This window comes from Ursus americanus, chromosome 3, assembly GCF_024610735.1.
Source record: "Ursus americanus isolate L20-20 chromosome 3, mUrsAme1.1.p, whole genome shotgun sequence".
NCBI classification, from domain to species: Eukaryota; Metazoa; Chordata; class Mammalia; order Carnivora; family Ursidae; genus Ursus; species Ursus americanus.
In genome coordinates, this window is record NC_142129.1 from 15140294 (window position 1) to 15428651 (window position 288358).

Consider the following 288358-nt stretch of genomic DNA (forward strand, 5'->3'; position numbering starts at 1 on the left):
ATTTTATTTTAAAAAAGCGTAAATGCTCCATGGAAGCTGGAGATAAAAACCACTCGGTGAGTGACTTTTGGTAACACAAATAGTTTTCCTCTCGCCTCTCCCAGTGACTAAGTTGATAATACTGTGTGAAGGTAGATTATCACTAAGGGAGGGCACATTCATATCTCCTGAGTTCTGGTAGCTATTCTCCCCATGCCGGGTCACTTACCAGTGGCTGCTCACCCTGGATGTCATCGTGAAAGACCTGCTCTGCCCTTCTCGTGGCCGCATGTGGCCTCATGCGTTTGATTCCAAATTGTGTTCTCCTTCTTTATAGGAGCAGCAAATAAGAAGAGAAAATGCCTTATGGCAGGGCATTTTTTATGAAAAACAAGGATAATTCAGATTTTAGATAAGAATGAGAGAAGACCTGTACCTCTGAAAGCTCTTTTGAGGTAGCCCCCTTTACTGTTGTAACGTTTTCGTTATATCTCTGTGAACAGTAGTTGAACCACCCCTAGGCCGTGAGCACTAAATGAACATATTTGGAAGGTTCATTTACTCATTGCTGGAGTTTGAATGAGTTTACTCGGGTTTCCCGAACCAATCTTCTCTTTAAGGCAAAGGACTCAGACTCACCAAATATTTCATACGCTAACTCCTTTCATAGAGTCTAAAATCCTCATCTGGTCTGGAATATGCACTGAACTTTGCAGTGAATGGCTTTTCCAGCTTTTCTCCCCTTCAAAGCCCTTATTGGGAGTTGGCTGGTTTTCCCGTGACCTAGTATGGAGATGTGTTATCCTGACACATTATGGGTCATGTATGAAGTTTCCATAACCTCAGTTTGGGGTCGTGCAGCTGGAAGAGATGATGTAAGTTGGTAACCCAACCCCTTCCCAACACTGCCTTGGCTGTCTTGGTGCCATGTTTGAATATCAAAGAAGAAGAGCAATAGATAAATATAAATCTCCAGTTGCTGTGTACATCGTGAGGTGGAAAACCTTGTATAAAGATGAACAGATGACGGTGAGGTAGCTTTGTGCGCAGGAAGCTAGAACTGGCAAGAGTGGTGTGTGTTTCTGGGGCTCCCCTCCCTCTTCTGAGCATTTCAGCGGGAAGGAGGGTAGAAGACTGAGCAGATGGGGGGGCGGTGTTAGCAGGGTGAATCTTGTTACAAGTGGCATATAAATCGTCCCCTAGCGTTCATTGAGAACTTAGCCAGAACAGTAGAAGAAAAGTGAAGGTCTAAGAAATGTTTTTCCTTTGCCCCCTTGAGCACGCAGTGTCCACGCCTTTCTAGTAGCTCCAACCAAGCCTCCCTGGGCTTTCTGATTCTATGACAACAGCAGCTCCGGGTCACTCCTCCAAGTTGGTGACTAGGGGGTATATAATAAGAGGTGGGGACCTGAGGATGTGAAAAGAAATGTGTAGCAGGATGATAAGGTGGGACGGATTCTGGGTTTCAGCAGAAGCACCAAGACCGTGGTTGCCTCTGCCCAGAGGGAGCTGTGAGGGAGACAGCCAGGGAGAGTTCAACACGGCTACCCCAGAGCCTGGCGGGTGACTCACCCACAGCAAGAGTGTGAGGAAGCTTTTTTTCTTTTTGAAAGACAGAGAGCCACAGAGCTCAGATAATTCTCTAGTCCTGGGAATATACAATGGCTAGTTGAGATCATCGTTGTGACTTCAAGTGACCCAAGGACTTTTGGCTACTACAGAGTGACCAGTGAAGTCATGGGGCCTGCCACACTTGTCATGCAGGACCGGGGCTAACTATTCCCATGGGACAAGGGATAAATCAAGTTGCTCTTATTATGTGTCTCATGAGTACTTCTTGTTCACATATGGGGTAGATGGATAGCGAGAGAGTATTCAGAGTAAGGAATAAGATAGTGAGTTTCCAGGGGCGCCTGGGTGGCACAGCGGTTAAGCGTCTGCCTTCGGCTCAGAGCGTGATCCTGGCATTATGGGATCGAGCCCCACATCAGGCTCCTCCGTTATGAGCCTGCTTCTTCCTCTCCCACTCCCCCTGCTTGTGTTCCCTCTCTCGCTGGCTGTCTCTATCTCTGTCGAATAAATAAATAAAATCTTAAAAAAAAAAAAAGATAGTTTCCAGTGTCCACCCTGGATTGACGCTGGGCACCACTGGACTGCAATGGGAATATTCCAAGATGTAAAGGTGAATGGATACATTGATATGCTTTCCATCTCTTGAAATAAAGTACAACTAAAATGATCCATATTTATCATTTTTATCATATAAGTTATGCCATGTGATCACCTTGAAATGATGGGATCTTACCATTTTGATCTTACAGCAAGAAGTCCAAAGTTTCTTCGTTATTATGGCTTTGATTTCTGTCCCGTGGATGCTTCTGATTAAGCCATTTATTCTTAGAGCCAATCATCGAAAATCCCTGGTAAGTGCCTATTCATTTCAATTCACTCACTGCGGGTAGGAGTGTGGGTTCCTTGAAAATAGAAGTCTGGGCTTTCAACAGAATGCTGGGATTTGAGGGCCTTCTTATTTCCAGAACAGTGTTCTATTAAGGGCAAGCATGTTTACATCTTACATTTTGCAAACTTTGCTCAGGATCTGTGTGCACATCTGTGTGTGTGCCAAGTCTACCGGTAGTTACTATGAGTCTGAAACTGTTATCTCCTGTAGTTTGAGTTTGTTGATGAATATTGAAAGCTGTTTTTATCAGATTTTACAGTTGTGAACTTGTGCAGGAGTAAAGAAATACAAATAATCCAGCTTCCGTTTATTTGTGATTTTTCCCTATTGCCAAACACCCATTTCAGCCCATTTCCTCCTTTTGTCTGAACTGCTCCTGTGCCTCGCATTTACTCAGGGAATGAAGAAGAGTTTACTATCAGTCTAAATCAAATAGGATTTGGGAAGATTGACCTCCCAGGGCACGTCAGAATCTAGAAATCCACATGAGCACTGTTTGAGATTATCAGTCTCTGCTCTCTCTATCTACATCAGTGCAAAAGAGTAAGTGGAATGTGCTGAGATCAGAGATGTTTTAAGTGGTTGTAGATATTTTCAGACAAATTCTTTCTTTTCTAAAATCTGTGGGATATTGACCTGGCTGAGTCAGGGACCTGGAGATGAGACTGGAGTTCCAGAGGTTCGTCCCTAGGTGGCGCCCTCTTTCCACGACACCTGCTTCTCTTCCTGTTGTGTCCCGCCAGCCTGGACTAGTTAGGAAGCCCGTCTGATAAATACAATTCCAGTGGGAGATGAATTAAAAAGAAGGCAAAGCAAAGAATACTTGTTTATTGTTTGGTTAACTGGTGAGAGACCCAGATGATAAAGGGTGGCTGAGGTGGAAGGTTGTCTAGAGGTGACCAAGTGTTTCAAAGGAAGCTGTCAAATAGCTGTTTGCAGACATAGATGCCACTCTCTTTTCTAGAAAATCAGCCCGTCCCTAAGTTGAGTGAGCTTAAGTCCGTAAGTCCATAGGTGAGCTAATGGCTCACCTGACTCCCCAGACTCTAAAATAATAGCTTGCCTCGCTCTTTGCTCCGCAAAAAGTGTAAATAGTTGCTGATATCAACGTGGTGAATTTCTCCCTTTTCCCCACGATGACTCATACAATAGGGAAGGAAGTCAGAGAAAGTTTTCTTAGTCGGCTGTCTTGGATGATACCCCCTAAACCGACGCTGGGTGGCAGGAGCACCCCAAGACTGCGTGGAGGCCTGTCTTCTTGGGATCTCCTTGGAATGCATAGCTGTTGGTTGGTTTTTTAGGCTGCTGATGGGGATCCTGGTGGTCCTTTTTCATGTTAGAAACATTTCTACCACCTCCATCCAAGAGATGATCCCATAATGGCATTATTTGGGTCACTCAGGCGCCCTGGTTTCATTTACTCTTAAATGCTGTGTAAGTGGATCATACAGTGCACCTTTGGATCTGGCTTCCTTCGTCCAGTGTCATGTTCCAGAGTTGTGTGCGAACATGCGTGTGCATGTGATTGCTATATAGTATTACCGTGTGTGAATACACCACAATTTATTTATCCATTTGTATATTGATAGTTATGTGGCTTGTTTCTAGTTTTATTATAGCTTCATTTATTTTGTTTTTAATTAAAATTCTCTTCTTTTTTATTACGTTTAAAATTCCAATACAGTTAACATATACAGTGTTATATTAGTTTCAGATGTGCAATATAGTGATTCAACAATTCTATATATTACCCAATGTTCATCACAATAGGAATACTCCTAATCCCTTTCACCTATGCTACCCATCCCCCCACTCACCTCTCCTCTGGTAACCACCAGTTTGTTTTCTATAGTTAAGAGTCTGTTTTCTTGTTTGTCTCTTTTTTATTTTGTTCATTTGTTTTGTTTCTTAAGTCCTACATGAGTTAAATCATATGGTATTTGTTTTTCTCTGATGGACTCATTTCACTTAATATTATATCCTCTTATATCATCCATATCATTGCAAATGGTAAGATTTCATTCCTTTTTTATGGCTGAGTAATATTCTACTGTATATATATGACAGGTGATATATATATAACAGGTGATATATATATCAGGTATATATATATCAAATATCATATTTTTGATGTATATCAAAAAGAACAGGTGATATATATATCAGGTGATATATATATCTATATATCAGGTGATATATATATCATTCATCTGTTGATGGACATGTTGCTTCTATAATTTGACTGTTGTCAATAATGTTACAATAAGCTTAGGGGTATATGCATCTTTTCAAATTAGTGTTTTCATATTCTTCGGGTAAATGCCCAGTGGTGGTATTACTGGATCATGTGGTAATTCTATTTCTTTTCTTTCTTTTTTTTTTTTTTTTTTTTTTGTGAAGCCCCCATACTCTTTTCCACAGTGGCTGCCCCGGTTTGCATTCCCACCAATAGTGCACAAGGTTTCTTTTTCCTCTACATCCTCTCCAACACTTGTTATTTCTTGTGTTTTTGATTTTAGTCATTCTGACAGGTGTGAAGTGGTATCTCATCGTGGTTTCGATTTGCACTTCCCTGATGATGAGTGATGTTGAGCAAAATCTTTTCACATGTCTGCTGGCCAGCTGTGTGTTTTCTTTGGAGAAATATCTATTCATGTCTTCTGACCATATTTTAATTGGATTATTTGTTCTTTTGGTGCTGAGTTGTATAAGTTCTTTAAATATTTTGGATACTAACCCCTTACTGGATATATCATTTGCAGATATCTTCTCCCACTCAGTAGATTGTCTTTTAGTTTTGTTGATTATTTCCTTTGGTGTGCAAAAGCTTTTTATTTTGATGTAGTCCCAGTAATTTATTTTTGCTTTTGTTTTCCTTGCCTTAGAAGACATACCTAGAAAAATGTTGCTATGGCTGTGTTCTCTTCTAGGAGTTTTATGGTTTCAGTTCCCCATTTAGGTCTTTAATTCGTTCTGAGTTTATTTTTGTATATGGTGTGAGAAAGTGGTCTAGTTTCATTCTTTTGCATGTATCTGTCTCATTTTCCCAACACCATTTGGTGAAGCGACTGTTTTTTCCCAAGGCATATCCTTGCTTACTTTGTCAAAGATTGATTGACCATATAATCATGGGTTTATTTCTGGGCTCTCTATTCTGTTCCATGGATCTATGTGTCTATTTTTGGGCCAGTACCCTACTCTTTAGATTACCACAGGTTTGTAATATAACTTGAAATCTGGAATTGTGATACCTCCAGGTTTGTTCTTCTTTTTCAAGATTGCTATGGCTATTTGGGATCTTTCTGGTTCCATACAAATTTTAGGATTGTCTGTTCTAGCTCTGTGAAAAATGCTGTTGGTATTTTGATAGGGATTGCATTAAATCTGCAGGTTGCTTATGGGAATATGGACATTTTAACAATATTTGTTCTCCCGATCCATGAGCATGGAATATCTCCGTTTTTTGTGTGTCATCTTCAATTTTTTTCATCAATGTTTTGTAATTTTCAGAAATACAGGTCTTTCACCTCCTTGGTTAAGTTTATTCCTAGGTATTTAATTCTTTTTGGTGCAATAGGAAATGGGATTGTTTTCTTCATTCCTTTTTCTGCTACTTCATTTTTAGTGTATAGAAGTACAACAGATTTCTGTACATTGATTTTGTATCCTACAACTTTACTGAATTCGTTGATCAGTTCTTCCAGTTTTTTGGTGGAGTCTTTCAGGTTTTCTATATATAGTATTACGTCTTCTGCAAACAGTGAAAGTTTTACTTCTTCCTTACCAATTTGGATGCCTTTTATTTCTTTTTGTTGTCTGATTGCCGTGGCTAGGACTTCCAGTACTATGTTGAATAAAAATGGTGAAAGTGGACATCCTTGTCTTGTTCCTGATCTTGGGGGAAAAGCTCTCAGTTTTTCACTGTAGAGGATAGGTTTTTCATATAGGGGCCTTTATTATGTTGAGGTATGTTCTTGTCTTGTTCCTGATCTTGGGGGAAAAGCTCTCAGTTTTTCACTGTAGAGGATAGGTTTTTCATATAGGGGCCTTTATTATGTTGAGGTATGTTCTCTCTAAACCTACTTTGTTGTGTTTTTTTTTTTTTATCATAAATGGATGTTATACTTTGTCAAATATTTTTTTCTGCATCTATTGAAATGATCATAGGGTTTTTATCCTTTTCTCTTGTTGATATGATATATCATGTTGATTGATTTGTGAGTATAGAACCACCCTTGCATCCCAGGGTAAATCCCACTTGATTGTGGTGAATGATTTTTTAAATGTATTGTTGGATTCAGTATGCTATAATTTTGTTGAAGATTTTTTCATCTATGTTCATCAGATGTATTGGCCTGTAGTTTTCTCTCTTTTCTGTGGTGTCTTCATCAGGGTAGTGCTGGCCTTATAGAATGAATTTGAAAGCTTTCCTTTCTCTTCTGTTTTTTGTAATAGAGTGAGAATAGGTATTGAGTCTTTAAATTTTGGGTAGAATTCATCTGTGAAGCCATCTGGTTCTGCACTTTTGTTTATTGGGAGTTTTTTTGATTACTGATTCAATTTCATCATTTGTTGGTAATCAGTCTGTTCAAAGTTTCTATTTCTTGGGGCACCTGGGTGGCTCAGTCTGTTAAGTGTCTGCCTTCAGCTCAGGTCATGATCCCAGGGTCCTAGGATTGAGTCTTGCATCAGGCTCCTGCTCAGTGGGTAGTCTGCTTCTCCCTCTGCCCCTCTCCCCACTCATTTTCTCAATCTCTCTCTCTCTCACTCTCACACTCTCAGATAAATAAATAAAATCTTAAAAACAAACAAACAAATTTTCTATTTCTTCCTGCTTCAGTTTTGGGAAGGTACATGTTTCTAGGAATTTATCCGTTTTCTGGTTGTCCAATTTGTTGTAATATTTTCTATTTCTCTTGTTGTAACAACAATAACAACAGTATTTCTCTTGTTCTCTGTTTCTCTTGTTGTAATATTTGTTATTTCTCTTCTTTCATTTCTGATTATGAGTTCCCTCTCTCTCTCTTTTGATGAGTCTAGCTAGTGGCTTATCAATTTTGTTGATCTTTTCAAGGAACCAGCTCCTGGTTTCATTGATCTGTTCTGTTGTTTTTTTAGTTTCTGTTTTGTTTATTTCTACTCTAAACTGTATTATTTCCTTCCTTCTACAAGTTTTGGGTTTTATTTATCTTTCTTTTTCTATCTCCTTAAGGTATAAGATTAGGTTGTTTGAGATTTTTCTTGCTTCTTGAAATAGGCCTGTATTGCTATAAACTTCCCTCTTAGAACAGCTTTTGCTGCATGCCAAAGATTTTGAACCACTGTATTTTCATTTGTCTCCATATGTTTTTTGATTTCCTTTTTGATTTCTTTGTTGACCCATTCATTGTTGAGTAGGCTGTTAATTAACCTCCATGTACTGGTGCTCTTTCCAGCATTTTATTGTGGTTGATTTCTAGGTTTATAGCATTGTGGTTGGAAAAGATGCATGCTATGACTTCAATGTTTTTGAATTTGTTGAGACTTGTTTTGTGGCCTAACATGTGATCTGTTCTGGAGAATGTTCCATGCGCACTTGAAAGGAAGGTGTATTTTGCAGTGTTGGGAAGTAGTGTTCTGAATATATCTGTTAGATTCATCTGGTCCAATGTGTCATTCCAAGCCACTATTTCCTTTTTGGTTTTCTGTTTGGATGATCTACCCATTGATGTAAATGGGTGTTAAAGCCCCCTAATATTATTGTATTACTATTGATTACTTCCTGTACGTTTGTTGATAGTTGCTTTATGTATTTGGGTGCTTCTCTGTTGGGTGCATATTATTTACAATTGTCGCAGCTTCTTCTTGAATTGTTCTCTTTATGATTCTATAGTGTCCTTCTTTGTTTCTTGTTATAGTCTTTGTTTTAAAGTCTATTTTGTCAGGGCACCTGGGTGGCTCAGTCATTAAGCGTCTGCCTTCGGCTCAGGGCGTGATTCCAGAGTCCTGGGATCGAGCCCCGCATCGAGCCCTGCATCGGGCTCCACCACTGGGAGCCTGCTTCTTCTTCTCCCACTCCCCCTGCTTGTGTTCCCTCTCTCGCTGGCTGTCTTTCTGTCAAATAAATAAATAAAATCTTAAAAAAAATGTCTATTTTGTCTAATATAAGTATTGCTGTCCTGGCTTTCTTTTCACTTCCATTTGCATGATAAATATCTTTCCATCTCTTTACTTTCAAACTGCATGTAGCTTTAGGTCTGAAATATGTCTCTTATAGGCAGCGTAGAGATAGGTCTTGCTTTTTTATCCATCCCATCACCCTGTGTGTTTTGATTGGAGTGTTTAGTCCATTTACGTTCAAAGTAATTATTGATAGGTATGTACTTACTACCATTTTGTTCCTTGTTTTGTGGTTGTTTTTGTAATTCTTCTCTGTTCCTTTCTTCTCTTGCTCTCTTTCTCACAATTTGGTGGCTTTCTTTAGTGCTATACTTGGATTCCTTTATCTTTATTTTTTGCATATCTATTACCAGTTTTTGATTTGTGGTTACCATTACATTTATATGTAACATCTTATGCATATAGCAGTCTGTATTAAATTGATGGTCACTTAAGTTGGAACCCATTCTAAAAGCACAAACTGTTACTCTTCTCTCCTCCCCACATTGTAGGTATGTGTTGTCATACTTTACATCCTTTTATTTAGTGGACCCCTTGATTCATTTTTATAGTTGTACTTAATTTTACTGTTTTTGTGCTTCTTATTTTTTTTTACTCCTTCAATGATCTTTCATTTCCAGCTGAAATGACCCCTTTAACATTACCCATAGGGCTGGTTTGGTGATAGTGAATTCCTTTAGTTTTTGTTTGTCTAGGAAATTCTTCATCTCTCTTTCTGTTCTGAATGACAGCTGCTGGAGAGAGTTTTCTTGGTTGCAGGTTTTTTTCTTGCAGAACTTTGAATATGTCTTGCCTCTCTCTTGTGGCCTGTCAAGTTTCTGCTGAAAGATCCCCTGAGAGCCTTATGGGATTTCCCTTGTATGGTAACTGTTCTCTTTTTTCTTACTGCTTTTAAAATTCTCTCTTTATCACTACCATTTTAATTACTGTGTATTTTGGTGTGGACCTCCTTGGATTGATTATGTTGGGGGAATCTCTGTGCCTTTTGGATCTGGATTTCTGTTTCCTTCTCCACAGTCAGGAACTTTTCAGTTATTATTTCTTCAAGTAAAATTTCTGCCTCCTTTTCTTCCTTCTCCTTCTTTTGGGATGTTTGCAATGTGAATATTGTTACACTTGACAGTGTTGTTGAGTTCCCTTAATCTGTTCTCATTTTTAATTATTCTTTTTTCTTTCTTTTGTTCGGCTTGATTGCTTTCCGTTACTCTGTCCTCCAGGTCACTGGTCTGTTTTTCCACTTCCTCTAATCTAGGCTTTATTCCCTCTAGTGTATTTTTAATTTCAGTGATTGGGGTCTTCATCTCTTATTGATTCTTTTTTATGTTTTCTGTCTCTTTACTGAGGGTCTCACTGAGGTCCTCCATTCATTTCTCAAGTCCAGTGAGTATCTTTATGACCATTACTTTAAATTCTCTACCAGGAGTATTACTTATCTCTATTTCATTTAGCTTTCTTGCTAGGAATTTGTTCTGTTTCATTTGGAACATAGTCCTCTGTCTCCTCATTTTGTCAAATTCTCTGTGTCTGTTTCTGTGTGTTAGGAAAGTCAGCTACATCTTGTGCTCTTGAAAGTAGTGGTCTTATGAAGAAGAGGTCCTGTAGTATCTCTGTTCACCAGAATCTCGGTCTTCAGGGGTGTCTCCTGTGTGTGTTGTGTGTGTCCTACCGTTGTGGCTGAGCTATGTTTGCCTTTAGTCTAGTCATCTGCAATGACTCTTTACCTGTTGTGGGCAGGGTTTGGTCCCTGTGTTGTTAATGAGCCAGTTTGTGCTTGAGTTGGGTTGGACCAGGCATTTGCCAGAGATGCAGTAGCACTGAACTGCAGGGCACTTTCCCTACATTGTCCCTGAGAAGCTTTTGTCAGTGGGCAGAGCCTACAGTCAGTCCCAATGTCTGCCCCCAGCCTACGTCTGGGGCCACACTTGAACAGATTCGTGTGGTTATCTTTGCTTCTCCCCAGGCCAAGAGTCACTTTGGAATGGTGCTGAACACTGTGGGGGCTGCTTACACAATGCCACGCTTGTGGTGCTGCTTTGGATGGACTCTTGCCAAGGGTGGGTTGGAAGAGGGGTTGGCGGAAAAGTGTGGGGGGGAGGTAGGGTGGGATCGGGGGCACCGTTAGCAAGGTGGATGGAGAATGCTTGCTGGCTGCACTGGTTCCTACAGGTGACTGGGTTTCTAGGCTAGGGGATGGGGGAAGGAAATGGCTGGGCCAGTTCTTTTGTTCTTGGAGAACTCAAAGATCCTTCCCCTCCAGCACTAGTTCTGAGATTAGTGAGTAAATCTCCTTCCCTTATATCACTTTTTTCAAACTGCTGCTTCTATGCTGTATGTCAGCAGGGCTGTTTTTTATGCTCTTTCTGTAAAGGTGGGGCCTCAGTTTCCTGTCACCCTCCAACTTTCCCAGGGTGGAACCTGCTGAGTTTTACAGTTCCAGGTGTTAAACCCCATTGATTGTAAGAACTTGCAAAGTTAAGCCCCTCTGGTTTTCAAAGCCAAATGATATGGGGCTTTATCCTCCTAGTGCGGGTCCCCTGCCCCTAGGGTGCCTGGTTGGAATCTGCTCCTCTCCCTTCTCCATGCCTGTGTGTCCCTCCTTCCCATGGACAGTGTCATCGTCAGTCTGTTTCCCAACCCCGTCTTCGCCCTTCCTACTGTTTTTTGTTTTGTTTTGTTTTTTGATGTGGCTTCTTCTCTACCTTTAGCTGTGGAGTCTGTTCTGCCAGTCTTTGGGTCATTTCCTGGGTTCTTTACACAGATGTGGGTGTTATGTAGGAGTATTCAAGGGACAAGGTGAGCTTAGGATCTTCCTACTCTGCCGTGTTCCCTGGAAGTCCCCGGCTGGTCTCCAGTTTTAGTGATTACAGATAATACTGCTGTGAATATCCTTGTGCATGTCTTTTGGTACATGTATTTTCAGAAAGTTGTCGGTAACTAATTTAAAATTGAGTTGTACATTTGATTTCACTGGGCACCCAGCTCAAACATTGTGATATAGTAAGTGGAGAAGATGGGCACTAGGATTTACAAAGTCCAATATTATGCTTCTGCAAAATTATTCATGTTCATTTTAACCAACTCCAGGATAATGACCAGAAAAGGCTGGAGTTTAGGGATGGAAATGGAGAAACTCTTCTATGTCTTGTTTTGTATTTTCTTCTTTAAGTTAAGGGAGAGAGAAAACAGGATTTCAGAAAGACAAAGTCATATTAACATGAGCCATATCCTTCACCATGGGACAAGGAATTATGGGGCCAAGGGGAAAGGCTTACCCAGAGCCCCCTCTTGGGACCTGACACCCTGGAATTCTTATCCAAATGGACTCAAGTCCACTTCCAGGCCCTATCAAGGGCCAACCACACAGCGGCATGGGTACCACTAGACCCTGACATGCCAGGTGGCAGCTCTTTTTGGGGAGTGTGGGTGGAACATGGACACTGTAGGCGGGAGTGCCTGCATGTATGCACACTTGGCCCTCGTGCTATGGGATGAGACCAGAAGGGAGAAGGAGAGGGTGGCATGCCACTGTTCAGGGCCAGCTCACCTGTGCTGCCATGTCCTGGTATAGGACTTTGAATTTGAACCTGGCCTTTCAACTTCCTGTGAGGCTTGATTGATTGACTCATTGATTTATCAAGATAGGGGGCTAGAACATATCTTATTTCGGGGGTCTATGGGCTTGATTAATAACTCTTAAATATTTAAATATATGGCATGTAGACTTCCATTTTTACCTTTGCCTAAGGCTCTGCAAATATTAGATTGTAGACCCACTAAAGAAAGAAAGGTAAGAATACCTTAATGCTTAATTTGCAGTACTCCACCCATAAAATCATTCTAGGAAACACTTCGGACATGGGACATTGAGTTTCACAGTGACTTGAAAAAATACTCTGTTCAAACTCAGGGAGGGGCGCCTCGTTTGCTCAGTTGGTTAAACGTCCAACTCTTGATTTTGGCGCAGGTTAGGATCTCAGGGTCGTGCGATCGAGCCCCACATTGCGCGCTGGGAGTGGAGCCTTCTTCCTCCCTTTGCGCCAGCCCCCTTCCCCTACTCTAAAACAAATACACTAACAAACAAACTCAAGGATAAAACCAGGCCAAATTATATGCTGACTACACCTAGATTTTTTGTCCTTGAATTTTTTTCTTAGCTGTTTTTATAAAGTGATGTTTTTATTTTTAAAAAGTATGGTAGTATTGAAAAAGTCATTGTGTTAGTCCATTTGGACTGGTATAACAAAATACCACAGATGGGTAGCTTATAAACAACAAATTGATTGTTCAGTCCTGGAGGCTGTGGAGTCCAAGATCAGAGGCTCCAGTGCGTCCACCATTATGAGGGCCCCCCTTCCTGGTTCTTAGCCGGCACCTTCTCACTGTGTCCTCACATGGTGAGAGGGGCAAGGGAGTTGCATGGGGAATCCTTTATAATGTCACTAACCCATTCATAAGGGGTCCACCCTCAGGACCTAAGAACCTCCTGAAGTCCCCACCTTCAACTATTATCCTCTTTGGGGGTTAGGATTTCAACAAGAATTAAGGGGGATACAAACATTCAGATCATAGCCTTCATTAATCTCTCTTAGTTAATTTTGCCTGTAGAAATCTAGCTGTTCAGGTCAAGGCTGTGTTCAAGGCACAGCTGACTATTTTATGACTCTGTGTGTGTGTGTGTGTGTGTGTGTGTGTGTGTATTTAACAATAAAAGGTACTCTTGTACATCACGGGTTTACTGTAAAGACAGATTAGTTTGGCACATGGAGCACCATGGAGAAAAGCACACGTTCTGCGATCAGATTGATCAGATTGCCTGGGTTTGAATCCTGGCTCTGCCACTAACTAGTCTTATAAGCTGTGTGACCTTGGGTACATTTCTTAGCCTTCCTGTGCTATAGTTTACTTCTCTGTAGAACGAGATAGTAACTGTGCTTTTATGAAAAGATTGCTATGAAGGCTAAATGAAGTGATATAGAGAGAGTGTAGAAGAGTGTCTGGTACATAGTTAATATTTAATGAAATCCTTTATGTAGAATAAATTGTAATTCTAAGGGTGAATTTAGTGCTTCACTTCCTTGCTTGCTGACAGCTGCAGGCCTCCATGATCCAAGAAGATGCCACCGAGAACATTGAAGGTGACAACTCCAACCCTTCCTCGAGCGCTGGCCAGAGGGCTTCTGCAGGTGCCCATGGGGCTCAGGATGACCATGAAGAAGAGGTATGTAGGGCTCAGTAGTGGACAAAGACTTCCCAGTTTGTACAGATTCTAGATGTGGGATCTCATCAAGGGTCATTGTCAAATATTTAATAGCCAGTAGGGCGTGTCCACCAGCCCATCAGAAAGGACTTAGGCAGTGGAGCTGGGAGGGTCAGGAGGACTGTGCTGGTGGCAGCCCCATAGTTGCGGAGTCATGGGAAGTTAGGGAGGTCACCAGGGAGGGGGAGTGCCGATAGGATCAGAACAACAGCTACTCGGGGCACCTGGGTGTCTCAGTCAGTTAAATATCCAACTCTTGATTTCGGCCCCAGTCATGATCTCAGGGTCAGGAGATCTCTCCCTCTCCCTCTGCCCCATCTCTCACTCACTCTCTCTCTCTAAAATAAATAAACAAATCTTAAAAAAAAAAAAAAGTAGAAAAGAACAACAGCTCATCACCAACCAATCTAGGAGTGTTTTAACGTTTTAACCTAGGCGTTGCCGTTTCTGTGAGTATGAGGCAAGCATCAGCCTCCAGATCTATTAGCATAGAAGGCCCTCAATGTTAGTGAGACCTCCTTGACTCAGAACCATGCCCCTGGGACTCAGCTACATTTATTATGAGCTGTCCGATCAGTGCCCCTCAAACCATGAGAGCTGAGCCCAAATGTAGCCCTATTGTTGAAGTCAAAGGCGGGTTATTTATTCCCAGCCTGCCTCCCGGACATGAGCATGCCCAGCCGCCATCCCCTCTTTGTTCCCCTGTCCCCACCCTGGCTCTGTTGGGACTTTGCTGACCTATCTTTGTAACATTATCTGCCTCTCCTGTGAATTCAGGAATTGTTTTGTTCCCTCCTCCCTCCCTGCCCATTTCTGTCCAAGGGCAACCACTCCCCCTCAGGAATGTGTCACATTTTCCAAGATGAAGCAGGTGGCTGTTTTTATACCACGGCTGAAGCACCCCGTAAGCCTCAACTGGCTGGGGGTTTTAACTGGAGTTCTGTTCTACTCCTGGAGTGGGGACAGGGTTCCCGTGAAGCCTGAGGGAGGCTAGAATCTCCCTTTGTGGTGTTAATGACTGAAAAAAAAATTCATTTAAACGAATGGATGGTCAATTAGAATTAGTGAAAAATCTGAATCAAATGTTTCCTACAAGATTCCAGGTACAGAGTGTAACCCGTGTTAGTGGCTACTGATATTACTAAGTCTGTCAGACCTGCTGGCATGTTTTAGAATCCGGCCCACACATCGTCTGACTCATCCGGTCCCAGCCTGTCCACTACAGCCTCTCTCCTCCGTTCTCCTGCCCTCAGTCAGTGTTTTACCCAGTGTTCCCCTGCTGCTTCTGCAGCGCACGGGCTGCCTTTGGTTGGGTGACTTCAGGCACCATTCGTAGGTTCCTTCCCTGAGTACAATCGTGTGTGGGTCTCCCCTTGCAAAGCCAACACAGGCTTGATTACATTGTCCCCTCAAAGTCCTCTGTGACCTCTCTCCACACCAGGTGTTGGCCAAGTCCACCCAAAACTTCCGACACTAGCCACAGGTTTGGGGATCCCCAGAACCACCCTAACAAATTCAGGGTCCCACTTATTCCCTCAGGGCCAATAACTTGCCGAATGACTTACAGAACTCGGTAAAGTGCTCTCCTTACAATTAAAGTTTTATTATAACACAAGTATAGAAATCAGAAGCAGCCAGAGGAAAAGGCACATTGGCAGAATCCGACACCGGGAGGGTTCCAAATACCAGAATTCTGTGTCCTCAGGGAGGCATTCGTCTCCCAGCATCGACATGGGGCCATATGCGCACAGCATTGTCACTCCAGGAAGCTCACCTGAGCTCCAGTGTCCAAAGTTTTATTGGAGTTCAATCCAAGGCGTACAGCTCAGTGGTCGTACTCCATCTCCAGCCCCACCCCCTCCCTGGAGATTGGGCTCCAAGTCTCAACCCTCCAACCACGGAAATGAACAGATGTGGTCCCAGGGGCTCACTATGAATAACAAAGACAGTTCATTCCTGCCGGAGAAGTTAGGAGTTTAGAGCTTGCCTCCCAGGAGCCGGGACAAAGCCAGCCCTCTCCTTGGGTGGGGTTAATGTTTCACTGCACATCCCTCCTCTACCTTGACTCTGTCTCTCTGCTCTCTCCCTCTCTGTTCATCCCTGCCCTTCACTTCCTCCCAGCTGTTTTCATTGCTGAACCAGAGACATTGGTTCCTGTCTTCTCTTCATAGCTCCTGACATGGTTGACCACAGCCCTCATTCCTTCCTGGGTATCTCTGTGGCCTTGACCATAGCCCTGCGACTCCTCCTGCCCTTTGACCTTTTCTTTGCATCATCAGTTTCATTCTTTCTCACCACCAAATGAAGGTGTGTTCCAAGGCCAGGAGCTCTTCTTTCTGTGCTCTTTCTCTTGTGTATCTTCCCAGTTCACTTACCTCCCACTGTCCCTCCTCCCACAGGTGAGGTCCTAGGTGTCCTTTTCCAGCCCAGACTTCCCTTCTGAGCCTGCTGTGCCTCTGCTACTGTGTGCTGAGAGATTCTGCTAGTACGGCCAGCTGTTGCCTAAAATGCAACACATCTGAATATATCAACCAGTCTTCTTCTCCAGTTTTCCATTTCTGTCAATGCCATTCTTCTAGCTCTGCAGACTCAAGAGTCTCAGAGCCCTGTATGATCCTGGCCCCTCCTGGGTGAAAGGCCCTTCTGTGTCCCCACCATACTGCTGATTCTTGATTATTGCACTTTTTGCGCACATTGTCCCCACTAGACAGTGAGCTGCTCGAGGGCTGGGATGGTGCCAGTCGAAACTGTTGTCCCCACAGCGTCACCACACGTGAAGCCAAAACCGCACTATTGCTGTCTGCGTGCTGTTTCTTCCTCCCCACTCCTGGATTAGTAAGCTAATCAACAAACAGGCTCTTTCGTTTATCGGCTTTGCCCTTGCTGGTCCATTTTGTCACCAGATTAATCTTCCCCCCAATACTTCTTTATCCCTCTCCCCCAATACCCCCTCTGGCCGCTTTCTACTCAGGTGATTTTATGGTTCCTCATGGACTCCAGGTCCTTTTCTCAACTCTGTTCTTTCCTGAAACTTCAACACCTGGTCTCTCCTTTCTGCTCCTCACGAAACAAGCTCCCACTTTCAGCCAAACTGGTTTCCCCCCGAAACTCCCCTTCCCGATGTCCCCAACCCCCCAACTTTTCCTCACCAGGAGTCGTTTCCTTCAGCAGGACCGGTCTGACTTGTCTTCTTCTTCCGATGCCTCCCCCTCCTTCAGGGACAGCGCCCATCTCCCTCCTGCGACACCTTACTGACCGTTCTCTCTTCTTCTCTGAGCTTTTTCCAACTGCGTCTGGGAAATGTTACTGCACACGTACTGTATCTCCTACTTTGTGCTGCTACTTCTCTTCCTACGTGTATATTAATATTTGTTTTCCCCTAGTCCGCCTGGAAACGACTTACGGTGGCGCCATGTTTTATTCATCTGCGGATCATTAGTGATACCTTCCATGGAGGAAATCCTTAATGAAATTCGAATAAGGAACTCTCTCTTTCAGTTCAATTTCGGAGACATCTTTGTGCATCAAGCCATCCACACGATCGAGTACTGCCTGGGCTGCATTTCAAACACGGCCTCTTACCTCCGGCTCTGGGCCCTCAGCCTGGCTCATGCACGTGAGTGAGCGGCCCTCAGCGTCGCAATCGGATCTCCCCTGGGAAACAGGATCGAAGTACTTGCTGGGATAAGTGCCTTCTTGGATTATTTCTGGTGCTTCTTTTCTTAGGAAAAAAAAATGACTTTTTTTTTCATAGGTCTGACTTTATATTACTAGAGTGGTTACCCTCTGTATCAGTTTCCTATTGCTGCTGTAGCAAATTGGCACAAACTTAGCAGTTTACAACAATACAGATTTACTGTCTTATAGTTCCGGAATCCTAGAACCAAGGTGTCTGCAGGGCTGGGTTCCTTCTAGAAGCTCTAGGGGACGATCCATTTCCTTGCCACCATTTCTTGTTTCTAGAGGCCACCTGCATTTCTTGGCTCTTGGGCTCATCCCTCTGACACCTGCTTCAGGCTTCATGTCTCCAGTTTCTCGGGCTCTGATTGCCCTGCCTTCCTTTACTAAGGATGCAGTGGCCATAAGGACCTGCACCAAGGTTGCTAAAGCTGCCATGCTCTCTGGACTTCCATGTGTTTGCCCTGCAGCCCCCTTGCTTGAAATATTCTGTTTTAAGCAGGCTCCGTGGCCAGCGTGGAGCCCAGTGTGGGGCTTGAACTCTATGACCCTGAGATCCAGCCCTGAGTTGAGATCAAGAGTCAGACACTTAACAGACTGAGCCACACAGTCATCCCTATTCCTCTCTTTTTTTTTTTTAAAGATTTTATTTATTTATTTGACAGAGATAGAGACAGCCAGCGAGAGAGGGAACACAAGCAGGGGGAGTGGGAGAGGAAGAAGCAGGCTCATAGCGGAGGAGCCTGATGTGGGGCTCGATCCTGTAATGCCGGGATCACGCCCTGAGCCGAAGGCAGACGCTTAACCACTGTGCCACCCAGGCGCCCCCCTATTCCTCTCTTCTTTAACTTTCTCCTCACCTGGTATCTAAATCCTTCTTCAGAACTCACTCAGATGGTGCCTCCCCTGGGAATCTTCCTCCCTGGTCCCCAAGTCTGGAAGGTGCTTCCCTGGGTTCTCAGGGTGCCCCATCCTAACATGGATTGCAATTCTGTCGTGATTAACCTATCCCCCTACTAGACTATGAGCTCCTGGAAGGCAAGGTCCCTTTCTTCTTTCCCTGTGTTCCCAGCACCAAGCACAACGTGGAACTGAGAAACTAGGCCAAAGTGTGTGGTTGATGGGTAGAGACCAAAGCAATGAAAATGAGCCTGTTTATTGATTTATAGCAGAAATTGAAGTGCTCACCATTAGTCTTCACTGCTCAGGCTGGGTTCATTTCCTTGCATCAACTTCCACACATACACACGTACACGCTTCTGCATGCATACAGGTGCTTGGATGCATATATCTGGCCTGTAAGTCTCTGCACACACATACCCATGAGCACTTGCATGTGTTTACCTGTGCCCTGACATGCACTCACATGAAGTGGTTATCCAGGGACCCAAAGTGGATCTCTGAGGTTGTGTGGTCAGTGGTGTTGATGTCAGTCTTTAGCTCTGATCTCAGATGCGGTTTGGAGGGCTCAGGTCACAACTAGATAGGACAAGAGGGTCTCCTCTGGCCAGCCCATGCCCACTGAGGATGTAATTTGACTCCAAAAAATCCATATGGTTCATAGCTGCCTGGCATGGTCCACCCATTGGGTCTTTCTGGAATTTTCTGAGACGTATAGTTCCCACGGATACCTTCTACTTCGTGCTAACAAACTTGATTGAAAAGGTAGTTTGGTAGAGTGACAACAAATACTGATTCTGTTCTAGTTTCTGTTCTAGCACTTTTAGCTCAGTAGCTCAGGCAGCAGCTTAACCTGTGTGTGCCTTGGCTTTCCTGTGTGGTTCTCGTAGTTGGCCTGCTGTATTAGTCAGGCTGCGCTAGAATGTGCTGCAGTAACAACCACCCCCAGATCTCAGCAGCTTAAAACCAGAAATTCACTACTCTAGCACATCTGTGTTCATCAGTGCCATGCAGAGACCTAAGTTGAGGGAGGCTGGATTTGGACACATGCTTTAAAAATCACCAAGATGGGGTTATAAGGACGAGGTGAGAGTGAAACATTAGAAATTAAGCACCTGCCCTCCCACAGGTGTGGAGGGAGGTTCCCATGAGCTACTGTGAATGAGAAGTCTTCAGCAAAACGCCCGGTGGAAACAGATGGTGTGACTGTTGGACCCTGCTTGTTGGGATGCAGAGCAGAGGAAAGCAGCTCTCAGGGAAACTGAGGTTTTGCCATATCTAAGGGTCACGGGGAAGAGAAGCCACATGAGTTCCACAGCACAGTTCAGTTCAAATTGCTTTCAGTTCTTATTTCAATAATTTAGTAAATACAGAGGTGAAGAGTCCATCCCGACTCAGAGCACAGAGGAGTGGGTAGGAGTGTAAGTAGATGGAGGTGAAGCCGTTTCCACCATGAAGGACCCTGCGTTACTCTGGCTGAAAGCCACAGCTCAGGTTGGGGGTGGCACAGTACAGATACAGATACTCCTCCTTGTGCTCCCACGTGTCTGTCTTCTCGTCATGTCCTGGTGGCCTCATGCCAGTGACAGGCCTTGATCTCTCTGGGCATGCCACTGTGACCTTTTGGTTGGGTGACCTCATATCTCAACCCAACAATGTAATGATAGCTCTCTGTTGTCTCTTCTTATAAGGGCACTAATCCCATCATGAGGGCCCCACCCTTATGACCTGTCAAACCCTAATCACCTCCTAAAGACCCCATCTCCAAATGCCATCACTTAAGCGGGTAAGCCTTCAACATATGAATTTAAGGGGTGGGGAAGACACAAACATTCAGTTCATATCAAATCATATATGTAGTCTTTTGTGTTTCGCTTCTGTGGCATAGTGATGTTACTGGGATTTATTCATGTTGTTGCTGGTAGCTATAGTTTGCTCACTTTTGTTGGTGAATAACAGGCCCCCACATGTTTGTCATCGTGACAGAAACCCCTCCATTGTGAGCAAAGCTGCTATAGACGATCTCCTACAGGTACCTTAGGACCCACGTGCCTGAGTTTTCCACCCGAGAGCCGAGTTTTGGGATTCTAGGGTGTGCAGACCCAGGGATAGAATTTGCAAAGATAAACCCTGTGGTTGAGAACGTTTCTCTTGCTCTTACAGAACTGTCTGAAGTGCTCTGGACCATGGTGATGAACATCGGCCTTCGCCTGCGTGGCTGGGGAGGACTCATTGGGGTCTTTATCATTTTCACCATATTTGCTGTGCTGACAGTAGCCATCCTTCTGATCATGGAGGGCCTCTCTGCATTCCTGCATGCCCTGCGACTGCACTGGTGAGCACGGCTGCGCTGTAGAGGCTCCGTGTGTGCTGGAGAGAGAGGACGGGCCACGGGACCCGCCAGCTGGCTTCAGTCACCTGCTGGTGTAATATTACACGATGATGTATGTGCATTTGTGTGTGTGCACCCACGTGTGTGCGTGCATGTGTATGTGTGTGCGTGCACATGTGCGTATGTGTATATGTCTGCATGCATGTGAGTGTGTGCATTGTGCACGTGTGCACGAATATGTGTGTGCATGCGTGTGTGAGTACACGTGTGTGTGTGTGTGTGTGTGTGTGTGTGTAATGGCTGCCCTATAGTAAATGTTAGTTCCCACTTACTCGTTCTCTTTTAAATATTTGTGTGTTATATTACAACTGGCTTCAAGATAAGGGACACCTCCATCTACTGGTAAGTTGACAGATCTGACATAGGCTCACAGAGGCACGCTGAACGAACTGGGACTTTTGGTCCTTGTTGCTGAGTGCAGGAATTACAGCAATAGCACAGGCTCCTGACCCCTACAAAGCGGAAACAGAAGGAGGGTACCCGGAAGGAGGAAGGTACTCACAGGAGTCCCTTGACATTCACAGATGTGTCCACAGACTCTCAGCTATCACTAGGTTTACAAATATGAAAACATTTGTTGAAGCTTCTGTTTTTCTTCCAAGTACTGTCTTAGCCAAGAATCTTGAGTGTGTGTGCATACCCTTACATCCCACAAACTGTCTTCAGCTTTCCATCTCCCTCTGTGCCCACTGTTCATGAGCAAAAGTGTTGACACTCCACGTACTGAGTGGAGAGAATCACAGCATCCCCCCACCCCAGCTTGTAACATCGCTCTCCCCTGGTCGTTGAGGAAATGAACTCTGTAACATCGTCAAGCATAAAGAATCCTACATGGCGTCTGTGATGGAAGTGTAAGAACATTAAGTTAAGGTTCTGGGTGTTTTGCAATAACATAAGCCCCGCGATTAAGATCAGGATGGAGAAGACAAACCACATGTAACCGCGGGAAGCATTTCTCGTTGCTGGCTTGTGAGACAAGGCTGCCCGGCGAGGGCTCCTGGGCTTCTGGGAGCTGTGGGGAGGGTTGCTCTGCCGTGCTCTCAGAGGGGCTAGCAGACGCCTGGAGGAAGTCTACTGGGAGAGGACAGGAAAGGTGTAAGGGAGAGGCAAGAGAAGGGCTTTAAAAAGCCTCAGAGGATCCCTGTGGCGGCCACCAGCCTGAGTGCCTTCCTGCCCCCAGCTTGGTTTTGATTTTACAAATGTTTTGCTTCTTCCCTTCTGCCACCAGCCTCTAGCTTGTGTGTTTAATCTCGCTCTTTCTTGTCCCACCCCTCCCCCCAGGGTGGAGTTCCAGAACAAGTTCTACGTGGGGGCTGGTTACAAGTTTTCCCCTTTCTCCTTTAAATGCATCCTGGATGGGCCAGCCGAGGAGTAGCTATGGGTCCCGAGGCCTCCGGCTTCAGTCTCCGTGCCAGCGAGAGGTCAGCGTGTCTTCAGCGTCAGCCTGGGCGAGCCCATCAATGGCCTGATTGTTCTTGGCTCGCTGGAGGCGGGAAGCCATGTATATTTTACTTATAAGCCTTGGGATTTGATACAGCCTAACCATGTTACAGAGGAGCCGACCTCATGCTGGGCCATAATTGTCAAACACTAAAATGGGGAGGGCTACACGGATGTTTTCTTGCAATTTTGTAAGTATGATATTTAAGAAAATAAACTTCTGGGCCATTCCCTTCGTCTTTAAGATGTCTTTGTACAAAATTGTTCCATAAAATTTAGTATTGATAATTACAGGCCAAAGCTAAACAATAGAGGTACGCACACTAATTCCAGAGGATTATGTTTCGTTTTTTCTTTCATTTCCTGGTTCCTCAGACACCTTTTCTCTTTGCCTGGGGCTAAGCTTTGTAAGATTAGGAACTTTCTCACGAATCTTCACTGCAGGTGGGAAAGAAAGGGTAATGTTCTCTCTGTGGACAGGAGGGCGGGCTGGTGTGGCTCTCTGCACTGTTAAATCCTGTGGAATGAAGTGTGACAACATGACATCATCAGGGCTGCTGGATATACATTATGTTGCAGGAGCTGGAGAAAGAGATTTGAAGGCTTGAGAAAGTTCTAGAAAACAGCTTGCCAGAAAGGAGAACGCCAGACAGTCTTACCCTCTGGGTCTGTTGGCCCTGAAGTCATTTCTAAGGCTCCTGGATTGGCAAACTGCTAAGAGCTGGGTGTAGAGTAATATATGTGTCGTCAACTACTTACTCTGAGTGACCATTACCCAGGTTAATTATAGTCTTCATGGTAACTGTACCAGTAGAATTAAGCATTGTTAACATTGGTACAACACTTTACAGTTTGCAAGGCACCTAAAAAATTATTAATTTTTTTTTTAAGTAAACCTTGCCCTCAACGTGGGGATCAAACTCACAACCCCAAGATCCAGAGTCACATGCTCTTATGACTGGGTCAGCCAGGTGCCCCACAGGGCACTTTCTACATAGTATCTAGTTCTTAAGATTCCAGAAGATTTGACCAAATCCAAACTTACTTTTGGACCGATCTCTATTTTTTTCAGCTGCCTCCTGCCCCTCCATGGAGCGGGGTTGACTGGTGCTCATGGAAGTGTCATTGCTCATACCCAAGGAAGCTTCCGTGTCACCTTCTATGTCAATGTCATGACTCATCTAGCACAACTTAAGGCACAATGGGCTGCTCCACAAATATTCAGTGATTAAAGCAAGTTGAGCCTAAGAAGATATCTCAAGAGAGTTGATATCTTTGAGTTCCAGCTCTGACACTTTATCACGTGTGTCCTCAGGCAGGAGGTGGGGATGGTGATCTCCACCTCTCTGGGTTGTGGAAGGCAGGTGTCAAGCAGCAGGCATGGACCAGGTACTCAGCCAGTGACGTTGCCTGAAGGGAAGAACAGACGAAAGCAGCATGTCAAGGTTAGTTTTAAGTCCGTAGAAGCCAAGGTCACTGGGCAATTTCAAGGTTCTCAGCTCATCCTGCCCTTCTCAACAACTATCTAAAAATATGCTCTGCTTACATAGATCACCAGCCTTCTGCCCTTAAATTCTAAGCAGTGATGGCTGCGAGAAAAGGTTTGAAAGGGCAAAGCTTCCTTCTGCCCCTTGCCTAGAACCCCGATCTCCCAGAAATCTCTGTGGCCTTCCTGAGAATTGTCAGTTTTCTCCAAGTTTTGACAGCCTCCGTCAGTCTCAATGAGAAATGTAATTTCCCCTTTAAAAAGGGATCGGGTGAAGGGCTACAGGAAAGGGGGTGTGACCTGGATGTCACTCACATGCACAAGATGCAAGGTTGCTCTTTAAGGAATCCGGTTCGCAGAACTGAGCCAAAAGGGGAGGAGAAGACCTGGGGGCCGGGTTTCTTGAGCAGGTTGGTCCAGAAGCCCCTCCAGGGGCCACCAGTGGTCTAACTGCTTCGTGAACAAAAGAGCTGAAACTGGAAAGCTTTCCAAGGAATATACAGAGGTAAGAAAACTCTGGCAATGTGGATCTGGATTTACTTCTCCTGCTTTGGAGTGGGGTGCGGGGGTGGGGATAGGGATAGGGGTTTGACCATTCGAACTTGGTTGAAGGCACATGGAATATATGAAAAGTTCACTCTTCTTACTGATGATTTTGCAAAACAAATTGCATCATACACACACACAAGCATGTTCAGTTTTAAAAAGCTCTACCACGGCTCAATTATTTCCGGCTAAAATACTTAGTATAGCAAAATGCAATAGAATGAAAAGCCCATCAGTGCTTTACAATTTGTTTTAATGAAGCTTGAGTGCCATGGGAGCCTTTCGAGTTTCAGAGTAGACCCCCAATATGTCAGTTCTTACAGATTCTTTGAAGCTAGTTCATGGGTTACTTTCCTATTGTAGTTTTTAGGAAACTGATGGTGAGAGGTTGGAAACATTCTTCCCCATGTTACTCCTTTTTTTCTTGAGTTGGTCTGACTGATGATCCATCCACCATCCATCTATCCTCTTCGTGAGTTAGAAGGGATTTAGAATGGTTTAGGGAGACAACAGAAGATGCCAACTCAGCTTTTCCAGCACTCCTTTCCAGAGCTGAGATTACAAGCTCTATCTTCAATGTTCCTCATACCCGTCTCTGTGGAACATTTTGTCCTCTTTTTTGTTTATTTGTTTCTGCTTCTGTTTTGTTTTTTTTTAAAGATTTTTATTTATTTATTTATTTATTTGAGAGAGAGAGAGTGAGTGGGAGAAAGAATCCGAAGCAGACTGCCATGCTGAGCACATAGCCCCATGTGGGGCTCGATCCCACGACTGTGAGATCACCAGCTGGGCCGAAACTAAGAGTTGGATGCTTAAACGACTGAGCCACCCAGGTGCCCCTCTCCTCTTTTTTATAAAAAATTTTTCTTTATGAAACTTTTGGCTGAAATTCTAGAAAATACTGAGAGAATACTCCCCTGTGGGTTAACTTTGAGTTAGTATTTTAAGTGTCTTCTTAATGACTTGGAATGTAAGTTCATTTATAATGCACAGATGTGAATGCCCAAATCTGATAGTCTCCTATCAACACCCCTGCAGCTCCTCCCCCTACGCACCCCACCAAGGACATCCTGTTGTAGAAGACCCTGTAATAACCTAACAGGGCAGGAATAGGAACTTTCTCTGCCGTGGGTAATTTGTACATTCGTTTCTTTCATCCCTTGGCAACGTCCCCTGACATTGGAAACCCACCCGGGCCTTGACCCATCTTCAGGGGCTGGGCATTAGAAAGATCAGTGTTACAGCTGGAGACCAGGAACACTTTGCTGTGGCTGGGTGAGGGCCAGGCTTGCTCTCTGAGTGGAGTTTGAGGGAGTCACGCATCACTGATGCCCCTTTCCTCCACACATACTTCACCCCTGCACCCACTAGGCCTTTCTGAACTGGAGTTTGGAAGGATTTATTTTTTCTGTAAAATATACTGATTTTGCCATTTAAAGCAATGTAGAGCAGGGGCACCTGGGTGGCTCCGCCCATTAAGCGTCCAACTCTTGATCTCAACTCAAGTCTTGATCTCAGGGTCATGAATTTGAGCCCCATGTTGGGCTCCATGCTGGGTGTGGAGTTTAAAAAAAAAAAAAAAAGTAATGTAGACCAGCAGACTGTTTTTGGTAGAAGTTTTCCATTTTGTTGTGCCCTTCATAAGTAAGGTAAGATGACTGACTTGGATGGTATCAGTGTCATACATCTGGATGGAGAAGTTTTGAGACTTATTTTCCAATAGTTATACAGCACATGTGATGGCTTCCTAACACCACTTAAGCTTCTTTACCCTTGAAATAAAGTCAATCTATTTCAGAAAAGGAATAGTTTCCCCCCGTATTTGGGTAGTTTTTATTTGAACCCAATGTGTTCTAACATTAGCGGAATATTAGCAATAAATGTTTTTGGAGAGATACACGTTTGATAACTCTGATAATACTTAAAAACTTACCCTGTATTAGATTTGTGATTATGGTGACATTTTAGACATTTAGTTGCTACCTTTATTCAGAGATGAGAAACAATACTCCCATGGTGTTGATGTTGCAATGGGCACAGTGCCCTGTTATACAAACATCGTCCCATTTAATCCTGAAGAAGGAAGTTTATCAGTTAAGAATTACACACAGTTGGCTGGTCTGAGTGCAGTGGTGTTTACAATTCATTGATCACAGCCAACTACAGAGTTCTTTGTTCCTTCTCTCACACTGCTACCCTTGACTAGCCCAAAAAAAAAAAAAAAAAATTGCACACAATTTCAAGGAACAGAAACCAGAAATAACAGTGTCTTAAACAGAGAGCTTAATTTTTTTCCCACGTAGATGTCTGGAGGTAAGTAGTCTACAGCTGTAGGAGAAGTTCCAGGCTCTTCCTACCTTCTGCTCTGCCAGACTTGGCCCAAAGTTTCCATATTTGCATCATGACCCGAGAAGCCTGATGAAGCACCAGCCAACGCACAGGAGGAAGGGGGGAGGGGCAAAAGGGCTTTCTCAGAAGCACCACTCCCCTCGCCCCCCTAGCCTCCACCTGCCTCTGGATGGCCCCCCTCATCAGCAAGGTACAAAGGAGGACGTTACTGGGAAGGCAGCAAGCTACTTCTGCCACAGGTAGCTAGGTATTATTTCTATTTTCAGAGAAGGAACTGAGATAGAAGAAATGGAATCCATCCAGTCTCAGTCTTACCATGGCTACTGACTTTCTTCCTTTTTCTCCCTCCCTTCGTCCCTCTTCTTCCCTCCTTGCCACCTCTAATCCCTCTTCTCTTATTCCTCCCTCCCTCTGTCCTTTCTTCCTTCTTATACTTGTTAATTTAGTAGGTATTAAATGATACTTAAGGATTTTTTTTGTGACTGTAATTTTGTCTGTTATTACAGAAGATGAGCAATTTTCCAGTTTTGCTTACAATGTATATATTCTCTTGTGAATTGCTTGTTCATATAATTTGCCCATCAATCTATTTGAATCTAATATTTTTCTTGTAATTTGTGGTTAATATGTCTACCAACATGTATTTGCTGGGTGCCGTGCCTACACACACATACACACGCACCCACACACACACCCACGCACACATTTGCAAATCGTTTGTCTTGTTCCTTTTGAAACTTTTGAAATTGTGGTAAAACATCCATAACATAAAGTTTAGCATTATACCAGTTTTAAAGTGAACAATTCAGTGGTGCTTTTTTTTTTTTAAGATTATTTATTTGAGAGAGAGAGGGAGTGTGTGTGTGCACGTGTGTGCAAGTGTGGGGAGGGGCAGAGGGAGAGGGAGAATCTTCAGCAGACTCCCTGCTGACCATGGAGCTGAATCCCATGATCCTGAGATCATGACCTGAGCCGAAATCAAGAGCTGGACGCTCAACTGAGCCACACAGGCGACCCAGGGGCATTCAGTTGTCTGATTTACAATGTTGTGCAACCACCACTACCATCTACCAGGGCCTCCTGCTCCAGGCCAGCTTGTGGACTCCCAGCCAGTCAGTGATTTGACTGTGTTTGGGTTAAGTGCCTACCACTGACCCAACAAGTCATGAACGGTAATGGACGGCAGCGGGGGCATGTGGCCCAGGCCTGCTTAGGGCAGGGGCCCAGTCAGCACCGTGAGCAACATGTCAGCGCTCCATTGGTTCACTTTTCCAAAAGAGAATTTTTATGGTAAAAGAACTAGACTTTCTAAAAATTCAAACAATGAGATAAGCATACAGAAGAAAGAATGGGAAAAAAAAAACAAACGCTACAATCTCCTTGTTCTCTTCTCCCTCATCTCTCTGGCTGGCACCTGCTCATTCTTCAGGCCTCCACTCAGCATTGCCCACAGAAGCCTCCCCAGGTCTCAGGACTAGATAAAGGGGCCCTCCCTCGTGCACCAGCGCCACCTCCCCCTACCCCTGGGAACACACTGCTCCCGCCTGACTCCATACTTTTGTTCCCATAAGACTGTTGGTCCTTTGGGGCCAGGGACCCCTTCATTAGAGTCTATTGCCTAATACATAGTAGTGCTCCACAAATATTTGCTGAAAGACAAAACACAGTTTCGGACATCTCTCCTGAAATCTCCACGTAGGTACATATTTAAATGAAATTTTATAAATTGGGATCAATGTATACATACCTATGCATTATGGATACACATGCATCACGGAGATACCTCTTGGAAAATGCTCTTCAACACTAAATAGCCTTTCACGAAGAGGTTTTAAGTGGTATTCTGTTTAGCCACTTCTCTGCTGGTGGGCATTGGTTGTTTCCAATTCTTTTGTTGTTAAAACAATGGAGTGGTGACCTTCCTTGTGTGTATCTTTGTCTGCCTTTTGACCACCCCATTAGGGTGAATCCTAGGAGTGAAATTGCTTAGTCAGTATTCTTTCATCTCTGCCTAATCGCCTCCTGGAAAGGTTGTAGCAATGTACACTCCCAGCGATACTTTGAGTGCTTATTTCCCTTTCACAGGGTATAATCAATCTTTGAGATTTTTGCAAATCTGATAAAGGAAAAGGATAGCTCTTTTTAATTGGAGGACGTGGTTACTAGCTAGGCTGAATATCATTCCATTTATCAGCCACTGTATTTATTTTTCTGTGTTCGTCCCTCACGTTTTGACCCCTCCATGGCTTCCTTCCTGACCTACACGAGCCTTCGTTAAACACGTATGTTGCAGATAGTCTGTGTTTGTTTACATTTATTGGGTTTTATAATTATTATAGTGAAGTAGTCAGTGCCCATGGCAACAAATCAAATTGCCAGATGAGTTTATAACAGAAATAAACAATCTCCTGGCTTGATTTCCCCATCCCCAGAAAAATGTCTTTGTTTTTTTTATTTTTTAGGTTTTCTGGTGATTAGAGTTAAAGCAACAAAATTGTATTTTATTTCTTAGTTTATCAACTTAAGACCGTATTAATCCATTATTCACTACTTAGACAGAAGATGATGATTTAGGTCATTATTTCCTCTTTGCCATTCTCCCAATATTTTATATGTATCTTTAAAAAAACCAGTAGCAAGTGTTTTTCATGTTATTAAAACACTACATAAATATAATTTTTAAATGCTGGATGTATTATCAGTTTATATAACCATTCCCTCTTTACACTTAGGCTGTTTCCAATTTGTTATGGTTAAAATAGACTTGAATAAACTTAAAAAAATTTTTTTTTCTGGGTAAACTTCTTTGTATAGAGAGCTTTTCCCACATTTAAGATAACGTCCCTGGGACAAATTGTTAGAGCTGGGATTACCTTTTCAGATGAAACTAGTTTTTAAAGCTTTTGATACATTGCCAAATTGGCACAAACTATTCGAAAGGCATAGAATAATGGTTTTCAGGTGGGGGTTAGGTAGGGCTCACTGTATCCAGGATCACCTGGAAAAAATTTTCAAGCCATCCGTGTCACTCCGTACTGATGTTGAAATGTTGGGGTCTGGGAGTGAACGGCCAAGAAAGAATTCTTGAGACGTCTTTGGTGCAAAAAAGGGTGGTTTTATTAAAGCTCGGGGGCAGGACCCGGGGGCAGAAAGAGCTGCACTGGGGTTGTGAGGAGTGACTGATTATATACTTTGAAGTTGGGAAGGGGTTAGGGATAGCGTAACTCCCTAAGGAATTTGGAAGCAGGGTTTCAAGGACCTTGAGAAGCTAGCTGTTAGGAAAAGGTCATTTACTGATGTCTAGTAAAATCTTAGTCATGAGACCCTTCAGATGTATTATCCATGGGCCATATGCTTGGAGGCTGATTGATAACATATATATTGGTGGGGGGTGGGGTGGGGTGGAGGGGGTAGAGCTAAAGGAAGTTTCCAAAGGGATTTTTATATGTTAAAGAAGACGTAGGATCCTGGAGGTCCAACTGGTTTTGCCTCTAGCAAAGTAATTTTTTGTTGTTGTTGTTGTTGTTGTTGTTTTTAGATTTTATTTTATTTAGATTTTACTTTTTAAATTTAAATTGACATATAATGTATTATTAGTTTCAGAGGTAGAGTTCAGTGATTCATCAGTCTTATGTAATACCCAGTGCTCTAGAGAAGTATTAACATTGTAGCAGTTGAGTTCCTTGAGGAAGGTCACCCTGCCTGTCCCAAGTACTTGTCAATGACCTGTAAGTTGTAAGGAAATTTAATTTTTTTCTTTTTTGCCTCTGTTCTGCACATCACATACCACCTCCTTCTTGAGGTCAAGAGTCACTGGTAAGGAAGGAAGAAAAGGGGCTTTGAGGTGTGGTGTGTTTAATAACAGGGGTGGGGGGATGGTACCTGATTTGTAGTGTTTGCTGATTTCCCTGGTGTAACTATTCCCACCGGGGCTGGTTTTAAATTACCAACGTGTTGTTATTGAATACAGAGGTGGAAAGAGATGTGTGCAATCCGCCCTCAAAAGCTGGTGGGAGCTGTCTCCAACATAGCACCATAATACCTGGCATGCATATCGTCCTGTCTCTTATGTGTATGTATATATGTATGTATTTTTCATTACTGTTCACCCACACCCCAAGCTCTCATTCCTTTTGCCTTGTAGGTGGTCAGTCATGGAATTCTCATGTATCTACGTAAAATATAAAATGTACAGTTGTGGGGTACGGATTTCCATTTTACAGAAGCTATTATATTGTTCTTGTTCTTTTTCTTGCTCTTATTTGTAGTTACTCTCTTAGTTATTTTTGTGATTATAAATAGTACCTTCATAGCACTAGTTCTTACGTGGATCCTCCAGGTGGGATGCCTGCCCATCCCTCCATCTTTCCCGACTTCCAGCTCTTGCTTGTCGTGGATAATTTTACTCATTGTTGAGAATATTAACATTTCCATTCAGTTCTGAAACGACAATCACGTCTGTGTATTTTATTCAAATGTTGACGTGAAACCTGAAAATGAATAAGCATTTTTAACGACCATACAAATATTGCTCACTGTAGGACCAAGCGTTGTATGTGAAGATTATATTTACTTTTTGAAGTCCAGTGTCATGACCAAAAGGAATTCTCTCTTCTTTATCTCCTCGGTTGCCTAAAAACACGCCACATTTTAGTTTCATTCATATTATAGAAATAAAATAGTATCAGTCAAGAAAAATGTGAAATCATATGGGGCGTCTTGCTGGCTCAGTCGGTAGAGTGACTCTTGATCTCAGGATTGTAAATGAGAGCCCCATGCTGGGTGTAGAGATTACTTAAAAACAGAAACTTAAAAAACAGAAATCACAAATGTGAATCTCCCTTACTGGGATCAGCTTGCACTCAAGAAAGCTGTGAAGTAATTATCTCGGACCCAATACTTTCTGCCAGGCCCTCTGTGATGAGTAGCTTCTCTTTGCTGATAAGAGAAGGAGGAATGTAGGATATTTATGACCCATGGAACTACCTATTTGGGTTAAAACATACAAATTAAAACTTGCTCTGCTCAATAGTAAATGGCAGGTTTCCTGGGTTTCTTTTTTTGCCACTCACTACAAAAAGGAGGCTGGCTGGAGGTTCTTTCATTACTCCTCTAAACGTAAGCCTTGGGGATTGTTAAAATTTTAAAACATGTTTTGATTGCTATGAGAGGTTGTAAAACTTGACTATAGGAGAGATTAAGTGTTGATTAAAGATTGAGGATTGAGCTTATCGGTGAGCATTTTATTTGTAACTGAACTCAAAATGAATTTACTGGGATTTTAAAAATTACTTTCCCACCCAACTAAATGGTTTTATTCTCTAAGGCTCTAAACGACCAGAATCAACTTTCGGTTGTTAAGTCTGCTGCTGTAATTTGCATTACTACTTTTTAGAAAAAAATAATTTTGGATGTCATTTGCATACAATAAAATTTGCCATTTTAAAGTATGTAATATGGTGAATTTTAGTACAACTTTAGTGCAAGGTTGTACAATCCTCACCATTATCTAATTCTCACTGAATGGTCTTGTTTTCAAATTTCGATTAAGTTAAATTCGTTACTGGTTCATCTTCCCATCTAGAAATGTGATGGTCGGTCATAGCCAAGTTTTTTTAAAGATTTATTTATTTATTTTAGGGAGAGAAAGAGCATGTATGGGGGGAAGGGCAGAGGGAGAGGGAGAGAGAGAATCTCCAGCAGACTCCTAGCTGAGCATGGAGCCCGACATGGGGCTCAGTCTCATGACCCTGAGATCATGACCTGAGCAGAAATTGAGTCAGACGCTTAAGTGACTGAGCCACCCAGGCGCCCCTGTCATAGCCAATTTTTAATGTGTCCAGAAGTCCTTTTTATAATCAAAAGAAGGGGATTTTTCTGCTAACTACTTCATTTAAAAAAGTTACTAAAGAACACCTCTCCAAGGGGTGTTTGGACAGTGTCTGGAAAGGGAGTGGTAATTCTAGAAAAGTCTGTCGTCATGATTTTCAGGCTCTCAGATGGGCTGAGAGGCCAATTATTTTTTACTTTTTCCACTCTGGGAAAATAACAGCTTTTTGCACTTTTCATGTTCTCCCTTGGGAAAGAGGATTTCACGGACTTACTTCTGAGTATTATTGATCTATCTCTCATCTGGGAATATTTGTGTCTCTGTGACAGTGTTTTAAGAAAACAAATAATATCAAGATTACAGGATAGTTGTTTTGATGTGTGTCTTTTATGTCCCCAACTAGAATAAAAACTCTTCAGGGCAGAGAACATGTCAGACCTTCCTTCGAAGTCTTCACAGGAGCCCACACAATACAACATACAGAGCTGGCCCTTAGCAAACATTAATGACCTTGACATGCTGCTATAGACTGGTTTGTGGCTATCTCTACATTCTGCGGAAAAAAATGCCTCTGAGTTCTGATTCTGCTGTTTACTAGTGGTCTGACATTGGAAAAGTTATTTTAAAATCTTTTGAACTATTGATTTTGAAAAATATTACACATCTCCAAAAGCAGATGGTAAAATGAATCCCAAATACACCTATCATCCTCAATAATTTTCAACATACGGCCATTCTTTTTTCTTCTATATGCCCATCTATTTCTTATGCACCGTATTCCACACTACCGTTGAATTGTTTTCAAAATTTATTTATTTGTTTATTTGAGGGAGTTGGTGGGAAGAGAAGCAGAGGGAGAGGGAAAGAAAGAATCTCCAGCAGACTCCCCACTGAGCGCAGAGCTGGATGCAGGGCTGGAACCCACGACCCTGAGATCACGACCTGAGCCGAAATCAAGAGCCAGACACTTAACCGACTGAGCCACCCAGACACCCTCCCACTGAATTAATTCAAAATGAATCCCAGACATCATATCATATCGTTTCTAAATATTTTAGTATGTATCTCTACTCTATAAGGATTCTTTTTTTCTGCAGTAGCCACAATACCATTATCACACCTAATGATGTCATCAGAAATTCCTTAACAGCATCAAAGGTATGCATTTGTTCACATTTCCCTGACGTTCCTCTCCTCTCTTTTTCATCTGATTCTTTTGGATGTTGTTGTTTTACCGTTGGTTTATTTGAGTGAGTATCCAAATAAGATCAACTCATTTGTTTGGTTAATTTGTCTCTTTGCCTTTAGTCTGTAAGTTCCCCTTTCCTCTTTTCATCTTGCCATTTATTCATTGAAGAAGTTGGGTCGTTTATCTTATACGACTTCTCACATTCTGGATTTTTTTTCTTATTGCAGCCACATGGTACGGTTTAATGAGTTTCTTCTTCATTCCTGTGTAAATTGGGAGAGCTAGAGGACCAGACTCTGCTTGAACTCCTTCTTAAGAGAATACATCGCAGGTAACGTATACTCCTGTCTTAGTACCGCTCCTCAGGACCACGTGATAGCTGATTGTCTCTCTTTTGGTGGTATTAAGATTTGTTGATGGCTGCAGGTGTTATCAGTCTTATCCATCTCTTACCCATTTCTTCATCAGCCTTTCATCTTGTAGTTTATCAGCCATTGGTAATCATCGCCTAGATCCATTATTTCATCGAGTTGCAAAGTCATGGTAATTTAATCCCATTCATCCTTTTTTTCTTGCATGTATTAGAAGAAATTAAAAACAATTGTCTTTCACCAACTATTTGGTTACCCTGAAGTACAAAGAATTTGTACAAGAAAGACAAGATATTCACTAGTTTTCAGAATAATGAATTGATTTCTTAGTATTCTCCAAAGATGATCAGTGAGATTTTCATTTCAGTGTTGCTATGAACAATGGATTTTGATATCTTTGATGTGTTTCAGTTCTTTGCCGTCATTATTCTTCTCGATGCTTAAATGGTCCCATCTTTGGCCGATGGGAGCCTTTTCAAGTTGAATCTTGTAATCTTTTGTCACAACCCCAGGAGTGTTTGATATCTTCCTTGCTTCTGGTATGACAAGACGTTCCAGGCTCAATTTACACATTTCCTGTCCCAGATCCAGAATTAGCCATTTATCTAAGGCACCGGTGTTTCTTTTAATGGGAAATAGGAAAGAAAACAACCTGGGCTCTAGGAGGGCTCATTAGTCATTTTTTCCAGACTCATCCAGTGGATAATATTAGGATATGTATGTATGAAATACATAGTGAATTCATAATGATATTTCCAATTCAAAGTTAGGATTATAAGATTTTTATATAACTTCTCTGATTTTTGTATCTTTTTTCTTTTACACCCAAAAGCTTGATTCTTAATCATATCAATGTAATTACTACTCACTTTATCCTACAATATGTACTAGTATCAAAATAATGATACCAATGTTGATACTAACAATCTAGTTACTGAGAACAGGCTATGATTTCTATTTATCCCACCAGGGATGTAGAGTTAAATGACCATGTCTTCAAGTCATTTGGGAAAAACTTCACTAAATTCATACTCAGCTTTCTTTGTTTTATTTTTCTTTTGACTTCAAGAGTTAAGAATCCTTCTTTGAGCTAAATACATGAAGGGGGAGGGAGCCAATAAAAAGAAGTGCTCCTGGGTTTCTGTCAGAATGAAATGAAAATGTTACATAGAAAGCACATTATAAACCACAAGACCTACAGCAATGTAAAATGCCAGCTGCTGTGATTATTTCTCTGTAGCAAAGGCCATCTTCACTCCCAGTTAGAGGATGCTATTGGCCAAATTGGCCAGATTTCACCTGGCCCCTGACTCAGGGTTGATTACTAGCCACTGGGGCCCCATCATCTCATTTGGCCATTTGACCGCTCCATGTCTCAGGTTCCTTATATGTAAGATGGTGATGAATTAGAATACCGAGCTCACAGATTTTCTGTGAAGATCAAAGAAAAATGTGCACTCTATTAAATATTTTTCTTCTTCCCTCTCCCGCTTCCATTAGGGAAACCGTGTGGGGAACTGGGGCCATTTAGAAGATGGAGACCAAGCAGACAGAGCCGGTCACCATCATTAGCCTCCGGAAACTGAGCCTGGAGACCCCAGAGACACAGCCAAAAGGTAAGATGATCATGGAAGTTTTGGACCTTCAAGCTGCGGCTTAATTTCCCCACGTATTTACTGATTTTTATAATAATGAATTGGTTTCCCAACACCTTCCTCCTCATTATTAATGAGCTATCATCCACATACATTCCCTTCCCACAGAGGCTATTCCTCTCACTCTGCCCTTCCTTGTTAGAGTCAAAGACATTCACCGTGGAAGATGCCGTGGAGACTATCGGATTTGGACGTTTCCATATTGCCCTGTTTCTGATCATGGGCAGCACTGGGGTGAGTGCTCCTTGGAGATCATTTGAATCTCTAAAGCAAATTCATTATTGGATGCTTAGAAATGTTCTTCCACATTTCTTCCACTGACCTCCATCTCTGGGATGTCCATTCAGGGAGGGGAGTGAAAGGGAGCAGGAACCCTGTGAGGGGGTTAATTCAAAAATAATTTTCATCTACCTTTGGCAGGTGTTTGGTTATGAGCAAATAAATATCTGTGTTTTTATGTTCTGGGAATTCAATATTCATTTAAAAAATGGTTTATATCTCTTCCTTCTCTGGGAAGAGAGGAGAAAACCATTATCACTCTAAGTAAAATTATACACATGGTCCTCAAATATTTTGTGTATAAGAGTCATACAGGACACCTGTTGTCATTACAGATTTCCAGAATCTTTAGGAGGCACTGATGAAGTTTTGCTATTTACTATCAGCTATTTTGAGAAAAGAAGAGTGACAGCTCAGCCCCAGGGCTTTGACCAATAGTGGGACTGTCCCAAGAGACCACTACTGCTTCTTCCTTTTGTCGTAGGTGCAGTAAGAATATGTTAGGAATATGATAGTGATAAGCTGAGAGAAATGGTCAACACGACAATGGTTTAAGGTGGGACATAAAGATAGCTAAGAGGACACTAGTGAGTAAATAATAGAGAGCCCTGACCCTCGCCCTCAGCTAAATGGTATAAGAAACAGAGTGATGTGAGCTGGAGGGAGCACTTGGCAAGTTCTGATGCAGGGCTCCAAACCCTTATGCTCTCAGGAGGCAGTCCAGGAACAGAGAGAAAGGCAAGGCATGTTCTGGCCCTACTTTTATATTAACCAACAATACAATTTAGAACATTTCTTCATCTATAATGTCTCATCGAGGCTCCAAAATGTTAAGATTCCATGTTTCAAGGTGCAAGTGGGTGTGACTGGGGAGGGTTTTATCATAACTTTCCTCTACTTTCAACCAGAACATCTCCACTTCTGTTTTACATATTTGGTTTCCAGTATGGTTCTGTTACATGGTCCCATTAGCTTACACACTGTTAAACTCTTTGCATCTTTTACCTTCAAATCTGTTGGGAGCCCTGTCTTTTCTTCCATTATAGCCCTCTGGCAAGTGAAAAGAAAATGTAGAATTTCTTTTACCTTCCCAAATCAATCAAATCACCTATACAAAGGGAGTGTATCTTTATTGTTATTATTTGTATTAGAAAGATGGTGCTATTGTACCCTCTTCCCAAAGGATAGGTATCACCTCTGTATAGGTGATATGATGTCCATATCCAGATCCATGTTCATGGAGATTGTATGTCTATTGCACATTTACACTAGATTTTGCTGTGAAATAGCTTCTGGTCTTCTTTAAGTGTTTTATAAGCTGCTTCAGTTCTTCCCAGCCCATCAGGTAGAAAGCGCTATTTACCAGGCTTCCTCCCCCCTGCGCACACACACACACACACACGGACACACACACACACACTGTTTAATTAGGTGTGGTAACCAAATCCCTTCCCTGGTTTTAGGATGAGCTGCATTGGATGGATCTTCTCATCAGAATAAGTGTGTTAACAGTGATGGGCATGGCTCCTCCTGGCCATGGTCTCTTAAGGTTCTTGGTCAGAGGCAGTAGGAGCAATAGCTGGGTTTCAGGGCCCCACGTGACCAGGGTATATGTAATAACATCACAGCAGCAACACGGCCTCAGTCTGTGACCAGGCATCCTGAACCCTGGTGTCTCTGAGGTCTTCTAAGATCTTCATATACCGTGCTGCTCCTCTGGGTCCCTCTCCCCTAAGGCTGTTATATCAGAGTGGGGCAGAGTCTTATCCCTTATTGGCTTATTTGCTCTTAAGACAGCTTGGAGGAGTAGAGTCCGGATTAATATTGATCCAACTGCTTTATATTACTGAGAGAGATATGTTTAATAAATCAAATATCCTTCTGAGGTTGTCATGCCGTCTCTTATTCACTATACTATTTGGGCTAAAACATACTAACTATCTGAACTCTAAACATGACTAAAGTACTTTCCAAAAAGAGACAAACCTTTATGATATCTTTCCGATTCCCCTATAGTAGCTAACACCGCTATACTTTTTTCATCCCAGACCTTCAAGTTATAAATACGCAGATAGTACTATAATACATAATCCACACAAATATCAATTCTTTTCTAGCATCTACTTCTTCCTTTCCCTGGGAGATAAACTTACCCTACAATGGATTGCAAGATACGGACAGAGGATGATATTCAAACTTCCTATTGGAAGAAATATTTACTAGCACAACTTACACTAGGTTTGCCAATAGACCTTCTTCCCTGCTGGTGAACTCATTGTTCTGTACTTGCTGCTTTACTCTCCCCTAGCTTTCATGAAGCTTGCCTTCCAGCTCAACTTCTTGAGATCAGAGACTCACAAATCCATTTGCAAGGTCCTGAGACCTTCACAATGATGAGTATGAAACAACAGAGCCAGGTTGACGTGGGTCACCCACTACCTAAGTGATTCCCCCGCATACACACACACACGACACCCTCATAGGGCTATAGCCCAAGTGCGTGGATCAGCAACATCGCAAATAAATATAGGTCATAAGTCTGTGGGAGTCCTCTCAAGTCATTTGAACCGTAAACATTACATCCACGAAAGCCAACGTGCTACTATGGTCTTTACCCAACTTAGCAGTGTTGAGTAGTGCTCACTATAGGTGCTCCCTCCATGGGGGAGGGGAAGGAGGAGGTTAGAATTAGAAGGATGATGGACAGGCACACGTGGGAAGAATTGATGAGAAACCAGCACTAAGACTCGGTGTTTTCCCTCCTTCTTTAAGGTTGTCGAGGCCATGGAGATCATGTTAATAGCAGTCGTGTCTCCTGTCATTCGCTGTGAATGGCAGCTGGAGAATTGGCAGGTGGCATTAGTGACCACGGTGAGTGCCAGCTTCGGGTGCTTTGAATGAACCAGCTGTAAAGCCAGGGCTTCTGCTCCCCATCCCCCATCCCACAGGGCTAAGAGCCAAAGTCTACCTCACTGTTTGGTGTGTTGGCTTCCAAAGCTCATGGAGTTGCAGGCCCAAACTACCATTTCCTGTAAGGAGCACAACCTTAAACTGCTTATTTTCTAGCCCCTAGCAAGAGGCTAGAAGAGACAAATGCAAATCAGAGAGAGTAGCCCTTAAGTCATGGATTAGTTATGGTTTGAGTCAGACTGCAAATTATTTGGACCATAGCAACTTACGCAATCACCAAATCATGCTCGCAAGAATAATATTGTGGCATGCATTCAACGTTTCCCAAAGAGCGTTATGAATAGCCTTATGAATGGCACATCAAGTTTTGCTACAGAGTGGAATTAAGGATACTCTACAGCATTCTTTCAAAAGGTATTTATTAAGTACCCATGAATTGCCAGCAGCCCATGTGTGCACGTGTGTCTGTTGTCAGGAGTACAAGCAGCTCCATGTTGCTTGAATAGAAAGTCAGGAAGAGGGAACAATGGGAGACAAGGCTGCAGAGAGGTGGAGATCAGACACATCTTGGAGTCTGTGTATGGACTCCATTCTGGAGATCACTATAGGCCCCTGTACCCCAACTTCAGTCAACATGTGCAAGCCCTCCAAGTAAAATATAGTTGACACGGGTCTATATGACAGTTCTTCCAAATTACTCTTTTACCTAACAAAGATCAATTTCACCTAAACACATCATTGACTTCATAGTTATTATGTATTTCTCATTAAATGGATATTCAAATACACTTCCTATCATGCGGAGCTCAGGTAAATCTTTTTTTTAAATCTTAGAAGAGGCTCTTCATGCCGAAAAGTGTTGGAGGCTACACAGTGGATGACAGGGAGCCATTAAGGGGCTTTAAGGAGGGACATGGTCAGCTTTCCAAGCACCCCGAGGAGATAAGGTTGGAAGGTAGATACATTAGCCGTGGTAAAGTGGCAGAGCGCATAGAGGGGAGGGAGTGTGTTCTGGAAGTATTTAAGAGTCACATCAGCCAAGGAGATGAAAGAAAGACGAGGTGAGGAGTGGAGAATTGATTGGCTTGGGTATTGAAGCTGGTGTTCATGAAGGCAGGACTACGTAGAGAAATTACGATGAGACAGGTGCCAATCCCCTCACGGACGGAGAGGGGAGTGTCGGGAGACAGGTGCCGATGGGTATAGGATGCAGAGTCAGTTGGCGGAGGCCTTGAAAGACGGTGAGGCTTTATAGGAGACTGAGAGTTGTGGTCTGAAACTGGCCGTGGAGAATGCTGGAAGTTTTCCCCAGCCCCCTACCCTTCTGGGGGTTATGGGCAGAGGGGAAGAAGTGTCCCCGCCTCTCACTCACTGCCTTAACCAAACCTGACCTGGGAATTCTCATCTGTTTGGGAACTGGGAACCAGGAACCTCCTCCTTACCTAAGGAACTGATCTGAGTTCTCCTCTCAGGTGACGTGTATTATCCGCCCAGCTGTGTTTCTCTCCGTGTCTCGGAGGCCAGGAAATGTGGAGCCCGGTGTCGTTCTCAATCCCAGCAGCAAATGTACAAATCTGCTTCTTGCCTGACATCTATTTCTCTCTTTAAAATTCTTTAATAATTTTGTCGCACTTGTTCCTTTTTTAAAAAGTTCTAACACCTTTAAAAGAGGGAAGGGGTATAAATAAAAATAGCTAAAGACCTTGCCTGGGCTTGTAATTAAGTGACTCAGCCATTTTTCATTTTCTTCTCCACATAAAATGCAGTTGCCATCTGGAAGGCATTCCTTGTCAATCCTGTCCTTTGGAGTGACTGCTGTAACGTTCCGTGTAATTATAACTGCACCACACCCCAGCTGGCTTGTGGCTGTGCACGTCTCTATCCCTGAGGACGCTGGGCCATCCAGCTGTGGATTTTGCATCTGTCACTGCCATGAAACTGTATTATATGGTACACATTCTATATTTACAACTGACATTTCATTGGTTGTGTTGTGTTGTTCTCGGTGTCATCTAAGAAGTTTCCCTCACGTCAGCTGTAACATGACTTCCTTGTCAGGTGGCTCACGGCTCAGGAGACTTTTCTCTAGGGAATTCAAGTCACCCCATGGGTGCCCATTTCTTGCTCTGAATTCCTGGCTGGCTGCTGTCCTTTAGTGTCCTTCATCCTGGCTGTGAGTCCCATCTGGCTTTGGCAACTGTGCCCTGGGCTCACTGACCTCAATGACCTTGCCAACAGGAGGGGCTCAGACTGATTCAACTAAGAGACCACATTTTGACCAACTCCCAGGCTCCCCATTCCTCAGCCCCAGCTCCACCTGCCACCTGCCACCTTCAGGACAACCTGGCCCGAGCAGTTAACCTTGAGGACTGTGGATGAATTACAGTCACATTTTGTGACTAAGAGTTAGTGCTGAAGAAACAAAACTTCACGTGGTGCATAAAACAGAAATAGAAGAGTAATTTTTATGCTAAAAATAAGTACCTGCAGAAAAAGCAGACCCTCCAAAGGAAGGTGGGGAGAGAGAGAGAGAGAGAGAGAGGGAGAGAGAGAGAAAGTTTATGTCTTCACCTTTGTGCGATTTCCCCAAGAGGGTTAGCATTCACAAGCTTTGGGGTTCACACAGGCATTGGGTCAAGGTTTGTGTTCCAGACAGACTTGGTAATAAACAACTCAGCCTTAGGAAAGTCCTGTCTTTACACTGAGTGGGAAGAAAACAAGAAAGAAAAAAAAAATCTGCCACTTATGGGCGAGAACAGAGTAAATTTTAAATTTGATCTTATTTGACTATTTGCTTCACCTTCATTAATCCTTTAATTAAACTTAATCCAGGTGCAATTAAGTCTATTAACCCAATGTAACATCTCAATCAACAAAAGTACTTTAAATCCAAAGAGCCACTTTCCTCCCTGCCCTGGGCAGTCTGTGATTACTTCCTTTTTTTCAAGTCTGGTCAAAAAGAAAAAAAAAAAGAATTAGTTTACTTCTTCCTTCTTGGAGGGAGTTTGATAATTCCATAATAGAAATTGCTTAATTTCAGAGGTGCCCAAATTTTGAGATTCACCAACTGATATGATTTTTTAATTCTATTTTAAGATTTTTATTTATTCACTTGAGAGAAAGAGGACAAGTGGGGCCTGAGGTGGAGGGGCAGAGGGAGAAGCAGACTCTCCATGGAGCAGGGAGCCTTATGCGGGACTCGATCCCAGGACCCTGGGATCATGACCTGAGCTGAAGGCAGACGCCTTAGTCCACTGAGCCATGCAGGCACCCTGATATTTTTTTTTTAATTGAGCGGCTGACACAGGGTTGACATTAAAAATATGTATATTTGATAATTAAGGCCGTTAGAAGACGAGAAAGAGGTAAAAAATCTTGCCATTGACTGCCATCATCTTTCAAAAAAAAAGAAAAAGGAGGGCACATTCATATCAACAATCAGAAAGAAAATGATTCTAGAATAAAAAGAGCCCTTAATATTTGATAAATTTAGGTTTATTCAAAATGTATACATTGACCTTATTTTCACTGTTTTTCTCAGGACTGATTAGATTTCATGATAGGGCAGCGTCTGTCCCAAGACTGGCATTTAGAAAGCACTGGCTTCTCTCCCCCTCCCCTTCTATCCTGGAAAGAACAGTACAGAGAAAAAGCATGGCTTTGTTGTTCAAGAACAGATACGATTTTTTTTTTTTTTATAGTTCCCTGTGGAAGAAATGCGTTTTAGTTTTCCTTATGAAGAGTAAGGAAGGGGGGAAAAAAGAGAAAGTAAAGCAGGCAGCAGAGAGAAACAGTTCTCTTATTGAAAAAGTCTTAGAAATGCAAGCTAACACCTTTCCTTTGATTACCCTAGAGTCAATCAGTCAGAGATCTTACTAGAAAGGAAAGCAAGTGAAGCTTGGAACTGCTTGAAAGAAGAAAAATAAGTCGCCTAAAGGCATAGACATCAGATCACAGCTCAGACTGAGTTAAAATGCTGGTATCATACCCAGTTTCTTGAATTTTATCAGTGTAGGATAAGCCATCATGAGAACGAGTATGGAAAAGAAAGAGATGTATATTAGTTTTGAAGAGTGGTTCTGTATGGGTGATTGGTTTTGGTCTTTATTTAAAGTTTATGTTTACCTATAAAAACATAAATGAAAATTGCTTCTAGAAGCCTCAACTTGTGTGTGGAATAAGGCAGGTCATGAATGAATAGAGCTTGTTTTTAATTCTTAAAATGGAAATGCACAATTATACATCTGAACAGAATGAGGCCAGGGCCATCATCTTTTTTTTTTTTTTTTAAGATTTTATTTATTTATTCGACAGAGATAGAGACAGCCAGCAAGAGAGGGAACACAAGCAGTGGGAGTGGGAGAGGAAGAAGCAGGCTCATAGTGGAGGAGCCTGATGTGGGGCTTGATCCCATAACGCCAGGATCACGCCCTGAGCCGAAGGTGCCCCTAGGGCCATCATCTTGGATCAGAGGGAAAGCAACCACATGTTCCTCCCACCCATTTCCACCTGGGGGCAGAGTCTCCAGGTGTGGCATGAGCTGATGGGAAGCATCAGCCTCTGAAGCCCTGAATATGGTGACCAGAGACAGGAGAGCTTTGTGAAAACCCGTTCTTCACCTTCTACCCCTTGCACATTTCCAGTCGACTTTTCATGAAGATGAATGAATGGGAAATGCAGCAAATCAGTATATTCTAGAAAGCCTGCCTACAGGATAATTTTTTTCTCACTCCACCTCCAGATGGTGTTTTTTGGCTACATGGTATTCAGCATCCTCTTTGGCCTCCTGGCTGACAGATATGGCCGCTGGAAGGTAGGTTGGCCTTGAAGAATGATTTGGAATTTTCTTTTGTGCTGATGTCACCCCTGCTTCTCTGTAGCAGACATTTCTTTTGTCAATAACCTGGATAGAATGGGCGGAAATTCCTTCTCTGACACCACGTGCCAGAATTCCGGGCTTGTCTTCTCGCTTTCTCATCTTTTCCTGGGGTACCTGTCCTCATACCTGGTCCCTGTCATCCGGGAATGGAACTGATGCATGTGCACAGTTAGAAAATATTAGAATGTAGAAGTTGACACATAGAAACATAAGCAGCTTCACGCAAGTTAACTTTGGTTATAGCTTTGAAACTCAGCCACTTGCTCAAGGCCATGTACCTGCTAGGGTTAAACAGTAAGATCTGAATCTATGTCTTCTGATTAGAAGCCTAGGTCTCTCTCTCTCTCTCTCTCTCTCTTTTTTCCGTGTTTGATTTCTGGTAGGGAAGGCCTCTTTAAGCATAAGCCCAGGGGGACAAGTCCCAAAGGAAAATAATTACAGAATTTGCTGTATGTTTCGAAGTGCACGAAGTAAATATCATAGACATTCATAAATGAATCTGAAAACACAAGTAGCTCAAAAAAAATGTAAAAAGCACAAGAAGACATTTTACAAAAAAATAAAACTGGTCAACATAGCTTGAAAAACATTCAATTGTGGGAGTAATCAAAAGGAAAAATACTAGAAGGTATGATTTTTTGGGTATCAAATCCATACGGATTTTTTCTTGTTTTCGAGAAAGCTGCAAGGGCACAGACACCTTCCCGTCATATTGGTATAGTTTTTCTGACCATCAGTTTGGTTGGATGAATCAAGAACCTTGAGAATACCTGTTCTAGTCCGATCATTTTCATTCCAGAAATCTAGCCCAATTAGATCATCAGAGAACCACAGAGATTTCTGTACGGACATTGTCACAGCTAACTGTAACCTCACCCTCAGCATTCAACCACAGGGGAAGCGTTTATGCATTATATTACCTGCATTACAGTACATCTTTCCACTGGAATCTTTTGCAGCCATTAAAAATATGTTTCCCCTTTTTGGGGGGGGGTTGGGAAGTCAAGCAAGATTTAAATATTTTTGTTTTTCTCTTTTTCTTCCATATTCTCTACTGTGAATTTTTATTATTCTTATAACTACGGAAAAAGCAAATACCTTAAATTTTCTCCTCATCCCCATTCCAATACTTCCCTGTGCTCCTCACGAGGGCAGGTTTTTGCTCCCAGATTTACGAGTTTCAGCTCCTGTCACCTGTTAGGGTGGACGCAGTCGGGCAGTTTTGAGGAACAGTCTAAATTTGAAATGTCTGGGCTTTCAGGCAATACAATGGCATAGATGGTGTTATTTGACGATCGTGAGGGATCCGTGAGCTCCCTGTAGAATTAACTCCTCAGAGAAACAAACATCTGGAAGGAAATTAAAAATCACCTTCGGAAGTTAATTTTCTTCCATTAATTTCTTCCACTGAGGCAGGTCCCATTAACAAGTCTCCTTTTGTTGCTTCAGATTTTGCTCATCTCGTTCCTGTGGGGAGCCTACTTCTCCTTGCTGACCTCTTTCTCTCCGTCCTACATCTGGTTTGTCTTCCTGCGGACAATGGTGGGCTGTGGCGTGTCGGGCCACGCACAAGGGTAAAGACTTCACGTAGAGGACGCTTGAGAGAGAGATGTGCACACCCCCACATTCTTACACATACGCTGTGGTTCCTGGGCCGATAGCATCCACACGTTGTAAATGTATAAGACTTCATTGTGCTAATTATTTTTTAGCTTTTTATTTATTTATTTATTTTTAATTTTTCTTGAAGTGAGGGCTGCTAATTCCTCTAGGAGTTATTTACTCATCAAAATAATGTTTGATGATGAGGCTAGCAGAGTGCACTGGACTGAATGCATTTAAATTTTTTTGTCCCTAAGGCTAATCTTTATTTTATTAGACTAAATACTAAGCAAAAGTGCCGTGTGAGGTAGGTAATGCAGTCTGTTTGTTGCTTGAGAATTTGTTGGAAGAGTTTAGTTTGATCAGAAGCACCTTTAACCCTGAAGAGTAACCATTTTATTTTTTATTTAAGATTTTATTTATTTTTGAGAGAGAGAGAGAGACAGAGAGCAAGCATGAGCAGGAGAAGGGGCAGAGGCAGAGGCAGAGGGAGAAGCAGACTCCTCGCTGAGCACGGAGCCCAAGGCAGGACCCGATCCCAGGACCCTGAGATCATGACCTGAGCTGAAGGCAGACACTTAACAGACTGAGCCACCCAGGCACCCAAGGAGTAACTATGTTAAAATGCCATTGCCCTGTGACTAAATATTGTGTCTAAGTGCATTTGCAAAGCGGGGGGAGACTACTGAGAGAGACGGTGGCTGCTTGCCCTTCTCTGCCCTGGGATAAGTGCGCGGTGTCTTCTTGTGCCTGGAGAGGTGTTCTGCTAACCATTCAGCAACTCGGAAGCCTCCCCTAAATTCACAGAGCGCCTCAGGCTACTCTCTCCTGGGAGCCTTGGAGCGGGTTACCCTTAGAATGTATTAGGGGATATCAGAGCACCCAATTATTACCTTAATGTGTTGCAGAAAGACTGTACCTCTCTGGGGCATAAATTAAGCCCTGCTCTGAGCTTCGGAGCCCTACAGGAGTAGAAGTTAGCTTGACATTTACAACATCCCTCAGGAATCAGCCCAATAAATACGTTAAGAAAGCCCAAACCCTGGTTAAAAATTGCAACAGGGAAGAGCAATTAGAAAACTGAAGGGAGTATGATTATATTTGTCTATTCACAAAATTAATTAGAAACCTATGCTTTGACTGTCACCATTTGCTGTGGCCAAGTATTTACTTCCTTTTAGGTGTATTTTAATTTTCCAAGTATGTTTTAGAAAGGGAATCAGGGTTGGCAACAACATTTTGCCAATTTTGGGGGGAAGAAAATATTTCTTAAATGGTAGAAGGTTGAAAATAACTCTGGGAAGAAACATGTAAACAAAAAAGCCGTTGCAAGTTTCTTATTGTTCTCTTATGAGGATATTAGCTGTTCAGAATTATGCAGCAAAACGTAATTATTTAGGAAAAACTTCTGTTTTCCTTTACACGCTTGCACTCAGTACTTCTGACAAATCTTTTTTTTTTTTTTTTTTTTTTTAAGAGAGAGAAGGTGCACGTAAGCAGGGGGTGGTGGGAGGAGGGGCAGAGGGAGAGGGAGAATCTGGAGCAGGCTCCACTTGGAGCCCGAGGCGGGGTTCGATCTCATGACCCTGAGATCATGACCTGAGCCAAAATCAAGAGTCAGTTGCTTAACCGACTGAGCGACTGAGCCACCCAGGCGCCCCGACAAATCTTCACTTCCGACACTAAGTGTGTGGGTTATTTACACACCGGCCAATTCTCCAACACCAGCTGGGTGTTCTACAGTTTGGTTCAATTCTGACCCTAAATGGAGTTTGCTTAGATCCCGCAGGTTTAGGGCTCAGTCCCACGAGGCTCTCACCCCCCCTCAGACACCAATCACAAGCAGGAGGTCCCCAGGTTATCCACACCTTCTGTCTGACTTGCTACAAATTGGAAGTTGCCACAGATCCCTCCAAGGGCTCAATAAATTGCCAGAGCAGCTCCCAGAACCCAGGCCAGGAGTCTACTTACTACTGCAGATGCAATACAAAGGATATTTTAGAGGAGACAGATGAATGGCCAGGTGAAGAGATGGACACAGGACTAAGTCTGGAAGGGTCCTGAGAGCAGGAGCTTCTGTCCCGTGGAGTTTGTGCCACATCGCCCTCCCGGCACATAGATGTGTTCGCCAGCCTGGAAGCTCGCCAAACCTTGTGCTTTAGCGATCTTTAGGGAGGCCCCACCATGGAGGCATGAGGCATGTAGGCATCAACTCATTTGCCAACCCCTCTCCTCTCTCCAGGGGGTGGGGGACAGGGCTGGATGTTCCAAGATTCTAATCATGGCTTGGTCTTTTAAGACCAGGCCCCAACCAGGAGCTCACCAAGAGCCACCTCATTAGAACAAATGATGCTCCTTCGGAGAGGGAATTCCAAGGATTCTAGGTGTTCTATGTCAGAGACTGGAGTCAAAGCCCAAAGATTAGCAGGAACTGGGGGCTGAGAGCGGTATATCTGTATCTCACAATGATGAAGTCTATGTTTTTCATTCTTTAGCTCTGTGACAAGAAAAGTTATGATTTTTTCTAAGTTATTTGCTTTGATAAAAATGAAATTATTCTGTTCCACCTCCCTTCCTGTTTAAGGCTAATCATAAAGACTGAATTTTTGCCTACAAAATATCGAGGCTACATGCTCCCGTTGTCTCAGGTAAGATAAAATAGGAATTCTATCCTAGAGGGTATGATGCACACGGTTTTGCTTTTGGCTGGTTGATTGTTGGATGAGCACACTGCCTATTTCTTGGTGTTAACTAAAGAGCACTGGGAAGGCTGGATGCCAGAGGTCCCATTTCAAGGTTCCCTCAGCCAGGACTTTTGTCACCCAATAGTCACATTTAGAATATAGTAGCCCCTTCCAGGAAACATTCCAATGACTGGTGTCCGTGGAATGATGGAAGCCCAGGAATGCATGTGGGATGGACTTTCTCTTCCCTGTGAGTCTTCAGTAGGGGGACACAGTTCCTAACCTTTTTTAGGGCAGCCCATCTCCCCTCCCGGGTTACTAGTATCTGCAAGGCCATAACTGGCCCCTGCCTGTGGGGACATGCCCTAGGTGCCTTGTCCAGCTGAGGCATTTACCCAGGTGAGGAGATTACGATGTTCCCAAGCCTGCCCCAGGCCCCACTGGCCGCTGAGGAGAAGTTTCGCGTTAGAAGCTATGTTGATCAATCGAGGCGTCCTTGTACCATCTCTGATGCCATCATTATCCAAATCAGGGGACCAGGAAAGAGAAGGCTCTTCTCACTGAAACATCTATTTGGCATTAAAGCAGTAGGAGAATATTTTAAGATTTATTTTACATTTTTCTAATACGCAATGTAGGCAACAAAAAATGACAAAGAACCCAACAGACACTGCCTGCTAACTCTTCCATTTCTCCCAGTTTTCTTCTGATTTTTGTGAAGATAGACGCACACACTGTTCATACGTAGCATTTGGATTTTATCCTTAACAGTGTTTCTTGGGCGTGGTCCTGCCTAAGCTCATCTGTGGACATTTTCTCTTCCACGTGCCACGCATTCCTTGGCATGCTTCCTGGTTGTGTCTTCTCCTTGCTAGTCTTATTTTCCTCCTCTCCTTGGGTCATCTAATTAGTTCCAACGGTTTTAGTTACCTGGATCTGTAAACCCGAATATCTTTATCTACAACCAAGAGCATCTCCTTGAGTTTCAGATGCGGTAGCCAATAGACTACTTGAGAGTCACTTGACTATCGCTTCACAAATATGACATGGATGGAGTTCATCTGTTCATCTTCCCCTGAAACGTCTTATTTCCACGTTTCCACTCTCAGCTAGTAGTAAACGTTGTCCCCTCGGTCATCTGGGCCACAAACTCAAGAGCCGTCCCAGACCCCTTCTGTGCCTTCCCTCACCCCCATTTAATCCTTCACCAAGTCCTGCTGATTCATCCCTTATTGAGGGGCCCCCAATTGCAGTGTCCATTGGGAAACACTGTCACTTTTACGTCTAACATCTGTGCTAAATTATCAGTTTTGAAATTTTTGGCCACTTCACCACTAAAACTCTTGTCAGTGACACATCACCTGCTATCTGGTCCCTCACAATGGCTTACTGCTGGTCTTTGAATTTGCTGTCTCTTCAGAAAGTGCATCCCTGATCACTCCCCATGACATTACTCTTTTTTCATAGCCCTTAGCGCTTTCTGAAATAATGCCGTTTGGTTTTTGTAACTGAATTCTTTAGTGATAAAATAGTCACCCCTTAGTCAACCCTTAATTAGTCTCCTGCAAAGGGTCTTTTGTTCTATTGTCTTCTCTCCATCCTGTGAGGCGGAATGGCATTGTCATCTACTCTCCATCTTCCAGTGGGGTGAGAATGCTCAGGATAACACTTGGAATAGTTCTGGTTCCCAAACCCGTGGGGCCTGGCCATAATGGGCTGCCATGTTGTTTGTTGATATAAAATGATCTTCAAGATACACTCTTCAGTACAAAATGCAATACATATACTATGATACCATTTGTGAGAAAAGAGAACGAGATATATCCTTATCAGCATGTATATGCTTAGAATAGCTTTGGAAGGACACAAGAAATTGGTAATATTGGGGTTCTGTCTTAAAAGAGAACTGGATGGCAGGGAAGTAGGAGAGGAAGAGAGTATTTTCAGTGTTTTCCTGTGTGCCTTTTGAGTTACAAACTAGTAAATGTATTATTTATTCAATGGGGGAAAATGTCAATGCCTCTGATTTTTAAAACTTTGGTGAGAGTACTGCCCCCCTGTCTAGCTGAGCCTGCCATTTATAGACAAGCAAACTGAGCCGCAGAGAAGAGAAGCGATGTTCCCCATTCATCCAGGTCCTGGAGGTGGTGCTGGGAGTAGAACCCAGAGCTGGGCTCCTTAAAGGCCCTCTTCCACCTCACCCTCTTATATCGAAATGCTTCCGAGAGAGGCAGGGTTGAGCACACTTGATAGGAGGAATTGCAAAGATTTTATTTTCAAGTAATTTCTATACCCAGCATGGGGCTTGAACTTACAACCCCAAGATCAAGAGTCACACGCTCCACCGACAGAGGCAGCCGGGCGCCTGGATAGGAGGAATTTTAACCTCCCGCTCTGTCCCCAGGTTTTCTGGCTGGCTGGCTCCCTGCTCATCATCGGCCTGGCCTCTGTGGTCATCCCCACCATCGGGTGGCGGTGGCTTATCCGCATCGCCTCCATCCCCGGCATCATCCTCATCTTGGCCTTCAAGGTGAGGACGCTCACTGGGCTCCCTCAGGTCCTCCCCTCCAGCTGACCCAGGGGTCCTTTTGCCCTGCAAGTGTTAGCCTCTTTCCTTCACTCAAGACCGTCTCAATCCGCTTCATCCCTCCACTCCGTTAGCCTGCCTTATGGTCATTTATTGCTAGAAGTTCCGTCTGACGGCTGCACCCTATTTGGGCTGACCCCTGTCTAACCTTTAGTGCTTGGAGTCGGGTGCCTGGTACACATTCTCAGGCCAGTTCAGACCAGCTGGTTTGTCCTTCTGCTCTCCCTCTAACCCACAGAATCACCCTCTTCCTTAGGTTCTAGCAGAATTATGCTCATTGTTCAAAGATGGGGCTGGCAGCTCAGCGGAACTGGGATGTGGGGTGTGTGTGTGTGTGTGTGTGTGTGTGTGTGTGTGTGTGTGTGTGTCTTACCTAACACTGTGGAATCAAGGAATTTCAGATTTCACAAGGGTCCTCGCAGGGCATTTATTTCGTACCCCAACCACAAGCACACACCCTGTCACGGCCAGAACGCTCCCGGCTTTGGGCACTTTCAGACTCGAGACTTTATAGACGACATCAGTATGTTCACCCGCAGGCGGCCCTAGTTCTTAGGGAGTTCTTTGCGAAGCTGGGGGACCGTGCCTCCTTATGAATTTACCTGCGGTCTTCATACTTCCCTCTGAAAATCCCAAGGTCTATCTTCTGCATGACATCCCTCCAAAGAGTTCAGAAATCTAGCCCAATCAGAGCTTTCCTTCTTTGAATGAAACAGTTCCATTACCTTCAGTTCTTTCTCCCAATCCTGATCCCAGAGCCCTGTCCATGTTTTTTCCGGACGAGCCCGTTGGTCGGTGTCTTCTCTGCAGTGAACTGTTGCTTGACATCCCACACAGAGCGGCAGGTGCCGGGGCCCAGGGGCTTAGTGGGCCCGGGGCCTCCCGTGAGCAGCCTGCCTGCCTTGGTTGGTGTAGAAGGAAACGGACTGTCCTGGCCCCACCCTGCGGGCAAGTTGTTCCACCTTCGGAGCAGGGCGTATCCGCTCGGCCCGCGGGGAGGATTGAACAAGGTGACGCGTTAAGACTCTCTTCGTGAGCCTGGAACATGAACAGTGTTCAACATGCATTAGCATGGCTTTTTAAAATTATCACTTTGAATCTTGATCTGGTCTGTGGGTCGGTCACACTCATACGGAGCATATACCAGGCTCCGTATTAGGTTCCAAGGCTAAAAACACGCATAGGATTCAGTTCTTGCCGTCAAGGAGTGCCAGCCGGTCAGTGAGAAAGACCTGAATGCAAAACGTGATTGTACCAGCGGGATGTGGTAAGCGCTGGCACAGCTTTCATTCTGTGGGTGCTCAGGGGACAGAGTGATTTGTCCCAGTGGGGTGGTGCTGTTGAATTTGGCCTTGAGGGCCGGAGAGCCTGCATCGGGAGGGCCGGAGAGTGGCGCAAGGGCATTTGGGCAGAGCCGATAGGTCAGTCCAGTCATGAAGGTGTGAAAGGCAGAATATGTCTGGGGGAGAGCAGGTAGGCTGGAATGAAGGGTGCTGGTGGGAGGCGGGGCGCCAGGACAGGCCTGTGTCCGGATGACGAGGGCCTTCAAGGCAAGGGGCGCCGGTGGCATGGAAGGGGTTGTGTGCTGGGGAGCTGGTTCATGGCTGCATGGAGCCTGGGTGGGAGGGAACATGAAAACGCCAGGAAAGCAGTCAGAATCCTCCTGGTGGGAGACGAGGAGGATCTGTGCTGCCTGCTAGCTGCAGACGGGGAGCAGGGAGCTGCTGGGGGAGGTGCTTTTCTGAGGAAGAACCAGCCCACCTCGATTGGTTGTGAGGCATAAAGGGCAGGGAGTGGTTCCGGGTGATTCTCAAGGTCCCAGCCTCCATGGAGGCCTGTCTTGTTATGTATGTATGTATGTATTTATATTTATTTATTTATTTGAGAGAGCACGAAAGCATGAACGGGTGGGAGGGGCAGAGGGAGAGGGACAAACAGACCCCGCTCAGGGTGGAGCCTGACGTGGGGCCTGGTCCCAGGACCCCAAGATCTTGACCTGAGCCGACGTCAGTGGCTGAACTGACTGAGCCAGCCAGGCGCCCCAGCCTGTAGTGTTTTCTGAGTATGGCATTCAAGGATCAGTGGGTTTCTTCCCCTCGTGGGTGCGAGAGGTCCCTGCTGTAGTCATGCTGTGCCCTGTTGCGTGTGGGAGATCGCAGGGTTCCTGGGGCGAGGCTGGGGTGACAGGGCAGTACAGGGGCCGTGGGGCAGCTGTTCACCAAATGGATGTAAGCCTTTCCCTGCCTTAACGAGTAGGCTGGGCTCCCTATCGGCCTGCTGTCCTCAAGTTGGGACTATAGTAAGGGGGACATGACCCTATTTGTTCTAGATCAACTTGGAATGCCGAAGCCGCCTGCTCTACTGTGTGGCTTTATGCTTGCACACGCACCGGGATGTGTGACTGTACAAGAGTCATCATGGAAGCCCCGGGGTCCACAGCAGTTGAACTCTGATGCTCTTTCCTTCTGTGCCCAGTTTATTCCCGAGTCCGCTCGTTTCAATGTCTCCACTGGGAACACTCAGGCTGCCCTCGCCACCCTGCAGCGCATCGCCAAGATGAACCGCTCGGTCATGCCGGAGGGGAAGCTGGTGGAGCCCATCCTGGTAAGTTCCCGGCGGGGAGGTCTTCTCCCCCACCAGAGATCCCGGCAGTCCTGGAAGGGTAGAGGGGAGGGGACCTCCGCTCTCTAGCCTCGCCCTGGAGGGATGAGGGAAAAGAGCAGAGTAGACCCAGCCTAGACCCGGCTCCGTGGAGAGCCAGGTGGCCCTAACAAGTTACCTACCTTCGCTTTCCTCATCCATGAAATGGGCATAATAACCTCTATTTTGCAGAGCAAGTCACATGACTTGGCGTCTTTGTTTACAGCTGAGAGATTGTTTTATCATTTTATGTTCTTGCACTGGCCTTATAAATGATATAAATGATATAAATGGGAAGTGATATCAAACTTATAAACCTCATTAAATGATTTCTTAAAACAAAACTTGGCATTTACATCCTAATGGTTCCAGGAACCCTTAAGGTCAGTCTGAAATCATTTCTCACACCAGCGTCCACCACCCACCTGGGGACACAGGTACCAGTGGTACCTTCCTCACCTGTCCCGTCAACTCAGCAACACTCTATGTAAGAGAGAATTAGCCTCTTGCTTGTGGTTGGAATATGGTTATGGAATGCTTGCTGCAACTTGCCTCTAAAGTCGTTTATGCCTAATATTTATTTTGAGGGGAGCAGTGGGGGATAATAATGGGGTGTTACATGGAAGAGTTTTTAAAACTATGATTTAATTCATGTAAAGGTTAGAGTCTACTTTGGTTTAAGACTTTTGATTGAGGTGATTTTGGTAGTGTATATATTTTAGAAAATGGTCCAGCTCATCTAGGTTTTCAAATTTATTGATATAAAATTGTTCCCAGTGTTCTCTTAGAAGTTTCGAAAATCTACTTCATGTGTCCCCTCTTTCATTTTAATGCTGTATATTTGTGCCTTCTCTCTTTTTTCTTGGTCCTCTTACTAGAGGTTTGCGTATTAACTTCAAAGAACAAGGGTTTTTTTTTTTGTTGTTGTTCTCTTTATTGATTTTTTTTGGTAGTCTGGTTAATTTCTACTCTTTGTTTTCTCCTATAGCTTTTTATGTTTTTCTAGCTTCTTGAGTTCAATACTTAGCTCATTCATGGTCAGTCTTTTTGATTTTTAATGAAGTATTTAGCTGCATTTAGCAAGTTTTGTTACAGAGGAATTTTATTTTTATGTCTATTTTGTAACTGCGCTGAGTTTCTCTTTAACCAGTGAGTTATCTGTTAATGCTCTTTTTTATTCTTTGTTTCTAATTTAATTGCATTTTGGTCAGAGGATATTATCAGTTATTTGGAATACTGGAGATTTCTCTGTTGTTCTCTGCATAGTGGCTTTTCATTGTTGTCCCAGGTGTGCTTGAAAAGAGCGCGTGTTCTCACTGAGTATACGCATTTTGTTGTATATTGTTAATTGGGCCGGATTTTGCCCGGCTGAGTAACAGTTTTCCAACAAGATGATGGCTTTATACCTTTCTCCTTATAGTCCTGACGGTTTACTTCATATATTTTGAAAATATCTTGTTTCTTCCTAACATACGATTGGCTTAGTCTCATGGATTAACCTTATTATGTTGCTATTTTATACTGGTTTGGGCCTTAAATTTTATTTTCTCTCATATTAATATATCAAAACTAGCTTAAGTTAGCTTTTTTTCCTGATGTGTCTTTTTTCCAGACTTCACTTTTAACTTTTCTGTGTTGCTTTGCTTGAAAAGTAATTTTTGTAAATATATAGCTGATCTTTATTTTTTTTTTTCACTCAGTCTGGTATTCTGTATCTTTTAGTAATGACTTTGATCCATTTATATCTATTGTGATTATGCACATATTTGGACTTAACTTCTACCATTTTATTTAATATTTCCTCTTAACCGTGTCTTTCATTTTCTCCTTTCCTACCTTTTATTAGAGTGATTCAGTTTGCTTTTCTCCCCCCTATGCTGCTTTCTACTAGCTTGGAATTTGTGCATTCCCTTCTTTATTATAGAGGTAGCCCTTAAATATTGAAAACGTGTACCCACAATATCTATGTTGTTTAGTATCCTTATTTGCTGTCTGAACAATACAAGGACCTTGAAGATGTAAATTCTGATCTGCCCCAGTCTCATTGTCCAAATTATGTGCGTCTGTGTTTTTGTTTCATGTTGTTCATAAGTTTCCCTTAATTAGACATTATTCTCTAAGCAGGTATCTATTTAGATTTATTAATGTTTTTACTGCTGTCTTTTTTCAGTGGTTTCAAACTTACCTTTTACCCCCATATTCTGGTATCCTTCTCCTTTCTATTGGGTTAATTTGGTTTTATACTTACTATTTAAATGTTGGATCTGTCTGGGTTTAATTGAATATAAGAAACATAGTACAGGTCTAGCTTTGTCATATCTAAATGGCTAACCATTTGCACTCATATATTTTTATTGAATAATCCATCTTTTGTATTCTTAAGTCAATTTTTGAATTCTCTGTTGTGTTCTAATGCTAGATTTGTAGATTCAAGGATATATAGGGACTTATTATATAATAAAGAGGGCATTTCATGTTGTTGGGAAAAGGATACAGGTTAATTGTTGGTCCAAAGTGACACTATTAATTACAGTATTTTTCATATCTAGTAGGGTAAGTCCCCCTTGTCAAAATTCTTCTTCAGAATTTTCCAAGTTATTTTCTCAGTACTATTTTTCTAGAACAACTTTGAAGTCACTTTATTAAGATCTTTTCCTAATATCCCCCCAAAACCTAGGAGAGTTTAATTGGGATAGTGTGAAATTATTAGTTAATACATAAAGAGAATTGACACTTTTATAATATTAAATATTTTTATTTTGATAACAGTATATGTTCCCACTATTCAAGTCTTTTTATATTCTTCGGCAACATTTAAAAAAAAAAAGACAAAAAACTCTTCTTTTTAATAATTTTTTTTATTATATTATGTTAGTCACCATACAGTACAACCCTAGTTTTTGATGTAAAGTTCGATGATTCATTAGTTGCGTATAACACCCAGTGCACCATGCAATACGTGCCCTCCTTACTACCCATCACCAGCCTATCCCATTTCACCACCCCCCTCCCCTCTGAGGCCCTCAGTTTGTTTCCCAGAGTCCATAGTCTCTCATGGTTCATTCACCGTTCTGTTTACCCCCCTCTTCTTCCCTTTCTTCTCCTCCGATCTTCCTAGTTCTTATATTCCATAAATAAATGAAACCATATGATAATTGTCTTTCTCTGCTTGACTTATTTCACTTAGCATTATCTCCTCCAGTGCCATCCATGTTGCAGCAAATGTTGAGAAATCGTTCTTTTTGATAGCTGAGTAATATTCCATTGTATATATGGACCACATCTTCTTAATCCAGTCATCTGTTGAAGGGCATCTCGGCTCCTTCCACGATTTAGCTATTGTGGACAATGCTGCTATGAACATTGGGGTGCATATGGCCCTTCTCTTCACTACGTCTGTATCTTTGGGGTAAATACCCAGTAGTGCAATGTGGCTGGATCATAGAGTAGCTCAATTTTTAACTTTTTAAGGGACCTCCACACTGTTTTCCAGAGTGGCTGTACCAACTTGCATTCCCACCAACAATGTAGGAGGGATCCCCTTTCTCCACATCCTCTCCAACATTTGTTGTTTCCTGCCTTGTCAATTTTTGCCATTCTAACTGGCATAAGGTGGTATCTCAAAGTGGTTTTGATTTGAATTTCCCTGATGGCTAATGATTTTGAACACTTTTTCATGTGTCTGTTAGCCATTTGTATGTCTTCATTGGAAAAGTGTCTGTTCATATCTTCTGCCCATTTTTTGATTTGTTTATTCGTTTCTTGTGTATTGAGTTTGAGAAGTTCTTTGTAGATCTTGGATACCAGTCTTTTATCTGTAGTGTCATTTGCAAATATATTCTCCCATTCTGTGGGCTGCCTCTTAGTTTTTTTCACTGTTTCCTTGGCTGTGCGGTAGCTTTTTATCTTGATGAAGCCCCCACAAGTTCATTTTATCTTTTGTTTCTCTTGCCTTTGGAGATGTGTCATGAAAAAAGTTGCTGTGGCTAATGTCAAAGAGGTTGCTGCCTATGTTCTCCTCTAGGATTTTGATGGATTCCTGTCTCACATCGAGGTCTTTCATCCATTTGAAGTTTATCTTTGTGTATGGTGTGAGAGAGTGGTCAAGATTCATTCTTTTGCATATAGCTGTCCAATTTTCCCAGCACCATTTATTGAAGAGACTGTCTTTTTTCCACTGGATGTTTTTTCCTGCTTTGTCAAAGATTAGTTGCCCGCAGAGCCGAGGGTCCATTTCGGGGTTCTCTATTCTGTTCCATTGGTCTGTGTGTCTGTTTTTGTGCCAGTACCATGCTGTCTTTATGATCACAGCTTTGTAGTATAGCTTGAAATCCGGCATTGTGATGCCCCCAGCTTTGTTTTTCCTTTTCAACAATTCCTCGGTGATTCAGGGCCTTTTCTGCTTCCACACAAATTTAAGGGATGTTTGTTCCAGTTCTTTAAAAATGTCCTCGGTATTTTGATCGGGATGGCATTGAAAGTGTAGATTGCTCTGGGTAGCATAGACATTTTAACTATGTTTATTCTTCTGATCCATGAGCATGGAATATTTTTCCATCTTTTTGTGTCTTCCTCAATGTCTTTCAAGAGTGATTTATAGTTTCTAGAATATAGATCCTTTACGTCTCTGGTTAAGTTAATTCTGAGATAGCATATGATTTTTGGTGCTATTGTAAATAGAATGGATTCCCTAATTTCTCTTTCTTCAGTCTCATTGTGTATTGAAATGCAACTGATTTCTGAGCATTGATTTTGTATCCCGCCACATTACTGAATTGCTCTATAACTTCTAGTAGTTTGGGGGTGGATTCTTTTGGGTTTTCCATATAGAGTATCATGTCATCTGCGAAGAGAGACAGTTTGACTTCTTCTTTGCCGATTTGGATACCTTTTATCCCTTTTTGTTGTCTGATTGCTGTTGCAAGGACTTCTAGTACTATGTTGAATAATAATGGCGAGAGTGGGCATCCTTGTCGTGTTCCTGATCTTAAGGGAAAGGCTTCCCGCTTTTCCCCATTGAGAATGATATTTGCTGTAGGCTTTTCATAGATGGTTTTTATGAAATTGAGGAATGTACCCTCTATCCCTACACTCTGAAGAGTTTTAATCAGGAAAGGATGCTGTATTTTGTCAAATGCTTTTTCTGCATCTATTGAGAGGATCATATGGTTCTTGACTCTTTTCTTGCTGATATGATCTATCACACTGATCCATTTGCGAATGTTGAACCACCCTTGCATCCCAGGGAAGAATCCCACTTCGTCATGATGGATAATCCTTTTAATGTACTGTTGTATCCTATTAGCTAGGATCTTGTTGAGAATTTTGGCATCCATATTCATCAGGGATATCAGTCTATAATTCTACTTTTAGATGGGGTCTTTGCCTGGTTTGGGGATCAAGGTAATACTGGCCTCATAGAATGAGTTTGGTAGTTTTCCTTCTGTTTCTATTGTTTGAAACAACTTCAGGAGAATAGGTATTATTTCTTCTTTGAATGTTTGGTAGAATTCCCCGGGGAATTCATCAGGCCCTGGACTCTTGTTTTTCGGGAGGTTTTGGAACACTGCTTCAATCTCTTCATAATTAATCGGTCTGTTTAAAAAATCAATTTCTGGGGCGCCTGGGTGGCTCAGTCGTTAAGTGTCTGCCTTCCATTCAGGGCGTGATCCCAGCGTTCTGGGATCAAGCCCTGCATGGGCTCCCTGCTCAGCAGGAAGCCTGCCTCTCCCTCTCCCACTCCCCCTGCTTGTGTTCCCTCTCTCGCTGGCTGTCTCTCTATGTCAAATTAATAAATAAAATCTTTTTAAAAAAATCAGTTTCTTCCTGTTTCAATCTTGGTAGTTTATAGATTTCCAGGAAGGCATCCATTTTTTCCAGGTTGTTTAATTTATTGGCATAAAGCCATTGATAAAAGTTTCTAATGATCCTTCCTATTTCCTTGGTGTTGGTTGTGACTTCTCCCTTTTCATTCATAATTTTATTAATTTGGGTCCTTTCTCTATTCTTTTGAATAAGTCTGGCCAGTGGCTTATCAATCTTATTTATTCTTTCAAAGAACCAGCTTCTAGTTCTGTTGATCTGCTCTACTGTGCTCCTGGTTTCTAAATCATTGATCTCTGCTCTAATCTTGATCAACTGCTTTCTTGTGCGTGGGTTAGGCCTATTCTTCTGTTCCAGCTCCAGCGTCTTGAGGTGAGAATATAAAAACTGCATTTTAGATCTTTCTATTCTTTTGAGTGAGGCTTAGATGGCTATGTATTTCCCCCTTAGGACTACCTTTGTCCCGTAGGTTTTGGACCATTGTGTTTCATTCTCGTTGGTCTCCATAAATTGTTTAAATTGATTTTTAATCTCCTGGTTTATCCAACCATTCTTGAGCAGGATGGTTCTTAGTTTCCAAGTGTTTGAGTTTCTTCCAAATTTTTCCTTGTGATTGAGTTCCAATTTCAAAGCATTGTGGTCTGAGAATATGCAGGGAATAATTTCAGACTTTTGGTATCAGTTGAGACCTGTTTTGTGACCCAGTATATGGTCTATTCTGGAGAACGTTCCATGTGCATTCAAGAAGAATGAGTTCTGTTGTTCTGGGGTGTAGTGTTCTGTATATATCTATGAGGTCCATCTGATGGTCCAGTGTGTCATTCAAAGCTCTTGTTTCTTTGTTGATTTTCTGCTTAAGTGATCTGTCTATTGCTGATAGTGGAGTGTTGAGGTCCCCTACTATTAACATATATTTATTTGTATGTCTCTTTATTCTGGTTAAGAGTTGGCTTGTGTATCTTGCTGCTCCCCTGTTGGGGGCGTAGATATTTATAATTGTCATATCCACTTGTTGGATACATCCTTTAAGAATAATATAGTGTCCTTTTGTATCTCTAACTATAGTTTAGTTTAAAATCTAATCTGTCTGATATGAGAATTGCTACCCCAGCTTTCTTTTGAGGTCCATTGGCATGAAAAATGGTTTTCCATCCCTTCACTTTCAGTCTGGATGTATCTTTAGGTTCAAGATGAGTCTCTTGTAGACAGCAAATGGATGGGTCATGCCTTTTTATCCAACCTTCAGCCCTGTGGCGTTTTATGGGAGCATTTAGGCCATTCACACTGAGAGTGATTATTGAGAGATGTGATTTTAATGATGTCATGTTGCCTGTAAAGTCTTTGTTTCTATAGATTGTAAATTTCTGTTCTATATCACTCTTGGGGCCTTTTTACTTTTATAGAACCCCCCTTAATATCTCCTGTAGGGCTGGTTGCGTGGTTACTAAATTGGTCAGTGTCTGGCGATCTTGGAAGTTCCTTATTTCTCCATCAATTCTGAATGAGAGCCTTGCTGGATAAAGGATCCTTGGCTGCATGTTTTTCTCAGATAGAGCTTTAAAAATGCCCCCCAACCCTTTCTCTCATTCCAGGTCTGTGTAGACAGGTCTGATGTAATTCTGATATTTTTGACTCTGTACGTGAGAAATTTTTTCGCCCTGGCCGCTTTCAATACTGTATCCTTGGATCTAATATTTGCGAATTGCCCTATGACGTGACGTGTTGTAGGTTTGTTGTGGTTGAACTTGGGAGGGGTCCTCTCTGTCTCTTGGACATGAATGCTTGTTTCCTTTGCTAGATTAGGGAAGTTTTCAGCTACAATTTTTTCAAATAGCTCTTCTAGACCTCTTTCTTTCTCCACCCTCTCGGGGATGCGATGATTCTGACATTGGAACGTTTCATTGAGTCAGTAATCTCCCGTAACCTGCATTCTTGAGATTGGATGTTTTTGAGGCAAGTTTCTGTTTTAACTGTCTCTTCTACCATCCCATCCTCCAATTCACTAATTCCTTCTTCTGCCTCATTTACCCTGGTCATCAGAGCATCTAGTTTTGACAGCATTTGATTCATAGCATTTTTAATTTCTGCCTGATTCGCTCTCATTTCCGCCCTTCGAGATTCTACATTCTCGTTAATATATTTTTCAAGTCTACACATCATCTTGACCATTGTTACTCTGAACTCCATTTCTGATAATTTGGTTATTTCCATATCCATCAGTTCTGTGGCAGAGGCCACTGACTCATTATCTTTTCTTTGCTGTGGGGGATTTCTCCTTCTCCTCATTCTGATGAGGAGAGGTTGTGGGGTTGCCCAGAGCGCAAATTATTGACCAGGACCCAGGCAGTGTGCACTTGTTTTATAGGGACCTTAGGGATGTGGGCTTCTTGATTTTTCAGCCTGCCTTCTGGGGGAGGGGCCTGCCGTGCTGATACTCAGGCAACCCTGTTTCGGTAGAGTCTCCGTGTCCCCTGCGAGGGGGGATGGGGATGGGCACAATGTGAGCTGGTATTTCCAGGCTTTTGTTCCCTGGTGGTTTTCTATGGCTCTTCTGAGAGTCAGAGCCACAGTGGCCGAATCCCAGCCTCTGTCTCAGAACAGAGAGATCACAGTCCGCTCTCCACTGAGCTCTCCTGGCCTCTTTAACTCTGTTTCTGTCAGTGCTGTGAAACCCTACAGCGTCCGGGGATATGCGTCCCCCACCCGGCGTCCCAGCCCGCACTTCCAGGGCCGGCGCGTCTCTGTCCTTTGTGCTTCTAACACCGCCAGCCGCCCCAGTTCCTGCGCGCTCCCGAGCTCCCTGTTTCAGTGTGGTTCATGGGTGCTCCAGAGCGCTGGTTGTCAGTCTGGACGCACGCGCGCTCCCGAGCTCCTGGTCTTAGTCCAGTTCCAGTGAGCACTCTGGGGCTCCGGTTTTCAGTCTGGTTGTGTGCGTGCTCCCGAGCTCCCGGTCTCAGTCCGGTTCCAGTGAGCACTCCGGAGCTCTGGTTTTCAGACTGATCGCACGCGTTCCCGGGCTCCCGGTCTCAGTCTCCTTTCTCCGTGGCTGCCGGTCCCCGAGTCTGCCCACTCCCCAGTGCAGGTAGCTACCGCTTACCAGCACCCGAGCATGGCGGCTCCCTCCCCCTTCTGTTTATCTTCCCATATCTGTGCGTGGTTTCATGACTCCCCACTTCGTACCTCAATACTCAGCACTGGAGATGTTCATTTGTAGAGATCCAGATGTATCTTCCTGCATCTCAGGCTGATTCCATGGGTGTTCTGGATGGTTTGGTAGATATCCAGCTGGACTCGGGGGACCAGCTGAAAAAGGGCACCCCTACTTCTCCACCAGCTTAACTCCTCTCCAAGACAAAAAACTCTTATTGGAGGACTGAACTTCCTGAGGGGAGAGTTCTCCTTATATGTTTTTGATCTCCATTTTTGTTCTCTTTTTTTATGTACATTTTTTATTTGATACTTAGAGAAAACCCTATGAGGTTGGCAAATATTATTACTTTCATTTGTCAAATTAAGAAACTGATCTCAGAAAAGAAAAGGGAGGAATCCAAGATTCTAAAGTGAGTACAGTTGACTCTTGAACAGCACAGGCATTAAGGGTGCTGACCCTCCCGTGCAGTTGAAATTCCATGAGTAACTTTTGACTCCTCAAAAACTTTACTAATAACTTCTGTTGACCAGAGGCCTTCCTGATGACATAAATAGTTGGTTAATATATATTTTGTATGGGGAGCACCTGGGTGGCTAAGTTGGTTAAGGAACTGACTCTTGATTTTGGCTCAGGTCATGACCTCAGGGTCGTGAGATAGAGCTCTGTGCTTGGCATGGAGCCTGCTTAAGATTCTCTCTCTCCCCCTCCCTCCGCCCCTCTCCCCCACTCTCTCTCTCTCTAAGCAAAATAAAACAAAAACGTATATTTTGTATGTAATATGTATTATATACTGTATTCTCACAATAAAGTAACCTAGAAAAAAGAAAATGTTATTAAGAAAATTGTAAGGAAGAGATAATGCATTTACAGTACTGTATTTATATATATTTTAAAAAATCCACATTTAAGTGGACCTGCACAGTTCAAATCCATGTTGTTTAAGGGTCAGCTATAATCTTTTTTTTTCAGGGAAGGATTTTTAAAAATTTTAATTCCAGCATAATTAGTGTACAGTATTACATTATTTTCAGGTATAAAATATAGTGATTCAGCAATTTTATACGTTACTCATTTCTCATCCTGATAAGTGCACTTTTAATTTCTTTCACCTGTTTGAAGGAGATTCACCCCTTACCCCCACCTCCCCTCTGGTAATCATCAGTTTGTTCTTCATAGTTAGAGTATTTTTGTATTTGTCTGTTTTTTCTTTATGTGTTTTATTTCTTAAATGCCACGTTTGAGTGAAGTATGGTATTTGTCTTTCTCTGACTGACTTATTTCACTTAGCATTATACCCTCTAGATCTATCCATGTCATTGCAAATGACAAGATTTCACTCTTTTTTATGGCTGAGTAACATTCCACCATATATTTATGCCACCTCGTCTTTATCCATTCATCTATGGGTAGATACTTGGGTTGCTTCCATAATTTGGCTTTTGTAAATAATGCTACAATAAACATAGGGGTGTATATACCTTTTCAAATTAGTGCTTTCATATTCTTTGGCTAAATACTGAATAGTGTGATTGCTGGATCATATGGTAATTCTATTTTTAATATTTTGAGGACCCTCCATACTGTTTTCCACAGTGGCTGCACCAGTTTCCATTCCCACCAACAGTACAGGAAGGTTCCTTTTTCTCCACATCCTCGTCAATACTTGTTGTTTTTTGTGTTTTTTATTTTAGTCATTCTGACAGGTATGTGAGGTGGTATCTCATTGTGGTTTTAATTTGCATTTCCCTGATGATGAGTGATGTTGAGCATCTTTTCATGTGTCTGTTGGCCATCTGGATGTCTTCTTTGGAGAAATGTCTGTTCATGTCTTCTGACCATATTTTAGTTGGGTTATTTGCTCTTTTGGTGTTGACTTGTATAAGTGCTTTATGTATTTTGGATACTAACCCAAAGTTAGTTGAATTGTTAGTTGAATTCAAATGACATTGAATATGTCATTTGCAAATATCTTCTTTCATTAAGTAGGTCATTTTTTAGTTTTGTTGATTGTTTCCTTCGCTGTGTAGAAGCTTTTTATTTTAATGTAGTCCCCACTGTTTATTTGCACTTTTGTTTTCCTTGCCTTAGAAGACACATCTAGAAAAATGTTACTATGGCTGATGTCAGAGAAATTATTGCTTGTGCTCTTTTCTAGATTTTTACAGCTTCTTATCTCACACTTAGGTCTTTAATCCATTTTGAGCTTATTTTTGTATATGGTATAAGAAAGTGGTCCAGTTTCATTCTCTTGCATGTAGCTGTTCATTTTTCCCAACATCATTTGTTGAAGAGACTTTTTCCCATTGCATATTCTTGCTTCCTTTGTCAAAGATTGATTGGCCATATAATTGGGAGTTTATTTCTGGGCTCTCTATTCTGTTCTGTTGATCTATGTATCTTTTTTTTTGTGTGCCAGGTCCATACTGTTTTGACTATTACAGCTTTGTAGCATATCTTGAAATCTGGGATTATGAGACCTCTGGTTTTGTTCTTTTTCAAGATCGCTTTGACTATTCGGGGTCTTTTGTGGTTCCATACAAATTTTAGGATTATTTGTCTAGTTCTTTGAAAAATGCTGTTGATTTTTCATAGGGATTATAATAAGTCTGTAGATTGCTTTGGGTAATATAGACATCTTAATAATATTTGTTCTCCTAATCCATGGGCATGGATTATCTTCCATTTGCTTGTGTCATCATTTTTGAAGTATACAATTCAGTGGCATCAAATACATTCAGAATTTTGTCATCATCCTGAACGGACACTCTGTGAGGCAGTAAATCCTCACTCCTACCCACCCCCAAGCCCTGGTAACTTCGACTTTCTGGTTCTATGAGTTTGCCTTGCCTCTATTTCATGTAAGGGGAATTTACAGTACAGTGTCTGGTTTCTTTCACACTGCAGCCTGAAACAGGGGTTCACTCATGCTCATCTCACTGTGGTGCCCCCCTTTGAGTCATTGCAAACCTCTGCACCACCGACCCTGATCAGCTGACCATCCCACTGGGGCTTCTACAACAGTGGCTTTTCCATCCCGTCTCTTTCTTTCACACTGCCACCTCCTGCCCCATGCCCCGTGATGTCTTCCAGCACAACACTGTCAGACAAGCATTCTTCAAATACCAATTCCACCCCTTCTGTTCAGGAGCCTTCGGTGCCTCCCCCACGCTGCTCCCTCAGCCCAGAATCCTCGTCCTGGCATTTAAGGTCTTCCATGACTTTTATCAGTCAGACTTTGCATCGTTAGATCCATGGCTAAGTGCAGCTTTTGATAAGAGGAGGATTGACCGAGTACAAGGATGCTGGACATATGACAGAGCAAAAGGCATCACCGGAGAGGTGGGGAGTGACACAAAGCAGGGACCCCAGCAGTACAGAGAAACGCTGTAGGTTCTCACCAGGGCTGGCATGCCCGTGGGAGAGGCTGTTCTTCTGTTTTTCCCTCGCCCAGCTTTACTGAGCTGTAATTGACGTACGACATTGTGTAAGTCTAAGGTGTACAGGGTATTGAAGCGATCCGCTTCTGTAGAGCAAAATGATGGCTGCCGTAGAGTTAGTTAACACCTCCATCTTATTACATAATTACCATTTCTTTGTGTGTGTGGTGAGAACATTTAAGAGGGACTCTCTCTTTTTTTTTTTTTAAAGATTTTATTTATTTATTCGACAGAGATAGAGACAGCCAGCGAGAGAGGGAACACAAGCAGGGGGAGTGGGAGAGGAAGAAGCAGGCTCACAGCCGAGGAGCCTGATGTGGGGCTCGATCCCAGAACGCCGGGATCACGCCCTGAGCCGAAGGCAGACGCCCAACCACTGCGCCACCCAGGCGCCCCTAAGAGGGACTCTCTTAACAACTTTCAAATATATTATGAAGTATTGTTACTGTGCTAAATCAGGGAGACTCAATTCCCATAACAACCACCCTCCCTCCTCCACCCCCGTCTAGTCTCCATCTTCTCTCCGCAATCCCCATCCTCCCTCTTGCATCCTTCTCCTTTCTCCCCCTTCCTCTTCGTCCTGCGTTCCTCCCGTCGCCTTCAGCTTGCAGCTTCCATCCACATGCCCATCGCATGGTCTTGTCCTTCTCCACGATTGTCTCTTGCGCGAGGCCCTGTGAATCCAGACCTATAAGCCATAGACTCCGGCTTCAAGTTTCTTGATCGATGATCAAGATTTCTGCGGTCGGCTTAGTGAGACGAGGCTCACACAGCAGAGAAGCCCTAACAAAGCAGCCAGATGGTAGAGCAGGTGTGGCGCAGGCAACAGCGTGTAGGATCAGACAAGAGAGCTGAGCACGCGCCAGGGCTGTGGAGCCGCCTTGAGGGGATGGTTGAGGCGCTGATTGAGCACTAAAAGGAGAGGCAGCCTCAGGGGAGGAAGGAGGAGGAGTGGTGCGAGCCGAGAGCAGAAGCAGGAATGTGCAGTGCATTTGGTCACGCTGGCGCCATCAGAGTGCCACGGCGACAGGCTGGACAAGGTGGACGCACAGAGCAGCCTCTGCGGCGTCACTGCGCAGACACGGAGAGGAGAGGCTCTGGGGACCGGTGGAGGACGGGCCACACCGCGGATGACTAATGAGTCCACCAATTTGGATTGTAGTCAAAGTTCATGACCGCATCATTTCTTTGAATATAATTTATGATTCATTGTGATTCACTGCAGACTCAGTGCTCTGAATCTCCAGTTACACTCGGGGTGCTGAGGGGGACCATGGTCACATCTAAACTCAGGGGGCATGTCAGGGAGGTAGATGGGCAAGACTCAGGACTAGTGTGTAAGAGACTTGACACCAGGCTGGCTGTGCCTCCAAACAGCTGTGTGACCCTGGGCAAGTCACTTAACCACTCTGGGTCATGTAATCTGTATCGGAAAGTGGGAGGCTAGGACTAGTTCAGACGTTTTCCAGGGATGACTAGCCAGAGCCCCAATATGGAAAGCAATGACAGGGGACTGTCCGTTGCTACCCTCTGCCCAAAGTGACCTCTAGGAGCTGAGCCTAAAAGTCATTAGATCAGCAGGGTGCCTGGCTGGTTCAGTTGGTGGAGCCTGCGACTCTTGATCTAGGGGTTGTAAATTCGAACCCCACCTTAGGTGTAGAGATCACTTAAAAACAAAGTCACTGGAGCAAGTTTCTTCAAGCCTTAACTTTTTGTGACAACAAAATCCAGGACACCTAGGGTCATACTCCTGGTCTGTTTAGAGGGAAAATGTAATTCCAGGTCTATTTGTGAGAAAAGAATAGCTGGTTTTCAACTGAGCACCCCCACCCCGACACACACAAAAAGTGTTCTTGGCTTTATTTATTTTTTTACGTTTCTAGCTTTAAATAAAAATCTGTCACTGCTCAATCATATATAACCCATCCTTATTTATGTTTCTCCAAAATATTAAATAAACACTGACTATGGAAAAGAGCTTTTGCTAATTACCCTAAAGACACAAAAAGAAATCAGGCATTCTATCCTCTTTCCAGTGTATGCCGTTCTTCTCGTCACACAATTCTCGTGCTCTTTTCCAATACTAGGGTTTCCATTTTAATATGAAGTTTAAATGAATCTCCCATCAGTTTTATGGTTATGCTTTTTTTGTATCCTCCTATTTTCTGTGCTTCACCCCACTGCTCACCAGCACTGGTGAGAAGAGGAAGAGAGAAAGCATTAGAATCTTCAATTCAACGGCCTGGTCCTTGCCAATGATAATTAAAAGCATGCAAAGACTGACTGGCCGAGATGGATGAGCAGAAGCAGTGATCTGTGGGCTGGGTGAGGAGCACTCATGGGAGCCCCATTACATGCCCCATTACATTCCCACACTGTTCTTATTTTCTGTTCTCTAACATACTACAGAAACCTCTGCGAGTCCGTAAGCCACTAAATCTAATCTGCTTGTCCCTTTTCACTACCCCAGGAGAAAAGGGGAAGATTTGCAGACCTATTGGATGCTAAATATTTACGGACCACGTTACAGATCTGGGTCATATGGTAAGAATGTAAATATTTCAAAATGACTTTTCAATAAACACAGAGCCGACTTAAGTAAATCCATTTCGTGCCAGTGGGGAGTAAAACCACAATGCCGACTCCAGATATGTCTTATCTTTCTGCTACCAGCACCAACCAACCAATAAATAAACCATTTTTTTTTTAAAGGAGAAAGAAATTATCTAGGACTAGATTTTTATTTTTCACGTGAGCTCACTTTCTAACCTTTTGTAATCTGGCCTTTTCCCCCACCATGTGACAGAAAGCGAGCCTTTGAAGCCACCAATAATCAAATTCAATGGAATAGACTCTGCTGGTTTTCTTTGTGTCCCACTTCTCTGCAGCTGCGACTTTGAGTACACACAGATATTCTAAACAAGATACAAAAAGTGCTACTACATTAAATTAGGAAATCTGTGCCATGAGGTATCATGAAGAATCCGAAATGTAAGGTTACCAACCGGGAGAAGAAATTTCTAGAATACAAACCCAATAAATTTTTATATATATGCAGCTATAGATATATATAAAATTATATATATGATTTTTTTCCAACAAGAAAAGGATACACAAACCAGTAGAGAAACAGGCAAGAGACTTGAACTGGCACTTGACCAAAAATTGTATCAAATAAATATATGAAAACATGTTCAACCTTAAAGTCACCAGGGAAATGCAAATTAAGACCAATGAGACACTGTTACAAATCCACTGGAATGGGTAAAATTAAATTAACTATACCAATTAACTAACCAATTAGATTAACTATACCAAGTGTTAGGCAGAATGTAAAGTCACCGGAAGTCTCACGCACTGCTGACCGGAGTTCAAATTAAAACCACTTTGGAAAACTGTTTAGAGGTATTTATCACAGTTGAAAATACGCATAGCCTATGACTCAGTGATTCCGTTTGTAGATTTAAACCCAACACAAACGCATACGTATGTTTACCAAAACACATTTGCACGAATGTCCAAAGCATTATTTTATTTGTAACAGCCCCAAACTCTAAACCACCCTCATGTCCATTCACAGTATGATGGATACATTGTATTGCCTTCACGAAATGGGATACTATACAATGATGGGAAGGAGAAAACTGGTTACCTACATCAACATGGTTGAATCTTACAAACATCATAATGAGCAAAGGGAGCCAGACACACAGATACATGTTACGTGATTCCATTTATATAAAGATAGAAAGCAGGCCAAACTTATCTATAGTGTTTAAATTCAGGAAAGTGTCTATCTGCCTTTCTCAGATAAAATCACTATTAATAGGCTGGTATGTTGCCTCTTAAGACTTTAATTTTTAAAATACTCTTTTTTTTTTTTTAAGATTTTATTTATTTATTCGACAGAGATAGAGACAGCCAGCGAGAGAGGGAACACAAGCAGGGAGAGTGGGAGAGGAAGAAGCAGGCTCATAACGGAGGAGCCTGATGTGGGGCTCGATCCCATAACGCCGGGATCATGCCCTGAGCCGAAGGCAGACGCTTAACCGCTGTGCCACCCAGGCGCCCCTAATTTTTAAAATACTCTTAATATTTGGAAACTGAACTAAAGCTACTTTATTTTTTAAAAAAGATTTTACTTATTTATTTGAGAGAGAGAGAGAGCACAAGCAGGGAGAGCAGCAGTAGGAGGGGGAGAAGTAGGCTCCCCGCTGAGCAAGGACTCCCCCCGCAGGAAGGAACCCCCCTCAGAGCAAGGACCCCCCCTCCCCATGCAGGGCTTGATCCCAGGACCCTGAGATCATGACCTGAGCTGAAGGCAGACACTTAACCGACTGAGCCACCCAGGCGCACGGAACTAAAGTTACTTTAACAACAAGGGGAAGTATTGTAATTATTGGGGTTTTTTTGATACTTTGTTATGAAAATTTTCAAATGCACACAAAAGTAGAGGATGCTATGATGACCTCTGATTGGTCCATCACCCACATCTGACAGTCACTGATAGTCGCTCATATTTGCTTCGGCTGCGTTTTCCTGTGCTGACATACGTTCAAGCAAGCCCAGGCTCCGTGACATTTCATCCCCAGATACTTCATTAAGAGTCTCAAGTACTTGAGGACATTTTCTTAGATGATCTCACTCCTATAATTAATAGACAAGTTTAACAATCATCTCACCAGTACCAGCTGATACCCAGAACATTGTCGATTTGCCGGGGTTTTCCCTAAACCCGGTTACAGCTGGCTTCTGCAACCGGTTCTGTGAAACTAAGAAGGGCACCAGTGGAATTTCTGGGAGCTGATATTTCTTTCCTTGACTTTGACACATGAACTTTTCTGTACGTTATTCTAATTTTATCTCAACACAAATATTTATTAAAGAATAAACAGAAAAAAGACAGCAAGTAGATATAAAGCAAAAGCAAAAACTCCCGCGGCTCCTGGGGCCCACTAAAGACACTTTGGGATAGGCAGAATTCTAACGATGACCCTCTCCCCCCCCCCCCCCCCCCCCCGCCCCGCCAAGATTACCAACTCCTGTTGATTTAATCACACACTAACTTGGGTGCTGGTGTGAAGGGACTGTTTAGATGTAATTAAGGTTCTGGGCCTTAAAATGCAGAGGGTATCCTGGGTTAAGCAGGTGGGCCCAATCCAATCACTGAGTCTTTAAAAGTAGAGAGACTGCTCCAGCTGGGAAAGAGACGGGGCAGAAGGGAAAGCGCGAGGTGAGGCGGGGAGGAGAAATTCCGGAGCAGAAGGACCGGCTGCAGCGTCCCTGGCTGTGAAGACAGAAGGAAGGAAGCCTGTAGAAACTGAGAGCCACTGGTCAACAGTAGCAAGGGGATGGAGATGCATTGTCCAGCCCCACGGAGCTGAATTCTGCCCGGGATCTGGAAAGATTCTGCCGCCTCCCCCAGCAAGGCTGGCGGCCCTGCCTACGCTTGCATTTCTGCCTGGGGAGCCTCCCAGCAGAGAAATCAGCCAGACACACACAACTTCTGGCCTACAACACGGAGAAAATAAATGTGTGTTGTTTGAAGCCACCGAGCTTGTGCTACTTGGTTAGAGCGGAGATAGAAAGTGAGTCCAAGCTTCAGATTGCCTTCACCGGCTGCGGGGTCCTCCCGGATCCGGCCCCAGGCTGCACTTGCAAATCCCTTTTCCACCCGGGCTCCCCAGGATCGGTGCGCCCAGCCTTTGGCGCCCTCCCCACCTCGTGCCTCCCACCCCACCACTGTCCCCCTTCTCCCCGCTCCTCCCCACCTCTGCTGGCTCTGCCCCTCCTTCACGCTGGCGGCAGCTGTGCTAATGAGCGGCTTCGTTCCCCTGCAGGCTGGGAATCTCTTTCGCCTACTACGGGGTCATCCTGGCCAGCGCCGAGCTGCTGGAGCGGGACCTGGTGTGCGGCTCCCGGTCGGAGTCCGAAGCCGAGTCCGAGGTGGCCGTAACCCTGCCGGACACGGAGGAGAGCCACAGTCCCTGCCACTGCCACATGTTTGCTCCCTCCGACTACCGGACCATGATCATCAGCACCATTGGCGAAATTGCTTGTAAATGTCCACCTCGGTGTTTTGGGTCCCTGTCTGTTTGGGGTGGGGGAGCCTGTCCTAGACAGGCTAGTGCGTCCTAGACAGGTAGTGCGGACCAAGTCCCCACACCTTCCTCGCTCACGCGTCTGCAATGCAGATCGGTGTGGGACAGAGTCTGGAGGGGTAGATCTTTGAATTACTATATTCTATCAATTCTAAGATGCACACACACCCCCCCCTTGGACGCCTCTGAAATTGAGAGGTGTCTTACAATGGCTCCTTAGATTTCAATTTGCAGCACAGTTTGCATTTTAGTAGACATAAAATAATAGTACTTAAAAATCAGTGGCCCTGTGAATTTGATGACAAACAGTATAAACCATTTAAAATACAGAGCTAGCGGGTTTGCAATTGACAACAGACCTGCATGTTACAATCATCTTGGGCATAAAAGAGCCTTTATATACACACCGGTGCTTGTCGTTCTTGGACCCCCGAGGAAGAAGCATGGGGAGTCATGAGGTGGAGGACCATGGGCCCGGGTTTTGGCTGGAATCCTCATGGGGTTTGCATAGTTGCCTTTTCTGAAACGACAATGAGGAATCCTGGCCAATATTGGTAAAAGCCACTTGCTTTCAAGGTTTCAGAAATTGTCATTGTCGCTTGTTTTCTAGTGAATCCTTTCAATATCCTGGGCATTAATTTCCTGGGAAGACGGCTGAGCCTTTCCATCACCATGGGCTGCACGGCCTTATTCTTCCTTCTCCTCAACATTTGCACATCAAGGTATTTTCTCTCTGGTTGCTTCAAAATAATCGAGGTTTGTGCAGTGGATTGAAGTTGCGGTTTCCTGACCCATAGTGTTCAGTGGGCATCGGAGCAAGTCCCTTTCACTAGGGGAGTAGTGAAGGGGCTGCTGGTGTGACTGGAGTGGTCTTTCCCGGTACCCACCACTCCCCTTCCATCTTCCCCTGACCTGGCCCCGCCTCCGCTCTCCCAGGACGCAGGCGCCGGCCCGCACGCCCCACCCACCAAGCTATTTGGGACCTTTATGCAAAGCTTCGAGGAACGTCGGGACTCTAGTTGTTTACCAAATTATCTGGATGGTTGTTAAGATAGTTCAGGGAAATAGGTAACCCACCTGTGGTGTACAAATTCATTTCACTCTTCACTTGGGATCCGAGAATGCCCTCCATTGTAATATCATTCTGCAAACTGCGTCATTTTTGGAGTGTGGTAGCAGAAGGTGTGCTCATCTGGGGGACCAGGCTGGAATGGCACACTTGGGGGAGCGGGAAGGACAGACAGGGAGTTGGGAGGAAGGTTGGGGTCCAGCATTTACTTCAGGACCCCACAGGCCGGGTGAGAAGCAGCACCTCCCCGGGACCTGGTTATCTGTGGGCGCGTGTTAGGGTCTGCGATGCGAAGCTGTGTGACGGGAGCAGCTGTCTAGGCCGTGGAAGGCCCTCCAGGCTGCCCTTCCTGACTTCTGTGCCTCTCCTTCCGCAGCGCGGGCCTGACTGGCTTCCTCTTCATGCTGCGGGCTTTGGTGGCGGCCAACTTCAACACCATCTACGTTTACACTGCTGAGGTCCGTGGTGGGCTGGTCACGCCGGGAGGTGCAGGGCCAGCCGCTTAGGGTGTCTGTCCATTGACAGTACATCCCTAGCTTCTGCTGACTTCTGACGATTTTCTAAAAATGCCCCAAGAAAAGGGGCTCCTGGGTGGCTCAGTCGTTAAGCGTCTGCCTTTGGCTCAGGGCGTGATCCCAGGGTCCTGGGATCGAGCCCCACATCCGGCTCCTCTGCTGGAAGCCTGCTTCTCCCTCACCCACTCCCCCGGCTTGTGTTCCCTCTCTCGCTGTCTCTCTCTGTCAAATAAAATCTTTTCAAAAAAATAAAAATACCCCAAGAAAAGGATGCCAGGAGCTTTGGCGGTTTCCTCTGCTCCATAGAGTCTAGTGAAAGCCAGCGTCTGAGCGGAAGTCGAAGCCCTGCTTGTCTCGGACACAGGCGTGCATGTAAAAATCCAACTCCTTGTCCCAGCACCATGCTGTTCCCCTGCATCTGAGACTTGCCACATGTAGCTTAAGTTTGAATCTAATAGCCTAAATTTGAGTGATACTCTATGAATTTATGGAATTGGTACATCTGTATGCAAGGCACTGCCTGAAGGAGCTACAGAATTTCCTCCTAGACACCCACCTTAAAGGGCTAGTTTTCCTAGAAGTAGTGTGTGAACAGAAAACTTGACAGTATTTTAATTGGTTTTGTCCTTCATTGAGCTAGGGAAAGTGGCCCTACAGAGACGGGTAAAGCTGCGCTCATTTTCCTTTTATTTCCCAAGTTTTTATTTAAATTCTACTTAACATGCCATCTACTATTAGTTTCAGGTGTATAATAGATTCCACACTTCCATGCAGCACCCAGTGCTCATCACAACAAGTGCCCTTCTTCATTCCCATCACCTGTTTCCCTCATCCCCCCACCCCTCCCCTCTGGAACTGTCAGCGTGTCCTCTATAGTTAAGAGTCTATTTCTTGGTTTGCCTCTTCCCCCGCCCCCATGTTCATTTGTTGTGTTTCTTAAATTCCATATATGAGTGAAATCATACAGTATTTCTTTCTCTGACTGATTTCGTTTAGCGTAATCTTTTAGCTCCATCCATGTCCCTGCAGATGGCAAGATTTCATTCTTCTTCATGGCTGAATAATTTTCCATTATAGATCTATACCACACCTTCTTTATTCATTAGTCACCGGAACTTTGGGCTCCTTCCATAATTTGGCTATTGTGGACATTGCTGCTATAAACATTGGGGTGCACGTGTCCCTTCAAATTAGTATTTTTGTATTCTTTGGGTAAATATCTAGCAGTGCAATTGCTGGGTCATAGTTTTGAGGAATCTCCATACTTGCCGGAAGTTTCCAGAATGGCTGCACCAGTTTGCGTTCCCAACAACACTGTAGGAGGGTTCCCCTTTATCTGCATCCTCCCCAACATCTGTTGTTTCCTGTGTTAATTTTAGCCGCTTTGTCAGGTGTGAGGTGGGATCTCGCTGTGGTCATGATTTGCATTTCACTGACGACTGTTGTTAAGCATCTTTTCATGTATCTGTTGGCCATCTGCATGTCTTTGGAAAAATGTCTATTCTCCCCATTTTTAACTGGATTATTTTGTTTTGGGTGTAGAGCTTGGTAAATTCTTTGTATCTTTTGGATACTAAGTCTTTATCAGGTACGTCATTGGCAAATGTCTTCTCCCATTCCAAAGGTTGCCTTTTAGTTTGGTCAGTTGTTTCCTTTGCTGTGCAGAAGCTTTTTATTTTGATGTAGTCCCAATATTTTATTTTTGCTTTTGGTTCCCTTGCCTCAGGGGACACGTCTAGCAAGAAGTTGATATGGTCGATGTCAGAGTAGTGACTGCCTGTGTTCTTCAGGATTTTAATGGTTTCCTGTCTCACACGTTGAATTTATTTATTTTTTTTAAAGATTTTATTTATTTATGTGACAGACAGACAGCCAGCGAGAGAGGGAACACAGCAGGGGGAGTGGGAGAGGAAGAAGCAGGCTCCCAGCGGAGGAGCCCGATGTGGGACTCGATCCCGGAACGCCGGGATCACGCCCTGAGCCGAAGGCAGACGCTTAACGACTGCACTACCCAGGCCCCCTGAATTTATTTTTGTGTATGGTGTAAGAAAGTGGTCCAGTTTCACTCTTGTGCATGTTGCTGTCCAGTTTTCCCTACGCTATTTGTTGAAGAGATGATCTTTTTTTTCAAACGTATAGTCTCTTCTGCTTCATCAAAGATTAATTGATCATATAGTTGTAGGTTCATTTCCGGGCTCTCTATTCTGTTCCATGGCTCTATGTGTCTTTTTTTGTGCCAGCACCATACTGTCTTGATCACTACAGCTTTGTAATAAAGCTTGAAGTCCACAGTTGTGATGCCTCCAGCTTTGGTTTTCTTTTTCAAGATTGCTTTGGCTATTTAGGGTTTGTGGTTCCATACAAATTTTAGGATTATTTCGTCTAGCTTTGTGAAAAATACTTGTGGTATTTTAATAGGGATTGCATTAAATGTGTAGATTGCTTTGGGTAATATAGGCATTTCAACAATATTTGTTCTTCTAATCCATGAGCATGAAATATTTTTCCATTTCTTTGTGTCATCTTCAATTTCTTTGGCCAGTGTTTTATAGTTTTCAGAGTACAGGCCTTCCACCTCTTTGGTTAGGTTTATTCCTAGGTATCTAATGGTTTTTGGTGCAATTGAAAATGGGATCAATTCCTTGATTTCCCTTTCTGCTGCTTCATTATTGGTGTATAGAAATGCAACATACTTCTCTATATTGATTTTGTATCCTACCACTTTACTGAATTTGTGTAACAGTTCTAGCCTGTTTTTTTTTTGTGTGTGTGTGTGTGGAGTCTTGTGGGTTTTCTATAAAGCATATCATGTCATCTGCAGATAGTGAAAGTTTGACTTATTCCTTGCCAATTTGGAGGCCTTGTATTTCTTTTTGTTGTCTGATTGCACAGGTCTTCCAGTGCTATGTTAACTAACAGTGTGAGAGTGCACATTCCTGTCTGGTTCCTGACTGTAGAGGAAAAGCTTCCAATTTTCCTCATTGAGAATGATACTAGCTGCGGGTTTTCATATATGGCCTTTATTATGTTGAGGTATGTTCCCTCTAACCCTGCTTTGTTGAGGGTTTTTTTTTTTTTTATCATGAATGGATGTCGAAAGGATCATATGGTTCTTACTCTTTTATTAACGTGGTGTATGTATCCTGTTGATTGATTTGCAAATACTGAACCACCCCTGCAGCCCAGGAATAAATCCCACTTGATAGTGGTGGATGATTCTTTTAATGTGTTGCTGGATTCCATTTGCTAGTATTTTATTGAGAATTTTTGCACCCATGTTCATCAGGGATATTGGCCTATAGTTTAGTTTTTTAGTGGAGTCTTTATCCAGTTTTGCTATCAGGATAATGTTGGTCTCATGGAATGAAATTGGAAGCTTTCCTTCCATTTCTGTTTTTTGGAATGGTTTGAGAAGAATAGGTATTAGCTCTTCTTTAAATGGTAGAATTCACCCGTGAAGCCATCTGGCCCTGGACTTTGGCTTGTTGGGAGATACTTGTTTACTGATTCAATTTCTTTGCGAACTATTGGTCTGTTCGAGTTTTCTGTTTCTTTCTGTTTCAATTTTGGTAGTTTTTATGTTTCTAGGAATTTATCCATTTCTTCTTGGTTGTCCAATTTGTTGGCATATAGTTTTTCATAATATTCTCTTGTGATTGTACTTCTGTGGTATTGCTTGTTATTTCTCCTCTCTCATTTGTGATTTTATTTATTTGGGTCCCTTCTCTTTCGATAAAGAACCGGCTGCTTGTTTCATTGACCTGTTCTATTTTTTATTTATTTTTTTTATTTTTATTTTTTTTAAAGATTTTATTCATTCAACAGAGAGAGAGACAGCCAGCGAGAGAGGGAACACAAGCAGGGGGAGTGGGAGAGGAAGAAGCAGGCTCATAGCGGAGGAGCCTGATGTGGGGCTCAATCCCATAACGCTGGGATCACGCCCTAAGCCGAAGGCAGACACTCAACTGCTGTGCCACCCAGGCACCCCGACCTGTTCTGTTTTTTAGTTTATCATTTATTTCTACTCTAATCTTTATTATTTCCCTCCTTCTGCTTGCCCTAGGCTTCATTTTTCTTCTTCTAGCTCCTTTAGGTAGAAGGTTAGGTTGTGTACTGAGAGTTTTCTTACCGCTTGAGGTAGGTCTGTATTCCTATATCTCTCTCTCAGGATCGCCTTTGCTGTATCCCAAAGGTTTTGGACTTTTTTTTTTTTTTCATTTTCATTTGTTTCTATGTATTTTTTTAATTCCTTCTTTGATTTCTTGCTTAACCCATTCATTGTTTACTAGCTTGTTGTTTAATCTGCACATATTTGTGGTCTTCCCATACTTTTTCTGTGGTTGACTTCAAGTTTCGTAGCATTGGGACCAGAAAATACGCATGGTATGATCTCAGTCTTTTTGAACTTGTTGAGGCCTGATTGTGACGTAGTATGTGATCTATTCTGGAGAATGTCCCACGTGCATTTGAAAAAAACTGTGTATTCTGCTTTAGGATGGAATGTTCTGAATATATCTGTTAAGTCCATCTGGTCCAGTGTGTCATTCAAAGCCATTGTTTCCTTGTTGATTTTCTTCTTAGATGACGTGTCCTTTGATGTAAGTGAGGTGTTCGAGTCCCCTGCTATTACTGTGTTATCAATGAGTTCCTTTGCTTGTAGTTGTTTTATATATTTGGGTGCTCCCACTTGGGGGCATAAATATTTTCAATTGTTAGATCTTCTTGTTGGTTAGACCCCTTTATTATGACAGAGTGCCCGTCATCTCTTGTTACAGTCTGTGGTTTAAAATCTAGTTTGTCCGACATAAGTATTGCTACTCTTTCTTTTGCCACTCATTGGCGTGATAAATGTTTCTCCATTCCCCCACTTCGAATCTGCAGGTGTCTTGAGGTCTAAAATATGTCTCTTGTAGGCAACATATAGATGGGGGGTTTTTTTGTATCCATTCTGACACCCTGTCTTTTGATTGGATGATTCAGTCCATTTACATTCAGAGTAATTTTTGACGTACATTTAGTACCATTTTATTAATTGTTTTTTGGTTGCTTCTGGAGTTTTTCCTCTGTTGCTTTCTGTGTTACTTTTGGTCTCTTCACTCAGAGTCCCCTTTAATATTTCTTGGAAGGCTGGTTTAGTGGTCACGAACTTTAGTTTTTGTCCGTCTGGGAAACACTTTATCTCTCCTTCTATTCTGAATGACAGCCTTGCAGGACCCAGTATTCTTGGCTGCAGATTTTTCCCATTCAGCACTTAGACTATATCATGCCATTCTCTTCTGGCTTGCCAAGTTTCTGTTGAGAGATCTGCAGCTAGATTTATGGGTCTTACCTTGTAAGTTAGGGACTTCTTTTGTGTTGCTGCTTTTAGGAGTTTTTCTTGGTCATTGTATTTGCAAAGTTAACTGCAGTATGTCTTGGTGTTCGCCGGCTGCTGATTTTGATGCGAGTTCTCTGTGCCTCCTGGATCTGGATGCCTGTTTCCCTCCCCAGATCAGGGAAATTTTCAGCTATTAATTCCTCAAGTAAATTTTCACCAACTTTCCTCTCTCTTCCTCTTCTGGGACTCCTAGGATACTGATGTTACAACATTTGATGGAGTCACTGAGTTTCCTAAGTCTATTGTCGTCCATAATTCTTTTTCTCATTTGTTCGGCTTCACTATTTTCTATTTTATCTCTGTATCACTTCTTCATTCCTCTGTTTCTCCAGCCTTGTTCAGTGCATTCAGTCTGTTTCTATTATCAGTTACTGCATTTTTCATTTCCAACTGATTCTTTAACTCTTTCTCTGTGGTAAGGCCTCCTTGAAGTCTTGCATTCTTTTCTAAAGCCCAGTGAGTATCCTTAACAATCATTGTTTCAGATTCTCCGTCAGGCATGTTGCATGTATCTGTTTCACTTAGATTTGTGGCCCTGAGCTTATCTTGTTGTTTCATTTGGGAGGAATTCCTCCATCTTAGTTTGTTGTCTAACTCTCTGTCCTCTTCTGTGGTAGAAGAGCCTGGTGGTTTCCTACTCCCGAGAGTAAGGGCTCTATGAAGAAGTGCTCAGATGGCATCCGGGGCTGGCGCTTCAGGTGTCTCTGGGATGTGGTGCGTGCACTCTGCTGCTGTGTTCTGGCTACTCTGTCCCTCAGGCCAGTCGTCTGGGCTGGCTCCTTGCCTGCAGTGGGCTGTGTTTGGTCCTTGGCGAGAGTGTGGTGGGTTTTAACGGTGTGCTCAGGTCTGCCTGTCAAATGAGACCTGGTGCTGTTGCCACTAGAACTGACGCCTTGCAGAACTCTCTGGTCAGGAGATGGGGTGTGGGTGGGGGTTTCCACTCGTCTTCTGGGGAAGGGTCCCACTGCATTGGGCCTGGGGCACACTTGCCCAAAGAGGGCAGTCCCAGCAGAGCGCAGGTGATGCTGCATTTGTCTTCATCTCAGGAAACCTAGAAGTCTGTTCGGCTTACAGATATGGCCTGTCCAAACCATTAAAGCCACAGAGAAAAATATTCTTTTCTCCTCATAAAGATAAAAAAAATACAGAATCGACGTATTTGATCTGTGTAATGCAGTGTGCTTAAGTTACATTTGAAATACTCCACATACTTTGGAATAAATTAATTTAAAAGCTCATTTTTAAGTAATTTTTTGATAATTGTCTAAAAAAAAAATCAAAGGTGTGTACCTAAAGATGATTCTTTTATTATGCCACTCAGAATTGTCAAAACATGAACAAAGACTTATTTTCTTTGCTCTGCTGTCATCACCATGCATCTGAATCCATTGTTTTCAGTTATAGCCAGCAGGCTCATTTTCCAGAAGAAAAACTCCTGAAAAAGGCACTCCACTCCCAGACCTTCTCTTAAAAATACAGCCATGTCCGCCGAGGCCGGACAGCCTCTTGACTTTGCATTTGACAGATGGTGCTTAACAAATTGTGACCGAGTAAAGAGGCTATGTGCTTTGCTTTAGTGAATGGATTAAAAACTATAAGTATTGTATAGCTTTAAGAGAATTCTCAAGTTTTGAAAAACCATTCTTTTGTAAAGCATCCTCCCTATAAATTAAGTACTATTTGCTTACTTGGGAAAATTATGCCAGTTCCTAGAAGAAATTAGAATTAAGGAAGTACAGATCAATGAAGTCTTATAATAAGTGTAAGAATGTTGCATCAAGAAAGTAGATTGTGGGGGCGCCTGGTTGGCTCAGTTGTTGGGCGTCTGCCTTTGGCTCAGGGCGTGATCCCGGAGTCCTGGCATCGAGCCCCACATCGGGCTCATGCACTGGGAGCCTGCTTCTTCCTCTCCTGCTCCCACTGCCTGTGTTCCCTCTCTCGCTGGCTGTCTCTCTCTGTCAAATAAATAAATAAAATAAAATAAAATAAAAAAGAAAGTAGATTGTGGGGGCGCCTGGGTGGCTCAGTCGGTGCAGTGTCTGCCTTCTGCTCAGGTCATGATCTCAGGATCCTGGGATCCAAGCTCCCATATCCATCTCCCTGCTCAGCGGGGAACCTGCTTCTCCTTCTCCCTCTGCACCTCCTCCCAGCTCCTGCTCTCTCTCTCTCTCTGTCTCTCTCTCAAATAAAATCTTTTTTAAAAAGTACATTATGTCATAAAATTCTGTTTTTTAAAAATCATGCTCTGCACTCAATATGGGGCTTGAACTCAGTACTCTGAGATTATGAGTCCCGTGCTATCCTGACTAAGCCAGCCAGGTGTCCCTATGTCATAAGATTCTGAAACAAGAATGTCATGAATGATATTGCATGTACCCAGAATGCTTGTCAATTCTTTTCACTGCATTAAAGGTTTCACTGAATCATTATTTGGGGAGGATTTTCTTTTTTCTTTTTTTTTTTTTTAATTTTTAAAAAAATTTATTAGAATGTGTGAGCATGAGTGGGAGGGGCAGAGCGAGAGGGAGGATCTTTTTTTTTTTTTTTTTTGTAAAGATTTTATTAGAGTGCGTATGGGAGCGTGTGTGCACAGAGGGAGAGGGAGAAGCAGACTCCCCGGTGAGCAGAAAGCCTGACCTGGGGCTCCATCCCAGGAGCCTGAGATCATGACCTGTGCCGAAGACAAGACGCTTAACCGACTGAGCCACCCAGGTGCCCCTTGGGAGAGAGAGTATTAAGCAGACTGCACACTGGTGTCACGACCCTGAGATCAAGACCTGGGCCAAAATCAAGGGTTGGATGCTTAACTGACTGAACCACCCAGGCGTCCCTTGGGGAGGATTTTCTTTACTTTCAGTAGGACCACTTTATTCATTTATAGCGCTAAAAAGGAAGTCTTCTGTTTGATTCCAGAGCTTACATCTTTGAAATTATAGTTCGAATATTCAATTAAACATATTTTGGAATTTGGTCATTTAAAGGATAATTTCTAAGTGTTTATTCTTTTTCTGATACTTAAAAATTCAAAGTTCTGTGCCTGAGAGCACGATGTCCTCTATTTCATATCCTACATACCTGTATAGCATATCTGGTATTTGATATATGGCAAACCTGGCTGGGGGAGGAGGGGCAGGGGACTCGGGAGAGTAGGAGCCCAAGCTGACTGATGCGTCCTATGCTCCTCCCTCCAGGTCTACCCCACGATGATGCGTGCTTTGGGGATGGGGACCAGTGGCTCCCTGTGTCGGATTGGAGCAATGGTGGCACCATTTATATCCCAGGTACAGCCCACAAGTCTCTATAGGGGGATGAGTTTAAAGGAGATGGGAAAAAGCAGGCACTGGGTTCCTTCAAATTAAGCATATAACGGGGGATTTCTGTTTATGTAATGAGTTTGTTTTTTGTTTTTGAGGGGTTGTTTTCCCATTGTTTGGTGAATTTGGGTAGGGCAAGAGGCTAAGTAAATGTTTCCAGGCTTGTCGTTGGTCAATAGCATGTATTTCATGGCGTGCAGGGTTTGGATTTTGCTGGGCATTGTTGCAGTAAGATGGAAAAAAAATGGAGGACACAAGGAGCTTGAGCAGTTGAATGAGAGGATTTGAACCCTGATCCTGTCTAGGGGTGCAATTGAGAAACAGAGTATGGACTTGCAGGGAGGATAAGTCTAGTGCTAGGGCAAACCAGTACGGGCTGGGATAAAATCCAGGGATGGCCTGGACTCCCAGTTGGACCCTTGATTCTGGAGGGAAATAGAGGCAGATATGGTGACCTATGTGGTCCTTTATCCTCGGAGGGGCTGAACACTGTCTTCACTGGGCACAGAAATGGAAATCCACCTGAGCTGGCTGCACTTAAAGAGATGGAGTGAGGGTAGCCCTGGCAAGGTCTCATCCAAGCAGTGGGGGTGATAGGGACCCAGGCCCTTTCTTCCTCATGTCTGTCTGGGTCTGTGCTCACTCCTTCCCCTTTCTGAGCATTCCGGCTTTCCCCTCCTCTCCCTGCAGACCAGTGTGCTGTGCTCGCCTGTATACATGGCCATCCCAGGAATCCCAAACGTAGATCCCTACATCTAGCCGCCAGAAGACATGGTTACACTCTCCATCCCTGAAAAGGGGCTCCCACTAGCCAGGTCTGGTTGGATGTTCATCCCTGAGCTCACTCGGCTGTGGCCGGGAGTCGAGGTTACCTACAAATGCAGCTGGGGAACTGCAGTTTCCAAAGGAAGGGGGTTGTCGTGGGCTGAGCCGACTGTCACATGTATTTCCTATAATTTAACACATTTTGCTACTACTAGGCTGTTACTCATTTGTTTTTAACTATTTTGGGAACGTTTTCCCCCACTCAAGGAAAAAAGAGGGAAGCTTTTGTCTAGTGATTTTCAAAGTTTTTTTGTACTGATTTCACCATGTGCTGAGAAGAACATAGTGATGAAAGACAGAAGTAAAATATTAATCCTATTTCTGGATAATCCGGCTACGGTATAGTTTATTTTCTGAGCTTTAAGTAGAAATTGCCTCTCTGTTTTTCCACCACGTGAAACATGCTTTTTGGGTATTCGTGGGTATTTAACCTAGAGGCCACACAGCTTTTGGTGGTTTTGTGGATCAGGGAAGATCACCCACTGGGTCCAGACCTTCTGGGGCCAGAGGCTCTGATCTGCTTAGCACCCTGCAGCCAGGATATAACCTCTTACAGTTCATCACTCCTCTCTGTCTGTCCCCTTCATTTGTAAGATAAAGATCAATAATAGCACCCACCACACGGGTTTGTTCTGCGCATTAATACGCGGGAAGCACTTAGCCCAACATTTGACACGTAATAAACACTCAATAAATGTTACCTAATAGCAGTGATCACTAATAATGAAGGCCAAATGCTAAATATTCAAATATTTCTCAATAACAAAAGTACTTCTAAGTCCAGTATTTCAATCATGGTGCAATGGGGGTATTTTGCTTTCTTAACAGATTTGGAACGGGAGGTCAGAATCTGAGATCTGTTCCCTCCCAGGATATTTGATTGGGTTTGGGGTGGGGTGAGCTGCTCCAAGCAGACAGGAAGGTCTTGGTGTCACTCTTGTGAGCTGATAATCCGTCCGCCTTCCTTGGACGTGGTTCTCAAACTTGAGCGTGTATCAGGATTACAAGGCGTAACTGGATAACAAGATTGCGGGATTCCACCCAGAGGCTGAAGCTGCGTGCGGGGCCACGAGTGTAGTTCTAGCAAGGACTCGGCAGACCTGGCCTGCGGACAGCCTTCTGAGAGGCCATGCCATCCACAGGGAAAACCCCAACTGGGAGATAAGCTTTACTTTCGCTTAATTCTTCCTGGTCCTCCTTCCCTCCCTCTTTCTCCTCTTTTCGCCCTTCATTTAGGAACCTCTTACAATGACCCATTCAACAAGTCGACTTCAAAGTACTTGTCTGCAAATGCTACATACAGTTTGGCAGTTAGAACAGCAGAAAAAGGACTCGACTAGCTCCAATCTCTATCTGATGGAATAGAATTGAGAGCTCTTTGATTCTAATTCAACATTTCATCACCATTTATTGCCCCCTTACTCTGTGCCTTGATTGATTCAGTTTAATTTCTTGGTAGTTAAGAAGCCAGACGAGGTTCCAGTGGTGGGTCGGAGCTGGCCTGCACTGGTTTATGAAAATGAGCTGTTAAATTGTCAAGCAATTTTGCAAGCTGGTTGATGTCACACCATACCTTGAAATTACCCATGGTAATTTGTACCGAGGATATCAGCAAGGACTTTTTTGGGGAAAGCCTATTGTTTAAGCTTTGGGCAGCACACCACCACAAGATTCTCGCTCTCCAGAGACTGATGTTCAAGTTGGGAATTTACCAGTATGCAAATAATTAAGATAATTTCACATTATGTAAGTGCTTTGGAGGTAATATGAAAGTGAAAGCGGTAACAGGTCTTTTTAGGCAAAACCTCTCTGGGAAGATGACAAGGGAGGTGAAACCTGAAATATAGGAAGTTGACAATTAAGAAAGAGAAATCGCATTTCAAGTAGGATGGCTGCTGGTACAGGGGCCTGGCGATGCCACAGAGATGGGTGTGCTCCAGGAACAGAAACTAGCTGTGATGAGCAGAACGGAGCCGAGTGCAGGGAGAGAAGGTGCCTTATAGGCACTGTGAAGACTTGGGAGTTTTTCCTGAAGACTGGAGGGAAATAATTTAAGGGTTTTAAGCAGATAAGTGACATGATCAGTTCTGCATTTGGAAAAGAGCACTCTGGTTGCTATACAGTGAATTGGGGGGGTGGGTGGGACCAGGGTAGAACAAGCTTATGCTAAGACTTTAATCTCACGTTTCTGTGGTCTACTCCTGTGAAAAGAGATTTTAGAATTCTGGAAAATGTTTCCCTCAGAAAGAAAAAGGAAGAAACTACATAAAAAATTTAAATTTCTGCCTAGAAAAAAAGTCTACCATAAATAAGGACGAAAGCCAAACACGTATTTTTCAGGGGTCTCAAAAAGCCTGACTTGCATTGTCCCAGCTAAGCAATGATTTTGTTGTCCTGTCAAATACCTGACCAGCTCCATGGAAACCCAATGAATCAATGAATAAAATTGTATACAGCACTTCCCAAGTTAATGGGAATGGAAAAAATACCCATTTCATATTTTCATAAGTCATTTTTAATAATCAACATTTTAAAAAAATTTTGAGTGCGAGAGAGCATAAGTGGGGGTGGGAGGTGGAGAAGGAGAAGCAGACTCGTCGCTGAGCAGGGAGCCCAACATGGGACTCGATCCCAGGACCCCGGGATCATGACCTGAGCTGCAGGCAGATGCTTAACTGACTGAGCCATCCAGGCGCCCCCCTGATAAGCAATATGTTTACTGAGAAACTGTACATGTATATTGTCAAAGGTAAAGCTGGACGCTAAAGGGGCAAGGACAGATTTTGGTCAGTAATAACTATTACAATAGGGAAAAAGAGCCCAGGGCAAACAATTCAGCTTTGGCGTTTTACAGGGAAAAAGCGGGGGGTGGGCTAGTAGAGTGAGGGAAGTGAAAAATTATAAAAAGTGGAAAGGAGGGGTTTGGCCCATGTGAAACCCAGACAAAGGTCCTATCTTTAGGTGTTGACGGGAACGAACAGTAAATTTGGGGGACAGACTTGAGTTTCTCATGCAGGCCCATGAAAGGGAACTGAGGGTGATCTTGGGGATGTGGCCTTCAGCTGTGAGAAACAGGACTAGTGTTTGTTCCGGTCTTTTACGGACCAAGGTTGGGGTCCCGGTGAGAGGAGGCATAGAGCAGTCTGGCTAGAGTTTGGTCTAGGAAAGGGTCTTTATGTTTTGTGGGTCATAAATAGGCTTGTATTTATTGCATTTTCAGTAATTTGGTTTCCATGTGATTTTGTTCTACACTAAAAACACAAAATTACAAATCTGAATTACAACTTCACTACCTAATATTTTATCTAAGATAACATATAAATTTTTTAAATTTATTTTTAAGACTTATTTAAGAGAGAGTATAAGCTGGGAGAGGGGCAGAGAGACAGCGTGAGAGAGAGGCAGGGTCAGACTCCCATTGAGCCTGGAGTCTGATGTGGGGCTCGATCTCACAACGCTGAGATCATGACCCGAGCCAAAATCAAGAGCTGGGTGCTTAACTGACTGAGCCACCCAGGTGTCCCACAAACACAAATACTTTAATGAAGCTCTTTCACTATCTCTAACTGTATGTATGTATGAACATGTATATTCATTGTACCCAAATGTGGTAATTCATATACTTTTTAGAATTGAGATATAATTGACACATAACTTGCTAGTTTCTGGTGTATAAAGTAATGATTGGAGATATGTGTATATTAAATGATCACCATAATCATCGTAGTTAGTATCCATCACAAATTTTTCTTGTGATGAGAATTAAGATTCTCTCAGCTACTTTTGTACATACAGTAGAGTATTAGTACAGTCACCATGCCATACATTGTATCCTCAGGAATTATTTTATAACTGGAAGTTGGTACCTTTTGATACCCTTCACCCATTTTGCACACGCCCCTCCCCCCAGACCCCCTGCTTCTGGCCACCACCAATCTGTTCTCCGTGTCTGTGAGTTTGGGTTTGTTTTTTTTCAGATTCCGTGCGTAAGTGACATCATATGGTATTTGTCTTTTTCTGTCCGGCTTATTTCACTTAACATAATGCCCTCAGGGTCCATCCCTGCTGTCACAACTGCCGGGATTTCTTCTTTGGCTGAATAATGTTCCACTGTCTCCGTATACCGTACTCTTTATGTCCATTCATCCATCAATGGACATGTGTTGTTTCCATGTCTTGGCTATTGTAAATAATGCTTCAATGTGCAAGGGAGTATATATTTTTCTTCAAATTTGTATTTTCAGTTCTTTCAGATAAATACCCAGAAGTGGAATTGCTGGATAACAGCATGGTTCTATTTTTCCTGTTTTGAGGAACCTCTCTGCTGGTTTTCATAGTGGCTATCCCAACTTACATTCCCACCAACAGGAAACAGGTGTTCCCGTTTCTCCGTATCATTGCCAACCCCTCATTACTTGTCTTTTTGATAATAGCCATCCAGACAGGTGTGAGGTGATAGCTCCTTGAAATTGTGATTTGCATGTTCCTGATGATGACTGATGTTGAGTATGTTTTCGTGCACCTATTGGCCAACCGAGTGTCTTTGAAAAATACAGTTCCTCTACCCATTTTTCAATGAGATTTTTAGGGTTTTTGTTTTGTTTTGGTACGGAGTTGTATGAATTCCTTATATATTTTGGATATTAGCCCCTTACCGAATACATGATTTATAAATATTTTCTCCCCTTCTGTCGGTTGTCTTTTCATTTTGTTGATGGTTTTCCTTTGCTGTGCAGAAGGTTTTTAGTTTGTAGTCCCACTTGTTATTTTTGTTTTTGTTTCCTTTCCTCTTGGTATCAAGTCCAAAGAAATCATCAAGTCTGCCTCTGGTTTCTTCTAGGAGTTTTATGATTTGGGGTCTTAATGTTGAAGCCTTTTATCAATTTTGAGTTGATATTTATGTATGATTTAAGATAGTAGTCCAATTTCCCCAACACCTTATTGAAGAGACTCTCCTTTCTCCATTATATATTCTTGGCTCCTTTGCTGTAAATTAATTGACTACATATACATGGGTTTATTTCTGGGCTCTCTATTCTGTTTTATTGATCTGTGTTCCTGTTCTTATGCCAATACCATACTGTCTCGATTCTTATAGCTTTGTAATATAGTTTGAAATCAGCAAATACGATGATGCCTCCAGCTTTGCTTTTCTTAAGATTGCTTTTGCTATTTGGGATCTTTTATGGTTTTATAAAAGATATCCAAGTTTTAGGATTGTTCTATTTCTGTGAAAAAAATTTCCATTTGAATTTTTTTAGGGATTGTACTGAATCTGTAGATTACTTTGGGCAGTGTGGACATTTAAAAATGTTAATTCTTCCAATTCATGAGCATGGAATATCTTTCCATTTATTTATAACTTCAATTTCTTTCATCAGTGTCTCATAATTCACCTCCTTGGTTGAATTCATTCCTAGGTATTTTTTCAATGCGATTATAAATGGGGTCATTATCTTAATTTTTCTTAAAAGTCTGTTAGTAGTGAATAGAAACACAACATATTTTTATATATTGATTTTGTATCCTGCAACTTCACTGAATTCATTTATTCCAGCAGTTTTGGGTGGCATCTTTAACATTTTCTGTAGATCAGATCATGTTTCTGCAAACAGGGACAGTTTTACATCTTGCTTTCATATTTTGATGCCTTTACTTCATTTTTTTGTGTGAGTTTTTAAATTTGAGGTATAACATTATGAATTGACATTTGTGTATATTGCCAGTCACCACAATAAGTCTAGTTACAATTTGTCACCTTACAAAATGATTAATATTCCCCATGCTGTATATTAGATCCCCATGCCTTGTTTTATAATTGGAAGTTTGTACTTCTTAATCTCCTTCATCCAGTTTATCCCCAAATTCTACTCCCTTCTAGCAACCACTAATCTGTTCTGTAAGTCTAGATTCTCTTGTTACTTTTTAGATTCCACATATAAATGAAATCACGCCGTACATGTCTTTCTCCAACTTAGCACAGTACTCTAGTTCCATCCATGTTGTCACAAATGGCAAGATTTTTATGGCTGAGTATTTTATTATGTGTACACACACACACACACACACACACACACACACACACACACATTTAGATGTAATATTCAGATGTTCTCAATTGTGTTCCATTAGGGTAATATAAATGTATCCAATTAAAAATAGCAACCCTAAATAATTCTACAATTCAAGATGCTTCAAAGTACATTACCAAAATTGAGTCCAGTGTATTATTTGAGCTTTCACTGTTTAGTTTAACTTAACCTTGCTTTTCTGGATTAAATTTGTATGCCTTGCTGCTTGCAAGCATTGTTTTTTTTGTTGTTTTTTTTTTTTTAAGATTTTATTTATTTATTTAACAGAGATAGAGACAGCCAGCGAGAGAGGGAACACAAGCAGGGGGAGTGGGAGAGGAAGAAGCAGGCTCACAGCAGAGGAGCCCGATGTGGGGCTCGAACCCAGAACGCTGGGATCACGCACTGAGCCGAAGGCAAACGCTCAACCGCTGTGCCACCCAGGTGCCCCGCAAGCATTGTTTTTAATCAATTAGCTATAAGCTTCATAGGATTATTTTTCTGGCCCTTTTAATTGAATATTTTGACTAGAATTTTATAAAAATTGATTTTGAACAAAATACAATAAAACTACCAAGACTGAAACGGGAAGAAATTGACAATCTGAACTGACCAATAGCCAGTAAGGAAATTGAAGCAGTGATCAAAAACCACCCAAAAAACAAGAGTCCAGGGCCTGATGGATTCCCAGAGGAATTCTACCAAACATTCAAAGAAGAAATTATACCTATTCTCCTGAAGCCGTTTTAAAAAATAGAAACGGAAGGAAAACTTCCAAACTCATTCTATGAGGCCAGCATTACCTTGATCCCAAAACCAGGCAAAGACCCCATCAAAAAGGAGAATAACAGACCGATATCCCTGATGAATATGTACGCCAAAATTCTCAACAAGATCCTAGGCAATAGGATCCAACAGTACATTAAAAGGATTATCCATCATGACCAGGCGGGATTTATTCCTGGGCTGCAAGGGTGGTTCAACATCCACAAATCAATGTGGTAGATCACATTAATAAGAGACAAGAACGATATGGTCCTCTCAATTGATGCAGAAAAAGCATTTGCCGAAATACAGCATCCTTTCTGATTAAAACTCTTCAGAGTGTAGGAATAGAGGGAATATTCCTCAATTTCATAAAAACCATCTATGAAAAGCCCACAGCAAATATCATCCTCAATGGGGAAAAGGCTTTTCCCCTTAAAATCAGGAACATGACAAGGATACCCACTCTAGCCACTATTATTCAACACAGATGACATACTGTGGCAAACCCAAAAGACTCCACCCGCAGATTACTAGAACTCATGCAGCAATTCAGTAATATGAGGATACAAAATCTATGCACAGAAATCAGTCGCTTTCCTAGACACCTATAGGTGTATAGGAATGTAACTGTAGAAAGAGAAATTAGGGAATCAATTCCATTTACAATAGCACCAAAAACCATAAGATACCTTGGAATAAACCTAACCAAAGAGGTAAAGGATCTATACTCTAGAAAATAACACTTATGAAAGAAATTGAAGACACAAAAAGATGGAAAAATATTCCATGCTCATGGATCAGAAGAATAAACATTGTTAAAATGTCTATGCTGCCCAGAGCAATCTACACTTTCAATGCTATCCAGATCAAAATACCAATGGCATTTTTCAAAGTACTGGAACAAACAATCCTAAAATTTGTATGGAATCAGAAAAGACCCTGAATGGCCCAGGAAATGTTGAAAAAGAAAAACAAAGCTGGGGCCATCATGTTGCCTGATTTCAAGCTATATTACAAAGCTATGATCACCAAGACAGCATGGTACTGGCACAAAAACAGACACATGGATCGATGGAACAGAATACAGACTCCAGAAATGGACCCTTGACTCTGTGGTCAACTAATCCTTGACAAAGCAGGAAAAAACATCCAGTGGAAAAAAGACAGTCTCTTCAATACATGGTGTTGGGAAAATTGGACAGCTATATACAGAAGAATGAAACTTGACCACTCTCTCACACCATACACAAATATAAACTCCAAATGGATGAAAGACCTCGATGTGAGACAGGAATCCATCAAAATCCTAGAGGAGAACATAAGCTGTAACCTCTTCGACATCGGCCACAGCAACTTCTTTCATGACACATTTCCAAAGGCAAGAGAAACAAAAGAAAAAATGAACTTTTGGGACTTCATCAAGACAAAAAGCTTCTGCACAGCCAAGGAAACAGTCATCAAAACAAAGAGGCAACCCATGGAATGGGAGAAGAAATTTGCAAATGACACTACAGATAAAAGACTGGTATCCAAGATCTATAAAGAACTTCTCAAACTCAACACCCAAAGAAACAAATGATCAAGTTAAAAAATGGGCAGAAGTTATGAACAGACACTTCCCCAAAGAAGACACACAAATGGCTGACACATGAACAAATGTTCAACATCATTAGCCATCAGGGAAATTCAAATCAAAACCACATTGAGATACCACCTTATGCCAGTTAGAATGGCAAAAATTGACAAGGCAGGAAACAAATGTTGGATAGGATGTGGAGAAAGGGGATCCCTCTTACACTGTTGGTGGGAATACAAGTTGGTACAGCCACTTTGGAAAACAGTATGGAGGTTCCTCAAAAAGTTAAAAATGGAAGTATCTTATGACCCAGCAATTACACTACTGCATATTTACCCCAAAGATACAGACGTAGTGAAGAGAAGGGCCATATGCACCCCAATGTTCATAGCAGCAATGTTCACAATAGCCAAACTGTGGAAGGAGCTGAGATGCCCTTCAACAGAGAAATGGATAGAGAAGACGTCGTCCACATATACAATGGAATATTAGCCATCAGAAAGGATGAATACCCTCCATTTGCATCGACATGGATGGAACTCGAGGGGATTATACTAAGTGAAAGAAGTCAAGCAGAGAAAGAGGGGTGCCTGGGTGGCTCAGTCATTAAGTGTCTGCCTTCGGCTCAGGGAGTGATCCTGGAGTTCTGAGATTGAGCCCCACGTAGGGCTTTTCTGCTGGAAGCCTGCTTCTTCCTCTCCCACTCTCCCTACTTGTGTTCCCTCTCTTGCTGCCTGTCTCTCTCTCTGTCAAATAAATAAATAAAATCTTTATTAAAAAAAAAGACAATGATCATATGGTTTCACCTGTATGTGGAACATAAGGAATAGCACGGAGGACATTAGGAGAAGGAAAGGAAAAATGAAGGGGGGGAAAGGGGGAAATGAACCATGAGAGACTATGGACTCTGGGAAACAAACTGAGTTTCAGAGGGGAGGGGGGTGGGGGATTGGGCTAGGCCGGTGATGGGTATTAAGGAGGGCACGTACTGCATGGAGCACTGGGTGTTATACGCAAACAATGAATCATGGAACACTACATCAAAAACTAAGGATGTACTGTATGGTGACCAACATAACATAAATAAAAATATTAGATATAACTACAAAGCATTTCTGTGAAGGCTAATGTTGAAAACAAAAGATGCCTAAGGATCCCCATCCCTGCCGCCCCCCCCCCCAATCAAGTGAATTTTGGAAATGCATGAGCCTTTGGAGTGTTACTTTCAATATCAACCTAGGTGTACAACAAAGATTTTAAATTTGTTATTTCATTTCTTAAAGCTTAATTGCTCTGCCTAGGATTTCCAATACTGTGTTGAATAAAAATGGGGAGAGTTGGTATTTTTGTCTTATTCCTGATCTGAAAGGAAAAGCTAAAAAGCTTTTGAGTATAATGTTAGTTGCAAGCTTGTCAAATACAGGATTTATTATGTAGAAGTTTGTTTCTGTTCTACTCCCTTTGTTGAGAGTTTATCGTAAATGGATGTTGAATTTTGTCAAATGCTTTTTATACGTCTTTTGAGATGATCAGGATTTTTATTGTTCATTTTGTTTAACGTAGTATTATCACATTGGCTTGTGGATGTTAAACCATCCCTGCATCCCTAGCATAAGTAGCACTTGATTATAATGTGTGATCTTTTAAACATATTATTGAATTTGGTTTGTTAATATTTTGTTGAGGATTTTTGGATCTATGTCCATCAGAGGTATTGGCCTATTGTTTTCTTTTTTGGGGACATCCTTGTCTGGTTCTGGTATCAGGGTAATGCTGGCCTTGTAAAATGAGTTGGAAATGTTCCCTCTTCTTCTGTGTCTTGAAGGAATTTAAGGATTGGTATTCTTTAAATGTTTGGTAGAATTCACCAGTGAAGTTGTCTGGTCCTTGACTTTGGTTTGCTGGAAATTTTTTGATTATTGATTCAATCTCCTTACTAGTATTTGGTCTGTTCAGATTTGTACTTCTTCATGATTCAGTCTTAGTAGATCGTATGTAGGAATTTATCCATTTCTTCTAGGTTATCCAAGTTGTTGGCATATAATTGTTCATAGTAGTCTCATGATCATCTGTATTTCTGTGGTATCAATTATAACATTTCCTCTTTTTTTTTTTTAAGATTTTATTTATTTATTTGACAGAGAGGGAAAGAGCACAGGCACGGTGGCAGCAGAGGGAAAGGGAGAAGCAGGGAGCCTGCTTCTCCCTAAGCCAGCTCGGGGTTTGATCCCAGGACCCTGAGATCATGACCTGAGCTGAAGGCAGATGCTTAACTGACTGAGCCATGCAGGCACCGCCCCCCCCCACCTTTTAAAAAAAGATTTTATTTGTAACATTTCCTCTTTCATTTCTGATTTAATTTGAACCTTCTTTCTTCTTTTCTTGGTGAGTCTAGCTAAAAGTTTGTCAATTTTTTTTAATTGCTCTTAGTTTCATTGATCTTTTCTATTGTCTTTATAGTTTTTTTTTTTTTTTAAGATTTGTCAGAGAGAGTGTGAGTGCGCATGCGCACAAGCAGAAGGCGTGGCAGGCAGAGGGAGAAGCAGGCTCCCCGCTGAGCGGGGAGCCCAATGCTGGACTCGATCCCAAGACTCTGGGATCATAACCTGAGCTGAAGGCAGATGCTTAACCGACTGAGCCACCCAGGCGCCCTGTCTTTTTAGTTTCTGTTTCATTTATTTCCACTTTGATCTTTGTTATTTCCTTCCTTCTACTAACGTTGGCTTTGGTTTGTTCTTTTTTCTAGTTCCTTGAGGTATAAAGTTAAGTTTCTTAGTTGAGACCTTTCTTGTTTCTTGATGTAGGCATTTATCACTATTAACTTCCTTCTTAGAACTGCTTTTGCTGTAACCATGAGTTTTGGTATGTTGTATTTCCATTTTCATTTGTCTCAAGGTACTTTTTTAATTTCTCCTTTGATTGGTTCTTTGACCTGTTGGCTGTTCAGTAGCGTGTTGTTCAATCTCAACGTATTTGTAAATTTTCAAATTTTCTTCTTGTAATTTATTTCTAGTTTTATACTATTTGGGTTGGAGAAGGTGCTTGATAGGATTGCAATCTTCTTAAATTTATTAAGACCTGTTTTGTGGCTTAACGCATTCTCTCTCCTGGAGAATATTCCATGTATGCTTGAGAAAAACATGTATTCTGTGCTTTTGGATGGAATCTTCTGCATATATGTTAAGTTCATCTGGTCTAATGTGTCATTTAAGGCCAATATTTCCTTATTGATTTTTTGTCTAGACAATCTATCCATCATTGAAAATGGGGTTTTAAAGTCTCCTACTATTATTGGATTGCTGTCTGTTTCATCCTTTGGTCTGTTATTACTTTGTATATTTAGGTGCTCCTACGGTAGGTAGTGTGTAAATGTTTACAAATGTTACATCCTTTTGTTGGATTGATCCCTTTATTGTTATGTGATTATGTCTCCTTGTCTCTTATCATAGTCTTTTTCTTAGTCTATTTTGTCCGATAAAATATAGGTCCCACAGCTTTCTTTTTGTTTCTATTTTCATGGAATATCTTTTTCCATCCCTTCACTTTGAGTTTGTGTGTGTGTCTTTACATCTGAAATGAGTCTCTTTTAGACAACATACAGAGGGGTCTTGTTTTCTTATCCATGCATTTAAAGTAATGATTGATGTGTATGCATTTATTGCCATTTCATTTATTGTTTTCTGGCTTTGTTCCTTCTTCTTCTCTTGCTCTCCCTTTGTGATTTGATCATTATCTGTAGTCGCAGGCTTGGATTCTTTATCTTTTGTCTATCTACTCTAGGTCCTTGCTTTGTGGCTTATGAGGCTTATGTAAGTCTTCTTACAGATATACCAGAAAGTTAGTAGAAGGAAGGAAATAACAAAGGTCAAAATGGAAATAGACTAAGAAAACAATAGAAAAGATCAATGAACCTAAGAGTTTAATTTGATAACAATTTAAATTTGAACTCATTCGCAGGCTATACATTTTTTACTCCCCTCCACATTCTGTTTTTGGTGTCCCAGTTAACGTCTTTTTATGTTGAGTATCCATGAACAAGTTGCTATAGTGGCTTTTACTACTTTTGCAGTGGGGCGCAGGGCGAGGGTGAAGCTTGCGTCTGCTGGTCTCCATCTCTGGAGAGTATTGTCTCAGCCCCTAAATGTTTGTTGAAGTAGAAGCCTGCCCACCAGGCCACAGCTTGAAGACAAATGAATAGGCCTCTTTCACAGAAAGACTGGAATTGTGTTTCAGTCTGCTGTGTTGCGCTGTGCCCTGGGTGGCGGCGGGGGGCAGAGAGCCAGTTCAGAACTGTTTCTGTTGGTTGCAGTCCGATGGGACCCATGAATATTTGTTTGTTCTGTTGGCCACCAGAACCAGGTGATCCAGGGGTTCCCCTGGCTGAGCAGACATATGTTTAAGCATCAGGAGATACTGGTGACCTGGAGTGAGCCAGAGGGAGAGGGAGAGGGAGACGATAGCACCCACCCCCTGAAGTATCTGGAGAGGATCACAGTTGGCCCCTAGGAGCCTACCTTCATGCTGAAGCTGTGAAGAGAAGCTAATAGCCCTCTTTTCCAGGAGGATGGAGTTTCAGTCTGCTGGCTCTCCACTGCTGTTCCTGCCGTGTAGCTGGTTAAGAATTCTTTGTTGCAGCCCTGTGGGATGTCAGCCCTGCTGGCCGTCAGAGCCAGGTGATCAGGAGGTGTCCCCGTGGTAGTAGCCACAAAAACTAGGGCATCAGACATATGCACAAGTTCCTTGCTTGGAGATACCAGATACCTGGAGCAAGGCTGAGGGAGAGTGTAGAGTTGGGACCTGCTGGCTGCCATCTTTGGAGGGTATGTCAGTAGATTCCTAGTTGTGTCTTCAAGCAGATGCTTCCCTACTAGGGCAATGCTTTAAGAGAAGCAAATAGGCCTCTTTCATAAAAAGACTGTGTTGTGTTTCACTGGGCTGCCTCTGCACTGGGCCCTGGCTGTGGAGGGCCGTATATAAGGGGTTGGGAGGGGTAGTAGCTGGCAAAGTGAGTTCATGTGAGCCCTTTAAGAGCTGTTTCTGTTTCTGTGGCTGTGAGGATCTCATGGATACAAACCCATTGGTTTTCAAAGCTAGATGTTGGGGGGGCTCATCTCTCAGGTGCACGTCTTAGAAGTTGGGGTGTCAGATGTGGGATTCGAACCCATAGCTCCTCAGGGAGAAGCTTGGAGTGCTAAGCTCCTTCCTGCTTGTGATCGCTGCAGCAGGAGTGGGGTTTAGGGCAAGACTGTGTCTCAGCCTCTCGTACTGTTTTGATTTGAGATTTTTCTTGTTTGCCCTATCTATCTGTAGGAGTTGCTCAGCTGGTTTTTGGATTTCTTTCAGAGGAAATTATTTCATATATAGCTGTAGATTCAGTCTGTGAATGAAAGGAGGTGAGTTTAAGACCCTCCTATGTTGCCACCTGGAACAGAAACTTTCATGCTTTTTATAGCCTGCTTTCCTCATGCAACAATACGCTGCAGACGTTTTTCCTATCAATAAAAGTCAAGCCCTCCATTCATGCTGAAAAATACATCCTTGTATGTATACTCCAAAGTAACTTTTCAGTTACTTTGTCAGTTTTGTATTAAATGTCTAGACTACTTGATATTTTTCTATCATAAATAACAGTAATGAGCATCCTTGCACTTACATTTTTATCCAACTATGCAATTATCTCTTTAGGATAAATTCCCAGAAATTGGATTGGTAGGGAGGTCAAGGGGTCTGCTCATTTTCCATTTTGACACATTGTGCTAATACTCTTTTTGGGAAGGTTGTACCAGCGAGGAAGGTCCTGCTGCTTCACATATTTGTCAACTGGTTTTGTTAGTCTTTGTTGTATTTGCAAATCTCACTGGCAACAAATGCTCTCTCTTTGTCATTGTCATTAGTCTTTCTTTGGTGAGTAATGAAACTGAATGTTCTTTTCACATTTTAATTGGGTATTTTATCTTTTTTAGTGTGTCCATTCAGGGTCCTTCCCATTTTTCAATTCAGTCTTTAAAACACTGATTTGTGAGAATCCTTCGTATGTATACAGGATTTCAACCATTTTTCTGACATATTGCAAATATTCCCCCAATTTTCCATCTTTCACTGTTTCTGTTCTCCTTGCTTTGTACAGAAACTGTAAGTCCATAGACACTCATGTTTATCAATGTTCTCTTTACAATTTCTGAGGTCTGATTCAGATTATGGAAATACACCTCCCTCTTCAGTCCTTTGTGGCCTTCTCTTTTTTGGGGGGAGAGGATATACCAGCGTTTTATTGAAGTATAACATAAAGAAGCATAAAAATCCCAAGTATACAACTTAACCTTCACGAAGTTAATGCATCCCAGATTCTGACCCAGAAATCTCTGATCTGTCCTCTTCCAGGCCGTTGGAATACTGAAGTAGAAAGCCTAATGTGATTTCTTAACTGATGGGCCAGTGGTCCCTACACACTTGATTTAATAACCCATTTTTTATTCCTGGGTTAGAAATGTGTTTACACATTTCCACAATTACTTGGTCTATTTCTAGCCTCGCTATTTTAGTCCATTGATCTGTCTGGTTTCGTCATTGTCATATTTTTCTCTTTAGTTGAATGATATTTATAGTACATTTTCAAAACTGGCTGCCTAAGCCCCACCTCATTGTTCTTCTTTCTCAGATAAGCCTCAGAGCCTCCCGTCTGTCTGCCCCAATCCTATTAAGATTTTAATTATTAATTCATTGTGTCCGTTTATTTAGGAAAAGGTGACTTTTTTTCCTAGTATTATCTTCCTACGAGCAGAGTTTGTCTCCAATTGTTCGATGTGTGTTCTGTGCTCTTTGCTGACATTTTACTGTTTTCTTCTAAGAGATCCTGAGTATGTTGTTAAGTCTATTCTTAGGCATTTTAAGGCTTTTCATTGTTGTTGTGAATAGATTTTTTTTTTTTTCATTATAAATTCTAGTCTCACAGTCTGAGTGAGCTGTATTTGGAAAGGCTAGTGAGTGTTGGGCTGTTGATTTGCCAACAGCCATCCAGCTTATCGAACTCATTCCTCATTCCTGATGGTTTTTCATCTGAGCCTTTTGAGTTTTTCAGATTTATAATCACATTTGTCTTGTGATTTCAATCCATCCTTCCAGGTGGAACCCTTACAGTCAACATTTTCATGTGCTTAAGATTCCATAGCTTACAAGTGGTAAACTCACCCCCTTTGACTTTCCTTTCTTCTTCCCAGCCCAACTACTTAACCAGGTTCCTTCCCCACACGTCCTCACTTCTTCCCCCCAGCTGACTCCTCCACCCCCCAAACCTAGATGCAGCCATCCCCCCTCCATCAAAATGATGCTTGATGGCATCTCTGAGGACCTCCATGCCTCTACATCTAAACCTTGTTTTAATCTCTCATGTCGACCTCTCCCTTACTGTAAGGACTGGTGGTCATGTCCTCACTTCCTATCACCTCCCCGGGGCATCCGTCACCTGGCTTACTTGTGGGTTTCCTCCTGCATCTCTGGCTGTTCCTTCTCCATCTCCTTGGGGTTTATCTTCCTCTCCTTTTTTTCTATTGTTGGGGATTCTTAGTGCTCAATTTTAGACTCTCATTTTTTTATACGTTAGTCTTCATGTAGGTGATTTCATCCATTTTTATGATTTTAATTACCCATCATATGCTCACAACTCTCAACTTTGTATCTCTGGACTAGGCCTTATTTAGTTCCAGATTCATGTGTCTAGTTACCTCCTTGGCATTTCCACTCAAATGTCTCAAAATCATCTTAAATTCAACATGTTCAATATTGTGCTTTCCCCGGACCCATTCCTCTTGCACAGTTCCCATCAGTGAATGGCATCACTATCCAACCTAGGGTTGTCCTCCACTCTTCTCCCTCCTCATCCTATTCAGTCCCCAACCACACGGATTTAAGTGTAGGTCCTGCATCATTCACCTCCCCTCCTTTCTCACCACTGGCACCACTCTGGTTCAATTTACCCTTGCCTCTCACTGGGCTGTCAGGAGAACATCCTGACGACTTTGCTTCGGCAAGCTCTTATTCTCCTTCGACTTCTCCTCCTCCCTGTATCCATGCAGATCTATGTTGTTGTCATGCTTATAATCCTCGGTTGTCTTGCCCTTGCCCTTCCTTGTAGGTGAAAACCCTAATTCTCAACTTGGTTTGTAGGGCTCCAGCAATGAGGCTCCCACCTTGTGCTCTTACCCGTTTATGTGTTATAAGCAGCCTGGTTCTTGTAGTTGATTACCCCAGGTACTTCCTTCTGGGATTCTCTCACTTGCTTTTCCCTTGGACTGGAAACCCTCTCCCCTTTGACCCCGTCTCCATCTCCAGTTAGCTATGATTAATTCTCTGCTCAGGGAAGTCCTCCTGATGCCTTAAACTAAGCCCAGTCTCCTTGGTGTGAGCTCTTGTGCCACGTTGAACTTTTCCTTCATGTTGATTACCAGACTGTAGTTGCTGGTTTGTGTGCCAGGGTATTCAAAAATCTCTCTTCCAGTACTTGAAGCCCTGTGAGGACAAGGACATGGGCATGTTTTGCTAATTTTTCTATTTCTCCTTCTCCAGTACCTGGCATGTAGTGGGCATCAAAACATTTGGTGAATGCTTTTTTTCCCCCCTAGATAGAAAATGAATTTATTTTTTAAGTAATCTCTACACCCGGTGTAGGACTTGGAACTCATGACCCCAAGATCAAGAGTCACACACTCTTCTGAGCCAGCTAGGCACCTCTGAATTTTTTTATCTTGATTTTGTATCTAACTATTTTACTGAAATAGCTTGAGTCAGTTTGAGTCCTTGAAAAAGCAGATGCTAACAATTGCACATGCAAGAGATTAGTTGGGAAACAGCTGGCAGAGTGAATGCAAGAGGGAATAGGAGTGGGCAAGGAAAACCTCCCAGCCATGGTGCAGGTGACAGCAGTGAGGGGCTGGTTAGCCACAGTGTGTTACTTTGTTAGTGAACCATTAGGTTTTATATACCGGTATTTTATTTATAATTTTTGAATCAACACTCACACGTGAGGGCAGTTGGGGTTTTGTGTGTATGTATTTTATTTTTGTTAAGTTTTGCAGTCACTGTCATCCTGGTTTCATAAAAAAGAAATTGGAAGCTTTTCTTTCCCTGAATTCTTCACTTTCGAGGATGCATTTTTTGGCCACCATGTTATTCTGGTGTTTTGGTTCTCTTGGTTTTTTAAAAATCTTCTCTTGAGTAAATGTCAGGAAACATTTTTATTGAATATTTATGCAAATTTATTGTTACAGAACTCGGAGTATCCTCTGGTTTTTTTCATTTTGTTTTAGTGATTATTTCCTCTTTTACATTCTTAATTCCATACATTTATGTATTTCCACTATAATTCATAATTTATCAAGTCCATTTGTTTCTGATTTGCAACTTATTCATTTAGGCTTGCTTTTATTAATTTTTTAACACTAGTTTCTCAGGTAGTTCTTGCGTCGGAAGTATAGTTTGGGGTTTTTCTAACAAGGCTTATAGTCATTTTTAAATATATATATTTTTAAAAGATTTTGAGAGAGAGAGGGAGGGGGGAGAGTGTACAGCAGGGGGAGGGGCAGAGGGAAACAGACTCCCCGCTGAGCAGGGAGCCCACTGTGGGGCTCCATCCCAGGACCCTGGGATCATGACCTCAGCCGAAGGGACATGCTTAACTGACTGAGCCACCCAGGTGCCCCTAGATATTTTTCTAAAGATCAAAATATGCTTGTTATATAATTCCAAATACAGAAATGCATAACCGAGAAAGTGAAAATTCTTTATCACCAGAACTAACCACTGTATGTCTTAATAGTTTGGGGCATATTCTTCCAGATGCTTTTCTATGTATGTCTCTCTGGGTATGTATGTACCAGTAATATGTTTATTATATAGATGCATGTATATATGTAGATACACATACTTCCATGAATGTGTGTTATCTATCTACATCTATCTGTATCCACGTTGTAGTCACCTGTGGAGAAGGATGGAGTGCCCCCCCCAACCCTCACCCGCATATTCGCATCGTTAAGTCCGGACTGATAGATGCACACATCAACGGGGTATGAGAAGGTTTTTACTTAATTACATAGTTGAGGTCCCTGGGAGAGGACAGCCCTCTCAAGCAGATCCTAGTTGACCTTGAGGGCAAGGCAAGGAGATTGGCTGAGTTTTATTGTGGCCGGGGTGAGGGTTCCCACGCTAGGGCAGCCACTCGTGTCATTTGGATGTTTTGTTGGCACCCAGGCTCTCTTACCAGTTCAGAAGTTGGGGCAGAAGAGGAGGGAAGGGTGAGGCTTAAGGGCTGGCTGGCAGCGTCATCAAATGGAGTCCGACTCTTTATACTACTTATGTACATCTGTGTGAGTATACATGTAGCTAGGCCTGTATTAAACACACAAACTGTCCATCTATCCACACATATCTACATATTGCAACTGCTTTCATATTAATCATCTTTTTATGTTCGTACATGTACATTAACCTCATTCTTTCAAGTAAGTGCACGGATTTCCATTGCATGGATGTGCCATAATTAGCTGTTACTTGGTAGATGAATAAATCATTTCTGTGTTCTGCTTTTACAAACAATGGGACACAGACCATCATGCACACTACACCTTTGTACATGGGCAACTATATTCGCCATTCAATAGCACTGAGATCTTTCATGTTATAACGTACAAATCAAGGTCCCACATTCTTTGAAGTTACATTCCAGGGGAGAATGGACAAGGGACAAATGGCTTACTAATATGTTAGTATAATTAATGCTATCTAAACATAGAAAACAGAGGAGAGATAGTGATGGGGGTGCTCTGCTAACTAGGGTGGTTAGGGAACCCTCCCCTCCCCACAATAGGGCAGAGAGATGTGGGAATGACTATGGAATATGTCTGAGTGAAAAAGCATTATTTTGTAGAAAAAGTCTGTTGGATAATTTTTAAGTCAAACGTGTATGTATCTTAAATTACGATGGATCTTGTCAAATTGTCTTCTCTAAAAAAAATATGCACTCCTTGATATAACATATTAACACTTCTTTTTAAAAAAGATTTATTCATTTTTAGAGAGGGAGTGAGCAAACATGAGGGGAGGGGCGGAGGCAGAGGGAGAGGTGGAGAATCCCAAGCAGACTCTGTGCTGAGTGTGGAGCCTGACTCGGGGCTCAGAGCCCCATGTGGGGCTCGATCTCATGACACTGAGATGATGACCTGAGCCAAAACCTAGGGTCCAGGTGCTTTAACTGACTGCAAAAGCCAGGTGCCCATATGCTTAAGCAAGCATCTGTGTTCTTAACTTCTTCATCAAAAAGGATGGTAACCTTTTTGTTTTTAGTCTTTTTTGATATGGTAGATAATAAACTGTATCTTAATTTGTACTTTGTTCATTATTAAAGCTGAACATCTTTCATCTGTTTATTATACATTTGTATTTTTTTTTTTTTTTTGGCAAATTGCTTATTTATTGATTAGCAACTCTCCTACAGGCCATTAGCCATTATTATAGATTTTTTTCAATGTTTGTGGTTTGTCTTTTGATTTTACTATCAAATTTTTTGGCATTCAAAATTTAAAATTATTATGTCATCAATTTCCCATTTTCACTTAAGAATTTAGTGTTTTGTGTCATGCTTACTCACCTTCATCATTCATGCATCCATTATTTCTAAAAATAAGACATTGCAAGTTCAAAGGCTTTCTGTGTTTCATCTAAAACATTAAATTCTTTGATCTTTTCACAATTTGTTTATGCTTAAGGCCTGAGGTAAGAATTCAGCTTTAAAAAGCAAGAAAACACTGCCTAGCTGTTTGTTCCCAAGCCATCAATCACCCTTTTGTCTGGCTCCTCTCAGTCCATTTTCCATGCCACTGTTATCATGAGCCCAATTTCCATACTTAGATCTAGTTTGCGATTCACTGTTTTACAGATCTATTTTGGCAACAGCATCACACTGCTAATGATTAGAACTTTACTGCCACTTAGGCTAATAACTTCCCTCAGATTCTCTCACCTGCACATTTCCAGAAATTCCCTGATTTTTCTTACATTAGTTCTTTCAAATTAACCTTAGAATCAGTTTTTCCCCCCAAAATTGACTCAAAAATCCCACTGGGATTTTGATCGAGAATCCAATAGAACTACAGACTATTTTGAGAAATATACTTTCACAATACATTTTTCTAAGAACTAAATAGACTTATTCAATTTCACATATTCTTTAGTTATAATTTTCTTTATACATCTTATACATTTCTTGTTATTCCTATTTAATTTTTGTCCCTATCAGCTGTGTCCCACACATTTAATGTTCTGTATTTTCATTGTTTTTATCTGTTATTTCTAGTTTGATATTCTTTTAGAACACATTCTAGGATTTTAAATATATTTTTTAAAGATTTAAGTAATCTGTACACCCAACGTGGGGCTCGACTTGTAACCCTGAGATCAAGAGTCACATGCTCTACTGACTGAGGTAGCCAGGCACCCCTAGGTGCCTTTTAAGGCTCATTTTATGCCCCCAGAACATGGTCTGTCTTGGTGAATGTTCCATGGGCAGTAGAGATGAACATATATTCTGCTGCTGTTGGGTAACGTGTTCTATAAATGTCCATTAGAGCCTATTGGTTGATGGCATATAAAGTTCTTCTATCAATTATTGAGAGAGGGGTACTGAAGTCTCCGACTGTATGTGGAATTATCTAGATCTTCTTTGTTTTTACTGAATATATTTTGAAGCTTTGTAAACCTTGAGAATTATTGTGTCTGGGTGGCTAAGCCTTTTATTGTTGTGTAATGCCCCTCTTTGTCCCTGGTCTGGGCTGATTTTTAGAAGTAGAGAGAAACAGATCAATCTTCTGAATACAGTGAATCAAAGAAGGGCCTGGGAATCTACGTTGTAACAAAATTCTCAGATGATTTTTATAATCAGGCAATAGAGTTCTTCCTTACAAACAATAGAAATTGACTTTGGTTAACTTAGACAGAAAGGAACTTACTGGAAGAATATCCCATAACATCTACTGCATTTCTAGAGTCCCTGCTATGAAGCTGGCTCGGTATCTCCATAGGGAAGCCAAAAAAAAAAAGGGGGGGGGCAGCAGTTGCTCTCTCTGATCCTAGATATTAGAGCAGTTATGTAACTAATCTAAACTGAAACCATCAGGTCTCACACCACCTAGGACTTTAAATCTGTTGTAAAGGATAGGTAGGAATAGCTTAGAATTTGTGGCTGGGGGTGGTGTGAATCATGGTTTTAAAGGACAGAAAAGGCAGGATTGGTAGATGTATCTAGACACATGTTTAACTATGGCATGCTGTGGTCATGGTTCAACTGCCTGGTCTCTTTTGGTTCCTACTTCTTCCTTTTTCTGATACTGGTTTCCCAAATTCCTTTTTGGGGAAAACTATAACTTATTTTATTTTGGGAGATAAATTAGAAAATAATACTTAATACTTGCTAGGTCAACTACACAATAATTAGGAAATTGATATCATGGGTTGTTTGCATGGCAAGTGGAATTATTTACTCTTTTGGAGGGCAACAGGCCTTATACACAGGATGGGCTCTCAAACTGTGTATCTTAGGGGAACCTAAGTGGTTTTAATAGCACTAGATTGTGTGAGGGATCTACAAGTAATCACTCAGCCCTTACTTTAGGCTCATTTGTAACATTAGGTTGGACCAGACCCGATAATTTCTAGGTCTGTCCAAATTGCAGTATTCTGTGACTGTAGAGAGCCTTGCTCTTCCTTAGTCACTCTGTTTACCCAGAGCATGGTCTTGGCCAAAGGTTGTATATAAACTGGCAGAAATCCACTCTGAATGTGGACACCAAACAAAGTACTGTCACACATGAAGCATCGTGAACACAGATAAGGTGGGTTATCTTTTAAGAGACCATTAGATTGTATCTCCAAAAAAAAAAAAAAAACTCCCAAAAAACCTTCCTCCTAATTCATCCTGTCAGAACTGAAGGGGGACAAGTGGATATCTGACAGAGGGAGTCCTGCATAAAATGAGATTCAGAAGTTGAGCAAACGAAACTGGTGTGAAAGTGCAGGAAAACCAGATCTCTTACCTTGCCTAGATACTGGTTTGCTCTGGATACCCAAGGAGTGGTAGCCCAGAGAGGTCTGACCTGGCCAGTACGTGTTAATGTCAGTCCTAACTCACAGGGTCTACAAAATGCCTACAGTAGCTGCACCCATGTAATGGACCTAAACTGTCAGGAACGCACAATTTACAGAATGGCTGCAAAGGACATTCATTCATGTGTGCAGAGAGATGATTTCACCTTTGACATAAAAATCCTTTTAGAAGTGACTGGGGCACAATAGATTGAGTCATTCCTTGTGACTTGCAGGTTCTTATGAGTGCATCATTCCTGGGGGCCCTGTGTCTTTTCTCATCGGTCTGTGTTGTATGTGCCATTTCTGCATTTACTCTCCCCATTGAGACAAAAGGACGGGCCCTGCAGGTAAGTGATACGGAAATTTCTTAAGTATTCTCAACTACCAAAGGAAATGAACTTGGAGCATGAAAACTTTGAAGCAGATGTGACATCCAGGTGTGTGCTAACACAATGGTATTTGTTTAAGGGGTTCCAATAATAAAAAAAAAAAGGTATCCATTTTTGCTTACATGTAACTTTGAGCAGCACTGAAACTAAAGTAAAGTAGTGAAGTATTCACTAAATCTTGGCTCAGTTCCTGAAGGAAGATATTTGTAGTGTGATTTTTCTGAATGATGTCTTTATCACACTAGAATTAACTATAAAGCTACCATTGCCATTGTCAGGTACACAGGGTAAATGCTACGGTCTTAATTCCTTACAAGTTTATTAAGAAATCTTCTATTACTAGTTTCGAGTGCCAGACACTGAGGATGAATAGAGAGACTTTCTTTTTATTAAATGTATTGATCTACTCAATCACTTCTTATTCCAGCAAATTAAATGAAGACCTGTAAACCAATGTCTACCAGAGAAGAAAAATGCATTTTATCTTTACAAAGAGCTGCGGCACATTTTTTAAAATTTGGCTTAATTTCTATATATTACTTGGTAATTAAGAAACTGATGATGTATTTTTGAAAAATAAGGCACATGAGAAAGAGGTGGGTAAACTTTATATTGATGTCGTTCTTGGGAGACTATAGAGAACTTCTATAAAAATATGAAGATTAGAAAGGTTTCTATGGGAGATGGGTAGGGGAAAGGTAGCTTTTCTCATTTGACATCAAGTCTGGTAAGAGTTTCTTAGAGAAAATGCATATGTACTTGGTATTTTTCCATGAGGTTTGTAGCAAAAGTTGGCCTGAAATTTGGTAGCTAAGGCATGAACTTGGGGTTGTATCATTAAGCCTTTCAAAACTGTCAAATTCACAATTAAAATTTGCATTTATTTAAATTGTGGCCTCCATATTGATGAAAATTGCTTATTTATAAAGTATGCTTAAATTAGCATGAATCTTATAATCACAAAAAAGCTGGGAATAAACAAATCTTCCCAGATCCTGTTTTTATTCTAATTTTATTACTTTGAGTCCCATGATGTGATAAAAAATTAGAGTGCAGCAAGCTTGCCTACATGATGCAATTACTTACCTACCCTTTGTTGAGCAACTGTCTGCACGTAGGACATCACACCTGTGCGTACCACTCTGCTAGGATAGGTGTGGTGTAGAAAAAAAAATACCTAAGGCTTTTACATTGAGATGTAGTCTTTTATTGCTATTTAGGCTTACTGTGAACACCTCTAAAACTGGGTACCCCACAGCTTGTTCATCTACTCCTCCCATCCGCACTTTGCAGTGGAAAAAGAACTCACTGCAACTACAATTAAGTATTAGGTATTAGGAAACTCTGTGTATGAGAGGGTTTAGATGTCTGCTTCAATACGGGTGCAAATCATTCGTATTTGAACCAGAGGTGCAAATGGCTTAAAAAGTCAGGGAACTTTCTCTGTAAAGGGCCAGACAGTAAATATTTCACTTTGTGAGCTAAATACGGTCTCTATCCCACACCTCCACCACCCTTTCCGCCTAAAAAAATGTAAAAAAACACTATCTCTTAGACTGTATGAAAGGAGGCCAGAGGTTAAATTTGGCTAACAGGCCACAGTTTTGTTGAAATAAATTTTTAGGCCCAAGAGGGAATAGCTCCTGTCCAGAATGCCTTATCAGCAAACTGAAATTTATTTTTAGAGAGTGCAAGAGCTGGGGGCAGAGAGAGAGGGAATCTCAAGCAGACTCCCTGCAAAACCCAATGCAGGGCTCACCTCACTCTGAGATCATGACCTGAGCCGGAATCAGGAGTCAGACACTTAACTGACTGAGCCACCCAGGTGCTCCAGCAAACTGAAATAACCTTCATGTCCCTGTAAATGTTCCACTGGGCCAGAAAGAGTGTGTTCAGTGTGCCAATCACCAAGCCAACTCGGGCCTCTTATTTTTTATCCTATAAAAGCTTCCTGCCTTCTGCCCCAGCTTGCAGTTCTCTGGACTCTTGGGAATGGACATTGCCTGCTCCATAAAGTGTCAAATAAGGTTTGTTTGGGTCACCTAAGTCATTTAACTGGTTTTGTCAACAAGGATGAGCACCTGAAGCAGACTGCTAATGGCCTGTGGAACAATAAGACACACAGGCAAGAAGCCTGCTGAACCCTTTGAGTTCACTGTTCCGCTCATCAAAACCAAGGGCCGTGGGTAAGTTACTCTAGGCTTTGAGCTTCGCTCTCTCCTGTGCAGCTCTCTGATCTAAATAAACTATGTGTTAGAAATATATACAGTTATATATAACTACATATATATATAGTTTTACATTATATATATGTATATATATATGTATGTGTATATATATATATATGTATATATATGTATATATATATGTATGTGTGTATATATATATATATATATGTATATATACACACACACAAAATATAGTTTCCAGAAAGGAACCACAGCAATTATACTGGGAGTCTGCAAGGGGTGGCAGCAGCCAGCAACTCCTAAAGCCTTGAGGGACAGCCTTTGCAAAACCGCTGGGAGACTTGGGGAAATAAGAAATTTGAACTGCTCTAACCCATGGCACGACAAAATCTAAATGGGCACAAGTTGGACTATTACGAGCCATTGCTAACTGGAACCTTGGAATCCAAAGATGCAAAGTTGCTGAGCACGGGTTGCCACCTAAATCTAAGACCCCGCTGCAAGGAAACGGTCACAGAACAAGGTAGACTGACGCGATCACTTAGCAACCGCAAGAAAAATCGTGTGCAACAAAGTACACGGAAAACGTCACAAAATCCCCAAGCCCTGAGAGACCCAAGACTTAAACAAGATCTTCAAGTTTCAAAGAATAGAGTGCCCCACCCCTCCAGCACGCCTACTTCCTGTCCAAGAATTGTGGTCTTGGAAGCTGTATCTACTGGCAAGAAGCGCACGTAGAAGTCAGGGTTTGCAAATCAACAACCGGGGGACGCGGGGGGGGGGGGTGTCCCTATTTTAATTGGTATGTAGAAGTTTCTAAGAGATTTCAAAATTCCAAAATAGTTTGATTCAGTGCAAAAGGCTAATAAAGTTTAAGACACAAGAGATACCTGAAACAAGACTGTAAGATCATGGGACACCTTCAACTCCCCTCTTACCTTCCTTTGAGTCATCACAGTCCACTCATCCATTGCCTGCATTGCCTTTCCACTCTGAAGAGACCACAAGGCCCAGGCCAAAGGTCCTAGAAGTTAGTGGCCTTAAAATGGCAACAGTTCCAAGGCCAGAAACCTAAGACAACAGCTGGGTCTCTCCTGTTGCCCCCATCCTAGGGGCTCCATCATGAAAACACTGGCCCACAATTAACTGGGACACTGGAAAAAATTGTCCTCAAAGATTTTACCAAATTTGAATGCCCCTGTATCTACTCTGAAAGGAAGGACCTCTACCCCCTTCCACAAGACTAGGGTTGATGAAACTCTGAGGAATTCTCCTATAAACTACCAGTTATTCCTTCAACAGCCAAGGCGAAACTAAAATTAATGGAAAACCTTACCAAATCTTGAGAGCTACACTTGATTTTAAACTGCACTCAGTGGAGCTTGTCGACGGATCCTTGTAAAACTGGCAGAAGCTGGTGAAGAGTGAGAAATCTTACCGAAGTCAGCTCTTTCAGAACACTGTCATACCTGGTCAAGGAAAACTACACACTGTCCTTTTCCAAGTCAGATTCTTGGGAATTTGGTTTTAGGGAACCCATTGGTTATTGATCCTTTCTCTCCCAGGGATGGCAATTACTTGTCTCATTTTGTTTCCTAAGACTCTTTGTCTGCTGGGGCTTGTAGGTTGTTTATTCTTGTGTCTGTAGGCAGCTCAACTGTCACGTTGGGGGCCCCAAAAGATGGTTGCACAGAAATGTGGGTCGCACCCCATTTGTGGCTAGGGGCCTACCAAGTCTTGCTAGCTCTCAGGGAATTGTTTTTTCTTTTGGTTGTCTTTGGGAGGGGTTATGGATGTTGGCAGGGTAAAATCCTTTGGGGTGTGCAATATTGCCAGGAATATTTACTGTTTGTGGTGGCTGAAACTTGGCAAGGTAGTTGCAAGGATTTTTTAAAAAAGTAATTCTATGGTACCCTATGGCCAGAAGTTGGCCAAACAGCAAGCAAATATTCAGAGCCTGATAGAACTTTTTAGGCCTTCTCCCTTAAGATACAATGAAATTTATACAAAGGGGGGGGGGATGCCAAACACAATCTATAACACAGGAATCTCTTGATTTCTTAGTTGAACACACTCCTCCAGATATAAGAAAGCAAATTGCAGATAAAGTAGTTGGATGGGTGGGTCAGCCCCTTGGTATCATTCAGGGTGCAACCCAATTCTTTTGAGGAATTAAAAAAACAAATGTCCTTGTCTTACAAATTGAGTCTTTACAAGAACAGAAAAAGGCCACCGGTCCTTCTTACCTCCCCTATTCATCTCAAAAGGCTTGCAGGTATTATAAAAATTCTGGACTTGGGAAACAAAGATTCTTCTTGGAGGAACTTGCATTCTTTTTCTGTGCCTTTGAGATGTGAATGTTATAACCAGTCTTTTCTAGGAACCATTAAGGGCCATTTTTTTGGAATGCAAACCTGGGGAGGCAATTGTTACTTTAAGGCTATTTAGAAATCAGGTAAGTGAAAATTTTTTAAGCCTTCTCCACAAACTTTAGTAAGAAATTTGAGCCATCTGAGCAGATATTTTATCTGCCAGAAACAATCTGGATCCAGTTCTTCTTGACAAACTAGTGAGTTTAATATATTATTGTATCCATCTTATGGCTAAAATTTTAAAACAAAAGCTTTAAGATACCTGTTTGCATCTGTATGTTTATGTATGTTATAGACAGGATTTTTTTCTACCTTCAGATGGTATTGCCAAAATTAATTTGTAAAGAGCTCTATTTAAGTGGCTTAAAGACAAACACATGTTTATGTAAATCAAGTATACTCTCAGAAATATAGAAACTAACTCAAATGTCTTTCAAGTTCAAGTGATCTAAGATAATCTTTGGTTTAAAAAATAAAGCTAAGCAACCTCTACGACGTCGGCCAAAGCAACCTTTTTCATGACACATCTCCAAAGGCAAGAGAAACAAAAGATAAAATGAATTTATGGGACTTCATCAAGATTAAAAGTTTCTGCACAGCCAAGGAAACAGAAGAACTAAGAGGCAGCCCACGGAATGGGAGAATATATTTGCAAATGACACTACAGATAAAGGACTGGTACCCAAAGAACTTCTCAAACTCAATACACGAGAAACAAACAAATCAAAAAATGGGCAGAAGATATGAACAGACACTTTTCCAATGAAGACATACAAATGGCTAACAGACACATGAAAAAATGTTCAAAATCATTAGCCATCAAGGAAATTCAAATCAAAACCACACTGAGATACCACCTTACGCCAGTTAGAATGGCAAAAATAGACAAGGCAAGAAACAATTGTTGGAGAGGATGTGGAGAAAGGGGATCCCTCCTACATTGTTGGTGGGAATGCAAGTTGGTACAGCCACTCTGGAAAAGTGTGGAGGTCCCTTAAAAAGTTAGAAATTGAGCTACCCTATGATCCAGCCATTGCACTACTGGGTGTTTACCCCAAAGATACAGACGTAGTGAAGAGAAGGGCCATATGCACCCCAATGTTCATAGCAGCATTGTCCACAATAGCTAAATTGTGGAAGGAGCCGAGATGCCCTTCAACAGATGACTGGATTAAGAAGTTGTGGTCCATATATACAATGGAATATTACTCAGCTATCAGAAAGAACGAGTTCTCAACATTTGCTACAACATGGACGGCACTGGAGGAGATAATGCTAAGTGAAATAAGTCAAGCAGAGAAAGACAATTGTCATATGATTTCTCTCATCTATGGAACATAAGAACTAGGATGATCGGTAGGGGAAGAAAGGGATAAAGAAAGGGGGGGTAATCAGAAGGGGGAATGAAACATGAGAGACTATGGACTATGAGAAACAAACTGAGGGCCTCAGAGGGGAGGGGGGTGGGGGAATGGGATAGACCGGTGATGGGTAGTAAGGAGGGCACGTATTGCATGGTGCACTGGGTGTTATACACAACTAATGAATCACCGAGCCTTACATCGGAAACCAGGGATGTACTGTATGGTGACTAACATAATATAATAAAAAATCATTAAAAAAAAAATAAAGCTATTTTAAGTTTCTTGGCTTAATTAAAACAGGCAGGTCTTTAGAGTTATCAGTATTAAATATAATATAGACATAGGACTTTTATTCTCCCTAGGGTTTACTGAAAGTCAAATAAGGTAATGGTTAGCGGTTTAAATGTCTCATGAGTAATCTAAAGAATAAAAAGTTTACAAATAATCTTTTCAACAGTAATTATGCTTGATGGTAGGTTTCTTTAAAAACTGTTTCCAAAAATTTTTGTGTGACCTGAAACCTTAAAGTTATACTGATGTAAATTAAATGATGGAAATTCACTGAATATCTAGATCATTTACAAGTAAGATAAAATACGGAGACCTTAAGTTTATCCATGTTTGGCTTCCTTTTACAGAGGAAAGAAAAATACTTTGGTGTATTAGTAAACATGTTTTGTGCCATACTGAAAAATTTCCTATGAGGAATATACTTGTAGAAATTATATATTTGCCAATCCACAAAATGCTAGCATAACAGTCCCCAACTGCTTACTGTTAAAGGATTAATAATTCTAAGGGGCTAATAATTCTAAATAACATACATAAATGAAACATCTCTGCAATAAGAGTAGGATGTGTTTTGGGTAAGAAAAGTTATCAGATAAGGAGATTTTTCCTTTATTAAAGGAAAAATAATTTGCCCAAAGAGAAACAATGGATTGTTCCAGAATAAGAGGGGGAAAAAAAGGGGGCAAAACCTGAATGAATATTAAAAAAGCTGTTGATCTGTGGAAAAGGCTAAGACTGTCATGGATATAATTTCCGCCGCCCCCCCCCCCCAAGAATTTACTTACTTAGAGCACAAACAGAGGGTAGGGTGTTCCCTGCTGAGCAAGGAACCTAGATCCTGAGCTGAAGGCAGACGCTTAAATAGGGGTGGCTCAGTCTGTTAGGTTTTTAAAAAATGAGTTTTGATCTCAAAAGTACACTGGTACAAAATCAGAATTTGGTTTTCTGTTCAAAGGACAGTTTTCTTAGTGTAAACAAACATTTTTCTTTGCTTTCTAGGCAGATGAAAGAATTTGTGTCTTACCAAAATAACTGACCCTGCTTCATGTTGTCTTTAACAGGTTTTCAAGTATTTAACCCAGTCTTTTCATTAATACAAGAACTAAGGTTTTTAAAAAATAACTATGTAACTTTCTGATATTTGCCTTTTAAGTCACTGGTTAAATGGGTATCTTCGACAAAGATGAAGTCTTTTTGACTTTGAACTAACAGACATTTTCTAGAGGGTCCCTAGCACATCTCAAAAGATTTTTTTCTAGTAAGGAGACAGAACAAATGTTAAGCCTAATTAGGCTTATTTATGTTAAATTATACAGAAAACATTGTCAAATAAGTTATGTTAACCTTGGGCTATATCTGTATGGGTATATGTTATTACTGTAAATGTTTCAGAAATCACATTAAATTCCTAAAAATCTGATATGTACTGATATGTTACCAGTCATAATTCCTGTTATTTTAAAATGTTTTATCACAGAAATAACAATTCCATTATAATGAATAGTCATTAACAATATTATTGTTTTACTCTAGTATTTTTTGCAAAAGTGAGATTCATGGAAAGGGCCCTACCAAATACTCTTGACCATGGACACTGCTACCAAATTTCAAAGGGTTAAACCTTGGGTACATATTCCACAACTAAGGAAGATTCCATCTGGCGTCTGGTCCTATGTAAACACCTTAGATTCAAAATCAAATTGACTAGGAAGAAAAGCAGACATTGAGACAAAGTGCTTCCTCCCAGGACACCACACCAAGAACTATTCCTCCCTCCCTCTCTGACCATCCTTTTTCCGATTGTTATACCACGAAGGTCTTTGATTCTTTTGTCTACCTTTTGCTTCATCCTGGTCAGCAAGGAGGATACTATTATTTACATATAATACATATATATGTACATATATACACACCTCAGGCCATTACAAAGGAGGGTAATACAACCTCCAACCAACTACTGGATTTGTTGGGAGGCTGGTGATTTTGTAATTCTTTATACTTGTCACAAACTTCTCCCCAATTTCCAGTGCCTCACTGGATAAACACTTCTAGGGAAGTAGACAATGAGATGGAATACATTAGCAGGCCAACTGGCTTTAAGAAACAGCCCCCTCTATGAGATCATTCCTTGATTTCTAGTTGGTTTGGGACATAGTGATGAGCATAAGCAGCAGAAAAATGCTCACCTTTAGCCCACAAGACTGACCTATAGCCTGCATGGTTTTGATAAGGATCAAATATGTACTAGTTGCTACATTCTTAAAGGGTCTCATGATTGCCTGTATTATCTCACCGACAGTTAACACGGAGCACCAGAGAAATCTTGTGGAAGTAGTTTCACAGATAGAAATTCAAAGACTTGGATGATCTAACACCGCCTGCACATCCCCTCCCCCTTAAGCACTGGGCATGTAACTCCCAGCAAAAGGATACCTCTTTTTGCACACAGGTCCTGCTATAATAAAAACACCTTTTTGCACCAAAAATCATCTCAAAAATTTTTTCTTGACTGTTCGCTTGCCACCCCACATCAATAGAACCCTTGACCCTGGAGCATTCTGCAAACCATAGGCATGATGTTGGTAAGAATTAGTGTCTCCCTAATATGCTGTGTTCTCTCAGAAGTTTTAAATGCATGTGAGCAACCACTGACTAGCTAACAGATCATCTGTCCGCACAGAACAAAAGAGAATGCAAGAACATTACCAGCCCCAAGAAGACAAGCCTGACATCTTTTCTGAATACTACACTGAGACCTGAAGAGCCGGTGGTAACAGAGTCACATTATTTTTTATCAAACTTCTTGAATGGTCAAGACGATGATCAAAAATAGGGGCAGAAGGCTACTGAAATACATTTCTAGGTCCAAGATGCAAGCGCTCTGCTCAGGGTGTGTGCCTCATCAGCAAACCAAAACCTCATGTCTGGGTCCCTACAAATGTTCCACTCAGCCAGAAACCCAATATATCCAGTCAGCCACTCCCTACGTGCCAAGCCAGCTCAGGGCTCTGATACTTACTTGTTCCTTATTCTTCATCCTATGAAAGCTTCTTGCCTTCTACCGCATTTTGCAGTTCCCTGGACCCTTGAAAATGGAGACTGCCTACTTCAAAAAGTGTTTGAATCACCTCATTTGTTTTCTTCAGTCATTTTTAAAAGTTTTACAAACTCACCTTGGTAAAGCTATTAAAAATTTTAGGCCCAAATATTTCTGATGCAAAGATGTTTTGGCTACACATGGACAGTCAGCCAAACAACTTACCCCCAATCATAACTCAAAATCCTGAAGCTGATGTTAGCAGCAATTTATAATTGAAACCAAAGGATAGCAGTGATTGACAATCACAGTCAACGATGACAAAGCTGATGCGCAAGCATCTCAAGAATTTCAGGGACGCTCAGTACCTGAGGAGGTATCCAGGCTTAAAGAACTTGACATTGTTGTCCACCAGTCTAGCCCAGGGTCCCTGGAAGACAAAATTAGTCTACAGCAAATTTTATTAATGTGATTTTAATTGAATACTAAATTCAAGAGATCCTTTATAAACTCATGTGTATTGCTTGCCCTCCTTACTAGTTAGTATCAGTCACTAGTAGAAATGGAAGTTAACAAATTTCAAGTCACCCCGAACCTAATAGTTCTATACATAGAAATGGATTTACATCTCTTTAAAAAATATTTTTTTTTAAAGATATTAGGGAGAAGCAGATTTCCTGCTGAGTAGGGAGCCCAAAGCAGGGCTTGATCCAGAACCCCAGAATCATGACCTGAGCCAAAGGCAGATACTTAACCGACTGAGCCACCCAGGCGCCCCAGATTTAAGTCTCTTTAAAGCATCATCTACAATGGCAAAAACTCATCCTATAATATGAATGCTGAAACCTTTATTTTAGACTTTCTGTATTTTGGGCTTTCTTAGCATATACCTTCATCGATAAATCCCTAAAATCAATTAGAGAACCAGCATTATTGTTAAAGCATGGTGCCTCATTCTTGTTGCCATTCTTCCTCTTTGCTCCTAACACCCTGATTTTCTTTGCAGAAATGCCACCTCTCAGGCCCATACATTCCCATTCCAAGGGTGAGAAATGGATAACCCTGGTTGATCTATATATTCTATCCACTCCCCCCAAAACAGTAACTTGGCTTTAACCATTAGTAATGAAAAGATTCTGGACTGAATTTTCTGTTGCATTTGTCTTAGGCTTAAAGGCATTAGAGAACATGGGTAAGGGATTCATGTATCCTGATACATGGCAGAGAACGTTAGACTTTCTTCCACCTCTACATTTGAAAATACGGGAAAGAGAGTTTTGCTAAATGTTTAGCTTGCAATTTTTAGGTAAGTCCTAATTTGAACCCTTTTAAAAACAGCCCTTAATTATTTTACATAAAAACTCAAGAATCAAACAGAAGGCTATTCCCAGCCCTATCAAAGTAAGATCTATTAAATATCCAATAGTGAGTTTTAAAGATTTGAGGGAGGGAGCACGTGTGAGTGAGGGGGGGGCAGAGGGAGAGAAAGAATCCTCAAGCAGACTCCCCACTGAGTGCAGAGCCCGATCCCAGGACCCTGAGATCATGACCTGAGCCAAAATCAAGAGCCAAGAGCCGGTTGCCCAACCTACTGAGCCACCCAGGTGCCACATCTAATAGTGAGTTTTAAAAACAGCTGTAATTTCTGAGAATCAAAACTTTCTAAAGTTTATATGTGAAATTAACATAGGTAAACTTTCAAAGTGATCTGTAAAAGTCCCTACTCCGTCTTCTCCTCCTCTTCCAACAGGTTTTAGACAAGGAGAATTTTTCATGACATTTTTGGTTTTCCTACTTTGAGGGGGATGGGAACCAGCAACTAAAGTTATCACCCCCTTCCTGTTTGTAAATTATTTTTTGCTTATAAGGCTGGTGAAATGCATTATGTTAGAATTTTTAAGAAAGTTTTCCTATTATTTACAGACTAGTAGCTCATCCCTATAGGTAACACTTTTTTAGAGGAACACACAAAGGTAGTAATGAAGAGAAATTCAAACTAGGTAAGACTCTACTAAATGACACACAATAATTTTTCCATTAAAATTCCTTGTGGTAAAACATTCACAGTAAAAATCCATCAAAGCTAATTTTTATTAAAAATCAAAGCACCAGTTGCCCCCCCCCCCATTTTAGAAAACAGAGACCAAACAACAGCAAAGACTACTGCCTATGATGTCCTTCACAACAAGCAAATCTTTGCAGGGAGAGTAATCGGTGGTCTGATTGGCCCGCATTATTCTAAGGAACTTGAGCTACCACCACGTGAATTATGACTTACTAAATTCACACCCAAGATGAAAGGGCAATATATGCAAAAAGATATCAACCATTAATTTACATGAGTTATAAAATACTTTAAAAAATATGTACACATTATTTAAAAGGAAGGCTTCCATAAGAAATTGGATGGTTGAACTCATGGTCATGTCCATAATAACCAATCAGATCACTCAATTTCTCTCATTCATAATAGAAAATAAGCACATCTTCTATTTACATCTAAAAACCTTTTGCTCACATGTAACAACTTTAGGGATTCACATTAATTTATGGATCAGGCCTCAGCAAAAGAAAGAGTTCTTTTAATTGTCTAACTAGTCTGTCCATGGAACCGAAATTTAAAAGTTTAAGCACCGTAACAACATAGGAATTTGAAATGCAAATTCATAAATGGAGCAATCAATCAACTGCATACTCACCCTTCTGATTGTGGAGTGAATCTGTGTGAAAGTTTTCCTAAGTTATATTGCATTTATACTATGGTGTAGGGGTAAAATGTGGAGCCTGTTCTTTAGCTTGGAAAAGCAAGTAAAACTACCAAGGGAAGAGGACATTTTCCTTTTAGCACATCCAACTTCTTTCCCCTTCATTCAGAACAGATAAGCAAGGCCTGTTAATTGAAAGGACAACATAATTGCATTGCCAGATGCTCGTGTACAAGTGTATTCTGAATATATTATTATTGCCTTATGTCAGAAAGATCAGATGCTTGATACATGGGAAAGCTTTTGATAAGCCAAAATTAGGTAAATCCTAGCTCCCACATGGTCTGTTCAATTCACAAGCCCTGGCCAAAGACGTCATCAGGTGATCACATTTAGCATTACAGGGTCTTGCATCTATGACACTGGGCTGTGGTTCCAAATCCAGAAGGAAATCTGGAGTTTTTGATCACAGGTAAACACTGGAGTGTTTTAAGTTAGGTCAAGGTTGCTTGAATCACACCGAATTTTTTGGAGGATGCTCTCTAAATGAGCATGGGATACAATGAGGCTCACCTTATACCTTATCTATTAGAATTTAAGAACTACTTAGCTGGGCTCCACCCAGGCACACAGGTGCTTATTAATAAGGTCACAGGACTTTAATCTTAAAGACCATAATGAAAAGGCTGTTTTGGAGAGAGAAACACCTAGTTTTAATGTAATTTACATTATGTATGATTATAGGAAAGATGGTTCTTAACTACCTTTTCAATCAGCAAAAAATGGTAAAAGCGAAATACTGTTTTTTAAAGATTATTATGACTAAATATAACTGAAAGTTTTGGGCATGATACTAGAAATTCTGGCTCAGATACATTTAAGAAATTATATATTTTTTCTCCTTTAAGTGCTATTTCCCTTTGTGATCCTCTTCAAAATTTATCTGTGTTGCTGTTTTATAAGTATGGAAGAACAAATGGTCAGAAGAACAGCATTCTGAGATACCAACAATAAACTTACTAGCAAAATCTCCACAGCTGCTGTGCTAAAAATGCTAGAGCAAAAAAAAAAAAAAAAAAAAAAAAAAAAAAAAAAAAAAAAATTAAATGGTATATGCACTGTTACCAAATTTGTTCAGCCTTTGGAGAATAAATGTCAAACGCATATCCACAATAATACAACTATTCTGAAACACATATTTGGAAAAGTGATTAAGACTTTTTAACTATTAATAAGTGACATATTATAGACAAGGCCTAAATCTACAATGAGAAGCTACTGTTCCTAAATTTTCTCATATTTTATCTTTAGCAATATATGAAAACCCAATGAATTAGCCACAGGATATTTTCAAACTGGCCATTTAAAAAAGTAACGCCTTCTGGAAAAAAGCAAGTCCTCTACGTGTAATTCATGGGAGACGATACCATCCAAAGACGACTAAGGTTCTTTCAGCCCAGCCTTATTTTTATTCTATCAACCTAAAAATTTCCTCAATGAATGTTTTATAAAGGTTACTTTGAAAAACTTCATGTGTAAATGTTTTGTCAAATGTTAGATTAGCAAATGGCACAATTTTTCCTTCCATCTTAGTTTCCTTCTTTGACACTGAACAAGCAAAAGGAATAAATGAATTCAGTTTAACTAGTGAGGTATGGCTCATTAGTAACATTATGCTTACTCTCAGAAGATGGGTCTTTTGTACCTTTATCAGGAGAATGAAAATGAAATTCAAAATCAAGTCAGATAAAAGATTCGATTTCAGGTTCTGACTTTTAAAAACAGGAAACAGAAGCTTCGGAAAAAATTAAATTTTCATTGTAATTCCCTCCAACTTCCTGCTCCCAAATTCCACAACACATTTTTATTCCAAATTATAAAGAAAGATGAAAACGACAAAACTAGTCCCTTTCAGGGGAACTTATATTTAATGCCCATTAGGGTATGTGTTGAAGAATCCTCACATCAAACATGGCGCACACTGCTGTATTTCATGTTCTGGGTAGTTCCACTAACAGCCATACTGCAAACAATGAATCTTGTTATAAAAGGATCACCTGCACAGTTAAAAAGCAAACAACAAACCACACAGAGACACACAGCAAACCAAACAAGTGTACACTTACTTCCTCAGTGGAAGAAGTTATATTTAGAAATGTACGAAAAATGGCTTTGAACACCTGCTATACCAAACACCTCTACAGACAAGAAAAAAACAAAACAAAAATCAAACATTTGTTTTCCTGCTTTTTCTTTAATACAGTTGCCATCTTACATGATATACTGTTAGGGGCCTTCTTAATAGCATCTAATCTACTTTTTTGTTGCACCAGTCAGCTTTCTAGGATAGAACTCTTATTACCACTCTTGTTCATGGAGTACTGTTCTTAAGTACCAAACACCTAAACTCACAGTTGGGCCATTATTAATGGGCAGTGGTATTTTCTAAAAATGGATTAATGCACACACCCAAACCACATTAAATGTTCAACTTCAGAGTTCATACATACTCTATTTCCTTTCTATAGTTGCTATCACTCCAAATTGTAGTTTTGAAATCCAAGAAGTGGGAAGAATGTCTTTTTGTTGTTGATGCTTCTTTCTTCCTTTCTCCTTCCTCCCTCTCTTCTCCCTTCCTTTTACTCCTTTCCTTCCTTCCCTTTTTCTTTCTTAATAAGAAGATTAAAAGAAATGGTTTATTAAGGAAATCAAAATCTAGTAAACATCAAAAACTTACAGATCAGAGTGGTCACAAACTCTTTTTTTGTAATGATGTTAAAATTACCAACAAAATGTTTTTTAAAAACAAAAACAAAAAATCTAAAAACCAGCACACGCCAATGGTGTTGCTTATTTAAGCAACTGGCGTTCCTCTATGCTTTTGAGGCGTTTCTTCCGGGGCTGTACAAAGTCATCATCTGAGTCATCACTAAATTTATTATCTTCTGATTCATTCCTGAATTCTAGTTTAGGAAACCTTTTCTCTGGATAAAGGTTCTTTAGAAGTTCTTCAAAATAGCTTTCAAGTTTTATACCAGCATTGGCTACTTCTGAATCAGGCTGTTGGATAAAAATAAAAATATGAATTAAAAACAAACACCAATATTTTAAACAGTCAGCAGTCAATAAAAAAAAGTAAATTTCTCACATTTTGTTCTCTTTTAACTCAAGTTTTGGGAAAATGTTTATGCATCATCACCGATATAAAGTAAATAATAGTCTGGGGCTAGACAAAATCTAGAGAAGGTCAGGAAAGTAAATAAAAGGCTTGGAATCATCTGGATTTTTCTATAAGGTAGTGATAGCCATATGACTGTATTACCAAATTGAGATTATCGAAGAGATGCCATAATCATAGAATCATGGAACAGGTGTTTTTTTTTTTTAAAGAAAATTAAATGAAATGTGGATCTCTGGAACAAGTAACCAGTACAGAGAACAAGCCATCAATAAAAGGCTGTAAGTCTGACAGATGTTTAGATAAACTGACAGATCAAAAACAGAGAAAATTTAAACATCAGAGCTATTTAGACCACATCCTTAATATTTCAAGATCAACATCAAGAATACTTTAGTCTGGAAGTGCCATATTTTAAGAAATAAAGATAGGAATGACAAAGGATGCTTCTAGATAAAAATATTTTCTAAAATTGTTTTCAAGTTGTCAGCATTTCCACTTATCATATAATAAACCTTTGAATAGGAATGTGGATACAATCTTTTTAATTACCTTTCATTCCCTGACAAACTTGCAACTTCTAGAAATTTATGCTATCATAGATTTTCATCTCTTTTGTTGATAAAGTGTTTGGTTTAATATTACTTTCCCATTGCTGTTTTTTTCTCTCTTTTTTTTGCTTTTTCCTCTTACCTCATTGAATTCAGCACAGTTTTGAAAGATCAGTCTAAAATCAGCGACAAAATCTTCAGGCTTTGTGTACATGGAATAATCTTCTTGTAGTCTCTTCTTGATAGTTGACAAGTCCATTGGATTTTTTATTATTCTGTAATAATCAGGCACCTTTCAAAATAAATGAGATGCTATAATAAAAATGACTAAATTCTACCTGTCCTAAATAAATTCTACAAGCAGGATAATAAAATTCAGATTGTTCTCACTGCTTTTCCGTGTACTATTTTGTTATTGATAAAGAAACCTACAGCAAACCTGTGGTACACACACACACACACCTACCTTCCTCTATTGTTACAAGTTTACTTAATACTTGAAGTCTGTACCTATATAAATCAAAATATGTACAAAGAATTTCAGGAGTCTTTATCTCAAATTATAAGTTTTTCCCCAATAGCTTAGGATATATGCCTAAAGTCTCCTGAGAGAGAAACAATTAATAGAAATCATTCCAGAGAATAGTACGTAAAATACATGAGATGAGAAGAATATATGAGAAATGAATACAAGTTTGGGGCCAATTTGTGAACATCAAAGTGTATTCAAGATCAAAGCATTCCATTGGTGTAAATAAAGCTTTAAGATTTGATTTAGATATAGGAAACTGACTATTAAAGAATGGTAGAGAAACTACATTCTCATAAATCAAGTTTAAAAAAATCATCCCGTGTGGGGCGCCTGGGTGGCTGGGTGAGTTGCGTGTCCAACTCTTGATTTTGGCTCAGGTCATGATCTCAGGGTCATGAGACTGAGCCCTGCACCAGGCATGAAGTCTGGTTAAGATTCTCTATACCAGGGACGCCTGGGTAGCGCAGTTGTTAAGCGTCTGCCTTCGGCTCAGGGCGTGATCCCGGCGTTATGGGATCGAGCCCCACATCAGGCTCCTCCGCTGGAAGCCTGCTTCTTCCTCTCCCACTCCCCCTGCTTGTGTTCCCTCTCTCGCTGGCTGTCTCTGTCAAATAAATAAATAAAATCTTTAAAAAAAAAAAAAAAGATTCTCTATACCACCTCCTAACCCCTACTTGTCATGCTCTAAAAAACAACAAAAATCATCCTACTACGTAAAAATGCAATGTTAAAATGTTAAATGATGTTAAATGTTAATGTTAAATGTTAAAATGATGTTAATACTTACAGTTAGAGGAACTGGATCTTGAAAAGCCAGGCTCATTTCATGGCAGTAAAGAAATAAAAGTAGGCGTTCACACTTCTAAGCAAAAAAATAAATAAAAATATTAATAAGGTAATGAAGTCACAGCTTATTTTTAATACCAATGTCAAAGGTCTCAAAATACAATAAAAATTAAAACCAGATGAATACCAGAAAAATATCAATACTTAAGAGTTTTGATCTCTTCAGTCACTTACTGGTCACATGGGGGGTATGTGATATATGAGAGCAGTTCTTACAGGAACAAAAAGCAGTATCATGAGAAACCTATCTGAAGCTCTTTAAAAACAAATTTCCACTTATCTCTCCAATTTACATATTGGATTATTAATAGTCAACGAAGAAGAGTATATGTATGTTAAGAGATCCAGAGAGGGACCCATTTCTATGGTGTGTCCAGTCCTCAGGCTGCCTCTCTGAATGCACATGGTGCGATCCATGCATTTGGCTACTTCTCTGCTGAGGGGTTGTGTAGCACTGGCAGTGTGTGTTTTGGCCCCCTCTTGCACAGTAACTTTCATACTGATTGTTTTAATAATTTAGCAAAGAACTTCTTTACTACTAAAGAAGTGTTGACGTAGTAGCTTTAAATGTCAATTACAGTTAACTTTATTAGCTGGCTTTGAGGTATAAACCCAGTACCATCTGGTAAAAGAATGGAATTATTTCCAGAAAAATAGAAAAGCCCATCTCTTTGGTGACAGTTCTCAACAAATTAGCAAGAAAACTTATTTACAGTAGAAATAAAACAAATTTACTAAAGATAGACTAAAATTCTAGACCACATAGAGGATACATGTTTCACCTCGTTCAAGTACAGTCCTTTAAAGCTTCTAGAAAATGTATAGACAGTACTGTGATTTTTTTTTTAACCAAAAAAGTTACAAGTTATAGTATTTAAGATTCCTATACTCTTGTGGAAAAACTAAAGAAAAAAGAGGTCAGTATAAAGTTTGATTAATGAAAGGCACGCCTATATTACAATAATACCCATTTAACAAAAAAAACCCTAACAGTCTAGGTTAGAAATGTTCAAAAAAAACTTACCCTTTTATCTATTGGTGTTAATTTAACAAGGCCTTCGGTTTTCTTTTTTTCTGAGTTGTGACTGGGAGCATCACAATCATACTCAACTTCTGGTTTAGATAAGTCTCTGCAGAAAGTGCAAATCCATTCTCCGCTGTTGGGGGATAAAGTATTTCTGAATTCCTAATGCATTGTTTCTCTCTTCGCTGAACATCTCCCTCTCCCACCTCCTCCACTCCATCTATCATAGAGATCTGTTTGGCATGAATTTTAATCACTGAGGATTTACTGCATGCGTAACTACTTGTACACGGCACCACGCTGGGAGAGCTTAACAGCAGGAATACAACGCGAGGGTCAAAGTGGTAAATATTAGTCCAAAGAGGCATGAAACGCATATGCGAAATAAACACTTAAACACACAAATTAATTTATGGCAGATGTGAGGCAAAACTGGCATTTTCCCCAAAATGATTCACGAAAAAGAAATGCTCTTGGTACTATTCTTGCAACTTTAAATGTGAAATTAAAATGTAAAAAGTATAGCTTTTGAAGAACTAAAGAGATCAACCCAATGGCTGCTGTTCAGCGACAGCGGCATCTCACAGGGTTGGTTTGAAAATGGACTTGAGATATTTGTAAATGATACAGTTCAGTGCCTAGCAAACAGGATGCAATAACTGTGGCAATTATTATGCATAAGGATCACTGTTCTTTGGGGTAGCTGGCTATTTTTTTTTTCTTCTCTCTTTAACAGACTAGGTTTTTGAGAGATGTGCACGGAATGGGAAGCAGTCTTAAAAACCCTATGTTGAAGGTTTTGGAGTATGCACTTGTGCAAAGTGGACTTTTTTTTATGTTTCTAAGGTTTTATGTTACAGTGATCAGTGATTGTTATTTATAGTGAAAGAATGTGGGAAAGGGAAGCAAGGACCATCTTACCTTGGAAAATTTGCCAAAGTGGGCACATGACAAGAAAGATGAAATACTTTGGGACACTTCTCACAGCACAGGAGTTCCCCTCCATTCTGACAAACTGCACACCAGTCCTCGTTGGGGTCATCCTCTTTCCTGGTCTCTCCGACATGAAGGGGTGACTTCTGGGAGGCAGCTAGCCAGTCCGACTTTCCATTTGAGGAACTTTCCTGGTGAAGCCCAGGTTGATCTCCTGTGCTATCAGGGGCATCTGACCTTAGCACAGACTCCTCAGAGGCAGAGCTCTGACTGCTATTTAAGAGCAGGGAGGTGAGTATGCTTCTTGGATAGTTGGTCTGCAATGGAAAGAAGTTAAGTATGTGTTATTTCTCAAAACTGATATTCTTTATTTGTGCTATTGCAATTTTGGACTGTAGACTCCTCTCTCACAGGCACCTGGTTACTTCAAAAGGGTCTGTGAATATGTAAGAGAACAAGAGGTTTACTGCTGTTTAAGAGACCCCAGTGGTAAAGAAGACATGAACCTCTACTAAAAACTATCATCGAAACAGACAATCAGCAGAAAGGGAGTGTGGATAATATAAGATAAATCTTTTTATTTGCTGACAGCTACAGAAATGGGAGAATAGGTGGGCAGTGGAGAATCAACCATATGAATTGTAAATACACTGAGCTATTAGTTCAAATTATACTCAGACACAAACTATGCCTACTGTTGAATTTTTATCATTCATAGAAAAGTATAGTGCTTTAAATCCTAGAATTTCACTTCTGCAGGAGCCATTAATAACTTCAAGATGAACCTAAATTTTATGTTGGGGCCTAGGGTAGAAAAAATTTTAGATCAATGACAAAATCCGTTATCTCCTTTAAACTTTAAAAAAAATTTTCAAAGTAATAAATGTAGATTTAGTTAAAAGCATGATTATATAATCTCATTCCTTGGAGTAAATTATTTTCAAATTATTTAACTTTTTCTTTTGCTATTCATTTTTAAATGATACTCTTATGCTGTAATTTCTGACTTTCAATTTTATTTATTTTTAAAGTTTTTATTTTTTAAAAGATATTATTTATTTATGTGAGATAGAGAGAGAGAGCACAAGTGCGGAGGAGGATCAGAGGGAGAGGGAGAAGCAGCCTGAGCAGGAAGCCCAATGCAGGGCTGGATCCCAAGGACCCTGAGATCATGACCCGAGCCGAAGGCATAGGCTTAACCACCTAAGCCACCGAAGCTCCCCAGATTTTCAATTTTAAACATATTTTCAGTTTTAAATATATGTATATATATTCCTCAGTATGGAAGATTAGATTTTTCCTTCCTGCCTCTCCATCCTCTCCCCACACACACACGCCATTCATGCCACCCTCTTAATGCTTTATTAAGCACTGATTTATTTATCTTTTATTTACTTTTTTAAGTTGTTAGGTACCAGTATAACTTTATGGCCAACATCTATTCCAAGTCAGTATCACTGCTGCACTGGTTAAGTATCCTGAAAAATCAATTTTTGGTTAAATCCGTACAGGTTATATCCTGATTACATCTAGATTTTAGTTAAATTTGTGTAATACAGGTGTGTGTTTGTATCATTAGGACTATAAATATTGTTCTTTACATAACCACAGAATGTACTGTGACTACACTGCCTTTTTTGTCTTTCTGTTTTTACTATGATTCAATTCTTTCTCCCTCCCTTTCTTTCTTTCATTTGCTTACTTTTCTAGGTCACTATCTCTAAAGTCACTCTCACAACCTCCAGTAGGGTAATAAAATGCTTCTTAATACTGCCAAACATATTTTTGCCCTTACATATATCCCCACGGAGTCTTCCGTCCTCTGCTACGTGGTGTACTAGAGAAGTTGTTGTACTGGGAACTACTCTTTTCTGTGTTAGATCCCATTTCTGAGATCTTATGCCTTCTTGGTTCACTCCATTTTTGATGAAGCATATTCTCAAATATCTGAGAATGAGTGCATGAGAATTAAAATTCCTGAGACCCTGCATGCATGTCTGAAATGCTTAATCTTTACACATGATTGATCATTTGCCTGGGTACAGAATTCTGGCTATAAAATATTTTTCCCTCACAATTTTGGTATTTCCCTACTATCTTTCAGAATCAAGTTTCCCTTTTGAGGACTTGGTGCCATTATGATGTCTGATCCTTTGTATAAGGTGTATTTTTTTCCATTTGGAAGCTTTTAGAATCTTGGTATCCTGAAACCGATGATAGTATAACTTAAGTCCTTTTTTCATTTAATGTTCTGGTACTTGGTGGGCCCTTTCAACTCAGATGCTCATGCTTTTCAGTTATAGTAAGTTTCCTTGTATTATTTTTTGGGCAATTATCTTCCATGTGTTTTACTCAAATGCCCAACCTCCTTATTTGAGCCCCTTATTTTTCAAACTCTTCTCCCTGTTTTCCATCCATCTTTTTCTTTTAATTTACTGAGAGATTTCCTCAACTTTTTCAACTTTGAAGTTGACTATTTCCTGGTTTTCAAATATAACATTTTTAACCTCCTATCTGCTATTTTAAAGTTTCTTTCATCCTATCCCCCAAATAGGCACAGTATCCCCCAAATTAATATAATTACATTTTGAGGCCTAGATTCTTCATCTGATTCTTGTTTCACTATAACAACAGGAAAATCATAATTTTCAGGTGGTCCACTGTTTTCCTGTTTTATTCGGATTGGCTCCAACATGACCACTGGGACTTTGTGTGTAGAATCAGCTCCTGCTGGCTTGCTGGAAGAGCCAGAGCTATAAGAAAGGGAAAAAAAAAAAATCAAAGAATTCTACCTAAAGTATCTCAAGACAAAGTGTAACAACAGCTTTCAGGAATAATGCTGTATCTTCACAGCAATGGTCACTATGCTCCCTTATCAATAAATGATACATAACCAAAGTGCAACTGCTACACCTAAAACAGCTTCGTGTATAAAAAATGCTTTTCATATTAGCCTATCTAAATAGCTACATTATACTTCTAGAAAGACATCTAAATAAAAACCTGAGTTAAAAGAAAACTGACTTCAATATTCTGAGGCTCTACGACGGAGCAGCCAGATTCAATATCTTAGAACTAGCATATTCTCTTTAGGCTTTCCCATTTCCTTCTCCAGTCAGTGACAAAGAGACTCTGGGCTCACATTAACGATTTACTGTCACAAAGCGTGAAGACAATTAACTAGAGACACAAGTTATTGGTGTTCTGCTATTTAAAAGTGTAGTGGGACAAAACCTTTTACAGAGAGCCACTATGTTCTCATAGGATTAAAGGCAACCTTTTTCTCTTCAGAGAATGCTTCTTCCATATGATTAGGCAAGTTAAGAACTGGGTTCATTATCTAGGAGAAATTTGCAAGCCTAAGAAGTAGACGAGCAAAGCAGTAAGCTAAGACAGAATTTCAACTACTATGAGTTTATTTATTTTAAAGCAGAATTAATGTTTGGCCATTAAAAAAGTCAGAGAACACTGAAGTTTGAATAAAGTTATTATTTCTCCCCCCCCAGCTTGTATTTGTACATATTCCTATATAGTACAGTATGTGATATCTGCTTCATTTAAATTTTCCTTGCTATTAGGCTAAAGTCAAATGTATTTTCTTATTTTCAACATATTACCTCCCCACCCCAATTTCTGTATCTTTAAAAGACAAAACTGCAATTTATTTACTTGACCCATTAGTTTATCAAATTAATATATAATAATTATTAACATTTTAATTTAAAAGTTAAAAATAAAGGAAGTTGTTCAAAATGTATTGAGTACCAAGAGCATACTGGAGCATTGTCAAGAGAAATCTAATCAGAGATTGTATATATGAGAGAATAAGCTTAAGTCAGTTTACCTTCCTCGGCTCCCAACGCTGGAGGCACTAGGTGAACGTATTGGGGGGTGTACACTAGTCATAGTAACAGGTCCTGAAGAGGAGGAAATCATTCACATTCATAAAATGAATAATTATGTATTAAATTCCTACTGAATGTGCTCACTTAATACTACCTTGAAACTAGAACACAATGAAATTATATAAAACAATAAGCAGTTGTTGGGACTCCAGCAAAGTCTAGTAACTCCCTTAGACTAGCAGGGGTACTCAACCTCAGTACTGCTGGCATTTTAGGCTAGGTAATTCTTTGTTGGGGGCGGGGGGCTGTCTTTGCATTGTTAAGATGTTTAGCAGCGTCCCTGGCCTCTACTAGTTATTAGATGTTATCCCTCCATATTTCCCACGCAGGGTGTGACAATCAAAAAGGTTTCCAAACACTGTCAAATGTCCAATGTTAAAGTAACCAGGGTAAAATCTCAGTGAGGACACTAGCATCAGTGAAAGCTACAGAAGACAATAAAAAGTGATAAGTGCTGATATAAAAGCAGTCCAAGAAAGCAAGCCGCACAGACCAATGAATGCAGATACTGAAACAAATATTCTACTAGGCAATGTATTTAAGATCCTCTGTCCAATGCCTAACAAAGAGTCAGCAATGGATAAATGTCAGCTTTAGTGATACTGTAAAAATGGTTTCCAGAAATGTTTGTCAACTTATACTCCTGCCAGCTATGTATCAGAGTACTTCTCTTATCACATTCTTGTCAATGAGTATTTTCACTATTTAAGTCTTTGCTAATTCAACAGTTATAAATTATATCTTGTTTTGATATTTTTAATGACCACTAGTGAGACTGAATCCCCCAAGTTACTGGCCATTTGTATTTCCACTTCAGGGACTTATTTACTCATGCCCTTTGGCAATACTGAGTACTCTCCTTATTTATTTGTACAAACTTGTTTTATAATTAAACAGTTTCTCTGCCATATTTTGTCAACAGTGTTCTTCCAGTTTGTTTGTATTTCAAGTTTGTTTATGTTTTAAATAAGCGTCTCCTTTTAAGTTGTGTAACTGCCTGATTACATCTGTGTGACTGGTGAATGACTTAAGAAATTCTCCTCCTTCCGTATTTTGTTCTAAGGCACCTATTTTGTCCAGGTCTCTGGGAGTAGGTAGTAGAGTGCTTCTCTCTTAAAGGAAATGAGTAGGTATGTTAAAACTTTTCAAACATTAATACCAAACAAAACCACCAAGAAGTGACTGACACTGATAAACTTTGACCCTAAGCAACTTACATCCCAAAAGAGACCACGACACAGGCAAACTCATCAAAAAGAGAATGTATAATACTAATTTCCTCCTGGGAATGCTCTAATGCCTGTAAGCTTTATTGAAATTGAAAAGGTACAGAGGTTAACCTTTGCTTCCCACGTTGAAAGTATACTAATTGTAAATAGTGCCAAAAACTCAGATTCATTTTAATCTTACAATGAAAAGGGGCGGGGGGAGTCATTACAAGCAGAGTAAAAAATGGGACAACACTCACAAAATCAAAAGAAGCCCACTTTACCTGCAAGGCCTGGAGATGGCACTGATGAATTTGGTGACTGGACGGTTCTGTTTGAGGGTGGTCTTGGCTGGCCATGATCTATACTAGTATCTTTCCTCACAATATTGTCCAGCATAATAGTACTTGAACAGTCAATCTTATAAGAAAAGAAATTATTTCATGGCATCCTGACTTTACAAGTTAACAGCTACTTTAAATTTAATAGAAAACTTTTAGTAGTTTAATTACTATCAAATAATAAAATATGCAAATATCCTAATTGAGGAGTTCTGATGCATATTTTCCCCATAAACATTCTTGAAAAAGGCTTTCATTCTTCTTAACGTTCCATCTTGGTAAATATGCTGAGGACATACTATTTCAGAAGTAATGAGCAAGGATAAAGGAGTATCATATGTTATTCACAGCCGTAAAAATTGAAACAAAAAAAATACTTATTTAAAAATAACAAAAGGTAGCCAATAAAAAAAAAGTTGATGAGAAAAACAGCACAGTTTCACATTTTAGCAAACCTCTTTAGTGTCTGGTTTACTAACAGCCAACTGAATTCTTATATCTGCTTCTGCACACAATCTGTTGTGACGTGTGGTTTTGGTTGAAGAATATGAAGAAAATCTGGCCTTACAAAGGAAGGACCTTGTGGAGCCTCTGACCCCCATGTCTTTGGTTCACACTGAGAACTGGTGCTCTGGTATGCACTACATAGATCAAGTAGGCCTACACATATCACATTTCTAGAACACTTAACCTCACTTAAGTACATTACTACTATTTGGTAGGAGGAATGGATTCTTTCTAGATTCTTACTTTAATGTAACCGGTATAAAGGAAACACTTCTTTCTTAATTGACTGCTTGGCTAAAATACTGATAAATTGCTACTGAATAAGACTTTAATTCTTTAGAAGCAAATACCTTTCATGCTTAAATAGACCATTTATTTCCCCAAAATGTCTTTGTGATTAAAATCAAGTTCAATTCTCTAACATAGTTCCAGCCTTTCTCAACCAGGATTCTACAAGAAACGTAAGTCCTACTGTCCAGGGCACAGACTGTGTATGATGAGTTTACTTTTCAAGTCTCCATCTAGAATGGTGCTAGTTATGAACCATCTTTGAGGGGACTGAGAAAATGGTCACTCAAATCAGCTTCTTTATTCTATGGTTCAGATAAAGAATTCCAGTTGAGCGAGGCTGGGAGACAAAGGGTCACCTGTATCTGAGGACTGCACGGAAAACAGAAGGACAATTCTATTTCTGTGGGTCCTCTTTAGGGTAGGGGGTAAGTACACAGGGTCATTTATGTTTAATATTCTTTTAGCAATACCTTGGCCAATACTTTTCAGTGTAAAACACACTGGAATGTGACTGGATCTACTGGATCTTAGTGTAAGAAAAGTTATTTACATTGCAAGGTAATCCTGAAAGCTAAAATAAAATTACAGGAATGAGACAAAAGAAGTTTTCCTATATACTATCTATGTATGAAAAATACATGTACTTTTACCTATTTAAAGTATATGCAATTATTTTAAAAATTAACTCTGGTAACGTTAACGATGCAACTATTAGGAAATATTAGTTGATTTTAGTGACTTGAAAAACCAAATAAATGAAAATTTAAAAAATTATTTTACGATCTGACAAGGTATTTCTTATCAGTTTTTAATGTTTGTGTCACAATTACCTAACCTTATAGGGTAAGATAAGGTGAAATAAGTATCAACTTATACTTGGAAGTCTGTCTATAGAATGTTGTGTTTTCTGCCTCTGGAAAAGATTTTTTAAAAAGTCATATTGACAAAGATAGCAAGTACATGTATTTAATTAAAATATAAAATAAATCAGATATAATTCTGCACTGGCCAGTATGATCTGGGAGAAAATGTTTTCATTTCCATTGTTAAACTTGTCTCCACCTCTTCTAATGCCTTCGATTCTAGTCTCCCTCCACCAATCTTATTCTAATATAGCACATTCCAGCAAATAACCTTTCCAGTACCTTTTCCCAGATCCTTACTTCCCTTCTTTCCCTAGTCCATCACTATAATTATTCATTTACAGACACCTTCAACTGCAGTGCTGTGAAAGATGTTCTATAGTATAAGTGCTTAGCATCTTTTTATTTTTCCTGCTGTTATATTTCTAAAGAATAAAAATAACTTCTAAAACCAAACACACAACCTATAATCTGACTAACTCAAGCCTTTTACCAGACCTAAGTTCACTTAAAATTTTCCAAACATTCTTAGTATAAATTTTGTGTATACTTACATCTGGAAGAGAAGGAAGATTATAAGAACCTCCCACCGGTGAGCTCAAATCAATCATAGGTGAACCGAAAGCCTTTGCATCATATCCTGCTGCACTAGTAATGGTAGGACTAGAAGGAGTAGAGGATGTGCTGTTGGCAGTTGATGCGGCAGCCTGCCCACTGCTGATCTGCCACTACGGTAACAAGAGAGGAGAAAGGTTGTCCATCAGCAGGCCAAACATAAAATGTCCAACTAATCCCTGTTCCTTTGTCACAAAACAAAGTAGAAGACACGTTCTGCTATGTGAATTCAACTATAATTTGAATTGAAAGGCGGGGGGGGGGGGGAAGGAGATGGACAGGCATATATAGTTTTCATTAATCCTGTCCAAAAATAAAAAATAAAAAGCACTGATTTTTTTAACCAGAAAACAGTATGCACCAGAAAAACCTTAAGACCCCATCTTGGAAAGCTTATATATACTGGAAAAGAAATATACACACAGACAGCAACTTTGAGGTAAAGATGGGGGGCTAAACACCACATTTTCTTCTGTCCCTACCCAAGACATCTGAAACTAAAGTAATAGTTAAGGGGAATTTTTTAAAAAGGCTTTTGACTCAAAGAACATAGGAAAGAAGACAGAAATCCCATTGTGGAAGCTGGAGAGAAGCTGGACAAACAGCAAACCACTTGGTCAATTTGATAAAGCTGAAACCTAAGCTGGCCGTGGGGAAAACAGAGAAGCAAGTCAACATATATTGCAGAACCCCAAAGGCTTGGAAATTAGAAGCATGAGTGGTGAATCTGGGGCTGAAAACAGGACAATCTGTTGAGAGTCTGTTTAAGGAGCACTGAAGCTCCTGTTTCTTTCCTACTTTACCTGTAGTTACCCCAAGATAATATGGACTTCCTCCTTCTCCACAGATGAAGGCTGGAAGGTTATTCTCTAAAACAGGTAAAACAGTGTCATTTGACTGACAGGCACCAGGTTCAGCAGAAGGCAGAAAAGTACTGCACTGAGAATGAACATTAAGAAACCATACTCACACTGAATGCTGAGCTTCCCTCACACTCTGAGACTGCCCCCCCACCACTCTTCTGAACCACGCTGGCTTCAAGGAGCGGCCAGGCCCCGCATTTTAGGCACAGGGCAGGAAGATCCTCTGGGAACTGGACCAGCCTAAGAAGACTTAAAGATGGCAACACTAGGAATTCTCCCAATAAATCTGCCTCACAGCCTTAAATCTAGCATGAAATCTCCATCATCAAACATTAGCTCCAGACGAAGGCTTTCAGGATTTTTTTTTAAACTCACTTCTTATATATGAACCGATAATTAAACCTCAACAAGCATCTGAGGAAAGTCTTCGTCATTTATGCTAAAAAAGCTGAGATAAATACATTAACTAAGAGAATACTAGGAATGAGAAGTACAGAGATGAACCATGATGCTCTCTACAATTTACTTCAAAACCTAATCAAAAAATACGAACACTTGATGATAGATGGATGAATAGATAGGTATGTGGAATAATAATTGAGCAGGCAAATAGAACAATTTGTCTCCTATACAACTCTTTCAATCTGTTGTGTTTGAAAATTTTCATAATAAAATACAGGGGAAAAGGAAAGCAACTAAGAGGTATCTCGAGACTATGCAAGGGAAAAAAAAAATCTCCAAACACGTCGTTTATATATAGACTATATTATATAGAGTGATAGTGTCAGCAGCATTCCAATTTTGAAAAATCTAATTTATATGCTTTACTGAAAAAATTGTGTAAAGAAACCTGTGAATGTCCTCTTCACCACCTACCCACCCCTCATATCCACCAATCCATCTTTTTCTTTTTCTATGGACCCTAATCCTCCTTCCCTCCCACAGAATAATCACAGTTACAGATAATGTATATCCTTCCAGGTTTATACATATTATGTATATATATGCACATCACCTATATGCCATATACATACGACAAAACAAATACACAACCAGAAAAATGAGATAATACCCCACAAAAATTCTAGAACATATTTTTTCCCACATACCATAATCACATATAGATTACTGCATTTTCTCAATAACTGAAAGTATTCTCATTGTGCAAGTATGCTACAGTTTATTAAATTAACCAACTGAAAACCAATTCCCCACTATATTTTCTAGTTTGTTCATTTATTCATTCATGTTTACATTTTTGACCAGGAAACATTTTAAAAAACATTCTTAGAATGTGTATCTACCCATTAAAAATAATAAATGAGGAAGAAGGAAAGTACACATTTGTGTAGACAGAACGCGCTAGATGCTTCTGTATATGTTAGCATTCAGTTTCAGCACAACTCTGCAAGGTACTCAATGTATAGTTGGGGCAAATGACATTTAAAAGATTAAACTTGAACAAGGTCACAAAATTATTAGGAAAGTAAACAGAATTTAAGGCTAAACTGTCACTTGGACCCTTTGCACCTCCCTCTACTGATGAAATATAGAGAGGTATGACTTTTATTTAAAAGTACTTTTATTAAATATTATTTAAGAAAGTTTGGTGATATTACAGCAAAGCCAAACTAATTATAACCACACGCACACACACAGTGTATTTTTTAGAATAGAATTTTCAGATCATTTGATTAAATGAATGTCACAGAATTGTGAAAATAGCATCATATTCCTTATTTTGGTCTTGGCAAAAAAGCTGAAAACTGAAATTAATCTACAAGTGTTAAGCTGGAAGACTGTTGACATAAGTTCTTTGAGAAGACAAAGAGAGAACTTTTACTTGTTAAAAAGTAATGTCGTATCTAAAAAATATTTTTACCTGAAGATATTAAGAGTATAAATATTAAACTTTACCAGATTTAATATAACCGTAAACATTAAACTCAATCATATTTACATGTACCCCATATTAAAACTGTCAATTTGTTTTTACAAAGTCTCCTTGTAACAATTTAAAGATTCGTTTATGTTCTCTTATAACCTGTACTTGTTACAATACTTCTGCCTTAATGAACTTGGCTAAAAGCTACACCTATCAGTATTGCCAGAAGTCATACCTATGACTCACTGATTATTCTGGGACTTCACTCCAATATCAACCTAAGTGGCTTGATTTCTCTTGTCAATTACATATCAAGACCTTTTCTCTTAGCTTTGTCTCTATAAGTCTGTGTATAATAAACTTGGTAACTCACATTTATTAAAAAAAAAAGAGGGGATGCCTGGGTGGTTCAGTCAGTTAAGCATCCAGGCCCTTGGTTTCGGCTCAGGTCATGATCTCAGGCTCCTGAGACTGAGCCCTGCGTCGGGCTCCACGCTCATCAGGCAGTCTGCTTGAGGATTCTCTCTCCTTCTCCCTCTGTCCCTCCCCACCACTCACAGGCTTTCTCTCTCTCAAATAAATAAATCCTAAGGGAAAAAAAAAAAAACAAAAACCCTTGCTCTTGTTTTATCACTGCTTTATCTATAAATTTAATGTGATTTGAAAATAGAGAAGCAGAACAAGAAGCTGAAGAAAGGAAATATATATACCTGTTTTATAGCCTGTTGAGCCAAAAAAGCCATCTGTAGTGGGTTGGGCTTTATTGCTTGTCGTGGCATGTTCTGGTTTGGTGGATATCTCAGCTGTTGAGGATGTGGAGGAAGAACTGGTCCATTGGGTTTGGGGCTGTGATTTTGAAAATTTATCAAACGTGGAGGGGGTTGCTGGAAGAAAGAAATTCAATTTAGTGACAATCATCTCTTGAAAGACAAATTATAGAGAACCCTGTAACTTTCACAGAAAGACAATACCTCTGTCACAGATGAATAATTTATTAATACTTCAATAATGGGTAGTACTAATACTACAAATATGGGGGAAGGAGGCAGCCTTCCAAAATGTATATAACTATGTGAAGAGTTTTATTAGGAAAGAGCCTTGGGAGGGGGGTTTCCAACTTTAAGTAGGTTACAAAAGGACCAGATGTAGGCCATATTAGGAAGTAGGGAAAATTTGTATTTGGTATCCTTTTAAGTCCCTGATGATTACATTTTGCAAAGAACCGCCCTCTTCAGATCTCCTAAAATAATGAGATGGTAGAATAATAATTGGTATTTACTGAGCAGCTGTTACATGCTAGGTACTGCTTTAAGGGCTTTACATGAGTTAACTCATTTAATCTTCACAACAATACTATGAGGTAGGGATTCTCTTCATTTTACAGAAAAGGAAACCGAGGTATAGAGAATTTAAATAACCTGCCCCAGATTAATGAAGATAATAAAAGATAAAGCTGGAACTAGAACTCAAGCACTCTGGCTCCAAGGTCTGCACTCTTAACCAATAAATAATGAATAATGAAAATAGTTATTAATATCATTTAAAAATTAATGAGTTTTAGATCTTACTGAGGTCAAACCATATGCCAGGCATTATGATTAGCATTTTACATGTGTTACTTCATTATTACCTTTCCCTCATTTTACAAATGAGGACACTAAACACTAGAAAGTTTAGAGAACTTGAAAAAGGTCACACAGCTAGTAAAAGGCAGCACTAGAGCTTTAATCCAGATCTACTCCGCCAAAGTACATCACCAAAACACCTGCTGGTGTGTAGCTGGGGGTTGATTAAGGTACTAAGTAGAGCTGAGAAGATGAATTTCCCTAAAAGAAAATAGATTTCAAATGGAAATCCTTCAAGAACAACATTGGTGCATTACATGACAGGGCAAGGGCTGGGGAGGCAAGCTTACTTTGTGCATAAAGGTTAGCCCTGGAAATTGAGACCAGTGTTCTAGAAAAAGGTAACCTTATATGCCAGTTGCAGTCTCGTGGTGAACCAGTTCTATGGTTGGCAACTTACTGCAAAGCAAGTACTTATTTTTAGCTCTCTAAACTGTATATGATTAGAACTTCTCAGAAAGGGAAGTTTCCATATTCACAAAGGGACAAACGTGAAATTTGTAGGGCTGAAGCAGCAGCATCTTAACTTTCGGTCCTTTGAAGGAAGACAACTATAAAATGTAACCCTGCCCTCTATTTTTGCTTTTCCTTTCTCATTTGTGAAATTTACTCTCCTTTCCTGGGTAAATGCTTCTCCTTCGCCTCTCTTACAAATTAGTTGGCACTGGGTTCACCCTCAGTAACTCTCAAGAGTGGCCAGCAATTACAGTTACGGACCCAATGAAAAATAGATTTAGATACTGTCTCAAGATCAAGGGAAATTCTGTAGGTGAAGAAGAGAAAAATAGTAGAGAAAATGTCATAACTGTACAGAAGCATAAGCCTGAAGCCATAGCAATTCTCTTCGATTTTTAAAGTTTTGTGACTTGAAGGGTTTTGTATCGAAGAAACACAAACAGAAAATAGTTGGGGAATTACAGTGGAAAGAGTGAAAAACTCCTAAATTTATCTAAGAGATAACTTTTTAAAAAGTGGGAAATCATCCAAAAGGGTCCTTAAAAGAGAATAAAGGAACTTACATTAGTCCTTTGCTACCCCACTCTCACAGCCCCACCCAGACTGAGATTTATACATTGATACAGTCAAGAAATGACACTTGATGCTAGAATAATGTACTCTGAGAAATCGGTGTCAGAGTGGATGTCAACCCTACCATCAAGGAGCTCAGTTTGGTAAGATGTGAGGTGATTTTTCCCCTCTCTCCTAAACTGTTAGAGTTGATTGTGTTAGACAGGGGAGGCAACTTTGAAGACTAAAGCTAGGAACTAGTTCTGAGCGTAAGAAAAAAAGCAAAAGCAGTGCTACTTTAATTAAATGGAATCAACTAATTTGCAAGGAAGATGCAGAAGGAAAAAAGAGACTAGAGAAATAACTGCGCATTTAAGCAAACTGACATATAAACATCATTATCCTCACTCTCACTCTAAGGACCTTTATGATTATAGGTTTTGGTTGTATTCTAGGTCAGTAGTTCCCAACTGTGCATAATAACCCTGAAGGATAGCAGATGTCCTTCTAACATTCATCCACTGTTCAGGAAAATTAATGTATATATATATGAATAAGAGTATCTCCACAGCAGTAAATCTGACTCAGGAGTGAGAACCCTTGCTGTGAATTATGTATAAAATAAGATAGGTGACACTGCTCCCTAACAACCTGCGATCTGTCCACTGGAGTAGACTGCATATTGCTGAATAAACAGATGCACAGTCTATCAAGTTTGTAGCACTTAGTTCTGTATCCTACCTCCGCATCACACAACTCTTTAACCATGCAGACTACATGGTTAACACTCAGAGGAAGAAGAAATAAGGAACTCTTATGTAAGCAATTTTTAGAAGTAGGCCTTTAAATTTACCTGTGTCCTATGGACAGATGTAGAGTACGATTTGAGCATACCCACAAAGCCAGAGGCACACACAGCCTCCTTATAGATGGGCACTTTCCCACAGTTCCATATAAATAAACTGGCAGAAAACTAAGTAGATAGCTAGGCAGAGCAGTGTAAAAGCTTATGGAGGAGGACAAATTGATGAGTGAAAAATGTTTGAGTGAGTATTTGGCAAAGAACACATAAAAATGAGAGATGAGAGGATGAAGAAGATTCAGGAGTTATTGAGAGTAGCAGAAAAACAATACTGTGTGAGGAAATGACCAAAAGATGTGAAAATTACTTTATTTCTAAGAGGGGAAATTAGGTTTCATAGTAGAGACTGTGTATTATACAGATCATATAGCAGTAAATCCTAGAGACGAAAAATAAGATCAAAAGCAAATTTCTGAGATAAGTAGGCCAAAGGCTCAGAGATCATTTTGTCACTGCTTATAAATAACAATGATAGAGGGACCAAGTTACATAGTATCTACTAACTGCCTCAGTTCCTTACTTCTTAGTGAAAAGGCAATTAATGCAAATAATGAATATATCCTTTTTTCATGTTAATAAACTTAAATAAAGATCACTTTTCTATCTCCCAGGCACTTAAGATAAATATTAATCATGCAGGGGCGCCTGGGTGGCACAGCGGTTGAGCGTCTGCCTTCAGCTCAGGGCGTGATCCCGGCGTTCCGGGATCGAGTCCCACATCAGGCTCTTCCGCTATGAGCCTGCTTCTTCCTCTCCCACTCCCCCTGCTTGTGTTCCCTCTCTCGCTGGCTGTCTCTATCTCTGTCAAATAAATAAATAAAATCTTTAAAAAAAAAAATATTAATCATGCAAGTGCTTAGCAGTAAGCACTCAACTCTCTCTTCTTTTCAAATTTATCTTTAGAAATCTTTTGGTACTCTTTGAAGTCTACCTGCAGTGTATCAGTCTGCAAAGGTAATGACAAAATTATTCCTCGATTTTCTTAAAATTCCAACTCTGTCAGTTGTGCTCCTGGTATCTAAAGTGTACAAGTCTTTTTCCATGGAGCACTCACCAAAGACCTCTTATATTCTTTGTTAATTACTTCCAGTGAAATCTACTGGGTATATTAATATTCCCTTGGATTTGACATGCCTTCTTAATCAAATTACTAGAAAGCCATAAGTCTGAAATAAATTGCTTTAGGTCTTCACAGAAGCAACTTAACAAAATCAGGATCTACCCATGTCCATAACTTTATTCAGGGTTGAAGTAAGAGCCCTATGAAGACTAGTGCCATGTTTTGTAAAATTGCTACAAAAAATACTATTATGCCATTTAATTGTTTTCATAAAGAACCATATTACACATTCCTCTTAGTGCTAGAAAAATACTAGCAAAGAGTTTCTTCCCTAGTTAACTGGCATGTTTCCTTTTTATCAAGTAATATAGATATTATATCTGTTTCTTGTTTTCTTTGGTTGAAAAAAAATTCTGATCTAAGTTTTGTTCTCAAGTAATAGGATTCTTAGCCTAGTTCTGCACACTTTGATTCTTATTAAACCCTGTTCCATTTCATTCATTTGTGTCAATCCATTTGAAGTATACCACTTCAAATCCTTCTCAGAAATAGGAAGAGTATAAATTAATAAACAAATGTAACTGTAAATAACAGTTGGTGTGAATTAATTAGACTTTACATTCCTGAAAACTTTTATTAAGTATGCCCGGCAGGACAGTGAAACCCTTATAACAGAGCATATAAACTTATCTTCAAAAATCAGATTAAAAGTAAATGGAATACTTCATATCTAGTAAAAATAAGAATGGTTCATGGAATACCTGCCCAGAAATAGAGTCTGAAGAAGGGAGATTTCTAGTGAACCATTCCCCAACCCTTTTCTATTGTTTTACCCTCATTTCTAACACATGTTGCGGTTTTCCTAAACACTGCATCCCCACAAAGACCAGATAACTGAAGTATGAACCATTCTGAAGCATTAATACAGGAATGATGAGTTACAGATACACAACTTTACCATCAGCAACAGGCGTGGGTTGTTTAGGAATGCAATCATTTATCCTCGGTTGTAATTTGAAGACAACAAAGAGTAGATGAAAATAGTTGTACCAGCTAAATAAACCAGTAATTCCTTTTTGAGAAGGACTAAAAACTAGCAGTTAAATCAGGGATACTTTTGATAAATTTTTATAAGTTCATATATTTATATCATAGATGACAGATGTCTTGGTTATTTTAAGAGATGCTGAATACAACTGTACTATAATTATCTAAGTTAGGACAGGCCTGCTTCCAAATTTACCTGATGAGAGATGGAAGGTTGCTGGATGGGCCCCTGCATTCTAGGGTTTGGTAAACCCACAGGTGCTGGCCTCCGTTGCACCTGTTGCCTCTGAGCCATTACCTGTTGCTGCATATGCTGGAGTCGTAATTGAGCTAGGCTGATCTGTGTTGGAAACTTGGATAACTGGTTTGAAGATAAACCACCTGGTGGCTGTGAATTCTGTTCCACGACAGGATTCTGCTTAGGCATTTGTGGCTGACTCTCTTTATCTTCAATTACTAAAGAACCTAATCAAAGAGAAAAAGTTAAGTTCTAAAGTTTTGGACAGTGAAATACTGTATTTTGTAAGGCTATTTTTGCTGAACTTCAAATTGCCAAGAAATTTTTTGGTCTCAGAAACACTCTACACTCTTAAAAAGAGAAGGCCCCAAAGAGTTTTTGTGTATGTAAGTTCTATCAAATTTTACTATATTAGAAACTATTAAAAAATTTTTTTACTTATTAATTCATTTAAAAATAAACCCATAACACATTTATGAAAAATAACTTCAAAAAAATTAGCGGTGAGTGGCATTGTTTTAGTATTGTTAAAAATCTCTTTACATGTCTCACCTAAAAGTTGAACTCTCCTGTTTTTGCATTATGTGTCATTATATATTGTTTGGATTGAAATATCTGAAGAAAACCGGCCACAAACAGACACATAGTTGGAAAAAGGGAGGCCTTGTGGTCTCCTAAAGGAACCTCATACTACATCTTGAGAACTGTTGTTGTTTATTAAAGCAAAACAAGCAAACCTGACATTGGTTCTAAGACTTCCGGAACATATTTCTGATTCTTTAGTATGAGCAATTCGTAATCTCTCAAGTTCCTTTTATCTTCACAGTGCATACTACGTCAGTTCTCTGATAGACAATACTTTGGCTTACAGTTACACTTTTAGAATTTAAAGGTGCTAAAGGTGCCTCTGAGTAGGTGTGATTAAAGCACAAGGCAAAGCTTGACTTCTTCAACAGTGGAGACTCAATTAAATGTTTGATTTACTAAGCATAAGCATCCCAAAAAATTATGGTTATCCTTCATTAAATACTCACTGTATGTTAGGCAATATAGTAAGTCTATGTATATCCTTAAGTCCTTTTAATAGATAAGGGATCTAAGGGTTCAGTCCTTCTAATAGATAAGGGATCTAAGTTGTATTGAACAACTTACCCAAACTCACCAAGACATTAACTGAATGTTCATCTAGATCAATATTCTTCCCTCGCACTCTTCAATTTCCCAGAAGCCACAGATAAACAAATTTGGGAAACTTATCTCCTTCTTAGAATATTTAAAATGCAAATCTCATTGTAAATGACAACTTAACACAGCTGTAAATGATAGCTCTGAGAAGTCTTACAGTAAAGGATACTGTTTAATTTTATTAAGGATTTTCACAAACTTCACAAATACAGATGCTGTTTTTATTTTGTTTCTGGCTGATACAGATTTATCTAAAACTATATCCACTTATGTGTGTATAGTTACACACACATTCTTAATTTTACCTATGTCTACATCATGTGATTTATAGTGTAAGCAATACGCTTATAAGTACATATATTTCTGTATATGACTACTTATATGGATAGGTTCTCTGTAGAGCTGAATGTGTGGTGGTTTAGTGGGGGAGGGTAAAAGATAGTTACTTATAAACACATTTTGTATTAAGAAGCTTCTTTTTAGTAATACAGGCGAGACTGTGTGTGATTCCAGTTGCCCGCTACCTATCAATACATACATTGCTGCATGCACTTTCAAACAGCCGCAGGGGTCACCTAATCACCATCCTTTTTGTTCTTCTGTTGTACGGAAGAGATTTGTGTAAGCTTATTGCTTCCTTTCTTGGTATATTATGACAGCACTGGCTCTCTCTCTTTCGGGCCATTTCTTCCTTTCCTACCCAGAATCTAGCCTAGGGAATGAGAGAGCAACCATCTTTGATGATTTTGAAACATAGTCAAAATCACAGTCAACCACACTGGTGGCTGATGAAGAATATATAGAGAATTCTTAAATTTCTGTTTCTATAGATTCCCTATGAGAAATTAAGAGACAAAAAGTGAAGACTACTTCTATTAGCAAATAATGTAGGGAAGCTAAAGTAATAACTTCCTCAACTGCCTGCAAAGGTATTTGAGCTCCTAATCTTACCAAAATAATAGTCTCCCTTTGTGATAATTCAGTGGGCTCCAATACTTAAAACTGGGGCACTTTTCTGCGTGCATGTTACACTCTAATTAGGAAGTTTAAAAATATATAGTTATTACATAAAAGGCAGAATAAAAAAATGAAAAGTCTTCCCTAGCGAGATCAGGCAAATAAACTCTTAGGCGCTTCATGACTGAGTATAAAAAAAGTAAGTCGATAAAAGAAATATTATTTTATCAGAAAATATTCCAAACACCAAAAATCCTGTTTTGATGGCAGTTACGAGTCAAAAGTTTTATTACCCCATTCTGATAAACCTATAGTTAACAATACAAACAAGATTCTATGGAAAAAAGAACTTCTAAATTCCAAAGTCTAGATACCCTGAGTCAATAAAAAGGATGTTCATATCATCCATTTACTTATATGTGTATTTGTATTCATGCACGTGTCACACATACACATAACATTAATAAAATACTTGCAAAAATTCCATATCTTCAAAACAAGGTAAGAAAAACATTTTGGGGGTGGAAGACATTTTCAATAACATAGCATAATCATTAAGAGTTCAGAAACAAAGGCACTTTGAGAAAAAGGACACATGTGCCTACCTAAATTGATAATATTTTGAGCCCAGAAACTAGGATCACAGTGAAACTGGATGGTATTGTTGGTCACTGGGGAAGCATCACACCTTGCTCGAAGAAGGTGCCGTAACCGGTATGTAATCTAGAAGAAAGGAGAGACAACTAAACATTGGTGTCTTTAATCAGGCAAATAATTTATTAAGTTCCCAGTAAATACACAAAAAACGGTCTCTGGTATGTATGCTAACACAAAATAACTAATCATATCTAAGTTATACATGTGGATAAGTTTTTTTTAACATGTGAAAAGTTCTGAGATATAATTCAATTAGTTATACTACTGAATATAAAACTGAGAAGTATTTTAAAGTGATAGGTTAAAGTCAGTTTTTTGAATTACGAAAACTTCAGAGAAGCACCAACTAAATATTTATAAAATAAATTTTAACACATTTTGCTCTTTTATGTATTTTACTTACTCTTTTAAAGAATTCAACATTTAGATTAGGGGGCTAATGAGTTATGGAAAGTACAAATTAATCTCAGCCCAAAACCAGGCCTGCTAGGGATGGTTCTCCTTGCGCCTGTGTTTTGAATCTCATGTCATGACACCACACGCACCCACCTCCTTCCGCACTGCAGTCCTCAGTGAATACCTGGTCATTCTCCCTCAGTCCTTGAATAATTTAGTTCCTGGCTCATTATCACCATCTCTAACATTACTCTTGTCATAATTCTTGATGATTTTAATATCCAACCAGCTGATCCTTCTTTCCAGCTTCCTCTAGTGCCCAGGTACCAATAATCCTATAAACCTTAAGGGTCCTGTGTTTGCTCTTATAATTTTTCCCTATCCTTTGATCTCACCTCACCATTAACCTTACCCACCTGAAATCCCAGGGCCAATCACCATAACCACCTTGCAGATACCCTCAATACCTCTTTCTCTCACATACTCCATCAGATATATTCCCTTCCCTCTCAACCTTTCTCCAAACAAAACAAAACCACCCTGGTTAAACCCAACTTTTGCCCAGATATAACTGGACTAATAAACACATCACAATTTACTTCAGGTTGGCCCCTAAGCTTGACTGACTATCATGACATTTTTGTGGTACTTTACTTCCCTACTCTCCTAGATGACTACCCAAATTTTCCTCTCACATCTCTAACACCTCCTTCCTCTCCCATTCTCAATCTCAGCTGATGATTTTGCTTATGATTTTAGTGAGAAAGCAGGAACAATCAGAGATCATCTACAAATTCTCACCACTTGTCAGTATTAGTGTTCCCACCTATTATAATGGATTAAATGGCCATGTTTCCTTTTTTTTTTTTTTTTAAGATTTTATTTATTTGAGAGAGAGTGAATGAGAGAGAGTGCATACACACAGCTGCGGAGCTGGAGTGGGGGGATGGGGGTGTGTAGAGAATCTCAAGCAAACTCCCCCACGGAGCACGGAGCCTGACATGGGGCTTGATCCCAGGACCCTGAGATCATGACCTGAGCTGAAATCAAGACTCCTAAGCTTAATCAACTCAGCCACCCAGGTTCCCCTAAATGGCCATGCTTCTAAAGCCAGTCCTCCCATTTGTGCAACAGTACCCAACCCTTCCTGCCTACTCACAGACACTGCTCAGCAATTTTCTTCCTTCTCCTGTACCACGTAAGCTTCCATTTTACTGGATCACTCTTATCAACGTATAAACATGTTTTAACTTTTCCCAGCTAAAAACAAAACTCTTGACTCCTTTTCTCCTACCATCCACTGCCCCATTTTTCTGCTCTTTTTTTTACAGCAAACTCTTTAAAAAACTCATCTATTTTTACTCCCCCCCGTTCCCCTCCTCCCATTCCTTTCTGAAACCATTTCCTTCACTTGGCTTTCAGCATACTACACTCTCCTCAAGGTTTTTCTTTTATTTTACCAGTTGCTACTCTTTGGGGCCACTGAGAATAGGTTTGGGTTCCAATGCACCATCACGGCCTCCAGTGTTAGTTCTTTCAGTCTTGCAACTGCCCTCTTTTCTCCTATACCCACATAGTTTTAGTGATCTCATAGAGTCTCACAGTTTAAATGACTCCTTAATTTGTATCTCAAGTCTGGATCTCTCTTTTGAACTTGCACTTCCAACTGCTCAGTCAGCATCTCCACCTGGTTGTCTGACAGGCACCTCAAATTTAATATGTCTGAAAGGGAACTTCTGATCTTTCTCTTCAGGTCTGCTTGTCCTATAATCTTCCCCATCTCCATTATTGGCAGCACTACTTTTCCTACTGCTTAGTTTCTGGTTCTTTTCTTTTTCTCAAGCCCTACATTTAAACCTGTCAGTAAATCCTACTGGCTCTATCCTTATGGATAACCTACCAGTTTTCCCATCAACTCTACTAATTCTCCTGCTACCACCTTGGAAAAGCCACCTTATTGCAGTAAGATTCTAACTGGTCTCCCTTATTTCTCCCTTGCCCTCAACTACCTATACTCTATTTGCAACAGCCATAGTGATTAGAATATAAATTGTATAGTATCCTCTTTCTCCTCAAGTCCCCCTGTCCAATGGTTCCCCATCTTACTCAGATTAAAAACACAGTCCTCATAATGAACTACAACGCTCGGACTTTGCATTATTTCTCTGATCTTACTCGTACTACTTTCTGCTTTCTGCTCCTTCACTCTGTTCCGGCCCCTAAGGCCTCCTTGTATCCATATCACAAAAACTTCCACCTCTATCTTTGCACTTGCTCTGCGAGAATTTACTTCCCTTGCGTATTTACTTCCCACAGGGCTTGCTTCCTCACTTCCTTCAGTATTTGCTCAAATATCACTACAATCCCTACCCCAATGTTCCCAATGTTCCTTTCCTTAACTTTTCTCTAGAGCACTTAAAACCATGTCACAGTATACATATTTTATTTCAGTACTGTCTCTCTCCACTAAAATGCAACTGCTTGAGGGCAAAGATTTTATTTTGTTTTCTGTTCTCCCAGTGCTTAGAATGCTGCCTGATATATAGCAGGTATTCAATAAGTGTTGAATAAATAAATTTGCTTTAGTTGCTAAATTATTTCCAGCAGCTATAATAAATTCTGAGTAAAAAACCATGAACTTATTTTGCGACTACGTGGAATACATGGCACACTGTGTAGCAAACGGTGTTCAACACAATGTTCTTCTCCCTAAGTTTTTCTCCCTTTAATTTTTTACATCCTCTAACAGTTCTCACTGTAAAATTGCTAACCAAAATAATTATTCCAAGAATTTTCCTTCATAAAGACACTCATGTTTTATCATTTCCCAAAATTTAATCATTTTGAAATAATTTTAAAATCGTAGAAAACTGAAATCTTCACCCAGATTTCCCAACTGTTAATGTATTAGCACATTTGTTCCAGCGCCTGCCCAACTGCTTCTGCAAACGTACACTATTATTACTTGTCTTTTTCTAAACCTTTTGACAGCGAGTTGCAGACATGAGGTTCTGTCTACCTCAAACACTCCAGTGAGTGTATCTTAAAACAAAGACCCTCTAACATGAGCAGCAAGTTCCAAATTCCAAAAGCAGGTTTGTCACAACATTACATTCCAATCCAAAGACCTCATTTAAATGGCAACTCTCCCCACAGGGTCACTTCCCAGAATGCTATCAAGGAATACAGATTGTATTTAGTTGCCATGTCTCTGCAGTTCCTTGGTCATTCCCTGTCATCTACGTCCTTGATGGCTTTGAAGAGTTCGGGTCTTATATTCTGCAAGATGACCTTCAACTCAAGTCTGAGTGTAGTTCTTCCTGATCAGACTTAGTAAAGCATTCTTGTCAGGAATTCCACACAGATGATAATGTGCATTTCTTAGTATATCAGATCAGGAAGCTCAGGATGTCAATCTGTCCCACAACTGCTGATACAAATCCTCATCACCCGGCAATTTTGGTGCCCAGTTTCTCCACCTTAAATTCACTGGGTTTCCCCCTTTGTAACTGATTAGTATTTTGCAAGAGGTATTCTAGGATTACACTGAAACTCTATTCCATCAATTCTCTACTCACTAGATTAGTATACTTTGATGACTCCTTAACTACAAGAGTGACCAAATGTGCTTCTTCATATCTACTTATTCTTTCTACATTTATTGACTTACATTAGGACATAACATTTCCCTTCTTTATCATTTATGTAGAAAAATGGTTAAAATCAGAAATGTGAGCACTTTCTTAAAAGAAAATCAGCTCTAAATAAAGGGAACTACGAGGTAAATCCCTGGGGACATACCTTTCCCTCTTTCGAGTACTAAGCTGTAAATCCCTTATTTTGCTGTTGAGAAGCTAAAAGACACAATTTATTTACAACTCAGATAGCTAGTATCTACCTGCTAATTAAGTTGTGCCAAGGTCTAAAAGTAGTATCAAACTCGGGCAAACTCTACTTATTAACATTTTTTTTCCTGATGTATTTTGCTGTCAAGATGTAAGAGCTCTCTTACCATTGAATTATTTCTTGCTTCCTTCTAAATTATGTAAGGATAAATTCAGTGTTAACAGGCTGACAGAAGAATCCTGTGAAAATCTTTCAAAATATATTTAAAACTGGACTTCTGAAAAGATTCCACTGTTGCCCTGGGTTTTGTTTTTCATTGACCATAATTCCTATAGCAAAAAAATGAACTGAGAACTGCAAGCTTGGAATTTCAGACCTGCAAGGCATTTCTTCTTATTTTTTAAGCACATAAAAGCCATCATTTAAAGGATAACCTGAGTAAACAAGGCTATATGTACCAAGCATAAGAACTATGAAGAACAGAGCTGTAGAATATAGCAATTTTCAAATTTTGAGGTTGGAAACCCTTATAAGTGTTTACAAATAATCATGAGCCTCAGCTCTATATGCATTACAGGCAAATTATTTTATTAACTACATTGGCTACTGATAATGCCTTAAAGACCCACTTGGATTCCATAGGCTTTTAAAAATTTGGAAGAAATGATTTAGTCAATTAGGTATTGGTTCCTTATAATTGATTCCTTATAATTTGCTGAACCCATTTTCTCCTATATATAAAATAAAACAATCTCCCTCTCTCCTATGTCAAGAAATCATTGTGCAGATTAAGTAATTCCATCTTCTATTTTTATTGTTTCCTCTTGTTATAATCATAGTAAACAAAATCATAGAATTAGAGAAATTTTTAAACAGAAGAGATTAAGTATCTGATTGTATGAATGTCTTCTTACATATATGTAAAAACAATATTCAATATTCCTAATTTTTCATTCATAACTGAAAAAGGACAATTCTCTCATTTTCTTTTTTTGTTTCACTTTCAGAAAAATATTCAGGAAAACAGAAGATATGTAGTATATATAAGCTGTTTTTCATTACATCAATATAGCACTTTAAAAAAGAAAAAGGAAAAAAGACTCAAGAAAGAGTACATCATTGAATATTATGAAAGAAAAAAATTCTAAGAGTGAATACAATGCATGATTAGGAATAGCTGTAGAAATAGTTACAAATCAGTTTTTAATAAGTCTTGAACTCAATATTTGAACCTAGTTTATAGAAGTTTATCCAGAAGTACATTTCCTTATTTCAAAATGGTCACAGAAAAATTCTGCCACTTGATTCCAGAAATGGAACAGGTGAACAGAAAGCTGATTTGGATGCATCCTAATTTGATTTTGAAGGATAATTCTCTGTGGAATCCTTAATAAAATGAAGGTAAGTTAAACTGTTTTTGACTTCCAGTGGCTAAGTATCTTCAAGATCCTTGCTACTAAAGGCATGGTTGACAGACTAGTGGCATTAGCACCTCCCAGGAACTTGTGAGAAATACAGAATCTGGCTCCACTCCACAACTATTAAACTAGAATCCTCAGGTGATTAGTGACTAAATATCTTCAGTAGCAAGGTTATAGATTACTATCAAAATTGTTCATCTAATAACACAGCCACTCTTCTGTAGCAAATAGGGTTGAAATATACAGTACCATATATGAATGACAGAGTAAACAATGTACTGTGGACAAGAGAAACACAGCCTCTAAGCTCAGGTGTCCAAGATAGAATTCTGGTTATACCTCTTAATTGTGTAACCTTAGGCGCGTGACTTAACTCTGTGCCTTGGTTTCATCATCCATACAATAAGGGTGGATAGGTATACCTAGCTTTTTTTTTTTTTTAAAGATTTTTTTAAAAAAAAATTATTTGAGAGAGAGAAAGAAAGAGCGCGCAGATGCGCACGAGGGCGCATGAGGGGGGATGGGAGAGGAGAGGCAGGGGAAGAGTCTTTTTTTTTTTTTTTTAAGATTTTATTTATTTATTTAACAGAGATAGAGACAGCCAGCGAGACAGGGAACATAAGCAGGGGGAGTGGGAGAGGAAGAAGCAGGCTCACAGTGGAGGAGCCTGATGTGGGGCTCGATCCCAGAACGCCAGGATCACGCCCTGAGCCGAAGGCAGACGCTTAACCGCTGTGCCACCCAGGCGCCCCCAGAGGAAGAGTCTTAAGCAGACTATGAGCTGAGTGTGGAGCCTGATGTGAGGCTCAATCTCGTGACCCTGAGACCATGACCTAAGTCGAAACCAAGAGTCAGAAGCTTAACTGAATGCGCCACCCAAGCGCTCCTAGGTATACCTAGCTATAAAAAAATGACCCAGCAATTGCACTACTAAGTAGTGCAAAGGATACAAAAATTCTGATTCTAAGGGGCACATGCACCCCGATGTTTATAGCAGCATTATCAACAATAGCCAAATTATGGAAAGAGTCCAAATGTCCACTGACTGATGAATTGATAAAGATGTGGTGCATATATACACAATGGACTATTACCGAGACATCAAAAAGAATGAAATCTTGCCATTTGCAATGACATGGAAGGAACTAGAGAGCATTATGCTAAGTGAGATAAGTCAGTCAGAGAAAGAAATACCGTATGATTTCACTCGTATGTGGAATTTGAGAAACAAAACAGATGAACACAGGGGAAAGGGGCGAAAAAAGAGAGGGAGGCAAACCTTAAGAGACTCGTGATTATAGAGAACAAATTGAGGGTGGATGGGGGGGAGGCGGGCAGGGGATAAGCTAAATGGGTGATGCAGATTAAGGAGGGCACTTGTTCTGACGAGCACTGGGTGTTACATGTAAGTGATGAATCACTGAATTCTACTCCTGAAACCAATATTACACTATATGTTAACTAACTAGAATTTAAATAAAAACTTCAAACAAACAAACAACACCCCCCCAAATTATGCATAAGTTTAAGAGAAATATTACATGGAAAATGCTTAGAATTAGTGTCTGGCACACTATAGATGATCAGGAAGTATTTACTATTATCATTATTTTTAGTATTAAGTTCAATAGCCACTGAGAGAAAACCTGGAAAAGAACAAAACAGGAAAGACAATGGTAGAGTAAAACTGAAGTTATACCTAAACCATGGCAGTTAAATATATTTTTTAAAACCAAAATATTTTGATCAATTAAAACTAGAAATAGGTAAAAAAAAAAAAAATTAGAAATAGGTAAAGGGCAATGAAGTACAAAGAGACTAATGAACATTTCTGAATTTTAAGTATTCCAATAACTGCACTGTTTCTCTGTGTTTTGATGGTACGTTAAGTGCATTGCTCAGTGTATCTCACCAGTCGCTTGCTATAAAGTAATGCTGTACTGCTGCCACTGGAAACTGCCCATTTAGAAAAATGCATGACATGTTCCAATTGTTTAGAAAGTCCAGCCACTTCCTGTTGTTGTTGCATAAGTTTCATGCGATGGTCCTTTGCAAGACTCTGAAAAGAAGAAAATTTCAAAATTTGTCCTGTATATAACACATTTTAATGGTCATTTTCAGATTACCGAATTAGAATAACTGCCACCTGTGAGAACCCAAATGACAGAAACTTAAAATATCCTTAGTGTTTTTTTCTCCTTTAGTATAAAGGATCACTCTCACTGTCACAAAACACTGTGCCCCAAACACTGCAGAGGTTCTGCTGCTGCCACCATCATCACCACTGCCATCACTGTCTCCACACACCCCCACCCCAGGCCCTTGGTCTAGTCTGACATATTCTGGAATTTAGGTGTCTGTTCATGCAACTTCCAATATCCAAAAAGGGCCAAAAGCCATGGATTGATTATGATACAGTAAATGCCTGTTAAATTCAATACTCACAAATAAAATAGATATATTATCCAGCAATCTAATAAAATTACCAGATCACACAATTTGTGCAATCGCAGGATTTCACTTTTCAAGGCATTAACTAGTCTTGACTGCAACCACTTTGTGCCCAGTCATGCCATATGGTAGACAACACTCATACTTTGTATGTGGTTAGAAAAGGACAGGATTTTTGTCTACTGAGAATTACCTTGGCAGCCAATTGATAAAATGAGTAGAGGTGCCAATGCATTCTCAGAAAAACTACATAAAAGCAGAATACAGAATATCTCTAAGCAAAGAACACAAGAAAGAACACAGATTAATCAAAAGTAGAGAGCACTGGGGGTGCCTGGGTGGGTGGCTCAGTCTGTTAAGCGTCCAACTCTTGGTTTCAGCCTAGGTCATGATCTCAGGGTCCTAGCATAGAGCCCTGCGTCAGACTCTGTGCTCATCGGGGAGTCTGCCTGGGATTTTCCCTCTCCCACTGCCCCTCCCCCTGTTTGCACATGTATGTTCTCTCTAAAATAAAGAAATAAATCTAAAAAAAAAAAAAAGAGAGAGAGAGCACGCTGAACTTGGGTTATTTTAAAGTTCTCTATCCAAAAGTCTTTGTCTGCAAGGAAAGGGGAAGACAATAGAGTTTTCTACTGATCCTGAAGTTTAAAAGTAAAATTGCTACACTCCACTATGGATTTACATTCTCATTTTAAAAAAGGAACCTAGATCCTGTCTCTAGTCAGTTTCAAATTTGGAAAATACACAGGTGCTGAAGTGAATTAAGGGAAAAACTGCAATGATGGGTCAATAGCTTTGTCACGTCTAATTTAAGTTTAGAGATTACTTACTTTTTACAGAGGTCAGAAATAGCCTAAATGTTTCTTTGGAGACATACTAGAAAGAATATAAGTTGTGTTGACTTTGGGAGAGGTTGCATATTGATAACAAGAAGCCCTAGTTACTAGGGTCTTCTATGGTAACAACTATTTGGGCCGATTTCTGGATTCTTAGATAAAAGTGGCTACATTTGTTTTAGGAGGAATTTGTGAACTAGGAGAATGGATATGAGGACTAGAGGCATATTTAAAAGGTGGTACAAAAACTATAAGTCAATAAAGGTGATTACAAATAATACCGATGACCAGGTTCATTCCTAGAGATTTGGGATCTGGTCATCTTTTGTTATCTTCAAGAGATTCTGATTTACAGAGAAGTCTGGAAAGAGCCACAGCAATGCATGCACTGCTAATCTCTAAGAAAGCAAATCTAAGTGATGTCTGATTTTAAGCAGAGCTTGGAAAACTTTTTAAATTGTGTAAATGCTTCTATTGAAAAAAAAAAAAAGTCATAGAACCTTGAAAACATAGTTCCCGTAAGTGAGGTTGCCTGGACAGAACACTTCTTCGCTAAGTAACTATCTGTTTCCAAAGAACAGAGAATTATTTTAGTCTTTGTTTCCTGTATGTCTGATAAACCATGGGAATGACCATGCTTTCCCAGGAGGGATAGGACTCTCTGACAAAGACCTTATAATTTTGTCAACTACAAAATAAAGAGTTTGAACTAAATTATTTCTAGGAGTGTTGTTTTTTTTCATCTTTAAACATTAGAATTCTTATTCTCTTCTCATTGTAAATTGCTGCTTTACTGTGAATTCTTTCTGCACCAATATACTAAAAGAATACTAAAATACCATGCAATTAATACTATATTAACATACCATGAAGAAGTTGTAACTTCCTATTACTTGGAGTCAAACACTGACTTTGGATCCTGACCTTCATGAGTGTAATAAAGCCCATGAAGACCATAATATCTTTCTTACTGTGGTGAGAAACAATTATCCTAAGTGTCTTGAGCATCCCTCGCTACATACTGCTTTCAGTTAAGACTATAAAATGTTGAAAGCAGTAGGCACATCCTTTTACCTAATTTCTCATAAGGTTAAATGTGTATGTTTGAAAATGAAATACAGCTTTGTTATCGTTCTAAAAATTTTTGCTCAATTGTACCGCTTTGGGGACCCAAAGTTGTCACTTCAAAGAATCTAAAATGATTAATCTCTTCAACATTTACAGAGCTCCTTCTTCAAGCATGGCATTGTGCTTTGTGCTACCAAGCACACACTAAGCCATAAACTGTCAGGTACAGTGTAGAACCTGGCAAAAGAAAACCTGGGAACGGAGAAGTAGTACTGAGTCATAAACGGGAACAACTGTATGAAAAAGGCTAGGATTCCAAATTCAAAAATACATGAGAAAATACTGTATTAAATTGTTACAACATACTGTCCCATTAATAGTAACTTACCTCAAGCTGATGCAGTAGAGCTTTTCCTTTTTTATTTATTTCTACCATCAATGTAAATATAGCAACTTTAATATCCTGTTCCACCTGCTTTTGATTTTGATTTACTTCAATTATCCTGAAAATTAAATGAAAGGGGGAAAAATCTAAAATCTAAGGCAGAAGATTGTTTTATAATATTTAAAACTGTTTTTTTTTTAATGTCTAACTTAGGCCAAAATGTTTTCAACTCTTAAAAGCTCAGCTGTTTCTAAGGGTCTTTCAGTTTAAATTGACTTTCTTGAAGATGACATAGCAGAAATGTAATTCTTCTGAAAGACAGAGTTACTTAATTCAATCTTAAAATCAAAATGTATAAAATTGCAAGAGAATGAACACATTTTAAGAAAATATGGTTTGGAAAGATCATGATGAAAATCATCCAAGAAAATCAATACTTGGCCTAAAAGGATGGACCAAAAAAAAAAAAAAAGATTTATAAATAAGAAAACCATGACTCTGAAAGTGTTCGATTGTATCCACTGTAACTAAGAAGTAGGAAAGTGTAAATGTGTCACCCTTAGTCATCTGAACTGCTACAGCATTCATTATATTTGCACAGAGGCAAAGAGAACAATAGTAGTTTGCTACTTTTAATAACACATTTGTCTTTAAATAAGCAGCTAAATACTACTTTATGTTTCATCAACCACCATGTATAGTTTCTCCTCTAAGAAAATGGAATGCTGTTTTTCATGGAGATTGAGATAGAAAGAAAATACATAGCATCACACCAGGCTATCTTACAGAAGCAGAAGAGGATAATGGGACACCCACTAAACATTTGAGATAAATTAAAAGTTTCATTTCTCCAGTCTGCTTCTCCAATAGTTACCCACCGAAACTTAAAACCAATAGGGCATAGATTTTATTCTCTGTTGCAAATTCTTTAAGGTGGTTAACTTCCACCAATATTGGCTATAAGATCAACTCAGACAGACCCGGGAAGCAAACAACCCCTTGAAACAAAACAAAATAAACCCTCCAAAACTAATTTAAATCCTCATGATAGTTGAACGTGATGAAAAACGGACAAGCAATGCTGTTTGCACATGCATAAAAATGAATTAATACCAAAGTAAGCCAGCCCAGTAAATGTAATCCTTTTATAGTCAGGTAGTCTATAGAGATTATGAGCAATTAGCACCTAATCCAGGGATTCTTTAAGTCTTACCACAATTCAAAAACCAAAATCTTCCCATTCAATAATGTAGGACTTTGTAAAAACAGCATAATTCACTAACAGAAAGGTAAAAAAAACAAATTTGGAGAATTCACACTACCTGATTTGAAGACTTACTATAAAAAGCCACAGTGATAAAGGAAGTGGGGGTACTGGCAAAAAAGAAAAACACAAGGGAACAGAACAGAGTTCAGAAGTAACCTTATACATATGTTGTCAACTGATTTTCTACAAAGGAACCAAGGCAATTGAATAGCAATATAGTCTTTTAAACAAAGGGTGTAGGACCAAATGGACATCCGTATGTTACAAAAAAGTGAACTTTGGCTTATAGCTCACACAATATACATGAGAGAATAAGATAAAAGTCAAGAATACATTTTGTCAAGGGTGGATCTTTTACACAAATTTATTTTATAGTTGCTACCATTTGCCACTTAGATGGTAAACGCCTAGAACTATCTTTCTTCATCATTCCATAAATATCCTTTACAAATTTTCAACTACTCAGATAATAAAAATAGTATTGTGATTAGAATATGGTAAATGAAACAATACTTGGTTAATACAGTTATTATGTGAAAGAGAAAGGTAAAATGAAATGAGAGCTGATAAGAAGAAAAACAAAAGACACACAATAGAACTGTTATTATCACAGTGAATAAAAATGGGTATAATAATAATACCGAAGCATCAAGAAGAGGGTAAATTATGTATAAGAATATCTTTAAAAGAATTCAGTTAAACCAGGGAATTCCTTGGAAAAAATTCCCACTGTAGCCATGCTCCAAAATGACAAGTGTAACACATTATGATGATTGGTCTTAAGGAAGATGAACTGCAAAAGACTTTTTCTCCTTGAGTAACATTCAAATCCCCTGTGAGGACTCTCTTATTCAGGCCCTTTCTAAAAAGCATGTCTTGATTTATTTAGGTAGTGATGGGTTTCTTTTGTATGCAAAACAACAAAAGAAGGGAGATATGGGATTTTGGGGATTTCATAGGTGTTTTAAAGGTTGTAAGTGTCAGTGTGGGTTCCAAATGGGATAAAAAAGTGCGGAGGCTAGACAAACTCCCTCTTTCATGTGGAGGTTAGTGGTTTACTCCCCTAATTACTGAATTATGAGATACGAGCCTTTGGACATTTAAGAGGACTCCTATGGAAAACAAAAAGTGTAACAAGTAATACGTAGAAACATATGTAAGTATTGTATCTGATAAGGAATAAAAGGTGTGTGAAACCGTTTAATGATCCCTGTCTCCTGGTATCCTAAGATCTCTACTTTATTGCAGTTAAAAGATGACAGCCCAGAGAAGGCATCTCAAAATCTGCCAACATTTAAAAAAGCAATTATATCTATATAACCAAGTATTAAAGTATTTTACAATACAGGCAAAAATAGTTTTGTTTTTAAATCCTGACATTTCTTCAAAATTTGAAACACCAGATAATTATAAATTATCAATACCTGTCAGATAAACGAGACATTACTCAATGTAGTTTATTACCATAACAGTTTTGAAATTTCATGGCTGAAAAGAATGCTTTCCAGCCCAGTTTCCAGAAACCCAAAGCTTCTGGAGAAGTCTTATGAACTATGTGTTACTAGAGCCATCTACAGCTTACTTGGACCTATTTCACCATGAGCTAAGTAAAATGTCTGTTCTAAGAGTGAATATACTTAATATGTTATATAAAGATGATTTTTTATAACACCACAAATGTAAATTTACCTGTTTTGGATCTGATTTCCTGTGAATTTTATGTATTTTGTTTTTTCCATCAGTTTGGTGATTAGTGTATCTATGATCACTTTCTGATTCTGAAAAGCTTCTTCTATAAATTGGTATCTGGAAAGACAAGTGAACAAGCCAATTATTTCAAGCTAATATATCTAAAATGAGGAAAAGCCCCCACATAGAAACTATTTAAGATAACAAGATTATAAAAGACATAAATAATAATATTCCTTAAAAACAAACTCTAATATATCCCTATAAGGCAGGTTTTTCATGCTCTCAAAATTATCCCTAAGAGGGAGTCTTTACAGATATTATTCATGGATACTCTAAATTATTTTGGAAAATTGGGGAAGATACACATCTATCATTCATAGTTTTAGAGTCTTAGAGAGCTCACTTGGCTGACCTGGCAAAAAGTAATCACAGATATTTAAGTAGATTTATTTACTATTTTGCAATTTCATAATTATGAGAGTTTGATGCTGTAAACATACATGTTAAAGATCACTTTTAAACATTAGGTAGTTGTGCCACAGAGGTCACAAATATATGCCTTTGGGAAAAATGGGAAGAGTAAGAAAAACTCTTGATATTATGCCTTGTATGCAATAAAGCTTCAAGCAACATAAAACACAGCACTTTAAAAAATTCAACTTGGGAGTCAACATGATAACCTCTGATGAACTATGTAGATAACTCCAGGGAAACAGTAATGTAGAAGATAACCAGTTTTATTAATTTTTCATAAAATGCAAAAAATACAGTATTTTACATAATAGGATTTAAAGTGCAAGCACACTTAAATCAGTATTATAAATAGGGTTGCCATCATTAGAAAAAAAGGGGAACACAGTTAATTCTGTTGGATTTCCTTAGTACATAATGGCACTCCTTGGGATCCTGGTACAGTGTAACATTAAATGAAATGGTCAAAATGGTCATTGTTATCTCGTTCCTAAACTCAAATCTAAAAACTTTTAATATTCCAGTTATGGTGTTTTCTAGTTCTTTTTATAGATAACCTTAATTAGGTTTAGGAAATTTCCTTTATTCCTTGTTTGCTAAGATCTTCTTCCATGGGTGCATTTTTTTTTTTTTAAACAAATGTTTGTTTCTGTCTATTGAAATCATCATGTGTTTTCCCTTCATTCTTTTAATATGAATTACATTAATGATTTTCAAATGTTAAATGAACTCTGAATACCTAAAACAAAGCCAACTTGGTTGCAATTATATTGTCCAAAAATCACAATACTGCTGGATTTGGTTTCCTACTTTTATGTCTTAGAATTTTCATATTCATTTCATGGGTTAGACTAGTCTGCCATTTTCTATTTTCATTCCCCATAAAACAAGTTGGAGAGAATTCATTCTTTCATCATTCTCTGGACAAGGTTGTATGTATTTCAGGGTGTTATTTTTACCACACCTATATTGTTGATGCATCAATTAAGTCATCTGGGTCTGTAGTTTTCTTTGTGAGAAAGTTACAAATTATGGATTTACATTAAAGGCCTATTCTGATTTTCTAGCTTATCTTGTACTAGTTTGGTAAGTTTTATTTTCTAAGAATTATCCTCTTTCAAGTAAAAATTTTCAAATCTATTAAAGATATCCTTTTCATAATTTTAAATGCCTTTACAGATGTGTTGATGCCCCATTTTTGCTCCTGGTATCAGCTGGGTGGGCCTGCTCTCCGTCACTCATAAAGGAATTTGTCAATTTACTAGTCTTTGAATGATTTGATTTTTGACTTTACTTCATTAATGTCTGCACTTATCCTTATTATGTCCTTTTCCCCACTTACTTTGGGTTTAATATACTCATTTTTCTAATTTGAGATAAATGTTTAGTGCATTTACTTTTTATCCTTACTTTCTACTATACACATTTCATGATATGTATTTTCCTCTCATCATGGCCTTAACAATATATTTAGGACATTATTTCCACTATCATTCAGATAAAAATATTTTCTAATATCCACTGGGATTTCTTCTTTGATGCTTTATTTACATTTATTTCTCACTGCTTATTTTGAAATAATTTCCAAGTAAATCTGCAATGGTACAGAGATCTATACCTTTATACAGCTTAGTTTTTCAAATATTGACTCATCAAAGCTCTTCAACACCTTAATAATCAGTATGCATTTCCTAAACACCGGGTATTGTTATGCAACCACGGTATAATAATTAAATGTAAGAAAATGGACACTGAGATAATACTTTCACCTACTCTACACATCATATTCTAGTTACATCACTTGTTTCAGTCCATGTCCTTTAAATCACTTTTCCCCTTCTAGTCCAGGCTGCAGTATGGGATCATGCATTGCTGCATTTAGCTTTCATACGAATTTTATTTCCTCATTTTCAAATTTTTGGAGAATTTTCTCATCTATTATTATCTTCTAGATTTAATTGCATTGAGTTTATGCAAGACTTTATATGATTTTAACCCTCTGAAATTTAAGACTGCCCTGACATGTGGTCAATTAAATTTTTTCTTTTGATGTTTGAAAATAATATGTATTATTAGGTACAGTGTTCCTTAATATCCACACAGTCTTTGCTAATTAGGTTATTTGAATCTTACTGAAATATCCTGATTTTTTATTTGCTTATTTTGTCAATTATTGAAAAAAGTATGTTAAAATTTCCCATGGAAATTTTATGGATTTGTCTATTTGTTCTACGTTCTGTCATTTTTTGTTATACATTTTAAGCCTATGGGCGCGCATATGTGTATATGTGTGTGTGTGTGTGTGTGTGTGTGTGTGTGTGTGTGTGTGTATAAAACCGGTATATCTTTTAAATGAAGAGAGCCTTCTATTGTATAAAGTGTCCCTCTATCTCAAATCAGGCACTTCAATATAACACCTTGCCTTTGGTTAATGTTATGTAGCGCATTTTCCCCCCATTATTCTTTCCATATACTTAGGTTTTAGTTGTTCTTCTTATAAAAAGCAAATAGTAGATTTTCTACTCTCTTTCTTATCCAGGATGAAATCTTTTAATTTGGAACATTTTATCCATTTACACTTATTATAATTACAAATATACTTATAGATTTACCAAGTCCTTATTAAATTCCATCTGTTCTTTGTCTTTTTTGGCCTGTGTTTAGACTGATTAATTATTCCACTTCCCCTCTCTATTAACTCTGATAATCATAGACACTTTCACTATTCTTTTAGTGATTACTCTAGACATTACAAAATACAGATCTGGACTTACCATCTAATATTAATTTGTACTTTTTTACCCTCTTCAGTCTTAGAACATGAACTCCATATCCTCCTAACATGTTTGTTGTGTAATACACAAAACACACACATGACACACACCAATAAGACATTTTTGTTTCATAAATCAACATTTATTTAGATTTACTCATACTTACCTTTTTAATTGCTCCTCATTCCACGATACATTAACAACCATTTCTCTTTTGCCTGAGGTATACTTTAGTGAGGGATTACTGGGGATATATTATCCTAGATTATTTTTTCTGAAAGCATCTTTCATTAATTTTCATTTTAAAAAATATTCACTGAGTATAAAATTTTAGTTTGTAATTATTTTCTTTTTGTACTTTAAAAATATTTATCCTGCCGGGGATTTATGGGCTTCCTAAATATGGGCTAGACATCTTTCTTCAGTATTACTACATTCTAAGCCATTATACTCTGTCCTTAAATGTTGCTTCCTTCCCATTTCCTCCGTCTTCTCTCCTTCTTGGGCCCAAGTTACACCTTGTATTACTTCTTCTTCTACTTTCCATCCTTCTGTTTACCATGCTTCATTCTGGGTATTTTCTCACTTTTCTCCTAGTTCATTAATTCTCATTTCCTGCTATGTCAAATCTGTTATGGCTACTAATGAGTTAATTTCAGTTATGGTAATTTTCAGTTCTGGATTTTCCATCTCATTCTTTTTTATAGTTTTCAGTTCCTTACCCAAATTTTCCATTTTGTCTCTTATCTTCAATATAGAAAGATGCAGCCCTAAGGGTCTTTTTATATCACTTGTTGTATCTGCTAGGTTTTGTTCACATTGTTTACATCTCCTAGAATACTCGTTTACTTCTAATCCTGTGTTGGACCATCTTGCAAAATTCATCACTGAATAAACCTAAGGGAGAAGATGATGTTTTCTCTCTTCTGGAAGGATTTACATTTGATTCTATCAGGTACACCTTGGGGCACCAGCAGTATGATTTCAATTTACTCCATCTCTGGGTGCTGAAAAAAATTGATGCTGAGGCTTCAGTCCCAGTCAGTAACTTTCTAGTAGCTAGTTCTTCTTTACTGTAATAGTGTAGACTTTCAGGATTCCAAATCAAGGCAAGGAGAAGCCTTCAACCCCTGTAACCCCTGAACTCCAGTCCCTACCTTCCCAGCCCTGTGGCCTATCAGAAGTGTTCCCCTATCTCCTGGTAAATGCCTCAAAGGGAAAAAAGCTCCTATCATTCTCTGTCCCCCCTCCAACCTGGTCTAGTAATTCTTTACTAATAAGCTCTAAAATTTTTTATCAATGACTTCTGTATTTTGTCCAGGTTTTCTGGTTATTGTCACTGGTATGGTTTGGTCTAAATTGACTAGCTACCATTACTGTGACCCTAGATAATTTTTTTTTTTTTAGTTTTTATTTAAATTCCAGCTAGTTAACATACAGTAAAATAACATTAGTGTTAGGTGTACAATTTAGTGATTCAACACTTACATATAACACCCAGTGCTCATGACAACAAGGGCACACCTTAATCCCCATCACCTAATTAATCCATGCCCCCACCCATTTCTCCTCTGATAACCATCAGTTTGTGAACCTAGACCATTAAGCAATTTTATTTGTATCAATCAGAATCTTACTATTTTAAATAAATCAGTGGTTGCTGATTCAAATACCTTTGGGAGGTCAGATTTAAAAATAAGCTTCGGTAGGAACTATGATGATTTGGGAAAGGTATGTCTCATTCTACAGAACACTAAAATGAATTCCACCCACAAGTATATGGGGCCCACAGCCATACCAGGTTCCATTTTCTCAAAAACCCAAAGATCTGAATTTTTTTCTTCATGTAAAATCTCATTTTACAAACAATAATTTGGCAACAAATAACATTTATTTTCAAACAGTGTGTAGGCCAGTGGTTCTCAACTCAGGGTGATTTTGTTCTGTACGGCATTTGGCAACATCTGGAGACATTTTTGGTTGTCACAGCTGGGAGGATATTACTGGAATCTAGCGAATACAGGTTAAAGATGCAGCTAAACACCATACAATGAACCAGAAATGCCCCCCACAACTATTAATAGTGACCAAGTTGAAAAACCCTGGAACAAGCCAACATACTGCTGGCCAAACAAAACTTTATTTGCTGACTGCCATTTGGCTGGGGTGCCAGCAGTTCTCTATTCCTCAAAAAGCTTATTATAAATGTAAGTATATAATTAAAGATGGCAGTACCTATGCTCTTTATGCTCTAATAACTGGCAGTCCCGGCATGTCAGTTTATCACATGTTTCACAGTAAAGCTTCAGCTGCTCCTTCTTATGAAAAGGACAAAACACTGGTCGCTGACTGGTCACACCAACTGCCTCTGTAGAAACAATGGGAGGCAAAAAGAGGAAAATTAATGTAATTGAATACTACATAATTATTCATTTTAATTTGAATCCATTGAGATATAAAAGAGCTGTAAACAGTTTCTGACACCATCACTACTACTACGATTTATATTTATTAAAATAGCATTGGATGGTGACAGATGGTCACTACCTTGTGGTAAGCATAGCATAATATACAGACTTGTCAAATCACTATGTTGTACACCTGAAACTTATGTAACACTGTGTGTCAACTATACTTCAATTAAAAAAAAGAAAAAAAATATTAAGTATTCTCAGCACTTTAGAAGGAAAAGATAAATAAGCTTTTCTTCCAGAAATTCAAATTAACTCAGGAGAAAAACAAAGTATATAGTTAAAATTTGCTTTATGGAATTAAAAAGTCTTAAGAAAATAGCCCAGGTAAGTGAGTGTGAGCCGACTGGATGCCTTCTACTCCAAATATGGGAGGAGAATGTTTTAAATGGAATTCAGAAAATCTAATAAAAATGTATAAACAGTGTGATGAAAAAATTATTTTCCCACTTTTGTAAAAATCCTTACAGAGGGTACCCATTAACACAGAAATAATCATGAAGTTTTCACTATATACTATAGTCCTCCATGTAACTTCTTTTCAATTTTCTTTCTTTCCTGAGAGAGCACGCAAGTGGGGGTGGGGGCACGGGGAGAGGGAGAGAGAGAATCTCAAGCAGGCTCCATGCCCAGCATGGAAAAGGACAGGGGGCTGGATCTCACGACCCTGAGACCACAACCTGAGCTGAAATCAAGAGTCCATGCTTAACTGACTAAGCCACCCAGGTGCCCCAGCCATATAACTTAATAGCTACCCAGAGTGACAATAAAACTGAGCAATGCTTATGTTATAATGTTAAATAAAAACAAATCAGAATACAAGTAATTATAATGATTGATTAAACAGTGAACATCAGTTACTTAACTAATAATCAAAGGTAAAATCCAAACATTTCAGAAATAATTCCACTTCCAGCAATAACCACTATTAATAACCTGGCATGTGTTCTGGTTGTTTTCCTATGTATATAATTACATACATTAGTAGGTACTTTGTTTTATAAAATTGAAAAAACAGCATTACACACACTGTCTGGTAAGATTTCTTCACTTAACTCTTAGATACCTTTCTTATTTTAGTTTGAGAGAGAGAGCGCGCACACCTGTGCACGCTCACACATGTGAGCAGGGGGACAGGCAGAGGGAAAGAAAGAATCTCAAGCCCACTGCAGGCTGAGTGTGGAGCCAGATGTGGGGCTCAATCTCACGACCCTGAGATCATGACCTGAGCCCTGAAATCAATCAGGGCTCAAATCAAATTACTGACTGAGCCACCCAGGTGCCCCTATTAGATACCTTTCTGTGCTAGTAAATATATCAACTTATTTGTTAACTGCATAGTATTTCATCCAGTGAATATAACCCCTGCAGTGGATATCTGAATGTTTCTCATCTTTCAATATTGTATGATAATGCTGAAATAAACATATGAAATGTATAAGACATTGAATGTTTCCAAAGATAAATTCCTAGTAGAAGAATTATTGGGTCAAAGGGTGATTTATACAAACATAAGTACATGATCTTCCAAAAAAACCTGTACCCATTTGTACTCTTACCACTGTAGAGTGGCTATTACCTACATTACTAACAGTGTTTGGTCAGTGTTTTTAATCTTTGCCGACATCATAGAAAAAAAAATTTCACTATCTTTGGACATATTTCTTTAATAACTGAGACAGAAAACTTTTCACATTCATCAACCATTTGTATTTCTTTTAAGAACTGTCTGTTCATAACCTTTGCCATTTTTCCATCTAATTGTCTTTCTTACCAATTTGTAGACACATTTGATATATTGCTTGCCAAAGATTTTAGAAATATTTTCTCCAGTCTGACTTAGTTTATGGTATTTTTCCAAGAAGATCCTTAAAACATTTCATAGAAAAATTAATCTGTTTTTATTTTTTATGGCTTTAGTTTTGGAGAACTGCTTCTAGAAAAGCTTTTTCCTAATTATAAAAATGTTTACTTTTTTCTCTTACAGTGAAATTTTATGGTTTCGTTTTTGAATATAAATTTTGTATTTATCTGACATTTCATACACAGTTGACCCTTGAACAACATGGGTTTTAAGTGCAGGGTCCACTTACACATGGATTTTTCTTGATAAATACAGTACAGTTACTGTAAATGTATTTTCTCTTCCTCATGGCTTTCCTAACAATTTCTTTTCTCTAGCTTTCTTTGTAAGAACACAGTATACAATACACACACACACACACACACACACACACAACCACACACACTTCTTACAAAATGTGTTTTGGGGCACCTGAATGGCTCAGTTGATTGAGCATCTGACTTCAAATCAGATCATGATCTCAGGGTCCTGGGATCGAGCCCTGAGTTGAGCTCCCTGCTCAGCGGAGAGTCTGCTTGTCCCTCTGCCCTTCTCGTTTGTGAGCACATGCGTGTGTATGAGCACTCGCACTCTCCCCCCCTCCCAAATAAATCAATAAAATTTTTTTTTGAAGTGTGTTAATTGTTACCAGTAAGGTTTCTGGTCAATAGGAGGCTACCAGTAGTAGTTGTTAAGTTTTGGGGAGTCAAAGATTTTCGTGGATTTTCAACTTTGCAGGGGTCAGCACCCCTAAGCCTCATGTTATTCAAGGGTTAGTTGTACCATCAGTATTTACAAAACCTTACATGTATGGCAGCACACAGAATGAGTTCACAGACTCACATTTTCTTTTTTTTTTTTTTTTAAAGATTTTATTTATTTATTTGACAGAGAGAGACAGCCAGCGAGAGAGGGAACACAAGAAGGGGGAGTGGGAGAGGAAGAAGCAGGCTCCTAGCAGAGGAGCCTGATGTGGGGCTCGATCCCATAACGCCGGGATCACGCCCTGAGCCGAAGGCAGGCGCTTAACCGCTGTGCCACCCAGGCGCCCCACAGACTCACATTTTTCTGATCATAATAAAACTATGAAGTTGAAACAGGAAACAAAAAAATCCAAGCAATGGGAACATTTTCCTTTCTCCTTTTAATGAATTCTTGGGTTCATAATAACCACACTGTTAAGCAACTTGCTTTTTGCATTTAATATACATCAGGGTCTTCTTTCCATATCATTATTTATAATCTACCAAAGTAGAAAATAACAAATGTAAAAATTCGTAAATCTTCAACTGCATGGTAACCAAAAATGCAGAATAGAATTTTTTTTTTTAATTAAGTAGATTCCACACCCAACGTGGGGCTTCAACTCATGATCCTGAGATCAAGAGCCGCACGCTCTACCCACTGAACCAGTCAGGTGGCCCCATATATGCAGAATATTTAACAAATAGTAGAAATCTAAGTGGCACATTATATTAAGCTTTAAACACTTATAATTCTACAAAAGATAAAAATAATTATTTATATCTACGTTATATAAACTAAGTTTATATTAGTTATCTGTTACTAACTAAGAAGTTAGTAACAGAACTTTAAAATTAGGGTAAGCTGGGAGAAATTAAAGTTCAAATAATGAACTAAAAATATATAAAGGATAATTAGATAAATAAATTTCAGAGCTGTTTCTGTGGATAAGAACAAAAGATAACCTATCTAGCCAGATCAAAAAGCAGGAAAAAATGCATAAAATCATAAAAAAGAAGGAAAATAACTAGAGAGAATTAGCAATATAGTAAAAGACCATTAAAAACACATCAAGGCCAAACGCAATTAATTCTAGCAATGCAAAAATGGCTCAGTATTAGTAACGTGAATATCCTCACAGCTCCCCTGTACCCTTCTCCTTGATGTGCATGTCATCTAGGAATCACAGTACATAGAGTGACCATACATCTTTAGTTGGCTTAGGACATTCTGGGTTTGTGCTCTTCAACAATAACTACAAAGCTTCTGATTAAGGTAATTAGAATATCATATCATCCATTTATAGACTTCCTTTACTTATCCAAGAATTTAGATCCTGACTCAGTCATCCTCCTAGTCTTCAGTGTCACCATCACTCTGGATGATTTAGAAGTCCAAATAGATTAACACATAAAAACAAGGCTTGCAGACTTTTTCATCTCCAGAGACCTATACTCCATTTTAGCTCCTCACATCATGGTCCCACCCTAGTTTTGATCATCCATAACTGTTCCATTTCTCTAATCATAAATTCAAACATCCACTCTAATAACTTCTACTTTCTAACCTTCCAATTCTTAACTATTCTCACTGTGCCTCAATAATCTCTAGGTTCCTAACAATTTCTTTCACTCTATCAAATGACACTATCAACTTCATTTCCTTTATACAGTTAAAAAAAAAAACCTTCATTTTAGTATATGCCATTATTTGTACCTCTCACTCTACTGAACTTCTGCAATGCCTATGCAGCTGAACCCCAACCCTAAACAAGTTCAATTCTTCTCTATACCCACACGCACACTGCTGAGCCCCGATGGAGGAAGTTTTATTTTTATTTATTTATACTTTCTAAAGATTTTATTTATTTATTCATGAGAGACACAGAGAGAGGCAGAGGGAGAAGCAGGCTCCCCACGGAGCAGGGAGCCGGACATAGGACTAGGGTCCTGGGATCACGACCTGATCTGAAGGCAGACACTTAACCGACTGAGCCACCTTGGCACTCCACGATGGAGGAAGTTTTAAGGCCTATACATCAAATGTAACCTGGATGCTACCAAACAATGTGTTTCTGAAGCTGGAGCTCTCTTTTACCAGAGTTATTTCAAGTATCCCACACATACCTGACCTTTTCATCCTATTTCCTCTGTTCTCTTTCTCAATAGATAACTGAATTCACAAAAACAGGGAAGTCTTTCTAGCACCATCTATTCAATTTATCTGAATCTGTACCTGGCCTCTACTCTTTTGTCTTTTCCCCATTAGTGTCCTCAGAAATTATATCCCCCTTTCCTGTGTCACCAGACTCCTAGCCTCATCTCTTACTCCTCCTCCTCTTCCTGAATCTTACTCTCCAGCTACATTCAACTGTCTCCCTCTGGAAATTTGGATAAGTAACTTCAGTTTTCCCCAGCCCTCTCCTTCCTGTGATGAACTTCTATTCCTTCTTCAAGCCCCAGATTTGGCCTCCAACTTAAATCCCCAAATCTGAGTTTGGTGCTTCTTTCATGTGCCCCCATAGAACTTAGGAGGCCAAACTGATTGCTCATTTGTTCGTAGTCTTCATCATACTTATAACTTCTGTGGGGCAAAAGTATCTGTTTGATTCACTTTACATCTCTAATGCATAGCAAAGTTCCTGGAATATTGAATAGACATACAAACACTGGTTGACTTGAATTAAAAGCAATAAAATAATTTTTAAAAATATATTTAATGAGCCATAAAAACAAATGAAGTCTGATAAATGCTACAACATGGATAAACCCTGAAAATACTGTGATAAGTGAAATAAGCCAGACACCAAAGGACAAAGCTATATGATTCCACTTGCAGAAGTAAGCAAATTCGTAAAGACAAGTAGTAGATTGTAAGTTCACAGGGGCAGAGGAAAGAAGGGAATAAGCATTATTATTTACTGGGGATTGTTTCTTTCTGGGATGATGAAAAAACTTTGGAAACAGACGTGATGGCTGCATAACACTGTGAATGCCATTAATGCACCATACACTAACAAACTGCATGTAATGTAATGCAGTGTACCTTAATGAACTGTACACTTAAAAACGGTTTAAATGGCAAGTTTCAAGCTACATATATTTTACTACAATAAAAGAATACATTAGTAAACTTTACTTTATAAGCAACACAATAATAAAAACTGAGAAACCATATATTACATAAAAAGCAAATACCATGAACCAGGTTTACCACAACAGTATCAGAGGGGAAAGAGTTACAAAACTTTTGTTAAGCCCACCTCTTGTCATACCTCAGAAATAAGAGAAGTGATGAGAGAAGATAAGTTTAAAAAGTAACTCTTTTTTTCATTTGCTATACATTTACACCAAATTAAAGCATTTACAGGAAGGGGGGTTGGGAGTATATCAGGCAGAAAGATTCTGTATCTATTCATATTTAACAACATTTTTAAGTCTTCAAATTTCAATTACAATACAGACCTCCTTATATTAAAAAACAAGAGTATATTTAATGCTTACAAGTGCATCAAAACAAAGTCAGTACAGGAAGGGAGAAAAGAGTGGGAAGGATAGAGACAAAAAGAGATTAAAACCAATTTATTACCTGGAGATACTTCCTCCTTCTGTCTCACAGTGTGGTCTTTTGTGAACTTCACTCTTTGATGAGCTCTGATGCATGTCTTACAGAGCCACTCAACACATTCTACACAAAACCCATTAGCTTCTGCGTTGTCCTCACAGCTTGTACACACCTGATAAGAGAAACATGTCACATCAAGTTTTAAGAAAAATGAAAAGCTGGGCAAACAACTAGTCATATAAAAATGATATATACCAATCAAACTTGCCTCTATCAGTTATCTTAACAGTTTTTGTAAATTTAAACTGACATGTTTTAAATTATAAACATATAAAATGGAAATATGGCATTGTCCTTCATTCATATATCAAATACTCCAGGCACTATGCTAAGTGCTGAGGATTTACCAACGTGGAAAAGCAAACATGGTTCCTGCCCTTACTAATACCAAATCTCATAGATGGGAGTGTGGGTTCCTATCCCCATTGCCCACTTATTAGCTAGGTAGTCTTGGGCAGGTTACTTAGAATGCTCATCTTTAAAGTGAGCTTAGTAAAAGATTTTATTGAGTAGTGCTGAGATTAAACTTGAGACACGCAAACATTACTGGAACAATCACACCAATATATAATTACAAACTAGAAGTGCCATAAAGGAAAAGTATGAGAAGCTATAAAAGCACATGATAGGGGAAACTGATCTCATTTTAGTGGGGTTGGAGTGTTGGAGAAAGTGAGAGATGACCCAGGCAAGGCTTTCTCTAAGGAGATCATATTAACACTAAGATATGCAAGTTGAATCATCAATTACTGATGAAAAGACTTGTAGGCAGAGAGAACAGCATGTACAAAAGCCCCTGGCAAGAAGAGTACAGCAGGTTCAAAGAACGGACAGAAAGTATGACTGAAGTGCAGAGATCAAGGGAAGACTGGCAAGAGAAGCAGCTAGGGGCAAGGCAGGCAGAGGGGCCGGATCAAGCAAGATCACATGGCATTTTGGTCCTTGTCTGAAGAAGTCTTCTACAAGCTTTTAAGTAAGTGTCATGGCCAGACTTGCAATTTTAAAAATCACTGTCACTGTAATACAGGGAACAGATCATAAAAGGAGTAAGTGCTTTCAGTAGAGACAAGTAAGAGGCTTTTTCAGTGGTTTAGGTGGAAGTGGGCATGAATGAGGAAGATTGATGGTAAAACTGGTTCAGAGGATGAACTGGATATGGGAGGTGAAGAAGAGATAGCTCCTTTGTTTCCAGCTTGGGTAACTGTGTAGAGGGTGGCACTACTCTGAGAAAAGGTATTAAAGGTACATATAAGCAATCCTCGTGTTATCTTTTTTAACATGGGGGGAAAAATTCCCCCTCAGTTAGTGCTTTACATTGGCCAAATTCCAAATACCCGGATAACGTTTTCATTAGTTCAAACCAGCCTTTTCTCAGCTCTTACCATCTTTTACCTTTCTAACATGACTGACTCCTACTTCCTAGAAATCATTTGGATTCCTTGATACCTCCAGATCCTCTTATCCCCGAATGCCCTCTGGATCCCACCCCACTCTTCCTTCTCCAATTCTGTACATTCTTGTTAGATCTGGGGACTGTCTCATCCATCCTCCCTTAGCTTCAACTATCCTGTCTCCAGGATGTCTCCAAAAATTTAATCTCCACACTATGCTACAAGAAAGAATGAGGGATCTATAGTATATGAAGTAAAATAAAAAAATGAAGTGGAAAAGCGTATCATGCTACTGCTCTTCTAAGAAACATGGGAATGGGTGAAATATCATTTGCTAATATTTTTTAAATAACTATATGTAAAATATATGTAAAATATTTTAAATGGAAAAATAAAGGAAAGTAAATGGTTACCTATAGGGTAGAGAAGAAATAAGGTATATGGGTAGATTAAACAGTGATAGAAGTTTGAGTTCTCTCAATACACTGGTTTTACAGATTTTACTTTAGAACTATAGGAATATTTTATATGTAGTCCTACAAATTTAAAAAATTAAATCCCTAAAAACCAAAAGCAAATGAAACAAATGAATCTGCCTATCAAGTGGGTGGCTGAACTATTCAGAGAATTATTTATTTCAAGTAACTTTAAAATATTACAGTGTATGTTAACTAAACGGGATTTAAATAAAAACTTGAAAAAAATTGTGATTTGATTGACTATCTCCAGTGCATACATGCAGTAATTGCTGTCTTCCTTGCTTTCTATTTTGACAGAAACAGCTCTATAATTTCTACTTTCAGCACCAACTCTATTCTCCCATACTCTTGCTCTGCAAACCATATTTATGCTTTATGAGCTGGATCCACATTAGGTTCTAGCAACAGATGGTGCTGGAGGGAGACTGCAGCGCCAGAGAGAGAAGGCACTTCATCATCTTAGCTGTCTGTCTATTATTGCTCGCATTCTCTGTGAACATCACACCAATCGATGCTACTTCACCCCGGCGGCGGCAGCTCGTTTCCACAGCAGCACTTAGCTCTAGCTGGCAGTTTTTCCAGTCCTCGTGGAACCAGCTTTGGAGATACTGACACCACAGGCCTACTCCCGCTCCTCTGAGGTCTGCGATCCCAAGGCCAAACACTCAGACAGCAACATGGGACAAGAGCACTGCCTCTTCAGATGTTTGAACTGATGTTCCACAAGACCCTTCCTCTAACTTTGACTAACTCCGACCTTTTCTCTTTGTTCTCTGAGCTGCTTCTTTATAGTTGCTATGTCTATGATACTTTAAGTATTTTTTATTTATCTTTTCAGTAAACAAGTTTATATCTAGTTAACAATTCTTAATTTTAAGATTGCTCCTGATTATACCAAAACCAAGACAATAGACCCTATAACATAATTATATGTATTTGGAGAAAATAATTATGTCAATGTAATTAAGAACCAAGATTTCCAATGTCAGATAAGTGAGATAAACATAAAATCAAAAACGTAAAACCTACAAATCTAAATTAGACTTATAAATATCAATATATACTTGTGGTATATTTGTATTTCCTTCCGAAAGAGTTGCAGCTTGTATATTTTGAACAATTAGGTACCCGTTACCCGTTACCTCACACAATGGTGAGGATAAAACGGAAGCACATTTTATCTTTGGAAAGTGCACTATTGAGCCAAATGAAATCTATTTCTCTTAAGGTCTTCTAGTTACAGGAATCCTAGAGATAGATCTTATATCCTCCCTCAGCAACTTCTCATGAGCGTCGTATTAGACTGTCAGTTTGCTTAAGGGTGGAATACATTCATATTTAGTAATCACAGACTTTATCCCCTCTGCTGAATTTGAATTTTAAGCAGATCCATGACTCTCCTGATAATTGAGCAGTCTTGGTGCTGTTCAAATGACAGGGCTGGGAAAGGAAATGGGGAGCCTTCTGTGATCCTCGGCAGGGTCAAGGTAGAACCTCAAAGACTGTCTGCACTGGAGATGACCCTGGTCATCTTATGGGACAACCCAAAAGGCATGGCTACAACCCTAATTTCTCACATACTCTGTGGGACACCAGGTCAAACTATTCATCAATTCTGCTGAAATACAACACCAACAAAAACATGACAGTTGGACATTTGGTATCATATAGAAGACCTACCTATACACTGAATTTTTATGCTATCATCTGGTGGTTTTGGCACTAGCGGGATGCAGTTTCAGGTTTTTTTGGTGTAGAGAATAGACACTTGCTGTCAGCTTCTGGGGTCATTTCTCACATTTTTGCTCCAGAAATTTGTTCACTTGGTAAATACATTTTGACCACTAATACTAAATTTGGTTGCTTTTCTTTTAAAAATTTGCACCCATTACTTTTCTAAAATCCTAGCCTTCTTAAAAACACTAGTTTCCTTGGGGCGCCTGGGTGGCTCAGTCATTAAGCGTCTGCCTTCAGCTCAGGGAGTGACCCCAGAGTCCTGGGATCGAGCCCCGCATAGGGCTCCTCCGCTGGAAGCCTGCTTGCTTCTTCCTCTCCCACTCCCCCTGCTTGTGTTCCCTCTCTCGCTGGCTGCCTCTCTCTCTGTCAAATAAATAAATAAAATCTTACAAAAAAAAAAAAAAAAGACTCTTTAAAACAAAACACTAGTTTCCTTAGTAAGATTAACAGTTCTCTATCACCTAACACTTACTTTGTATTCTGCTTATCTTTTTCCCTGACACTTAAAATAAAGATTTCAGAGACTCTCTCTATTGTAGTTCCTTAAAATTCCATGTGTTTGAGGTTGATGAACTTAATAAAAAGATGCCTTAGAGAGGATCCTTGCCTGTGCCCCAAGAGACACTATGTGGCCTAAATTCAAGACCAAGCCAGATGGACTTGTTTATTCTTTTTTATTCAAGTGTAATTAACATAGTGTTATATTAGTTTCAGATGTACAATTTTGTGATTCAAAAATTCTATACATCACGAAGTGTTCAACACGGTAAGTTCAGTCACTCTCTTTTTCCAATAAAAAGTGTTTGCTAAATCATTCTCCTGCAAGGCCTAGAAAAATGACCAACCCAATGGTGATGAGAGTATCCCTAAGTACCCATACTGTGGTCTCCAGAGGCCATTTCCGACTATAAGGAACCAAAACCTCTAGAGTGTGTCAAAACAGAAAGCAGGGGAGACAAGCAGTGACTACTGTGATTGTATCAGAATGACTCAGGAATCAATGTGAAGCTTCCGTTGCCAAGACGGCACAACTGGAACATCAATAACAACTACTATAACACATTTTATGTTAAAAATCCTTGAATTCATAATGACACTCACACAAACACACCACTCATTAGTCAACCTCTGAAGAATGCTAAAAGAGTAAGTTACTACTCTAAAAATTAGCAACGGAGGGAAAAGAATCAAGTGTTTAACCCACCTTCCTTTTATAACCAAAGAATAAATGAAGGAAGCCTTCTGTTTCTCTTCCAGTTAAAAAATATAGGGGCATGAGAGAATAAGAAGTCATACTTTTCTAAGGCCGTAATATAATATGGGATAATGGGAGCGATTATTAATGGCCACTGACATCAAGAAAAAGAAAGACAACCAAACTCCTATGCCTCCTGACTGAAGTACACACAGACATCTGGATAAAAGTATTCTCACATCCCCTCACCCAACAGAACCTGAAACTACATCAGCCTCTACATTTTTATTGTCAGTGTACACAAAATACAGGAGATAGAGAAGCATGTGAAATGACTTTACGAAGATGGTCAGCAAAAGGCAGAATAAGGCTAACTCTATAGGACTAACACGTCATTTATCTAACAAATACGTAAAAAAGGGAGGAAAAGGAAAGCTAGTGAAGTGAAGGGGTAATGTGAGATTAATTAAAAGATAGGGTTGAGATAAATCAACCAAATGCGCTGTGTAGGCCTTACTGGATCCTTACAGAAACAAACCAGTTTTAAAAAAAGAAACCACAACAATTAGAGACATTATCACTGGATGTTTGATGATGATACTATAAATTTCTTTTTCATATGAAATTAATATGCTGGTTACATTTATTAAAAAAATCATTTTTCCATAGAAATACTGAAAGATTTATGGATTAGATGATATAATGCCTGGGAATAACTTCAACATAATATAGGCTGTGTGTAGGGGGGTGTCAGGTTAAACATAAAATGAGTCAATGACTACTAAGCTAGGTAATGTGTACATGGAAGTCTGTTATGTGAAACTGTCCTTTCTCTTGGTAATGCTTAAAATTATCTGTAACAAAAAGTTTTTAAAACTTTATCTTCAGCTATAAACCATCCTCAGAGCTCCAGTCTGACCACAGACGACATTACCTTAGTCTTATAGGCAAACTCAATCACATTCAAAACCAATTCTCTATCTACTTCCCTGCCCCCTTTGTCTCTGTGAAAAACACCACCATCCTGGTAGTGAGGTCCCTCTCACCTCCACATCCAATCAGGTGTATCAAGCCCTGTGTGGCCTGTAACTTCCCCCCTTCCTTTTCTTATTGTTGCTACCAGGCTAGTTCAGCTCTCAATACCTCTTGCCTTGTGCTTCTTTTATCCCACATTATCACCTCTCCTGCCTTCATTCCCAAAATAACCAAGTACCCTATTCCTGAACCAGGTTTAACAACCTCCCTTTCCTCACTTACCTAAAATGAAGATGTCAATTTGGACTATCTCTAGTTTAACTGATTATAACTTCTTCCTATTATATTTTGTGACAAAAACAGAGTAGACAAACTTACAAAAACTAATTGATTATATAGAGGGATAAAACAGCCTCTTAAATTTGTCCTTTAGATTAGAATCCCTTCAACACTCATCTCTTATCACCATCGATTCATATGAGGATCATAACTCCACCCTGTTGATTATTTATGCTGCTTTGCTTTTGAATTTTCTGGATTGAGCTGTCACATGCACTACTAGAGTTCATCCGATGAAGCATAATTGGTGAGTAATATGACTAACAAAATTTATCTAGTATAACACATATGAAGCAAAGTGACATGACACTTTGGAATTCTAGACAAAACAATCATTGGTATTCACAGGGGAACTTTCAGAGTTGTTAAGTACTTGACACTGTAGCTCACATAAATAATTACATTTTCATGCTTTAAAGCTGGTTTCACAACAATTAGAAAGCTTATCCCCTGCACCAAGCCCTCTTTTGGCCTTTGATGAACTGTGGATACTTTCTAAACAAAAGGGGTATTTATTTATTTTTATTATAATAATATTTTTTTATTATGTTAGTCACCATACAGTACATCCCCGGTTTCCGATGTAAAGTTCGATGATTCATTAATTGCGTATAACACCCAGTGCACCATGCAATACGTGCCCTCCTTACTACCCATCACCAGCTTATCCCATTCCCCCACCCCCCTCCCCTCTGAAGCCTAGTTTGGGGTATTTAAAAAAAAAAAAATTTTTTTTTTTTTAAGAGAGAAAGAGAGGAAGTGCATGTGTGCACAATGGAAAGCGGGAAGGGCAGACGGAGAGGGAGAGAGAGAATTCCAAGGAGGCTCCATGCCCATACGGGGCTCAATCACACAACCCTGAGATCATGACCAGAGCCGAAATAAAGAGTTGGCTGCCTAAACAAACTGAGCTACCCAGATGCCCCCAAAAGGGATATTTTAGTTAGTAATGGTTATATTCATTTTAAGTGAACCCTAAATTCCCATAGCTCCCCCAAGAAACAAAAAGCTGAAAATGAAAAGTACAGAAACTTAGCTGTATGATTACTGAAGTGTCCTAAACATTACTTTTTCTATTTTTACATTTTAGATTAATAATCATTTTTTCCATTGTCAGATTCTGTTCCTTCGCAGATCTTATGTTCCAAATTTAAGGAAATGCCTGCAGAAATTATCAATGAATCACGATTCAAAAGTAGACTACAAAATTAATCATAGCTCACCTCCACCAAAGTACTACAATTTACCCACCACCAACCAGACATTTAGATTTAAAGGGCCAATAGAAATGTTCTACATGTGGGTTATGGAAGTGGGGAAAAAAGAAAAATAACACTGGGTCTCTAAATCCAACACCCTGGACAATGTTACCAAATGAGGCTTTCAAAGAAATACGATGCAGAAAAGAAGACGTTCTTAAAATGTAGAAATCATACTGATCAAAGACATGGAATTTTTCGCATGTATCATTACAGAGTTCATCATTAAAACAGAAAAAAATGAAAAAGGTGGGGCTTGAAATAAAAAAATGTAATTGTCAATACACAGTAAAGTTACAAAAAATGAAATACTGTCAAATATAGAATAATGGTTTTCTCAGAAGGGACAGGGAAGGTGGTGGGGGTACAAGGCTGCTGAACTGGCACTGTTTTATTCATTGCTCTTACCTTTTAAAATATTATATAATTTGATAGACATAATGGTCAATGTCAGACACTTTTTTTTTTTTTTAAAGATTTTATTTATTTGACAGAGAGAGAGACAGCCAGCGAGAGAGGGAACACAAGCAGGGGGAGTGGGAGAGGAAGAAGCAGGCTCATAGCGGAAGAGCCTGATGTGGGGCTCGATCCCATAACGCTGGGATCACGCCCTGAGCTGAAGGCAGACGCTTAACCGCTGTGCCACCCAGGCGCCCCATTGTCAGACACTTTTTATTTTAGAGTCTGTCAGCAATTCAGGCTGCCTCGTTAAGAGGAGGCAAAACATTTAAGACTTAAGTAGTACACTTACCTGATTAGACTTTTCTACTGTACTGCTGGGAACCTCAGTAGTGTCCTTCACAAAAAAATTATCTATGATGTGTCTCTCTGCACATTCTTGGCTGCAAACTGGACATCGAATGACTCCAACTGGGAAAAACAAAATTGTGTTCTAAGTTTTTTTGGTTTGCACAGCATAATGATTTGATTGTATATAACTGCAAAATGATCACCACAATAAGTTCTATTAACATCTGTCACCATGCACAGTTACAAAAGTTTTCTTCTTGTGGTAAGAGTTTTCAAGATCCACTTCTTTCAAATATGCAATATGGCATTAACTACAGCCACCACGCTGTACATTACAACCCAATGACTTATTCATTTTATAACTGGAAAATTGTACCTTTTGACCCTCTTCATACCCACCGATGACCCTTTACACCTCAGGCAACCACCAATTTGTTCTCTATATCCATGAGCTCTCATTCTAAGTTTTAATACAAATATATTAAGCACTAAACGAGCACATGTCATTCAAACTGTAACTGGGTCCTTTTACAATGCCCACTCTCTTCAAAGTCATATCTGCTGTTACTTAACACAAAGCAATTCAGTTTATATACATACATGGATTATATGTACGCATGTATATACACATATATATATATCCCACACCTAGTTTATTTAATAATAAAGAAAACTTCATTATTTTAAATGAGAGGCCCCTCCAATAACCCCATGGATGCGGTTTTCAAAATCCCACATGGAAATTTTTTAAAAAATAGAGACTTCCGGTTTTCTCTGGACCTATAGAACCAGGATTTCTGAAAGGGGAGTACAAACATACTCATTTTGCTTAAAATCTCCACGGGAGATTAAGAAACACTATTGTGTTTCCTTTAACAAGTGCAAATATATTCCTTTGGGGAGAGAAAAGAATAATATTCTATAGTGCTTGGTAAAACAGTAAGTAATAACTATGAATGAATCTAAATTTTTTATTAAAATTTTAAAAATCTAATATTCACTTGATGCTATAATTTGTACCAAGGAGACTGCGATAAGATTCCCAGGTACACTTTTTGTAAAATGAAATGCGTAAGAATGAATATAAAGTAGTCCAAAGGTCAATTTCATTTGTATATACAAGCAATAAATTTTTTAAATTAAAGAACCCATTTTACAATAGCAACAAAAATATACTAAGCACTCAAATATAATTGTTTTAAATATATAAGGCCATTTTGGAGAAAAATGTTAAGCTATATTTAGAAATATTAAAATATATCTAAGTAAAGAAAAATCATGTTCATGATGGTAAAGATATCAATTCTCCCCAAATATATCTATAGATTCAATGCAATTTTAATAATCCCAACAGGAGTTTCAATAGAATTATGACAAGCTGGGGGGGATATGCCTACCCAGTAAAGGAGTTATTCCAAAGCTATAGTAATTAAAATGGTGTGAAATTTATATAAGGATAAAAAAAAGTGGAACAGAATACACATACCAGAAACAGGCTCACATATAAGTATATTTTATACATGATAGATGTGGCAATAGAGATCAATGGGAAAAGGGATGAACTTTTTGGAGAACTGTAGTTCTCCAAAGTAGAAGGGGGATGAATTAGATCACTACTCAATTAAAAACAACAGTTCTTTTAAAAGATTAAGAACCCAAAACTTTCACAAAGAAATATAAGAGAACATCTGTGTAACCTTAGAGCAGGAATAAATTTCTAAAGCAAGAAACAAAAAGCAAGAGATTAAGGGAAAGATTAATGAATTTGATTTAAGTTCAGAACTACAGCTAGTCAAAAGATTACCATGAAGAAAGTGACCAGACAAGGCCTAAACTGGGAAAGATATACCTAATACGTGCTAACAAAGATATTAATAAAAATCTGCAGATTATGTGATAATGCATTTCACAAAAGAGTAAGATTAAGTAAACAGATTTTTCCTTATTTCTCTAGATAAACACAGCTAAAAATTCTAGGTGTTCTATATGAAACAATCATAAGACTGAGAAGTAGAGAGAAGGCAGCGACCAGCTAGAGTCCTCAGGACCCAAGGAATGACACGGTGGTGAATTCACTGGATTTTCTTTTAGCCTCATATATTCCAAAGTGGGCGTTCATGAAGTCACCATCCCATGAACATCAACAGGTGTAAACAAACAAACAAACAAACAAACAAAAAAGTCCTACAAAAACCTCCTCTCTTTATCCGAAGGACCAGGAAACAGGCAGCCTACCAGGAAAAAACTTTTAGACAATAACTTCTCTACTCCAGCTGAACACCACAGATAAAACTGTGCTCCTTTTCCCACCAGCAAAGGCCCAGTAGGAAGCCTACACTTCCACCCTGGCCAAGCAGAAACCAAGTATCCCAACCACACACTGCTGTGTCTGTCAGAGAAGACTGGTGGGGAGCTTGGGCTTTCGTCCTTTCTGGGTGTTTAATGAGGCCCCCTGCAGTATTAGTGGAGACCATGGGAAAAGCCTGAATTTTGCCCCTACAGGAAAGTAAGGAGGTGCTCCTCTACCTCTATGCTGGGTTGGCATTAGAAAAGGACTACTGGACACTCAGAAACTTTACTATTGCCCACCAGTAACCTCCTCTGTCCCCACTCTTTACATGGGTCAATGAAGAACAATGAGAAGCAGTAAACAGACACCCATACCCCTATTACCCAGGGAGGTATCGAGAGACCTCCAGACCATCCACCAGTAGTAAGGAGGAGGCCCTCCCCTTCCAGATGTCCAGGGGGGCAGTGAGGAACATGGACTTCAATTTCAACCTCACAGGAGACAGAAAACAATAAATATAAGAGCAGAGACTAATGGAATTAAAAACTGAAAAGGCAATCAAAGAAAAAGCTGGTTATTTGAAAAGGCCAATAAAATTAACAAACCTTCAACAAGACTGAAGATGGCAAAGGAGAAGACACAATTTACCAAACAAAGAATGAGAAAGAGAAGAGCACTAGAGATGATGTGGACATCAAAAGGATAATAGAGGAATACTAACAGTCACAGAAATTTAACAATGTAAGCGAAACATTCCTCAAAAAGTGCAAACTCTATGACTTATCCAGTATGAAATAATTTGAATAGCCCTATAGCTATTTGGAAATTGGCTCTGAGCAAACTAAAATACTTAGGTGTAAACCTAGTAAAATATGTATTGGACTTACATGCTGAAAACTATAAAATGCTAATGAGAGCAATCAAACATCATCTAAATAAATGGAGACACACAGAATGTTCGCGGATAGGGATAATCAGTGTGGTAAAGATGTCAATTCTCCTTAATGTGAGCTGTGGGTTTAACACAATTCCTAGTATCCCAGCAACACTTTTTTGTAGATATAGACAAGATTTTAAAATATATATAGAAAAGCAAATGTACAATAATAACTAAATCAATACTGAAAAAAAAGAGGAACTGTTCTAATTTCAAGATATTATATAGCTACTATAATCAAGAATGTCTGTTACTGATCAAGGGATAGACAAAGATGAATAAAACAGAAGAGAGAACTGAAACAGATCCACACAAGTAAGGCCAATTCATTTTTGACAGATGTGTAAAAGCATCTTAGCACTCAAAATACAAAATGCTGATGAGAGATATACTGCGTTCATGGATTGGAAGATTTATTGCAGCAAAAATGTCAATTCTCCCCAAACTGACCTACAGACCAGTATATTTCTACCAAAATCCTAAGCAAGATTTTTTTAAAGTATAGACAATGTTATTCCAATATTTATGTGGAAAAGGAAAGGAACTAGAAGAGCTATAGCAGTTTTGAAAAAGAAAAAGTGAGAGGAATCACTACCCAATTTTAAGACTTATATAGATATAGTAGTTGAGACAGGGTGGTATTGGCAGAAGGATAGACACATAGGTGAAAGGACAGAATAGAGCATCCAGAAATACACCCACACAAGTAAGCCCAACTGATTTTTGAAAAAAGTGTGAAAATAATTTAGTGGAAGGAAAGTCTTTTCAACAAATTGCGCTGGAGTAACTGAGTATTCATAGGCAAGAAATTGAGCCTCAATCTAAACTTCACATTTTTTATAAGATTAACTCAAAGTGGATCAGATTTAAATAAAAAACACAAAACTATAAAACCTTTAGAAGAAAGCAGGAAAAAAATCTTAGGGACCTAGGACTTTGAGTTCTTAGACGTACCCAAAACACAAGCCATTAAAGAAAAATATGATGAGTTTGATTTCATCAACATTAAAAACCTATGCTCTGCAAAGACTTGTGAAGATGGAAAAAAAAACCAACCCCACTACACACTGTCAGAGCACAGATCTGGCAAAGGATTCATATCTACAATATATAAAGAACTCTCAAAACTCAACAATGAAACAACAAACAGTCCAATTAGAAAATGCGCAAAACACATGAAGAGACATTTCACCACTGAGGATATACACATTGGAAAATAAGCATGCAATAAGATGTTCCACATCACTAGCCATCAGGTAAACGCAAATTTAGATCAAGATGAGATACGAGTACAAAGCTATTGCCACTACATTTTATTTTGGATCGCTCATACATTCTCAGTGGGAATATAAAATAGTTTGGCAGTTTCTTAAAAATTAAACATAACATTTATGAATTAACAATCTCACTCCTGGGCATTGCAGTGGAATAACCTAAATCCACAAAAAATCTGAACACTAACTTAATTCAGTGTTATTCATAATAGCCTCAAACTTGGAATGACCCAAATCTCCTTAAAAGAGTTAATGATTAAGTAAACTGGTATATCCATACCATGGAATGCCAGTCTGCAATAAAAGGGAAATAACTATTAATACATGCAACAAACTGCATGGATCTTAAGAGCATCATTCTGAGTGAAAAAAGCTAATTTTAAAAGGTCACTTATGAATGATTCCACTTACATAATATTCTCAAAATGACAAGATTATAGAGATGGAAAACAGGTGAGTGCTTTGCCTGAAGTTAGGGATGATGGAGTATGGGGAAAGGAGAGGGTAGATATGACTATAAAGAGAGCTTTGGTGGTGATGGAATAAAACAAGAACATGCGTATCTTTGATTGCGATTATAGATATACAAATCTACATGTGATAAAGTGGTAAAGAACTACAGGCACTATTTTACTAATGTTAAGTTTTGATTTGTACTAGTTACAGAAGATATAATCACTGAGAAAAACTGGGTACCTTAGATCTCTCTGTAAATTCCCATCAATCTATTATTTCAAAATATAAAGTAAAATACAAAACAAAACAAAAACACCCTAAAATGAACTAACATTTATTTAGTGTTCTCCTTATATGCACTGCATTATCCTCATAAAGATGAGAAAACAGATCAGAAACTCTGGTTAACCTCATCAAAATTACACAGCATTGGAATTATGATTTGAACCTTTGGTTGACTGACCCAAGTGCAGGCTCTCTGAGCAAGCCAGGTGTCCTGGAAAATGGGACTTCTATTCAACCAAGTCTGAGTACATTTATAGCTCCTCTGCACAAACTGGTAGAGATTAGCATCCAGAATATAACCTTTCAGAAACTGGAAAGGTTAAAATCTGATTAGCTAAAGAAAAAATAATTCTCTAAGAATTGTGGAGATTTTTACTTTAATGATTCATCACTGTGTGTTTAATGGCCACAGTTGCTTCTTTTTTTTTTTTTTTTTAAGATTTTATTTATTTGTGTGACAGAGAGACAGCCAGCGAGAGAGGGAACACAGCAGGGGGAGTGGGAGAGGAAGAAGCAGGCTCCCAGCGGAGGAGCCGGATGTGGGACTCGATCCCCCGAACACCGGGATCACGCCCTGAGCCAAAGGCAGACGCTCAACAACTGCGCCACCCAGGCGCCCCCACAGTTGCTTCGTTTTGTTATTTAATTAGGTTGAAAATTTTTTAAGTGGCACATAACTTCCTTTAAGTCTGTTTTCAAATGTTAACCTTTAATGACAGCCTGCACACCCCACCCACCTTCCTGCAAAATGATCCCTTTATCTTGCTCTAACTCTTTTCCCTCCTGGCGTTTATCCTTCTATTTATTTATGTTCATTATTTATTGTCTGGCGAGCCCAAATAGAATGTAAATCACATGAGGGCAGAGATTTTTCTCTATTTAGTTCACCAATATTCCAAAGCAGCTAAAAATGTACCTGGCATAGTGCTAAGTATTTGGTGAATGATAAATAAACTCCCTTAATACATATACCCTATGATTCACAATTCCAACACTAAGAAGCTCTTATACTTCCGCATCAGGAAATATGTTCAAGTACGTTCATCACAGCATTTTTCATAAAAGCTCACAATTGGGAACAATCCAAATATCCATCAACAGTAGAAACAAAATACTGTGATATATTCAAATAATAAAGTACAGCAATGAAATCAATGCACTTAAACTACAGATATCAACATGACTTAATCTCAAAAAATATTATGTTGAGTGAAGAAAGGAAGTCCTAGAAGAATACATTCACCATTTAAATTCAAAAATCCAGTTTGTTTCCCAGAGGGGAGGGAGTGGGGGAATAGGATAGGCTGGTGATGGGTATTAAGGAGGGCACGTATTGCATGGTGCACTGGGTGTTATATATAAGTAATGAATCATGGAACTTTACATCAAAAACTAGGGATGTACTGTATGGTGACTAACATAATAAAAAATATTTTAAAAAAAATTCAAAAATCCAAATACAATCCAAATAAAATATTATATAGGAAAGCAATCATAGATGATCAACTATAAAGAAAAGCCAAGGGGATGATTAGCACACAAGTCTGGACAGTGGCTAAGCCTAGGAAAGAGGAAAGCAGCAGCAGCTCCTCTCCAGTATGGACTTCAACCCATCTATTGTTCCTGAGCTAAACCACTTCAAAGGCCTAAAAGCATGGAGAGATGAATGGGGGCAAATGAGACCTCAGGCCCAGTGAAAGACCTGCTGGCTTTTGTCAGAACTCTCTTCTAACTCTAGACTACTTACTAGATAACTAGTAACCCTCAGAGCAAACCAGTCTAGCAAATTAATAAATATAATCCCCATCTTACAGATAAGAAAACTGATCACCATCACTTCCCCAGGGTCATAAAACTACTAAGGAACAAATCTGGTATTTGAATCCTGCCTAATGATACATCTTGTACACATTCTACAGGGAACGTATTTAAATAAAAGAGATAGAGTATGGAGTTTAAAACCATACAGACCTAGGTACCCCTCTTTATTGATTGCTCTATAACCCCTTAATTCTTTTGAGCCTCTATTTCCTCTTCTGTAAAAATAAATAAATTAAACAGTAAATGATAATCATGATAATGGTTACCATATTGAGAATTTGCTGTGTTCCAGTTATTGTGCTAAATGTTTTGCACTCATTAGAACAAATTTGAGGCAGGACTGTTACAAGGATTATATGAATAAATGTATAAAAAGGGCCTAATGATGTCAGGGTGGTACCTGTGCATTAAACTTTGTGCCTTCCAATTAAAATCAGGTAATAAGTGGCTCCTTCTGAAAGGATCAGCATGACCTCATCTATCTGATACACTCAAAGTATAATCTATGAACGCTATGATTTCAGAGTCATAAATGCACCTCTACCTAAAAGTAACAACAGGAAAACAAACAAATACATAAATAAAAGTAACAATGGGACTAGATGTTGGGTGTATCTTAAATTTGTGTCTCTATCCAAACTTCTTTCTAAGCTCACGATTTATGAGTACAAGAAAAACCAGACATTGCATACCATGCAGTAAACAGCTGAACGTCTATATGAAGAAAGTGATTCTTTTGACACACTATCCTGGGAAGAGTGGGAATACTCTGAAAACAATCAACTCCCATTTCTGGAAAGGGAAAAGTTGAAATCGAAAAGACAAACAGGGAGTCAACTTTATAATTAAAGAGAAAAAATAAAGCAAATGGATCTCACAAATGCTATAAATTGCTTCTCTTAGCTAACACCAATAGTATGAATATGGAGAATGTCCTGGGAAGAAGCTAAACGAGGAACTCACTTATTTATTGAAACAATTAACACTTCAGTATTACATTTTTCTGCATTTTAAAGGAAAAGGGCTGTTGAAGTTATATGTTCATATCCGTCTAAATGTAAGTTCTATGTTTACTAAACAAAATCATGAAACATGTTTGGATAATTACAAGGTGATAAAACATGAGTCATAGGAAATTAATGACAGATCATAAATTATACACTTATAAAAGCACGTGGACTTAAAATGAACTTACTAAGATTTGGTATTATTCTTTTTTCTACAAATTAAATGTTTACAGCTTTTGGGTTCTGAGATATGAATATTATCCTGCTACCTCCTTTTTGTGAAGTTTTAGTTTCTAAATCTAAGCATAATGCAGCGCCTACACTTTGACATTAAGTACCAGGAACGACTGGCAACTCTGACTACTCATCTCCACAAAAGAGACAAATGTGGACTAAAGCCTCTTATTAAATACTGTGGATCAGAGACACAAGTGAGTTGCATGATAGGACCATGAGATGGATCACCATCAATCAGGAAACTATAGTCCAACATCCATCAGAGTTTTAAAAAATAGAGGATCTATATGGTGCAAAATAATGCTCTGTCCATGGTCCTATCAATACCACTGATGGCTTCCTACTTAAGCATATATACACATGTATATAACAAAAGACCTAATTAAATACTATCTACAAGAAACCCAATTAAATACACACATAGTTTCAAAAAGCCTATAAAACCTGAACGACTTTATAATAATATCAGAGTACACAACAGAACAAGAACTATTACCAGATATAATGTGGGGACAATGTATAATGATAAAGGGATCAATTCCTTACAAAGACATATAATCCTAAATGCACATGCACTTAATTAACAGAGCTTCATAACACAATGTAAAAACTGATACAGCTGAAAAGAGAAACTGACAAATCCACATGATAGAGATTTCAACTTTCCTCTCAGAAATCAATAAGAGAAGTAGACTTAATAAGGATATAAGACTTGAACAAAAGAATCAAATAACTTGATGTAACTGATGTTTAAAGAATACTCAATGTTAGCAGAATACATATTCTTTAAGTGTGACTGGAATATTTACCAAGATATACCATATGCTGGGCAACAAAATAAATATGAATAAATTAAAAGAACTAAAAACACACAAAATATGTTCCATGACCACAGTGAGATAAACTTGGAAATTAGAAACAGAAAGAACTGGAAAATCCCCAGCTCTGTGGAAAGTGAACAACTGATTTCCATGTTAATGAAGAAAGGCATTAAAGAAATCAATGATCTAGAAAGCTTCCACGTCAAAATCTAGAAAAAGAATTGCAAATTAATCCCAAAGAAAGCACTCTAGGAATAGAAGGAAACTTCCTCAACCTGATAAAAGTCATGTATGAAAATCCTACACCAAACATATTTAATGATGAAATAGTAAATGCTTTCGGGTGTGAAGCAACAACTTCTACTCATGACTTCTATTCCAAGCTGTTTTAGTTAGTGCAAAAAAGTCAAGATAAAGAAATAAAGGGTAAACAGGTTGGAAAGGGAGAAGTAAAATGGTTTCAAGTCACAGGAAACATAATCACCTATGTAAAAAATTGTAAAGCATATACATAAAAAACAAACAAAACAAAAACAACACACGAAATACTTAGGAATACTTTTAACAAATATGTAAGACCTGTATAATGAAAACTAAGAAACAAAAATTAATCATCATCCTAAAAGAGATGTTAAACATGTTCCTGCATTGGAACTGAGCTAAAGATTCAGTGCAATCCCAATTAAAATCCCAGCAGGCTTTTTGTAGGACCTGGCAAACTGATGCTAAAATTTTTATGAAAATGCAAAAGGACCAAGAAGAGCAAAAACAATTTGGAAAATAACAAATTCGGAGGACTTATGTGATCTGATTTCAAGCCTTCCTATAGAGCTACAGTAATCAAGACAGGATGGTATTTATGTAAGGACAGCAATACAAACAATGGAACAGAATGGACTCCAGAAATAAGACATATACATATAGAATGTAAAACAAGTACTTAATCATTGTCTCAAAAAGGACAGAGCAAATACAACTAAGAATTTTGTAGAAGTGATAAATCCTACCAAGAGAAAAAAATCTTAAAAGCAAAGAAAAAAAGATGGATTATCATCAAACAAGACAAAAGTAAGACTGATCACCTACTTCTCATCAGCAAAAATGGAAATCAGAAGACAGTAGAAAGACATCTTCCAAGTGTTAAATACAATAATAATTGCCTTGCCAGACCACTAAACCCAGCAGAAATATCTTTAAAGATCAATTAAGATGCACTACTTGAGATATAAACAACTTTATAATATATAATCTGGCCAGTCAACCTCAATACTATTCTCTAGCAAATCTTTACTAGACATTCTTTGCTTCCTGGTGTGATGCAATATGAAGAATATAGCATCTTCTATGTAGTATTATTATCTAACAAGGTTTAACCTGAATTTGAACACCTCTAGTTGAGAGGAATGACTTAAAGAGCATATGAGGAAACACCACAGAAATCCAGAATGCAAAGTATTTTATCAATCAAACTGACTGGTTCTTTCCACCAAGTCCAACTAATAGAAACAGGGACAGGAGAGGGAACTATTCTAGATTAAGAAAGACTTAAGAAACATAATAACTAAATGTGGTTAATCCTTGACTAGATTCTGGTTTCAACAGAAGAGCCATAAAGGACATTTTGAGGACAAGATGGTAAATGTGAAATTGCACTTGTCTTAGAATATTACAAAATAATAGCTATTTTAGCTACCCATGATAATGATATGGGATTATCCAGATGATTGTTCTTACTTTGGGAGATTCAAGTTAAGGTATTTAAGGATGAAATGCCAAATCAAATCTGTGATTTACTTTAAAATAGCAGTAAAAATGGGGTGCCTCAGTGGCTCAGTCAGTTAAACATCTGCCTTTGGCTCAGGTCATGATCTCAGGGTCCTAGGATTAAGCCTCATATCAGGCTCCCTGCTTAATGGGGAGCCTGCCTCTCCCTCTCCCACTCCCCCTGCTTGTGCACACGCTCTAATAAATTCACCTAAAATAAAATAAAATAAAAAATAGTAAAAATGGCAGCAAAGGATGTCAAAAAAAGGGCAGCTTTCGGGGTTGGTCTCTCCACCAAAACAAACATTAAGCTGGAAAAACACTACCAGAATGCACTATTTCAGAACTCTGGAACTCAGACATTTATAGCAACCAGAGAAATGCTTAATGGAGACAGAGGCTGCTGAACTTTGGTAAAAGAGCTGCTTGCGTAAACCAATTACCATGCCTCCTTCCCTAATCCTGTTGCAATGTGGGGACAGCAGCCTGCATGCCTCAAATGGCTGTCTGGTTTCAGGGTGGACAGTAAAGATCCTGTACTCTAAAATTTTGGAGTTGTGTGATTTGGGTAGTATGAGGTTCCCTGAGGGACAGCTAGGATCCCTGGCTTTATTTAGCACCCCCAGGAAACTCTTTGGTGGCATCTATCAGAACATCTAAAGAGGCATATACACTTACCAAAAACAAAAAACAAAACAAAAATCCACACGTTAGAAAAAAAACAAAAAACCTCTGAGATGTTACAGGCTGAGTGCCATGGTAACAGGTCAGTAATAGGCACAAGGAAGGCTATGCGAGACCAGATTAGAAAAGTCACTATACAAATAGACAACTGAAGACCTCGACAAGCAACAAAATCAATTCCTGAAGAGAACCCAATTTCCAGTTACCACAATATGCTACTCAAAATGTCCAGTTTTCAACAAAAAAATTACAAAGCATTCAAAGAAATCAGGAAATATAATTCATTCATAGGAAACAAGAAGTTGACAGAAATGGCAGATTTGAACAGGCAGAAGAAATAATTAGCAAACCTGAAGATAAGTCAGTTGAAATTATCCAGTATGAAGAGTAGAATGAAAATGATGAAGAAAGTTAAAAAGAACCTGAGGGACCTCTGGGATAATCTGAAAAAATAATGGTCAAAAACCTGCTAAATTTGATGAAAGACATGAATCTACCTATCTAAGAAGCAGGCGGGCTGAGGCGGGGGCGGGAACTCCAAGCAAGGTAAACACAAAGAGATCTGGTTATTATGGTAACTCTAGAGCTCTGACTGTCCCACTCCTCACAGATCACTGATTTTTCCTTGTTGATGGAGGGAACAGTTCACTTGTGACTTTTGCAAACTATTTTGCAAAGTATGTATATATTCCTTGTTGAGTGTAGTCACTGAAGTTTCTATTCCATGCTGTCTGGTGGCCAGCTGGTAACCTGACAGATTTCCTTAAATATTTAGCTCCAAAACGTGAAGGAGGTACTGTCATTTTAAATTTCAGCAAACATCAATGTCCAGTCCTCAGGAGTCTGTCACACCAATCAAAACACACAACCCCAAATTTCTGGAGCTCTCCACCAAAGAGCAAGAGCCCCTCCCTTCAATCAAACACTCCTGGTTCTTGTAAGAGTTTGACCAAGGTCCAGACTCTAAAATAGTTGATTCTAGTAATTTTCTCCAGTTTATTGGTTGTTTCACTGAAGAGACCAACCCCTACAAAGTCCTACTGTGTCATTATGCATGATGTCACTTTGACTTAATCAGAATTTAAAACTATTGTACATCAAACAGCACTATCAAGAGAGTGAAAAGACAACACACAAAGGGAGAAAAATAATCGCAAATCACATATTTAATAAGGCTTTAATATCTAGAATATATAAAGAAGCCCTACAACTCAACAACAGCAAAAATTCAGCACCAGACAAAAGATGTGAATAGACATATCTCCAAAAAAGATACACGAACAACAAGTAAGCATATGAAGTGATTCTCATCATTAGGCATTAGGGAAATGTAAATCAAAACCACAGTAAGATATCACCTCACACCAAAAGAATAGCTATTATCCAAAAAAGGAATATAAGTGTTGCAGAGGATGGAGAATGTAGAGAAACCAGACCCTCATACATTGCAGGTGGCATACAGCAGATAAAATTCTGCCAATGCAGAAAAGAGTTCACTAGTTCCTCAAAGAGTTAAACATAGAATAATTATATGATCTAGAAATTCCAGTGCTAAGTATATACCCAAAAGAACTGAAAACAGGACTCAAACATATATTTGTACACTGCTGTCCACAGCAGCATTATACACAACAGTGGAATGGTGGCTGCATCCATCACAGATGAATGAATAAATAAAATGTGTTGTATCTGTAAAATAGAATATTATCTGATCATTAAAAGAAATGAAACTCTGATACATGCTATAACACTGATAATCCTTTAAAATACTAAATAAAAATAACCAAAGAAAGGAAAATGATATATAATTGTACTTACATGAGGTATCTACAATAGGCAAATTCAGAAGGACAGAAAGTAAAACAGAGGTTACCAGGGGCAGGGAAGGGGGAATGAGTTATTGCTTAATGAGTACAGAGTTTCTATTTAGGATGATGAAAAACATTCTGGGAATGGTGGTGATGGTTATACAATATAATAATTGTACCTAATGCCATGAAATTGTAGGCTTGAACATGATTAAAATGGAGGGCACCTGGATGGCTCAGTATCTTATACATCTGACTCTTGATTTGGGCTCAGGTCATGATGTCAGGGTTGTGACATTGAGCCCTGAGTTGGGCTCCGTGCTGGGCATGGAGCCTGCTTAAGATTCTCCCTCTTCCTCTGCCTCCCACCCCACACACACTCTCTTTAAAAAAAATTTTTTTAAATGGTAAATTTTACATTATGTATATTTTCCACAATAAGAAAAATACTCAAAGAGTTGGTAAGGCACAGTAAACCCAAATAAATTACAAGAACATCAATTAACTACCATAGTTTCTCAAATGAAACAAAACCTGAACAGTCATAGATAAAACTGAATCAGGAATCAAAAATCTTCCCACAAAGAAAAGGACAAGCCCTTACTGTTATTATATATTCAAGAAAGAAATAATTCCATTCTTACACAAACTCTTTCAGGGAATTGAAAAAGCACTCTCCAATTCATTTTATGAAGCTCATATATAACTCTACGGGAAAGCTTGTAAGAGTAGTATTAAAAAAAGGAAGATCACAGAAGAGGAGCAGGAAGATGGCAGTGGAGTAGGAGGACCCTAGACTCACCTCATCCCATGAACACAACTCATTAACTACCAAATCATCCTAAATATCCCAGAATGTAACCTGAAGACTAACACAACAAACTCCACAATTAAAGGGAGAGAAGAGACCACAATGAAGAAGGCAGGACATGCGGAGATGTGATTTACAGGAGAAAACAGATTATGGCTACTGCAGAGGGGAGGGAGCCATGATCACAGAGAAAGGTGAGAGAATTAGAGAGAGGCAGAAGCAGAGGGAGAGAGGGAGGAACACACACAGGGGAACACACAAGGAGAACATTTCCGCTAAGCCACTGGCTTAGAAAACAAGAAGGGCTGAATTTCACGGGTTTTTGCAATAGTGGGGCTTAAAGCCTGGAGTCTTAAAGGTCAGTGGGCTTGACTATGCTAAAGCCCCAAGGGCACTGTGCTGCTCCCAGAGAGAAGGCAGGCAAAGCACCCACGAGCACACAGTGTGGAAAAGGAGATCTTAAGAGCACCTGGGGCACGCACTGGGGAAATTTATTTGCTCCTCTCAGAGAGGGGTCCCTGAGAGGCAGAGTTCACAGAGACACCTCTCGAATAACAAAGGAGCTGGCTGGTACCATTTCCCTCCTCCTCCTACCCCCAAATAAACACAGGGCCACATGTGGGAAAGCAGCACAGTGCCAACACTGACTGCCTAACTTGCTTACACCAAGCACCAACTCCTAGTGGAAATGCCCTTCTCAGTCACAACTGCCTCAGCCCCAGCATGGCTGGCCCCTCCCTCAGAAGACCACACAAACCCCAGCCCGTGCCACCTCTCCTGACCAGAGAGCTTTGAAGGGCTTCTGTTCTAGTGGAGGTGGTAACAGGACTCATTTCACAGGCAGACCAAAGCACACGTAGTTAAACCTTGCCACACCCAGGCCAGGGACCAAACACTGCCCATAGCAGGCAAGGAGAGCCTCTACAGATGACACGCCTGAAGGATAGAGCAGTCAGAACACAACAGCAGAGCACACGCAGCACACACCAGACACTTTCCGCAGCACCAGGCCCTGGGCACTACGTGACCTCTTCCTCATAAGGTCATTACTTTCAGAAGCAGGAGACATAATTGGCTTTTCTAACACAGAGAAGGACACAGAGAACAGAGGAATTTATCCCAAATATGAGAACAAGATAAGGCCAGGGCCTGAGGTCTAATCGAAACAGACGTAAGTAAATTCTCTGATGGAGAATTTAAACTAATGATCATAAAGATTCTCACCGGGCTTGAGAAAAGAATGGAAGACATCAGTGAGACCCTTACCACGGAGATAAAAGAGTTAAAAAAGAATCAGAGATGAAGAGTGCAATAAGCGAAGTTAGAAACATGCTTAATGCAATGAACAGCAGGCTGGAAGAAGCAGAGGAACAAATGAATGACCTAGAAGACAAAGTAATGGAAATTAATCAAGCTGAACAAAAGAGAGAAAGAATTACGGAACATGAGAACAGAGTGAGGGAACTCAGTGACTCCATCAAACATGATAACGTTAGTATAATAGGAATCCCAGGAGAGGAAAAAAGAGAAAAGGGGGCAGAAAATTAATCTGAAGAAATAAGAGCTGAAAACTTCCCTAGTCTGGAGAAGGAAACAGACATCCAGATTCAGGAGGCACAGAGAACTCCCATAGAAATCAACTACAGCAGGCCAACACCAAGATATACTGTAATTGAATTTGCAAAATATAGTGACAAAGAAAAAAATCTCAAGAGCAGCAAGACAAAAGAAGTTCTAACTTACAAGGGAAGACCAATAAGGCTAGCTAGAGATTTCTCAACAGAAACTTGGCAAGCCAGAAGGAAGTGGCATGATATATTCAAAGTGCTGAGTTGGAAAAAATCTGCAGCCAAGAATACTCTCTACCCAGCAAGGCTATCATTCAGAACAGAAGGAGATAAAGAGTTTCCCAGATAAACAAAAATTAAAGGAGTTCGTGACCACTAAACCAGCACTGCAAGAAATAACTGAAGGGGACTCTTCTAGGGTAAAGGAAAGACCAAAAGTGACAGTATAAAGGCAGGAAACACAAAACCAGTAATAATGAATATTTCTAAAAATCAGTCAAGGAACTCAACTCACCCAAAAAAAGGACATAAAGTATAACAACATATACCTAAAACACGGGGAGGAGAGAATAGGTTCAAACTTCAACGACCATCAACTTAATATAGACTGCTGTGTGCAAAAGACACTACATACACAAACCTAATGGCACCTATATATCAAACATCACTGATAAACATGCAAAGAATAAAAAGAATTCCAAACGTATCACTAAAGAAAATCAGCAACACAAGAAAGACAAGAAAGAATCTGAGAAAATCTCCAGAAACAACTAGAAAACAAATAATAAAATGGCGCTAAATGTCTATCTATCAATAATTACTTTGAATGTAAATGGAGTAAACACTCCAATCAAAAGACATAGGGTGGAGAACCTTGGTGGCACAGTCGGTTGGTTAAGTGCGTGAATCTTGGTTTCAGCTCAGTTCATGATCTCATGGGTCATGAGATGGAGCCCCATGTCAGGCTCCATGCTTATTAGCATGCAGAGTCTCCTTGAACTCCTCTCTCCCTCTTCCTCTGCTCCAGCCCCTCACACCCCCAAAATAAGTAAATCTTTTAAAGACATAGGGTAACAGAATGGATTTAAAAAAAAAACAAGACCCATCAATATCCTGCCTACAAGACACTTATTTTAGATGTAATGACACCTACAGATTGAAAGGAGATGTAGAAACATTTATCATGTAAATGGATGTCAAAAGAAAGCAGGAGCAACAATACTTGTATTGGACAAACTAGACTTTAAAACAAAGGCTGTAACAAGAGACAAAGAAGAGCACTATATAATAATAAAGGGACCAATCCAACAAGAAGATATAATATTCACAAATATTTATGCATCCAACATGGGAGCACCCAAATATACAGAACAGTAACAAACATAAAGGAACTCATCGATAATAATACAATAATAGTAGGGGACTTTAACATCCCACTTACATCAATGGACAGGACATCTAAACAGAAAATAAACAATCAATGAAACCAGGAGCTGGTTCTTGAAATAATAAAATCAATCAACCTCTAGCCAGACTTATCAAAAAGAGAAAGGACCCAAATAAATAAAATCACAAATCAGAGAGGAGAAATAACAACCAACATACAGAAATACAATTATAAGAGAATGTTATGAGAAATTATATGCCAACAAATTGGACAACCTGGAAGGAACAGATCAATTCCTATAAACAGAAATTACCAAAATTGAAATAGGAAGAAAAAGAAAATGAACAGACTAATAACCAGCAATGAAACTGACTCAGTAATCAAAAAACTCTCAACAAAGTCTAGGAGCAGATGGCTTCACAGGTGAATTCTACCAATCATTTGAGAGTTAACACCCATTCTTCTCAAGCTATTCCAAAAAATAGAAGAGGAAGGAAAGCTTTAAAATTCATTCTTCGAGGCCAGCATTACCCTGCTCGTAAAACCAGATAAAGATACCACAAAATAAAAGAGAACTACCAGGCCAATATCTCTGATGAACTAGATGCAAGCCTCCTCAACAAAATATTAGCACAGATTCCAACAATATTTAAATCATTCACCTTGATCAAGTGGGACTTATTCCTGGGATGCAAGCACAGTTCAATATTCACAAATCAATTAGTGTGAAAATCACATCACTAAGAGAAAGCATAAAAACCATATGTTCATTTCAACAGATTCAGAAAAAGCATTTGACAAAGTATAACATCCATTCTCCATAAAAACCCTCAATGAACCAAGTCTAGAGGGAACATACTTCAACATAATAAAAGGCCTTAAATGAAAAACCCACAGGGAACAACATACTCAATGGGGGAAAACTGAAAGCTTTTCTCCTAAGGTCAGGAACAAGACAATGATGTTCACTCTCACCATTTTAACTCAACAAAGTACTGGAAGTCCTAGCCATAGCAATCAGACAACAACAAGAAATAAAAGGCATCCAAATTGGTGAGGAAGAAGTCAAACTTTCCCTATTTGCAGATGACATGATATTATACATAGAAAACCCTAAAGATTCCACCAAAAAACTACTAGAACTGAATTCAGTAAGGTCACAGGATACAATATCAATATACAGAAATTTGTTGCATTTATACAGTAATAATGAATATATATTTGTTGCATATATACAGTAATAACGAAACAGCAGAGAAACTGAAATTAAGAAAACAATACCATTTACAATTGCACCAAAAACAATACCTAGGAATAAACTTAACCGAAGAGGTAAAACCCCTGCACTCTGAAAACTATAAAACACTAATGAAAGAAATCAAAGATGAAACAAAGAAATGGAAAGGCACTCTATGCTCATGGGTTGGAAGAACAAATACTGTTAAATGTCTATACTACCAAAAGCAATCTACAGATTTAATGCAATCTCTATCAATAAAAAAAAAAAACAAAACAATATTTTTCACAGAGCTAGAATAAGAAATCCTAAAATATGTATGGAACCACAAAAGACCCTAAATAGCCAAAGCAATCTTGAAAATGAAAAGCAAAACTGGAGGTATCACAATTCCAGACTTTAAGGTATATTACAAAGCTGTAGTAATCATAAAAGTATGGCACTGACACAAAAACAGACACATAGATCAATGGAACAGAAGAGAAAACCCAGAGATAAACCCACGACTATATGGTTAATTAATCTTCAACAAAGCAGGAGAGAATATCCAGTGGCAAAAAGACTGCCTCTTTAACAAATGGTGCTGGGAAAACTAGACAGCTACATGCAAAAGAACGAAACTGGCCCACTTTTTACACCATACACTCAAAATGGATGAAAGACCTAAATGTCAGACTGGAAACCATAAAAATTTCCTAGAAGAGAGCAAAGGCAGTAATTTCTCTGACATCACCCATAGCAACATTTTTCGTAGATATGTCTCCTGAGGCGATGAAAACAAAAGCAAAAATAAATTATTGGGACTATATCAAAATAAAAAGATTCTGCACAGCAAACAATCAACAAAACTGAAAGGCAACATACAGAATGGGAGAAGATATTTGTAAACAACATACCTGACAGAGGGTTAGTATCCAAAATAAAAGAACTTATAAAACTCAATACTCAAAAAAAAATTTTTTTTAAATGGGCAGACATTGCTCTAAAGAAGACATTCAGTACGACCAACAGACACGTGAAAAAATGCTCAACATCACTCATCATCAGGGAAATGCAAATCAAAATCACAATACAATATCACTTCACACCTGTCAGAATGGCTAAAATCAAAAACAAAAGTGCTGGTGAGGATGTAGAGAAAAAGGAACATTTGTGCTCTGCTGGTGGGAATCCAAATTGGTACAGCCACTGTGGAACACAGTATGGATTTTTTTTGAAAATTTAAAATCAGAATTACCTTATGATCCAGTAATTCTACTACTGGATGTTTACCCAAACAATACAAAAACACTAATTCAAAAAGATTTATGGAACCCTATGTTTACTGCAGCATTATTTACAATAACCAAATTACAGAAGCGGCCCAAGTGTCCATCAATGGATGAATGGATAAAGGTGTACACACACACACACACACTGGGAAATTACTCAGCCATAAAAAAGAATGTAATCTTGCCATTTGCAGTAACATGGATGAATCTGGAGGGTATAATATAATGCTAAATGAAAGAAGTCAGAGGAAGACAAATACCATATGATTTCACTCATATGTGAAATTTAAGAAAACAAATGAACAAAGAAAAAAGAGACAAGCCAGAAAACAGACTCTTTTTTTTTATTTAAGATTTTATTTATTTATTTGACAGAGAGAGACAGTCAGCAAGAGAGGGAACACAAACAGGGGGAGTGGGAGAGGAAGGAGCAAGCTCCCAGCAGAGGAGCCTGATGCAGGGCTTGATCCCAGGACCCTGGGATCACGCCCTTAGCTGAAGGCAGAGCTTAACAACTGAGCCACCCAGGCGACCCAAAAAACAGACTCTTAACTATAGAGAACAAACTGATGGTTACCAGAAGGGAGGTGGGTAGGGGGGAGAGGTGAAACAGGAGATGGAGATTAGAGTATACTTATCATATGAGCACTAAGTAATGTATAGAAATGTTGAATCACTATATTGTACACCTGAAACTAATATAACATGGTATGCTAACTATACTGGAATTAAAATAGAAAACATAATTAAAAAAAGGGGGGGAAAAAGAATTCCCTGCAGAACATCTCACCTATTGTTTTCCTGCTAAAAGATCTCTTGGCTTAATATAAAGACTCAACACCACAGTACTGGTGTAAAAACAAACTGATCCATAGAATAGAGAGCCTAAAAATAAACACAGACAACTGATAATTGACAAAGATAATGCAGTAGGAGAAAGGATGGCTTTTTCAACAGCAGTGGTGAAAAAATTAAATATCCACATGTAAAATGACTTGGATCCACACCTCATATCTCATATAAAATTGACTCAAAATGGATCATAGATCTAAATGTAAAGCTTAAAACTATGAAACTTTAAGGGGAAAACATTTATGTTAGGTAAAGATTTCTTAGATACCAAACAAAAGAAAAATTCATAAAAGATAAATTGATTTAACTAAAATAAGGAATTGGGGCTCCTTAGAGAAACAACCAAGGCTGGTACAGAAAAGTACAAGATGAACCTAGAAACCCTCTGGTTTGCCAGAAAGTAAGAAGTACTCAAAAGTCAAAAGGTGCATGTCAAAGGACAAGATTTCAACCTGAAGCGGTTTCTACTGCTCAAACTGGAACAATGTGGTTATCAAAATAAATAAATAATGAAAGAAATGGTTCATAACATATTATACTTAAAAAATTTCACAAGCTCACAGTAATAAGTAAATGGAAAAGGAAAATCTCATCCATACAGTAGAATATCAACTAATAAGCAGAGAGTGACACAAAAATCACCATTTTGTAACATCACAATAATAAATGATGAGGGGAAGAATCATCAGTGGATGCTCTCTATGGTTTTTGGGAACAGAACACTCATACAGCTCCCAAAGTACCTCACAGGAGGTTACTTATTAATTACAAAGGGGAAAAAAAGGCATCTGTAAAGTGGAGAAATCTGGCTGTTCAAACTAGTGATCAAAGCCAAACACCAACAACAATGGGACAGAATGGTTTCCTAATGTAAAGCACTGAAGAGGACATGTTACTTTTGCCAAAAATGATGCATCCAGGCTGGGTACAATAAGGAGAGAAATCAAACATTAAGTTTGAAAAAACAACATTTGACATAAATAATTATTAACTACATCAAGGAACTGGGATAACAAGGACTGGCTAGTAAAAGGCTGAAACAACGCTCAAGAATATAAGTATAATAGCAGATATGATAAATATGATAATAGCCACTACCTCTAAGGCTAAGACAGAGTGCCCAAGGAAGAATTTTCCCTTCAGAGTGGTTATCAGACCTTGTTAGAAAAGGTAACACCCATTGCTCACACTTCGGTGCTGTATCCGTGGGATTTGCTGGAAATTCACGCTCTGGAACTTGTCCACAAATCTATTCTATGGTACATGCTGGCAATCTGTGTCCTGGATTTCCCCCACCATCAAAGGGGGGAGGGGAAGCTGCTGTGAAGGACATTATTGTGACAACTGGCAAAATTTGAATATAGATTATGTATTAGATAATAGCATTGTATTAATGTCAAATATCCTGAATTCGGTAATTATACTGTGGTTATAGAGGATTATCCTTGCATATATCAAAACTCATCAACTTGTACATTTTAAATATGTGCAGCTTACTGAATGTTAACCTAACCTCAGTAAAGCTAAAAAAAAAAAAACCCAACTTTCAAAAAGAGAATCTATACTTCGGAGACACATCGACATATTTGGGGCTCAAGGGTCATGTCTACAACCTACTCCCACATAAATCAGAAAAAATAACATCAAGTATACTGAAGTGAGAAATAAAGAAAATGCAGCAAAATCTAGTATCCTTAGGAAGGGCTCATAGGAACAGTACTTTCAAAGTTCTTACATGTGGTCTTTATGCTTAAACATCAGTTGGCTGGGTATGTGTCTCAATTCACATTTTTTTCTGTGAAAATCTTAAAAAATCTTTACTCCACGGTCTTCCAGATTCAAGTACCAATGTTGGAGAGTCTAATGATAATCTGGCATTCTTTCCACCAACTGATGTAGTCCTTCTGTGTAGATGCCCAAAGTATTTTTTTTTCTTTTAAAGCCTAGTACATGTTTCAGTGGTGGCTGTTGTTTTAATTTTTCTAGGCACACGGTGAACCCTTATAATACAGATGTTCATCGTTTAACATTTTTTTGTTTTTGTTTTTTTCCTCTTTCTTTTTTCAATCAGTCTTCGGGTGCTATTATTAATGTCCCTATATTTATGTGCATATGCATACAGGATCTTCTCGTCACTTTATGAATTTCTTTTATCTCTTTACTTGATTTGTTTTCACTTGTCCTTTTCCATCATTTCTTTTATGGTACTTCCTAGAGTGTGTATTCATTCAAGAACTTTCTGGTTCATCTTCATTTCTGAAAAATTTCTAATTCATTCCTCAAGTCTGTCAGTTTTTCTTTTCATGACCTCCTATAGCATAGGAGCTCATTTCTAAACTTTTCTAATTTTATATTGTTTTTTCATAACATACTGTTTCATTTTCCCAGCTCATTTTGTAAAAATAGGTTTCATTATATCTCTGCTTTAAGACCAAAGTATACTGCTATCTTCATTTCTTTAGATCTGTTATTCAGAGGACTGTTGCCATCTTTTTTCTTATACTATCTTTCAGTGGTATAAAATTACAGTACTTTCTATACATCATATTATAGTAGAATGGGTTTTCTTATACTTTTAAGTTTCCTATGTAGAATCTATAAAGACTAAGATAGCTTTCCTAGATTCAGAGTTCTAAGGCTTCCTCTTATGTTGTTACCACAAAAACTATTCAAACCTATGGTACTTTAGTGTAACCACTTCCCTAAGCCTTTCCTATTTACAAAAAGGCAATAAACAAGAAACCCTCCTTAACTCCATTTTTCTCCCCAGGTATTGCCTTATCCCTTTAAACTTCTCCACAGAGCCGTCTTAACTTCCCAGCCATTGTATAACCTACGCCAGTAGCGTTTCCCCTTCTACTTCCCCACCAAAATATGCTTTTGCATGACTGCCATGTTTCTAACACAAAAAATGTTTTTGGCCTCTCTTATTTGACCTTGCAGGAACACCACACTGTGAAACACCACTGCCTTTGTTAATACTTTCCTTCCTTAGCTTCCATGACACTACATTTTCCTGGTTTTCTCGTACCTCTTCTCAGTCTCCTTTCTAGGTTTCCATCCTACATCCATTACATATCCGAATTCTTAAAGGCTTGTCCTAGGTATTTTCCTCACTCTAATCTCCAGAGGAGAAGGGAAAGGAACAGAGGACAACAGAAGAGCAAAAAAGGAAGGGTTGGAGAAGTGGGAGGAAACCTTAATACCAAAAGGTAGGTGGGAAAGTGAGCTGAGAAAAATTAGTAAAAGCAAGTTAAGGCACATGACACACAAGTCAAGTATAGAAGACTGACGACGACCAGAAGAAACATAAATCAACATGCACCAGTACAAAGAGACAGATACTAGGAATGTCATATGCTAGAGGCTCTACCTCCTTGATGCTGAATATAGACAGTCAAGAGATCCCAGAAAGACTATTCATTCATAATCAAGGTAAAATAAAGATCTTCTGGTAGTTATGATTCCCAATTATTATATAGGACAGTTTTCCTTCAAATGTATTGTATCATGACAAGAGTACCTATGGACTATGTATTTTAGAAGAAATCAGAACAAAGTTCTTTGAGGAATCCTGTATTTTTACAACTTAGAAGAGGATTTGAAAACCACTTTTAAAGATGAGGTAAACACAGAAAAACACTGAGGCAATTCATCTGATAGTTATGTTCACATGTTGTTTTAAACACAAGTATTTGAACATGCACCTATGTATATATCTATTACGTATATATACTACAGAACTAGTGTATCCTGTATATAATAAACAAACAAGACATTTTGAAAGAATAAGATCAGAGTAAAATATTTTTAAATGTCTTGCTAATCATGATAGCTTCATACCACTATTCTCTAATGGTCCAAGATGTAATATACACTTAAGGCACAGTTCATCATTAATATACAGGATGTCAATCAATTTCAAAGAGTCTTCTCGGTAATTCTGAAACTTTTAGGCCCGATTATTAGATTCAGTTAGAAAATCACTTATGTTAACCTCACAATAAGACTAAAAAAGAGCCTATAAAGTATCAGTTCTGCCACTCTAATGCTGTTATACTTACAAATTAATATTATTTTTATCATAGATGAAAATGAGACTTCAAAGATTCAAATAATTTAGGGCTGGTGGAAAATCACAACTCCCATCAACTGCATACACCCGATAAAATGAAAAACAAAATGGAGGAGCAATAATTACAGCTTTCTATAGAATACAGATCTCCTTGTTGGCTAATCCACCACTGACTGCATATTCCGGTTCCAGGAAATAACAAATATCTATCCCTCTACATAACTAAAGAAGTCATCAAATGTGGGAAGTCCTGAGGAGCCTTCTGTATTTTCCTAAACTGGGGAGGAGCCAAGTTATCAGCATTCATCTTTGATGATAGACTTAAATGTAACTCTCTATGCTATTAATTGGAGTTGAGAATCACTTTTTATGGCCATTACACATGTGCCCTACATCCTACAACTTAGGGACTCTCCAGGCTGCTGAAACTGAGGGGCTTTTGTGAGTGGCCTCCATATGGGAATTCCCTAGGAGCTGAGATTACAGGGTTTTATGTCAGGGTCCTGGTAATGGCCTATCACGATCTTAAATTTTTGACTGTCATTTTGGTTAAAAACAGAGGCTACAATCCATCCATAAGCCAACTTATCCAAGAACATGTAAATTGTATTACAATATGTGTGTGAGTGTGCTAGGGGTGGAGTGGGGGGGGGGTCACAATAGGATCTGCAATATAGAAATCCTATTACCTCCAGGGCAGCTGTGTACAGTTTGACTGGTTGTACAGCACAAGGAACTTAAGAGGGCAAATGGAGATTAATATGCATTCCACTTAACATGCCATGTAGTCCTTGGTGTTACATATGCCAAGAGGACATGTATTCCTAACTCATACAAAGATACCTTTTGGACTTGCAGCAGCCCTCATTCCTCCCCCCTTAGAATACTTTGTATGCCACATGTGAAATGTAGCCATTTGACATACTTATTCATGTGACTGTGACATTCTACTTATCAAGTACTTTAAAGCTTAACTTAAAGAAGTTCTAATGTTTTCCCTCAACTCAATGAATTATGTTATCTCATAATGTCTGACACACATCCCATTCTGGAGACTACTGGTCTAGTACGTACTTGAAAATGCAGAAGTAAATTTGAGAAAGGGGTCAAGGTCATAGGAAGAAACGTAGGGCTCGTGCATCCAGGATGACATTTAACTTGATGAGATCTCTAAGAAAAATTTATTTTTTATTTATTTTTTTAAAAGATTTATTTATTTGACAGAGAGAGACAGCCAGTGAGAGAGGGAACACAAGCAGGGGAAGTGGGAGAGGAAGAAGCAGACTCCCAGTGGAGGAGCCTGATGTGGGGCTCGATCCCAGGACTCTGGGATCACGCCCTGAGCTGAAGGCAGACGTCTAACGACTGAGCCACCCAGGCACCCCTCTAAGAAAAATTTAAAAGATAAAAATCTAGAGATCTAAGAATCAAACTGCTCACCTGTGAGCATATTAAAGAGGTGTAATACAATTTAAAAATGGTACTTTGATATCAACTTTCCACCAGGACACAGTAACCAGTACCAAGACAAGTCTGCATGCCATTAACAACTGTATGTAACTGGGAAGACCATATGAGGCAACTGTCTTCAGGCATTGGACAATAGGCAATGAGGACTGTGATCCCTGAAAAAGGGGAAATTCAGGAGGTGAACCCCCAACATGTCTTGCTTGATTCTCTGCCTGGGGACTATTTCCCAACCATAGTGCAGGGAGCTAGAGCCTAAGTAGAACATAGCTAAAAAACCCAGAGAATTTGGAGCTTGAAACAAATTAAACACTGGAGAGAAGAGAGCGGTAAAGAGTGAGGGTGCCAGTAGTCTCTCCAGGGTTTCTCCAAGTCCTTGGCTGAAGACTACTATGCATATGCATGGCAAGACTTTGGGAAGCTTACCAGAGAACAGTAGCTAAGGGATTGAGAAAAACAAAGATACTAGAGGCCCAGCAGAAACAAAGAGAAAACAAATTTTTAAAAAATAGTCTTAAACTTGACCACACTAATAATTACTTAAAATGTAAATGGATTAAACAATTAAAAGCAAAAATTTACAGGTTGGATAAAGCAAGACATGACTATTCACTATCTACATGAGACCTACTTTAAACAGAAAGGTTAAAAGTAAAAGAATGAAAAAATATACCATTCAAACAGAGGTAAGAAAACTGGTGTAGTTGTACTAACCTAAGACAATGTAGACTTCATGAAAAAGTAGTACAGGAGATAAAGAACATTTCATAGTTTTAAAAAGGGCAGGCAATTAATCAGTAGGATAAAGCTTCAAAATATCTGCAGCAAAAACCAACCAGGATTAAAGGAATAAAAAGGTCAACAATCATGAGATTTTAACATTCTTCTCTCCATAACTGATAGAACAAGTAGACCAAAAAAAAAAAAAAAGAAAACCAAACCAAATAAAAATTTTTACAATACTATCAACCAACTTGACCTAATTGACATTTATAGAACACTATACCAAACAACTGTGGATAGAATTTAAATTCTTTTCAAATACACCTAGAACATTCACCAAGACAGACAGTATGTTAGGACATCAAATGTCTCAATAACTTCGAAAGATTTAAGCCTTATAGAGTATTTTTTTTTCTTACTACGATGGAATAAGCTATCCAGAAAAATCCCCGTATACCTTTAAATTAACACATTTCTAAGCAACCCATCAGTCACAGAAGAAATCACAAGAAAAATTTTAAAATGTTTTAATAGAATGTTAATAAAAACACAACATTTGTTTGAGGTGGCCAACACATGCTTAGAGAGAATATTATACCTTTAAAGCAGAGACAAACAATAAATAAAATTAACAAAGCCAAAAGTTAGTTGATAAGCCCTAAAGAATAACAAGTAAGAAAAAGAGCAAATACTACAAATAGAAACAAAAGAGGTCCAGGACATTGTTCAGGCCCTGAAAACATCAAAAGGAAAAGGGAATATGTAAACAAATATATGCTAAAAATGTACCAATTAGATGAAACAGAAAATTTTGAATTTATCAAAATGGATTCATAAAGAAATATAAAATCTGAATGGCCCTGTATCAAGCAAAGACACAAAATTCCAAATGTAAAACCTTCTCATAAGGAAAACTCCAAACCCAGATGGATTCATTGAATTCTGTCAAATATTTAAAGAATACTAATTTTACAAAACCTCTTTCAAAAAATTAGAGATGGAACACTTTACACATTCTGAGGCCAGTTATTACGTTGATATCAAAATCAGATAAGATACAAGAAAACTATCACCAATATTCCTCATGAACATAAAAAAGTCCTTAAAATATTAGCAAATCAAATCCAGAAGTACACAAAAAGGATAATACATGGTGACCAAGTAGAGCATATCCCAAGAATGCAAGATAGGTTTAGAATCTGAAAATCCACCTAATTCACCACATTGACAGAAAAAAGAGAAAACCCAGATACAGAAAATGCATTTGACAAAATTCATTATCCAACACAATTAAAATCCTCAGCACACTACGAATATAAGGGATCGTCTTAACTTTGATAATGGGCATCTGTAAAAAGCTAATAGATCTAACATATTAATGGTGAACTAATGTTATCCTAAGATCAGGAATAAGGCAAGGATGTCATCTCTCATTTAATAGTGAAATTAAACTTCTATATTGTACTGGAGGTCCTACTTAGTGTAATAAGGGAAGAAAATGACAGAAATTAGGAATTGAAAAAAAGAAGTAAAACTATCTACCTGTGAGCAACAGGATAGTCTACAAAGAAAATCTTAATATACAAAAACTACTAAGATTTAATCATTAAATTTAGCAAGATAATGGGATACAATCAATATACAAAAGTCAATTGTATTTTAGCTAACAACAATTGGAAACGATATTTTTTAAAAACACCAATATCATTAAACAACATTATCGTAAAATACTTTGGAATAAACTTCACAAATATTGTGCAAGACTACTATGATAAAATAGTGCTGAGAGAAATTAAAGATCTAAATAGGAGATAAAACATGTTTATAGATAGGAATAGTCAATATTGTTAAATCACTCTCCCCAAAGTGGTATCTGGATTTAATGCAATTCTAATCAAAATCATAGCAGGCTTTTGTGTAGAAATTAACAAGCTGATTCTAAAATTTATAAAGAAATGTAAATGACTTCAAAGAGCAAAACAATTTTTAAAAAGAACAAAACTGTCCAACTGAAAATTTGCTTTAAAAGCTACAGCAATAGGGGCACCTGGGTGGCTCAGTCGGTTAAGAGTCTGATTTCGGCTCAGGTCATGATCCCAGGGTCCTGGGATGGAGCCCCACAATAGGCTCCCTGCCCAGCAGGGAGTCAGCTTCTGCTTCTCCCTCTCCCTTTCCCTCTGCCCCTCCACCAGCTCATGCTCCTGCATGCTCTCTGGCGCTCTCACATAAATAAATAAAATCTTAAAAAAAAAAAAAAAAAAAGCTACAGCAATAAACACACACACACACACACTTATTACTGAATGGATAGCTCAAAAGAACAGAAAAGTGTATAGAAATAGAACCATACATATGTGTTCAACTGATTTTTTACAAAAATCCCCAAGTGATATAATGGGAAAAGTACCCTTTTCAATAAATGGTACTTTAAAATATGGTTGAAAACATGAACCTCAACCCTTATACCTCATACAAAAATTGCTCAAAATAGATGACACATCTCAATATGAAAACCAAAACCATAAAAATACTGAAAGGACAAAATCTTAGTAAACTTAGGATAGGCAAAGAATTGCTAGATAGAACACAAAAATTACTAACTATAAAAGAAAAAAATTGATAAATCAGACTTAATCAAAATTTAAAACTTCAGATCTTCAAAAGACACCATTAAGAAAATGAACAGGCAAGCTACAGGAGTAAATACGTGCAATACATATAACAAAGGACCAGGATACAGAATGTATATAAAGATATTTACTTTTCAATAATGTAACCAAATACCTAATTTTAAAAATCTACAAGACAACTGAAATTTTTACCTAAAGTTGTAATAGCTAATAAGCACAGGAAAGGATGCTCATCATTATTCATCAGGGAAATGAAAACTAAAACCACGAGATTCCCCTTTGCACATACTAGAATGACTAAAATTAAAGACTAACACCCAAATTGGCGAGGATGTGAACCAACTGTAACTCTCATACGTTGCTAGAGGGAATGCAAAACAGTACAACCAGTGTAAATACACATTTATGATGCAAACAAGAAATCCCAAGTATTTACCCAAGGAAATGAAAACATATCCACATAAAGACTTGTCTACAAATATTTATAAGTTTTATTCATAATAGCCCCAAAATGAAAACAATAGTATAATTTCCATTAACAGGTGAATACTGTATATAGAACTGTTTGTGTACAAAACTGGTAGGCGATATGGATCAATCTTACATACTCTTAATTTTCTGACATTGTATCTTGTACTCACAAGGTGATTTATACTTCTCACCAAGAACCCAAAGAAATCAGATCCCAGAATTGACAGTTACATCTTATAGACTGCCAATTAGTAAAGAAGTCTAAGAAAACTGATGGAGTCTTATTTTTTACTCTCCCTGGACAAATAATGTGACCCTTTTCATGAGTATGCTCAGTATTCTTTTAAAAATAGCTTAGGGTGAGGGGGATGGGGTAATTGGGTGATGGGCATTAAGGAGGGCACGTGATGTGATGAGCACTGGGAGTTATAGGCAACTGATAAATTATTGAACACTACATCTGAAACTAATGATGTACTATATGTTGGCTAATTCAATTTAAATAAAAAAAGAAAAAAATAGCTTAGAGTTTGCTACTCTTTTGCTAAACACTACATCAACACCACAAAATATTGCACCATGTTGTAACATTTCTCCAAGATCAGTTTGTATTCTGACTTCAGGTACCTATAATGTATCTAAAGAAGATCTGTCTTCCAAGCTCTTCCCTCTTTCCTGGATATAACTGCACACTAAGAAAATGACTGTCACACCTGAGGTAGTCATCCAACTTCAGCATGTGGTCACTCATCTTCATTCCTTCCAACTGGCAGCCTTACAAAAGGACAGTTTTGACCCATGTTCTCAATGAAGTCTTGGGAGCTAGTATAATTGTGTCTGAGCATTTATAAATTATAATACATACCTTTTCGTTATAAGTTGGATTTCTTTTTCATAAATAATATTTTAGAAGGATTTATTTTCTATGAATTTCATTTAGGATAACAGGGAGCACCAAAAATTATTTAACAGAAAAATGAGGTCTGATAATGTTGAAAACTATTATTCTATGCCTTAAATTTTAGTCTTAATTTCCTAAGGAATCCTCTTATGATCAATTTTATTTTGGAATACTGCTTGAACTAAAGAAACACTAGGGTTTAATATTATACTCTAGAATTCTAAAACTACACCAAGTTGGGCTCTCTGGAGGGATGGGCCTAGCTAGAAATCTGAATTTTTTTAAAAGATTTTATTTATTTATTTATTTGAGAGGAGAGAGAGAGAGAGAACATGTGCACATGCACGCAGAGCACGTGCACAAAAGCAGGGAGGAGGGGCAGAGGAAGAGGCAGATGAGGTTCTCCACTGAGGAGGGAGCTGGCCCCACGGGGGCTAGGATCCCAAGATCCTGAGATCATGACCTGAGCTGAAGGGAGACACTTAACCAACCGAGCCACCCAGGTGCAGCTAGAAATCTAAATTTTTAATAAATATACCAGTGACTCTAGTAGAGGTTAAATTTGAAAATCACTATCTAAATCTAAAAGGAAGGGGCGCCTGGGTGGCACAGCGGTTAAGCGTCTGCCTTCGGCTCAGGGCGTGATCCCCGTGTTATGGGATCGAGCCCCACATAAGGCTCTTCTGCTATGAGCCTGCTTCTTCCTCTCCCACTCCCCCTGCTTGTGTTCCCTCTCTCGCTGGCTGTCTCTATCTCTGTCAAATAAATAAATAAAATCTTTAAAAAAAAATAAAAAAAATAAATCTAAAAGGAAGAGTATAACTGCAACATGATTGTGGCCTCAACAAAACTTGTTTTGTTTGGCCTATAGAATGGGCCTGCGTGCATGTGTATTTTTTATTTACTTGCCAATATCTAATACTAGAGAAAGCTCTCACAAAAATCCAGGTTTCAGACTTCTCATTAAAAGAAAAAGAAATATATATATTCAAAACTGGCCCTCCCCTCTCTTGCATGACAACCTGCTGGAGCTGAGTTTGCTTCCCCTCCTTTTCCCTTCCCCCATTCCCTGTTATTTTACCCCCAAGTTCATCGTTCTCTAACTCAGAGAGCTAGCTTAGCTCCTGTAGTTATTAGTTTGACCCATAATGACTCTACCCACAAGTTCATTAGGAGAATGAAGTACAGATGAGACCAAATGAATCCTATATATTTATGAAATGTGCTGGCTCAAGTTTTACTTCGGCTAGTATTAAAATAAGTTTGCAAGGAGAGAGGAAGGGAAAATATATCCAAATCTATAAGACTCAGGATAGACAGTATTTTTAATTTATTGAAAATAACCCTCTTTTTTTGTACTGTATTTAAATTATCATTTGTTAGAGACTTTATCCTTAATATAAAAACAAAAACATTACCTTCCAATTTAAATGCTTTCTTGGAACTCTTGCTGATAATACAAACACCAAGATAAAATACATTGAGAGACCAGAATTGCACCGGACATTTTGAGAAATCTGAAATTGAAAACTCGTCTCAGAGTTTAGTTTCAGAGCTTTTATTTCCCATGTTCTCATTCATTCAGGTCTAAATGTCATGGCGAGGCACACAATAAATCTTAATTCTAGAATTATGCAAAATTCAGATCCTAATCGGCTACTAACCTGCTTAACCAATTAAAATATAAATAAAAGAAACCTTAAAATGTGTCTAAAAGTTAAGAACTAAGATTTCAGTTTCACCTGTACTAAATTTCCAACAGGTGGGCCACATCAGAGAAAACAGTGTGAAAGATCTGAGACTTCAGCCTACTTGCAAGCTAGCTTACCATGGCAGAAGATACAAAGACTCAGGGATGAGAGACAAGGGGCAGTTTATTAGTTACTCACAATAACATAAGCCAAAGTATCAAGATTTTTGCCCTGGTTCCCAGAACCCAGGCAAGGTGAAAAGGGCCAGCTGACACCTGCACAGGCAGTGAGTGGGTTGTGTTACAGAAGAGGAAACCTAAGCTTGGAGAACCCCAATCTTTTATCATGGACAGTAAGCATGCCTGCCTTTTACTCCAGTAGACATTATACCGGACCATATGCACGCCTGCTCTTTGCTCTGGTGGAAGACACTATCTCTATCTTCCAAGGCTGATCCTTATACAAACATCTTTTAAAAATAGAAACAAAGGGCAGTCAGTACCTCCCTGGCACGACCTGCAGAAACTGAGAGACCCATGGAAAATTGGCTCACTCAACTAGATACTGTCTGTAACATATAATCAAATGAAGAGTGTAACACTATTAGATATTTATAGCACCAATTTCATATACCCCTTGACCTAGCCTCAATTATTTAGCATTTTATCTTAAACCAACTAGACCCTCTAAAAGGAAGTATATATTAAAAATGAATTATTCCTTTTCCAGTTACTATTTTTAAAAAAGAGGTGCTCCAATATTTGCACTATTACAATTGAAAATCCTCAAGCATTTTACTAGAATATTGTGCTTACTTTAACTTTAAATGTTTCAAACCTGTTAACGTTAGCAATGGGAACTACCTGTCAAAAGTCTTATTATACCGTAACAAATACCACAAAGAGAACAGTAACTTCAACATTTCCAGCTGTCGTCTACAAAATACAAGAAAAGCCTGAACCCCAAATCACTTTGTTCTATTTCTCTTTACCTTTTACCATTTCAAAATAAAATCTCCGAATGAAAAAGACAACAAAATATCGTCTCTTTGGGTTTCTTTGTCCCTAGCAGAGGGAGAAAAATCGGGGACTCGTTAAGGCAAAGAACCTGAAACATTCAAGATAGAAAATAGACGGCATCCGATCTGTAATCAATCACTAAAGAAAGTCACCATCACTTCATCTTCATCCCTCCCTCCCCCGCTCCAGCTCAAATAACGTGGGTATATACGAGATGATTAGGATCATATGGACCCGGACAAAGCTTTGGGGAGGCAGAGGGTAGCAGTTAACTAGATGCAGTCGGCAAAGAATCCGAGATACACGCTACAGCCCACTCCAACAGAGGTTTTCAAAAGTGCGGGTCGCACGGGCCACCCAACCCCGGAGGAGAACGCTGAGCAGCAGGAGGAGCAGCAGCGGCGCCGCCAAGTCCTCAGCGCCCGTGGAAGTTGCTCGCGGGGCGCGCGGCACGCCGCAGAGCGCGCGGGCCCTCCATGTCACCGCCAACACAGACCCTCCTCCTCGCCCCTCCCCCGCCGCGCACCCCGGGCGGCGGCGACATGACAGCGGGTCGCGCCGCACAAGGGCGCTCGCCTCCCGGAGCCCCTCCCCTGGCTCCCCCGCGCCCACGGCCGGCTCTCACCTTGGGTGGCGAAAGGCGAGGAGCCGCTGACCGGAGAGCCGGGGGCGGGGACCGGCGGAGGGGTCTCGGCCGAACCCAGCATGGGCGCGGGCAGCATGAGGTAGCGCTGGGGCGCGGGTAGGCAGCGCTGGCAGAAGGAGTGCAGGCAGGGCAGCAGCTTGGGCGCCCGGCTCTGGATGTTCTGGTGGCACACGGCGCAAGTGTCCAACAGGTTGAGCCGGGCCGCCTCGCCTCCGCGCTCCGAGTCGGGGCCCTGCCGACTCTCGGCCTCGTTCTCCCCGCTTGGCGCCGCCGAGGGCCCCCCGGCGGCTGCCGCCGATGCCGCCGCGGCCGCCGTCGCCGCCTTCTCCACAGCCACCTCCATTGTCCTGCCCCCGCCGCTGCCGCCGCCGGGAAAGGGGGAGCGCGGTCTCCGCCTGCCGCCGCCCCCGACGACCTCCTCCTCCTCCTCCTCCTCCTCCTCACAGGCCGCTTGGGTGACCCGCGGGAGAGAGAGGGAGGGCGGGCCGGGCCGAGGAAGCCTCCTCAGGCCCCGGGGATCCGCCTCCCGGGTGGCGCGGCCGGAAGAAGGGGATCTGTCAGCGGGAACCGTTCCTCGCACCGGGAAGGCTGCGCCCCGTCCGCTTCGCCAACCGCCGCGGCGCTCGTCGAATCCGCCCAGCCCGCCCTCGTCTCCCCGCCTTTCTCCCTGGGCCCCCGGCCCACCTCAGGCCCCGCCCCCACCCTCCCTCTCCCAGCAACTGAGGCGACGGCGAGGAACGCACCGCCCAATAGCCGCAGCTCCTGGCCAGGGGGCGGGGCCTGGCCGAGCCCGCGAGGCTCCGACGGCCGCGGCGGGAGGCTGGGAGGTGGGATGGCGCTTGCCCAGCCCCGCCCCCCACCGAACTCGGAGAGCCGCGGCTTCTGATTGGGCCTTTGTGTGTGTTTCGCTCCTCTGAAAAGATTAAGGGATCATTTGTTAATGACAGACCGACTAATTCGGTTCGCCTGTGTTAGCTCCTCCTATGGGGTGGAGCTCCACCATGTGGGCTGAACGCGGTTAATTAAGTAACTGCTTTGAAAACTCTCGTTTTACTGCTGAAGAAGGGGGTCTTGTAGGAAGAGTAAATATGGTGGGAGGGTCAAAGGATGATGAAGTAAAGATTGTGAAGAGCAAACAAGGGAAGACTTTTATAAATGATGAAATGCTGTGTGAAAAAGATGTTGTGGGGGCAGCGAGGATTTGCCACCTGAATGTACTCTTCTCCATGATGAATGATGGAACATGAATAAGGGTGGAGGTTCTCTTGCAAAGTCTGAAATTTTTAAAGGATTTCCCCAGTGAAAAAGGAGAAATTAATTTTTAAAGTCAGTGATTTGCTTTTCAAATGAGTAAAAATGGTTCTTTCTCCAAGAAACAAATGTATAGTTTGAAAATGTCTTTATTGCATAAATATGAGATCAAGTTGAGAAATAAAAATAAATCTCAGTACTGATGTCCAAGTAATTCCTTCAAATTTTTTTTCATCCTGCCCCCCAAAACACAGACATGTCAGAAGGTACACACATTTTCACTCAAAAATTGGCCAAATTTTGGGGTGCCTGGCTGGCTCAGTCAGTAGAGCATGTGACTCTTGATCTTGGGGTTGTGAGTTCAAGTCCCATATTGGGTGAGGAGACTACTTTAAAAAAAAAAACAAATTTTAAGGAGCTTGAAGTACAGAAATAGGGTGGGGGAAACAAAACTTTTGTACACACATGTAAAAAAATTGTATGGAAGTGCCATTTTTAAGTATGAATGAAGTAGTGCTGGACCATTGAGGAAAGTGGGATGGGGTCAGAAAAGGCCTTGTTAAAGTTGGAATGATCCTGGAAGGAAAAAATGGCATGAGGGAGGGCAAACTCTGGGCAACCTGACCTTCCTTACCTTTTCCAAGTTATTCTTCTCCTACCAGCCTCTTTCCCAAATGGATACTAAATTCAATCACTATAGGCCTCCAAGAGGGAAGTTCTCCTTAATGGGATTCAAGGGCTAGCTATTTATTTTGTATAGTGGTCGTTTCTTAAACCTTAGTTTGCTTAAGAATCACCTGGCAAGCTAATTTAAAAGCAGGTTTATGGGCTCATCCCCATATTCAATTTTAGAAGCATCTGGTGATTGTGATCTGGGTGGTCCAGGACCGCCCTTAGAAAAACAGGGGCCATCTCAAATTTCTTAACCTAACTACCATCCCTCTATGATTTCATCACCCTTTCATCCTATACCCCTCAAGCCGAAGCTCCCTCTATCCTCATACTTAATGCACCAGCAATTTTAACGCCTCCCTGCTTAGCACATGCTGTTCCCTTTGTTTTGGAATGCTTTTCCCTCAAAATTCAGACTTACCAATTGTTTCCCTAAACCACCCCAGACAAAGTTCATCACTCTTTCCCCAGTACTCATTCTGTGCCCCATCTTTTTGTAGCTGCACCTTGAAAATCTTTATATCCTAGGAAAGCAAATTCTGCATTATAAATTAATGATTTAATATGCTAATAATTCATTACAGAGGTGGTATACAGGATTCAAACAGACTAAAGACAAGTGCCTTTTATATCCTTTGATGACGGTGGTGGAGAAGGAAAAAATAAGGGGTAAATTGTGGAAGCTTGTTTTTGGAAAATTCCATGCAATTTGAGAGCAACCCACTAGTTTTGTTTCTCAAATCATCATGGATAATCAGTTTTAGAGATAATTATGTTCCATATTCTTAGGCTCCTAGTCTCATGTAGTAAAAACAATCATGTGTTTGACTTTGTTCAAATATATACGGCTTCTGGTCTTTTTAATCCCAGAAAAGGAATTTATTGTTTCAAGTGTTTTTATCATGTGATTTTCTTATCTCGATATTGTCTTCCCAAGTGCATTGCAAGAATATTTCACAGGGATCCACACTATGATAGATGATTCTTCCTTAATTATAGCTCTCATCTATCTCCCCTCTTGTTCTATATTGTCTCTGACTCCCTACTTCATCCAAGGCTCTCCACAATTTCAACCCTATCTGATCTCCCTGCCTGCTCGTACTTCTTGCCCATATCCACTCTAAGCTCCAGCCTAATTGGATGGCTTGCTGTTTTCTAAACTGCACCAACACCACCTCTACCATCCCTCTGAGAGAGGGGATAATATTTGTCTCTGCTGGAAGAGAAGGGACTCTCCAAGGAGAGCAAGAGCATTTGAGGCTGGTGAGGATTTCTCATGCCCACCCCTTACAAGGCAGTGATGAATAGAAATTCCAGATCTTCCAGAAAAGTTTAACGAAATCATTTTTGAGTAGAGCTCTTCGAGGTTACGATACATGTCTAGGCAAGGAAGGTGTGAGATAACCCCCTTTACCCAATCTCCTATAGCTATAGAGGAATAAGGAAAAGATGTCTGCACTGTCAGTAGTAGCTGAGAGGTTCGGATAACTTGAGACCTCATCGTAAGCACAAGGATGTCTCGTGCAGGGACCAAAGACTGTCTCGTTATCTCAGTGGCTTCCACAGAGGTGGCCGCAGTCAAGCACCAGTGCAAGCAAGGCACATTCTGTGTATGCCATCATAAACTGACGTCCTAGGATCCAGTTCTCTCCCACATATCACATGGCCCTACTAAACCCTTGAATCTTCAAATTGGCCCTAGACAGAAAGGAGAATGAATATTGTATTGATGGATTTAAAACCCAAAATGATGACCAAAACCAAAATGGAAACAAAACCTAAAGTAACTGAGAATATGGCTAGATTAAGTTTTCTGCCATCAGGATAAAGGGTTAACTCAGTGAGCGTGGGTTACTCAAATCCTGCACATTCCAAAGAAATGCCCTTTGAATCTTTATCCTACCTGATAAGAGGGTCGCTGTATGCCTGAGGCTTTGGCCTTACACTCTTACCAGTTTGATCATAGTTTATACTAACAATATGACTTATGCTCATGCTGTTGTGTTTTTATACTCGAGGCTCTGGGCCACAGTGTGTTTGACCTCAGTGCGGGAGACTGAGTAGCTAAGGTCAGTCACCTGGGTACTCTATGCCGGTGTGACTGGCCCCCAGTTAAAATCCTGGACACCAAGACTTGGTGAATTTCCCTTGCTGGCAACACTTTACCCACGTCGTTACACAAAGTTGCTAGAGAACTAAGCCTGCTGGTGAGACTCCACTGGCAGAAGACACTGGAAGCTCACTCCTGGTTTCTCCTGGGCTTTGCCTATGTGCCTTTTCCCTTTACTGATGTTCATCTGTATCCTTCTGCCATAATGATTGGTAACTGGGATACAGATGAATCTATTTTTCTAAATCTTATGAATCCTTCTAGCAAATCATTGAAACTGAGGGTGGTCTTGGGGACAGCCAACACAAAGGGCATGCCATTTCTCCTAGTGGATTGTAATTCCTTGAGGCTAAGAACCATCTCTTTTTTGTATTCCTTTAATATCTCACAAATTGCATGGAAGCAAAAAAATCCGAGCTTGGTTCCTCCTGCTTTCTTCCTTTCACCCTTTGCTTCATTAGAAGTATTTGCCTCAATTATAGCTCCTTTGCTCAATGGTTTTGTTTGATTGTTTGTTTGTTTGTTTGTTGCTTTTTGTGAGCCATTTGCTGAAGAGGAAGGACCAGGAGAGATAATTGCAGTGTTATCCCTTTTCCCTAATGACCTCCCCTCTCTAGTCATTTTTTTCTTCTAGGTAAAAATTGGTTTGAGAACATGGAGTGTGGAGGTATAGAAGTCACCAAAGGGCTGTGTAGTGACAGGAAAGGGGCATATTTATTCTCTTGTCAGAAGGACAAGAGTAATGAAGTGACCTGTAAACTGAATATTGACTCCTGAGGCTTTATGGACAGAGATGTTACAGACAGTTGGAGCAAGTCAACTTACGCGCTAGGAGCAATACCTCTGCAGAACATTCTGGGAAAATCTAAGGGCAGAGAGAAGCCCCACATTTTAATATTCTGTCTGCTCTGTGGAAGCACTTTTATTGGGTTTTATTATTAGATTAGGAATTGCAGAAGGGAAAAAGAAGAAAGAAGCAATGGAAAACTCATTGATCAAGTGCAAGCCAATCAGATGACCAAGAAAAAAAAAGAGGGTGAGAACAAGGAAGATAACAAGGGAACAAATGAAAGAAAACAAACGGAATAAAAGGAAAAAGGAATAACCCTTGCAGATAACAAGAGAAGAAAAAGTGGGGTAGCTAGTAGCTGGAAGGAGAATGAGGAGATTCATGACCCTCTGTGGGGAAGGGGCAGATAGGTGAGAAACCAGTGGGTGGATCAAAGTGGGGGTTTGAAAGAATTCTGAAGATGATGACATGGTTTATTCCGGGAAATAACTTATAAAAAATTTATCCTAGCACAACCCAACATAAAACACAACCAGAGCAGAAGCCATTTCTACTTCCCAAGAAATTATTTCACTTGAGAGTAGAATTCCTGCTACGCATTTGTACTTTTGAAAAGTGTCATTCTTTTGAGTTTTTTCTCCCTAACATTTACCCTATTTGTAACAAATCTTCATTTGTTACATAGCTTTTTGTTTGCTTTTATGTGGTGATATACATCAAGGATTCCTTTTAGCTATGCCTGCTCTTCATTCTAGAACTTGTTCTTAACTTCGTCCAAAGATACCTGACATAACCTCCCTAAACCTCACATACAGAATTTATTGCTCCTGGGGAGCGTGCTTTCAGAATCTATGTGAACATACTCTATACATATACACCGACACATATATAATTTGACGTAACCAGAGTCCTAACATACGTGATTTTAGCATTTTTTTAAAATCAATGCTATGAACTGAATTGTGTCTTCCTTTAAATTGACATGTTGAAACCCTAATCCCATATGTGAGTGTTTTTGGAGATACGGTCCTTAGGAGTTAATTAAGATTAAATGAGGTCAACAGAGTAGAGACCTAGTCCGAAGGATTGGTGTCCTTATAAGAGTAGGAAGAGACCCGAGTGCATTCTCCTCCCCCACCCAAGCACATGCAACAAGGAAAGGCCATGTGAAGACCTAGAAGGATGGCCATCTGCAAGCTGGGAAGAGAGCTCTCCTCAGAAATTGAATTGGTTAGAACCTTGATCTTAGACTTCCTAGCCTCCTGAACTGTGAGAAGTAAGTTTCTGTTGTTTAAATTCTCCAGTCTGTAGTGTTTTATTAGAACAGCTCAAGAAGCCTAAGAAACCCAACAGTGCAGGTAGACAGGTATAGATTTATGAAATGACTTTTAATGATTGCTTATGATTCCATTATAACAAAATTTATGTCTAAAAAACTATATTGACTGATATTTAAAGCTGTATTAATTAAGTTATGGGCTAAGCTGGTATGACAATTCCAGCAGCTCAAACAATATCAAGTTTATTTTGCTTTTATATAATATGCCCCAGTGTGGGTCCACAGCTCTGCTTCTCAATCATTCAAGGCAACAGTTCTTCTAGCTCCTTATTCCATCATCCCTTAAAATGTTGTCTTTGGCGACATGGCCAGATTGGCCCCACAAGTGCGATGTTTTCACCTGAGAAGAGAGAGGAACTGGAGATTTCCATCAAGTAACACAGAAGTCGGGTGTTTGCTTCCACTCACGTTATATTGTCACAGGGCCACACCTAGCTTCAAGGTAAGCTAGGAAATGTCCTGTTCAGTGAAGTAGTCATACATCCTAAAACTTGGTCGAAGTAGACATTCTAATAGTAAAGGGATAAGGGAAATTTGGATTGGGTAGATGGGGGCAGAAATTAGTAACCTGACACATGAATATTTTCAGCATTTCACTTATCTCTGTGACCTTACCCTGAATTCCTAGAAGTGAAATTCTTAGAACAAGCGTTGCACAATTAATATTTTTATATTCATTGCCACACTGCCCTTCAGAAATTACTTATACTACACGCCCACTAATGTTGTGTGTGAATACCAGTTTCCCTACCTCTTTGCCATTATTCTAGTTAATCTTTGCTAATCTGAATGTCTAAAAAACGTAACTCAGTATTGATTTTATTTTCATTTCTTTGATTAATGCTGAGACAGAACGTATCTTCATATATATGGGGACATTTATATCTTTTTCATTTGCGATTACCTGATCATGGCTTTGGCCTATTTTTCCATTGGGTGCTCATCTTTTTTCCTTATTGTTTTGAAACAGATTGTTTTTTTTCACACACCATATCTTGCAAAAAATACTTTTCCTATGTGTCATTGGTCTTTTAATCTTGCAGATTTCTTATTCTGCTAGGCAAAACTGTTAACTTTTTATGTAGTCAAATTTATCTTTTTTTTTTTTGGTTTCTGGGTTTTGATTTTGTGGCATTTTCAGAAATGCCTTCCATCCAGAGATTATACAAGTATTATCTTCTAAGATATATATTTTAATGGGTAATACATTTGTATGGTGTAAAAATAAAAATATAAAACTACACAGTGAAAAATCTTGCTGCTACCCCTGGCCTCTTCGATCTCATTAACTTCATGACCCTCTTCCTCTTCTGGAAAATCCACTATAAACTCGTGAGAGCAGTAAAGGGGGGAAAAAGTATTATTTTTAAAATAGTTTTGACCTCACGGACCCCCTGAGATGGCATCAGAAACCTTCAGGAGTTCCCAGACCACATTCGGAAGACCACTGAGCCAACCCATTACTAACAGAGAGAAGACTTCAAGAAAGCTAGCTGAACAGATTCATTTATTAAATAATTACATACTTATTTAGTGATTGATAATTTTGACAGCCCTTTCCATGTGACTGTTTCATAGTACTATTTCTTTCTGAATTAAGCAATTATGGAAGCTTGGAATAAAGACTAATATACTCCTCCATATAGCCCCAACCTGCTCTAACACTCCTCTTCGTGGTCACCATGGTAGAAGTTGGTTGTATATACTTCCAGACCTTTTTCTGTACCTGTTTATTCATATATACATGTCTCTTGGGGGTTTCAGATTTGTCAACCCCCCCACACAACGCACCTGAATAAGATTGTGCTGTATAGATTGTTTCTATAACTTGCTTTTTTTACTTTTACAGCCTGAAGATCATTTCGTATTTTTACACGTAAATGTACTTCATTCTTTTTAACAACCGCATAATATAGGAACAGTTTTGTGACATGAACATTTGTTATTTAGGGGAAGGAAGGAAAGGAAAAGCGAATTCATTCTTGTTTCCATGTGGACGACTAGTGGTACCAACTACAATCATTAAATGGTTCATCTATCTCTTCCCAATTTGAAATAGTACCTGTAGCTAATACCAGATTTCCATATATGCACGGATCTGCTTCAGATACTATTTCATTGATTGATTTGTCTTTTCCTGAATACTATTTTGATTTTTTTTTTTAAAGATTTTTATTTATTTATGTGACAGACAGCCAGCGAGAGAGGGAACACAGCAGGGGGAGTGGGAGTGGAAGAAGCAGGCTCATAGCAGAGGAGCCCGATGTGGGACTCGATCCTGGTACGCCGGGATCACGCCCTGAGCCGAAGGCAGACGCTTTAACGACTGCGCCACCCAGGCGCCCCTATTTTGATTTCTATATCTCTATAACATGTATTGCTAAGAGTAAGTCCACTCTCCCTTTTATTTCTCTTTTCAAATTGTTTAGACTATTCTTATATGTTCACTACTCCATATATATTTTTTTCTGCAAGGAAACAAAGTACCCTTATTACCTTCTATAATGTATTTAGAGTTTTGCTTCTCAGAAGCAATTTGAATAAGAATTCAAATACATTTTTTTCACAGTCGTCGATATGCTGGTCAGGATCTATAACGTAAACTTTAAACAGGGAAATACTACATCACTACCCACATACGTTTTATAATCAGGTTGTCAAGTTCTGTAAAAAATCTAATTGTGATTTTAAAAGAGGAAATTAAGTATTTTTGAACAAGAAATACATGGGTCTGATGCAAAATTCAAAGCAATGTGTGCCCACTGGAAAGCAGTCAAAGCAGACAGCACATCGATGCTAATGGGTAGTAGAGAATGAATTTATGATCCTTATGTTCTTAGTTTATGTCATGACCATTAATTCTGTCTTTGGTTTGTACCTCTATTTTTCTCTAATTTTTATTATAGTTATAATTATAGTTAATGGTACATATAATTGTATCTCTTTCCCCAACAGAAGTGTGAACTTCCTAGGGACAGTATTTGTCTTCACTTCTCTTTGCAGCCTAGTGCCAAGAATACAGCCCCAAGGCTTGGAATACCATTAAGGAGAGAGAAAAAGTTGATTTTGATATATAAGAAGGTGAGCTATATTAAGACTGGGACCCAGCAGGAGTAGACTCTGAAAACGGAAAAAAATCATCCCTTAAAATATGTAAACAAGCATCTGCCTCCTAGAAGGAGAGACTTAATACACATGGAGGCAAACCATCCCTGAGTTCCAGGTATACCTAATCTTGCTTTAGTTGTGCAAATGCAAAGAGCTTTTTCCAATGGAGCGGTGGTCTAGGAGCTAAAGTCTTCTTCATAATTCTATGCCATTTGTCTTCATGCTGGAAACAACTGTGTATCTGAGTATTGTGTTTCCTTTAGATTCTCGTTTAGAGAAATGTTTGCTTCCTAGATTCCAATTGCCCCATGTAACTACTTCTGCATATTCTTGGGTCATATCTGTAGTTACACCATTTATCCTATTAGTTGCCCATGGGAAATCAAAAAACCCTGAAGATCGCTGAAATGGTATGCAAGCCTGGCCATCCCTTCACGGTGCGGGAGAAATTGTTCAAGGAACTATGCTGATCTTGGTGCTGTTTGCCACTGACTAGACTGTTGATAGCACATGGTTTTATTCAAGACAGAATATCCTGGACTCTGATAACACTACTGATATTGGGTTGCTGTATTCTTATATACCTCAACACCTAGCATACTGAAAACACATGAGACATTTCTTGAATAGATTAAATAAACTATGTTTGGGGGGATGAAAAAGCAAGACCACAAATGGCTGAGGATGGGGATTCTTCTGAAGATAATAGAATTTCTAGTCTGCTAGGCAGAATTCTATCCACAGAGAGGAGCCAGGAATATAGCATATAGATGAAGGAAAGCTGAATTCTACTCCAAACTGCAAATAATTTAATGTCTACACTCAGGTATTGGTGTCCTGGAGCTGGCTTGTTGTGTTGTGCTGGTTCTTGGCTGGCAAAAACCTACTGCCAAGTTTTCAAGAATCTTGCAAGCTGGTTGTTAGATTATTAGTAGCTTAAAATTGGCCCTGGTGGGAGTATTTACACTATGGAAATCTATCAGATAGAAGCAAACATCGAAATGGCCTTTTTCTAGCAGGTAGAAGCAAACACTGAACTGGGCTTCTCTCCCCCTAGAGAGCTAGTTGTTAAACATCTATAGGCACATTACTGACTCCAGGTAAAAGAGATGGACTCAAACACCTCCCTCATTTGCCTGGGACGGTCTCCTTATACTGCAATTTTCCTGATGTAAATACTAATAGCTCCCCTTTCACTGCTGAAAAGTGTCTAGTTTGCACAATAAATATTTGACTATTCTAGCTCAAGGGCACTCCTTTACGGAGCAGTAAGCTGGCCCTGCAGTCTGGCTTGTGGCCAGGCTCAGGGACTCCTGGTGTAAGAGCCCAGTTGGGACTTGGACCTACAGAGTTTGAGAAACACCAGATACAACTATCTTCTTGCTGAACATCTTTAATTCATTCCCCTAAACACTGGTGCTAATTAAAAATCCATTTTCAAAAAAATAATTTTCACTAATTTTAATGGGAAGAATCATGATGCCTTAAATCCCAGGCCAAGATCCTATATCTTTTGCAGAAAAATACAACTAAATAATACAGATTTGTATAAATAACAAACAACAATTTGAAAGTAAATGAACAAGATTTGCATGTAAAGTATAATGTAATGAAGGTTTATTGTACTTGTCAAATGATGAATTAAGGACCTGGTGGTCAGGGTGGAGGGGGAGGAAGCAGGGAACTCTAAGGAACTTTCAGCCAGACATTCAAGATCAGAGTGAGACACATTTAATAATAATTTTCTCTTTCTGGAGACTACAACTAGAAGCAGCTTCTTTTGTGGACATAATCAATTTCTCAGAATATATGACTGATTCAGAATTTTTCTCTATCTTCTCATAATTTGCAAAAATTCTGTACACAATATGGTGAACTCTCCCTTAAAAACATTCAAAGTATTTTATTCTTTCTCCTTTTTTTCCCCCTCAGAAAGGTAGTTTTATTAAAGCATGGGGACAGGACTCATGGGCAGAAAGAGCTGCCTTCTCTCTCCCTTTTCATTCTGCTTATCACGCCCATCTTTTTTGAATGGCTAGGTTTCTCATTCTTCTCTTCCTTCTGTACCATTTCCTTTCCACCAGTATTTGAACCTTTTGGAGGCTCATACTGCTTTGTACTTGTCATGCTCTTAAAAATAAAGTTATAATAAAAAAAACCCTTTAGGACAAAATGAAGGCTAAACAGAAAAGCACTTCAAAACACACTGAAGAATCCCTCCCACTTAATGCACATGAAAAATCGTACATAATACAAGCCAAACGTAGCACACAATTCAGATCTGTTCCACATAATACTCTTTAACTAGAAATTGTTGTGTCAAGTGAATTGGCGAGTGGGTCTTTGTTTAAAATGATAATGTCAAAATACTGCTGCTTATAGAATATTGGTTTAATGTTTTTGAGTGAAAATATGCTGCCCTGGAAAAATGACTTGTCAGAAAAGTGGCTTCAGTTGTGTACTGAATAGTGTCTAGGGGTCAAGAACGATAAATACAAAAAATTCAGGCTGATGTGTTGAAATTCCATTCTGAAATCTTTAAGCATTTAAGTTGTGTCAAACGTTCCAGCCAAATCTTAGCTGTCACCATGGGGAATGGAAGGAAGTGTGTGTGCCCATGCTTGAAATGGAGCAACAGGAGAGAAGGAGGTACAACTTAGAACACGAGGGAACTAGACATCCTCAGAGCTTCCGAAGAGAAGATGAACAGGTCGGATATAAAGGACTAAGAGTCACACGGAATTAAACTTCTCAACAGCCACATGGGAAGCTAGAAGACAATGGGGAAAAAGGCTTTAGAATTATAAGGAAAAAGTATTACCAATCCTGAAATTGTTTCTAGATTATTCACTTGATTTTTAAAAAGATAACATCAGTCCATAGCTCTGTGATTATATGTATTCCTAATCCCTCACAAGCATAAAAAGTAATCTCACGGGAACGATGTCTCTGCCCTATTTTTAACATTATTAATCATTGTGAAGTGTTGCCTATTACAGACTTTATGACAGGATGCCCTAGAAAGCTGTGAGGTCTTCCTTGATTAGCCCTGCCCTCTCTCATACCTGCCTCTCAAGGAGAATTCACTCTCCTTTTCAGAGCTTCAATGTCACTTATTTTGTATTTTGATTAATTCTCTCCCCATTAGATTGTAAGGGTCAGAAGCTAAGCTTAATCATTTTACTATACCCGCTTGTCTAGCATAGGACCTTGAACATGGTAGGTGCTCAATAGCTATGAGTTGAATGTTCCAACACCTGGAGTAATTTTTTATTTTTAGAACTCTGTTAAACTTTTCCATTATTTCAGACTTCCTCCCCAACACCACTCCTACCTCAAAGTAAAAAGAGCAAAACCTCTCTCAAAACCACGATTTACTATAATTTGTTGCACAGGGAAAGAAAATTAATGTTGAAATCCTGAGGTCCAATCACACTGCATCCCCTGATAGTATTTTCCTTCTTTCATTTAAGTATCAATCATTAAGAGAAATAACTGTTTATTACATTCAGTTCATTATTCATTGCTCATAAATATTTGAATTGAATCACTCCAAATGAGATTTGGTAATAAAATATGCAATTTGAAGTCTTGCTTTCTATCAGAATAGTTGATTCCAGAACTTTTTAGAGCTCCAAGAGCACTCTTTCTAAATTGTACAATGAATGAATCCAGTTTGACCATCACACTGGTGAGCATTCATTCCTTGGAATTGGAAAAGTATATCCATTTAGCTTCTCTAGACCACATGCCCAGAAGGTGCTATCTGCCATTTCTTTTTATAAAAGCATAGTACTATAAAAGTATGAATGCACTAGTGGGAGTATAAATCAGTTCAACTTGAAATATGTAGAAAAAAGTCTTTTTTATAAGTTTTTATTTATTAATCATTTAAGTTATCTCTACACCCAGGGTGGGGCTCCAACACATTACCCAAGATCAAGAGTCACATACTTTTCCAACTGAGCCAGCCAGGTGCTCTTATAGCAAAAATCTTAATTGTATGTATACATTTGACCCCCAAATTCTACTCTTAAGACTTTATTTTATGAAGAAGAATGCACAAATTTAAATAATTGCATATGTACAGTTTTAAAAAATCATACCAGTAACTATGATAGTCAAATAAGTAGAAATAACCTATAAACCAGTACTAAGTTCGTATAAATAAATGGTGTTGTAACCAGGTAATGAAATGCTATGTAGCCTTTAAACATTCTCTTGTCAGTAGGTGATAAACTAAGTTTCGAAAGACAGAAAGAAAAAGAGGAAGAAGGAAAGAAGGAAGGAAGGAAAGACGTGGAAATCTACGTATTAGAGGTCTATATTTCAGGGGTCTTTTCCTGAGCGAGAGTGCAGGTGATTTTATTCTCTTCTGACTGTATTTCTACTTTTCCAAGATTTTAGACAATAATAGTTGTTTTTTTTTATACCAGGCAACAGATTTTAATAAATAAAAATTCAAAACAACCCAGAGCATACCCCAATGTAAACTTTGGACTTTGGGTGAGAATGCTGTGTCATTGTATGTTCACCACTTGTAACAAATGTATCACTCTTGTAGGGAATGTTGTTCGTGGGGGAAGCTATACATGTGTGAAAGTAGGGAGTATAAGGGATATCTCTTTACCTTCCGCTCAGTTTTGTTGTGAACCTAAGACTGCTCTAAAAATGAAAGTTTATTAAAATAAGTATAAATAAATAAATAGGAAATAAAAGGGAGGAAGTCAAAGCATTGGTACTACTGTTGGGTAAAGTAGTAGATTCAGTAACTAATCTTCTGATTTTGTTAATCATCTCTCTCCTGTTTTTCTCTTCCTACTAAGTCACATTTTCTTTAAAACATTGGAACCATGCATAATTATAAGTTTATATTTTATATAGCTCTATAATTTATGAAACATGTTACTACTTAAGGGAAATAAAAATGTCTCAAATTTGAGAAATGTGATGTAGAGTAGAACACATCTTTGTTGTGATGTAATAATTAGACCACGTTCAGAGAAGGTTTTTCTAAGAAAATGTTTTAAGCAATTTTCGGTTAGACTTTGATTAGGCTCTTTAAGCCAGGACTCCTTGGAGAAATGACTGATCTCAGATTCGGAGCAGGAAATGTATAAAATGATCCTAGAACATCTTGTCCTAACCAGAAAGCAAAGAAACTATGAGAAACTACTGTGGTCACATCAAAAGGATACAGGAACCAACTTGAAGAGGCTCCCATTGATCAAAGTGATAATTTGAACATTAAAAAGAAGAATGATAACCACAATGAATTAAACATAGCATCAAGTGTGAAAGTTTAAGCATCCATATATAGTTAACACTAAATCACTCTGAACATCTTTGGAGGATTCCAGAGAACCAACTCCTTTGCCCACTAACAAAAGTTATCCCACCTCTCCATAAGAACTGTACCTCGGGGAAGTCATGTAGGAAAATTCTTCCTTACAGAGAATTCTAGATTGGAAGTATAGAAGAATTAATACAGTTGCAACATCACCATACATCCTTTAATGAAATAATAGATCTAGAATATGATCATCAATGAATGTGAAAATCATTAGGTGAAAAGTTGGTGGGAAACTTTACAATGAAAGGATCAGGCCAACGGCACCAGAAACCAAAGATCAATCCTAACATCACAAAGAGAGAGCATTAAGTACATTACATGCCTCCTGGTGTAATAGAAAGTGTATTATCACCAATAAACTATTTTTGGGAAAAAAAATTCAGACTTGAGAATGATCAAGGCCCTATATCTAACTACCAGTTTATGGGGAATTCAGAGAATTGAAGAACAGTGTGGGGTGGGGGGAAGGGGGAAGGAGATGCAACAGGCAAAATTCAGAAAACGGGAAATTTTGTATAAATACAGATAACCTAGGTTCTTCAACATCAGAAACAAAGTGACAGAGAGAGAGAGAGAAAGGGAGACTATAGGTTAAAAGAGACCCAAGAAATATATCAACCATGTGCAATGGGAAAAAGACATTGTTTGTATCCCGTAGAACACAACAATTGTAAAAAACAAATATTTATGAGACGATAGAGGAAGCTGGAACACTGACTGGATATATATTATTTAATGATATTAAGGAAAAATTGTAAATATTTCTTAGTGATGCTAGAGGGGAGAGAGAGAGAGAAGAGATCTTAGAAATACAAGCTCAAGTTATGTACGGGTGGAAAATTTCCCTCTATTCTCTTAGATTCTCCACCTGGATCTACAAAATAAACTGACAACAGACAGATTAACAGGACAAAAGGCACACACATTTATTTGATGTTAGAAGTTTTGCGGAGCATGAGGGGACTTCACAGAGTGAAGAGAAAACCCCCCGAAGAAATGGGTAGGCTTGGAGGCATTGGTACCAATCTGCCAAAAGAGGATAAATTAAGAGAGAAGTGACAGGACAGAGGAAAGAGGATTTGAGCTTCAAGGGGTGGCAAGTTGTAGGAAGGCAGGTGTATGTGGGGAACTAGTGGTAAATAAAGGCTAGGTAGCAAGGCTTGTTTGGGTAAACTCTTCCTTGGTGCCGTTTCCTCTCAGGTCATACGGTTGTTATTCTCTCCCTGGAATGGCAAAGGGGCATGCACCTTTGAAAGGAGGGTTTATGGGGGTTTCAGGAAGATAAGGGGATGGCAGAAAGCTCCTCCTGTGTCTGCTTTTTCTCCATTGCCTTCAGCTCAAAATAACCCTTATCCCAAGAGGGGCATATTTCGGATGGCATATTCTGACATCCTACATATCCATAGATGAAATCTGGAATTCACTTTAAAATGATCCAGTTGGGGAAAACAAACAAACAAACAAACCAGTTTGGGAGGGGGAGTACATAGGAGTATATATAAATAAGATTGGTTATATGTTTATACTTTTGTTTTTTTTATAAGACAGACTACTTTATTTTTTTTAATAATAATATTTTTTATTATGTTAGTCACCATACAGTACATCGCTAGTTCTTGATGTAAAGTTCCATGATTCATTACTTGCGTATAACACCCAGTGCACCATGCAATACGTGCCCTCCTTACTACCCATCACCAGCCTATCCCATTCCCCCACCGCATCCCCTCCGAAGCCCTCAGTTTGTTTCCCAGAGTCCATAGTCTCTCATGTTTCATTCCCCCTTCTGTGTACCCCCCTTCTTTATCCCTTTCTTCTCCTACAGATCTTCTTACTTCTTATGTTCCATAAATGAGTGAAACCATATGATAATTGTCTTTCTCTGCTTGACTTATTTCGCTTAGCATTATCTCCTCCAGTCCCGTCCATGTTGCAGCAAATGTTGAGAAATCGTTCTTTTTGATGGCTGAGTAATATTCCATTGTATATATGGACCACATCTTCTTAATCCAGTCATCTGTTGAAGGGCATCTCGGCTCGTTCCACGATTTAGCTATTGTGGACAATGCTGCTATGAACATTGGGGTGCATATGGCCCTTCTCTTCACTATGTCTGGTTATATGTTGATACTTTTGAATCAAGATGATAGGTACCAGGTGATTATACTATGCTCTCTTATTTTGTATATATTTAAACCACAATAAAATGTTTTACAATAAAGAGCTCTTATAAATATTAGATTTTCCCACACAGTGTTGTGAAGAATAACTTGCACATGGGAAGTGTAATAACTTGATATGTGCGTCGTGAGTAGGTTTTCACAGTGAGTTCAATTCTAACTTGGTAAGACTAAAACATATCATTATAGTAAAAACAATAATAAAAGAGCCTTCAGTCCATCAACAAATATTTATTTTTTTATTGAAGGATAATTGACATACAATATGTTATTAGTTTCAGGTGTACATCATCATGATTGGAAATTTTTATACATTTTGACATGATCCCTACAATAAGCCTGGTTACAACACATCACCATACAAAGTTATTACAGTATTATTAACTATATTCCCTATGTAACAAATATGTATTGTTGACAGTATCATTTAGGTAAGTACTCTGGAACTAAATCTCTAGAAGCTGAAGGGAAACAGAAGAGAAGCACAGTAATAGCCTAGTTCAGTTTACAAGGGAAAAAGCCAAGAAAGAGAGAGCTTCAGCAGGAAATTAAAATCCACTTCTCCACAATTAAGGCAACCAGATTCTCGTCCAAATTTTAGGGCAGTAATTCTGACAAGAGCCTGTTAAATACTGGTGAGTTTGAAGGTGAAGCAATGGGAGAATTAGAACAACTTGGAAGAACTTCAAACTGAGTTAATCAGCGGTTGAAAAGATTAAGCAATTGAGATGATGAGAGAGGGGAGAAGCGTGGTATAAAAGCCCCACATCCTCATTTATCACTGCTGAAGTCAATAAGTAATGTCTAAAATTGATAAATGACAAAACAATGGTATAATGAAAATACTAATAGCCAACCTATATTAAGTATTAATGTGCCAAGCATAGTTCTAAGTTCTTGACATGTAATAATTCATTTGCTTCTCTCAATGATGCTATGAGGTAGAAATTATTCTATCTCCTTAAGCATGTTATTTAAATCAACAAAGGTAAGTAGTAAGAGAAAGAGCTAACAATTAAAAAGTGGTTCCCTCTGGAAATGGAACTAAGAGGTAGAAATATTTATTTTTTTATCGAAGTATGACTGGTGTCCTTATAAAGAGGGAAATTTGGACATGGAGACAGACACATACAGAGGGAAGACTATGTGAAGGCACAGGGAGAATGTCACGTGAAGATGGAGGGCAGGAGTAATGCTGTCCTAGGCAAAAGAACATCTGGGGCCACCAAAAGCTTCCCTAGGAGGAAGAATGATTCCCTTATAGCTTTCGAAAGGAGCATGGCTCTGCTGACACCTTGATTTTGAACTTCTAGCCCCCAGAACTACGAGACAATAAATTTCTGTTATTTTAAGCCACCCAGTTTGTTGTGAAACCGAACCATTATTCTGTGTCGTTAGGTTTCCTGCTTTTTTCCCCCACCCAAAAATAGGCTGGGGATCTATCCAACGGGGCACTTTAGAATGTGAATTATACATCCCATATAAACTGGGGCTATTCTGGGTAAACTGGGATAAATGTCACCTAGTATATATAAAACTACCTCCTTTTTATTTTTAAAGATTTTACTTATTTATTTTAGAGAGAGAGAGCATGAGCGGGGGACGGGGGGAGGAGCAGAGGGAGAGGGACAAGTAGGCTCTGTGCTGAGCGTGGAGCCTGATGTGGGGCTGATCCCATGACCCTGAGATCATGACCTGAGCCAAAAACAAGAGTCAGATGCCCAACCGACTGAGTCACCCAGGTGCTCCCAAACTACCTCCTTTTAAAATGCTGCATAATATTGCATAATATAGCTATAGTTTATTTAGTCATTCCTCTTCCAGTGGACATGTTTCTTTCTTCTCATGTTTCATTGTAAAAATGATACAATGATTACTTTTTTTTTTTTCAAGAAGGGGACTGTGGGGGAAGGGACAGAAGGAGAGAATCTTAAGTAGGCTCCACACCCAGTGTGGAGCCCAACGTAGGGCTCGATCTCACAACCCTGAGATCATGACCTGGGCTGAAATCAAGAGTCAGATGCTGAACTGACTGAGCCACCAGCCACCAGCCACCAGCCACCATGATTGCCTTATTATGAGTTTTCCTGCATGTGTGTTAGTGCTTCTCTAGCATAGATGCATAGAAGTGGAACTGCTGGGTCATACGGTATATGAATTTTCAAATTATCCTCAAAGTCGACTGACCAATTTCACCTTCATCATCAATGTAGGAGAACACCTATTTTCCTATAACCTCACCAAACCTGATATGGTCAACTTTGTAATGTTTACCAATATGTTGGTTGAAGAGTGACATTTCATTCTTGTGTGCAGAATAAATTTCACTTATTTCCCTGATTACCGGTGAGGTTTAACATTTTCTCATATGTTCGCTGACTATTTGTATTTTGTCTCCTGTGAATTGTTTGTTCATATCATTTACTTACTTTCTATAAAGTTGTTTGTCTTTTTCCTATTGATGTAAAGGAATACATATATAATATTATATATTTATATAAACATATTCATATATACACACATATATGAATATATATATTCTGACTTATAAACCTTGCTGGTTATATACAGGGCAAATATTTTCTATCTTTCTATCCATTTCTTTAACTTTGTTTATGGTATTTTTTTTAATCATACAGAAATTTAAAATCTTTAGTGTAGTCAAATTTATTGATATATCACCTTTTTTTGTCCTTTGCTTTTGTATCTTATTTAAGAGGAACATCTTTCGTACTTTAAGCCTATTGACAAATATTCTGTATATTTATTCCATTACTTTTATCATTTTGTTTTCTGTTTGTTTTTTCAACTGTGTGCCTGCATTACATTAATACAAATTTTATTTATTTATTTATTTATTTATTTATTTATTTATTTATTTATTGGTTTTATTTAAATTCAAGTTAGTTAACATATAGTGTATTATTAATTTCAGAGTAGAATTTAGTGATTCATCAGTTGCATACAACACCCAGTGCTCATTATATCAAGTGCCCTCCTTAATGTCCATCACCCACATTAATACAAATTTTAAACTTATACACAAAGAAATAAAAAAAATAAGATTTTGAACTACTCAGAAAGATGTGGGCTAGAACCCATTCTGCCACTTTCCAGGCACATGACCTGGGGTAGATGACCAATTATAACTTCATAGGGATTTTGAAAAATGAATGAAATAAATACATGTGGAAGGAGTTCAATAAATGGTATCACTATTATCTTTTTAAAAGTTATGGTTGTACACCATTGTGAATATACTTGTTGTCCCTGAATTGTATACTTAAAAATGAATGAAAAGGTGGGGCACCTGGGTAGCACAGTTGGTTAAGCATCTGACTCTTGGTTTCAGCTCAGGTCATGATCTCAGGGTGGTGAGATTGAGCCCCACGTTGGGTTCTGCACTCGGTGCAGAGTCTGCTTAAGACTCTCTCTCCCTCTCCCTCTGCCCCTTCCCACCTCTCTAAAATAAATAAATAAATAAATCTTTTAAAAAAATGAATGACGTGGTAAACCTTATATTTTACTATGATTCTTTTTGGCAATTGACCAAAATTAACTCAAAGTTTTATCAAAGACTCTAGAATACTTGACTTTTAAAAAGAAAATTGCATGATTTATAAAGAAAAAAATAATATCTGATCTTAGTCTATGATAATAAAGAAATATCTGGAAAGAGAAAAGGAGGGAAATGTGTAAATATTTAATATGAACCAACTGATACAAAATTTTAACTAGCATAAAAAAATCTTATGGATAGTAAATGGCTTTGGAGGAAAAGATCATTTATAAATAATATCAATATAAAATCCTATAGCTTACCTTAGGGCCATTATAACAAGAGTTTTTAGTCTAAGGACCATGGAGAAAATGCTAATGGAAGACAACTGGACCCTTATCCTACATCATACACAAAAAATCAACTCAAAATGAATTAAAGACTTACACATAAAACTCCTAGGAGAAAACAGAGAAAAAGCTTCTTGACAACAGCTGTGGCCATGCTTTCTGGATATGCCATGAAAAGCACAGACAATGAAAGCAAAAACAGATTAAGGGGGATGACATCAAACTAAAAATTCTGCATGGCGAAGGAAACAACACAAAGACAAAGAAACCTACAGAACAGGAGAAAATACCTGCAAACCATATAGCTGATAAAGGGTTAATATCCAAAATATAGCAAAAACAAAACAAAGGATTTTTAAAATGGACAAAGGAACTGAATAGATATTTCTTCAAAGAAGAGATACAGATGGCCAACAGGTGTATGAAAACATTCTCACATCACTAATTATCAGGGAAACTCAAATCAAAACCACAATGAAATTTCACCTCATATGTTGGGATGGCTGTTGTCAAAAAAAAAAAAAGAAAAAAGAAAAAAGATAATAGGATTTTTTTGAGAATGTGGGGAAAAGGGAACCTTTTACACTATTGGCAGGAATGTAAACTTGTGCAGCCGCTATGGAAAAGAGTATGGAGGTTCCTCAAAACAAAAACAAAAGCAGAAAACCACTAATGGAAGACAGACACAATCGCACTTTATAATGGCTACATGAGCACAGGGTAGTACTTGATAATATGTATGGCGGACTCCTTAGGGAAAAGCTCACACACTGAAAGTGGCAGCAAAGCCTGGTTTGGCAACAAAGAAACCTGTCAATACAGAGGAGCAGAGACTTTCCTCCATTAGAATTCCTTGTACACAAAGAAGAAATTTGATTTGCAAAGGATTCCACAAAAGGATTTGTGATCCTAAAAACAGCAGCAACAAAAGCACACTTAATTTAACAAGAATAATGAAAAGAAGAAAATATGATAAAACATAACCGGATGGACATTTCTAAGTATTTCAGGCTCACGAACATTCCAGAAACACCCTAAGTGAAGACATTATAATGGTAAGTAATAAAATTCATTCACTAGAGTTTTTTTTCACAAACATCTATGAAGACTTCGAAAAAACCATCAGGGGTTGTTGGCCACATAACATGGTAAAATTTAAGTTTTAACTTATGTTCAATTTGGCACTTCAGCTTCCCACATTTTGACTTGAGAAACAGACTTACCTTCCAAAGAAAAAAGTCTATCTCTTATTATGAGAATGACTGAAAGATTTAAAATAGTCATCTGAAATAGTAATACAGAATAAAATCCTAGAATAACTAAATGTGGTATATACATACAATGGGATATTATTCAACCATAAGAAAAGAAGGAAATCTTGCCATCTGTGACAACATGGATGAACTTTGAGGGCATTATCCTAAGTGAGTAAGTCAGACAGAGAAAGACAAATACCATATGATTTCACTTACATTTAGTATGTAAACAAACGAACAAACAGGCCAAAAAACAAAACCAAGGTCATAGATACAGAGAATAGATTCATGGCTGCCAGAGGTGGGGGGACCGGGGGGTTAGGGGTAGGTGAAATGGGTGAAGGGGGTCAAATGGTACAAACTTCTAGTTATTAAAAAAATAAGTCATGGGGCTGTAATGTACTGCATGGTGACTATAGTTGATAATGCACTATGTATTTGAAAGATGCTAAAAGAGTAGATCTTAGAAGTTCTCATTACAAGGAAAAACTATAACTCTGTATGGTGATGGTTGTTAACTAGACTTACCGTGGTGATCATTTTGCAGTACATACAAATATCGAATTAAAAATTGATTAAAAAAAGAATGGACTAAAAAAGACATGTCCACTGCTCAGGGGACAAGAGATATACAAAAATAGGTCCAGGTACTACTTAATTGAATACAGCTAGAACCAACTCCCTATGAGAACCACAAACAGAAAAGTCTGCATGTTATAGAAAGAGCATGTGTCCATAAGTGCTTGAAACGGTGGATTTAACACACTTCTAGCTGAGGGGATCTTCTGGGGTTATAATGCTTGGGCAATCACAAAGTCTCAGGTTTCTTTTCTTTTTTTTTTTTTTAAAGATTTTATTTATTTATTTGACAGAGATAGAGACAGCCAGCGAGAGAGGGAACACAAGCAGGGGGAGTGGGAGAGGAAGAAGCAGGCTCATAGCTGAAGAGCCTGATGTGGGGCTCGATCCCATAACGCCGAGATCACGCCCTGAGCCGAAGGCAGGCGCTTAACCGCTGTGCCACCCAGGCGCCCCAAGTCTCAGGTTTCTTATTTACCTTGAGAAAATTAAATATTTTCCAACTCTGAATTTCAATGATTCCAGTTGTTTTTAAAATATTGCATTTGATATTTAGAATATGAAAGAAAGAGGCGCTCTTTGTTCAAGCAACACAATGAATAAGCTATTAAAATTAGAGTTCATTTATGTGCCCAAACACCCCAAAATATTGAGCGGTTATAAAATTTTTATAGCTGATGAATAATTAGTGAGGGCTTTACTTCAATAAGGAATAAAAAAAAGTGGCTGAATCTTTTCATTTGTAGTTCTGATGGAATGCGGAGTACAGAGTATATAATTTATTATACATAATCATCTCGTGGACAGCTGGGAAACACAAAACTCATCTAAAAGGGATTGCATTTTTATTCACGTACATGCAATTTACTCAAGAGCGGATTATTTTTTAATTGTATGTGTTTGAAGGAATTTAGTTCTATCAAAAGAGATGAAACAATAACATATGCCTCGTTCTGCAAGCTTTTAAAAAATACAGCAGACAATAAGATACTGCGTTGCGGGCTTACCAGTTCTCTTTTTTAATGCCCCACAACCATCTGTCCCGTATTTTCTAGAACAGACCTGGTTTTAATATCCTTTCCAATCATCTCCATAAACTTGTACAATTCTCTAGGAATTCAAATATTTTGAATATTTTGGCAAGTGGGAAGTGACTAAATCAAGTTAGTATCCATTAAAATAAAAACATACATACATCAATAATAGGAAAAGGTGGGAAGTCACAAGTGACAGAGAATTACAGGCTTAAGGAACACCTTGATTTACAGGAGCTCATGTGTGCCTGTGAGGTATCTACCCAGGAGTCGCATCATGGATCCAAGGGCTATGGAGAATGAGCACAAATTCTGTTCAGCACCCCAAATCCCAGGACACAAATAAACATGGCTCCACCTCTGTAAGTTGCTCCGTTTCCGCCCATCTGTTCTGATAATTGCTTTTCCTTCCTCATTGTAGTTTCCAGGGTCTGGACAGGCTTATCCTGTTTCCTCCGGATGCTCTTTTTGTTTGGAGTCAGTTCCTGATTCTTCTTCCTGTTCGCTCTCATCCGCTCTTGTACAGCCTCTCCGTAGCGCTGGAGGCTACTCACACAGGACGCGCTAAGCAGGATTCCAACAACCAACCCGACATTTTGGTATGATGGCGGGAATACTCTGGCACTTGACTTTAATATGATCGGTTTTTTTGGTACCGTTACACACACAAACCTTCAGGAAATTAAGAAGAACGCGGTGGACTGGGGGAGTGGCTAAGTGCTTTAAACTAATACTAAGGTACTTAAGGTGTGCGGCTATGTACAGACAACAACCAATAAAATTCTACTTGAAAAATCAACGAAACATGAGAGAGCATGTAGTTTTGTGTTGGTGTTGGGGCAGTAGGGTGGCTAGGATATATTTCTCTGAAGTGTCAGCTCTACAGTTGTGAGCTAGAAGAGAAGGAATCAAAGCTGGGGGAAGTTGTTAGCAAAAATCTGACTCACTCACAGGAAAAAAGGGGACTCATTAACAGATCTGGGGATGGATGGGAGGAATCACCATAAGAGATCAAGTGCAAATAGAGGAAGTTGGGAGACGATTCTCCAAGAGTTTCTGCATTTCCGCACAGCTTGCAACCAGGGCACTGATGGCCTTGTGTTCTGAACTGTGTTTTCAGGGATGTTTCTATAGCAAATTACCTTGGAAGATATAGTGTCCCTTCAGAACAAAAGACAAGTGGGCTTACTGTCTAGTGTAGTAAAAATAATGTTTGCTACTATAGCAAAGAACACGTGTTTACAATCCTGTGGTGCATTGTAAAAAAAAAGAAAAAAAATCGTATTTCCCTGACTTAAGGTAACTTTCCTGTAAAAGAACCCACGGCGTGTGTAGGTGTAAACTGAACTTTGTTCGGTTTTGTGGACTGCGTCACCCCATGGGAATTGGGACATGGGGAAATGGTGCAAAAGTACTATTATTCTGGCTACTGCACTAGCCATGAGTACTAGACTGCCTTCCATTTCCTATCCAGGAGTCTCATATCTTCTACCAATATCCATGAAACTGTGGCAGGCTAACCAGATATCACGTACGGTAAAAATCTCAGATCCTCGAAAGTTCTTGATAAGGATCCAAGCTCAAGTATTTTGATTATTGGGCACCTGGTCCTGGGGAATTGCTGTGTGGGGTGGAAATGCTGGACATGGAGCCAGAGGATTTCACAGTTTTCATTTCAAGCCAAAGAAGAGCAGTTCTCAAGTCCAATCCCTCATGCAGTGGAACCACCAGAGTAGGCAAGTGCCGGTTTTCTAACTGGGATTTGGCAGTGATATGTGGTCTTGGGGCAACTATGTTGAGAAATCCTACGTACCCGAGAAATCGGGGTAGAAGAGATCAGGTGGCTTCTCAGGCTTCTTCATGGAGAATCAGAGGTGCTGCTGTCCTACAGCGCCATAGAAATTCTTGGCACTTTGGTTTGTGGAGCCTTCTGATTTCAGCTGCAGGCTCTACGTGGGCCCTACATGGTTTCTTAGGAGGAGGGTGGATCAAACTGTCGATTGCTGAGTGCTTCATTGTGCAGAGCGAATATGAAACAGGATTTTATCATCAGACACTAGAGTGGGAATTGGCAAACTTGTTCTTAAGGGGCCAGGTAGTAAATATTTTAGTCCTTGTGGGCCATGCAATCTCTGTAGCAAGTATAGAAGGCTGCTATTCTAGAAAACAAACAAACAAACAAACAAATAAATAAACTGCTATTACAGAGCAAAAGCAGCCGTAGACAATACCAATGGGCGTGGCTATATTCTGACACAACTTCACTTACAGAAATAGGGAGCAGCTGGATTGGGGCTGTGGGTGGTAGTTTAATGACTCTTGCACTGGAGGACTGCTGTATACAGGCTGACTTCATTAGTGTGTGACCTCAGCAGTGCCTCAAGACCCTGAGCTCAGAAGGGCCCTGCACTTGGTTTGATGCTCGCTGTCACTGTCTTGAAATTCTTAATAGTTTTTAAGCAAGGGTCTCCACGTTTTCATTTTGCAGTCAGCCCGAAGTACTAGTACTGGTCATAAACGATCTTTCTGCTCTCCTATCACTGTAGTCTGAACAAAAACAAATGACTCTGAGATGGGGAATGTAAAATGATGAGATGAGGTCAGATGTAAGCTATCAGATGTGTGCCAGAGGTGTCTCAGAGATAAAATGTTTCCCAGTGCAGAAGCAAGTAAAGTAAGACTATGTCTCTCATCTTATCAATAATATTGGCATATATAAAGAAAGGATGGGTCTGTTTGAAGAATGGCTATTTAGTGATCCATTAGGCAATATAAGATTTCAATGTGCAGTATGAATCTGTTACTGAATTATTGAGCTTTCTGCCAACGGGTATCAAAAACATACCACTTCTTGCCCTGATTCGAAGTGCCATAATTTCAATTATAATAGTTTCTCACACATTTCTCTCTAAGAATTCAGCATTGAGCTGGTCAGAATAGCCAGTCATCTTGCCAGTTTAATTTCTCACTGTAGTGAAATACATTGGTAATGTTGTTTACATATCTTCTGTTACTTTAGTGAGCCTGGACTTGGGGCAAATTGTCAAGATTAGTTCATCTGAAGACCCGTCGTGAAAGTGATGACTGCAGCAAGGCAAATAGCATTTCGGCAAGCCAGGTACTGGTCCATATCCTCTTCTTCCCCACGTACCTTCTTTTGGTTTCACCATGGACTTTACGCAGGCACTGATAATCCATTAAAAACACTTATACAGGGAAGTTCTCATTGAGTCTTGATCTTGGGATAGTTTGAAAGAAGGGATGAATGGAGACAGACTGGTGGAGTCGAGTGAGAAAAGAAATTAAGGAGGGGGAAGTGGGAGAGGGATGATCAGAAACATTCCATTATATCTGGGTCTGACAGTTCACAAGAAATCTGTAAGAGTTAGCCTGTCTACTCAGCCAAGCCATAGAGCATAAGGATTACCTCTCACAGACCCTCATCTCATCAAATGATCGGTGTGAAGACAGAATGAAAGATAATCTTTTTCATATGTGGTGAGTAGGCCCAAGGGCAGTTAAGAGCTAGAACAGCACATTTTAATTATGAGGAATGTTTGCTTACAGATATTTGATTACTATTAAATACATTCCATAAAGTCATTGTTTAAGTGTTAAAAAAAATTTCCTTTTGATTTTAATAGCTGCAAAATTCTGCTAAAGAAATCGGAAAAATCTACTAAAATCCAAGCTTGGGTAAATGAGATATGGAAAAATAGGATACAAGAAAGATGTACCATAAATGAAAACACATTTGTAATTTAAGTATGTCATTTTTTTTTTTAGAATATAGGATGACTTCTATAAAAAATAAAAAACTCAAAGTGAATTTAAAAATAAGCTATAAAAGCCAAACGGTGATTTATTAACAGTGATATATCAGAGAATAAAATGAACTATAAATATCTAGGACAAAATGATTGGTAAAGATATTTATGTAAAGCAATCTTCAGTGCATGTTTTTTTGTTGCTAAAAAAATGCTTTATAATAGAAGGGTCTAAAAATTGCTTATTGATTACCTACACTGTGTGAAGGACTATTTTAGGGGAATTAGAGTATCCATATTATGTTATGACATAGTCTTTCCCTCAAGCTTGGAATCTAGTTGAGGGAAAAAAGCACACATAAAAATGTAATGAATCTTATGCGATACCAGACATAGAAGTCATAAAAACCAGTGTCAATGAAATTTTAGTTCTTAGAACATTTTTATGCAAATAAAACTAAATATAAACAAAATTTTAAAAACACAAGGGACTGCCTGGAAGGAAAGATGTTTCCTCTACCTTTTAAAATTTATTTCTGGACCCTTTCAAATTAAACTAACAGAAGATTGGTAGGTGTAAAGGTGCACAATTTTTATTAATATTTACATGCACGGGGGTTCACAGGAAAGAAATGAAACTCAAAGAAGTGCTTAGACTCATCAACTCATACACCCTTTTAACAAAGGAAAGAGGTTTTGGACTTCAAGTGATAATAAATAATGGGAAAATGACTAGGAAATATATGATGGATCTAATGAAATGTAAGGGCTATTTTAGTCAAGTCTGTTTATGCAAACTCACGGTGGTGTGGACTTCCTGTCTTCAATAATAAGAGTCTCCTTGGAGAAGGTTGGGGCTACCTTCCTCAAAGGGAAATTTATGTACTGCTTTCAGGCAGATAAGGAGAGGGTAGAGAACTCTTCCTGCACCTGTTGATTCTCATTTGCCCTCAGTGCAAAATAATCCTCAGGGACAAGTGGCTTTTATTTTGAGGTGACTCCTTCAGGTCAAGACAGCCTATGCAGATGGCCACGTTTATTATTTGTGATAGGAATATCGAGAGGGAAGATTGCTCTCTGGGCTTCACAGATGCAGAAAACTTCCTCAGGAAGCAATGACAAATTCTGCTATCTCTTATTGTGAAATTTTGAAATAGCTTTATATGTTTTTACCGATTATGAAATAAGACACACTGCTTAAAATGGAAAATCAAGAAAATCTAGAAAGAACAACTCTATCAACCAGAGATACCATCGCTGTGAACATTTTTCTATGTTACTTTCTAACCTTTTTTTTTTTTTTTTTTTTTTTTTGGAATATTTAACAACATGTAGCAGGGACAGCAGAAAATTCTTTTTATACGCCAAGTCAAATTAGTAGGTACTGGAGCACAGAATGGAGAAGGCTACTAAAGCTCAGTCCGGTCTTTGCTCCTTCATGACAAAAAAATGCATAAAATTCATTGTCAAGTCCCCGTTTTGGATGATTGCTGAGAGGAGAATGGCAATTTCTTCTACTCTTTGTTAGAAATATCTCGATTACATTTTAAACGGCTTTATTCAGATGTAATTCACATACTATACAATTGACCCACTTAAAATATATCGATTCAGTGGTTTTTAGTGTATTTATAGAGTTGTACAACCATCACCATGGTCTAAGTGTAGAGCACTTTTACCAAGCAAAACAGAAACCCGTACCTTTGAACAGCCACTGGCCCCACCAGACCCCCGCAGGAACTAATCTACTTTCTGTCTCTATGGGTTTTCCTATTCTGGACCTTTCATATAAATGGAATTATACATTACATGGTCTCTTGCGACTGGCTTCTTTTACCTAGCATAATGTTTTTGAAGTTTATCCACATTGCAGCTGTACTTCATTTCTTCTTATAGATGAACGATATTCCATTGTATGGGAATATCGTATTTTATTTATCCATTCATCGACTGACACGCATTTGGGAGATTTCCATTTTTTGACTTTTAAGAATAATGCTGCCATGAATACTTTTGGATAAGTTTTTGTGTGGACATATATTTTCATTCATCTTGATAGATATCTAAGAGTGAAATTGCTGGGTCATATGGTAACTGTGTGTTTAACATTTTGAGGAAGTGCCAGACCATTGTCCAAAGGAATTGGGCCATTTTACATTTACACCAACAACGTGTGAGGGATTCGCTTTCTCCACATCTTTGCCAAAACTTCTTACTGTCTCTCGTTTTTGTTATAGCCATCTTACTGGATGTGTATTGTTTTGATTTGCATTTCCCTGATAAATAATGATGCCAAGCATCTTTTCAGGTACTTATCAGCCATTTGTATATATCCTTTGGAAAAAATGTCTCTCAGATACTTTGCCCATTTTTAATTGGATTATTTGTCTTTTTATTATTGAGTCATAAAGGTTTTTTATATATTCTGGATACAAGGCTTTATCTGATGTGTGATTTATAAATATTTTCTCTCTTCTGTGAGTTATCTTTTCCCTTTCACGATGTGTCCATAGTAGCACAAATGTTTTCAGTTTTGATGAATTTACCTCTTTTTTGTTGTTATTGCTGGTAATTTTGGTGTCATATCTGAAAAGCATTTGCCTAATCTAAGATCCACAAAGATTTGTCCCTAGGTTTTCTTATAACAGTTTTATAGTTTTCTTTTTAAAAAGATTTTGTTTATTTATTTAAGAGAGAGAGACAGAGATAGGAAGAGAGAAAGCAAGAGAGAGCATAAGCAGGAGAAAAGGGAGAAGCAGGTTTTCCACTGAGCAGGGAGCCCAATGTGGGGCTTGATCCCAGGACCCTGGGCAGATGCTTAACCCACTGAGCCACCTAGGGGCCCCAACAGTTTTATAGTTTTAGCTCTTGTATTTAGGCTCTCACAATTAAGACAGTGTGGTACTGCCATAAGGATGGACATGTAGATAAATGGACTAGAACTGAGAGTCCAGAAGTGATCAGTGATGATCAATGAATTTTCAAAAGGATGCCAAAATAATCCATTGTAGAAAACAGATTTTTCAATAAATGGTGCTGAGACAACTGGACATTTACATACAGTAGAATGAATTTGAACTTCTTCCTTATACCATATAAAAAATTAACACAAAATGAATTATACACCATTAAAAAAATCTATTTTTGTATATGGAGGCGTCATACAATCCCTTATCATAAACACATTTTTACGACATTAAGTAAGAAGTGTAAGTTTTTACTACTATAAGTAAAGATCTTTTTTTTTTTTTAAAGATTTTATTTATTTATTTGACAGAGATAGGAACAGCCAGTGAGAGAGGGAACACAAGCAGGGGGAGTGGGAGAGGAAGAAGCAGGCTCATAGCGGAGGAGCCTGATGTGGGGCTCGATCCCAGAACGCCGGGATCACGCCCTGATCCGAAGGCAGACGCTTAACCGCTGTGCCACCCAGGCGCCCCAGTAAAGATCTTTTTTATAAACCTTTGCATTCATTTCTGATTATTTCTTTGAGGTATATTTCTCAAAATAGAATTGTTGGGGGGGTGCCTGGCTGGCTCAGTTGAAAGAGCATGCAACTTTTGATCTCAGGGTAGTGAGTTCGAGCCCAACAATGGGTGTAGAGATTACTTAAATTATTAAAGCTAAAAAAAAATAGAATTGTTGGGTGAAGCAATTTATTCATTTTAAATATATATTAATAAATTGGTAAATCAATTTCAGTGATTGCATAATAGGCTCAATCATTTATCATAATGCATTTTCTTGATAATTTCCATACCTAGCATTTCTCAATACACAATAAATAGTAAAGAAATATTTATTGATGAAAAAATGAATTGCACTCCTATGGAACAGTTTAGTTGCTTCCAATTTTTTTACTATGTTTTATAAATAGTATTGAAATGCATATACTTGTACATCAATCTCTTCAACATCTCTCATTAATTTTTTCAGGATATATTCCTAGCACTGGAGTTTTTTGTGAAAGAGCACAAGAATCTCTTCCTATGTACTGCTTTCTGAGTAAGTTCTATTTTAACTAAAGAATTCTGGAGAACTCAGCTTTAGTAGTCTTCCTTTTTCCTTCAAATTATTTAAATTTGTTTACCTTAATTTAAATTAGTTACCTTAATTTTTTAAAATTTTTAACAAATTAAAATGTGTTTATCTTTATTTGCTTCTTTTGACCTTCGTTAGGTTTGCTTTCGTTAATTTTTTCTGATAATTTAGTTATGTGTAGCTGTGAAACTTTTATTTACATTTGTCATAAAAGAAGTAACCTAAATATACCAACTAATTTACTCTTAGTAGTGAGATTCTACAAGAAAAGACAATGGTTAAATAAATGTCTAATCATCCTTAGATTAGATGAGAGAAAAAGAATGCTTAAAGATCATCAGAATATTAATTGATAGTCAACTGATTAGATGAATACTTAGTTTTTCAGAAGATGTCTTTAATTCCATTGGGGTTATTAGACTTACGAATGTCTTTCTAAAAGAAGATTTATGGAGTAGAAATAAAAGTCTGATTGACCTGGGGCCTGGATCAACTTTGGGTAATTTTTTCTTTATCTCTTTACACTAACAACAAAGTGGCAGAAAGAGAAATTAAGAAAATGATTCAATTTGCAGTTGCATCAAAAAGAGTAAGATATTGGGGCGCCTGGGTGGCGCAGTTGTTAAGCGTCTGTCTTCGGCTCAGGGCGCGATCCCGGGGTTATGGGATCGAGCCCCACATCAGGCTCCTCCGCTATGAGCCTGCTTCTTCCTCTCCCACTCCCCCTGCTTGTGTTCCTTCTCTTGCTGGCTGTCTCTATCTCTGTCAAATAAATAAATAAAATCTTTAAAAAAAAAAGAGTAAGATATCTAGGTATAGACTTAACTAAGGAGGTGAAAGACCTCTACTGTGAAAACTGTAAGACACGGATGAAAGGGATTGAAGATGACACAAACAAATGGAAAGATATGTCATGCTCATGGATTGAAAGAATTAATATAGTTAAAATGTCCATACTTCCTAAAGCAATCGACAGTCTCAATGCAATCCGTATCAAAATACCAATTGTATTTTTCACAGAACTAGAACAAACAATCCTACAATTTGTATAGAACCACAAAAGACCCCGAATAGCCAAAGCAATCTTGAGAAAGACTAACAAAGCTGAAGTTATTGGTGTTTTTTTCTATCTTCTCAATTAAATTACTCAAAGGAAGAAAAAAATTCTACATGAAGCCAAGTAGAAGAAGTTACCTTATAGGGAAATCCTTCAGACTGGACTGAGATTTCTCAAGTAACATTTGCAGACATTAGAAATTCCAAAAAAGGATTCTCTTTTCTGCTCAGTAGTTATTTATTTGTAAAAACAGCAGGAAGACATTCTCTTATTTATTTATTTTTTTTAGGAAGACATTTTCTCATGTGCAAATCCTCTGGAAAGTTCCCGGAGAACCTTTCCTAAAGAAACAAATGACAAAAACCCAAGCATGTTGTAGGAGAATACAATTAAATAACTTATTTAAATTATTTATATAATAAATGCTTATTATTTAAGTGATTTAAAATAATTTTCCCTCAGCCCTTCTGAGTTCTTGGCTGAGAACCACTGTAATAAAAGGCAGATTAACAAGGAAAAAATGAATAGAAGCTCAATAACATATACACCTTTTTTAAAAAAAGATTTTATTTATTTATTTGAGAGAGAGAGAGTATGAGCGTGAGCAGGGGGAGGGGCAGAGGGAGAGGGAAAAGCAGACTCCCCACTGAGCAGGTTGCCCGATGTGGGGCTCGATGTGGGCCTCAATCCCAGGACCCTGAGATCATGACCTGAGCCAAAGGCAGACGAGTAACAGACTGAGCCACCCAGGTGCCCCAATAACATATATACCTTACATACATCTGATTGATACCCAGGAAAGATGGCCCCAAGACACCACCTTAAATACCATCTTCAGCTAAGAACAAAAAGAAAGATTTTGGGGAAGAGGAGAATCCAGTTATAGGAACTTACGAGGAAAAGTACAGTAAAGAAGAATAAGGTTGCTGTGGAGATTTAAGTAGGTGCATTCTCTATTCACAATATCCTCTTGTGATTTAGAGTAGACTTTCTCTTCCTAGTAGAGTGGGAAACACAAATGGAGATTTCCTTTATAAATGTACATCTCCTTTACAAAAGGTTAACTTCTATTCTCTTTTCAGAGCCTCTTCTGTGTCTTTAGTTTCTCCAAATAATCAGCTCAAAATAATCTTTATGCCAAAGAGGCACATTTTGGAGGGGCTTACTTGCTACTCTTCAGTACAAACTAACTAAATGACATAACCCAACAACAGGGTGAAGAATCCAAAAGAAAAAGAACATACGAATGAGGACGCAGTTATACGAAATGAGGGGATGTGTGAAATTAAGGTACTTATCTATGGAACTTGTCTAAATAACTATAAAACAGAAAGTGTTATGTGATGATTTTGAAAAAAATGTAAGAATGGATGACAGCAGGGATTCTCGTAGATTTGGTTTACTGTTGTGCCCTAAACAGCATAGTAAATGCCCAATAAATATTTGTTAAATCAATGAAAAAAATTCTACTCTGCATGATATAATGGTATATTATTATAATGAACTGGAATAAAAATGTCAGAGAATACTAGCCAAGAAAATGGGAGTGATAAGAAAAGGTATATTATTTTTAATATAGGGAATTTATATATATATATATATATATATAATATTTTTCTGTAATTGTTTCATTGGAAATAACACTGAAAGGCTTTTATGCAAAAAAGTGCCTGTTCCTTCAACAGTGGGATAGAGTTGTCTCCCCTGATGAGAGAAGATTAGAATTCTGATATTAAAAAATTTCCAGCCTCATCCATATCTGCCCAAATGCCCCAATATCCTGTCTCAGGATCTCCCTCATTCTCCATCAATGCCCTTGATTAGTAGAAAGGTCCAGAGATCTAACCATTATAATTAGATTCTGGTCTTGGTCTTTGGCAGTCACTTGCGAAGGAGAAGAAATCCTCAAAGGTGTCATGGAGGATTTTTAGTTCTCTATATGTGTTCTTTGTTGCCTATGCATAACCTTTCATTTCTCTATTTTCTGGCATCGAAAGATGCCTAGTAACTCCTCTGTCTCTATGACCATTACTGTCATCGTGATGACGAGGTACCCAAGCCACTAGATTTCCCAATACCTTTCCCTTCACCTGGATTCATCTTGTTAAAAGATCAACTGAGGCATATTAAGATTTTTTAAAAATTTACTTAAGTAGGAATTGAGTGGAGGCAGGCTGTGTCAAAGCAAAGGTGGTTAAAAGCTCTCCGCCCAAAGGCACCAGGGGAAAGACTCCTGTAGAGAAAATACAAAAACAAAGAAAGGAAATTATTTGATTGCCCGTAGCTTAAAGCCTATTTGGCTGTTTGCGATTGGTTGTCCTTAGTGTTTTGATTTCATGACATCGAGGTGTTTTATGGGCTTAGATTTTGGTTTGCTTACATAGGCGGGCAGGGCATTAGACTCACCTCTACTGACTTCCTTGTTTAATTAATCCCAATCTACCACTGGTGATAATTTGAGTAATTTTGATACCATAGCATGCAATGAGTTACTTGGGTTCCATGCCTGCCATCACCCACTCTTCTCTACATTAGGAATGGGACTAGGGGGAAGTGTGTGAGACATTTAGGGTGCATTCACAATCAGCCTGACCCTGACAGTGAACATCTCCTTAAGTTCTGTGCTCCAGGAGCTTCACTGCAGTCCTGGCCCTGCCTCCCACACTGCAGCAAGGAGGTTATCCTTAAATACAGGAGTGAATCTAATCTAGAAGTCTATTTTGAGGATATGTTTTCTGGGGTCACTCCTGGCACCAATTAATTCTGTCACTCAGAGTCCCAGGAGGAAACAGATGTCACACTCAAATTAGAATAATTTGAGTAGGATTTATAAATGGACTATTTGCAAATGTGGTGACAAAGTAGAGAGAAACCACAACACCCTAGGAATAACGAGTGCAGGGACCTGTTACCATTGAGACCTAACCGTAGCGAAGAGAGATGTGGCTACCAAGGCCTCAAGACAGAGAGGGAGAGTAGAACAGAGAGGACACCTGATAGGATCTTGAGCTCTGATCAAATTTTTAGTGACCTTGTGGGGAGGGAGTCAGGGCAATAAATGCTCCATCGCTTATTCTATGTATTGATTTGTGGTCAGTTTCTCAACTGGCTGGTCAGTATTGCCTCCTGATGCAGGTGTAGAAAGGGGAAGAGTAGAGGAGCACTGATGGCTAACTATATAGCAAGTAGAAAAATATATCAAAGTAACATAAGGAATAGAGGGGTTGATATACGTGTACCAAGTAAAGTTGAATACGAGGCAAAAAGGAACAAATGAAATAGGGTCATTTATGTTTATAACTCACAAAACCCCCCACATAACCTTCATGGACACTTTTTTTTTGCCTCTAATAATGTAACTAGAAAAATATGAAGCATTATCTAACAACATAGCTGCAAGAAATCTAGGGAGAGATTCACAGAGGGCATACAGTGAGAAGCTTTAATATTTGGTTTAGAAAGATAAGCTTGGGAGAGGTTGATACAATATTAACAAGAAGAGGTGAGAAACTTCTCTGTGATTAACTTATAAAACTAGAAAACATATCATAGAATAGGAGTTGGAGATCTCCATAGAAGAGATGCAATAAAAATGTGATCAGAATTATAAACTGAAATCAAGGCATTGGTCTGGAAAATTTATAGTGTTTATAAATTTATAGTATTTAAAGTATTACAGCTTTAAGCTGAGATATTTTTACCTAGGATTCAGGTCAGCTGCGGGTAACAGAAAAACCCACAAACAACATTGACTTAAACAAAATTAAGTTTATATTTTTCTTTCTTTCTTTCTTTCTTTCTTTCTTTCTTTCTTTCTTTCTTTCTTTCTTTCTTTCTTTCTTTTTATAGGTGACACACAAGTTACATAAGTTTCAGGTGTACAACACTGTGATTCAACATCCCTGTACTTTTTGCCATGCTCACCACAAGTGTAGCTCCCATCTGTCACCGTACGATGCTATTACGGTATCATTGACTATACTCCCTATGCTGTATGTTTTATTTCCATGACTTATTCATTCCTTAACTGGAAGCCTGTACTTCCCACTCCCCTTCGGCTATTTTGCCCATCTCATCACCCCCTTCCCTCTGGCAACTATGTTTGTTCTCTATATTTATAGGCTTGATTTTGCTTTTGTTTATTTCTTCATTTGTTTTTTCGATTCCACATATGAGTGAAATCATATGGTGATATTTGTCTCTCTCGATCTGACTTATTTCACTTAGCATGAGACCCTCCAGGTCCATCCATGTTGTCACAAATGGAAGGTCTCGTCCTCTTTATGGCTACATAATATTCTATTGTATGTATACACCACAGCTTTGAGTCTGTGTGTGTGTGTGTGTGTGTGTGTGTGTGTGTGTGTGTGGTTTTTATTTAAACTCCAGTTACTTAACATACAGTGTAAAATTATTTCCAGGTGTACAGTTTAGTGATTCAACACTTACATATGATACCTGATGCTCATCACAACAATTTCACTCCTTAATCCCCATCACCTCTTAACCCATTCCCCCAACCACCTCCCTTCTGATAACCATCAGTATGTCCTCTTTTTTATTATTCCAAAAGATTTATTTATTTATTTATTTTAAAGATATTATTTATTTATTTCACAGAGATTGAGAGAGCGAGAAAGGGAACACAAGCAGGGGGAGTGGGAGAGGGAGAAGCAGGCTTCCCACTGAGCAAGGAGCCCAATGCGGGACTCGATCCCGGGGTCCCGGGATCATGACCTGAGCCGAAGGCAGACGCTTAACAACTGAGCCACCCAGGTTCCCCTTATTTATTTATTTTTGAGAGAGAGAGAGAGTGCATGAGCCGGGGGAGGATCAGAAGGAGAGCGACAAGCAGACTCCACATTGACGTGGAGCCCAACATGAGGCTTCGTACCATGACCCTGAGATCATGAGCTGAGCTGAAATGAAGAGTTGGACACTTAACCGACTGAGCCACCCAGGCACCTCTCAGTTTTTTCTCTAGAGTTAAGAGTCTGTTTCTTTGTTTGGCTCTCTTTTTTTTCCCCATGATCATTTGTTTTATTTCTTAAATTCCATATATGAGTGAAATCGTATGGTATTTGTCTGTCTCTGACTGACTTACTTCACTTAGCTCCATCTACATCATTGCAAACGGCAAGATTTCATTCTCTTTTATGGCTGAGTAATATTCCATCGTATATATACCACATCTTCTTCATCCATTTATCAGTTCATGGACATTTGGGCTCTTTCCATAATTGGGCTATTGTTGATAATGCTGCTATAAACATTGGGGTGCATGTATCCCTTCAAATCAGTATTTTTGTATCCTTTGAATAAATACCTAGTAGTGCAATTGCTGGATCGTAGGGTAGTTCTATCTTTAACTTTCAGAGGAAACTCCATACTGTTTTCGAGAGTGGCTGCACCCGTTTGCATTACCACCAACAGTGTGAGAGGGTTCCCTTTTCTCTGAATCCCACCAACATCTGTTATTTCTTGTGTTCTTAATTTTAGCCATTCTGACTGGTGTGAGGTGATATCTCACTGTAGATTTGATTTGTATTCCCCTAATGATGAGTGATGTTGAGCATTTTTTCATGTGTCTGTTGGCTATCTGTATGTCTTCTTTGGAAAAAATGTCTATTCATGTCTTCTGCCAATTTTTTAACTAGGCTATTTGTTTTTTAGGTGTCCCGTCTTATAAGTTCTTTATATGTTTTGCATACTAACCCTTTATCAGTTATGTCATTTGCAAATATCTTCTCCCATTCCATAGGTTGTCTTTTACTTCTGTTGACTATTTCCTTTGCTGTGCAGAGGCTTTTTATTTTGAAGAAGTCTCAATAGTTTATTTTGGCTTTGTTTTCCTTGCCTCAGGAGACATATCTAGTCAGAAGTTGCTATGGCTGACGTCAAAGAGGTTACTGCCTATGTTCTCCTCTAGGATTTTGATGGTTTTCTGTCTCACATTTAGGTCTTTCATCCATTTTGAATTTATTTTTATGTATGGTGTAAGAAAGTGGTCCAGTTTCATTCTTCTGCATGTGCTGTCCAGTTTTCCCAACAATGTTTGCTGAAGAGATGGTCTTTTTTTCATTGGATATTCTTCCTTGCTTTGTTGAAGATTAATTGACCATATAGTTCTGGGTCCATTTCTGGGTTTTCTAGTCTCTTCCATTGATCTTTGTGTCTGTTTTTGTGCCATTACCATACTGTCCTGATCACTACAGCTGTGGGATATAATTTGAAGTCCCAAACTATGATGCCTCCAGCTTTGCTTTTATTTTTCAAGGTTTCTTTGGCTATTCTGGGTCTTTTGCGGTTCCACAGAAATTTTAGGATTGTTAGTTCTAGCTTTGTGAAAAATGCTGGTAGGGATATGATAAATGCATAGATTACTTTGGATAGTATAGACATTTTTGTTCTTCTAATCCGTGAATATGGAATCTTGTTCCACTTGCGTCATCTTCAATTTCATTCATCAATATTTTATAGTTTTCAGAGTACAGATCTTTTGCTTCTTTGGTTAGGTTTATTCCTAGGTATCTTATCATTTTTGGTGCAGTTGTAAATGAGATTGATTGCTTGATTTCTTCTTCTGAAGCTTCATTATTGGTATATAGAAATGCAACAGATTTCTGTATATTGATTTTGTATCCTGCCACTTTACTGAATTTCTGTATCAGTTCCAGCAATTTTTAGTGGAGTGTTTCAGGATTTCCTTATATAGTATCATGTCATCTGCAAATAGTGAAAGTTTGCCTTCTTCCTTGCTGATTTGAATGTTTTTTGTTTCCTCTTGTGGTCTCACTGCTGAAGCTGGGACTTCCAGTACTATGTTAAATAACAGCGGTGAGAGTGGACATCCCTGTCTTGTTCCTGACAAGAGGATGATATTAGTTGTGGGTTTTTCATTTATGGCCTTTGTTATGTTGAGGTATCTTCTCTCTAATCCTACTTTGTTGACGGTTTTTATCATGAATGGATGTTGTCAGATGCTTTTTCTGCATCTATTAAAAGGATCCTATGGTTCTTATCCTTTCTTTTATTAATGTGATATATGCATTGCCTTGATTGATTTGTAAATATTGAACCACCCTTGCAGCCCAGGAATAAATCCCACTCAATCATGGTGAATGACTCTGTTAATGTACTGCTGGATTCAATTTACTAGCATTTTATTGAGAATTTTTGCATCCATGTTCATCAGGGATATTGGCCTGTAGTTCTGTTTTTTAGTGGAGTCTTTCTCTGATTTTGCTATCAAGATAATGCTGGCTTCATGGAATGAATTTGGAAGTTTTCCTTCTAGTTCTATTTTTTGGAATAGTTTGAGAAGAATGGGTATTAACTCTTCTTTAAATGTTTGGTAGAATTCACCTGTGAAGCTATCTGTCCCTGGACTTTTGTTTATTGGGAGATTTTTGATTACTGATTCAATTTTCTTGCTCTGTTCAAGTATTGGTCTGTTCAAGTTTTATATTTCTTCCTGTTTTAGTTTTGGTAGTTAATATGTTTCTAGGAATTTATCCGTTTCTTCCAGGTTGTCTAATTTGCTGGCATATAGTTTTTCACAATATTTTCTTATAATCGTTTGTACTTCTGTGGTGTTGGTTATTATTTCTTGTCTCTCATTGGTGATTTTATTTATTTGGGTCCTTTCTCTTTTCTTTCTGATAAGTCTTGCTAGGGGTTTATCAATTTTATTAATTTTTCAAAGGACCACCTGCCAGTTCCATTGATCTGTTTTATTGTTTTTTTAGTTTCCATATAATTTACCTCTGCTCTAATCTTTATTATTTTCCCCCTTTGGGGGATTTAGGTTTCATTTGTTGTTCTAGCTCCTTTAGGTGTAAGGTTAGGTTGTTTGTTTGAGATTTTTGTATTGCTATAAACTTCCCTCCAGTGACCACTTTTGGTGTATCCCAAAGGTTTTGGGCCACTGTGTTTTCATTTTCATTTGTTTCCATGTATGTCTAAATTTCTTCTTTGATTTCCTGGTGGACCCATTCATTGTTTACTAGCATGTTGCTTAACCTCCATATATTTGTGGTCTTTCTAAATTTTTTCTTGTGGTTGACTTCAAGTTGCATAGTGTTGTGGTTAGAAAGTATGCATGGTATGATCTCAATCTTTTTGTACTTGTTGAGGCCTGATTTGTGACCTAGTGTGTGATCTATTCTGGAGAATGCCCCATATGCACTTGTAAAGAATGTGTATTCTGCTGTTTTAGGATGGAATGTTCTCAATATATCTGTTAAGTCCATCTCACCCAGTGTGTCATTCAAAGTCATTGTTTCCTTGTTGATTGTCTGCTTGGATGATCTGTCCATTGACGTAAGTGGGGTGTTAAATTTCCCTGTTATTATTGTATTATTATCAATGAGTTCCTTAATGTTTGTCATTTGTTGCTTCATATATTTGGGTGCTCCCTTGTTGGATGTATAAATATTTACAATTGTTATATCTTTTTGTTGGATTGTCCCCTTTGTTAAGATACAAGTACCTGTCTTCATCTCTTATTACAGTCTTTGGTTTAAAATCCAGTTTGTTTAATAGAAATATTGCTACTCTAGCTTTCTTTTGACATCCATTTGCATGATAAATGTTTCTCCATCCCCTCACTTTCAATCTGCAGGTGTCTTTAGGTGTAAAACGAGTCTTGGAGTGCCTGGGTAGCTTAGTCAGTTTAGAATCTGACTCTTGGTCTCAGCTCAGGTGTTGATCTCAGGGTCATGAGTTCAAGCCCCATGTTGGACTACACACTAGGGGCAGAGCCTACTTAAAAAAAAAAATAGGGGCACCTGGGTGGCTCAGTCATTAAACGTCTGCCTTCGTCTCAGGGTATGATCCCAGGGTCCTGGGATCAAGCCCCGCAACGGGCTCCCTGCTCTGCTGGGAGCCTGCTTCTTCCTTTCCCACTCCCCCTGCTTGTGTTCCCTCTCTCACTGGCTGTCTCTCTTTCTGTCAAATAAATAAATAAAATCTTTTTTAAAAAAGTGAGTAAATTAATTAATTAAATAAAATGAGTCTCTTGTAGACCACATATAGATGGGTCTTGTTTTTCTTTATCCATTGTGACACACTATGTTTTTTGATTGGAGTGTTTAGTCCACTTATATTCAGAACAACACTTGATAGATATGTATTTAGTGGCATTTTATTACTTGTTTTTTCATTGTTTCTGGAGATTTTCTCTGTTCCTTTCTTATCTTTGTCACTTTTGGTCTTTCCTTTCCACTGAAAGAGTCCCATTTAATATTTCTTGCAGGGCTGATTTAGTGGTCATGAACTCCTTTAGCTTTTGTCTGGGAAACGCTTTATCTCTCCTTCTGTTCTGAATGATAGCCTTGCTGGATAGAGTATTCTTGGCTGCAGATTTTTCCCATTCAGCACTTAGACTATATCATGCCACTCTATAGTGGCTTGCCAAGTTTCTGTTGAGAAATCCCCAGCTAGCCTTATGGGTCTTCCCTTGTAGGTTAAGGACTTCTTTTTTCTTTCTGCTTTTAAGATTTTTTTTCTTTGTCCTTATATTTTGCAAATTTAATCACAATATGTCTTGGTGTTGGCCTGCTGTTATTGATTTTGATGGGAATTCTCTGTGCCTCCTGGGTCTGGTTGTCTGTTTCTTTCCCCAGATTAGGGAATTTTTCAGCTATTATTTATTCAAATACGTTTTCTGCCCCCTCTTCTCTCTCTTCCTCTACTGGGACTCCTATAATATGAATGTTACTATGTTTGATGGAGTCACTGAGTTCCCTAAGTCTATTCTAGTGTTCCATAGTTCTTTCTCTTTGTTCAACTTCATTATTTACCATTATTTTGTTCTCTATATCACTTAATCATTCCTCTGCTTCTTCTCACCTTGTGTTCAGTGTATCAAGTCTGCTTCTGATTTCAGTTATTGTATTTTTCATTTCTGACTGATTATTATTATTATTTTTTTAATTTGAGATAAAGAGAGAGTGAGAGTGAGACCATGAGCCGGGAGACAGAGGGAGAGGGAGAAGCAGGCTCCCCACTGAGCAGAGAGCCCAACACGGGGCTTGATCCCAGGACCCTGGGATCATGACCTAAGCCAAGATGCTTAACCCACTGAGCCACCCAGGTGCCCCTGACTGATTCTTCTTTAACCCTTTTATCTCTATGGTAAGGCCCCCCTGAAGTCCTCCATTCTTTTCTCAAGCCCAGTGATTATCCATATGATTGTTCCTTTAAATTCTTCATCAAACATGTTACCTTCTCTGTTTCACTTAGATCTCTGCCATGACCTTAACTTGTTCTTTCATTTGGGAGGAATTCCTCCCTCTTGGCATTTTGCCTAAGTCTCCGTCTTCTTCTATGTATTAGAAAAGCCTGTTCTGTTTCCTGCCCCTGAAAGTAATGGCTTTATGGAGAAGAGGTCATGTAGTGTCCAGGGCCAGGCGCTTCAGGGAGTGTCTCTGGTGTATGCTGTGTGCACTATGCTGTTGTGTGTTGGCTGCTCTATCCCTTAGGCCAGTCACCTACAGAGGCTCTCCTTGCCTGCAGTGTTTGGTCCTTGGCCAGAATGTATATACATCACATCTTGTTTATCAATTCATCTATCAGTGGACACTTAGGTTGCTTCCAAATCTTGGATATTATAAATAATACTGCAATAAACATCAGGGTGCACATATGTTTTTGAATTAGCATTTCCATTTTATTTGGGGAAATACTAAGTAGTGGAATTATTGGATCATATAGTATTTCTACTTTTAATTTTTTGAGGAACCTCCATAGTGTTTTCCATAGTGCTGTACCAAGTTTTTATACATATATATATATATATATAGTTTGCTTGTTTTTTAATCATTATCCAAAGGAAGGCAGTCTAATGTTGGTATGATGGCTCTACACAAAACCCTCTGGAACTCAAGCTACTTCTGCCTTTCTGCCCCACTGTCTCTAAATGGTAGCCTGGAACTCATGGTCAAAGATGGAGCCTATCGATCCATTCATTTTCTGGGCAGCAGGGTAGAAGAAGAAGGCAAGAATGGGCAAAGCAGAAGTGCTAACTACCTTTTAAGGGAAGCTCTTGTGAGTTGCTATGCAGTACTTCTTATATCCCTGTAGTTAGAACTTAGTCACATTGTCAACATCTAGTTGAAAAAAAAATATGAAAAGTGCAGAATTCTTTTTCGTATTCTGATTGGCTAATTGGTCAGATGAAAATTTGTGACTAAGAAAGAAGATGAGAGCAGATATTGAAAGGCAGCCATCTGTCAGTCTCAGACATAGCTGGCACTTCACACACTTCCTGGAACACAGTGGAACGTCAATATTTGTGGAAGAAATTGGGTGCTTTTCTGGGTGCATAGACACTTTAGTTCAAAATGAGAAGTTTGGGGGAACCTGGGTGGCTTGGATGGTTAAGCATCTGACTCAATTTCAGCCCAGGTCATGATCTCAGGGTTGTGAGATGGAGCCCTGTGACAGGCTCTGTACTGGAGCATGGAGCCTGCTTGGTATTTTCTTTCTCCCTCTCCCTCTGTCCTCTTTTACCCCCCAAAAACAAACAAAATGAGAAGTTTGGAGTTATATCTTCAAGTTTTGTATTCAATTTGACCCATCAAGTCGGAACACTAAGTGGATAAGACAGTCCTCAGACTGCCTGTAGACCAAGCCTACATTTCCTTTTTCTCTCGTCAAAGTACCTGCCCCTTGCATAATAACATCAGATGATGTACGTGAGAGTGATTATGCAATGGATTGTCCGGCTAAAGAGTGCTTTGTTTTTGTTCCTCGTCTTTATTGGGATGGTGCCAGAAACCACTTTGGACTCACTGGAAAGAACCTCTCTTAACTGTCAGTCATCTGCCTTATCATCTGCTTAAACAATGAAAATAAGTTTATTTGAAATAAGAATTACTCATGGCTCCTGGCTTACTAGTCAAAAGACCAATGCTTCTTAAGGTTATGTCTGCATAAGAATCACCTAGAACATTTGTTGAAAATTCTTTTTCCTGGACTCCACTACCCAGATATGCTAATTCTATAGATATGGGATGGGACCTGGAATCCACATTTTAGTAAGTTTTTCAAATAATTTTGATGAATACATTTAGAATAGCACTATCCAGCAGAAATGTGTTGGGAGCCATATGTAATTTTAAATTTTCTAGTAGTCACTTTTAAAAAAAGTGAAAAGAAATTGGTAAAATTAGGGGCGCCTGGGTGGCACAGCGGTTAAGCGTCTGCCTTTGGCTCAGGGCGCGATCCTGGCGTGATGGGATCGAGCCCCACATCAGTCTCCTCCGCTATGAGCCTGCTTCTTCCTCTCCCACTCCCCCTGCTTGTGTTCCCTCTCTCGCTGGCTGTCTCTATCTCGGTCGAATAAATAAATTAAAAATCTTTAAAAAAAAAAAAAAGGAATTGGTAAAATTAACTTTGATGATATGTATTATTTAACACAGTATATTCAAAACATTATCATTTCAACATGCAATCAACATAAAAATTATCAGATATTTTACATTTTTTGGTTCAAAGTCCAGTGTGTATTTTGCACTTACAGTACACCTCAATTTGGACCCACCACATTTCACATGCTCGATCGCCATATCTGGCCATGGGTATCATATTGGATAGGGCAGGTTTAGAGATTAGACAGCACTAGATTGAAACTATGGAGGTCGAAGGCTGCATTTCACTCTTGTATTTGTAGTGCCCGGAATATAGGAAGTGTTCGAGAAATTCTGGTTGATTGGTTGGTTAGCCACATTAGAGACTGGGCTGTAATACCATGAAGCCATGTGCCAATGACAGTGACTGTGGCTCAGGCAGGAGTCCCACGTTTTTCTGCGGGTGTTCAGAAATCTGCTAGGGCAGTTAATAGATAATCTTTAGTTTTCTATTCAGAATAACTTCAAAGGCTTTAAGAGAGAAAAATAGAGCAAGTTACTAAAGCTGGTTGCTAGGACAACCTTCTCAGGACTGAAAGAGGACAATCATACATTGTAGACCTAGGCTTGGTAGAGCTGTGATCTCTTCTTTTGTAATATACTCTTCGTTTGCTTAGCTCTAAGAAAGAAGAGGTTTTATTTTTTTGACTTTTTTTTTTTTAAGATTTTATTTATTTATTTGACAGAGATAGAAACAGCCAGCGAGAGAGGGAACACAAGCAGGGGGAGTGGGAGAAGAAGAAGCAGGCTCTCAGCAGAGGAGCCTGATGTGGGGCTCAATCCCATAACACCGGGATCACGCCCTGAGCCGAAGGCAGACGCTTAACCGCTGTGCCACTCAGGTGCCCCAGAAAGAAGAGTTTTTAAATGGCTATTTAAGAGTATAATTTGGAACCAGAGGGCCATGTGGCTCTAAACGTGTTTAAGTGCAAACAGAAAGAAAATGGGCCAAAGTTGATTGGAAAGGGCCACCTAAAGTGGGGCACAATCACTTATAAGACTCCCATTAAATTATTGGAATGTGCAGTTCAGGAAGAACTTTTAACTCCCAGCTGCAGCTAGACCTCACTTATGGGAATCAAGAATGGGTATCAAAGTAAGTTTTTTTCCTTGGGCCTACACTATCATTAGATCGAGCACTTTAAGATTGTTACGAAAGTAATTATTGGTAACTAAGTGATTTTATTTTATATTTATACAGATATTAGTTGATAATTAATCTTTAAATTTTTAAATAAATTCTAAATAGCAAACTTTTGTTGGGCAATTGCTATATGTGTGGCACTCTGCTAAAGATTTTCCATGTTTTTAATTCCCAGGGCACGAGGATGACTCATTTTTGTCTACATGTCACAGATTTTTTTTTTTTAATTGAAATTTAGAGCGATTAAGTGACTTGTTCAAGAATTTCTTCTCCTGGAACAATATAACTCGGGATCACTTTTATATTGTACTTTGCTCTTTTTTGAAAGTATTGTGAAAACTTCCTCATAGTAGCCTTAACGAGGCTGTAAAATTCAAATTTATAACGTGATGGTAAATGCATAGAGCCTCTAAGGATCTACCGTTGGGGTGCCTGCCTGGCTCGGTTGGTAGAGCATGTGACTCTTTTTTGTTTTGTTTTGTTTTAAATGATTTTTTATTATATTATGTTAGTCACCATACAGTACATCCCCGGTTTCCGATGTAAGGCTCGATGATTCATTAGTTGTGTATAACACCCAGTGCTCCCTGCAATACGTGCCCTCCTTACTACCCATCACCGGTCTATCCCATTCCCCCACCCCCCTCCCCTCTGAAGTCCTCAGTTTGTTTCTCATAGTCCATAGTCTCTCATGTTTCATTCCCCCTTCTGATTACCCCCCCTTTCTTTATCCCTTTCTTCCCCTACCGATCATCCTAGTTCTTATGTTCCATAGATGAGAGAAATCATATGATAGTTGTCTTTCTCTGCTTGACTTATTTCACTTAGCATTATCTCCTCCAGTGCCGTCCATGTTGTAGCAAATGTTGAGAACTCGTTCTTTCTGATAGCTGAGTAATATTCCATTGTATATATGGACCACAACTTCTTAATCCAGTCATCTGTTGAAGGGCATCTCGGCTCCTTCCACGATTTAGCTATTGTGGACATTGCTGCTATGAACATTGGGGTGCATATGGCCCTTCTCTTCACTAAGTCTGTATCTTTGGGGTAAATACCCAGTAGTGCAATGGCTGGATCATAGGGTAGCTCAATTTTTAACTTTTTAAGGGACCTCCACACTGTTTTCCAGAGTGGCTGTACCAACTTGCATTCCCACCAACAATGTAGGAGGGATCCCCTTTCTCCACATCCTCTCCAACAATTGTTGTTTCTTGCCTTGTCTATTTTTGCCATTCTAACTGGCGTAAGGTGGTATCTCAGTGTGGTTTTGATTTGAATTTCCTTGATGGCTAATGATTTTGAACATTTTTTCATGTGTCTGTTAGCCATTTGTATGTCTTCATTGGAAAAGTGTCTGTTCATATCTTCTGCCCATTTTTTGATTTGTTTATTTGTTTCTCGTGTATTGAGTTTGAGAAGTTCTTTGTAGATCTTGGATACCAGTCCTTTATCTGTAGTGTCATTTGCAAATATATTCTCCCATTCCGTGGGCTGCCTCTTAGTTTTTCTGACTGTTTCCTTGGATGTGCAGAAACTTTTAATCTTGATAAAGTCCCATAAATTCATTTTATCTTTTGTTTCTCTTGCCTTTGGGGATGTGTCATGAAAAAGGTTGCTTTGGCCGATGTCGTAGAGGTTGTTGCCTATGTTCTCCTCTAGAATTTTGATGGATTCCTGTCTCACATCGAGGTCTTTCATCCATTTGGAGTTTATTTTTGTGTATGGTGTGAGACAGTGGTCAAGTTTCATTCTCTTGCATGTAGCTGTCCAATTTTCCCAGCACCATTTATTGAAGAGACTGTCTTTTTCCCACCGGATGTTTTTTCCTGCTTTATCAAATATTAGTTGCCCAAAGAGCCGAGGGTCCATTTCTGGGCTCTCTATTCTGTTCCATTGGTCTATGTGTCTGTTTTTGTGCCAGTACCATGCTGTCTTTGTGATCACAGCTTTGTAGTACAGCTCGAAATCTGGCATTGTGATGCCCCCAGCTTTGTTTTTCCTTTTCAACAGTTCCTTGGAGATTTGGGGCCTTTTCTGTTTCCATACAAATTTAAGGACTGTTTGTTCCAGTTCTTTGAAAAATGTCATTGGTATTTTGATCGGGATAGCATTGAAAGTGTAGATTGCTCTGGGTAGCATGGACATTTTAACTATGTTAATTCTTCCGATCCATGAGCATGGAATATCTTTCCATCTTTTTATGTCTTCCTCAATGTCTTTTAAGAGTGATTTATAGTTTCTAGAATATAGGTCCTTTACGTCTCTGGTTAAGTTAATTCCAAGGTAACGTATGGTTTTTGGTGCTATTGTAAATGGGATGGATTCCCTAATTTCTCTTTCTTCAGTCTCATTATTCGTGTATAGAAATGCAACTGATTTCTGAGCATTTATTTTGTATCCTGCCACGTTACTGAATTGCTCTATAACTTCTAATAGTTTGGGAGTGGCTTCTTTTGGGTTTTCCATATAGAGTATCATGTCATCTGCAAAGAGAGACATTTTGACTTCTTCTTTGCCAATTTGAATACCTTTGATCCCTTTTTGTCGTCTGATTGCTGTTGCAAGGACTTCTAGTACTATGTTGAATAATAGTGGCGAGAGTGGGCATCCTTGTCGAGTTCCTGATCTTAAGGGAAAGGCTTCCAGCTTTTCCCCATTGAGAATAATATTTGCAGTAGGCTTTTCATAGATGGCTTTTATGAGATTGAGAAATGTACCTTCTATTCCTACACTCTGAAGGGTTTTAATCAGGAAAGGATGCTGTATTTTGTCAAATGCTTTTTCGGCATCGATTGAGAGGATCATATGGTTCCTGAGTCTTTTCTTGTTGATATGATGTATCACGCTGATTGATTTGCGAATATTGAACCACGCTTGCATCTCAGGTATGAATCCCACTTGATCGTGATGGATAATCCTTTTAATGTACTGTTGGATTCTATTAGCAAGTATCTTGTTGAGGATTTTGGCGTCCATATTCATTAGGGAAATCGGTCTGTAATTCTCCTTTTTGATGGGGTCTTTGCCTGGTTTGGGGATCAAGGTAATATTGGCCTCATAGAATGAGTTTGGTAGCTTTCCTTCTGTTTCTATTTTTTGAAATAGCTTTAGGAGAATAGGTATTATTTCTTCTTTGAATGTTTGGTAGAATTCCCCAGGAAAACCGTCCGGGCCTGGAGTTTTGTTATTTGGAAGGTTGTTTATCACTGACTCAATTTCTTCATAATTAATTGGCCTGTTTAAGGAATCAATTTCTTCCGGTTTCAATCTTGGTAGTTTATAGGTTTCCAGGAAGGATTCCATCTCTTCCAGATTGCTTAGTTTATTGGCATATAGCTGTTGATAAAAATTTCTAATAATCCTTCCAATTTCAATGGTGCTCGTCGTGACCTCTCCTTTTTCATTCATAATTTTAATAATCTGGGTCCTTTCTCTTTTCTTTTGGATAAGTCTTGCCAGTGGTCTGTCAATTTTATTGATTCTCTCAAAGAACCAGCTTCTAGTCCTGTTGATCTGCTCTACTGTACTTCTGGTTTCTGCTTGATTGATTTCAGCTCTAATTTTGGTCAACTGCTTCCTCGTGCGTGGATTAGGCCTGTCCCTCTGTTGCTGTTCCAGCTTCTTGAGGTGAGAATATAAAAACTGCATTTTAGATTTTTCTATTCTTTTGAGTGAGGCTTGGATGGCTATGTATTTCCCCCTTAGGACTGCCTTTGCAGTATCCCATAGGTTTTGGACTGTTGTATTTTCATTCTCATTGGTCTCCATAAATTGTTTTATTTGATTTTTGATTTCCTGGTTTATCGAGTCATTCCTGAGCAGGATGGTTCTTAGTCTCCAAGTGTTTGAGTTTCTTCCAAATTTTTCCTTGTGGTTGAGTTCCAATTTCAGAGCGTTGTGGTCTGAGAATATGCAGGGGATAATTTCAATCTTTTGGTATCGGCTGAGACCTGTTTTGTGTCCCAGAACATGGTCTATTCTTGAGAATGTTCCATGGGCATTAGAATAGAATGAGTATTCTTTGGTTCTGGGGTGTAGTGTTCTATATATATCTATGAGGTCCAACTCGTCGAGTCTGGCATTCAAAGCCTTTGATTCTTTGCTTAGTTTTTGCCAGGGTGTTCTGTCTATTTCTGATAGTGGAGTGTTGAGGTCCCCTACTATTAATGTATTTTTATTTATATGTCTCTTTATTCTGGTTAAGAGTTGGCTTGTGTATCTTGCTGCTCCCCTGTTGGGGGCATATATATTTATAATTGTCATATCCACTTGTTGAATACTTCCCTTAAGAATAATATAGTGCCCTTCTGCATCTCTAACTATAGTCTGTAGTTTAAAATCCAATTTATCTGATATGAGAATTGCTACCCCAGCTTTCTTTTGAGGTCCATTTGCATGAAAGATGGTACTCCATCCCCTTACTCTCAGTCTGAATGCATCTTTGGGTTTGAAATGAGTCTCTTGTAGACAGCAAATGGATGGGTCATTTCTTTTTATCCAATCTGCAACCCTGTGGCGCTTTATGGGATGGTTCAAACCATTTACATTAAGACTGATTACTGAGAGATATGATTTTAATGTTGCCATGTTGCCAGTAAAGTCTTTGTTTGTATTGGCTGTGACTTTCTGTTCTGTATCACTCTTGGGGCCTTTTTACTTTTATAGAACCCCCCGTAATATCTCCTGTAGGGCTGGTTTCGTGGTTACAAAATTGGTTAGTGACTGGCGATTCTGAAATGTCTTTATTTCTCCATCAATTCTGAATGAGAGCCTTGCTGGATAAAGGATCCTTGGCTGCATGTTTTTCTCTGAAAGAGCTTTAAATATGCTCCCCCAACCCTTTCTCTCATTCCAGGTCTGTGTAGACAGGTCTGACGTAATTCTGATGCTTTTGCCTTGGTACGTGAGAAATTTCTTTGCCCTGGCCGCTTTCAGTACTGTATCCTTGCATCTAATATTTGCAAAATGCACTATGACGTGACGTGGCGTAGGTTTGTCATGGTTGAGCTTGGAAGGGGTCCTCTCTGCCTCTTGGACACGTATGTTTGTTTCCCTTGCTAGATTAGGGAAGTTTTCAGCTACAATTTGTTCAAATATCTCTTCTAGACCTCTGTTTTTCTCCACCCCCTCGGGGATGCCGATGATTCTAACATTGGATCATTTCATGGAGTCAGTAATCTCCCGTAACCTACATTCGTGGGCGTGGATTTTTTTAAGACCATCTTCTATTTTCATTTTTTCCTCTATTAACCCATCCTCCAATTCACTAACCCGTTCCTCTGCTTCTGCGACCCTGGCCGTCAGAGCCTCTAGTGTTGCCTGCATTTGGCTCATAGAATTTTTAATTTCCGTCAGATTCGCTCTCATTTCTGTCCTTAGGGATTCTATATTCTCAGTAACCTTTTCGTTAATAGTTTTTTCAATTCTACTCATCATTTTGACCATCGTTACTCTGAATTCCATTTCTGATAATTTGGTTACATCCATATCCATTATTTCTGTGGCAGAGGCCACAGAATCACTGTCTTTTCTTTGCTGGGGGGGGGGGGTTCTCCTTCTTGTCATTCTGATGAAGAGAGGTTGCGGGGTTTCCAGAGCCCAAATTATTGACTGGGTCCCAGGCCGTGCCCCTTGTTTTATAAGGATCTTAGGGATGTGGGCTTCTTCTTTAAAGATTTTATTTATTTATTTATGTGGCAGCCAACCAGCGAGAGAGGGAACAGAAGCAGGGGAGTGGGAGAGGAAGAAGCAGGCTCCCAGCGGAGGAGCCCGATGAGGGACTCCTTTCCGGAACGCCGGGATCACGCCCTAAGCCGGAGACAGGCGCTCAATGACTGCGCCACCCAGGCGCCCGGGTTGTGGGCTTCTTGATTTTTCAGCCTGCCTTCTGTGTTCTGGGGGAGGGGCCTGCCGCGCCGATACTCAGGCAGCCCTGTTTGGGTAGAGTCTCCGTGTCCCCTGCGAGGGGGGATGGGGATGGGCACTCCCTGAGCCGGTATTTCCAGGCTTTGTTCTCTGGCGGCTTTCCCTGGCGGTTTGCTGTGCCTCTTCTGAGAGTCAGAGCAGCAGCGGCCGAATTTCAGCCTCTGTCACAGAACAGAGGGATTGCGGCCTGTTCTCTACTAATGTTCTGGCCACTTTAACTCTGTTTCTGTTGGTGCTGCTCAACCCTGCAGCGTCCGGGATGTGCGCCCCACACCCGGCGTCCCAGCCCTCACTTCCAGGGCCGGCGCGTCTCTGTCCTTTGTGTTTCTAATGCCGCCAGCCGCCAGCCGCCCCGCGCGCGCTCCCGGATCTCCCGGTCTCAGTCTGGATCCAGTAAGCGCACCGGGATTCCGGGGTTCCGCGAGATGCCTGGTGGCGCGCGCACCCGGCTCACGGTCTCAGTCTGCTGTTTTGCGGGTGCCGACCACGAGCCCTCCCGCTCCCCCGTGCAAGTGGCTACCACCTCCCGGTGCCCGAACACGGCGGCTCCCTCCCCCTTCCGTTTATCTTCCGATATCTGTGCACAGTTTCATGGCTCCCCGCTTCGTACCTCAATACTCAGCGCTGGAGATGTTCATTTGTAGAGATCCAGATGCGTCTTCCTGCGTCACGCTGGTTCCGTGGTTGTTTAGGCTGGTCTGGTACCTATCCAGCTCCACTCGAGGGACCGGCTGAAAACGGTGTCTCCTACTCCTCCGCCATCTTAACTCCTCCTAGAGCATGTGACTCTTGATCAGGGGTGGTAAGTTTGAGCCTCACGTTGCGTGTAGAGATTACTTAAAAATAAAATCTTAAAAAAAATATCTACTACTAACGGTAGATTATAATACTAGCTTCATGTAATGAAAGTGACATTCGAGGCACACATCGCCCTAATAACATGAGGAGAGATTGAAATAAGCAAATATTGAAGGCAAATGAAGTTGACTAGAAATAACTTGTCAGAATCCCAGGAGAAGGGGAAGGGGCCTGAAGTAGAAAGGTATTTCTGCGTGAAGAAAGGAAGGCAGCAGTGGTAGCCTTCGGTAACTGGTTTTACTCATCTAACATTTCTTTTATTTCCTGTAGGTCTTCTATTCTAGGCAGACCCACGCGACCATAACTCCTACTGCAGTCATCGCCACCTGGGCATTAAATACTGATTCTTTTCCAGCCAGATATGCCATCTTTGCACTCTCTGTTGAGAAGGAATAACTGGACAATGAACAGATTGATTCCACGCCCTTTTCCTACACATGAAAATAATGCATAAGATAGTGCAGAAAATATTCAGAATTCAAGGAGGTGAGTCACAGGGATTTTTGAGAAGAATTTTTTTTTAAGCTAATGTTAAGCCATAAACAGAAGTTACCTGTACTTGTTCCACAACCCTCCTTGGTAAGGGTTGCTTTTTTTTTTTTTTTTAAATTAAAAAATTCTAAGAGTGAAGACAGCTCTTCCTACCTCTCCTGCCGCCACAGGCCTGCTCCCTTCTAAGGAAAGACAGATAAGTAGCCAAATTACATATTCAAGTCACTGCATGCTCTGACTCCCTTTGCTGGAACTAAGTGACAAGTGATACTCTTTGTGGGAGTCAAGTGTTCCAGCCAAAATGAAAGGGAATGGGAAGTCCAGAAATTTGAGAATTTTCAGGGTTGGAAGAAGGGACTACTTTTCAGGCCCAACCGAGAATATAAAATGCAGAGAACCTTTGTGTGACCAAGGCCAATAAGAATTTATCCTTTGGGCAAGGATTAAATCAAGGGTGTAACCATCACATCCCTTTGTAAAACCTTTTAATGGATTAAGGCAAAGGCAAGTTAATCCTTTCAGTTAGACGGAATGATCTGGAACAGTGGTAGGGGGGAGGGGAAGGATATTAACAGTGTGGTTCTCCCACTGGAGCTTGATAAACTTAGGAATGTTCAGTTAAGCCCAGCAGAATCATGGGACAAAAAAACCCAAAAAGTATAGAAAACCTCAAAAAGTGTAACTAGAAGTGTGGGATGGGATTATTGGCGTTTTCATTTAACTGGACCAAATAGGTAAGAAGTTGACCAGAGTGGTGACAAAAGAACCAACATCTTAGACTAAAAGATAAGATATAAAATCGTCCTTAGTCTCCAACCTTCTGTCAGCAGGAAAGAGGTTAAGAAAGCTACTCAATCCCCAAGGAAGGCATATTCTCCAGTGATCTTTTCAAACATAGCTGAGGAGCAAAATAGAAAAGGAAGGAAATGCAAAAGGTGGAACCAAGGGTCACAGTAAGTTATAGACGGTAAACCTTTTCAAGGAGCTACTTGATGCTAAAATGGACCAGTATCTGCGATGTATTTCCTACTCATTCCCTTTTCAAATGGGAATATATTGTGTGTGTCCTGTACCGATTCACCATTGTATCATGGGTGTATAAGGGATAAAGAGTTTATACTTCTAACTCACAGGTATAGTGAATCAGATTATTGCTTGTCAAATAATTGCTCCTCTCCACTTTTCCCTTGTGAGGGTGTGTATTTCTCTGTCCTAATGACTTTGAACATGGCCTTACATTGTGATCTGTGAACATATGAACATGTAACTTGCTTTGGCCAATGGAATGTAAATGTAGATAATATATGTAAAGGCTTCAAATGTTGTACCTTTGGCTTGTGCTCCTGTGCTCCTGTAAACTGTCACAGAGTGAGCATGTCTCTTGCACCAAGAAAATGTGGAAACGCCTGAAACAGAGCTGAGTCAAACTTGAGTGAAAACAGAGATGTTTGTTGCTTTAAGCTACTGAGGTTAGGAGTGTTTGTTACACATCATTATTGCATTAATAGCTGACTAATACACTAATTCTTTAGAAGAAGAGAAGCTACATCTGGATATGATGTAGTGAATCCAGATATCATTCCAAATGTAGGGTCTATCATGATTTGAGCTTGATAATACAATTAGATGAGACTTTTGGGTTGTTCATTTGGGGGCGTGGTGAATGTGCCTGAGAAGAATAAATTAAGTATTTAAGGGCCATAAAGTATACGATGGTAGCCGCTAGTGCTATGCACTGTGTTGTCCCCCCTCTTCCAGGCATATGGTAGAATTGCATCTGATGGCCCCTTGTGACTGTGTGGGGTCAAGTAACTAGAACTGACAAATGAATTGTGAGCAGAAGTGACGTGTATTTGCTAATGCAAGAACCTCAAAGGTTTTTTTTTTTTTTTTTTTTTTTTTCATTTTTGCACAGTGACTGGTATTCCAGATAATGGCTGTTCTATCAGCCTGGGTCCTGAGCAAGGACATTGTTGACAAAAGCGGAGCCTACAAACACCCAGTGGAAGTGTGGCATTAGTGATAGATAACACTTTGTTGTGTTAAGCTCACTAGGATTCTGTAGCAGGGGGCAAAATCATCTTTCCCATCTATTTTTGGATTTGGTGTCTCGATGTGGGATAGCTGGGTTGATATTTTCCTAATATACTCAAACTGGTTTCATTGCAGCCTGTTAACATTTTGCTCATTCAATGCCCATGCTCCGTTGGTTATTAAATTTTGAACATCATCCCTGCGGCTGACCAAAAATAATGCAAAGTGCATAGTACACTAGCATAATGTACATTTTTGAGCATGGAGAATATCAGTTTATTTCCTTTAAAAATGTAATTCTTGAATTACATTGTTGGTATAGAATCCCGAAAGAAGGCACATCGTCTCACATTACCATAGTACTAAGTAGTGTAGATAAAACCTGGGCTGAGACTGTGTAAGCTCTATCCTAAGAGTCTACCAAATCAGGTATATTTGATGTGAAGATGGAGATCCAAGTGTTTCCCTGTCCCTTTGTTAAACAGTACTGGGAGCAGGCATACTTTCCATTCCCCAAGTTAAACAGTTCTGAGACTCAACATACTTCCTGTCCCTGAGCTAAACAATTCTAGGATGAGGAATATACTCATCTCCTTGCTAACTAATACTAAAAATAAGTAGAAACAAATTAGCTGCTTGCTATAGGGCATACTTTATGAATCAACAAATAAGTGTTTCTTAAGACTAAAATATACAAATCAAGGGTACCTGGCTGGCTCAGTCAGTAGAGCATGTGACTCTTGATCTTGGGGTTGTGAGTTCGAGCCCCATGTTGGGTGTAGACATTACTTAAAAATAAAATCTTAAAAAAAAAAAAAGCAACACCCAACAGATCAATATTTCCTTGCCTTACTGTACCCAACAGTCCAAAGTTATGCAGTAATCTATGCCCAATCCTCAATAGTTCCCCACTTTGTAAGGCCTATTTTTTTTTAAGATTTTATTTATTTATTTGACAGAGAGGGAGACAGCCAGGGAGAGAGGGAACACAAGCAGGGGGAGTGGGAGAGGAAGAACCAGGCTCCCAGCGGAAAACCTGATGTGGGGCTCGATCCCATAACGCCGGGATCACGCCCTGAGCCAAAGGCAGACGCTCAACAACTGAGCCACCCAGGCGCCCCATGTAAGGCCTACTTTAAACATCTCCCAGTCCAGGCACTAAAATTCTAAATATATCCTGTCTTAATCTCCCATTCTGAGAAACTCCCATTCTGAGACTCTGGCAAGGTCATGTTCTGCTTCATTGCAGTGAGTCTAATAAAATTATCTCCCCTTGATCTAATAGGGTTTTCTGACAGTTAAAAAAAAAGATTTTATTTATTTTTTTGAGAAAGAGACAGAGCTTGAGCGGGTTGGGGGTGCGGAGAGGGCGCGGGAGGGAGCACAGTGAGAGGGAGTGTGGGGAGGGGGAGCCGAGGAGAGGCAGAGGCAGAAGAACAAGCAGACTTCCTGCTGAGCACAGAGCCTGATGCGGGGCTCCATCCCAGAACCCCGAGATCATGACTTGAGCCCAAATCAGAGCTTAACCGACTGAGCCACCCAGGTGTCCCCAGTTTTCTGACAGTTTTTTAAGGAGTCAGCTGACCAAATTGCTTTCATAAGTGTGAAGTTTCACTAGCATGCATGGGTGTGATGAAACCCTTTTATCAAGGCTAATATTAAATATTATTGTATTGGGAAATCTTTGCTTATTTGACAGGGAAAAAAGTAGTATTGTTTTAATTTTAAACTCAGATTACTCTTCAGTTCAAACACATTTCAAGTTTTAAGTATTCCATCTAGCAAATGTGGACCTAAAATTAAGGTCCAGCATCATGTGATGCCTTGAAATCTGGTGAAATTAGGATGGCCTTCCATGGACTAAATCAAGTTCCCCAACTCCATTCTGCTCTCAAGGATAAGGTCTTCTAGCTCAAACAAGCCACCTTATCAGAGGAACTAGGTATAGTTCCTGCATATCCTTGAGTAGTGGGCTTTAGTTCCCTGCCAGTGAGTGGAATTATTCATGGAAGCCAATTACATCCTCCCGCAGGAACCAAGAGGCAAGCCACCCTCTTGATACCGCAAAGCCTCCCTTCCTTGGCATCTCGTTGTTCACTGTTCCGGACAACAAGCCCTGTGTTGTCCTTGCCTGGTGTGTCTTCCTTCTCTAGGCTGTGATTATGTGACACTAGTAAACTGCTGTCGGTATCACCTGCCCAGGTGAAAGGAGGGTGTCCAGGGTCAGGAGTTGTGTCTTCAGCCAACGTCATGACCCCAGCGGCAGAGGATGTGATCAATACAGTACCTCAATATTTATTGTGTTCCTACATGTTCAAGCAGCGTGCCGGTTGTGAGGTCACCATAGTGAACAACGCAGACTTACTGTGCCCTCAGAGATCTTATAGATTCGTGGGGCTCCTGGGTGGCACAGCGGTTAAGCGTCTGCCTTCGGCTCAGGGCGTGATCCCGGCGTTATGGGATCGAGCCCCATGTCAGGCTCCTCTTATAGGAGCCTGCTTCTTCCTCTCCCACTCCCCCTGCTTGTGTTCCCCCTCTCGCTGGCTGTCTCTATCTCTGTCAAATAAATAAATAAAATCTTAAAAAAAAAAGAGAGATCTTATAGATTCGTGAGATAGACACTAAACAAATAGTTACACAATAATATATGATTAAAATTGTGCTAAGTGCTATGAAGGAAAATGTAAGGGTGCTTTTGTGAATGGTTTATGTCTTTTGAGCACCTACCTTGGCTTCTTGGTGTTCGTCATGTTGATTTATTTGCGCTAATAACATAGTTAAGAGGTAAACCTTCGTCAAATTTCTTGTGTTTAGTTTTCTTTGCAGCTTAAGTTTTGTATTTTATAATATAGATGATTTTAATCTTATGTTGTCACATTGATCAATCTTTTTCCTCCTGATTGTTTTTGTTACTTTTACTCCCCTTCAGAAATTTGATCGCTATTTAATTTTGTACATAAATTTTTTTATTTGAAAGGAAATATATGCATATATATTACATTCCCATGCAAAAAGAAAAAGTCAAATAGCACAAAAGAATACAAAATGAAAAGTCGGATTGCTTTCCAACTCAGATCTCCAGACACATCAACGGGTCTCAAGTACTCTTTTAGAATTTTCTGTGCACATATGGGTGTATACCCTTTAAGCAATGCTAGCCTATTACAAACTGTCTTCTGCCCCTTATTTCTTTTACTTAATGATATACCTAGGAACTTTCTAGATTCATCTGTGGATTTGGAGCCCATTTTTAAAAATAGCTACACAGTTTTCCACTGAACATCTCAGAATGAACAACTATGAATCCAGTCTCTTGGGTTACATAGTAGGCTGCTATGAACCATCTTGTAAATATGTCTTTGTATACGTATGCAAGAACACCACCAATGGTTAAATTTTCAAAACTTGAATTGCTGGGTTGAAACAGTTGTTTATTAAGATCCTCTCTATATTAAGAAAATTAGTATTTCGCCAAATAATGTCATCATTAGTTTTTCCCGGTTTGTCATTAAAGTTCATTTGTGATACTTTTGGCCGTACTGAAAATTTAAGTGTTTATGGAGTCCAATTTATCAATCTTTTCCTTTTTAGTTTCTGGGATTTGTGTCTTGTTTAGATATATATCAAGATTAATTTATGGGTTTTTTCTACTACTTTTAAGATTTCATTTTTAGATTTAAAATTTTGATTCGTGTAAAGCTTATTTTGGCGTAAAGAATGAGATAGGGAGCCAAGTTAATTTTTTTCCAGATGGATTCTCAGCGTCTCAACACCATTTATTACAAATCAATTTTTCCCTACTATTTGGTATGTTGCCTTTAGCTTATACTAAATTCCCATATACATTTAGATCTCTTTCTATAGATTATATGTTGTTCTATCTGTTTGTTTATTCATGCACGGGGACTTAACCTTTTAAATTACTGTTCTTTATAAGACATTCTATACATCAATTTTTATTCCATCTGGAATCAATTTTGGTCATGATGTCATGCGAGAATCTAAATGCTAAATGAAGTCACACTGTAGACAGAAAGAAAGTTCAAGAAAAGGGAGGTGGTAGGTATAGATCTCTCATTGTTTGTAAAATTAGTTCATGAAAGGGTGGGAAAAGAGAAAGTATAGCTTACAACTATGGGATTTTTGTCGATTTATTACTAAAAATACATTATGGTGTTTATTATTATTAACAATATAATAAATTAATATTGGTGTTACTATATGACCATTTGATCACTTTTTCTGTCCCTATAGTTCTTCGAAATTGTTAATATTAAATTTTACTATCTGGATGGGGCTCCTGGGTGGCTCATTTGGTTAAGCATCCCATTCATGATTTCAGCTCAGCTCGTGATCTCATGGGTCATGAGATCGAGGCTTCGTGTCAGGCACCGCACTTGGCGGGGGGGGGGGGCACTGCTTAGGATTCTCTCCCTCTCCCTCTGCCCTTCCCCTAACTTGCACAGGCATGTGCACACGCTCTCTCTCTCTCTCAAATAAATAAATAAATCTTTTAAAAAATTAAATTTTGCTATCTGGGTCAATACAGAAGAGTCTACCCTGTTATTGCTCTACACCACCCTTCTCCTTTTATAGTCTTGTCTTTCCTGTTTTTATATTTTTTGTTAAAAAAGATTGAAATACAAGACAAAATGTTTGAATTTTGCCACAGGGCTCCAAGGAGGAGCAGTAACATGATGTAACAGAAGTATGTGGAGCTGAGCCCAGAATCTTTGACCAACAGATTCAACTTGGCTATAATTGTAAGTATTAACTTCCTTTTAATGAAGTACAAAATGAACTATAGCTCTAAAGAAAACAGAAGCTTTAAGCATTGGTAGAGTTTCAACATAAGACTACAAAAGAAAATGACATTAGGTTGCCTCTTCCTGTAGGGGTAGAGCTTACTTTTCCAAGGTACACAACAGTGTAGGGGTGATTCCAGCTGCAATTTTTGTTGCAGACCATTCATGGCAATTTCCACTACCGAGACTGGGAACGCCAAATACTGACTTTCTTAATCTTTCTTAACCTTGTAGTCAGTTGTGGCTGATATAACATAGAGACTGTTACTTTTCTGATGAACGAGAATGCTACAAATTAAATGTGTCCTTCTGAAATTCCTATGTTGAAATTGAATCCTCAGTATGATGGTGTTAGGAGGTATTCGTGATGTAATTAGGTCATGAGGGTGGAGCTCTGGTGAACGAGATTAGTGCCCTTATAAAAAAGACCACAGAGAACAATATTGTTCCTTTGGCCATGTGAAGACACAATGAGAAGATAGCCATCTGCAGTGGGCTCTCACCAGAAACCACATCTGCCAATGTCGCCATGTTGGATTTCCTAGGCTCCACAACCGTGAGGAATAAATGTTAAAACTACCCACTCGATGGTGTTTTTGTTAGAGCAGCCCAAGCAGACTAAGACTGGGATCGATGTGGCTGAAACCACCTTGAAGCTGGGGGTGCAGGAGCACAAGAGCATCTGGCTCTGGGGGTCCCAAATAGGATAGTTTCAGCCACTCACCACTGTCAGAATCCAAAGGCAGAGAACGGAGTGGTGGTGAAACAAAGATTTATTTCAATGAGGCTACCACCAGAAGACAGTAGACTAGCGTCTCAAAGAGTGTCTCCAAAGTGCCGAAAATACTTCTAGGTTTATATAAGGAAGATGTGGGACAAAGGTCAGTGAGTGAGTGCAGGTGGGCAGTGAAGATCAAGTCGATCATTGCCTTGGAATCGGTCATGGGCACAGTCTTGTTGGCTCAGGGCGGTCTGCATTGCTTGAGGGGTAGTTTCAGTTTCCATCATGGGATACTTTGCCTGAAGTGTCTTTTGCCAGAGTTGAGACCTGCTAGAAAGAAGAACCCAACTGGAAAGTCTGACATCAAAATGGACGCAGCTGAATTCCTCTTTCATGAAGACTTCAATATGAAGACCCTAGCTGCATGATATAGGTGATAAATTCTCTTTAAATTATCTGAGGAAAAGTGTTAAGAAAATTCACAGAGCTAAAAAGCAGTCTCAAGAAATGCTCTATTCTTGCCACTCATTTTCTGTCAGATGGAGAATGAAACAAAATTTCTTTGAGTGTTTTTTTGAACTGGTTTCAAGTTTAAAAAGCTCTTTATCCCAAGATTACGACAGACATTTGCCTGGAATTTTTTCATTTTATAGCTTTCTTGTGTACATTTTATGTTTAACATTTTAATTTGACCGGAATTAATTTTTGATCATACTGTTATGATGTGAGAGAGAGATCAAACTTTGTTATTCCAATAGAAAGATATTGTCCCCAGCTGTAGATTGAATAATTGATCCTTTCTCCATTTATTTGAGCTGCCACCATTCATCACTCAATTATCATATACATGAGTATGTATATATACATGGATACATATCCACTCATTTATATACTCAATTATCATATACATGAGTCTGTTTCTGGATTTGCATTGTGTTGCCACAATGAAAGTACAGATTTCCATGCCTGTACGATACCGTGTTAGCCACAGTACCTTTGACTTCAGTTTTCAGAAGTTATTGTCATGTACCTAGGTGTGGATTTCTTTGCCTTGGGATTTGCCCAGCTTCTTTAATCTGTAGGTTTATGCCTTTTCCCAAAGTTGGCAACTTTCTGACCACTGTTTGACTATTTTTTCAGCCCCCCATTACTTCTCTTTTTCTGGGGACCCAGCAGTGAGATCTTTTGTTATTGTCCCATGAGTCCCTCAGGCTCTCTTGGTCCCCCCCCCCCCCCAGGTCTTTTGTATTTCTGTTGCTCAGTAAGTAAATTCTAGTAGCTGGTGTTCTCATTTGGTCTTCTGTCATTTGCCCTCTACTGCTGAGTCCACCCAGTGAGTTTTTATTTCTGTCATTATAGTTTTTAGTTTTATAACTTCCTTTTTTTTTTTTTGAGAGAGAGAGGATGTGAGCCAGGGTGGGAGTGAGGGGTGGTCAGAGGGAGAGAATCTCAAGCAGGCTCCATGCCCAGTGTGGAGCCCAACACAGGGCTCAGTCTCATGACCCTGAGATCCTGACCTGAGCTGAAATCCAGTCAGATGCTAAACTGACTGAGCCATCCAGGTGCCCCTATAATTGCCATTTTTAAAAACTTATATTTCTTTGTTGATATTTTCTATTGTTTTATTTGTTCCATGAAAACTTATAATTGCTTCTAAGAGCATTTTTTTTTTATGATGGCTGCTTTAAAATCTTCGTCAGATCATTCCAATATTTGATTCATCTCTGTATTGGCAGTTGATTGTCTTTTCTCATCCAATTTGGGATTTTCCTGGTTCTTGGTATGGTGAGTGTTGTCTATTGTATCCTAGGCATTTGGGATATTGTTAGGAGAATCTGAATCCTATTTAAATCTCATATTTTAGCAGGCAATTAAGATGTAGGTCTTGGCTTACTTTTGTGGGTTGTGGTTCCAATGACAATTTAATTTTTAGAGCTCTTACAGTGCTATTCTTGTCTGCTTAGTTCACCTGAGGCTGCTGGGGCTCCTTTTGTCCCCTGCTGGGGCCTCCTGCTGGGGCCCAATACCCTTCTCTGGTCCTGGCACTGCTAGGTAGGCAATAGAGACACCAGCTGGCCCCCAGGAGGAGAGCAGTCCCTGGGTTGGCTGGTGCTGGCAGGATCCCACTCAATCCCTATTGGTGCCTTGCATGGGGGTGAGGAGAGCTTCCCTGGGCCTACCATTGCTTCTAGCCAGGGGGTGGAGGAGTGGAGGATGCTGGGGGCCCATGGGAGGGAAAGTGTTCTCCTACTTCTGCCCTCTGGGCTGCCAGCTATTGGTGGGCTTCTCCTCGGATCTCTGTTGGTGCCTCGGACAGGGAAGAGCCTACCTGATTGACCTTGCGCTCCAGGGACATAGGCGAGGCACAACTGCTTCTATCCATCTTAGTTTTAACTGCGGCTCTTTAACAAAAAGATTAACAAGACAAATGGTTTATTAATGTGTGCCCTGCATGTCATGGTGGGAAAAAGTTAATCGAAAGTAAGTTAAAATGGCAGTTTAGAATTTCAGCTTATATACAAAGAATGCATTTGTAAAGGACAAAGAGGAGCAGTTTTAATCTTCTAAGGGCGGAGAACTGTGGGAAGGTAAATATGTGGGAGGAAACCAATAGTCTGTTTGCCGGTTCTTCTAGTTCATCTCTGGGCGAAGAGGAGTCTTCAGTGAAAGAATGAAATCTTTAGGCAGAAGAGGAGGAGATTTTACTGCCTTGGCTGTTTTTTAATAGCCTTCAGCTCAAAATAATTTTATGTCAAAAAGGCATACTTTGGGGTGCCATATTGTGGTTTCCTTTAGGGGAAAAGAGGCTGTGAAATGGCATCCTTGGGTTGCCTTCTGCCCAAGGGGGAGGACCAGGAAGGTGCTGGCCTGCTGCTGGTTGTTTTGGAGTGATGGGCAAGGTCCCTGCCAGGTGTCTGCTGGGCTGCCCCTTTTCCGCTCCCTGTGCCAGAGGGAGTGAGACAGGGAAACCGAAGGGACCCCATGAAAAAAAACCCTGTTTTTTTCTTTGCTCCTTTTCCTGCCTTTAGTCTTATTAGGACCTGCACCCCCAGCCTACACATGCCTTAATGTATGCCCCTCTTGTAAAGGTCAAGGAGTTAATGATTTCTTTGGAGTCTTCTAGCACAATAGATAATATCTAAGGAATGTCTGGGCGAAGTTGTTGTGAATGTTTCTCAAGACCACTGACTCCAAATACCTTGATGCCAAGACCCCTGGCTCCAGGGCATAATTGACTTATAGAGGACACCTGAGCACTCATCCTTGTTCGACCAGTTCTTGGATGCCTGAGAGGACACCTGCACCAGACCACAATCACCAATAAAAATCCAATACTACAAGCAAGGGGAGTCTCCCTCCTTTCCTTTCTGAGTCTTCAGGGTGCTCCATTTGTATCTTTCTATATACGTCTTCAATACAATTCTGCTTTCACCTTCTGCTGGCTCTCATTTGCTTTCCATCCTGCGTGAAGCCAATGACCTCTCGGTTCGTCCTGCAGGACCCCCTCCAGTTCCTTGAAACTTAGCTGCCTCCATCAGGAGAACGGTGTTCTTGAAGCTTCTTTTTGATCAATGACTGCTGGAGTTCCAGCCTGCAGTTCTCCCCAGTGCTCAGTTTGAGGTATATGGGAGACAAATAGAAAACTCAGGGAACTCGTGGCCTTGTTGTTCTTCCAGTCCTGAGGTCCCTAGGCAGTTTGCCTTCTTTTTTTCATCTTTTAGAATCCCCACTAACAAACTTGACCAAGCTCTGCATGGCTTCCTGCAGACTAAACCTTGTCCTTGGGACAACACAGCCCCCCTTAAGTTCCAGCTTGGAAAATCTCAAGGCTGCCAAAAGAATGAACTGTTTCTTCCAGCCAAAACCTGATGATAGGAACCTGTTTTTCCTCTCCTTTGAGCATTTGCTTTAGAAAACTTGCTCTTCTAAACCCTTTCTCTGTTTCTTTGTGATGTATATGTACGGTCTACAACCCAGCAACTTTTTTCTCAAGGACTTGGGAGACTTTTTTTTTTTTTTAATGTAATCACTGAGAAGGATAAGGCCAGTTAGCAGAGTTAGATGGCCTCCTCAGAGCCCTTGACATCCTTCAGTACTTTTCCTTTAGCATACACATGGTTTTTGTGGGTGAGGAATACAGGAGGGCTCACTAAGTGGGTTCGGCTTGGGGTCTCTCATGAGGTTACCATCAGATAGTGGCTGGCGCTGGCTCAACAGAGGGCTAGAGCAGCTGGGGGCTGGCTGGGCAACTCTATCTCTTCCTGTCGTCTTGGGGTCTCACTCTGATCTCTCACTGGGGCTGGTCTCAGCCCCAGGACAGTTGGACTCCTTACATGGCAGCTGCAGACTTCAAGGACAAGTATTCCAGTGAGCAGGGCAGAGGCCACACTGCCTTTTCTGATCTAGCTTTGAAAGTCAAGTGGCATCCCTTCCAGTGAATTCTAAATAGAATGTTACAGATGTTCCAAGTGAGTCACACATCTACCCAGAGTAAGGGGGAGGAAAAGCAAACCCATTGCATGATGGAAGAATGTCAAGGTCACATTGTAGTTGAGCCTGAGGAATGGGAGATAATGCCGTGACCATTTTTGGGAAATGCAATTTGCTTCAATTATCTACTTTTCAAGTATTCTGATTTAATATGCTATAGTCTTTTCTATCCACAAATGGAAATGCTTCTTTGCCCCTACATTTTCTGTGGGAACTGTAGATTCTCTCCCTTATTTGTGAGAGTTTACAAAATCGCAGGCATGTGTCCAGGGCCTATAAAGCTAGGAGAAATAGGCCTTAGGAACACTGTTAGAAATCTGTGTGTTTGAGAACTTTTTTTACCCAATTCATATTCTGGGCAACAGCAACGGCATACCACCTTTATTATTAGTTCTAGCATTCAACTAGAATGCTTTTTCTTTTTTCCATTTTAAAAATAAAGCAATAAAAATTGGTAGTGAGATAGAAAAATGGATAACATTAATTTTTCCGTCCTTGAAAGTAATTACATACTCACTGAGGAAAGTTGAGAAAATAGAGATAAGGTAAAAAGAAGAAAATAAAATCAGCAGTGTTGAGTTTGAACTTCAAAAAACTTTAATTAAGACTCACAACAATTTCTTGATAAGAGACAACATTTTTTTCCCCCCTGTAAGGCTATTTAGGGAAAGACAATAATACACAAAGGTAAGGTTTTGTGTTTTTTTTTTTTTTTAAGATTTTAAAAATCCGCACCTTCTCCCACCTTTAATTACCCTGAGAATATCAACAAAAGAAGATAAAGATATTTTCCCCCATGGAGATAAATTCCAAGTCTAAGTCTGGATGACTTTCGGGGGCTCCTGAGCAGATGAGCATACCTGGAAGGGTGTTCTCATGGAATCGTGAAGAGAAAAAGGTAGTTTGTGAAGCAGTTCCACTTTATAGGGACCAGACGTTGAGATGCTTGAATTTTTTTTCCTTCTTAACTGGGTTTGATTTGTGCATGATGGGATGGGCAGAAGCCTAGGCTACCAGGGGCAGCTGCTGGATCCTCACATAGGCTGAAGAACTCTCTTTGTCCATCTCCTTCTGTCTGCGCCATAGCCTGGACTCCTTGTATTTGACTTTAAACTTGGCACTGCAAATAGTTTTCTCTTTCAGTACTTTCTTAGTTCTAGACTCAGGTTTACATTTTTGGCAAGCACATTTTTTTTCTAATCATTTTCGTGTAGTCTGTTACAGAGCTAAATTTATACTGTATATAATCTCTATATTTTGACTGACGCAGTTTTCTTTTTTGATTTTAACACCCAATACCCCAAATTTACAAAGAGTGTCTGTATAGTATTTCTGACCCAGAGATGCAGTCACGCTCGAATATGGAGGATACAAAATTTGAGGCATTCAGGGATTGAAGAAATTTCCCCAATAATTTTCTACTGCAATGCTCAACTCCATCTACAAATACAACCAACATTAACATTGGGCTCTATATTTTTTTCAGTCATATATTTCCCTGCAATTTTCTTTCTAGGTATTTGGGATTACATTGAATACACTACTTTGTAACCTGCCCTTTTCCATGTTTTCCAAGTCCATATAAATAGACTTCTACAATAATTTTTTAATGGCTACGTTATAAGCTACTGCAATTTATTTCATTAATCAATTTACTATTAGACATTTTGGTTATGTCCAGTTTCTCACTATTATCAAAAACAGTGAGATAAACATACTTTAAAAAAATGTTTTTGCACAGCCATTATACTTTCTTAAAATAATGTGGAATTTCTGGGTTAAAGGGCGTGCAAAAATTTAAGTCTTTTGATTTGTATAGCCAAGTGGCCCTCTAAAGTACTTAAAATATTTGGAGTTTCTCCCACTGATTTCCCCCGTGTATCAACAGTACTGCATACTACTTTAAAAAAACAACAGCAGCAACAACAACAAAAACCCTTTGAATCTGATAGGAAAAAAAGGTACCCAAAATAAAATCCAGTTCTTGCAGGGTTACAAAGTTTTGCATGTTCCAATGGTCTTGCGTGTCTGCTATGAGCCTGCTTCTTCCTCTCCCACTCCTCCTGCTTGTGTTCCCTCTCTCGCTGGCTGTCTCTATCTCTGTCGAATAAATAAATAGAATCTTAAAAAAAAAAAAAAAAGAAATTTGGCTCCTGTCTGCTCCACGTGGGCTCCATTTACCAAAAGTCTGGTCTGGGCTTCTTCACATGGTGGACTCAGGATTCCAAAGAGTTGCAAGAGAGGGCAAACCCCAAAGCATAAGACCTTTTTCAAATCTCTGCTTGCGTCACATTCATGATGACCCATTGACCAAAACAAATGACATGGACAAACCTATGGTCAGGAACAGCTTCTACCTCTTGATGAGAGGTCCCCTGAAGTCATATTGCAGAACAGGATCTGGGGACTTATTGGCTCTTTCGCAAAACATTTTGTAAATAGCCATTTTGTAAACAATCTGACACACTACTTTCCTCCCTCACCTCTCTTCCTTTTTTCTCCTTGCCCTTCTCTTCTCCCTGTCCCTCCTTCTTTCCTTTGCTTCTGGGTATTTCTTTTTAAAATAAAGAGCTAGAAGGTTGACATATTTGTTTTAATGTGAAATAGTCAAAAGTGGTCTGTCAATACGCTGCCAGTAGGAATTATGGGAAAATCTCACTAGAGCTACTTGAAAACAAAGCATCTGGAGTTCTTTAGGAGATTGAAAGACTATGAATTTACAGAGCCCCTTCTGCCATTTCATCTGTTTAGTGGCTAAAATTAAACTTAGAGTGGGGATGAAGTTGAAGTGGTCACTTTCTTTGAAGGCCTCGGATACTTGATTAAATTATGAGAATAAAGAAAGAGTAGCCATCAAACAGCACTGATCTTCAGTTAGAAAACATAAAATGTTCCATAGATTTGCTCTGAAGTCATCACTCACAACATTAGTGGTTCTGGTGGGTTATGTTGTGGATAAATTTTCCTAGGAATTTTTCCGTTTTTATTTATTAGCTATTTCTAGATTAGCATTTCTCAAAACATATTCAAAACAAAACTTAATATATAATCTTCTTTGCTACTTTTGATAAAAGTCAGTAAGTCTTGGAAAGGCCATACAGAACACTCCCCATTTAAAGATTCATGAGTCTTCTTTAATATCCCACATTAAAGTTTTGGGAAGTCCTGGTGTAAATGCACCTGTTTAACTCTGCTTAACTCAGTGTTTTCCAAACTTATCTGCATGGAAATATTTATTTTTCAAGTCACACTTGACAATATTTTTCAGAATACAATTTAGCATTTACTTCCGTGAAGAATGGCCCCTGGACATGCAGTATTCCTCCTGTAATGATTAAGAATAGAGACTTAGTAATGTTGTTACTTATCTAAGGATTGACATCTCCAGAAATATTAGTTATCAGAGTTTGGAACACCTACAAATGAAGCAAAAAAATCTTAATCAGTGCACTGCTTGACAAGAAATGCTTATTTAATAAGCTATACCTTATCCTTTACTAACAAACCAAATAAAGATGTAAAGGAACCAGGTCTTATTGATGAAGCATGGAAAAATTTAAAAAAAAATCTCCCCTGAATTAAAAGAGATAAACACGGCTGGTTCTTGCTGTCTTCTAACAATATTTTTTCCTCCATACAGTTGGAAAATAAAAGATCTAAAGATTTAGAAATAAATGAACTGGCAGTCTAAAAACCTAGGACCTTTAAGGCAGAAACTCTTGTGGCTCATGAGGGTGAGATCTTTTCATTTAGAACCCCGTCCTGTCACATTCCAGAAAAGGAATTCAAGTCTGGAAAAATGTAACTGTACACATTATGTCATTCATTGCCATATGCTACTTGGGTGATATCCACATGATTGAAGGGAGCTGGTTCATCAGAGCTGAATAGTCTGCAGTATAACAGCAGCTTCTGAAATGTTCTTTGAGGATGAAATTGAGAGAGGAAGATGGGACAGTCATGGGAGAACTTAGTTCATCCAAAGGGGTTTTCTCCAAGGGAGAAGGTGAGGAGGGGCCAGGGTAGTAAGCAATAGATAGCTTTCATAAGATAGGATAAAGATTTTTAAAAAAGGAACAATTTCTACCCATTTAAGGAGAGATTTAGATTTAATTTCCAGTGGTACAGGTAATGAATTAATTCTTCTTGGCCTTGTGTGCTTCCTGCAATCTCTAGATATTTATTGTCTTCCAAATCTTTCTTTTTGTTTATCGTGGCATTAAGATGCTTGACTTCAGTCGCTGTATTCTGAACTACTTATTGTATCAGCAAGAGCTATTGGCATATTCCCCCTCCAGTGTATGAATGATGTCAAAACAAACATCAATTTTTAATTTCCTTAGTATATTTAATATCCATTGATTGCAAAGTATGGGACCCATCAATTCTAGATGATGTGCTTTTCATAGGGGGACTGAATGGTTCATGATGTGAACATCATTCTGCAGTAAAGCTGCACAGTCACTGCAGATGTCTTATTGTTGCAATAGATGTTTCCTTTGGCCATTCCTCTGTGTGTGTGTGTGTGTGTGTGTGTGTGTGCGCGCGCACACGTGTGAAATGAGGTCATGATGCTAATAAAAAGGTATTGTTTCTCTGAATCCTTCCTTATTTGCAGAATACTAAGAACTATTTCAAATTCTCTACAACTGTTCAAGAGTTCTCCAGGGGGTGCCTAGTGCGTACGGTTGAGTGCAGTCCTCTAAGGTGCCATTTCTTGCAATATGTCCTCAGAGACATATTCTCTCCGTTCTAATATGGTATCCTCCATTTGATGTCTTCTTTCCTTGCTGTCTAGTTGCTGTGGTGATGTTCTCTGTTGGTGCTTCATAATGCAAAACTTAGACTCTTCTGGCTCACTGTTCAATTAGAAGTTATATTCTATACTCCAATATGCTTACGGCACTGAATGGGAGTGTGGTCAACTAAAGACAGTCTTACATTTCTTTGCTTCTCCTCCCATTGAGTGGTAAAGTCTCATTTCCCTGCCCTTGAATCTGGGCCAGCTCTAGTGACTTGCTTGACCAATAAAATGTGGCAGAAAGCACATTCTGGGACTTCTGAGCATAGGTTATAAGAAGCTTTCTTTTCCAACTGGACATCTTGAAATGATTATTCTGAGATAAGCCAGCTACTGCAGAAGTCTATCCTAACTGTAACTACCATGCCGTGTGACAGCCCAAGCCAGTCATATGGAGAAAGTGCATGGAAAGAGACATTTCTATGCCCCACTGTTCCATCCATACCAGCCCAGGCACTAGACATGAATCAAGAAGCTATCTTGCCCATTCAGCTCCAGCAGACATAACATGGAGAGGAACTGAGGAGTCAACTGACAGTCAAAACTGCAGCTCCAGACATGGGACCCCATCCCAACTCTCCCTGGTCATTTGAGTCACCTGTGGATTCAGTTATTGTGGAGCAGAGGCAAGCTATTCCCACTTGCTCTGTTCAATTCCTGATCTACAAAATCATGAACATAATGAAATGATCGTCGCTCTACGCCACTAAGTTTTGGGTGGTTTATTTCTATCTTAGTCCACTCAGGCTGCTCTAACAAAATGCCTTAAAATGGGTGGTTGGGTGGATTATGAACAATAGAAATGTATTCCTCACAATTCTAGAGACTGGCAAGTCCAAGATCATAGTGCCAGCAGATTCAGTGTCTGGTGAGAACGCATTTCCTGGCTTTTACAGCACCTTTTCACTGTAACCTCACACAATAGACTGGGGCAAGGGAGCTTTCTTTGGCCTCTTTTATAAAGGCACTAGTTCCATGCGTGAGGACACGAAACCCTCATGATTTAACTACTTCCCAAAGGCCCTGCTTCCTAATACCCTCACCTTGGGGGTTAGAATATCAACATGTGAATTTTGGGGAAAGGGGACCAAAACATTCAATCTTTAGAAGTTAATGGAACAGCAGAAGATGACTGGAATAGGGAGAACATTCTTTTGCCTCCATTTATGCCACCCAATGTTACCCAGGCTAATGAGCAGATTCCCTGCACTCTCATTGCTGTTCAAAGATTTTACAGGAAACAGCTGTCCTCTGACCTCTGACATGAGTCCCTGGGCTGAGGGTGAAAAGAAATTTGAGAAGGTATGAACTGCACACATCCTGTTATATTCAAAATTGTTCAACTAGAAAATCACCCCGAACAATAAGGAGAACAAGGAACAGAAACGCTAGAGAGAGAAAAAATAAATAAACAAATCACTTACAAAGAAATGGGAATTAGAATGTCATCAGACTTTTCAGCGCCACCAGCAAAAGCTTAAAGATAATAGAATACCCGCAAAATTCTGAGTGAAAATAATTTTCAACTTAGTATTTTACACATCCTCCAAACTCTTCTTTGTATATGAAGGTAGAATAAAAACATTTTCAAAGTAGAAAAATCTGAAAAAGAAAGTATCTCCTTTGTGAACTTTTCCAAGAAAGTACTGAAAGATGTTCTATAAAAAACAAGAAAAAAACAGGATGCAAGGAACATGACAGTCAGTGCAAAAGAGGCAAGAGAATGTCAGCTGTGCTGCCTACTGAAAGGACAGCCAGTCTAGATTTGAGCTCCAGCTCTGGGCTTTAAAAAAGGGGAGCTGGTTAACCACATTAAAAAGTATTGAAGGTATTTTACAGAACTATTGGAAATTGTAAGAAGATTTAGACATTCAACGAAAATTAGCAAATTAATTCCAGATGAAATAGAAAATTGTAGAAGAAAGAAAATATACTTTAAAAAAAGATTTATTTATTTATTTGAGAGAGAGAGAGAGCACAGGGCAGGGGGAGGGGCACAGGGAGAGGGAAAGAGAATCTCAAGCAGACTCCCTGCTGAGTATGGAGCCCAACATGGGGCTCCATCTCACAACCCTGAGATTACGACCTAAGGCTTGGACTCTTAACCTACTGAGCCACCGAGGCTCCTCAAAAATATACTTTTAATATACCTCTGACTCACCAGGAAGCAATATGTACATAGTCATAGTCATAAGAGGGAAAACATGAAAATGGGGATAAAAATTATAAAGGGAAGAGGTGGGGAAAGGAAATTGGGAGTGAGTTAAATCTTTATTATAATATGAGGCCATGGATATTGTTGAAAATGGATAACACAAGTAGTTATGTGTCTTTTATTTAGAAATATGGATATAAATACCAGAAGAAACATCAATTGCATTGAAAATAGTTTGTTCTGTGGAGTGGGGTGAAGGGAGAAAGGCAGAGGGGAACAAGGAAATGCTGGGTTATACATAAGCCTGTTAGTATGATTTGAATTTTTGAATTACTTACATGTAATACTTTTATAAATATAAAAAAATTTGCCCTAGATTCATGTGTATAGGTATTAAAAATAAGATTAGTGTTTCTTAGGAATAAAAATGCATAATTTTTTTTCTCTTATTAGAAAAGTAGTAGGTTCATTAACAAAATAAAAAAAAAATTAGGGGTGCCTGAGTGGCTCCGTTACTTAAGCTTCTAACTTGTGATTCTGGTTCAGGTCATGATCTCAGTGTCGTGAGATCAAACCCCGGGTCAGGCTCTGTGCTCAGCAGGGAGTCTCTTGAGATTCCCCCTCTCTACCCCTTCCCCCACTCGTGTGTACGCTCTCTCTCTTTCTCTAAAATAAATACATAAATCTTTAAATATATATATAAATGCCCAATGAAGAAAATTATCATATAGAGATGATTACTATTAATGTCTCAGTGTATTCTTTTATTTTTTTCTGTATATGTAAATATTTGGGGAATCAATTTGTTCAGCAGTATGGATCTGGTGGAGTCAAAATATGCCCATAGTATGTTAAGACCTTTTTTTTCCTGTCCTTTAATAATACCATGAAAGGTCATTTAATTTTCTTTTCAATTTCAGTTAAGTCAATTCTAGTGCAGGTAGAAATTTCCATCTCATCTTTCATTTAAAGCAGTATCTCCTTCAGCCTGACTTTAGTTTGAGGGATCTGAAGCATTGAGGCAGTGGGATCTTCTCTTTCACTCTTTCTCTCTTTCCCTATTTTAGTTCTTTCTCCTCCACCACTGGGGGTGGGAGGCACTCAGGGAAAGGGGTGAAAGGCAGGGTGTCAAACTGGGTGTGTGATGCAGTGCCTTCATTCTTGACTTCACTGTACTTTAGTCAACAGCTGAGGCAAGACAGCTACCAGAACACTTGGCTCTCCTGTGGCCAAAAAAAAAAAAAAAAAAAAAAAAATCCAGCATGCTTTATATATTGGTATTTTGAAATAGACCATTTACATTGCCTTTTACAAAACTGCATATCCAATAAAATATAAACATCTTTTGCAATTCAATGTACCATAGCATTCCTTTAAAAAATATAGGACCAAACATTTCTTTAACAAACATATTAAATCATTCCCTTTTTCTCTGTCTACTCTTGTCGCCATTCTATGTCTGCATAGAAACAAGACTATCCATAGAATTTTTACCACTGTGATATATTTTACCTTTAAGGTCTTTTATTGATCACCTCATTATACATACATACATATATTTTTTTCAACTTCCTGACAATTTGGCTCTGAATGGTAAAAAATTTCTTCTTGATTGGGTTATTGCAACAACCATAAATTCACAATTAATCAAAGCAACATAAATATTTTATATTTTGATGAATAATACTGAAATATAAAAAATAAAACTTTAATGGGAAGGCATCTCTTAACAAGATAGATGGTGCTCCTTCCCCAATTACTTCATTTATAAATTGCTACTTATTTCTAGAATGAGAGAGGGTTCAGCATGCATCCTATTTCTATTTTTCATCTTTCCAGAAATAAACACTACGAAAACGTGATTACATAAATATGTAGATGAAAATGGAAGGAGTTTTGTTATAGCAATGCCAATCAACTCTTTGGATGCCTTCTGAGTTGTTTTTGAAAAATCATATAGTTATCTTCCCTGAAAATTATTTTTGATAAGCTATCAGCTGGCAACTCAATTAAATCCTCCAATTTTGTTGACGAATAATTGGAAATCATCTGACTTGCAAAAAGATTGATCTACTTATTGAAAGCATTCATTTACTCAATTACTAGAAAGCATATCAAAATAACCTTCCTGAGAGTTATCAGCGACTATTTACCTACCTGCTGTTACTAACTTAGAAGTGCCTTGTTTTGCTGAGCTAAAAGGAAGGGAAACTAGGGTTAAAATAAGCCATAACTGAAAAACGTGCATTTTAGGATTTTTTTTTCCTCATAGGCTGTTAATAAACCGAGGTCAAATTAATAATTTTTTGGTTGTCTAAAATGGTTTTGTTCTATGCAATGATGCTACTGCGGGACATTTCAACATTGTATTACTATCTATAATAAACATTCATATGTCCATAATGGATTTAATAATTAATTTTTGACCAACTTTGCTTAATTTTTTGAAGTATTTTATGGTAAAATAGAGACAGCAAATCATTTCTTCTCTATTTATTTCATTAGATATCTCTAAAAAAAGACGTTTACTACATAACCACAATAACATCGTCACGCCTAAAAACTAACAATTACTTCTTAATATATAATAGATAGGCACAGAGTCATGCCCTGAGTTGATGCCTGGATTAAACAATGCACCATTACATTCACTGTTCCTTACTGCATTGTCTTTGTTCTCAATGTCCTCTCCCTGGGAAGTGACACATTTGACAAAATCATAGTTGGAGGAAGGAAGAGGCAAGGTCATTAAATAAATATCAAAGCTATTCCTAGCTTTCTGTTTTGCAATGTATCTGATTTCAGAGCACAGGGGAGGAAGAATGTCTTCCTCTACCCTTCGTGGGTCCTACAACTGCCCTGTGTGTTGGACTGACAGAGTAGAGAAAAACAAATAGAAGTTTATAAACATGTGTGTCATGTACGTAAGACATGGGCGTCCCTGGAGATGAGTAACTCAAAGGTTTGGTTAGAACTTGAGGTTATATTGCTTCTTAGCAAAGGAACAATCAATTTCTAGAGAAATGAGGAGATAAAGGAAAAGAGCCTTGAGTCTCTGAGAGCCAACTGTGAAGGCAAATATGGGGGAGACCAGTTAGCCAAGTTTGTTATGTAGATTCCTCAGGTACCACCTCCAGACTGAGAAGGGTCTAAAGTTGTCTCCTGGGATTAATTTTTATCTTTCCTGCTAGACAGGGGTGGAGGGATACCTTTGTAAATATGTGTCCTGCTTTTATTCAAATAGGGGAGGGCAGAGAGCTTTTCTTACATTTGCTACTTCTTAATTGCCTTTAGCTCAAAATAATTCTTAAGTCAAAGAGGTGTATTTTTGGGTGACATAATCTGGTTTCCTTCAGAAGCATCCCGACATGGGCCAAAATACCCCATTTCTAACACCACTTTTCTGCCTTACCAGATACATTTATAAGACCAGAAAAGACATGATGCCCTATTATGGATTCATCATGCCTTCACTTAAGGAGGCTTTACCAATGCCAGTATTACAAATTATGCCTTTGCTAGGTGTTCCATAGGTTTCTATGCTGCAGCGTATTATACCAGAGTCAAATTCAGGTCAACCTTTCTTTAGGAAAGTTGGAGAAGGAAGACGATGGAAAGGGAAGTAGAATGACCTTGTCAGTGGTGCTTTCTCGGGTGTGTATCAGTTTTAGGAAGTAGTACCCATGGCAGCTGAGGATTTGGAAGCCAATTCCGTAGGAGAGTCTACTGTATCCTCAATAGTATAAATGCCTCCTCTAAAAATGGGCGGGGAGGGAGGTAACTGCAGACGTCTTGTGGGACTGCTAAACGTCTGCCCGCTCTAGGTTGATGTTTCTCCTTTATGTTGTGTGAATCGCCATTCTTAACACAGATAGCCACGTATGGGTGCTTCTCCCTCATAATTCTGGAAAGTGGTTTCTATGAGCTGTCACATCTTTCCAGGTATTTTTTAAAAAAGGATTTTATTTATTTATTGGACAGGGAAAGCAAGCAAGCATGAATGGGAAAGCCAGAGGGAGAAGCAGACTCCCTGCTGAGCAGGGAGCCTGACACGAGGCTCCCAGAACGCTGGGATCATGACCTGAGCCGAAGGCAGCTACTCAACCAGCTGAGCCACCCAGGTCCCCCCAGGTATATTTTTTGTACAAATATACTGGATAGAAAAACATCCCCATAGTTTCATCTAAGTGGTTTCTTCATAGACCAATAACCCTGTCATATTCCTGAATGCATGTTTCCTATATACAATGTTTCTTTTCTAAAACTCAGTTGTTTAATTCACTTTAACATGCATGTATTTTTCATGAAAAATTAATTATAGCAACATTTCATTTAAACTCTCTCTACTTTAAAATACTTCATTCAGGGGTGCCTGGATGGCCCAGGTGGTTTGTTTTAGGATTTCTTTTCCTTTGATGCCCACAGTTCTTGGTCACACCACTTCAAAGAATGAAGAGGTAGACCAGACAAAGGGCGGTGGGCAGCAAAGCAAAGTTTATTGAGCGATAATACAAAGCTCTCAAAGAGGGAGGGGACCTAAGAGGGTTGTAAGGGCTTCTAAATCGGGGGGGGGGGGGTGGTGGTGGTGGTTATGAGAATGTTGACGGGCTCTTGTAATCTGA

The 288358-nt window shown here is 39.4% G+C and overlaps 3 protein-coding genes and 1 long non-coding RNA gene across 19 annotated transcripts in view; 3 read left to right on the forward strand and 1 right to left on the reverse strand.

The window, feature by feature from the left end:
- ATP6V0A4 (ATPase H+ transporting V0 subunit a4) overlaps nt 1-22510 on the forward strand; it is a 76612-nt gene extending 54102 nt beyond the window's left edge. For all 11 annotated transcript variants that reach the window (XM_045792551.2, XM_045792558.2, XM_045792559.2 and 8 more), the window contains 5 exons: nt 2301-2402; nt 13689-13817; nt 17355-17472; nt 20598-20769; nt 22108-22510. In XM_045792551.2, the coding sequence (XP_045648507.2) occupies nt 2301-2402; nt 13689-13817; nt 17355-17472; nt 20598-20769; nt 22108-22201 (615 nt within the window). In that variant the 3' untranslated portion in view covers nt 22202-22510. The remainder of the gene's footprint in view (nt 1-2300; nt 2403-13688; nt 13818-17354; nt 17473-20597; nt 20770-22107) is intronic.
- A 1824-nt stretch (nt 22511-24334) lies between these two features.
- On the forward strand, nt 24335-109147 carry SVOPL (SVOP like). 5 transcript variants are annotated; one of them, XM_045792563.2, is made up of 16 exons: nt 24335-33997; nt 35538-35653; nt 35835-35926; nt 38744-38842; nt 43623-43694; nt 45210-45334; nt 47947-48010; nt 50451-50576; nt 53109-53237; nt 68155-68228; nt 71525-71742; nt 72396-72507; nt 73231-73312; nt 81938-82027; nt 105667-105780; nt 106250-109147. In XM_045792563.2, the coding sequence occupies exons 2-16, from the start codon at nt 35572-35574 to the stop codon at nt 106259-106261; spliced, it is 1491 nt and encodes a 496-aa protein (XP_045648519.1). In that variant the 5' UTR covers nt 24335-33997; nt 35538-35571; the 3' UTR covers nt 106262-109147. The 5 variants fall into 5 exon arrangements, 4 of the variants coding, with proteins under 4 accessions (XP_045648519.1, XP_045648518.1, XP_087716926.1 ...); XM_045792562.2 differs by having other exon boundaries at nt 24335-33635; nt 33894-33997; nt 105667-109147; XM_087860800.1 differs by having other exon boundaries at nt 105667-109147.
- Nucleotides 109148-119895: 10748 nt separating this feature from the next.
- TRIM24 (tripartite motif containing 24) lies at nt 119896-212172 on the reverse strand. 2 transcript variants are annotated; one of them, XM_045792568.2, is made up of 19 exons: nt 211488-212172; nt 177377-177495; nt 169215-169362; nt 162804-162936; nt 157321-157437; nt 154368-154482; nt 151537-151683; nt 143910-144027; nt 141223-141389; nt 136033-136206; nt 132514-132687; nt 130242-130377; nt 128689-128761; nt 127429-127597; nt 124833-125161; nt 123912-124044; nt 122829-122903; nt 121652-121801; nt 119896-120840 (listed from the first exon to the last, which is right to left on the reverse strand). In XM_045792568.2, the coding sequence occupies exons 1-19, from the start codon at nt 211849-211851 to the stop codon at nt 120631-120633; spliced, it is 3051 nt and encodes a 1016-aa protein (XP_045648524.1). In that variant the 5' UTR covers nt 211852-212172; the 3' UTR covers nt 119896-120630. The 2 variants fall into 2 exon arrangements, with proteins under 2 accessions (XP_045648524.1, XP_045648523.1); XM_045792567.2 differs by having other exon boundaries at nt 141121-141389; nt 211488-212170.
- A 23388-nt stretch (nt 212173-235560) lies between these two features.
- LOC123789551 (uncharacterized) lies at nt 235561-271496 on the forward strand. The gene is made up of 6 exons (XR_006778836.2): nt 235561-235628; nt 238049-238147; nt 242733-242801; nt 245109-245184; nt 264508-264723; nt 271436-271496. It is a non-coding gene; the product is annotated as an uncharacterized LOC123789551 (long non-coding RNA).
- The last annotated feature ends 16862 nt before the right edge of the window (nt 271497-288358 follow it).

Excerpts from the sequence above, each read along its gene's own strand:
- TRIM24 (XM_045792567.2), bottom strand. The coding sequence starts at position 211,851 with ATGGAGGTGGCTGTGGAGAAGGCGGCGACGGCGGCCGCGGCGGCATCG. Across the intron at positions 136,207-141,120 it reads AACCTTCCATCTCTCATCAG|CAACCCCCTCCACGTTTGAT; the intron begins GTAAATTTGGAA and ends TCTTTCTTCCAG. Across the intron at positions 125,162-127,428 it reads AAGAATCTAGGCCTCAAAAT|ACCAACTATCCAAGAAGCAT; the intron begins GTAATTATATTA and ends TTTCCATTGCAG.
- SVOPL (XM_087860800.1), top strand. The coding sequence starts at position 35,572 with ATGGAGACCAAGCAGACAGAGCCGGTCACCATCATTAGCCTCCGGAAA. Across the intron at positions 43,695-45,209 it reads ACAGATATGGCCGCTGGAAG|ATTTTGCTCATCTCGTTCCT; the intron begins GTAGGTTGGCCT and ends TTGTTGCTTCAG. Across the intron at positions 68,229-71,524 it reads TTACAGATCTGGGTCATATG|GCTGGGAATCTCTTTCGCCT; the intron begins GTAAGAATGTAA and ends GTTCCCCTGCAG.